At 42.4% G+C, this 207762-nt stretch overlaps 2 protein-coding genes across 4 annotated transcripts; one reads left to right on the top strand and one right to left on the bottom strand.

The window, feature by feature from the left end:
- Positions 1-65669: 65669 nt before the first annotated feature.
- On the bottom strand, positions 65670-114777 carry LOC126094515 (mitochondrial outer membrane protein SLC25A46-like). Of its 3 annotated transcripts, XM_049908926.1 has the most exons (8): positions 114455-114777; positions 114247-114350; positions 113974-114152; positions 97971-98027; positions 96871-97016; positions 93286-93422; positions 91478-91599; positions 65670-67476 (listed from the first exon to the last, which is right to left on the bottom strand). In XM_049908926.1, the coding sequence occupies exons 1-8, from the start codon at positions 114621-114623 to the stop codon at positions 67149-67151; spliced, it is 1242 nt and encodes a 413-aa protein (XP_049764883.1). In that variant the 5' UTR covers positions 114624-114777; the 3' UTR covers positions 65670-67148. The 3 variants fall into 3 exon arrangements, with proteins under 3 accessions (XP_049764883.1, XP_049764885.1, XP_049764884.1); XM_049908928.1 differs by lacking the exon at positions 114455-114777 and having other exon boundaries at positions 113974-114182; XM_049908927.1 differs by lacking the exon at positions 114455-114777 and having other exon boundaries at positions 113974-114162.
- Positions 114778-114836: 59 nt separating this feature from the next.
- On the top strand, positions 114837-189308 carry LOC126094516 (tubulin-folding cofactor B). Its single transcript, XM_049908929.1, has 6 exons — positions 114837-115065; positions 145340-145483; positions 151122-151215; positions 159318-159509; positions 162554-162626; positions 188819-189308. The coding sequence occupies exons 1-6, from the start codon at positions 114940-114942 to the stop codon at positions 188934-188936; spliced, it is 747 nt and encodes a 248-aa protein (XP_049764886.1). The 5' UTR covers positions 114837-114939; the 3' UTR covers positions 188937-189308.
- The last annotated feature ends 18454 nt before the right edge of the window (positions 189309-207762 follow it).

The raw sequence follows: 207762 nt of genomic DNA, 5'->3' as shown, positions 1-207762 counted from the left end.
GATAAGGACGAACTTTTGTGTTTCCACCTGGATGTTGCCGGGCAGCGGGTTGTGGACAGGTTCCCCATCACCGGGGACCGGCTGGCGGCTGCTACGGGTTCTGATCCTACCCTCTCCCAAGTTTTACGCTGTATTCAGAAGGGTTGGCCAGATCGTCCGTCCGCTAAGACCTCTGATCAGTTGCGGAACTACTACGCTTCGCGTTACCGCCTCACGGCTAGGGATGGTGCTATCCACCTTTCCACCGACAATGCTTGGCCTCGTGTTGTGGTACCTGCGTCTTTGCGTGCTTCGGTCTTGCGCCTTCTTCACCAAGGGCACTGGGGTGTCTCTTGCACAAAATCTCTGGCGCGCCGTCATATGCACTGGCCCGGCATCGACTGAAATCGCACACACGGTCGCTGCCTGCGGCCCTTGTGCGTCACAGGCCGCCGCCCCAAAGTCATCTTTGTCACCGTGGCCTTTGCCTGAGAAGCCCTGGGAGCATATTCATGCTGACTTCGCGGGACCTTTTTTAGGCACTTATTGCCTTCTCGTTATTGATGCCTACTGTAACTTTACTTTCATTGTCCGTTGCACGTCACCTACCACTGCGGCAACTACCAATGCTCTAGCTCACATTTTTTCTTTGGAAGGCCTTCCCTCTACTCTTGTTACTGATAATGGTCCGCAATTTGCCTCTTCTGAATTTGCGGATTTTTTTGCCCGTCACAGCGTTATGCATGTCACGGCGCCTCCATTCCATCCACAGTCAAACAGTGAGGCTGAACGACTGGTCTGCACGTTTAAGGCTCAGATGAGGAAACTCCTAACTTCTTCTGTTGCTGATGATGCGCTTCTCCAATTTCTGGCTTCTTACCATTTCACCCCCATGGGCGACCACAGCTCGACTGAGCTCTTTATGTGGCCAACAACCCCGCACGCTACTTCATCTTCTGCGGCATTCCACCTCACAGCCGCGGGTGCCTTCGCTTGGCCGGTTCACCGCTGGCGACCATGTATGGATATGGGGATATGGCAGGCGGCCAAAATGGAGTCCTGGCCGCATCTTACGACACCGTGGCCGATGCCTGTATGAAATCCAGACGGACACGGGTGTTGCAGTGTGTCATTCGGACCAGCTTTGGCCCCGTGTGCCGGCAACGCCTGTTCCGAATGCCGCTACACCACCTTCAGCTCTACCTGACGCTCGGGATCGTAGCATCTCCCAATACTCACAACGCAGCCCTCTCATCATCATCTCGGTGCCAGCACAAGAACGGATGCCACCAGGAGACGTGCCCATGCAGGAACGGGAACCGGATGACCATCCGCTGTCAGAGCTAATCTACTCGCCTCCTCCTCCTACAGACGCCGACACATCGCCCCTGTCTCCTGTTATATCAACTGGACTTGCCGCAACGGACAGATTGGAGCATGGGGCCCCAGTAGACTCGACCCCCACGTCTCCTGTCATCTCGACCCGTTATCATCGGGTACACTTCTGTCCGTACAGGAAGCCTCCTCCTCGAGACTTTACAGCCAGTCAAACAACACCTATGGACATTAGCAATTTACAGGCCACCTCCATCAAGACCAGTGCAAAAAATTCAAAGGGGGGAAAAGTGTTGTGACTCGCCGATCTTTCAAAGTGCCGTCGCACAGTTACGCGCGTCCTCTACATGCGGCGCTGTCTGCCAGCCATGCAGCAGCCGCGCCACCTAAGCGGCCAGCCAGCCAGCGGCCGCTAGACTTGGACTCAGTGCTGATTTGACTGTTACCTTGTACACACGTCTTACTTTGTTCACTTGATCTGTGACTTACATGTACTGTGTCGTCCTTGAAATATATGTGTTCAACTTGACGTTATAACACAAAGTATATTGGTAGTCTGTTTTTTCAGTTTATGTCAAAGTAAATGGTCGAGATGAGCATGCAATTTTCATCTTGGCTCTGAGAAAATTTTTAACAAGTAAAAAAGTTCTGTACATTATTTATTTTCATTTTGTATTTGTCACAACATTAAAAGGACATCAGTTAGTAGGTGGACATTGCCATTTGCACTCAAGAAATTATGCAAGTGCCTTATTTACAGAAACTTTTGAATTAACTAATCTGTGTAAAACACCTTTCAAAATACCTATGTGACAACTGAAACTGTGGTTTATGCAAGAATGCATACAGGTAGTTGATATCAAAGTTTTTCCTTCAGAAAATTTTAACTTTTCTGCAAAATGGCATGGAAAGTAATCAACTTGCTTACCGTATTTACTCGAATCTAAGCCGCACTTTTTTTCGGATTTTGTAATCCAAAAAACCGGCTGCGGCTTAGAATCGAGTGCAAAGCAAGCGGAAGTTCTGAAAAATGTTGGTAGGTGCCGCCACAGCTAACTTCTGCCGTCGAATATATCTAGCGCTACACAGGCAAGCTTTGTAACAAAGGGATGGCCCTCCACCGCAAATACAGCTCCCGGAACACTTGCTAGCTCAAATCCGACACAAGAACAGAGTGGCAAAAGAGTGGAAGATCACCAGAAATCAGGCCACCAGGAGGCTGCTCAATCGTCTACAGAGAGAACTGAAGACAGCGCTCAATGAGCACAGAAACCAGCAATGGCAAAACTGCCTCACAGCTCTCAAAGCAGATGATCATACACTATGGCAAGCAACCAAACAATTCACAAAAAGACGCGCGAGGATGCCACCACTACACGGCGAACGGGGACTGGTCTACAGCCATGCCGGGAAGGCCAACGCCCTCGCCGACTCCTTCGAGAAGCAGTTTCAAACTGCAGAACCCGAGGATGAAGAGCATGAGGAGGTAGTCAGTCGTCAACTGGAGGACCCAGAGGACGAACCCATACTTTTTGCCCCCGAGGACGTGGCAAGAGTAATCAGGGCCCTCCCTACAAAAAAGGCGCCAGGGCATGATAGTGTCACAAACCAGTTAGTCAAAAAACTCCCACCCACAGCGATAACACACCTCGCGAACGTCCTCAACGAGATTACTCGTTCCCGCGAGTTCCCAGCTTGCTGGAAACATGCGGAAGTGGTCGCGATACACAAACCAGGGAAAGACCCTCTATTCCCGCAGCACTACAGGCCGATTAGCCTCTTGCCAACTCTCAGCAAGATCTATGAGCGCCTCCTGCTAAGACCCATACAAGAACATATTACCAGAGAGCAAATTCTGTCGGATTTCCAATTTGGATTCCGGCAGAACCACTCTGCCCCACAGCAGGTCATGAGAATGGTTGAAGCAGCCACAGAGGGCTTCAACCACAGAGGCTACTGCAGGATAGTGCTACTAGGCGTAGCCAAAGCCTTTGATTCAGTATGGCATAGAGGGCTACTCTACAAGTTGTACACACAAGGGTTTCCTGGGAGAATAGTTCAGCTGATCAAGAGCTACCTCTCGAATAGGACTTTCTCCGTCAAAGTAGAAACTGCCACCTCCACCAGAAGGCGTATTCGTGCCGGGGTGCCGCAGGGATCGGTCCTGGGGCCCATATTGTACAGTTTGTACACTGCGGACACTCCAACGGCCCCCCTAGTGCACACCGCGCAGTACGCGGACGACACAGCCTTCTACACAAGAAATGCGAACAAGGACCTGGTCATTCGTAGGCTACAAAGGGTTTTAGACGACACAGAAACCTGGGCCCGTCGCTGGCACATCACCATCAATTCTGAGAAGACGCAGGCAATGCCGATTATCCGAAGGCTCGGAAGGCGCGAACCTCCTCAACGTCCCCCCCTCCACCTCCACCTAAATGGAACCCAACTCCCCTGGCGCAGAACCGCCAAGTACCTTGGCGTAACCTTGGACTTTCATTTTACGTGGAAACCCCACATAGACGAGGTCCACATGAAGGTCTGCGCCAGAATGTCCATCCTATACCCTATCCTGAACACAACCAGCTCCCTTCCCTGCCCAGTAGCAGTAAATGTATACCAGGCCCTGATCCGGCCGGTAATGGAGTATGCGTGCCCTGTCTGGGGATACGTGACAAAGCAGCACTACATCTACCACTTGGATTCCCCACAGACGACCTGCACGCCGCAGCCGAAATCCCACTCCTGAGAGAGCGTTTCCAGGATCTGGCAAGGGCCTTCTATGAAGGTTCCTCCAGATCCGGAAATGCACTCATCCACTCCCTAGGTCGGTATGACATGTCCCGTGATAAGCACAAGCGCCCTATGACGATCTTCGACGATTAAGTCGAAGAGAAAATCCCAACACCCAATCCCTAATCCAGTTCTTTCCCATATAACACCAATCATCTCGCCTACCCCAGGCAAGTACCAGACACATACACAACAATTCATCACATATCACAGACACCAAAAATATATAGAAAACACACACACACACACACGTACACAGGGGAGTAAAAGCCAAAAGGCTACAAACTCCCCCTCACACTTCCCCAAAGAGGGGAAAGTATTAGATGAGAGCAGCAGCAAGCTTTGTAGGCACAAAGATAAATACTGGCGCCAAAACCTCTGCGCCAGTAAAAAAAAAAAAAGAATGGTGCAAGACGAGCTTTTTTTCTCCGCCCCGAGTTTCGACCACTGCATTTTCATACATTATCCAACAAAGTAAATACAGATTCCATATTGTTCATCTTTGAATGTAGCAGAATTTCAATGTACTACGAAAATCCGACTGGCAAGACTGTTTGGGATGTTTGTCAATATGGCCAACTCTACGTTCTCAATTTTTTTCTCTGTGAGAAGAGATAGCTGCTAATAGGAACCTGATGAAATGTGAGTCACATGCAGTAGTCTCTTCATCATAAGAATAATACGAATATAAATATTTTGCACGTATTTTTCATGTTTGCTGCTATCTCATTTAAATCCTGTCTGCCTAATAAACTACGAAACTAGAGTGAGACAACAGCAAACGCAGAAGAATATACGTATTGTGTCATGTTTATATTCGCATTATTCTTATGCCTAATAGTGATACAGTCAGAAATGAGGCACGGCAACTGACTAGATTTTTAAACCTAAGATGACTAATTTCGGTGCAGACTTTGAAGTACTAAAGAAGCGGCCGCAAAGATTTTCAAACGGAGAAAAATTTTCACCTAACTCTCGTTCAGAACATGTTCTATCATACACAGTCTATTATTTGGTTCTTGTTGATTATTATCAAAGAAAGCAGCAGTGTAAGTAACAACAAATAGCAGTCTCTTGCCATTGTTTCGCTAATGAGACGATTCCTCTTTTTTTTTTTCTCTTGCCATTGTTTCGCTAATGAGACGTGCCGCGAGCCGCAACAGGCCGTAAACACGCACTATCAGAATGCGACGAACAATGCATGACACAGTACAGTAATGTATTTTCAGCTTAAGAGTGACGTAAACACCTATAACAAAGGAAACGGCAATCATCAGATCGAAGCAAACCAAGCAATCGATTCAAACCAGACGAAGCACGTGAAAAAGGAAGGGTATCCGAATAAATACGGATGGAGCGCCTGACGCATAGCAATGGCTACCTGGTAAAGCTTAACTGCTATGCTTACAACTCGAACCAAACTACTGTAGCTGTATCGTCATTCATTCGACCTAAATTGTGTCTCATATTACAATGGACCAACTTTGTTTCGATTTGGAGGTGCGGCCTAAAACTTTTCTCTCCCCTTGAATTTCGAGTCTAAAATTACAGGTGCGGCTTAGATTCGGGAAATTTTTTTCCCTTTATTTCCAGTCTCATTTTTCAGGTGCGGCTTAGATTCGAGTGCGGCTTAGATTCGAGTAAATACGGTATGTCTTTATTGACCCATTGCACCCATTTTCACCTTTGTAACAAACATCTGATTTGACTGGGTGGAAATTAGAAACAACTTCATCTGTAAATGTATACATTCATCAACACTTGTCTTCCACTGTGAAAGCTTTTCTAAAGTCTATGCTTGAAACATTCCTTCCTTCCTTCCTACCTTCCTTCCTTCCTTCCTTCTGGTGGATGTGGGTTGCTCTTGCTGGCGCTACTACCACAAGGCAAAATGAGTCACTCTTCAGCACTCATTTCTGCGGTAAATTCAGCAGTTCCAAATGTAAATCTTTAACACAATCAGTTTCTTTGGAATTTACAACATTTACAGTGTGTTTTCTACAGCATTTTGACAGTTAAATCTTTCGCAGACTTGCATCAGGAAGAAAGCATGAAGCACAACCTTAATTCTTTCAGTGTTGCGATTGTGAGAATTACAACTAACAGCAGCACAGTGTGGCATTGCTTGCATCCACTCAGAATGCCTCCTTCCAGATAGCTCGCTTCACAAAACTAACTAAGCAAAAGTGACAACACTCACGAAATCACGTTGCCTCCTACATGCAGACATGTGTGCAAAATGTTCCTAACATTGTGTGCACAGTGGCAAAAATGCGTTTGCATCTGTACATCATTTACTCTGCCCCTCTGGGTTGCCCCAAAATCCATTCATATTTCTTTTGTTTCCTCTTCCATTTACTGTATCTAGTTTTGTGCTTTTGCCCCCTGTTTGTATCTTTGCACATACTCTGACTACAAACGATGGAAACTCCAGGCTGGAATATGAAAAATGAAAGGAAAAGATAGATTTCTACTTACTGTGAAGATGACACATTAAGTTGCAGACAGACATAACTAAAAGACGCTTACAAATTAGCTTTTGGCCATAGCCAGAATGGTCCAAGCTGCCAGAGATGGCGGTCATGTGTGCATGAGATGTACTTGCTTGTGTGAACGCATGTGTGTATGTTTGTTTTTTTCTTTTTATGATGAATACCGTGGCCAAAAGCTAATGTGTAAGTGTCTTTTAGTTGTGCCTGTCTGCAACTTAACCTGTCATCTTTAGAGTATGTAGCAATCTATCTTTCCCCTACATTGTTCATACTCTGAGTTATCAACACCTCCTCCATTGTTACAATGTTTCAGCACCCGAGCAACCAGTGGTGAAATTACAACAACAACAAAAAAGGCATTTAATGTACATGTTTGCAACATAACTTCATACACATCTCACTTTTACCAGATACGATATTCATATGCAAAAACTCCTCATTCAGAATAAGTGAGGGTTACAATGTTTTTACCAGCAGGTATTTAACAGCCCATTTTTTGACATCATTCTGTTGGCTATCTAGGAGTTCACTGAAGCAAAGAATGAGAAAAAGTTAGTTATGGGAGCATCCAGGTGACACTCGATCGCTGCGTCTTTTCCAAGAAAGCCCTTATGGCGTCATTGGCATTCATTATTCTGGTGTTTCTACTTTGTAGTTTCAAATTCAGATTTCAATTAAGTCTGCATGATATGGTAGGGAAAATATAAATGTTTCCCTTGGCTCAAAAGAAGTAGTTCTACCTATGATTTTAATTCATACAGGCTGCTAAGCATGTTGCCCTTCAAAAGCCACAGGACTTGGGCATGAAAGATTAAAGTCTGGTGTCCAGCGTTGAGATCATTACATACAACTCAGGAAAAACGAGTGTTTATAGCACTTGACTTAATTTTATTAACTACACCGAAAGTCACTTTCATTGCAGTCTTCAGTTTATTAGGCAAAGTTGAGATGCTAGAGCTTATCTGTGGATCATTTCTTCTTTTGGCAATACGTAGGAAGCTAGAATGTGAATCTAACATAGCTGGTGCTCCGTCAGTACAAATTCGCATAACTCTGTCCCAAGATGAACCAGTTCCAACAAAATTTTTATTAATGGCAGAAAATATGTCAGAATCTTTTGATGTTGTTTCCAAGCTTTTAGAAAACAGTAATTCTTCCATTATTTTCTTCTCATCCACAAATTGGCATTCTACTGTTAAGGGGGGTAGGACGTCAAACGGGCCGACTTGGAGCAGGAGAGGCATCACAGGACATTTTATTTTCTACTGTCTATATTTTTACAAATAAATTCATAAAACTTTGTCAGCATGACCAGGAAGGATTCAGGATTCACACTAATAGCAGTGGAAGTGCAAAAACATAACAAAATAAATTTTGTTTAGATATGAAATTTCATCATTTTTTCACTTACTGTTGGCTGCATTTGTTGCTATAGGTACATTTTTCTTCACAAGGAAGAGAGATTCTTAGATGAATTTTGCATAGCATACAAACCATACTTACAGGTGTTTGAAACTCAAGAATTTTCCAAAAAACTGTGGTAAAAATTGAGATAATTAACTACAAAATTTGATTTTTTTCTAAACATAAAGTTTAAAATGTAACAGCTCATTCATTTTTTTAATAAATTAAATAGATTCTAGAGTTTCAGACACCTGTAAGTATGGTTTGTATGCTGTGCAAAATTCATCGAACAGTCTCTCTTACTTATGAAGAAAAGTGTACCTATAGCAACAAATGCAGCCAATAGTAAGTGAAAAAATGATGAAATTTCACATGTAAAAAAAATTATTTTGTTATGTTTTTAAACTTTCTCTGCTATGAGTGTGAATCCTGAATCCTTCCTGGTCATGCTGACAAAGTTTTATGAATTTACTTGTAAAAGTATAGACAGTGCAAATTAAAATGTCCTGTGGTGCCTCTCCTGGTCCGAATCGGCCCGTTTGATGTCCTACCCCCTTAAGTGACATTATTGAGCTATGTCAGTAGAATCATTACACTGCAAGGCAAAAAATGGAGACTTTTCAGTCATTTTTAACAAGCTGTTGTTTCAGTCTTTGATCCTACTTTGCAAACCATTGTTTGAAAGCAGTATCTTCTCTATGTTTTGTTGACTTTCTTCTCCGAAAACAATTCTGTCTGCTTTAAGATTGGAAGGATTGATTAACATCCCATCAGTAGCATGATTTCTTTTCCCACTGTTAAAAGAGAAATTTCATATGACACTTCAACAATTTTTTCACTTCATGCTGAAAGATCCCAGGAGAGTCCAGTTTTAAGTGATTTAAAGAATTTCTTTTTCCAGCAAAAAACTCTTTTGTGTTATTTTCCAACACCAAGTGAGCTTTTCTTAAACAATGTTCCACATGCACAGTTTGTGGTGACATAGAACCACTGGTTCTACCTTTCAATAATACCGCCGTCCCACCGCAGCAAGTACAACTGCATCTTTGCCAGATCAGTTCTCTGTAGTACACACTCTATGCTACACGCATTGTGTAACTACTGTGAGAGTAAAAGTATTTATCGCAAGTGATAGGAGTGCAAGTGATTATTTATCATTGTATTTACCATGCTCACTCCCCACTACCTACAGTGGTGGCCCCAACAACCCAGAGGGTTGGGTGTTCATCCCACATCATCCCTGGTGATGCCTGCAACATGGGACATGGCATTATTGTGGATGAGAAGGAATTCAGAACCACTACCATATGAAGTAACCAATACATGGTCTAGCAGGGTCTATTTGATGTACTGCCTTGCACTAGGGTAACCATGGATGACGATAAGATCCATACGGCTGGCAACAGTATGCCTCACCACACCATCACAAAACCTTAGCCGAAACTGTCGATTTCCTGAGCAACATTTGACAGGTCCCATTCATGGCATCACTTCCACGCACAAGCGAGGCCATCACTGTGCCTCAGGAATCTGGACTCCATGGGTAACATGTTTCGCCAGTTATGATGTTACGACTTGATGTGGGAATGGCAGAACTGAAGAGGTATGCATATAGGATGCATGGGGTCATAAGGTCCTTTCTTGTAACCTATCCCTTACAGTCTGGTTGGAGACTCCAGTGGTAATTCTGAGGTTGTCTGTCAGTATTCTGGCAGTAGTGTTACACTACAATGCCACAATGCAGAGATGGCCACATATTGGTCTTCATGTGGGGCTATAGTGTGTCGGCAATCTTGTCCAACTGTCTTTGTGTACTGACTTGTCTCCCTGTATTGTGTCCACAACCTGCGAATGATAGATGGAGAGACATTGGTATCTGCAGAAACATGACAGAAAGTCCATCTTTCTTGGATCAGACAGACTCCTTTGTAACTTCCATTGCATTAAGATATTGCATTGTGTGTGTTTGGTAGAATATAATGTCCACAAGGGACAACTGCTGTCTATATACCTCACTAGAAAATATTGGGACACTGACAGTTGCTTCCTTCTTAAGGATCACTTGCTACTGCAATGCATAACAGAAAATTGATAGAAGCTAGTGATTTTAGTTGTTGCATACATTGAAAGTGAAGATCTCAAGCTGTACAATAAAGATCACAGGTACTGTTGCAAACTAGCCAATTAATGCTGAAGCTAGCTTATTCCACTTCAGATATAATTTTACCATTCTACATTCATTCAGCTCTCGATCATGGTATTGAATTATCAACCCTAGATTTTTAATTAAAACTCAAGATATTTATTTATTGAGCACTTTTTAACACAGAATTGTGCACAAAATTATACAAGTAACACAGCAACTTTGAAAAAGATTATTTTCCAATTGTCCTTGCTGTTTACACACCTTGGCTCCATATTTCCTCTGTTAGAACCTGCTGACTACTACTACTACTACTACTATTACTACTACTACAATAACAATGCCGAGGTGCAGAAAGTGCAGGAACTCAAATATACTCTCTAACTTACCAGCTACCCACAGAGAATTCACAACAATTTATATACTAAGATGGTATCTGTTCTTTCGGACATGTCCGAAAGAACAGATACCATCAGTAACCAGGCAGCTCGTTAGAATGAAATTACAATGAAATGAACACGCTTAGCTGCTTACAGGCATTGACATACGTCAACAGGGACAAGTGAAAATGTGTGCCCTGACCGGGACTCGAACCCAGAATCTCCTGCTTACACGGCAGACGCTCTATCCATCTGAGCCACCGAGGACACAGAGGAGAGGGCGACTGCAGCGATTTATCTCTGGCACGCCTCCTGCGAAACCCACATTCTCAACGTATTGTCCCGCACTACTTTTTTAGTGCCCCCGCCCATTATACTCATTACTCATGGCGCGTTGCCGATTCCCGTAAGAGTTTGGGCACTGTTTGTGCATTCGCACAGAAGAAAAAGATGGTCAAGTGGCCGGTAGCCTTAACTATATATATACTAAGATGGTATCTGTTCTTTTGGACATGTCCGAAAGAACAGATACCATCGGTGACCATGCAGCTCATTAGTAATGAGTATAATGGGCGGGGGCACTATGAATGTAGTGCGTGGCAATATGTTGAGAATGTGGGTTTCACTGGAGGGGTGCTAGAGATAAATCCCTGCAGTCGTGCTATACTCTGTGTCCTCAGTGGCTCAGATGGATAAAGTGTCTGCCATGTAAGCATGAGATCCCGGGTTCGAGTCCCGGTCGGGGCACACATTTTCATCTGTCTCCGTTGACGTATGTCATCACCTGTAAGCAGCTAAGGGTGTTCATTTCATTGTAATTTCATTCTAACGAGCTGCATGGTCACCGATGGTATCTGTTCTTTCAGACATGTTGTATCTGTTCTTTCGGACATGTCCAAAATAACAGATACCATCTTAGTGTATATATAGTTAAGGCTACCAGCCACTTGACCATCTTCTTCTTCTGTGCAAATGCACAAACAGTGCCTGAACTCTTACGGGAATTGGCAACGCTCCGCGAGTAATGAGTATAATGGGCGGGGGCACTACGAATGTAGTGCGGGACAATACGTTGAGAATGTGGGTTTCGCGGTAGGCGTGCCAGAGATAAATCCCTGCAGTCATTGTATCCTCTGTGTCCTCAGTTGCTCAGATAGATAGAGCATCTGCCATGTAAGCAGGAGATCCCGGGTTCGAGTCCCGGTCGGGGCACACATTTTCATCTGCTCCCGTTGACGTATGTCAACACCTGTAAGTAGCTAATGGTGTTCATTTCATTTTAATTTAATTCACAACAACACTACATAGTCATTATATGTAAAGATCAATACTGGAGAGCAGCTTCCTGCAATGTTTCACCACTCCCACTTACTTTTACTTTGGACTGTTGCAAATAGGACACAGTAAAAGTCAAAGCCAATAAACATATTTCTGAATTACATCTGAAAAAAAAACTAATTGTTCACAGAGTACATGTATTACTAATGAAAAATAACACTTGACATGCCAATGGAAAAAAAATTAAAAGAATTAAATAACAAAATTTCCTGATGATATTTGAAATCTTTAAATACTTAAGTCTCTTCCTTGTACTTCAACTAATTAACAACTGCACATATTGTAAGTACAGAATATACACATTCATGCTCACATTAGATAATCATTAAATGACAATAATATAAAGAATAAAAACATGACCAAATTAATGATACATTTAGTCCATTGGTTATGGCACTCTTCTCCCTCAATACAATGAAATGTTCCATCTGGCACACACAAGTCTTTGGTTGTCTTCTCTGTGTAACTGATAATGGTGGTAGCTTGTTTGTGATTGAACTCTAGCGTCATACCCCATCCAACATTCTAAGAACGTGAAATACAACCAGTGAGAACAAACACTGGCATTAGTACCTGTCCCACATATCATTGCACTATCACAGATGAATAGAAACCTCCCTTGTGCAGCCAGACAGTTCTTAAACAGTATTACTAGTGCAAGGTATACATTTTACACTATAAATTAAAAACTTGATAAGCTGGTTCTCCTTAACCACACAGAATGTAAAACCTCCCAAGTGAACAAATAAGTAAGCCTTGCCAATAAAACTGCATATACCCATGAAATCCCCTTTCAAAATAATTCATAGTTAACTTCAGTCTCTCCCAAGTTAGCATGGATAGCAAAATAAATGTGTGACCACTAATGATTTTCACAATACTAGAAACAAAATATCTTACAATTTACTAAAAGAAATCATTGAATGAGTTAGGCAAATACTATTGATACTTATCATACTACAAGGCTTACTCTTAGATATTTATACATAAAATGTGAAATGTACTGTAAAAATATTTATTTCATCACTTAGTAGGTGGAACTTTCTGCTGTGATATACTAAACCTCACCAAAATTCTCCTATTTGGACACTTATCAGAACTGAAGACACTGCTAACTTATAAAAGCTCATGGCTTACTCTTAAACTCCTTCAACTACATCTGCCGAAATCGTAATCCACTCTGTTAGTTGGTAAACCATCGTCACATGGTTCCAATAAAAGCTATCAAATTAAGTAACTGAAATACTCAATGTAATCTACTTTGGCCGTAACACGCCAGTATATATTCTGTCCAGTATGTTTACATATATTTAACCTTTAGTACATTTATATTACTATAAAACATGCAAATAGAAAGATTATTATTGTAATTCTGTTATCTTTCCACAAATCTGTTTCAGCACTGAGACACACTTCCCTTCCACACCATTTCTTATTTCTTCATATTTTAAAAGATTTCCACCACAATATCTGAACTCTCATATCACATTACCACCTATATTACCATTTCTCATTAATTCCATCTCGTAGGCTCTGCTTGGCACCCTCTGCATTTCATGACACAAAAGAAGCACCCTCGTCATGCCTCCTATTCCACCATCTTCATCGACACATTACAAATAAAACCATCATACACATATATTTCTCCTTGACACCACAATTCTGAGGGGGGGAGCGAAGAAAAGAAAAACCAAGTCTGCCGTCTGATTCACCCAGCTCTCCCATGACATTATCCTAATGTTTCAGGCCAGAGTTGTTACTTCTAATGTGTTTCTTCACATACCTCCATCACAAATAATCAATCAAAACTATTGAATGTCATTTAGATCATTCAACACACACAATGTGATCTAATTCTTGTATTGTTTGTACTGGCTTCTCTATGACCAATCACTGATATGCCCAAAGTTTTCTGTCACCTCCATTTTTTTAAACTCTATAATAGACTGATAGTATAAGAATAACACTGACAGGTACATGGGATAACAATAGAGTAGGAAGTAACATAGAAAACTGAAACTGAACAGCATTGCAACAGTTCAGGCCCTTATATTCATCATATACATACCCATTAAAAAGGAGTTGACCCTTTCCCTGAGGAATGATCTTTTCTTTCATTTAAAACTACATCTTCAGCTATGGGTAATTACATCTAGTCTCTGGTGACTCTGATTCCCCTTACCCTTTAGCATCAAAAAGAACTCTCCGTTTTGTCTCTATCTCTGCCCAGCTAATCTCCTACTCCCATATGCCCCCCCCCCCCCCCTCCCCACCATTTCCATTTTCTTGTGGCTCTTGCTCCAATCTCACTCCTGCCTGATCCCCAGTAGGAGATAATCCCAGTTTCCCTGAGCTGCCCTGGCATGGTCAGGTTGCCCTTCACTTCCATCTAGGAGTCCAACATTCCTATCCATATTTGGTGACCATCCCCTGCTACGTCCGTTATCCCATGGGATATCCTTTGCTCATCATTCCTGTGATGGTAAGTCAATTATTATCAGCAAAGTAGCTATAAAATTTTATTGTAATCAACTTGGGAACTTACAAGAACATCATTTTTCGACATGGTCTCCTTGCATTTCAACGCACTTGGTCCATTGTTGTACAAGCTTCCTAATGCCCTCATAAAGAAGGTTCTTGGTTGAGCTGCAAGCCAGGAATTCACCACTTCTTTCACTGCTTTGTCCGAGGCAAATCGACGGCCCCTTAATGCCTGTTTGAGTGGACCAAACAAGTGATAGTCAGAAGGGGCAATATTGGGAATATATGGAGGATGATCCAGTACTTCAAATTTGAGATTCTGGAGCGTTTCAGCAGTGTGGGGAGCAGTATGCAGACGGGCATTCTCATGCAACAACACAACACCTTTTGACAGCAATCATTGGCGTTTGCTTCGAATTGCAGGCTTTAGCCTGGCAGTGAGCATCTCACTGTAACGTACACTGTTTATTGTCATGCTACTTTCCCCATAATGTTCCAGTAGTGGACATTGTGCGTCCCAAAAAACCATAAGAATTAGTTTTCCTGCAGATGTTTGGGTATTGAACTTTTTCTTGCATGGCGAATTTGGATGTTTCCATTCCATACTCCGCCGTTTACTCTCTGGCTCATAATGACGGATCCATGTCTCGTCACCAGTTATCATCCTGTCTAAGAAGTTGTCCCCTTCGTTACCATAGCGATCCAAATGTTTTTTTGCAGATGTCCAAGCACGTTTGCTTATGCAACTGTGCAAGTTGTTTTGAGATCCTCTTGCACAAACTTTATGAAACCCAAGTCTGTTGTGGATGATTTTGTAGGTAGAACCATGACTAATTCACAGACAATGTGCCACTTCATCAATAGTTAATCGTGTGTCTAAGAGAATCATTTCACTTGAACGCTCAATGGTTTCCTCATTTGTGATGGTAAACATCCGTCATGCTCCTTCATCGTGCGTAACACTTGTGCGACCATTTCAGAATTTTTCAATCCATTCATAGACATTCCGTTGTGGCACAACACTGTTCCTGTACTGTACCAAAAGTCTGCAGTGAATTTCAGCCCCTGATGAGCCTTCCAACCACAAAGAACAGATCACTGAACATTACTCTTTCTTGGTGCAAATATACAGTGGAGCAGCCATGATTAACAGCACAGCAGCAATAACGAAACTAACCTAGCAGCTTGAACACTGCAAAGATATAACAACAAATAAACAAAGCATGCGTCATCAACATACAATGACAATACTACCAAAATAAACAAAAATATAACTTAATTGTATATAATAATTGACTAACCCTCATATTATTCATTTCCCCTGTACTTACTCCATATTGCCCCCAGTCATCTGGTCATTGAATCTGTCATAGTTCCTTGGCCCATTGTTAGGGTAAAAACTGAATTCTTTCCAGGAAGTTAATAAATCCCTCAACATTATTCCCAGGCACAGCAGCTATCAACTGGGTGGGCAATTTATTCTCAGAACCTAGTTAAATCAACTCAGAATCCAGTTTGTTGTCAACATATTTAATTTGATCAATCCACTTTTGGAAAAAGGCCAATAAGCCACTCATCTGAGGGTTATACATCTCCCCTACCCAGAAAACCTTCAATATGGATTGGTGCTTATCCTTTGACCCAAACTCAAAAACTTTGACTCTGAGGGAGAAGTTCGGGTTGGTTACACCAAACAACTCCCATTTTGCAATAGTTCATTTATTCACCTACACACATCAAATGCTCACAAACAACTGACATAGTGGAACAGACCAAAAAGAAAGCTCAGCGTCCAAAAATGATGCTCGGAGTCTAGAGATAAAAGTATATCGATGCTGGTGTCGACCTCATCAGCGCCACATAGATCCCCCCCCCCCCCCCCCCCCTGTAGTACAGAGTACTCTTGACTGGCCGGGGGGGGGGGGGGGGAGGGGGGGGAGAGGTGTGACTAGGGTGTCGGCAGGGGTGGTCCATGGGAGCTGCACCACAGTCAGCTCGACAGCATCGTCGGGGAGCTGCATGCTTAGATGTCGTGAAGGAAGGTTCGGCCACCGAACCTGCAAGTCGTTGAAGCGAGCCAGGCATCGTACTGGGTGTGTGGTGACAGGTGGCAGTTTGCGGGTGGAACGGGGTGACGATGACAATGTCTCTGGTGGGCGTGGCGAACACACGAAGCATGTCCAGGTCGACGTCGGGTGAGAGGGGAACACATTTCACCAGGTGGCAGGGAATGGCGGAGCTTGTGTCATGAGCACTGGATGAAGAGAAACACATGACGAACAGTGTATCATCGCGCAGTATTATTGAGATGTCATGGATTATGTCCGGGGGGACAGGCACAAACAGCTCGAGCGAGGGCACATTCAAGATGGTGGCAGTGGCATCAAAGAGCCGCCTTGAAAGTGCAGTGCCAGCGCTCTACTAGCCCGTTACTTTGCAGGTGATATGCTGTGGTATGGATGCGCCGGATGCCGCAAATGTTACAAATCTCGTTGAACAGGGCCAACTCAAATTGTCTGCCCTGCTCAGTCATGATGATAGCTGGACATCTGAAACGCGATACCCATGACTCGACGAAAGCTCGAGCAACAGTTTCTGCCATAATATCGGGGAGAGGGACAGCCTCAACCCAGCGAGTTGTTCAGTCGATAGATGAGAGAACATAATGAAAGCTGTTAGAGGGGGGGAGAGGGCCGACATTGTCAATATGAATATGCTGGAAATGCCCAGGAGAGATCAAAAAGGCGCCGAGGGGGGTGAAGTGTGCTTGTGTACTTTGCAGCGTTGGCATGCGACGCAGGAGCATGCCCATTGCTGGCAGTCCTTGTTGACATTTCTCCACACAAAGCGCTCTGCTATGAGGTGGGCGGATGCATGAACACTGGGGTGGGCTAAATTATACAATGTGTTGAAGACAGCTCAACGGAGCATGGTTGGGATGAGGGGGCATAACGTGCCCATACTGTCGTTGCACCAGATCTCACCAGAAATGCCAGGGAAGGTGGTGCGGACGAAGTGTAGTGAAGAGGTAGAGTCTGAAATCAGGTTTTGTGTGTCCTCGTAAGTGGGTTGGAGGTTAGGCAGTTCAGAGAGGTTCAACAGCGAATGAATGGCGTCGACTCATGAAAGGAAATCAGCAGCTATAGTGTCAGCACCCTTTATGTGTCTGACATCAGTGGTGAACTGAGATATGAAGGCCACGTATCTGAAACGGCGAGGAGGCGGGTCAGCTGGCGGGTTTGAAATGGCCGCAGCCAGGGGTTTGTTAAAACATAGGAAGGGTGCCCCTCAATGTCAGTTTTAAAATGTTTAATCGCTTCGTAGACCGCGAGCAACTCCCTGTCGAATGTGGACTATTTCCGTTGTGCATTGGTGAGCTCGCGTGAGAAGAACTGCAGAGACTAAGTTTGACCGTCGGCTGTCTGGCTAAGGACAGTGCTGATGGCAGTATCGCTCGTGTCTGTGGTGATCAAAAGCTGCGCATTGGGATGAGGATGCACGACGGTGCAGGCCTCGGCAAGAAGATTTTTGAGGGCAGTGAAAGAGTCAGTCACAGCAAGGGTCCATGGAATGGGCTGAGATCCAGAAGTGTTGGTGCCTGCCAAGGCATCCGTCAGTGGAGCCTGAATCTCTGCAGCCTGAGGTAGATGTCGGCGATAATAATTAACCGTCCCCAGAAAGCGCTGGAGCTCTTTGAATACGAAGGTCTGGGTAGGTTTAGTATTGTTTGCGCTTTCTCAGGGGGCGGTGAAATGCCGTCAGCAGAGACCCAAAAACCAAGAAACGTGACAGCGGGTTGATGTAGCTGCAATTTGTCCTGGTTGGTCTCAATGCCAGCTGCAGCGAGAGTGTCCATAACAATTTGCACATGTCGAATGTTGTCCTCGACGGAGGAGCTGAACACAAAAATGTCATCAAGATATGCAAAGCAGAATTTTAGGTCGAATAGCACTTCGTTGACGAAACGTTTCCAGGCCTGGGTTGCGTTTTTTAGCCCGAAGGGCATGAATCGAAACTGAAATAACCCAATTGGGGTGGTGATTGCTGTCTTATCGATGTCTTCAGCTGCCATGGGGATCTGGTGGTAGGCCCGTTTGCAATCAATGACAGAGAATGTGGTCGCATCTGCGAGGGAACTGGTAAAGTCGGCAATGTTGGGATTGGGGTAGGTGTCCATAATTGTTGATGCGTTTAGTCGACGGTAATCTCCGCACATGCGCCATGACCCGTCTTTCTTGGGTGTCATATGAATGGGCACAGACCAGCTGCTGGCAGAGGGTTCAATGACGCCAGAGCTTAGAAGATCAGAAATCTGCTTTTTAAGATCAGAGAGGCGGTTGGGACAAAGTCGACATGGTTTACTGGAGATCGGGAGACCGGGAGACCGGGAGACCGGGAGACTGGGCGTGAGGTGAAGCTTGTGAACCGTGCCATTGGTGATGACGGACATGTTGCCGGCGGCATGGGAGGCAGTTTGTTTACAATGTGTGGTGGGCGGGGCAGGCGAGGTGTGGTCGTGGTGTTCGGAGCCACTCGGTGGATCTGAAAGGAGCCGAGGTGGTGAAGTGCCCCAGAAGTCAACGTGACAAGATGGCTGCCAGCCTGAAGCAGTGGCACCGTGGTCGGGTGAGCTCGGTAGAGCTTGTGAGCCATTAGTGAGTCCATTGTCCGAGGGCGCGGCCTGTGGCAGCACTGTCGCGAACGAAACTCGAGGCGCGAGTGCTCTGTTTGTGTTGTCAGTGGCATTCACACGGCGGTGCGCAGGAGCCGAAGTTGCATAGTTTGAGGTGCTGCCCGCAAGGGGAGGGATAGGAGCAGTCAGTACGGGAACACGTGATGCTCGTCGCACATGCGCACTTGTGTCCGGCCGGGTGTCAAATGCTGCCATGTTGGGGGGGGGGGGGGGGGGGGGGGGTGATCCCGTGGAACTATCAGTACACGTTATGGTAGAATTGATATCACAGTTGCGAGGAGTAGCGGGAGGTAAGCACACGGAGGCTCGATTGCTGGGACAACAAGCAGATTCGGCACACTCACTGACCTTGCTTTGCTGCAGTGTCTGTATTTCCTTTGCTACGTCGGATAGCTGGAGCTGAGTTTCATGGAGCCAGAGGGAGAGCTCAAAGTTTTCCTTGCATAGGCGAGCGATGTTTTCAAGCTCAACAAGGCACTAGTGTCGTCGACAGAGTCGAGCATGTACGGATGAGATGAGCTGCATCGACGTGTCATGGGGGGTTTGCTCGACGGAGCACAGGGGAAGTGAGTTTTGGACAGGTGATGAAACACAGTGTTTCACACTAGGTCTGGTGAAAGTTTGTGGTGTTGCAAGAAGTCAATGCCTAGTACAGGTTCCTCAATATTGCACACTAAAAAAGTCCACTCAAGTTTGCAGTTTGCGGAGAGTGAGACGATGTGGGAAGTTGAACACGAGCATTGCAGTTTAGTAGCATTCACAGCTTGCAGTGAAGTATGATGAGAGTGGACATTCGACAACACTAAGGACGTAGGCAGCAATGAAACATTGGCGCCTGTGTCCAGTAGGAAAAAGTATCCTGACAAAATGTCTTTAATATGAGGCACTTGCCATATTGCTGTCTCAGATGAGCGCGCAAGCCGACGTAGAACTGTCTTTTTCACTAGAGTGCACTGGGTAGCTGAGTCTGGGGCGTCGACCAGGTCAGCAATCAAGTCCTCCTGGTCGTGCAGGTGGGTGATAAGGCACAGAAATCTGGTTGATTCGTCAAGTTTGAAATGTCGAACACTTCGTCCACAGTTTTGAACCAGGTTGTTGCCCTGTCGGGATTGAACATCGGCAGCATCAGTCAGCATTGTAGAGCATTCAGAAGAACAGGGTGAATTGAATTCGTTGGGGCACTGCCTGAAACGAGCTGTTGTTGCTGCAGTATTCCAGGAGAGTGTGTCTCCAGGGTATGTGGCTACGATGGATGGTCGGGTGGCAGCATGAAGGTGACGCGTTGTGGTTGAGCGAGATCCGTCATGACGCAGAAGGCCGACACATGTGAGACACCGTAATGTGTCAATTGCGGTTGCGGAAGTTCGACTGGAGCCGGCGTGGAGGCGAAAGGTGAGAAAAAGTTCAAAGTTGGAAAATGCGTGCCAGTTCACGGAAAACTTTACGTGTGATGAGAGTCAGAGCCACTTGTGTTGCAGGGAGGCTGCGGAGGTGCGGGCTGTCCAGAAGCACAGTGAGGAAAATAATGTCGAACGTTGGGCAAAATGTGTGAATGTTCACTGTTCATAGTCACCTCACTCAAAACGGTGTGTGGCAAAGGTGAATGTCGTGGCGCAAAACATTGTGTAGCAGTAGGACGGAGATGGGGGTCAGGCACAGATAAAAGGTATTGTTCCTGTTGCAGGCTGAGGTATTGAAACAGGAAGGCATGTGATGATGCTGAACCGAGGCAGGCACGGGCATCGTCAGATGCTGAGGATGTTGATCTGTGAACAAAGCAGTTCCGGCCACGTGGCAGGAATCCGCATGGTACTGCACAGATTGCGGCGTGGCAAACTGTTGTCCTGGCGGTGGTAGGTTATCCAACGGAGCATTTGCAGAAATTGGCATTGATCCCGCATTGCATGGAGATCCGTAAGAGGTAACTGCACCATCAATAAGGGAGGGCACATGTGGCGGAAACAAAGGCATCTGATAGCTGGAGTCATGCACACTCCTAACCTCACTTATTGTTGCAGGCTCGAAAATGTCCAGCGAAAATTAGCGGAATAATCGAGTGACAAGCATCGTGTTGCAGTCCTGGCGGGTGTACGTCACCTGCAACACACTGCGTGTCAATCACAAAATCCGGCATTAGGCGTTGGGCCAAAGCCATTGTTCGAATGTTGTGTTGATGCAATACACGCAAAAATAACCAACGCGGAGGCTGTGGACACAGTAAAACGACGAAAACGGAATACGTTACAACTCGGGGTCACCAATGAGGTGGATGCAGGGGTGAGATACACCAAACAACACCTTATAATCAGGAGTTCATTTATTTACCTCTTCACACAAGGAAGGTTTACAGAGCACTGGATGGCGGAACTATACAAAGATAATGTTTTGCTAGGTTCAAAGATGATGCTCAGATCAATACTGGTGTTGATCTCATCGGCGCCACAACAGTATTACTACTCAGGGCACGTATTGGTTGAAAGCACCGATGATGGCTGTTAATCAGTTGAAATTGATTTGCAAAAGTGAATAAATAAAACATGATTTTGCGACTGGTTGCTGCATATTTGGTAATTTTAACACCGGACATGTTGCAACCATTGATTTAGTATATCAAAGAACAGTTAATGCTGGATGGTATACAACAATTTGTCACAAGTCACCAATGAAATCAGGAAAAAAAAAATGGTAAATGTCGTGTTGTGGCAGCTGCATATTGCATATTTAACTATTGATTATTTGACAGAGAAAACATCAAATTAATGTCTTATTGACTGTATTCACATGATTTCTCACCTATAACTTCTTTTTTATTTCCTTATGCCAAACAAAAAATGTGTGGACAGTGATTAGCATTGCCTCAAGAAGCAGTTGAATCCTCCCAAAAACTGTGTTTTTGAAGTACCTGCATCAGAGCAGAAATAATGTTTCCAGTGTATAAGTTTAATTTGGATGATAAATATTTTGAGAAACATTAAAATGATTCTTTTTTTAAAAAAGGTGGTTTTCTTTCATTAAACATGAAAGGTGGCTCTCTCATAAGTGTTTAGCATAACTCACTGATGAATCTGTGTACAGATAATTGTTTTATTGTTGATGATGCTCATGAAGAAAAGTACCAACCACACTACCTGCATTTGCACTTATATGACAGAGAATATGAGCTGCTGGAAACAGAAGATACACTGATGCAAATGGGGCAGGGGGGGGGGGGGTGTTGGGGAAGAAGTGGAATCATAGCAAGTGAAGAGCAGATGAAATATTTGCATTCGAGCTGAATCTTTCACTCTGTGTCAGTGTGTTCACTGTTCTGAAATTTACTGGAAGATTAAAACTGTGTGCACAGCCACGACTTGCATCTGGAATCTTACCCACGAAAGGCAAGGCTCCAGGTTTCAGTCCCAGTCTGACACAGTTTTAATCTGCTTGGAAGTTTCACTTTCGAGGTAGTATTATTTTTCTCCAAAATGTTGCCAAGAAATGAAGCCCGCAGAAGTACAGGCTACATTTTTTAGACATAAAAAGCTATTTTACAGGTAACTAACAATGAGATTGTGCTACTCTTATCCTGATACTGATTTACAGAAAACAAATAATGTAAGCAAATGAATGCCAGGTATTAAGTAGTATACAGTACCTAAACCAGAGAAAAACAAGTAAGCCTTGTTATTTTCAAAGACTGATAAAATAATGGAAATACCAGGATGGAAACAAAATTGTTGAAAGGTGGGAATCAATGTACACATGACTGATGTGAAGTGCATGTACACACTTAAAACATAGACTTAGCCAGCTTTGTGGCTACAGCTCTTTTCTAGCATTCATCCACCTGCAGCTGTGATGGCTGCAGTGGCTGGCCACATATGGGTATGTGTGCGGTGCTGTGTGTATCCATATGCTAGGGAAAGAGCTGTAGCATGAAAGCTAACCAAGTCTGCACTGTTACATGTCTGTGCCAAACACTGATTATCTATTTCCTAGTTGTTAAAAAAAGCTGCTGATTCGAGGGAATGAAGGAAGGATTTCTTGAAACACTGTAAGATGTGCACTGACTGAAAAGAAAAAAAATAACATAAAAGCTGTGGGCATATAATCCCATCCTATTTAATACAAGTACAGTTGACAAAAGAAAACTGTTTGCACAGAAAATGGCTAAGTCCCACATCGGCCATTCTCAGTGCGTACATCCACGTCACAGTTTGAGTTAACACTTTTGCCCCATTAATGCCAAAGTTGCTTAATAGCAACAACACATCATCATACCAGTGAGACATACAATATATAACACAGAAAATTAATACCAATTAAACATTATACATGGAGTCGTAGGATATTGACAGCAACCATAAAAATGTAGTGACTTGAACAGCAGTGCTGTAAATGGTCTGAATGAGATGTTAGCTTTGCTCTGCGAGTAGTTCGTCATCAAAATGCCTGGTCATCATTCACTGAACCAGAGTTTGGTTCTGCCATCTGGCCAAAATTTATTTGTCCCCAGCGTGGTAGCTGCCAATGGTCTCTGTGTGGTAGCTTCTCTGGTCTTGATGAGTACTACACTTGTGCATATTATGTGTAGTCCTTAAGAGAATTATTGCAGTATGAGCTAATGGAGAGACTGTATCAAAAAACTCCCAAAATTTTAAACAAAATTCATCTAATTTATTTTAAGGGCATTCATTTTATAGGAGTGTGAGAATATTATTATTTTGAGAAGTAAGTGATGTTAGATCAGTCAGACTTCCAGTAAAATTTTAACTTTTACAAAGCTCGCATTTCAGATGATGAGACAGTAAATAATCAAATAATTATTCAGTTCTTTGGCATCATTAAAACTAGCAATGATATATTTTTTATCTTATTACACAATCAAATATAAGTGCAAAGCTCAACAGCAACTCTTTTGCCCTTTCATTGAGGGTCAGTAAAATTCACTGCTACTCTCAGTTTCTAAACTAGTCAGGTCCAAATTAAGTTGGCAAAGAGAAATTTTTGGCTGCATGCATAAAACTGTTAACAGAAGTAGCAGAAATAGCAGGAAAGCAAAGACAGAAGAAAAAATTGTTCAGAAACATTGAGCAAGAGGGAATAAATGTTTAATATCATAAATTTTGGTCTTGAAGTAAATTTATGAATACACTGGGAAAAATAAGCTCAACTGTAATTTGTCTGAATAAGACATTTAAATTCTGTCAGACAATAACTATTAACCCATTCGGGACGGAGCGCGTTTCACCAAAGCAGAGCAATTCGGCCGCACTTTGCGGGTTCCATATCCCTTAGATTTCTTTTGTTGCTTATAAAATCTACAGTTTTTGACATATTGGTGTAATTTTTTTGTATATGAAGCTTAAAACACACTATTTACTGGCATACTATTTTCATTATTCCATATCGTGCACTTTTTGACTTGGCGGTGCTGTAAAATAGAAAAAAAATGAAAAATTTGATTTTTTTTACTTTTTTTTAGTTGAGAGGTGATGCATATTAAAATTAGTTGTATCTTATTCTTTAAAGTTTTAGCTTTAAAACGACTTATAAAATACAACTTTATCTCTTATGGGACTTCCTTGGGAAGAAAAATAAAAAGTACATTTTGAGGGATGAAAAATTTGATGTATGGCAATAAAGTACAAAATTTCATAAAATTTGCTCAAAACAAACATTTACAACTTTGGCATATTGATTTTTTGATAGCCAACCATATTTTACAAGTGCTTTCTGTACTTTGCTACTTTGTGATACCTGTTGAAGCACTGAGACCCATGAAGAGAAGGGTTGGACTGATGAGTTTTGCAAAAAAAAAAAAAAAAAAAAAAAAAAAAAAAAAAAAAAAAAAAAAAAAAAAAAAAAAAAAAAAAGGGAGACCATTTTTGCCCTCCTGGCTTGGAGCGATCACTGCAAACAACACAGTCACCCCGTTTTCCAGTGTCCATTCTTGTGATAGCATGGTACAGGCCATCCATCCTGTGTAGGTCACCATGCTGAGAGCGTGGCCTCTTCCTCGATGGGTTGGTTGAGCCCTGACATAGCCCACAAGCCCCTTGACGAAACTCTTCCAAAACTGCAAATGACTCTTTGGTGTCTCTCCTCTTTTCTTTGTTATGATGACACAGAGTAAGTAAGCATTGATAATCCCCACCTGAAATTAGCCAGAACAATTATCCTTTTGTCAGGATGCGCCCCATCCTGTGTTGATACTCCAAGCCAATCCCTAGATACAGTGCTGGGTGTGTAATGCAACAATCGGGGCCACATATACGGGCCTCGCGTCCTGTAGCAACTGCCGCATTGGGCCACGTATACAGGTCTCACGTCCCAAAAAGATTAAAGTCCGGTTGGACTTCTATAATCCAAAAGAGGGAAGCAGGTGTGAAACTGCACAGCCTATCAGTTGTCAGGACAAGAGTAGAATATGGTTCTCCAATGTAGAGTATAATTCATTCCTCCATAATTTGAAAGTAAAATAGAACTCAATAATGTCAGTGGTCTGGTGGTATGAAACTACAGGTGCCAGATAAAGGAATGCACTACCCTTAGCCTTACTGCAATTAGAATTTAATTTGAGAAAATTACTGTTTATGTTCTGATTTGATACTGTCCTTAATTTACCCAAAAGATACTATCATCACTGAAAATGAGTTTTAATACAGAGGAAAGGTGCCCATTACGGGGCAATTTCCTAATGTGAGACAGCTAGATTCTGGCTAAAGTATGTGCTGAGATTTGTTGGGAGGTGTCAGAACTCAATTTTCACAGTGTCTGAGCTGTAGAGCAGTGACAAGAAGAGCATTATTGAGGATCCTTGATTTTAAAAGGGTTGAATTTCAAGTTTTTTTTAATGTGTTTGTAGGACTTTAATAGCTGAATTGAGTAGCTGTTGCAACAATAGTCATATGATTGTATTCTATACAAAGTACTCTTTCATCCTTTATAATGAATTGTTCTTCAAACTGAGAAGCATAGCTTTGAGACTAGGTTTCTAGCGTAAGAGGGCTTATTTCTAATGCACAACAATACTGCATATTAGCACACACTAGTAGCTGGATTCAGATTCATATTTTTATTAAGTGGTTTACAATTTTTTGAACTTTGCAAAGTCATCTGGTGATGATCCTGCTGTCATGATATTTATTGGGCATCATATCACATTTGTGTGAGAGACAAAGCAAGAGAAAACTGTGTCCACATCATCCATTTATCAATCCATTCCATGCACAAAATACAGCCTCTTCTGTGGAATTTGTGGGATTGTTTAAAGGTACATTATCTCCAAGAAATTGAAACCTGTTGAGCAAATAAGCCAGGTCAAGTAGCAATCTCAATTTTTTTTATTATGAGGATATTTGGAACAGCCTACTTGAGAACAGTAACAGTGGAAAATGAAAATATGGTATACAGTTCCAGAGACCTTTTCAGGTCTTGGACATCTATGATGTATCTGTACAGACTGAAGTGACAAATAAAAATTTGTATTAAGGCCAAGACTTGAATTCAGATCGCCTGCCAACCACTGCACCACCCTAGCACAGTGTTGAGTTTAGGGAAATATCAAGTGGGCTGAGGTGTGAATGGGAATGTGGATTGAGGAGGGAGGTGTGCTAAGATAATCTGTGCTGTGATGCAAAGCCACTGTGCCAGGGTGGCGTAGTGGTCAGCGCATCTGCCAAGTGATCAGGAGACCCAGGTTCGAATCTCAGCCTTGGTACAGATCTTCATTTGTCATTTCAGTCTACATCTATACATCATAAATGGAAAATGCTATAAACATCCTCTGGAAACCAGGACTCTTCCCAGGATACACTTAGAGTCTGTGACTTTGCAACCCACTGTGAGTTTGATATATGAGATCCAGAGAAGCACTGGAAGACCTAAGTCGAAACAAGGCCCCGGGAGTAGACAACATTCCATTATAACTACTGACAGCCTTGGGAGAGCCAGTTCTGACAAAACTCTACCATCTGGTGAGCAAGATGTATGAGACAGGTGAAATACCCTCAGACTTCAAGAGGAATATAATAATTCCAATCCCACAGAAAGCAGGTGTTGACAGATGTGAAAATTACCGAACTATCAGTTTAATAAGTCACGGCTGCAAAATACTAATGCGAATTCTTTACAGACGAATGGAAAAACTGGTAGAAGCTGACCTCGAGGAAGATCAGTTTGGATTCCGTAGAAATATGGGAACACGTGAGGCAATACTGACTCTACAACTTATTTTAGAAGCTAGATTAAGAAAAGGCAAACCTACATTTCTAGCATTTGTAGACTTAGAGAAAGCTTTTGACAATGTTGACTGGAATACTCTCTTTCAAATTCTGAAGGTGGCAGGGATAAAATACAGAGAGCAAAAGGCTATTTACAATTTCTACAGAAAGCAGATGGCAGTTATAAGGGTCGAGGAACATGAAAGGGAAGCAGTGGTTGGGAAGGGAGTGAGACAGGGTTGTAGCCTCTCCCCAATGTTGTTCAATCTGTATATTGAGCAGTAAAGGAAACAAAAGAAAAATTTGGAGTAGGTATTAAAATCCATGGAGAAAAAATAAAAACTTTAAGGTTCACCAATGACATTGTAATTCTGTCGGAGACAGCAAAGGACTTGGAAGAGCAGTTGAATGGAATGGACAGTGTCTTGAAAGGAGGATATAAGATGAACATCAACAAAAGCAAAACAAGGATAATGGAATGCAGTCAAATTAAATCAGGTGATGCTGAGGAAATTAGATTAGGAAATGAGACACTTAAAGTAGTAAAGGAGTATTCCTATTTGGGGAGCAAAATAACTGATGATGGTCGAAGTAGAGAGGATATAAAATGTAGACTGGCAATGGCAAGGAAAGCGTTTCTGAAGAAGAGAAATTTGTTAACATCGAGCATAGATTTGAGTGTCAGGAAGTCGTTTCTGAAAGTTTTTGTATGGAGTGTGGCCTTGTATTGAAGTGAAACATGGATGATAAATAGTTTGGACAAGAAGAGAATAGAAGCTTTTGAAATGTGGTGCTACAGAAGAATGCTGAAGATTAGATGGGTAGATCACATAACTAATGAGGAGGTACTGAATAGGATTGGGGAGAAGAGGAGTTTGTGGCACAACTTGACTGGGAGAAGGGATCGGTTGGTAGGACATGTTCTGAGGCATCGAGGGATCACCAATGCAGTATTGGAGGGCAGCGTGGAGGGTAAAAATCGTATTTGTTTTATGCCTGCGAAACATCAACAAACAATACCACATGGTATCGATGGGACATGGACCTTAATTACTTTCATGGAAATCCAAATCCTCAAACGGTGTTATGCAGCTACCATGTAACTAAACAGCTCTGCTCATATTTGTAGACGTTTCAGTTACATTAATGTGACCACCTGTCACAAGCCTGAATAATCACCTGTTGCAGTGCAGACATGCAGGATGAGAGTCTGTAAGGTTCTGGAAGGTATCGACAGGGACACGGAGCCACGTCAACTGCAGCGCTGTGACCAGCTGTGCTAGGTTTCTCGGTTAAGAATCCGTGGCCAAAACAGCCCGGTTGAGATGGTCCCACGGATTACCGACTGGGTGTAAATCTGGGGAGTTTGGTAGCCAAAGGAGTAGCATAAATTCACTGTGACCTGTGTGACACATTGCATTGTCCTGCTGGTAGATGCCATCATGCCAAGGGAAAAAAATTGCTTGTAGGGGTGGACATGGTCCACAAGGATACATGAAAACTTGTGTTGATCCATTGTGCCTTCCAGAATGACAAGATCACTCGGGGAGTGCCATGAAAACATTCCCCAGGCTATAACTCTCCCTCCTCCAGCTTGGAGTTTTACAATGATTGTTGTAGATCCATAGATGCCAAAGGCCAACAGTATGATGGAGTGTAAAACATAATCCATCTGGAAAGGCCACCTGTTGCCCCTCAATTGGTGTCTAGTTGTGGTATTGGCATGCAAATTCCACCCTTTGTTGCTGATGAACAGGAGTCAGCACAGGTGTATAGACACTTGCGTTGGAGGCTCATACGCACCAGTACTCAGTAAACAGTCATTGAGGGCACACTGTCAGTAGCCCCTGGGTGATTAGTTGTTCAATAGTTGGAGATCAATTTGCCCGTACACATCTCCACAGCTGTCATTCACCCCAGTCATCTACGGCTCATGGTGCACCACAATTGCGTGCCCAGTTTTGTCCTGCATGATATACTTAAACCATGGTAGCATGTGAACAGTTTACAAACTTAGGTGTTTCAGAAATGTTTCCACCCTTGGTCCGTAAGATAATGATCATGCCCTTTTGACATCAGATAAATTACTCCAGTTCTGCATTATGATGATGACTGCACTGTCTTCTGCCCCCCCCCCCCCCCCAACACACTTTATATACCTTCCCCTGCTAGTGCTGCCAACTGGTGTGTGTGGTTATTGGATGTTGACGTCGAACATAGGTAGTATCACATTTATGTGACTGGACTGTATACATTCAAGGCAAAAACAGTTTGGCATTTCAAACAGATAAAAGTAAGAGAAAGTAGTGTATATAAAAGACAATATGAAGTAATTACGTACAATAACAGAAATAAAAAATATCTGTGAGTAAAATTTGTAAAAGTTAAACCCTTTTTTGTGTTTTCCCCTGCCAGTGCTTGGGGAGTAGATTTTTTTATCTGTCCATTTACATTATATGAGTAAAACTGTTACAATAAGAAGGGCACAAATACAGTGCTGAAAGTGTATTACATGTGCCGCTGCTGCAATTGGCAGTGTGTGTAGCATTAGCACTGGTGTGAAATGTACACAACCGAAGGTACCCATGCTTATCAAGACCACTGAACAATTCTGTTTTGTCAGCTGTACATAATAACTGTCTAAGGCAGTGGATATTTTGCAACATGGAAGCAACTAATTAATGAAATTTAATAAAGATATGAACTAGCACGTGTGAAAGAGAAAACAGATTGGAAAAACCATCACCAACATGCTGGTAGAAGTAAAGGAAAATTTATGAGGGAGGAGTGCAAAAACTATGAAACAGCAGACGATGAAGAACTACTACTTGTCTTTGTAAGGATTTTACATCTGCGGAAAATGCTTGCCAAAAGCTTAGCATAAAATAAATTTGATTGGAGACTGCTGTTGCTACAGCTGCTTTCAACAAAAGGAAACAATTGTTGATTGTCAAAGAAAGACTGACTTGTGGAAGAAACTGGCATAATATTGCTTTTAAGTACTGATGTGTACAGCCCAGTAACTTTTTTTTCACTTGCTGCTTTTGTTTACTGACCCACCCTCTGATTGCTTATGGTGGGTCTGTGAGTGCCTCTTGGCAACTGTGACTGGGCTCGGGGTCCGAGGCGGTAGTGTAGTACTACCCCAGCGCCTGACTCCACACGCACCATTGCTTGTGCCCTGCCACGTGGTGGTGGGCCTTTTTTTCCTCTGCAGCTCATTGAAAACTTTGCACAATAATACAAATTATGAAAACAAATACAATCCCATAACCATTGAAACAATAAAATAAAACAAATCTATTAATTAAAAGAATCAAAGATGGGTAGAGAGAAGTGAAAAGAAAGAAGATAAAGTGTGTCCCATCACCTATTTGGAGCCGCTCTCAGTTTCTATTCATATACCCTTGAATTTACTACTTCTCTACTGAAACTATAAGTAACTACTTCTCTAACTTACATAACTAAACTATTTACAAAACTACAGCTTGAACTACTTCCATCAGCCAACAATCCGGTGGTTAGCTCCTCTGAGATTATGAAAACAACTCAGTCTTTCCAGTGATTTTCCCCAATCTACTTCCGTATCTGTCGGATTGGGCTCTATAGGGAGGAACTGCAATTAAGATCCTTCTGTCCAGACTCTGTAGCAGTTTTGCCTGCTTTACTTATCTCTTCATTTGTTGTCCTCAGTGTCTACATACTGGCTGAAAAAGTAGGGGGTGGACATGCAGTACTGTTTTCTGTAAAAGATGTAGCCGACAGATGCCCAGTTGCGTTTCACAGTCTTTTACTTTCACTTTTCACAACCCCCCAATAATACACAGTTATAAATGGCCAGTGCACTGTTGTTCTAACTTCCTATAAGCCTCATTAATAGTTAGCAGGTGAACCATCCACATACTGCTACAATAGTTTACTGTTGAACACCTACGTGCAGTAAAAACCTAACCACAGAGTTCACAGTTCTTGAAGAATATAAAGGTATGTACAGAGCAGACATGGTCACTGTTTTAACTCATGACCTAATTGGTGTAACACTTATTTCACTGTTAAGTTGATGCATTGTTGTCATTCTAAGCAACACAGGTTTCTCGTGTGAAACTCGGCCGTCTCAGGACATAACATTGAGCCCTTTTATATACTCACAATAATAGGGACCGAAACTACACATTGTTCAAAGTTAAATTTACAGAAATTACAATTAATACTTAACTCATTAAATTAACTGAATACATCAAAAGATTGGTTCTTTTTAACAGTTTCTTCCACTACAAGAGTTAAGCTGAATTATTTGTTTAAATGATGAAATTAACAGATATCGTTACGCAGCCGATACTTTTGATGAAACTGGAAATTACTTTGGAATTAATCAAGTGCTGGCTTTGGTAACATGTTTTCGAACATAGCCAAATATATACTTTAAGATTACTAATGTTTCATCTTCCAAATGTTTATAATTAGTACAGAATTTATATTTGTTTGTAAGTCAACAATAGAGTTTAAGTTACAAAACAATCACTGATTTCACCCTATAATGAAAGATACTAACTAGGAATAGCTGAAATAAATTAGAAAATCAATTACGCACATAAAACTAAGCACAAAATTAGGTCTGCAGTTATGTTCTTTAAAACTGATGACCAACCTTTCTCTTTTATGAAAATGCAGACTATATTCGTGTATGTTAATGGTAATTAATTTAAAAATGAAAAAATTAATTTCAAGGAGGCAGATGGCAAAACAAGAGGGGAAGTAAGATTATCCCAGCTTGCTTTGTCACAACTCATCGCTGCTCCCCGGGAGGCACAGATCCCTTAAAGAGCTACCTGACATTAAGCTCCTTTTTGCTGACCTGGTGGGACTGGACCTGTTGATGATCTGGAAGACAGCTAGATGCATTTACATTATATAATCGCTAGTAGATGCAGCTACCATCTGATGAGATGTCCTCAGATGCAGTCTCATCACCGTCCACCCTGTGAACTTCCTGTCATCTCACCTTCTGTGCTGTCCAGTCATTAGGTATTCTGTATGAATAGTTTTGGAAATATCGTCAGTTAAATTTGTTAATGGTTGGCCATTGCTCATCACTGTAAATCAAGTCTTTGTTTGTTCAATGTTTGATGCATCTATGCATAGTGCGTGTCTTATGTTTGTGTATCATCCACAGAAAAAGACAATATGTTAAGGGAACCTTCTTCCTCACATGTGCACCTAGGTATCTGCCACAGACTCACACAGTTCATGTGCGTCGGATAAGGACCATGTCCTGTTAGGAAGTGTACCATACTGCAGCTGGGATCAACATGTCTAAGATTTAGACTTTCCCTCATGTTGGGGAAGAAATTGTATAGTCTCTGGCCCTTATCACTGTTGTCCCACTCACCCCGCCAAGTATCTGATCGCCATGTCTTTAGTTTATTGTATGTATTGGTACACCAGTGACCTTCTGAACCTGGTATTGCCTGCCCATCTTTAGCCAGTACGTTGCCACTCTGTATCTAATTGTGAGATCTATCAGGAATACTCCAAGTGCCACACACACTGCATCAGCTGAGGTGGTGCCGAAGGCCCCAGATAGTCTCAATAATACACTTCTCTGCCCACATCTGACAATTATTCTGAGTGAGGCTTAGTTTGTGCGCCAATGTGCTTGTGGCAAAGCTTAGTACTTACTCAAAGAGAGCACAATGGTATGTTCTCAAGACTGACAAGGGGAGTCTAAAGTGGTCTGAGTTTAGTCTTGCCTGTTTGTGGAGTATTTTTTCTGCTTTGTCCATCATGATATTTATGTGTTGCTGAAAATTCAATTTTTTGTCAATGTGAACCCCAAGATTGTGTGTGACTTGGGATTGTTGATGATGGTGTTTCTGATTCTGACTGGTGGGTTCCTCTGCAGGAAATCTTTCAGCAAAGTGTATGTTGTTTTGTTTTCCACTATCTTGAGTTTATTGTTGTTGCACCATTGTATAATGGTGCATAGTGCGGTACTGGCTCTTTCTTCTAGCTGGGCATATTGTTCGCAACTACATCTACATCTACATGATTACTCTGCAATTCACATTTAAGTGCTTGGCAGAGGGTTCATTGAACCACAATCATACTATCTCTCTACCATTCCACTCCCGAACAGCGTGCGGGGAAAACGAACACCTAAACCTTTCTGTTCGAGCTCTGATTTCTCTTATTTTATTTTGATGATCATTCCTACCTATGTAGGTTGGGCTCAACAAAATATTTTCGCATTCGGAAGAGAAACTTAGTGACTGAAATTTCGTAAATAGATCTCGCCGCGACGAAAAACGTCTTTGCTTTAATGACTTCCATCCCAACTCGTGTATCATATCTGCCACACTCTCTCTCCTATTACGTGATAATACAAAACGAGCTGCCCTTTTTTGCACCCTTTCAAAGTCTTCCGTCAATCCCACCTGGTAAGGATCCCACACCGCGCAGCAATATTCTAACAGAGGACGAACGAGTGTAGTGTAAGCTGTCTCTTTAGTGGACTTGTTGCATCTTCTAAGTGTCCTGCCAATGAAACGCAACCTTTGGCTCGCCTTCCCCACAATATTATCTACGTGGTCTTTTCAACTGAAGTTGTTCATAATTTTAACACCCAGGTACTTAGTTGAATTGACAGCCTTGAGAATTGTACTATTTATCGAGTAATCGAATTCCAACAGATTTCTTTTGGAATTCATGAGGATCACCTCACACTTTTCGTTATTTAGCATCAACTGCCACCTGCCACACCATACAGCAATCTTTTCTAAATCGCTTTGCAACTGATACTGGTCTTCAGATGACCTTTCTAGACAGTAAATTACAGCATCATCTGCGAACAACCTAAGAGAACTGCTCAGATTGTCACCCAGGTCATTTATATAGATCAGGAACAGCAGAGGTCCCAGGACGCTTCCCTGGGGAACACCTGATAGCACTTCAGTTTTACTCGATGATTTGCCGTCTATTACGAGGTGCATTCAAGTTCTAAGGCCTCCGATTTTTTTTCTAATTAACTACTCACCCGAAATCGATGAAACTGGCGTTACTTCTCGACGTAATCGCCCTGCAGATGTACACATTTTTCACAACGCTGACGCCATGATTCTATGGCAGCGGCGAAGGCTTCTTTAGGAGTCTTTTTTGACCACTGGAAAATCACTGAGGCAATAGCAGAACGGCTGGTGAATGTACGGCCACAGAGAGTGTCTTTCATTGTTGGAAAAAGCCAAAAGTCACTAGGAGCCAGGTCATGTGAGTAGGTAGCATGAGGAATCACTTCAAAGTTGTTATCATGAAGAAACTGTTGCGTAATGTTAGCTCGATGTGCGGGTGCATTGTCTTGGTGAAACAGCACACACGCAGCCCTTCCCGGACATTTTTGTTGCAGTGCAGGAAGGAATTGTTCTTCAAAACATTTTCGTAGGATGCACCTGTTACCGTAGTGCCCTTTGGAACGCAATGGGTAAGGATTACGCCCTCGCTGTCCCAGAACATGGACACCATCATGTTTTCAGCACTGGCGGTTACCCGAAATTTTTTTGGTGATGGTGAATCTGTGTGCTTCCATTGAGCTGACTGGCTCTTTGTTTCTGGATTGAAAAATGGCATCCACGTCTCATCCATTGTCACAACCGACGAAAAGAAAGTCCCATTCATGGTGTCGTTGCGCGTCAACATTGCTTGGCAACATGCCACACGGGCAGCCATGTGGTCGTCCGTCAGCATTCGTGGCACCCACCTGGATGACACTTTTCGCATTTTCAGGTTGTCATGCAGGACTGTGTGCACAGAACCCACAGAAATGCCAACTCTGGAGGCGATCTGTTCAACAGTCATTCGGCGATTCCCCAAAACAATTCTCTCCACTTTCTCGATCATGTCGTCACACCGGCTAGTGCGAGCCCGAGGTTGTTTCGGTTTGTTGTAACACGATGTTCTGCCTTCATTAAACTGTCGCACCCATGAACGCACTTTCGACACATCCATAACTCCATCACCACATATCTCCTTCAACTGTCGATGAATTTCAATTAGTTTCACACCACGCAAATTCAGAAAACTAATGATTGCACGCTGTTCAAGTAAGGAAAACGTCGCCATTTTAAGTATTTAAAACAGTTCTCATTCTCGCCAATGGCGGTAAAATTCCATCTGCCATACGGTGCTGCCATCTCTGGGACACATTGACAATGAACGTGGTCTCATTTTAAAACAATGTGCATGTTTCTATCTCTTTCCAGTCCGGAGAAAAAAAATCGGAGACCTTAGAACTTGAATGCACCTCGTACTATGAACTGCGACCTTCCTGACAGGAAATCTCGAATCCAGTCGCACAACTGAGATGATACCCCATAGGCCCGCAGCTTGATTAGAAGTCACTTGTGAGAAACGGTGTCAGAAGCTTTCCGGAAATCTAGAAATACAGAATCAACTTGAGATCCTCTGTCGATAGCGGCCATTACTTCGTGCGAATAAAGAGCTACATGCGTTGCACAACAACAATGTTTTCTGAAACCATGCTGATTATGTATCAATAGATCGTTCCCTTCGAGGTGATTCATAATGTTTGAATACAGTATATGCTCCAAAATCCTACTGCAAACCGACGTCAATGATTTAGGTCTGTAGTTCAATGGATTACTCCTACTACCCTTCTTAAACACTGGTGTGACCTGCGCAATTTTTCAATCTGTAGGTACAGATCTATCAGTGAGTGAATAGTTGTACATGATTGCTAAGTAGGGAGCTATTGTATCAGCGTAATCTGAAAGGAACCTAATCGGTATACAATCTGGACCTGAAGACTTGCCCGTATCAAGCGATTTGAGTTGCTTCGCAACCCCTAAGGTATCTACTCCTAAGAAACTCATGCTAGCAACTGTTCGTGTTTCAAATTCTGGAATATTCCATTCCTCTTTCCTGGTGAAGGAATTTCGGAAAACTGCATTCAGTAACTCCGCTTTAGTGGCACCGTCGTCGGTAACAGTACCATCGGCACTGCGCAGTGAAGGTATTGACTGCGTCTTGCCACTTGTGTACTTTACATACGACCATAATTTCTTCGGATTTTCTACCAAATTTCGAGACAATGTTTCATTGTGGAACCTATTAAAGGCATCTCGCATTGAAGTCTGTGCCTAATTTCGCGCGTCTGTAAATTTTAGCCAATCTTTGGGATTTCGCGTTCTTCTGAACTTTGCACGCTTTTTCCGTTGCCTCTGCAACAGCGTTCGGACCTGTTCCATCTCTTACCATCTCTTCCATCTCTGTTCCATCTCTTACCAATTTATGAGGTATGAATCTCTCAATTGCTGTTGCTACTATATCTTTGAATTTGAGCCACATCTCGTCTACATTTGCATAGTCAGTTCGGAAGGAATGGAGATTGTCTCTTAGGAAGGCTTCTAGTGACACTTTATCCACTTTTTTAAACAAAATTATTTTGCGTTTGTTTCTGGTGGATTTGAAAGAAATGGTATTGAGCCTAGCTACAATGACCTTGTTGTCACTAATCCCTGTATCAGTCATGATGCTCTCTATTGGCTCTGGATTGTTTGTGGCTAAGAGGTCAAGTGTGTTTTCGCAACCATTTACAATTCGCATGGTTTTGTGGACGAACTGCTCAAAATAATTTTCGGAGAAAGCATTTAGGACAATCTCGGAAGATGTTATCTGCCTACCACCGGTTTTGAACAAGTATTTTTGCCAACATATCAAGGAAAGGTTGAAGTCCCCACCAACTATAACCGTATGAGTGGGGTATTTATTTGTTACGAGACTCAAATTTTCTCTGAACTGTTCAGCAACTATATCATCGGAGTTTGGGGGTCGGTAGAAGGAGCCAATTATTAACTTAGTTCGGCTGTTAAGTATAACCTCCACCCATACCAATTCGCACGGAGTATCTACTTCGACTTCACTACAAGATAAACCACTACTGACAGACACAAACACTCCACCACCAATTCTGCCTAATCTATCTTTCCTGAACACCATCTGAGACTTGGTAAAAATTTCTGCAAAAATTATTTCAGGCTTTAGCCAGCTTTCTGTACCTATAACGATTTCAGTTTCTGTGCTTTCTATTAGCGCTTGAAGCTCAGGGACTTTCCCAGCACAACTACAACAATTTACAACTACAATTCCGACTGTTCCTTGATCCAAGCACGTCCTGTATTTGCCATGCACCCTTTGAGATTGCAGCCCACCCCGTACTTTCCTGAGGCTTTCTAACCTAAAAAACCACCCAGTCCACACCACACAGCCTCCGCTACCCGTGTAGCTGCCAGCCGCTATGACCACCATTAGAGCAACTGCGTAAGCAACAACTCCATCTGTCGTTTCATGTCCCTCCAGTATCTGTAGCAGGGGTTCCACTGTGATGTCCCAGAAGATGGGGCCACAGATCGACCCTTGGGACAACCTTCCGTGATAAGCTTGATCACTTTCTGGCTGTCCATTTGCCAAATGACAGTTCTATCCTTGCAGTAGTTGAATAGACTATTGTAGAAAGTTTCTGGTATCTCTAGATGTCTTAACCTCTAGAACATTGCAGGCCACCATAAATTATCAAATGGACCTGCAGTGTCGATCATGATTGCCATTACTTATTTGGAAGGGGTTGTGTGTGCTATCTTGAGAGCTCTATTTACCGGTATTGCATCATCGATCGATTTACCTGATCAAAATCCAAACTGGTGTGGGGTTAGGCCTTGTGGCACTCTGTGTGTTTGTAATTGTTTACAGAGCAATTTCTCTTGGATCTTGGCTTAAGTATTTATTAGGCAGATTGGCCTATATGACAGGCTCTGAGGGATCACTGTCTAATGATTTCTTGATTACGACTGCTTTTGAGGTTTTCCATACCAGAGGTACTCAGCCCAGCCTTAATGCATAATTAGCAGCATTGTTAGAAATGGGGTGACCTGTGGAGCTATTTGTTTCATTCTCTCTGAACAGATACCGTCTGACCTGGGTGCTTTCTTATTTTTGAGTTCTGCGATTGTTAGGATGACTTCTTCTTGTGCAAATGGACAGGTGATGGTACTGGTGCAGTATGGCGTGTTTAGTTCTGTAAGTAGGACTGACTGTTGTCGGTGTTATCATCGGTGTTGTCATCTGGGAGCAGCTTGTTTAGCAGGAATTGTGCTGTTTGTCTTCATCCCTTTGACACTGTGCCATCATCCTGTCTCAGTGTACCGAGAACTACTGGGCTCTTTATTTTTTCCATTACTACTTTGTAGGGTTCTCCCCATATGTTTGTTTGTGTTTGTGTGGCTACTTATCTGTCCTAGAAAACCTTTCTTGTCTTAAGTAGTTGTTGTTTGTATCTGTCCTTGGCTTGCCTATATGCTAGTAGTCTTATTTGTCTATCCCTTTCAGCTATAGTACATTGGTATAGCTGTCTAGTTCTTCTTGTCTCACATTTAAGTTGAGTGAGTCATTGGTCCATTGTATTGATTGTCATTTTGTGCTATGAATTATTGGAATTGAAGTGTTTAGCGTGAGTGTAATGATTTCTGTGAGTTTATGTGCCCTGTAGTCTACACTACCTGCTATGTCGTCTATGTTCTTGTCTACGATTGTTTGTTTTACATTCTCCCAGTTTGCTTTGCTAAATATGAGTTTTTTGGAAAGTGGTGTTATGTGTCTGTGTTGTTGCCATTCTAGTGTGAATGTTATTGTGTTATGGTCACTTTTGGTAATGTGTTCGATTATCATCCAGTTTGATATTTCGTCTGTTGGCGGCATTATTTGCAATTGTTATGTCGATGTTAGATGTATGTCCACTGTGTCCACTATATGTCAGTATGTGTGCGTCTATGTTCATGATTCTCCGTCTTTTCTCCTGTATTATGTCATTAACAGTTGTACCTCTGTCAGAAGTTCTGTCAGAGTTCCACAGGGTGGATCGGGCATTTATATCAGAGCAAATGACCAGTTTTCTGCCATTTACATAGCCGGCAAGCTGTTTCATTCGATCTGCATAAGGCTCTATTGTGTGGCTGTATTGGGCATATAGTGATGCTATTACGCACGTGTTATTGTCGTGTGTTACCTCTAGGTAACCAAATGTTCATCACATAGTTTCATTGTCTTTATTGCATTAACTTCCCTGTTTAGGACTACCACCGCAGCTCTGCAGCCAGTGTTGCCTGTGACTATGACTGCATTTGGGCTGAAGTGGAGGAGTGTTGGGAACAATCATATTTTACTCTTTGATGTGTTATATGTATGGTAGTTTATGTTTTCTCTTTGATCTTCGTTATGTAACATCGCTGAATAAATAGTCTCTAAAAATGTGTGTTCCTGGCAATATGGTGTATTGTGTATTTGATTAAAAGGTCAACTTTATAATCTCAGAGAGGACTAATTAGAGACAATATCTAATTGGTTATAGGCCCAGGAGAGATTAGTGAACTTTCCATACCAAAGAAATAAACTGATAAATCAAGGTTACATAATTTTCGTGTGTGTTCAACGCGTTGCTATCTTCCCCCCCCCCCCCCCCCTCCCCCCCCCCACCACCCTGCCCCCCCCCCCTCCCCAGAGAAACTTTCAAGATTTATTTATTTGTCTAACTATCTGAACGTATTCAAGATGGCTTTGGATGGACAATCACTGTTTAATTTTGAAAAGTTTTGACTGGTATGACAAACTACGATGACTGGAAATTCACGATGGAAATGTACCTGAAACATGAGGGACTATGGGACACAATTGCTGGCACTGACGAAGATGAGAAGAATGTACAGAAAGCATTATCAAAATTATGTTTATCTGTAAATTCATCTGTGTATCCAAAACTTCGTGGAACAACGACTGCTAAAGAAGCATGGCAAAATTTACAATCTGCATTTGAAGATAAGAGTTTATCTAGTTATATTGGGCTGTTACAATGGTTAATGAATGTACAATTGCCTTCTGAGAAAAATATGGAGGTGTATTTGTCGAAAATTATGTTAGTTGCTCAACAAATTCGAAGCATTGGTAAGAAAATGGATGATGATTTCATAGCTGCAATTATGCTAAGTGGACTTCCAGCAGATTCCAACCCTTGATTATGGCAATTGAGAATTTGGGTGTCAAGATAACTAGTGATTTAGTAAGTCAGCGATTAATTCAAGAATCGATGAAATGTCAGTTTGCATCCACAAATGAGACCACAGATTCGGCACTGGTAGCTAGTAACCAGGACAGTAAAAACCAGAAGACAAATATCCAACGTGATGTGCGAAATATCAAGCCTTTTAAGTGTTATAAATGTCAGAAACCTGGTCACAAGGCGAATGATTGTAGAACAAAGAAGAAACCAAATAAATTTTCAAATTCTGCGAATGCAGTGAGTACTGAAAATGAAACTGTGTTAATGGCTCTAACTGCATCTTCGCATCATAGTGATGGCTGGTATGTGGATTCCGGGTGTTCACGACACATGACGAATCAAAGAGACTCGTTCAACACTTTCCAATCGACCACAGCTGCTAAAGTGACAGTAGCAGATAACAGCAATCTTCAGGCTATTGGAGAAGGCGATGTTCATCTTCGAGTTACTTGTGACGACAAGAATAAACAGATAACTGCTAATGATGTTGCGTATGTTCCAAGCCTTGCTTACAACCTACTGTCGGTTAGTCAGATGACAAGACATGGATTGTGTGTATTGTTTGACAATGTGCAGTGCGGTGTATACAATAAAAGTGATGTAATTGTTTCTGGAACACCAGTAGCAACTGCAACTCAAACGAATGGTATGTATCAATTAGATGAAATGCATCATTATTTAAATGTTGGAGAAATTGACAGTTATGAATTGTGGCATCGAAGATTGGGACATTTGAATCATGTAAGCATGCATTTATTGAAAGAAAAAATGGCTGATGGACTGAACTGGACGAATGTCAATTTAGATCCGTGTATTCCCTGCATAAAAGGTAAACAGTCTCGACAACCTTTTCCTAAAACATCAGGTAGAAGAGGAAAAGATCTACTTGAAATTGTGCATTCTGATGTTTGTGGACCAATGAGCATGGCTTTGTGGGGAGGATCACGATATCTTCTCACTTTTACAGATGATCTGTCAAGAAAATCTCTTGGGTATATGTTAAAATCAACAACAGAAGTCTGTGACACATTCATCGAATTCAAAGCACAAGTAGAAAATGAAACTGGTCAAAAAATCAAAATACTTCGAACAGACAATGGAAAAGAGTTCGTCAATCGGCGCATGAAGTTATTTTTAAAGATGAATGGAATTAAACATGAAACAATAACTCCTTACACGCCAGAACAGAATGGTGTTGCAGAACGCTTAAATCGGACAGTCATTGAAAACGCAAGATCAATGTTAACAGATGCAGGTCTAAGTAGACAATTTTGGGCTGAAGCTATAAACACAGCAATTTATTTGAAGAATCGATCTCCAACAAAAGCTGTTAAGAATGTCACTCCTGAGGAATTATGGAGTGGTTGTCGGATAAATTTGAGTCATTTACGAATCTTTGGACGTCGATCATTTGTACATATACCAAAAGAAAAAAGGACGAAATTAGAAGACAAATCTAAGGAACTTATCTTTGTTGGATATTGTGAAGATTCTAAAGCATATCATCAGATTGATCCAAATTCACCAAAGACAATTGTGAAAGCCCATGTTGTGCAATTCATCGAAAACTCAAAGTGCACTTGTGGAAACAGCATTTCAAACAGTAACCCAATTGACGATAATTGTATAGACAGTCGTCAACTAGCGCCAGCACCTAACATCATTGAAGAGGTAACTGAACTGACACAACCTGCTGAAGTTGACAGAAATGCAGTTTATCTTGAATTAGCGCAAAGTAACACTGAGAAAACAGTAAATAGCAACGTACATAGTCACACAGAAGTTGCGCAGCCAGAAATGCAACCAGAAATAAGAAAATCATCACATGAAAGAAAACCAAATACTAAATATTTTAATGATGATTTTTGCTTGCCTTGCTTGTATTTCTGAACCAAATTCGTATGAAGAAGCAATGAATTGTGATGACTGTGAAAAATGGAAGGGAGCCTTAGATAATGAATATAAATCTTTACTTAAAAAATGAAACATGGATTTTGACTGATTTACCACCAGGCAGGAAAGTAATTAGTTCGAAATGGGTGTTCAAGTTGAAAGAAACGTCAAATGGTGAAATTGAACGTTATAAGGCTCGTTTTGTAGCGAAAGGTTATTCCCAAATACCAGGAATAGACTTTGATGAAACATCCTCGCCTGTTGTTTGTTATTCTTCACTTCACATCCTGTTAGCTTTATCAGCTGAATTTGACCTTGACATTGAACATATGGATGTTCAAACTGTGTTCCTATATATGGTGATGTCGACGAATAAGTTTACGTTCGTCAACCTGAAGGCTACGTGAAGAAGGGGGAGGAGATGAAGGTTTGCAAGCTGAAAAAGGCAATTTATGGTCTAAAACAGGCGTCGCGCATTTGGAATATGAAATTAGATGTGACATTACATAAAATGAACCTAAAGAAGTCAGAATATGATTCTTGCATTTACTTCTGAATTGAGAAAAAAATATACTCATTATAGCTGTTTATGTAGACGAATTGATCATTTTCTCTAATAGAAATAATAAGTGGAAGAAAGTGGAAGGATTAATGAATCAGTTTAAGATGAGAGATCTTGTTGAACTTAGTTGGTGTCTCGGCATGAGAATAAAATGAAACAGGAAACAAGGGACGATTAGTATTGATCAAAGCAAATATGCAGCAAACATACTCACGAAATTTGGTATGGAACATTGTAATCCGGTTGCGTATTCATTTGAACGTGGTTCAAAGCTGCAAAAATGTGAAAATAAATTGACAGATGAGGAAAACCTTGTGTTACATCGCATTCCTTATCAGCAAGCCGTAGGATCACTATGGTATTTAGCTCAAAGTACAAGACTAGACATTGCATATGCTGTGGGGGTTCTAAGCAGATTCAATTCTAATATCGGGAAATCCACTGGGAAGCGGTCAAACGAATTATGCGATACATTATAGGCACAGTCAATGCAGGACTAATTTACCGAAAAAGTGGAACAACTGAAATTGAAGGTTTCTGTGACGCTGATTATGCATCAGACCTCCATCAGTGGCTATCAACGATCGGTTATATCTTCAAGGTAGCTGGGACAGCAGTTTTCTGGACTTCAAAATGACAACAAACTGTCGCTCTATCAACTACAGAAGCTGAGTATATGGCTCTGTCAGCAGCAGCGCAAGAAGCGGTATACCTTCAAACATTGCTTCGTGAATTGTGTGTTACACACAGTGAAAAACCAGTAAGCGTATGCTGTGATAATAGAGGTGCCATTGCACTGAGTCACAATGGTGTGCATCACACTCGAACAAAACACATTGACGTGAGGCACCACTTTATTCATGATTTAATTAAAACAGGAAAATTCAGTGTGAAACCTGTAAGCAGCAACCTGATTTTTTGACAAAGGCACTGCCTAAAGGTAAACATCAGTGGTGCTGTGAAGCTGTGGGACTTTCAGAGTTCACGAATTGAAATCTCGAGAACTTGTGGGGGTGTTGGGAAGAATCATATTTTACTCTTTGATGTGTTATATGTATGGTAGTTTATGTTTTGTCTTTGATCTTCATTATGTAACATCGCTGAATAAATAGTCTCTAAAAAGGTGTGTTCCTGGCAGTATGGTGTATTGTGTATTTGATTGAAAGGTCAACTTTATAATCTCACAGAGGACTAATTAGAGTCAATATCTAATAATCTACCTCTATTGACATACGGTTCTGCAGGCATACAATGTCTATTTTTAGGTCAACTAGTACCTTTGGGAGCTCAGCACTTACGTGCATGCTCCTTATAGCGTTAATTCACAGAACATTCATCATGGGTGCTTAATGTGGACATAGCACTTGCTGCCTGTCTTGGCATAATCAAAGTATATCCTGCCATGAGCTCGCACATGATTGGCATATACTTTATTGTTGTTGAACTCCTCCTCTCCCCTCACACAGAGCTGTAATAGGAGGTCTAGGAGGGCATCTGGGTCAGTAGGTAAGTTTTCAGAATTTAGGGTGATTCTGTCGGTTTGCTCAGTAGATGGAAAACAGACAGAGTCACCCAAGGGATGTGATTTTCTGACTACCAGTTGCTAGGGTTATTGTTTCTTGAGGCAGCAGATGTTGGCTTTTGCTTGTGGGCCTTGCTGGTCCTGGTGTTGCTGCAAAGTGGAGATTTTACTTGACATTGTAGTGTCTCCTGGCCAGTCGCCATAAAAAGCGTGTGATAGAATTCTTTCCGTGTGTGTAAGACCAGTTAACATGTATTGATATAGTGCCACGCACACGGCAAAAGAGAAATAATTTAAACACGAATAAACATGACCAAGTGAAGCAATAAAGCAAGACTGTGTAAACATTTCACGACTATATTATGTGTGTATGTAGAACATTCATAATTATTTGACGTTTTATGCATTTTTTAACTTTGAATCCATGACATATTATTATTTTAAAAATCGTATTCTTGTTAAATGAATTAGTGATTATGATCTGTGCATCAGATAAAAAGGGCAATTCAGTACATGTATAAATAGTAAAAAACATTGTAATAATCTCTCTGTTCTCTTTGGGTTTCGTTCCGAGTAACACTTGCATGTTAAGCAAATGTATGTGCTGGCCGTGAGTCATTTGTTCATGAAGCTTGAGATCCACCATTAGGCGAGTTGTTATAAAAAGATGTGTAAAATTAATGCATTTTTGTTTGAATATATAGAGTTTGAGCAAATATGTTTTTAAAATAATTTGCAAAGTTGCCAGCCATTCGTCCTGTAAATAATTTAGACATTTTCAGCATTTAATTTAGTGGAAACCGCTGTACCAATCTGCGAGGGCAACGGCCGCAGACGCGGCACATTTAAAAAATATTGATTTCAGGCATTGCAGTCGCCTCGCCGGTAAAACGAGGTAACATAATAATATTTAACATTTTCTTACAGCTTCCAGCAGTGCCAGCAGACTATATTATATTATTCAGTGCATTTCTCAGTTTGATTTGGAAGGAACTGTGCGACATGTTCTATGCGGGCACAAAAATATAACGAATAACTGTGTTATGACTTTATCATTTTCACATTTTGTGGCAAGGTCTGCTCTGTGAAACTAAAGCAAAATTTTACATTTTTTCCCTGAGATTAAGAGAACATGGGCTAGCCACACACCTGTTCTAATCAACAGTATTCAAAAATCCACTGCAAAACGTAACCAACATTCAGTGCTGTAACGATCATTTGAATTTCATTACTGACTTTTCTGAATACGATGCAGGGTAGTGAGTTCAGATACAGTTTTCTTTCTTTCTTGATTACGTTACAGTAGCAAGTGAATGTTCCCTACATGATTATCCAGAGCAGATGTGGAAAAGCAATAATTTGATCCACGGTGTGCCACATTTATGATAAAAGTGTTTATTCCCTTTCCCACTCCATGTCTGAACTTAACATATGTGTGTTAGTGTGACTCATACAGCCAAAGTGAAATATTTACTCAACATTACTTGCTTTTATGAAGAAAGAATTACCAAGTAAAGACAGTGTAATAACATTGAATCAAAACCACAGCAACTTGTTACAAATAATTTTGTGTACTGCCATCAGCTCTCAGTTTCAGTTTTATATCAATCTGAACATTGCAAATCCAAACTTAAATATCGTAAAGCAAAGTTATTAGTTACCAACTTACTTGCTGCTACACATATATAATTATATATAAATAAATAAAACCACAAGCCGAATAAAATTAACTCCAATAGTAAAAAAGTGAGAGGTGGAGCAAGGGAGACGGAATAACGTGTGTGTGGTCGATTCTTCAAATGTGGATGCAAAGATGTGGTCTGCAATTTGTGCAGAGGACGCTGTGGATGTGTGTGCACTACAGGTTCTTCACACGGCTTATGTTGCACTATGGTCGTCACGCATAAATATTGTATTGGTTGTGTCGCACGGGGCAGTCTGAATTTCTCTGTTGATGAGAAAGGATAGAGTCTGGGTTTCGATATTGATGTTCTTTGTTGATGTTTTTGACTTGGGACTGTTTGTGAACACTACACTCCAGTAGGGGACAGGTATAGTCATTGTCACTGTCACAGTCATCATTGTCCTCAATGTTAGGTTTGATAACTTTTTGGTTCCTTAGTGTTGTTCCTGTCCTAACTGCCTCGTTTGACTCTTCCTTTGTTTTCTTTCTCTTTTTACAGCCTTAGTCTTTCCAGGGTTGAGGTATCCTTCGGAAATAAATTTTATTGGCTTTATGAAGTCAGCACATTTGCTACAGTCATACGTTTTGGAGGTTGGGTTACTTACATCTTCTACTGCTATGGAACCTTTGTCAGCTGTGGCAGTGGTTGTTCATTTGACAGTGTTGGCTATGTTCATGTTGCTCGAATCGTTGTTCTCATCTTCTAGCTCCTAGACACGTTCAATCAAGGCAGCTTGAAAGTTAATCCAGTAAAATATTTGTCTCTTAAATTATTTGGCTACGCCGTAGTGCATGGAACCAAACATAATGGTGTTGTCTATGTATTTTAATGTGTTCAAGTAACTTTCCTCTGGGGTATATGAGCTCATAATTCTAACAATTTCATCATATGTGGCATTGCTGTCTGGTAATATACAGTTTTGGTTCCCCCCCCCCCCCCCCCCCCCCTCCCCCGAAGAGATTACTCAGTGATAGTTTTTGCTCCTGGTGGCAGTGGATCTGTAATGTCGTTTTGGACTATTGTGTATTATAGGTGTCGTCACTGAGTCCTGTGTGTTGGGTTTAATTACCATAGTCCGTGCTATCTATAAGGTGATCCAGCAGTTGTTTATATGTTTGGCATTCCCCACTCTTAGCTGCATTGCATTTCCTACATCTTTTTCTGCATGGAATGCAGTCAATGGCCTCCTTTGCCTTGCAGTCAGCATGTTTGTGTCCTGTTCGGCCCGCACTTGGTGCAGGTGGCATCTTTCTGGGTGCATGCCTTGGTTGGGTGGCCTGTGTCGCAGCAGTTATAACACTGAGTGACAGTAGTGAAGTCTTTAACAGACAGGGATTCAAAACTGGTGTAGACCTTCTGTTGCACATTATAAGCCAGTACAGGGTAGATGATACCTCAAGCACCTTGTGGTTGCAGCCTTTTCGTCTGGGACCTGTCCGGAAGTGGATTTTGGCATCTCTCTCAAAATCTTCTTTTCTTGTCTCGTTACTAAGGTTCTGTTTGTATAGACAGTCCAGGAAACTGGTGTCACTGATTGTGTCAGGGATCCTATAGATGATGACTAATGGCCTTCTTTTCCTTGGTCTTTCACACACTATTCTGTCCAGGTCCTTTGTCTTTTCTATTAGTTTTTTGCAGTCGTCCTGAGTCACAGTTTCAACTACGATGGCTGTCTTTGTTTGTCTTTCTGACTTAATGTGTAGATTATCATGCCTAGGATTTATTTGTGTTGTGATGGTGTGCCTTACAGCGTTTATGTCCTGGGTAGCTGTTTATTTGACAAAGAGTGTTGTGGCCTATTTCGATTTTGCAGTCTCGGCATGCCTAGTTTCTTTTATTTTGGGGGTTGATGTCAGAGTGGCTGCATAAGCCATGGTCTTCACTTGATTCTGGGCCTGGTCTGTAACTTTGCCAGTTAGATCCTTCACTTGTTCTTGTAAGTTTCTGTTTGTGTCATCCAATTTTTTGTTTTCTGTCCCAGGAACTACTTGGATTGCTGATGAAGACACTGAAAAGAAAGAAAGAGAATTGTTTTCTGGAAGGTTGCACTGGAGAAAATTAAAGATAGTGGCCAGACAAGATGACAACTGATGTGTCCAGAGAAGCAGGCAAATGGAAAAATCAACATTGTATATGTAAATGCACTCATCTGAAAAGGTCTTCAGGAGTAAGTGGTTACTGTCATCAAAGGGAAGTAGAGACAACTACAGCTGCCAAAATGAGCAGACAAATCATGAATTGCACAAAGGAGCAAAAGATTCACAACAGTGACAAAGAAAATTCACAAATTAAGTTTATGTCAAAACACGTGAATATAATACCTGTAATTTTGTTTTCTTATCCCCACAATAAGCATACAGCATACAAAGCCAGAACATTGTTTGCTAATTGGAGAGGACTAACTCAACTGGCCAGCATTATGCACTTATTTTATACTGTAGTTGGGAGGGGACCATGCAATTCAAATTTATGTCAAAGTAGGTGCTGAGTTTCACAAAAATGTTCACTAGTTAAATGCACATGAAAGAAGTAAAATTGAGTATATTTGTTTGAAATAGTAATAATTTGAGAGGGGTCAGCTTACACAAATGTTACATTTTCTAATAAATATGAGTATTATGTCAGTATGCTGAGAAACAACTCTGTGGAACACTGAATAGCTCATTATCAACAGATATCAAATTTATTTGTTTACCATATGGTTTTTTAACCAGCATAATATCTACAATACAATCAGACATCTAGAACATTTTTGTAATCTACCAACTTTGGAGTCACCAGCTGGAAGTTTTCTGGTCTCCTGTAGTACGGTCCTGGAGACATTCTTCCATGATATGCCTGATGATCTGTGGTCCTCCGCAGTCACAATGTGGGGATGGTTGCTTTATCCCCATTTGTGTAGACAGTAAGCACACCTACCATGTTGAGTCACAATTCTGTTTAGCATTGACCATTTTTTTGCATGCCAAGTCAAATCCCTGAAGTTCTTGGGTAATAACAACACATGTTGTTATTTTGTTATCCATTACAATCATTTGTAAGGTTGAACTCCTCTTCCATGGCAAACCTTGCTGTTTTTTGTTGGTCATCTAGAGCAAAATTGGTTATGGTTTGCACCAATGACATCTTGATTGATTGGTAGTTTTAAAAATCCATGACCATTTTGTAGTTACACATGGGAGCATTTTGAATCGCAGCTGAGGAGGTGGAATGCAGCTTACAAGGGACTCTCTCAGCAATCAGATTTTTGAAAGTTTTTACACTTACAGCACATGAAGATCAGAATTCAAATATTAGTCTGCCAAGGCAGTTTCATGCAACTTCAAAATTCTAAAGAAAATCGACTTTGAATTTCTCTGAGTGATTTTAATCCACTAAAGATAGAACAATTTTTGACAGGCCACATAGCTCTATTGGTTATGCTTGAGACTGGTAATGCCCGTATTGCAGGTTCGAGACTCACTTTGGTCTCTATTTCCTCTTTTTCCATTCAGTTTGAATACCTACAATGATTAAATATAAAATTAATAAGATATATGATAATTAACACTAATATAATTATCATTTTTTATGAAAGTGTCATGCGAGTTGAGGGGAAATGCCTAACAAGAAACTGCATCTGTACAAAGAGAATTAACAGTACTTATTATCTTGGCGTTTACAAACTTTCCAGTATGGGCGTTACCATTAGATGACAACAGTGACGACAACTGCCACAACCAAGATACTGTCCTACTCACCAGACACTTACACTAATAGAGTTACCTGTGAAGTGGGCCACAGCTGCTTGGGGACAAAGGATTTTGACAAATTCCACAATGGTTGGAAGGGATAAAATGTCTTTTGCAAGGCACAGGTGTGGCTGTAGTAGTATTTAAGGATTCATTGCCAAAGCAGCAGGTAGTACTTTGCGGCGTAACATATGAAATCCTTATAATACCGAAAATTGTGATGTAAAATGTGGACAACAGCAATTTGCCTGGTCCTTCAACAGTGCAAGATGATGATGTTGAAAGCACTTTCTGCAGTGAAGTTTCAAGATTACACATGAGAAATTCCCTTATATATCAAACAATGGAAAATCCAGGATGGAATGTAACAATACGAGAGAAGGAAAGATGCTACTCACCATAGCAGAGATGCTGAGCTGTGATAGGCATAATAAAAAGATTCACACAATCATAGCTTTCAGCCATTAAGGCCTGTGTCAGCAATAGAAATGCATACACACACGCACACACTCACGCATGCGCAACTTGCACACACATCTGCAGTCTCAGAGAGCTGAAACTACACTGCGAGCAGCAGCACCAGTGCATGATGGGAGTTGCAACTGGGTGGGGGTAGGAGGAGGCTGTGGCGGGGAGGGGGAGGGCTAGTATAGTGGGAGTGGCGGACAGTGAAAGGAATTAAAGGGCTGGGTGTGGCGGTGAAATGACGGCTGTGTAGGGCTGGAATGGGAACAGGGAGAGGGCTGGATGGGTGAGGACAGTGACTAACAAAGGTTGAGGCCAGGAAGGTTACGGGAACATAGGATGTACTGCAAGGAAAGTTCCCACCTGTGCAATTCAGAAAAGCTGGTGTTGGTGGGAAGGATCCATATGGCACAGGCTGTAAAGCACTCATTGAGATGAGGGGTATCATGTTTGGCAGCGTGTTCAGCTACAGGGTGGTCCACGTGTTTTTTGGCCACAGTTTGTCGGTGGCCATTCATGCAGACAGGCAGCTTGTTGGTTGTCATGCCTACATAGAATGCAGTACAGTGATTGCAGCTTAGCTTGTAGATCACATGACTGGTTTCACAGGTAGCCCTGCCTTTGATGTGGTAGGTAATGTTAGTGACCGGACTGGAGTAGGTGGTGGTAGGAGGATGTATGGGACAGGTCTTGCATCTATTTCTATTACAGGGGTATGAGCCATGAGATTGGGAGCAGGGGCTGTGTAAGGATGGACGAGTATATTGTGTAGGTTCAGTGGATGGCGGAATACCACAGTAGGAGGGGTGGGAAGGATAGTGGGTAGGGCATTACTCATTTCATGGCACGACGAGAGGTAATTGAAACCCTGGCGGAGAATGTAATTCAGCTGCTCCAGTCCTGGATGGTACTGAGTTACAAGGGGAATGCTCCTCTGTGACTGGACTGTGGGACTTTGGGAGGTGGTGGGAGACTGGAAAGATAAGGCACGGGAGATTTGTTTTTGTACAAGGATGGGAGGATAATTATGGTCAGTGTAGGCTTCAGTGAGACTCTCGGTATATTTAGAGAGGGACTGCAGATGCGATGACCACTGGTGGCTAGGCTGTACGGAAGGGACTTCTTGGTATGAAACGGGTGGCAGCTGTCGAAATGGGGGTATTGCTGGTCGTTAGTAGGTTTGATATGGACAGAGGTACTGATGTAGTCTCTGAGGCGGAGGTCAACATCTAGAAAGGTGGCTTGTTGGGTTGAGTAGGACCAGGTGAAGCAAATGGGGGAGACGTTGTTGAGGTTCTGGAGGAATGTGAATAAGGTGTCCTCACCTTCAATCCAGATAGCAAAGATGTCATCAATGAATCTCAACCAGGTGAGGGTTTAGGATTCTGGGTTTTTTGGAAGGATTCCTCTAGATGGCCCATGAATAGGTTAGCATAGGATGGTGCCATGTGGTTGCCCATAGCCGTATCGTGGATTTGTTTGTAGGTAATGCCTTCAAAATAGAAGTAATTGTGGGTGAGGATATAGTTGGTCATGGAGACTAGGAAGGAGGTTGTTGGTTTGGAATCCATAGGGCGTCTGGAAAGGTAGTGTTTGATAGCAGTAAGGCCATGGACTTTAGGAATGTTAGTGTACAGGGAGATGGCATCAATAGTGACGAGCAGGGCACCGTGTGGTTAAGGGAGAGGAACTGTGGAGAGTCTGTCGAGGAATATAGGAAGCTAGGTTCTGGGTAATAGGTTGAAGGTGTTGGTCGACGAGAGCAGAAATTTTCTCAGTGGGGGCACAGTAACTGGCCACAATGGGGCATCCTGGATGGTTGGGTTTATGGACTTTAGGAAGCATGTAGAAGGTGGGTGTGCGGGGAGTCGTAGGGGTAAGTAGAAATATGGACTCTGGGGAGAGGTTCTGGGATGGGCCTAAGGATTTGAGTAGTAACTAGAGATCCTGCTGGATTGCTGGAATGCGATCACTGTGGCATGGTTTGTAGGTGGAAGTATCTGACAGCTGACAGAGTCTTTCTGCCACGTAATCCTTGCGGTTCAAAACTATGGTGGTGGAGCCTTTGTCTGCAGGTAGGATTATAAGATCGAGATCACCCCCACTGCCTCCAAACCACCTCCTGTTAACTTTCCAGAATTTCTTATCCTTGAACCTTGCCTCACTATCATTCCCCAAATCCCTCAACAAGCATATTAACCTTACATCCGCAGAAAGAACTGCAGTCCACCATCTAAAAACTGATCCTGCAGCATCTAATGCCCCAAATTCTTTCCTCCAATAGTTAATTACATTTATTCCTGTTTATCCCACTTCATCCCGCATCCTGACATACTTTAGAGTTTTGTTTTCCACACCTGCCCAAGCCACATGAACGTTTGATCCTCGATCTAACCCATCCCTCCTCCCTCTCTCACCCCTGCTGTTACAGGGGTAAGAATGTTGTTGTTGTTGTGGTCTTCAGTCCTGAGACTGGGCTGATGAAGCTCTCCATGCTACCCTATCCTGTGCAAGCATCTTCATCTCCCATTACTTACTGCAACCTACATCCTTCTGAATCTGCTTAGTGTATTCATCTCTTGGTCTCCCTCTATGATTTTTACCCTCCACACTGCCCTCCAATTGTAAATTTGTGATCCCTTGATGCCTCAAAACATGTCCTACCAACCGGTCCCTTCTTCTTGTCAAGTTGTGCCACAAACTCCTCTTCTCCCCAATTCTACTCAATACCTCCTCATTACTTACGTGATCTACCCATCTAATCTTCAGCATTCTTCTGTAGCACCACATTTCGAAAGCTTCTATTCTCTTCTTGTCCAAACTATTTATCGTCCATGTTTCACTTCCATACATGGCTACATTCCATACATATACTTTCAGAAATGACTTCCTGACACTTAAATCTATACTCGATGTTAACAAAATTCTCTTCTTCAGAAACGCTTTCCTTGCCATTGCGTCTACATTTTATATCTTCTCTACTTCGACCCTCATCAGTTATTTTGCTCCCCAAATAGCAAAACTCCTTTACTACTTTAAGTGTCTCATTTCCTAATCTAATTCCCTCAGCATCACCTGACTTAATTCGACTACATTCCATTACCCTTGTTTTGGTTTTGTTGATGTTCATCTTATATCCTCCTTTCAAGACACTTTCCATTCCGTTCAACTGCTCTTCCAAGACCTTTGCTGTCTCTGACAGAATTACAATGTCATTGGCGAACCTCAAAGTTTTTATTTCTTCTCCATGCATTTTAATACCTACTCTGAATTTTTCTTTTGTATCCTTTACTGCTTGCTCAATACACAGATTGAATAACATCGGGGAGAGGCTACAACATTGTCTCACTCCCTTCCCAACCACTGCTTCCCTTTCATGCCACTCGACTCTTATAACTGCCATCTGGTTTCTGTACAAATTGTAAATAGCCTTTTACTCTCTGTATTTTATCCCTGCCACCTTCAAAATTTGAAAGAGAGTATTCCAGTCAACATTGTCAAAAGCTTTCTCTAAGTCCACAAATGCTAGAAATGTAGGTTTGCCTTTCCTTAATCTTTCTTCTAAGATAAGTCGTAAGGTCAGTATTGTCTCACGTATTCCAATATTTCTACGGATCTTCCCCGAGGTCGGCTTCTACCAGTTTTTCCTTTCGTCTGTAAAGAATTCATGTTAGTATTTTGCAGCTGTGACTTATTAAACTGATAGTTCGGTAATTTTCACATCTGTCAACACCTGCTTTCTTTGGGATTGGAATTATTATATTATTTTTGAAGTCTGAGGGTATTTCACCTGTCTCATACATCTTGCTCACCAGATGGTAGAGTTTTGCTAGGACTGGCTCTCCCAAGGCCATCAGTACTCCCGGGGCCTTGTTTTGAATCAGGTCTTACAGTGCTCTGTCAAACTCTTCACGCAGTATCGTATCTCTCATTTCATCTTCATCTACATCCTCTTCCATTTCCATAATATTGTCCTCAAGTACATCACCCTTGTATAGAACCTCTATATACTCCTTCCACCTTTCCGCTTTCCCTTCTTTGCTTAGAACTGGGTTTCCATCTGAGCTCTTGATATTCATACAAGTGGTTCCCTTTTCTCCAAAGGTCTCTTTAATTTTCCTGTAGGCAGTATCTATCTTACCCCTAGCGAGATATGTCTCTACATCCTTACATTTGTCCTCTAGCCATCCCTGCTTAGCCATTCTGCACTTCCTGTCGATCTCATTTTTGAGACGTTTTTATTCCTTTTTGCCAGCTTCATTTACTGCAATTTTATATTTTCTCCTTTCATCAATTAAATTCAATATTTCTTCTGTTACCCAAGGATTTCTACTAGCCCTCGTCTTTTTACCTACTTGATCCTCTGCTGCTTTCACTATTTCATCTCTCAAAGCTACCCATTCTTTATCTACTGTATTTCTTTCCCCCATTCTTGTCAATCGTCCCCTAATGCTCTCCCTGAAACTCTCTACAACCTGTGGTTTAATCAGTTTATCCAGGTCCCATCTCCTTAAATTCCCACCTTTTTGCAGTTTCTTCAGGTTTTATCTGCAGTTCATAACCAATAGATTGTGGTCAGAGTACACATCTGCCCCTGGAAATGTCTTACAATTTAAAACCTGGTTCCTAAATCTCTGTCTTACCATTATATAATCTATCTGATACCTTCTAGTATCTCCAGGATTCCTCCATGTATACAACCTTCTTTTATGATTCTTGAACCAAGTGTTAGTTATGATTAAGCTATGCTCTGTGCAAAATTCTACCAGATGGCTTCCTCTTTCATTTCTTACCCCCAATCCATATTCACCTGCTATGTTTCCTTCTCTCCCTTTTCCTACTCTCGAATTCCAGTCACTCATGACTATTAAATTTTCGTCTCCTTCCACTACCTGAATAATTTCTTTTATGTCATCATACATTTCATCAATTTCTTCATCATCTGCAGAGCTAGTTGGCATATAAACTTGTACCACTGTAGTAGGCGTGGGCTTCGTGTCTATCTTGGCCACAATAATGTGTTCACTATGTGGTTTGTAGTAGCTTACCCACACTCCAATTTTTTTACTCATTATTAAACCCACTCCTGCATTACCCCTATTTGATTTTGTGTTTATAACCCTGTATTCACCTGACAAAAAGTCTTGTTCCTCCTGCCACCAAACTTCACTAATTCCCAATATATCTAACTTTAACGTAGCCATTTCCTTTTTTAAATTTTCTAACCTACCTGCCCAATTAAGGGATCTGAGATTCCATGCTCCGATCCGCAGAACACCAGTTTTCTTTCTCCTGATAACGATGTCCTCTTGATTAGTCCCCGCCCGGAGTTCCGAATGGGGGACTATTTTACCTCCGGAATATTTTACCCAAGAGGACGCCATCATCATTTAACCATACAGTATAGCTGCATGCCCTCGGGAAAAATTACAGTTGTAGTTTCCCCTTGCTTTCAGCCGTTTGCAGTACCAACACAGCAAGGCCATTTTGGTTAGTGTTATGCGGCCAGATCAGTCAATCATCCAGACTGTTGCCCCTGCAACTACTGAAAAGGCTGCTGCCCCTTTCAGGAACCACACGTTTGTCTGGCCTCTCAACAGATACCCCTCCATTGTGGTTGCACCTACGGTACGACATCTGTATCGCTGAGGCACACAAGCCTCCCCACCAATGGCAAGGTCCATGGTTCATGGGGGAAGAGGGGTAAAAATAGGCCTGAGTTATTCCTGCCTGTCATAAGATGCAACTAAAAGGAGTTTCACATGTTTTGGCTTCTATGTGATGGTCCCCTGTAGGGTTTGACCTCCATTCTTCAAAATTTTTGCGAAGAGCGAGCCAATTGGGGAAGGGAGCATTACATGGTGCATCGTGTCCATCGTGCATTGCGATCTTTAGCCCCCTTTCTCATCGTCACATTTCAGTCCCACTCATTCTTCATCTCTTGGGCAAGGATACCTTCCTGGGTGCATTCTCCACTATGCACTATGCAGTGTCGCTTTCTGCATGACCAATGACCTTGGACATCTTTGCACCTGAAATCCAGCACAGTAGCCAGTCTGTTGTGGTGGGGCCACCATATACCCTGTTCATTGTAGCCCCCTGACCACACAGGAATCGCTCTGCTGATGCCTGCACCATTAACTCCCCACATATGACAAAGGGTAGATGACCATCCCCCTGGCACATCGGGACTCCCGGCAATGGCTGCCCCGCCAGGTGGCCTATGCTGTGGCTGGGTGGCGCCCGTGTGGAGGGTCCCTGGTCGAAGTGGGTGGCATCTGGGCAGATGACATGCGATGAAGTGCAGTCCATCATCTCTTGCTGGTGGTGAAACACCAGCAGTCTCGAAGCATTCACCAGCTCAATTCAACGCACAGAAGTACAAACCCAAATCGTTCCCCTCCCTGACCACACCGTGGGAGGAACGTCAGGCTAAGGATGGCAGCAGATCTTATTTGCCCCGGTACCTTGTATGTTCGAGAGCTGATGGGGAATCTTTCATGATGATGAAGCCTCAGTTTTTTGTTGAGCATTTAGAGGACAATCTTGGGGAGGTGGAGGGATTGTCCAAAATGAGATCTGGGTCAGTCTTGATCAAAACACCATCCTCTGCCCAGGCACAGACTTTTCTCGCTTGTGATGAGCTGGGGATGTTTCTGTAACTATCACGCCCCATAAGAGCTTAAATATGGTCGAGGGAATCATATTTCACAGGGACGTTCTTTTGCAGTCTGATGATGAGCTGCATACCAATTTAGAGTGGCGAGGTGTACATTTCATCCAGCGTGTCCACCAGGGTCTGAGGGATAATCAGGTTGCCACCGGTGCTGTCATCATGGCCTTCATGGGTGATACATTGCCCGAGAAGGTCGAGGTGATGGTCTACTGCTGTGATATAAAGCCCTATATCCCTCCCGCACTGAGGTTCAGCCATATGTCTTTCTGCTGTACTTCCAGTGTCACATGTCAACATTGCGGACGCCCATTACATCCCAATACTCCATGTGCCCTCCTCCTATCTGTGTCAGCTGTGAGAGCACCATTCGCCTTGCTCGCCAGACTGCAGGATTCTCCAGAAAGAAAGGAAAATCATGGAGTACAAGACCCTGGACTGACTGACCTACACTGAGGCTAAGAGAATATTTGAATGCCTGCAGCCTGTATTGCATGACATTGTCGCTGCCTCTACAACAGTTCTGGCACCATCAGCTATGCCAACCCCAGTCACATTTCAGAGCCGGAAGACTACACCTGCCCCCTTGATGGTGGGGGGCATTTCCCTCCCTTTTGCTCCCGCACCACCTACTTGGGCTACCCCCAACCATCGGGGATGTCCGTCCTCACTTCTAAGCTGGAGAAGCTTAAGTCTTCCTCGGCTTCTCTTGCTAGGAAGGGGACCCTTGGATCACTCCCTTCCCAGGTTTCTGCTATTGGTAAAGACAACATCCGCCAGCGGCTGAAGAGCTCAAAAGAAGCTGGTCGTAGGGCTTCACACTCATCCTCAGTCCCAGAGACTGAGCCAGTAAGTCCTCCCAACCAGGTAAAACCAAGGATGAGCAAGAGAAATCCAAAAAGAAGACCCCAAGACCAAGTGAATTGCGGTGGCACCCACACCACCGCTACCTACAAGCTCTGTGTCTGAGGATGGGGTGGAGATTCTGGCATCTGCTGAGGACCTAGATCTCGCCAGGCCCTCAGACACAATGGATATAGACTGCTCAGGCAATAAGTCGGTGGCAGCAGGTGACTCTGAGGCGTAAACTGCCTCATTGAATGTTCCATGCCTTCCCAGTCTCACAATGACATTATCCTCCAGTGGAACTGTTGCGGTTTTTTCCACCACCTGCCTGAGCTACGGCAACTGTTAAGCTTTACACCTGCTATCGGCATTGCCCTCCAGGAAACCTGGTTCCCAGCAATACGGACCCCTGCCCTCCGTGGCTATGAGGGATATTACAGGAACTGTAGTTATTATAATCGAGTGTCAGGTGGAGTTTGCGTTTATGGCCTAAACTCAATCTGTAGTGACACTGTGCCCCTTCAAACCCCTCTTGAAGCTGCGGCTGTCAGAATAAGGACGACACAGGAAATAACTGTCTGCAGTGTATATATTCCTCCAGATGGTGCAGTACCCCTGAATGTATTTGCTGCACTGATTCATCAACTCCCTAAACCTTTCCTACTTTTCGGAGATTTTAACACCCATAACCCCTTGTGGGGTGGCACCGTGCTTACTGGGCGAGACAGAGATGTTGATACTTTGTCTCAGTTCGATCCCTGCCACTTAAGGCCGCCACACATTTCAGTGTGGCTCAAGGTAGTTACTCGGCCATTGATTTATCAATTTGCAGCCCAGGACTTCTCACATCTATCCACTGGACAACATGACGACCTGTGTAGTAATGACCAGTTCCCCAGCTTCCTGTCACTGCCCCAGCATCAGGCCTGCTGACACCTGTCCAGATGGGCTTGAAACAAAGTAGACTGGGAAACTTTCACCTCTGCTGTCACCCTCAAATCTCCCCCACAAAGTAACATCGATGGTTGAGCAGGTGACTACAATTGTTTCTGCAGCAGAAAACACGATCCCTCGTGCTTTAGGGTGCCACCGGCAAAAGACAGTCCCTTTGTGGTCGCCGGAAGTCGCTGAAGCAATTAAGGAGTGTCGGCGAGCTCTGCAGCAGCATATGCAGCATCCTTCCCTGGAGCACCTCATAGCCTTTAAACAGCTCTGTGCTCGGGTTCACCAACTTATCGAATGATGGAAGCAGGAGTGTTGGGAGAGATATGTCTCACCCATTGGGTGCCATACGTCACCTTCCCAAGTCTGGGCAAAGATCAAATGTCTTTTTGGGTACCAGGCCCCGACAGGTGTTCCTGGTGTTACCATAAATGGCGTGTTATCAACAAAAACAAACATGATTGCCGAGCACCTTGCTCGAGCCTCTGCATCGGAGAATTAGCCCCCAGCCTTTTGCACTCTCAAACGGCTGGAAGGTAAAGTCCCCTCATTCACTACACGTCACAGTGAGTCCTATAATGCCGCATTTACAGAGTGGTAGCTCCTCAGTTCCCTTGCACATTGCCATGACACAGCTCCTGGGCTTGATCGGATCCACGACCAGATGAGCAAACATTTCTCATCTGATTACAAGCAACATATCCTCGTCATCTTCAACTGGATCTGGTGCGATGGCGTCTTACCATTGCAATGGCGGGAGAGCACCATCATTCCGATGCTCGAACCCGGTAAAAACCTGCTTGATGTGGATAGCTATCAGACCATCAGCCTCACCAACGTTCTTTGTAAGCTGCTGGAGCATATGGTGTGTCGATGGTTGGGTTGGGTCCTGGATTCACATGGTATACTGGCTCCATGTCAGGGTGGCTTCCTCCAGGGTTGCTCTACCACTGATAATCTTGTGTCTTTCGAGTCTGCCATCTGAACAGCCTTTTCCAGACGCCAACACCTGGTTGTCATCTTTTAGACTTACATAAAGCACATGACATGACCTGGCAACATCATATCCTTGCCACAGTGTATGAGTGGGTTATCCGGGGCCCACTCCCTATTTTTATCCAAAACTTCCTCTCACTCTGTACTTGCCGTGTCCAAGTTGGTGCCTCCCACAGATCCAGTCATATCCAGGAGAATGAAGTCCCGCAGGGCTCTGTATTGAGTCTCTCTCTATTTTTATTGGCCATTAATGGTCTAGCAGCAGCTGTAGGGCCGTCTGTCTCACCCTCTCTGTATGCAGATGACTCCTGCATTTCGTACTGCTGCTCCAGTATTGGTGTTACTGAGCGTCGCCTACAGGGAGCCATCCACAAGGCGCAGTCATGGGCTCTAGCCCATGACTTCCAGTTTTCTGCCATGAAGACATGTGTCATGCATTTCTGTTGGCATCATTCCGTTCATCCAGAACCAGCACTTTACCTTAATAATGATAGACTCACTGTAATGGAGACATACCGATTCTTAGGTCTGGTTTACGACGCTTGTTTGACTTGGCTTCCTCATCTTCATCAGCTTAAATGGAAGTGTTGGCAGCACCTCAATGCCCTCTGCTGCCTGAGCAACACCAACTAGGGTGCAGATCGCTCCACGCTGCTGCAGCTCTACAGAGCTTTTGTTCAATCCTGTCTTGACTATGGGGGTGTGATTTATGGTTCAGCAGCACCCTCAGCACTGCGTTTGCACAGCCCGTTGCACCACTGCGGAGTTAGACTAGCGACAGCAGCTTTTAGGATGAGTCCAGTGACAAGTGTACTGGTGGAGGCTGGAGTCCCTCCATTGAAGATCAGATGTGCACAACTGCTCGCCAGTTACGTTGCACACATTCATAGCTCTCCTGAACATCCTAATCACCGTCTTCTTTTCCCAGCCAAGGCAGTTCACCTCCCGCATAAGCGGCCCAGGTCAGGATTAATGATTGCGGTTTGTGTGCGATCTTCTGTCTGAACTGGAGTCATTCCCTTCACCACCTCTCCTCAAGGTCCATTCATGTACACCTCTGTGGTGTAGCTGTAGGCTGAAGCTTCGTCTGGACCTTTCGCATGCCCCTAAGGACTCAGTTAACCATGTGGCTCTCCACTGCCACTTCCTCTCATTTCTTGAAGTGTTCCAGGGCTCTGAAGTGGTTTACTCCGATGGCTCGATGGTCATGTTGGCTTCGCCTTTGTCCACAGAGGCCATACTGAACAGAATTCCTTCCCCGATGGCTGCACTGTATTCACTGCAGAGCTGGTGGCCATATCTCGTGCACTTCAGTATATCCGTTCATGCCCCGAGGAATCATATCTTCTGTGTACTGACTCCTTGAGCAGCCTACACGCTATCGACCAGTGCTACCCTCGCCATCCTTTGTTGGTGTCCATCCAGGAGTCCATCTAGGCCCTGGACCGGTCCTGTTGTTCAGTGGTGTTTGTGTGGACCCCAAGACACATCAGAATCCCAGGCAACGAACTTGCCGACAGGTTGGCCAAACAGGCTCGCAGAAACTGCTTCTGGAGATGAGACACTCTGAACCTGACCTGCGTTCTGACTTACACTAGAGGATTTTTTGGCTTTGGGAGATGGAATGGCATAACAGTACGCACAACAAACTTTGTGTCATTAAGGAGACTACGAATGAGTGGCAGTCCTCGATGCGGGCCTCTCACAGGGAATCAGTTATCCTCTGCCGACTCCACATTGCCACGCTTGGGCGACCCACCATAACCTCTTGCACTGTGAAGACCTGCCTCAGTGGCGGTGAGGCACCAGGTTGACGGTGGCCCATATTCCGGTGCACTGTCCCACTTTGTCAGCCCGGTGGCGAAATCTTGGGTTACCGGACTCGTTGCCACTCATTTTATCTGACAACACCTCATTGGCTGATTTAGTTTTACGTTTTATTGGTGTGGGTGGGTTTTATCATTTGATCTGAGTTTTAGCACATGTCATTTGTCCCTCTGTGTCCTCCACTCTAGTTCTTTTAGGGTGGAGGTTTTAATGTGTTGCAGAGTGGCTAGCTTTTACTTTTTATTCTCGTGGTCAGCCAGCCAGTGTAATCTGCTTTCTTGTTTTACTCTCTTCTGTTTCTAGCGTCTCTCTGTTGTTTTCTTGTCCTCTTTTGTTCCTTTTAGTGTTCGTTGCCTTTCCTTCATTCTTGTGGAATTCTTTCCATTTTGTGTTATATGTCTCATATGGTTTATTCTCACACTTGTGGCATTGTTTTATTAGGAACAAGGGACTGATGAACTCGTAGTTTGGTCCCTTCCCCCCCTCTTTTAAACCAACCAAACAGCCTCCCTCTCTCTCTGCTTATTGCAAACACCCCCCCCCCCCTCCCACACACACACACACACACACACACACACACCCACACCCCTCTCATCATTGCTTTTCACCCATGTTCCTGTAGGTTTTTGATGTATTTGTGTGTAGTTTTATACGGTTCACGAGATTTCATGTAATTTTGCGTATGTGCGTGTTTTTGCATGTCTTTATATTTTCTTTACACACCTTTAAGCGTCTTCTCGTGTTTCCTGTTCCTCTCACAAGCATCATTTCTGCATCATTTCCTTTTCCTTTGCACTGTTCCTGCTACAGTGGATCCTTGTTCCATCTTTCTGCACCAGTTTAGAAAAGTATCCCTTTCCCTGGCTAAAACCCAGCCCCACATCCAATTTCTCAAATGCCGTCTAAACCATGGAATCCCCCCAAATGACCTAACAGTAAAGATTCTTTTCTCAGGATCCCACCCCTCCTTTCACAATGACTTACATCTTTTCAGATTCCGCCAATCCCTGGCCCTCACAAACCTGGTACTGCAAAAGCACAACCCTATGGCATGGGCATCCTAGAACCAACTCTGCTCCCTCTGCAAGGTACTACTACTCTGCAATCCCTACTCCACATATCACAACTCCGAAATTCGATCCCTTGCTCTCCAGCACCTCAAGAAGCATTCCAGACACAACCTCCATAAATTATCCAACTTGCTGACATCCTACTGCCCCGTGGAGCACCACTATCCATCCCATATCATACTCACCACGTTCCTCCTTGTCCACTCCTCATAGCAGCTAAACCCTGCCTAGTTGACCTTTTCAACTTGCAACATCCCCCAAAACTCCCTACCAACCCTCCACCAAATCCAGAGCCAAACATTCCTGTAACACTGTTGTTAACCTTTCCATCAAAACTCTCAGCTCCACAGAAGTTCCAGTCCTATCCCAAGGCCTCCCCTTTAGCCCTACACCCAAATTTAACCTTGGTGGACTTATCAAAGACCTATTCTCCTTCTGCAATTGCCTGCAATGGAAGTACTTCTTTGCCGCTAATCCCTCCAACCAAAACCACCCTAATTCCAACCTCTTCAAGTTCATACCGCCATCCAACTGTGGTCCTACCCCCCTCCCACCAAACCAGCCACTGGTCACTTTCAAGGAATTTGTTTCCTTCAACTTAGCCTCACTATCCTTTCGCAGGTCCCTTCCTCAGAACACCAACCTTTCAGTAGAAGAAAGAACAGCCACACACCACCTCAGAACAAATCTTGACCTAGTCATCCAACCTGCAGACAAAGGTTTCACCACTCTTTTGATGAATCGCAGTGACTACCTGGCAGAAGGCCTCAGCCAATTGTCTGACTCCTCCACCTATAAACTTTGCCAGAGTGATCCCATCCCAGAAGTCTAACAGAACCTCCAATCTCTGCTTAAGGCCTTCTCAGAACATCTAACATCTCCCAAATCCATTTCCCTCCTCACCCCTATGACACCCCACACGCCCACCTTCTACATGCTCCCCAAAATCCACAAACCCAACAATCCTGGATGCCCCACTGTAACTGTGTGTGTGTGTGTGTGTGTGTGTGTGTGCACACGCAAGAAAAGGTACATGTTAATGTCTTAATTGTGCCTGTCTGCAACTTTATGTGTCTTCTTTACAGTAGGTAGCAATCTTTTTTTTTTTTTTTTTTCATTGTTGATATTCCTATCTTGGGTTGCCATTGGTTGATTTTGGCTGTTTTTGTTAGATTCTCTCTGAGAGATAAAGAAACCTCTGTCAGGTGGTGTTTGGTTAGACTTTTCCATTATGTTTAGATCTTCAGTTAGGATTTCTTCTCACCTTCTAGTTGAGCTACATCTTGTTGCCAGTACCCAGTCATCAGTATAACCAAACTTCTAATAGCTTGTAAGTTAAAGATAGCAGGGCTATCAGCTAGTTTGCTAGGTTTTAATACAGTAATTATCTTCAAACATTTAAATCATTGTGGTATATTGCAAGCTTGCATAATATCTGTGAAGAAATGAGCCATTGAGCCATCCATACTTTTGTATATTTACCACCATTTTTGGGAATTCAGGGTGGATAATTTCAAGCCCTGGAACTTTTCATGGCCCAACACATTTAAGCTGTTGTTGAGATATCTTTGGAAATGAAGGGATGGGATTATTTGGTTTTTGTGACTTTTAGGGTTCGGAGTTCATTTCACTACTAGGTTGTAGCAACTGATATTTTCATTATTGTGTGTGTCGGGCCCCTCTTCCTTGTTTCCTTAACAACATCTGTGTTAGTCTATTCAATGCCTAAAATTCAATCTTGCTTCTGTTTCTGTCCAGCTTTACCATCTCATCGCATCTAAACTGTAGAGTAGTTCATCTGCTATTTCTGCATCACCATTTTCGAGGAAGTTGAGGTACAAGTCTTCACTGTTTTGGTACCAGCCACAGATGTATTCCTTTTGGATTATGACGCCAGCAAATCTTTTGCAGTTTCTGCTAGCAGGTGGTGTCGTGCCTAAGCATTTGTTTAGTTCCATAGAGAACTTGGTCCATTTGGCTTTCTTTAGTTTCCATCTTGGACAAGATTTAGATGCGATTAAAAGGATTAATGTTTCTACCTCTATTATTACCAGTCAGCGTTGGCTGTATGGAAAGCCCTTGCAGACTTTCTGTGAGATTAATAGGGTCTGGCCACTGTTGTCAGCCAAAATAAATTATAGATTGTGATTGTATTCCTGCTTCCACACTGCTTATAAAAAAGTAAGGGTTAGCATCAGACATACGTGTAAGGTGTTCCACTCCTGTCCACTTTACTATTGTGTACCTGTTGTCTTTGCAATCTTTATATTTCCATTGCTCTTGATGGTTGTTATGATCACCCATGTATGTGCATAACTTGGGCTGGCCAGGACATAACTGATGGATTGTAAGTTATCAGGCAGTACGGCAGTCAGGTAGGTAGCTATCTGCTGTCCATGTTATCTCCAGACACATCTTCAACATTGAGTCAATGTGACTGGCATAGAATTGTTTACAGTGATGAGCCCTGCTTCGTACTGAGCTCCGATGATCTTTGAAGACGTGCCTCGAGATGCCCTGGACTGGGGTAGCATATCAACCTGACTGTCACCTATAGGGTAGCCCGAAAATTAGAGCCCCGACCCCGCGAGCATGTTTGTTTTTTCAGATACATAGAATGTATATTATAGTCACTTTCCTCAAGATCACTATATTATCTGACCATCAGTATTCATCAAGCAAGAAGCATAACTGAAAGTTCTCTCTCTGCTTTGGAAAAGAAAAAAAAATATTGCAGAAATATTTCATTCCAATTTGACTCACTGAATGGTTACATATAAATTATTATATAGCTTCAATATGTGCAGCAGAACTTCAGGTGATGCTACAGATTAATCTATTTACAACATTAATCAGCAAGAATAAAAATAAATGAAATGATCTACAATAACTATCCATGGCAATATTACACACAGCTCTGCAAGGAAGCGCTCTCTCTCTCTCTCTCTCTCTCTCTCTCTCTCTCTCTCTCTCTCTCTCTGTGTGTGTGTGTGTGTGTGTGTGTGTGTGTGTGTGTGTGTGTGTGTGTGTGTGTTTTTTTTTAGTTCCTGAAATGGGTGTAACTTGTTATCACACTGCAATGTCTTTTCATTAAAATATTTTACAACAAAATAAGAATTTTATTAAATAACATGTCAAACTTCAACAAGTTCAGTTCCATACAGAATACCACTTCATTTACGACTAGTAGTATTACTTAAATATCACAAGTAAGCTTTTCAATTTAGTTTTTTCATAGACATGATTGGAATGCAACTGCTTTAATATGGAGCCACATTGCTTGACTAGACTAACTGATATTACTTTGACAGTATTGTGTACAATAACATCCTTCCACAATCTATGGTTCACATGAATAAAATTAACCAAATAAATTAAAAATTATTGCTACATTGTATCTGAAAATGAAAATGAATTTTTATCAAAATAACCATCTTAATACTTTAATTATAATCATTTATATTGGACCAAACAGAATTTGTGACAGATAACAATGACAAGTTGAATGTAATTCAAAGACTGCAGTAAAAATGCTCCTGGAGCAAACAAATGAACCTTTATGTACTTGCCTGACAATTACTATTTTAACACTAAAAAAATAACACCCTTGTGAAAAGTCTGCTAGTATTAAAAATAACAACAGAATTCACCATTATCTTAAAATATGAGGAGCTGTAAAATGTGACTCTGAAAACATACACAGACCATAACAAACTGAAATAAATTCCTCTCCTTTCATGAATTGGTATAAGCAAATGTATATATCATGTTCATGCCAGCTAACATTTCAACTATATAATTTAAAAAAAAGTCATTTCTGTATGTATTTACAAACTGTGTACATATTCAGTTATTAGATCAATCAGACAATTCAGTAATACGAGAATTCTGAAACAATAAAAAAGGTCCTGGCATAATATCTCATACCATCCCTCTCTCTTTCTCTCTCTCTCTCTCTCTCTCTCTCTCTCTCTCTCTCTCCCCAGCATTGTATGTGTTTTTTTTTCCAAATCATTTTCATATAATTATCTTGGGCTTCCAGTTGCATTAAATTCTTTCTTTATGGCCATACATGCTAACTATTGTCAACGTGATAGCTACCAGCTCTCATGTAGTTTTTGGTATTTCCTTATATATTGCTATAGGTTGTGATATGCTGGTAGCAACTTTACACAAAGACATTGATGTCAATGACACGACAGTCAATCACAACTATTTTACAGTAATTGATGAGAATGATGCTGTAAGATTATGCAGGTTTATCAACTACATGTGACTGGAAGCCCAACAATATTTTATTAAATTTCATCAGTGCAAGACTTTGCATTTTTACATGATCATCATTTTTCTGCTGCACACAATGGTCACATACAAGTGTTATCTTAGTCAACATGGGAGGGCCATGTTCTAAGGATACCAAAACTTTATGAGGAATCCTGTAAATAATATTGAAATGTGCAACAAATACAATGATTGTTGTAACAGCTATTTACAAAATACTTTTCTATGTACAAGAATCAAAGTACAAACAGTGCAACTTGCTGCAGTACAAAATCTTTAACTATTTCTTTTATTAATCATTGTCTGAAGGACCCTGCATAACTGTGAGATGAACCTCGTCCTGTTGTGACAGGATTTTCTGGAGGTGGGGACTGTCTTGGGGGCTGACGAGGGAATAAAACGGAGAGCCTTGTGAGTGTGATCTTCGTCAGACGCACAACGGCAAGGTGTGCAGCATACTGCAGTAACAAGGCACCAAAGCCCTTGTAAAGACCGATTGTGCCTTCTTGTTCCAGGGTCGCACGATAGCAGTCAGCAGCACCTTCATAATTTGTTAGTATTGGCATCACCTCCAAGCCCGTATCTAGATTGTCAATAATAGTTCGAGTGCCTTGTAGGTGCAACCTGTGAATGACAAAGAAAGAAAAACAAAGCCTATTCCATATTCTCTTTCCAGAGTGCAGTTCCTGTTACAGAATCTGCCACAGAGTCTATATTCTTCTTACATAAGCATGTAAATGTAGTCAATGACTCGTTCGGTAAAAATGTATTATGCCTTATAAATGAGTCTCAGTATCACATATACTAGTAACTTTTATGTTACACTCTACTTGCTGCTAGTCCTAAATGCTAATTAAATTTCATTAAGCTTTAAAGGTGCAATAAATGTGTGATACTTGTATAAAGTAGCTTCCAAGTTAACAAGCGAGGACATACGAATGGAGTGCAAAATTTATTCATTCATTGTAAGAATGCATGGCATCACAACAACAACAAGGCAAATAACAACTCAAGTTTTCAGAATGAGAAGCCCTTTGTTCAATAGCTAAAAATGACTAAAGGGAAAGGTAGCATAAATTAACAGCATGGAGAAAATCCATTAGTCACTTAATACAGGGTGGAACTACATAAAAAGATCGTAACAATATACAAATAATACACCATAATTAGGAATTCTACAAGTTTCACAGTAATTAGCATCAAACTGAAAGGAACTGTTAAGTCTGCATGTCAAAGAAAGCTGAGTCTGACATTAGTTACACATTTTACACTCCTATGAATGGAAGGGCTGTGTAAGGGTGATAGTCACAAAAGATGTTAGCAAGGCACCATGAGAGGCTGATGATTGTTGCAGTGGCAAGATTTGCAGTGGGAGGCAAATTACTGTTTAAAAATCAACTAGATAACAAATAAGCTTGAAGAAAAGAGGGAAAAACATGTCTATAAAGTAAAAGACTAAGACTAATACCTGACAAACTTGCTAATATAATTATTTCCAGGATGAGGTTTCATTCTGCAGCAGAGTATTTGCTGATTTGGAACTTCCCAGCAAAACAAAACTGTGTGCCTGACTGGGCCTTGAATCTGGAACCTTTGCCTTTCACAAGCAATCCATATGTTCACAAAAGTGCTCAACCAACTGAGTTATCCAAAGATAGTTCACAATCTGACCTCACAGCGTTACTTCCACAAAGACCACATTCCTACCTTCTAACTTCACGCAAGTAATCCTGCATATCTTGCTAAGGGTACCTCATACCAATCTTAGCAGTTTTCTGTTAGATTCCATTACTGAGCAAAATAAAAATGACTGTATATACGCCCCTCTGTGTGCCCTAATCTCTCTATCTGTTCCCACAATCACTGCTGGAGATGATGGCAGCAGAATGGTCACATAGTCTTCTTCAAATACAGGTTCTCTAAATTTATCTAACAAGGTTTAGTAAGAACTAGATAGTCTATCTTAAAAGAATTCCCATTTAAGTTTGCATAGCACTTTCATATAGAAATCTTGCAAAATCTTCCGCTCACCTTCCCTAATACCGATTTTACCAGATTGACTCATTTCGTATCACTTCTTGGTATCATCCGAAAATACTTACACAATCTGACGTGCTCAACATGTACACCACTGATCTTGGAATAAGACACTACCATGTTCCTTCTCTTTGTTATAGGCGTTATCATACATTTGTCCACACCTAAAGAGCATTAAATTGCATTTACAACATATCAAGAGACATCCCATTCTTTCTGCACTTCCTTATGATCAACCCATGCCAATACTTTCCTGCGGACAATAGCATCATCAATGAACTAACTTACAGCACCACTGATCCTATATGATAATTCATTTTTGTATATTGAGAACATTAGAGATCCTGTTACAATTCTTTGGTGCACACTTGACCTTTCCTTCATTTCTGCTGAGCATTTTCCATACAGTAGAACACACTGTGTTCTACGGGTAAAAAAATTCAACGAGCCAACTGAATGTCTGAAGATACTCCATATGATTGATTAATATCTGATGATAGGATAAGTGTTGAATGCCTTTCAGAAATATGCATAGATGGAATTTATGTATTTACCAGAACCTATTTTTTGTAAAACATTGTGTATAAATAAAGCAAGCTGTGTTTCAAATTTGTGCTTTTCTTGAATCTTTGTTGATTCTTTGAGACAAGTTTGTTTCCCTCCTGGGATGTAACCTTCACTCAGTGTATACTCTAGGATTCTGCTACTGATTGATATCTATAATTCTGTGCATCTGATCTTTTATAATCCCTCCCCATCCCCCTTTTGATGTGAGACCGTTTGCTGTGCAAGAGATTCTTGTTAAATGTGAGATATGGAAGAGACTGATTCTGCAGCGTATTCAATGTAAGATTTAATTGGAATTCCATGAAGGATTGGTGCCTAGTTCACTTTAAACAGTTTCTTTTTTCCCCCCAATCCTGGAGGTGCATATTGTCAATATCTCTTTATTTGTGAGTCTACGTGTTGGTCAAATATTGATATAGTAGTATCATGCATAAATACCTTTTTAAATATGAATTTCTGCTTTCTGTCTACTGGCTTCAGTCTCAACACTAGGTAGACCTATGAAAGCTTTGGCGCAACTCATTGATTTTACAAGTGACCAGATCTTACTAAGAGATACAACAGATTTTTCTTCACAATCTGAATGAAAATTATTGCAGAGTGCACACATAGCTTACAGATGCACGAGTTGCAATTAAATTTCCTCCTATCAGTTTCCGTGCAGTCTCTCGCGCAGCATGTGTGTGTGTGTGTGTGTGTGTGTGTGTGTGTGTGTGTGTGTGTGTGTGTTTTAACCGGGGACCTAGAAATGACACAGAGGCTTCATCCCACCGTTGTCCTCAGTGGTTCCCAAGCCCACAACAGGCCACATCTGTCCACGCACCCCACCACCGCACCACACCGAACCCAGGGTTATTGTGCGGTTTGGCCCCAGTGGACACACACCCCCTCCCCCCAGGAAACGTCTCATAACAGATGAGTGTAACACCAAATGTTTGCGTGGTAGAGTAATTATGGTGTAAGTGTACGTGGAGACAGTGTTTGCACAGCAATCGTCGACATAGTGTAACTGAGGTGGAGTAAGGGGAACCAGCCTGCATTCGCCGCGGCAGATGGAAAACTGCCTTAAAAACCATCCACAGGCTGGCTGGCACACTAGACCTCGACACTAAACCACCAGACAGATTCGTTCGCACCAGGGATTACCACGCCTTCCCACTCTGGAAGGGTGGGCTCTCTTGTAGCAGGAGTGAAATAGTCTGTTTTTGCAACATATCTAGACAGTGGTTTGTAATGACTATCTGCTACAATTATGTTCTGTGTTAGCTGGGTCTGTACTAAATGTTCTAAGTTCACAGTTGAAGTAACAATGTTGTAACTGTTCATCAGTTCAACCAAATACAAGTACTCTCCAAGCTTTATTGATGACCCTTATGCCTTTGATGAACACCATTGCTGTAATATCTTCAAAGTCACTAATCGCCCTCTCTTTCCTGACACTAAGGTAGATGGGTCTGCTCATAGTCAGCTCTAAAATAATTCTCTTGTTTGTGGGTTGTCAAACTAATTGTTCGATGCAGTTATCAGACAATTTATTCACAAGACTGTCCTTACTGCCAGTAATATGTGCATCATTTCCCCAGTCAATACAGGACATATTAAAGTCACCACTTGTTACTACCACTACGTGCTAAAGGTATTTCTGTGCTATCAAGTTTAGACTGTCTTAGAATGACTAACGAGTTACAAGACAGAATTGCTGGTCACTACTTATCTCCAGGAGATGAAAAGTATAGTACTACCAATAGACACAGGGACAGTTCACGAACACTTCTTCACACAAACAACTTATCAATTGGCACCCCATCCTCCCCTTTACAGACATTATTTGGTTTTCATTGAGCTTTCGTAAGACATTTAAAAATAAAGCTAGATCTAGGGACAGCAGAATAATTACTGTTATTTTTTATTTAATAATGGAACTTTAATTCTGTTACTTACAAATTATTTCACTTTCAGTCAGAATAAGTAAGACAGAAATAAAGAAAAGTATTTTCTACTTTCATACTGACACATAAACCATAAGACACTGATCTATAAGGTTTTCTGGGCATGAATGGTGTTCTTCAGGTATTCAACCCAGCTCGTTTTGTTTTGTTTTGTTTTAGGGCACAAAAACAACTAAGCCCATGTCAGAACCATAGAACACTAAGAAAAAAACGACTTAAAAAAGACTACACACGAAGCCCAATCGACGAAAGGAAAGACAGCTAAAAACAAGGACTTGGAGAAAGGTCCTCAAAACATGCCATCAAGAGGAGGAGGAGGAGGATATTGGTGTTTAACGTCCCATCAACAATGAGGTCATTAGAGACAGAGCACAAGCTCGGATTTGGGAAGGATGGGGAAGGAAGTCGGCCGTGCCCTTTCAAAGTAACCATCCCGGCATTTGTCTGGAGTGATCTAGGGAAATCACAGAAAACCTAAATCAGGATGGCCGGACGCGGGATTGAACCGTCGTCCTCCCGAAGGCAAGTCCAGTGTGCTAACCGCTGCGCCACCTCACTCGGTGCCATCAAGAAATGGAGGTCCTAACTAAAGATTAAATGTCTTTCACCATATTGCTACGATGGGTAAAAAGTAAAATGCGGTTGACAGCCCGCGCGTCCTTCGCTAAAATGGCCGATAACTCAGACAGCAAACATAAATGAGAAGTTTCCAGAATGAGATTTTCACTCTGCAGCGGAGTGTGCGCTGATATGAAACTTCCTGGCAGATTAAAACTGTGTGCCCGACCAAGACTCGAACTCGGGACCTTTGCCTTTCGCAGGCAAGTGCTCTACCATCTGAGCTACCGAAGCACGACTCACGCCCAGTCTCACAGCTTTACTTCTGCCAGTATCTCGTCTCTTACCTTCCAAACTTTACAGAAGCTCTCCTGCGAACCTTGCAGAACTAGCACTCCTGAAAGAATGGATATTCCGGAGATGAGAAGTGATTAAAAAAAAAGGGCATTCCGTCAGGAAAAGGTGAACTGACAGAGGTTGAGGGCAATGAGCACATGGTGGAGGGGGAGCACCACTTAAAAAATGACAATGGTTAAAAAGACAGTGGTCAATACGCATTATAGCTAAAATGATCTCATGGCAAGAGGGCCGAGAGGAGGTCGTCCAAGATGATGGGAGAGGCTTAATCCTCAAGAGCTTGTTCCCATGCAGGGAGGACCAGTGGTGATGCCAAAGCGACAGCCAGCAACACAGAGATCATCAGAGGGTACGGAAGAACTAGCAGACCAATGTACGAGGACTGCAGCATTGGCAGCAGCGTCAGCGGCCTCAGTTCCCATCAGACTGAGGTGGCCAGGAATGCATATAAACATCACAGTGACTCCATCAATAGTGAGCAAGTGACAGCTCTTCTGGATGCTTTGCACTAAGGGGTGGATGGTGCACAGCACAATGAGGCACTGAAGGGCACAGAGATTCTGAGCAGATGATGCAATTGAAAAGCCTGTGTCGCCGGATGTACTGCGTGGGCTGATACAGGGAGAAGAGCTCTACAGCAAATACTGAGCAACGGTCCCGAAGCCGATACCAAAAAATGTTTGTGCCAATGGCGAAGGCACATGTGACACCACAATCAGTCTGAGAGCCATCAGTGTACACAAACATACTACCACGAAGTTCCATGTGAAGGTCATGGAACTCACAGCGATAGAGTGTCTTTAGGAAGCGAATGAAGGCCAATGTGAACGCAGGCCACTGCATAAAGTAAGATGGTGAAGGGAAGTGTGTCATGTGGCGCGAAGTTAAGCTGCTGGAGCAAGAGCCAAAAGTGAGCTCCAGAAGGTAACAGAGAAGAGGAACGCACCCCATACTGGTGGTCAAAGGAGTAATCGAAGGAGGAGGCATAGCATGGGTGGCCAGGCATGTGTATCTGTCGAGCACAAAGTCACAGCAGTATGACCGTAGTAGTTTGGCTGCTTCGACATACAGACTCAAGTGGGTTAGTGTAAAAGGTGCCAGTGGCCAAACGGATGCCACTATGGTGGATAGTATTGAGACTGTAAGAGGTACAGACATGCAGATGCATAAACGAAACACCCATAGTCTATTATGTGATTCTTGAGTTTCTCCCGGCGTATTTGATAATCAAAATATCCACGGGTGTGCTGCCGGTCTATAGTGTCCAACGGGCACAATATTTCGGCGATCATACATGTCGCCATCATCAGGTGAACTGACGGACTGAGCTCCTGTGAACTTGCCGGCACGGAGATCCGTACGCTATGGCTGCTCAGAGGGAACTGGGTTCGGTCGCGGCAGCGGCCGATTTAAATACCCTCCGCCCGCGGTGAGCTCCCTCCGCTGTCCGCGCCACGGTCGCACGGTGGAACAGATTGCCACGGCGTCTGAGATGACGTCGTCGTGATGGCTCTGTCCGCCGTGGTCGTCACAACTATACATTTGTTCGATTCACTCTTGATTAACTCAATCGCTGGTTCCCAAGCCTTGCTAAGATTAAAGTCACAGTCACGGTTTATGAGGTCGTCATTGGTGCGAATTTCGATGGCCTCTCTAACAACGCTGTCCCAGTATCTCGATGTCTGTACCAGAATCCTCGTGCGGTCATACTCCATGGCGTGATTTTCCGACAAACAATGTTCAGCGACCGCCGACTTGCTCGAATACATCAGTCGAGTGTGCCTATAGTGTTCACGGCATCGATCCTCGACGGTACGCATCGTGTGACCAATATACGTCTTGCCACATTGACACGGAATCTGGTACACGCCGGCCTTCCTCAAACCGAGGTCATCTTTGGCGCTCCCCAGCAGTGCACGAGTTTTATTTGGAGGACAAAACACAGTTCCGACCTGGTGTTTCTTCAGAATGCGGGCGATTTTCCCCGAGAGTGCGCCTGTGTATGGAATAAATGCAGTGCCTACCTCCTCCCTCGTGACTTCATCCATCTCAACAGGTTGTGCTGCAGTGGTTGCGCGGAGAGCACGTTGAATCTGCCACTCTGAGTACCCATTTTTTCGAAATACAGTTCTCAGGTGTTCCAATTCCTGGCGTAGACTCTCCGCATCAGAGATAGTGTGTATTTTCTTTTAATGGAGAATACTACGAACAAACGGAGGAAGTCGCCATGGGTAGCCCACTCTCACCGATGGTAGTGAATTGTACATGGAGAACTTTGAGGAGGAAGCCCTGTCGTCATCCGTATGGAAACCTACTTGCTTTTTCCGTTACGTGGACAACACGTTCGTCATCTGGCCACATGGTATTGATAAACTCCTTGACTTCCTTACACATCTAAACTCCATACACCCCAACATCAAATTCACTATGGAGACTGAAACAGAGGGTAAATTACCTTTCCTTGACATCTTGGTCAAGAGAAGGCCTGACGGCACCCTAGGTCATGGGGTGTATCGGAAGACAACGCACACTGATCTGTATTTGCACGCAGACAGCTGCCACCACCCTTCACAGAGGAACGGGGTACTTAAAACTCTAGTACATAGGGCGCTCACTATCTCTGACGCGGAGAGTCTACTACCCCAGGAATTGGAACACCTGAGAACTGTATTTCGAAAAAATGGGTACTCAGAGTGGCAGATTCAACGTGCTCTCCGCCCAACCACTGCAGCACAACCTGTTGAGATGGATGAAGTCACGAGGGAGGAGGTAGGCACTGCATTTATTCCATACACAGGCGCACTCTCGGGGAAAATCGCCCGCATTCTGAAGAAATACCAGGTCGGAACTGTGTTTTGTCCTCCAAATAAAACTCGTGCACTGCTGGGGAGCGCCAAAGATGACCTCGGTTTGAGGAAGGCCGGCGTGTACCAGATTCCGTGTCAATATGGCAAGTCGTATATTGGTCACACGATGCGTACCGTCGAGGATCGATGCCGTGAACACCAGAGGCACACTCGACTGATGTATTCGAGCAAGTCGGTGGTCGCTGAACATTGTTTGTTGGAAAACCACGCCATGGAGTATGACCGCACGAGGATTCTGGTACAGACATCGAGATACTGGGACAGCGTTGTTAGAGAGGCCATCGAAATTCGCACCAATGACGACCTCATAAACCGTGACTGTGGCTATAATCTTAGCAAGGCTTGGGAACCAGCGATTGGGTTAATCAAGAGTGAATCGAGCAAACGTATAGTTGTGACGACCATGGCGGACAGAGCCATCACACCGACATCATCTCAGATGCCGTGGCAATCTGTTCCACCGTGCGACGTGGCGCGGATGGCGGAGGGAGCGCGCGCCGCGGGCGGAGGGTATTTAAATCGGCCGCTGCCGCGACCGAACCCAGTTCCCTCTGAGCAGCCATAGCGTACGGATCTCCGTGCTGGCAAGTTCACAGGAGCTCAGTCCGTCAGTTCACCTGATGATGGCGACATGTATGATCGCCGAAATATTGTGCCCGTTGGACACTATAGACCGGCAGCACACCCGTGGATATTTTGACTACCCATAGTCTAGTTTTGAATGGACAAGAGACTGATACAAATGGAGGAGGGTGGTACGAATCGCTTCTTAGGAACTGCTGCTGAGGACACATAGGACATTGAGGGACTGCACACAGTGGGTGGCCAGGTAAGACACATGGAAGAACCAAGAAAGTTTCCTATTGACCATGAGCCCCAGCAAAATCATAGTTTTAACAAATGGAAGGGCAACAGGCCCAGGATGTAAAGATGGCAGAAAAAAAACAATTGTGCCGCCAGAAATTCATACAAATGGTTTTGTCAGTGGACAAGCGAAAGCCATTGTTGATACACCATGAGTAAAGACAATTGAGACATTGCTGAAGACGCTACTCAAGGAAACAAGTCAGTAAAGAACTGCAATAGATCACAAAATCGTCAATGAAAAGGGAGTCAGAGATGCCCAACGGGAGACAGGCCATTATAAGTGTAGCAACCTAACTGGTATACAGTTTGGACTGGAAGACTTGCTTTTATTAAGTGCTTCACAACTCTGCTAAGTTACTCAGTTGACAGCTGTTCTTGATTCGAATTCTTGAATATTTACTTCATCTTTGGTGAAGGAATTTCAGAAGGCTTTGTTCAGTAACTCTGCTTTAACAGCACTGCCATCGACAGTATTTCCATTGCTGCTGCGCAGAGAAGTAATTGATTGTATCTTGCTGCTAGCATACTTTACATACAACCAGAATCTTCTCTGCCAGGTTTCAAAACAAAGTTTCATTGTGGAAACTATTGTAAGCATCTTGCATTGAAGTCTGTGCTTAATTTCGAGCTTCTGTGAAAGATCGCCAATGTTGGGGATTTTGCATTCGTTTAAATTTGGCATGCTTTTTTCATTGTTTCTGCAACAGTGTTTTGACCTGTTTTCTGTACCAAGGGAGGATCAGCTACGTCATTTGTTAATTTATTTGGTATAAATCTCTCAATTGCTGTTGGTTCTATTTCTTTGAATTCAAGCCACATCTGGTCTACACTTGCATTGTTAATGTGGAAGGAGTGGAAATTGTCTCTCAGGAAGGTGTCAAGCAAACTTTTATTTCTTCTTTTTTAATAGGCATATTTTTGTTAATTCCTGTATTTTTTATGCTCATTATTAGATCAGGGTTAATTGTTGCTAAGAGGTCAAGTGTGTTTTCGCAAACATTTACTATTCGAGTGTGCTCATTAACTAATATCTTGGTATAATTTTCAGAGAATGCATTTAGCACAATTTCGGATGATTTTTAAGTTCATGTAATGATTTGAGCATCACTGCTTTCTATTAGCGCTTGGAGCTCTGGTTCTTTCCCAACACAGCTATGACATTTTACGACTGTTATATCGATGGTTCTTACATCTACATTCTTCCTGCGTTCAATCCCCACTCTTTGAGACTAAAGCCCTTCTTGTGTTTCCCAGAGACTCTAACCCAAAAAACCACCTAGTCCATGCCACACAGCCCCTGCTACCCGTGTAGTAACCTCCTGCGTTTAATGGACTTTGGACCTATTTAGCAGAGCCCAAAACCCCACCACCATATGGCACAAGTCGAGGTCTCCTTCTGATAGCTGCCCCAACCAGAGAGAATCTCTTCCAGTCCAAAGCGACACACATCACTGGTACTGACATGGGCAACTACCTGCAGTTGGCTGCACCCTGTGCTCTTCATGGCATCTGGAAGGACCCGTTCCATGTCTGGAATGACTCCACGTGGTATGCACACAGAGATCACATTGGCTTTCTTCTCCTATGCAGATAAATTCAGACCTGCAAGGAACGTACATGTCTGATGCATCATGAGGAGTTGCCATTGGATTGTCAGTGGTGGTTACCAGCCTCAGCACAGAGACAGGATGGGGATCGTCCTGTTAGCACCCATGGCCAGCTTAGTCCCCTCATGGTGGACAGCGTCAATGATCTTTAGGTAAGCAGGCCTCACCAATCCACACACTGTGCACCTATAGTCTAGCTGCGAACGTACAAAAGCCCTATAAAACTGGATCAGATGCACCCTGTCCAATCCCCCAAAACCTGTGGGGTAAGGCACTTTATGATATTCAGTGCCTTCTGGGTTCTGGCTTTCAGATCTTGCAGATGTGGCAACCATGACAATTTGGAGTGGAAAGTGAGGCCCAGAAACCTCACAGAGGCCTTAAAACATAGAGTGGTATCCCTTACGTGCAATGCAGGTACATTAAAAATATGATTAGAATGATTAAAATGAACAGCAAAGTGAGAACCTGTCTTTGTAGCCCAATCCTCTAATCTCTGCAAATCGCTATTGCAACACTGAAGGAGAAACAGAAAACAGCACACAAATAAACAGCATTGAACAGAGACCAGCTGTAGGTGTGATTCTGTTTAGGGCCATAACAAAGGGGGTAGCACTTAGAACACTGCCCCAGAAGACGGCATTCTCCTGCTCAAAACGATCTGACAGCATGTCACCAACGCGAGACCTAAAAACCTGCTTAGACAGGAAAGATCATATGAAGATGGAGAGGTGGCGACAAAAGCCCCCTAATGAAGTTATTCTGGAATACTTTGTCTCCAAGTAGTGTTGTATGCCTTACTGATATCAAAGAATATAGCAAGACAGTGATGTTTGTGTGGGAAAGCCTGCTGAATGGCAGCATCAAGCAGCATAAGGTTGTCGATAGTGGACCAAAATCTCTGGAATCCACAATGACAGTGGCTAAGGAGTTACCTGGTCTCTAACAAACAGACCAGATGACAGTTAACCATTCACAGCTCGTTAAGGCGATACTCCGGTAACTAATGGGACATACGCAGTCCTTTACTGGTTTGAGGAGAGGCATCAAAACTGCCTTTCTCTCCAATAGTTGGGAAATGATTTGTTCACCATATCAAATTAGAACATTGGTTGTGACCAGGTGTAGTATCATGAGTTTCAGACAGTGCCAAAAACAGCTCCCATGTGGAGAAGTGGTAACTATAAGACTCTGAATTTTGGATCCGAAGTCTAACTTGTCCCTTTCTACAGTCACACAGTAGCAATGAAACAATGAATCCTGGCTAACATTGACAGTAGTCTGTGTAAAACGCTCTGCCACCATCTGAGTGATATCTCTGGTTGTAGTTGGACATGCCTTTGTATCAGGACTAGTGCTATTGGTAAATGATTGTGTTTACTGAAAATCCTTCTGATGGTTTCCCATACTTTTTAGAACAATTGGAACAATTGATGTAATCCAGGAATGCTTGCCATAACCTTTTCTTGTCCTCTTTAATTAGGTGCCGAGCTTTGACTCGTGCGATCCAAAAGGCTGTGAGGTTGTCTGCTGTTGGGCAGTACTTACACTGTCAGAGAGCCACAAGCATGTCCCGGGTTGCTGAGAGGCACTCACAAATCCACCAAGATACGGATTACCTCCTAAGATAAGCTGAGGATTTTGGGAAGCACCTTGATGGCTCACTCATGTAATGTGGTCTACCCATTCCTGGACACTGTTGTTGTGTTCAAACAAAGCAAGCTGCCTGAATGGCATCCAGTTAGCCCTGATGACCATCCATTTTGGTGGCTTCTGTTCAAGTAATGCTTCATCCATTAGGTGAATGCAGAGTGGGGAGTGGTCACTGGAATGATTGTCATCAATGACTTTCCACTCAACAGAGTCCGCTGGGGCTGAAGAGCAGAAAGAGAGTTTGATGGCTGAGAATGACCCAGCAGCAGCACAGAAATGAGTGGGAGTAACTATGTTGAGGATGCACAGTTCGTGAGATGTCGTGATATCCTCCAAAACCCAACCCCAAGGGTAAGTATATGTCGAGCCCCGCAAGACATGTTGGGCACTGAAGTCTCCCAGTAACAGAAATGGTCGGAGTTGTTCCACAAGACCTGTGAGAGTCTCAGAGTCTATTGCATCTTGTGGAGGTAAATACAGAAAGCAAACAGTGATCCTCTGACTCTCATGAATTTCAGCCGCAACGTTTTGCACGTCAGCAGCCATAGGGTAAGAGCAGGTGAGTGGTGCATGTCACTGACAAACGCAGCGAACACTCCCTTGGCCCTTTCCCCAGTCAAGTCATTCTTGCAATAGAGTGTACAGCCCTGTAGACACTTTAACCCTAGGACTCACTCTGCTAAAATTTCCCTAGTACTCCATCTGGGGTCATACATGACCCCAATCAATATATAATTGACTGTGTGTACTAATCATTCAGAGAACAACGTACTGTCGTTTAATACTGTTTGTTTACATTTTATTTGTTATTTAGACACATTTCACAGCTTTTTTGACAGGTATGTACATAGTAGAATTAAATTACATATGGCAAAGTAATTACATATCAGAAGTGACAATATTACTCTAAGTCATAATTTGTTTCACTAATAAATGTTTCACAATGGCTTCAAATTTACAGAAAATGTGATGAACAACTCAACAGGAATCCGTACCATAGTCATCTGCACATATTTTGCAAGTAGTAACTATTTCAGAATGTTCCTTGCAAACAAATTTGTTACACTTTTTGCATGTTGAACTGTATTTTGTCTCCTTTGATCGGGGGCAAATGGAGCATCTGCCTCACTTTCTCTTCTGATTGTCGGGTATTACGTCTGGATGTCCATTGTCTAACAGATCATCAAATCCACACCGTTTGATACTGCTAATAATATCCTTGTTCCTTGCTTCTGGTAAACTCAAACGACGTTCCACTTGGGGCTTTGCCATTTCTTTGGGCAACTTCATTAGAAAAAGACGTCTCTCTGTTTTTTCAACAGCAACACAGAAGAGTCTGTAGGCACTGAGTGCAGCTAGATTGACAAGATCATAAAATACTGCTAATGGCCAACATTTTGTACCCTTTTCACAGAATAGTAAGAGCTCATTTGATCTAGCATATCAACACCCGATTTTGTTGAGTTGTAATACAACACTACTTCTGGTTTTCGTTTCAAGTTGTTTTCTTTGGGCACTTCAAATGATTGATGTTGTGTTGACAGGAGTAGCACAGCCTTATTTCTTTTTGGAACATAGGAAACTAATAGGGTTTTACCACTGTATGCAAATCTTGTAGTGCATTCTTCCCTAGTTTTCGAAGGCAAAAACTCTTTTGGGACTTCTTTTCTTGTAGAACGTAGAGTACCTACAAGTGTCAACTTCATTTTCAACAATTCTTGGCCAAGGTCATAGCGCGTGAAAAAATTGTCAGTGGTAATATTCCTACCACTGCCAGCCAGATGACGCACTAAATCTAAGACCACTCTCTTGCCTTGATTCACTTCTCTCACATCACCACTCCTTCCAGTGTACATTTGAAGATTTGTCAGATAACCATGTTCACAGTCTACTGTGCACCATATCTTGATGCCATACTTTCCTGGCTTTGAAGGAATGTAGACCTTGAAACTGCACTGACCTCTGTATACGTAAAGATATTTATCAACAGTAATGTTGCTGGAAGGTATAAATGATGTTTGACATTGCGTGGCAAACAAATCAAATATTTCCTGTACAGCTTCAGCCTTATTTCCAGTCCTCTCTTTCCTTTCAAGTCTTGTGATGCGGTCGTCAAAACGAAGTGAATGCAGAATGTCCTGATATCGCCTCCTCGACATAGTAGCACGGAATAGAGGAGTGCCATATTCAGAGTCCCAAAATTCGTCAATAGGTTTCCTCCGGCTCTTCTGTACGCCATACAGAATCAGCAAGCCTAAAAATGAAAGAAGCTCGCATCTGTCTGTATCACGCCAGTCAACTAATTTTCCAGACACTTTCAATTCATTTCCTCGTTGATTTGTGAACTGAACTATTATATCCAGCAATTCATTAGTAATAAACTGCCTGAAACAGTCAACAGCTGAGCTAACACTAACTGTACTAGGAATACCTGCTGAAAATCGTTGTATGTTGCGGATTGGAAATCTACGAATTGATGGTTCTTTTGTACTCCATGCAATATCCCGATCCCTGCTTACCAGTACTGCACTTTCATCCTCGCCACTGTCATCATTTTCAGCAAGAATATCATTTTCTTCTAATTCATGTAAACAAATTTCATCACTTTGGGCTACCTATGTCTCTGTTCCATCATCTTCGGCGTCACTACCTTCTGAATCACTACTGCTACGAAATAAGTCTTCCATAGCTTGTTCTACACTATAGCCAGGAGCAAAACGTATTCCATCCATGCTGAAATTACACTGCAACAACAAATGTACAAACGAACTTCCAGTTTGAGGTTAGTTCTGAGTAACACCTGAATTCAGTGTTACCAACTCAAAATACCTAAGAAAGAGATTGATAGTTGATAATCTATACATTCTATGAATGTTACATATAATCTATCTGGGGTCATAATTGACCCCAACAGTAGTTTTTGTTAATTATTGATTTAAATGTTGCGTCAAGCGCTCTAAAAATTTTTGTGAGAGAACTACAATACTGTGTGGTAAAAGTCATAAAATTCTGGATTTTTACAAGAAATAGAAATAGAAATATTATTTTATCCATAGTAAAGATGATTTGGGTCACCTATGACCCCAGAGTGAGTCCTAGGGTTAAAATGTGTTTCGTGCAAACACATGCACAGGGGGCGTTCCTTGAAGAGGACTGGCTACACATGCCCTCCTCTTTGATTGAGTGTTGGTATCTAGCAGCAGCACACCCTTTCCAGTGGGAGGAGGAGGAGGAGGAGGAGAGAATTTCAATGGTTACATCTTGGTCCCATGAGCAGTTAGGGAAATGCAAGTCCACCTAGACAGTGCTCCACATGCCTAGGTAAGCTTTTTTTGTAGAGGTTTTTACCAGCCTCACAATCTGAGTGACCAAGTCAAGATCCCTGTTCCTTGTGCCACACAGCATTCCACCGCCATACTGCACAGTGGTTGCTGAAGAATGCCCAGAGCTTACAATGGCAGAGGACTGATGGCACTTAGCAGTTTCCTGCTCAGGAACCCCAGGATTGCCAAGCCTGTACCCAGCAAATGAATGTTGGGTCCCTGAGTGCTATGAATAACAGTGTAACACTAACAATAGCTCACAGTCTCATTAGTCTGGCAACAAGTACATACAACAGCTTAACTCGCAACACCTGGAGAAGGTAAATGGGTCAATTGTTGAAATATTCATCACAAATGGAAATATAAATTTGGATGAACATCCAGAAGAACACTGTAGGATACTTTTTAACAGTATATGTTGCATGTGAGGAAAGCTCACAAGTAAGTAGTTAAATTTTACAAAATTTGTCATGGAAGCAATTGAAAATAGATAAATATGGTCAAATTTTTTTGTATGCAACCGAAAAGGAAAAACAAAATTGTGGAGGAGAAGGAGATCAGTGTTTAACTCCCCCTCAACAACGAGGTCATTAGAGACAGAGCACAAGCTCTGATTTGAGAAGGATGAGGAAGGAAATTGGCTGTACCTTTTCAAAGGAACCATCCGAGCATTTTCCTGAAACAATTTAGGGAAATCATGGAAAACCTAAGTCAGGTTGTTTGGACATGGGTCTGAACTGTCATCCTCCAGAATGCGAGTCCAGTGTGCTAATCACTGTGCCACCTTGCTAGGTAACAAAATTGTGTGTGATACAAAAGAGAATGATTATATTATCCAAAGGATAAACTGCTTCTCATGATATAGTGGAGATGTTGATTTGCAGACAAGCACAACAAAGGACTGTATACAGCAACAACACCAAATGGGAGGAGAGAAGTAGAGGAGGGGAAAAAAAGATTAGTGAATGTACTGGTGGAACAGGAGGCTGTGTAGTCCAGGAATGGTGAAGGTGATAGGTAGTATGTGAAGGACAGGGACTTGCAAAAGTTGAGGGCGTGGGGAGAGGGGGGGGGGGGGGTTCGGAACATAGGATATACTGCAGGAGAGTTCCTAGCTGCACAATTCAGAAAAACTAGTGTTGGTAGGAAGGATCCAGATGGTGCAGGCTGTGAAGCATTACTGAAATGAAGCACATTGTGTTGGACAGCATGTTCAGCAACTGGGTGGTCCAGCTGTCTCTTGGCCACAGTTTGCCAGGAGTGGCCATTCATGTAGACAGACAGCTTGTTGGTTGTCAGGCCCACCTAGAAACCAGCACAGTGGTTTCAGCTTCGTTTGTAGATCACATGACTGCCTTTACAGGTAGTCCTGCCTCTGATGGGATAGGAGACGCCTGCCTGTGACAAGACTGGAGTAGGTGGTGATGGTGGAAGGATGTATGGGACAGGTCTTGCATCTAGGTCTATTGCAGGGGACAGTCAATCCTCAGTACTAGATATGATACACCCTGTATACAAATTCTGCACTTGGGAACCTCTGGCACCCACCCTCAGTTTGGTGCCACAAGCTGCCGCTTTTATCACTTTGATCTTAAAACAGCCCTGGATAGATACATCGAAACGTAAAAATGACATACTTCCCGATTTTCAGAACTAATAGTTCCTTCCTTGTGCAGTAGAGTGGGATACGTTTAGGAAGATTAAAACAGGAGCACAGCTCACTAACATCCCAGGATGAGCACCCAACTACGATGAGGGTGAGGGTAGACAAAGATGACACATCTGAATCTGGTGCTTGGTACAAACATCTTACTATTTATTTTAAGTCCACTGACCGAGTTACTCCTGTTCATATTAATTCCTAGTTGGATTCATTTTCAACTTTGCTACACCTTTCATATCTGCCAGTCACTATAAGCTATCCTCCTCGTGTAGAGTCTGATCAATCTTTCCAATATATTTTCCACATGGTGTTGAAAATTTCCTTACTCTTTACTTCAGGTCTCAACCAACTATCAATTACTGTGGCATACAGCTGGTGCATCATGATACAGCCACATGCCACACAACAGAGTGCTGCAGGTTCCTGCCCTGCCGAGACACCTGGAAGTCAAAGCAGCTCATCTCATCTGCAACAACTGCTGCAGCATCGAGTGCGCCACAGCCACTGGATACAGCCAGTATTAATGCACCTATGTGACACTAGGCTACTTCCTGATATCCCTCCACCAGGCCCTCACAAGACACTGCCCAGCCAGTGCAAATCTGGCCTCATCACAATGTGTACTTCAGAAGTGTTGCGAGTCTCTTCCTTTGAGTGCACTGCATTACATCAGTATCAGTGCAGTCTACAGCGACCGTGCCTATGGCAATTATTCTCAACTGTGACAGACTGAGAGCTCACTTGCACCTGTATAAGTCACAATCATTCAGTAGATCAGGATGATTTTTATGTTATCTATACTAGGAAACCATTTCTGTTCTTCACATTATTGTGTATTTTCTCTGTAGTAATAAAAGATCTATTGTTCTGGCTACCTAGGCACCTTTCTCTTCTTGTGTGTGCACCACCAACAACATGATACAACATTTCTGTTCTTCACGTTGTTGTGTTTTTTCTCTGTAGTGTAATAAAAGATCTATTGTTCTGGCTACCTAGGCACCTTTCTCTTCTTGTGTGTGCACCACCAACAACATGACACAACATTTCTGTTCTTCACGTTGTTGTGTTTTTTCTCTGTAGTGTAATAAAAGATCTATTATTCTGTCTAGATGGGCACCTTTCTCTTCTTGAGTGTGCATAATCAATAACACGACACTGAAGTTGGCAACTAAGATAAACTTCTGGATCTTCATCCTCTGTGTCTTGTGCTCATTCCTGTTTACTTAGGTTTGCACTTCACTGTCTACACTTCGTTTCCCCTGTTTCATGCTTCTCTATCCCATTCTTACTTGTTTTGCTTTGTCTGTGTCTCATGCTAGGGCTGTTTTTCACAACATCCACTTCCCTTGTCACTGTTGGGCTCTTATCATTATCTCACTTACCCATTTCTCATGGCACCTTCCATGCTGGCATTTCTGCAGCTTTCCCAGTTAAGCAGTCAACAGTAGCAACAACTGATCCAGGACACCACTCACTGCTGCAGCACTTTCCAGTGGCTACACACCCATGTGCTATGGATGGGGCACCACCCTCAGCAAGGCCAGCATATCTCAGACCTGCTTCAACAGCACCTGGCCAGTCCCGATGCCCCCGTGCACATGACTCAATGCCACTGCCTCCACTTCCCCCTGATTTTGACTCTGCTTTGGGTTCTTGGCCCACCTTCCTAGCTGCACTGGCTTGCCTCCCTCAAATTTCTACTTTTCTTGATACCTATCTTTTTGCTGCCTCTAGGGTCCCCCAACCTCTGACCTCTCTGCCTCCACTCACTCACTCCCTGTGCTGCCCATTCTGCTTCTGACTCTGGAGTCACTGGCCTGGTAGGAATCCTTTCCTGTAGAATCATCTCCTGTCCTTCTGGTGTCCTTGAAGCCTGCCCACTATGTGGACTCCTCTTGTCCATCAGCTGGTTCCATCGTGAACTTATCTCCTTTCCACTCACACTGATCCTGGACTGTCACCTCTTGACACATCTCCCACCATTCTATCTGTTGCCATTACTTCATGCCCATGTGTGACGTCCTCTTTCACCTCACAGACCTCCTCCCTACCCACTGTTGGCCTTGCCTGTCTCCTGTTCTCACATTTTTCTCCGACAATCACCTTCGGGGGCCTGGTTGGCACTTTTGCTGCAAGGCCTGGCAGCGCCAGATCTCGCCACCTTTGATTACAGGGTTGTCCTTTCCACAATGGCCCTACATGTCTCTTATTCTTCCAGGTCTGCTCACCACTGCCCATGCTTGATGCTACTTCCACCTTGTCCTTGGAGACCACAGCCACTGCTGGCCTTTCTCCTGCGGGCAGCTCACTGCTTGGGCTCCTCTCACCACTGGTAATGGGACATCCGACAATCTCCCGGGGTGTTCCCCCTGCTCTGTCATGTCTGGACCTGGCTGCCACCTTGTCCTCTATGGTGCTTCTTGCCTGACCAGCCTTTGGTTAGACTTCACCAGTGCTCCTGTTCTCTGGGCCACTTCCAGTGGATGGCTCCACCTTGCATCACAGCAGCCATCACTAGTTTGAGCACCTCCCCACCAGCCTGCACTGACATGCTACAGCATGCCTTGCTGTCCCATGCCGGTCACTTGCTGTGACCTGTGATTTGGATTCCAGCATCACCGGCGTCCTCAGGCATAATAGCCACAGGACTGATTGCTGCCGGCATGCACTCAACTGACCCACACACTGACGAACCACTTGCCATCACCCACTTTCAGTCTCTCCATGGTGTTTCCAATGTCGTTAGCCTCTGCCTCCTGCGTGCCGGCACCTTCTCAGTCCAATGATGGCATCTCTCCATTCTCTGTAGCCCTCTCATGCAACTTCATTCAGTGATCCTTCTTGCTTGTTGCTGGTGTTCTGCCTATGTCCTTAGGACCTTACTTCCTTCCCTAGATGTCTTCTCTCCCAACTGTGACTCTTACACACCTCATGCATTGGGATTATCTTTCCCAACAGGCACCTTTGCAGCATGCCAAGTGCCTTCATTTCGACCTCAAATGTGCCATTCCCACTCTCCAGGGTCTTCTTCTATCTTCAGAGTGCCTGAATTTTCTCTTTGGGACGCATGTCCAAGCCTTAGGTTAGACTCTGCTAGAGCCCCTGTTCTCTGGGCCACTTCCAGTAGATGGCTCCACCACCTCTGCGAGGAAGATGAGTGCAGTATCTTCAGCAGTCACCTCCGCTGCAACCACTGTCTACCTAGTGAGATGGATCTGCCATCTCCTCTGAAGGGAAGAGGAGTGCCCTATCTTCAGCTGTTGTCTCTGCTGCAGTCACTGTCTGTCTATGCACTGAAATTGCTCCACCACCTCCTCCAAAGGGAAGAGGAATATGGCATATGGCTGGTGCCTCATGATCCAGCCCCATGCCACAAAACAAAGCCCTGCCAATACATCTGCAAGTCGGCACAGCTAATTTTGCTTGTGACAGCTGCTGCAGTATGGAGGTCACCACATCCACTGGATACAGTTGGTACAGGCTTGCAACCATGAGCAATGCAACATTAGGCCATTTCCCGGTATTCCTCTGTCAGGTAGCCCTAATAGTGGGACACTGCCCAGCCTCAACATCGAAATACATCGGGTAGTTAAAATTAAAAATGCAGCGACTCACAGAGGTCCACTGTGGGCTGTAATTATTGCGTGGCAGTGAAACTTGGTAGGTATGCTAATTCACTAATACAGAACCAATGTATGCTGGAAAGCAAATTAGTTACAACTGTGGCCACCAGGTGCAAATCAAGCACGGTACTCTGTTTGTATGACATTCACACTATCATTTGACAAGACATAACATGAGTGAACAGTATAGCTATCGAGAAGAGACACTGCACTGTTAGGGAAACTGTTTCATGTAAATGACAGCAACTACAGAGCTATGTTGAGAAAGTATCGTCAACTGAAAGGTCTAAGGAAAGGACCAATGTCATTAAATGATGATAATGAAATTCAAAAATATGGGTGAGCTTTGTGCAGCACTTGGAAGAGGAAGACATCTTATCCCACTAGAAGTTGCTTATAAGGTTGCTGTTGCTGTAACTGACCATGCAGAATGTGCCTCAGGTAGTGTTACCGCTTATGCAGTGTCACAAGAATTGTCCATACCATGGTCAATGGTACATGAAAGTTTTGCAGTCTACTTTACAATGGTACCTGTACAAGACCCAGACAGTGCAACAACTGAAACCTTATCGTAATGCAGCAATATTCTGAATTTTTTCTTCAGTTTCTCGTACAGAATGAAGTTGATGACATATGGCCAGGCAATATTCTGTGGAGTGATGAGGCACAAGGTGCAGTGAGCAGAACTGCAGAATTTGAGATACTGTTAAACTGTGTGTTGTGTACAAACAACTATTCCACTCACCGTACGAATGTGTGGTGTGGATTCACAAGCACCTTTATTCTTGGTCTGTTCTTTCTTAAAGAGAACGCACCCAGAGGGACTGTTAGGTATACCGTGATATCTGCATGTTACCAAGACCTCCTTGTACAGCATGTGATTCCAGCTTTTCATTAAAGATTGGTCAACACCTCTTGACACTTGCCCACTGAAAAATCTGCTTAATGCAACCTTCCACAAATGTTTTACCTTCAGAGCTTTGCTAGATGCCTGGCCTGCAAGATCACCTGATCTGAATCCATGTGTTAGATCTTGCGATACCTCAAAGAATGCATTTACCAGGGACACATTCAGTCTCTACCTGATTTGAAGACCAGTATATAGGTACATATTGCTAAGATTCCACCAGAACTGCTGTGAGCAACAGTTAATCATGTTTTATGGGTGCAGCATCTTGTTAACATCTCTGAAGCTCATATTGCACTAACTGCGTAACCCATGGTTAATAATAAAACCATTATTATGCCTTTTCACTTGTTTGACCTTTCCACCCACACTTCATTCCTAATCCATTACATATGAAAACATTTTTATACAACTTTCTTGCATTCAGTGCCAGATTTGCGACTAGTGGCCAAAATTGGAACATTTTTTTCCACTGTAAATTGGTTCCACATTAATGCATAAGAATATCTGCCAAGTTTCCTTATAATACAATAAATCACATCCCACACTGGCCCTCTGTCAGTAGCTCCACTTTCATTATAACCAACCAATACTTCAGAAGTGCCCCAAGTCTCTTCCTCAGAGTGCAATGCATTATATCAGAATCAGGCCATCACAGTGCAGCCTATAATGACTGTGCCTACGGCAATGATTCTCGACTGTGAAAGACTGAGTGAGTGCTGACTTGCACCTTCCAGAACCACATTTTGTTAGTAGACAATCCTTCAGAGAATCAGGACAATCTTTACGTCGTCTATACTAGGAATCTGTTTCTGTTCTTCATGTTATTGTGTACTTTCTCAGCACTAATAAAAGTTCTATTGTACTTGGCTACCTATGCACCTCTCTCTTCTTGTGTGTGTGTGTGTCATCCACAACAGAATACTTTAATTACTAATAAAATGTGGGAGTGACTGCTTACTGGGAGACACATGAGCACTGGGACTGCACTGTGAATATTTTTCATGAGAGAACAGAGAAATGCACATTACTAATTCTGAAAACTTAGGTTCTACACTAACAAATATAATGGTAAGTAATATAACAATGAAAATAATCATTTTTTGACAATAAAATGTAATTGGATAGATAAATCTACTCACAAAGGGGCAACAGGAGAAACACACACACACACACACACACACACACACAAAGAGTTTAACTTGTGCAGGCTTTCAGAGCCAGTGGCTCCTCCTTCTGGCAGAAGAGTTGAAGGGGAAGGAAGAGGAGTGAAGGAAAAGGACTGGAGAGGTTTAGGAAAAGGTGTAAAGTTCGGAAAAGTCACACAGAACCCTGGGTCAGGGGAGACATACAGGACAGTATGAGAAGGAAAGATTGATTGTTGGGGACTGCACTGGATGAGATTTGAAAACATGAGAACTTAAAGGTGGAAGACATGGTAATATGAAAGACAGAAATTACTACTAAAACATTGTACACAAGTTAATAAGAGTGAAAAAATAGGTGCATCGTATGTAACAGAGGTGGGAGGAGGGGGGGGGGGGGGGGGGGCGAAAAATTGACAGGTCAGAAAATGAAAGATGTAGAAAACTAAAATGGAGTGAAGAAAGGAGTAGTTACCATGAAGAAATGCTGAGATAGAAGGAATTCATGTAAATTAAGGCCAGGTGGGTGGCGAGAACCAAGGAAATGTTGTAGCATTTGTTCCCACCTGTGGAGTTCTTAGAAACTGGTGTCTGGGGAAAGAATCCAGATGATACGTGTGGTGAAACAGGCACAAAGGTCATGCTCTGCAACAGGATATTGTGAGTTGCTGGTGTACACCCTCTGCCTATGTCCATTCATCCTGACCAATAACTGGGGGGTAGCCATGCCGATGTAATGGGCTGGACAATGTTTACATAACTGCTGGTAAATGATGTACCATTTCACAGGTGGCTCTCCCTTTGATAGTATATGTTTTGTCAGTTCAGGGCTGGTATAGATGGCTGTAGGAGGGTGCATAGGGAAATTCTTGCAGTATGGCGGGGATAGTCAGGGGTAGGAACCACAGGGTAGGGCGATGGGTGCAGAAGGAGCATTGGGTTTGACAAGGAGAGAATTTTTTTTTTTTTTTTTGGGGGGGGGGGTATGGGTGGGAGGAGTGGGGGGTGATGAAAACCTATTCTAGGTGTGATGGGCAAAATCTCAGACAGAATGGATCTCACTTCAGGGCATGATTTCACAAAGTCATGGCACTGTCCAAGAGCTAATTAATAGATTCAAGATCGGGATAATACTGAGTGACAAGTAGTGTGCTCCGAAACTGTTTTTTGGAGGGATCAGCAGTACCAGCATTGGATGTGATGGTGTGGGAAACCTCTTTTTGGAGCTAGGCCGGTGGGGTAATTACATCCAGCAAAGGCTGATGTGAGAATGGTGGGGTATTGCTATAAGAGACGGCATCCGAACAAATGTAGGCTATGGTTCCTACCCTTGTGATCATCCCTGCTGCAAGACTTGCCCTATGCACCATCATTATCATCAGATTTTCTCCTCCTCCTTCTGTGTGTGTGTTCTCCTGCCACCACTTGGTGAGTAGATTTTTTTATCTATCCAATTACATTATATTGGTATGCAATATGTCATACTCATTACAATTACCAACCTGTGTAGTATTGTTTCCAGAGGGAAGAAGACAACATCTGCTGCAAATACTGCAAAAAGTGCAGCATGCATCTCAATGTCTTGAGAGGTAGCTTGAGTAGTTACTTCCCGTGACAATGCCCCCTACAAAATATGTGCATAATGTTAATTTATCAAATTTAATTCACAAGAAAGTTATTTAGAAACAAACTTATGATGATCAACACAATTAATCAATTTGCAAACGGAGAAGAAAATACAAGAAAGAAGATATATTAGTCTTTAGTTTTGCTTGAAAACCTCAGGAGGAGGGGGGGGGGGGGGGATACAAAAGGAGAGAGAAATGGAATGAATTAAATGCAAGGTTTTGTATATTAGGGCAGGAAAATCACATTAAAGGGTTCACATAAATTTATAAGATATAATTGGTATTACTGATCATCATCATAGTTTCTTCTTCTTCTTCTTCTTCTTCACCTCCTTCAAGGGGACAGAACTTCCAAATTCTCTTTGATATGCACATTGTATGGAACCCTGTAGGCCTTTACCCACAGGCCAATTCTGGCAAACATTCTTTGCTCATGTGTTCTATAAGAAATTTCCGATTCTGACAATATTCTAAGATTTTGTCATTTAAGCTGTAAATGTTGAGTGCCTGTCATATGCTGGGATTTCTCTTCCTGTCTGTCTTTATCACCCCCACAACTAATTTAAGGAATCTCATTTTGGAAGCTTGGATTCTACTTTTGTCATTGCTACTGAGGACCTACACGTCAGCACAGTGTAAATCTGCTGGTTCTGCCACTGAAGAATTTCAGCATTGTTTCCTTTCTTTCTTAGTTAACATTCTACTTATGGTACCATACATTCAGTTAAATTTTTCAATTTTCTTTGCAGTGTAAAGTTCTTCAAAAGATGAGAGTGGGCAACCATGGAAAATGAATTGGCTGACATACTTAATGGATTTATTACTAACAAATGACCTTATATGGAATTGAGGAACCACAAAATGTCATGGATATTTTTTATGAGGCAAAATTATAAAACTGTACTGTTCCAGTACTTACACTTCAGTTCAAATAAAACTGAACTCTTTCTAGCATATCTTCAGAATTTGAAACTAATTTTACTTGTACTGATACTCTTTCTTTGGATAATTTAAGACCACAGCCTATCCTCTGAGTACATGATTGTAGTGCCCATCTCCCCTCTATGGGGTAATCCGCACACTATACACTTTTTTAAGCACTTAAATTTCTTCTGTAAACTTTCTCATACATTTTACCAAATTTACATTCACATAATTTTTTTCCAACTCCAGCGTCAAATTCAAACAATGGAAAATCCAGGACAGAATGTAACAATATTATGCTCGAGGCTGCAGTCGTGTGTGTGTGTGTGTGTGTGTGTGTGTGTGTGTGTGTGTGTGTGCGTGCGCGCGCGCGCGCGCGCGCAAAAGCTTTATTTGTGACAGTTTTTTTGTTGTGCCTATCTGCGGCTCAGCATCTCCACTGTATGGTGAGTAGCAACTTTCCAGTGTGGAATTTATAGACAGGCTCATTTTCATGATTACTGCTCAAAAATAAGTGACTGCTATGCAATGTGATACACAGCAATCTTGATGTCAAACCTTTATTGCTACAGGTGAGTGATATCACAAGCAAACTCTGTGAAGAAGCTGAACTGCAAGAACTGCTATTACAAAACTAGTAGTTTTTTTCTCTTCCACCCATTGTATAGAATAAGTAGGTGCCTTTCCTCACACCACAAAGAAATACACACCTGCACACATAAATATGTAACTTCCAATGTCACAATCACTCAACATACCTGTTTTCTCTGTTCGTATTTGTGGGAGATATGAAGCAGCCTGCTAGTAGTTCCACGTACAATCAAGGTGAAAAAATATCTGAACAGACCATATGCAACTGTAGGAACAACAAGGGCCCACACTGGCAGCATGCGACCTGTGTATGGAAACAGAATAATAAATGTCTATGACTAATATTAAAGTACACATGAGAACTGCACTTCCTAAGTACGTGAAAGCAAATACGAAGGGCATTCGATATGTAATGCAACCATTTTTCCTGAAATCAAGTTGGTTTTATTCAGTATTCCAATACACCAGATTATTCCCTACACGGTTCATTACAAAAGCCTATTTCTCAATGTAACAGCCTTATGCCACCTTATTGGGAAGCCCTGTATATCTGCACGGTACCACACTACTGGTCAATGTTGGAGCCAATATCCTGCTGCATCCATAACTTCCACATCATCCACATACTGCTTCCCAAAGAATACATCATTCATTGGACCAAACAGATGGAAGTGAAATCCAGGTTGTAAGGTAGATGACGAAGAACATTCCAATGGTGTTTTGCGAGATGAGGCCTTGCACTGTCGTGGAGCACCGAAGTGTTTGGCTGCGATAGGTTGATCACCTTGAAAGAGTGTCCACATTTTCGAACATTGCAGGAGTCATGGCTGCATGTGGTCAGCCGGCAAGCAGGAGACTGGACAGGTCTGCGAAACCTTGTTGCAATCGTGACAGTGCCTCGTGCCAGATCTTCGTAGACACTCTACAAGTGTCTATGAATATCTGCGATGCTCTGGTTTTCCACCTGAAGAAACTCAATGACAGCTCTTTGTTTGGAACACACTTCCACTACAGACACCATTTTGAAGGCTACATATAGTACTGCCACTTACCAGAACTTCATGAAACTATAGGAGCTGGAGCAGGAATATTCCACGATTTCCGACAGCAACTTATACCAGTTTTTCAATTGAAATTGCATTACTTATTGAACGCCACTCACATATTTACATAATAGTCACATATACATCTGTTTACCTCATAATGTGCACAAGCTCCATGTTTATATCATCACTCCATACTTAAAACAATGGGTCACCCATCAAATTAAAGGAAGCATGCACTGCGAAGAAATTAAGACTGTTGGAGGTAAAGAATGTAACAAGCAAGTTACAATGTCTTCAATGATTTCCTTTGACAGCCAGCACTTTATTCTTATTTTGTAACATCGATATTTTAGTTCAAGTAACCATCCCATCCTCTATCTTAACCCTTCCACTGCTGTCGAAGTGTACACATGTCCTGTTATGTCATTTCCCAGGTGACGTGGAAGTGAATACATGTGCCGCTTGGGTTTTCCTACAGTTATACAGGTGTCTGTATGCGTCCTGACCCACTGACCTCTCACTGCTGTGGATGAGTTACTTCCATATCTCAGTGATAAGAGTTTCGAGCATTTATCATACAACATACATACCTCACTGCGTGCTATCATTTGCAAGAAACCTCATTTCAGTACCTTGAATCATTTATGAAATGTGACACTTGTTATAACCAGTGCTCGATTTGTGACAGTAGGCATCAGTATGCCATACCAGTACTTCTGACAAAAAAAAATCATAACCACAAATTTTGAGCTGCAGTAAGATGGGACTTTATTTTTTTACCAGTAAAAATGTTGTATTTTTACTTTTAAAATAAAGTTTGAGACAGTTTAAATTTCAAAAACATCTCCCTGGAAGGTGACAGTACAAGAACCTCCTTTTTTTATTTTTATTTATTTATTTTTTTATTTTACACACATCAGGCACTAGTTATAACCACAAGATTCGTGATGTGCAAGGGTCTGAATGGGCACATCGTGCATGACTGTCATTCAGGTATAAATCCCAATAACTCTAGAATGGATTGAAACATTGTTCTGCTCTCAAATTTAAATAAAATTTCAATATCTAATCTACTTTCATTTACTGAAATGTATCGGCTAAAATCAATCTCTCACAAAGTTCATACAGTGCATTTTTACCTCTGCAAGGTCTTTAAAATTTTGCACAATGTCTACTTAATTTGATCCAGTGCAGTACCTATGGTGTATAATGAAAATAAATTCAGTCCTTTATCAAGAGAAGATATCAGAAAAGTCCAGGATGAAATATAAAAATATTACGAGAAGGAAATGAATATAATAGAGGGAAACATTCCACGTGGGAAAAATATATCTAAAAAGAAAGATGATGAGACTTACCAAACAAAAGGGCTGGCAGGTCGATAGACACACAAACAAACACAAACATACACACAAAATTCAAGCTTTCGCAACCAACGGTTGCCTCATCAGGAAAGAGAGAAGGAGAGGGAAAGACGAAAGGATTTGGGTTTTAAGGGAGAGAGTAAGGAGTCATTCCAATCCCGGGAGCGGAAAGACTTATCTTAGGGGGAAAAAAGGACAGGTATACACTCGCGCGCGCGCACACACACACACACACACACACACACACACACACACACACACACACACACACACACATATCCATCCGCATATACGTATATGCGGATGGATATGTGTGTGTGTGTGTGTGTGTGTGTGTGTGTATGTGCGCGCGCGCGCGAGTGTATACCTGTCCTTTTTCCCCCCCTAAGGTAAGTCTTTCCGCTCCTGGGATTGGAATGACTCCTTACCCTCTCCCTTAAAACCCAAATCCTTTCATCTTTCCCTCTCCTTCTCTCTTTCCTGATGAGGCAACCGTTGGTTGCGAAAGCTTGAATTTTGTGTGTATGTTTGTGTGTCTATCGACCTGCCAGCGCTTTTGTTTGGTAAGTCTCATCATCTTTCTTTCTAGATATATTTACGAGAAGGAAAGTTACACAATATAGCGGAGATGCTGAGTTGCAGATAGGCAGAACAAAGAGACTCTCCCAATTATAGCTTTTTGCCTTCAAGGCCTTCATCAACAATAGACACACATACTCAAGCACGTGCGTACACAGTCTATTTGTTGTGCCTATCTGTGACTCAGCATCTCCGCTATATGGTGAGTGGCAACTTTCCTTCTCATAATATCATTTTTTCATCTAATAGTTTTCTTAAAATTGGATGATAAGTATTTCATATTGGCCAGAACGCCATCTCTCAGCACAAGCACCAACATTGGTGTGCAGTACAGACATAACAAAAGACACCTTCAGCATGGAATGCAAAGAGCATGTCTCTAGAAGTGGTGACAAACAATTCACAAAAACTTAAATCTGGATGCCTAGGTGGAAATTTGAAGTGGCATCATTCCAAATAAGAGGCCAATGTTGTGGTGGATCGCCTATAACGATTGTCACCATTTATTTGTAAGGTATGAGTATGTGATCTAGTTCCCAGTTTTTTAAACAGCATGACTGTTGGGAGGCCAACCATGTTACAATTCCCATGCCTTGTTTTAAGATTAGCCTACATATGCCACAAACATTGCTGTGCAACCAATAATAGTAATATTGTATCCCTTCTTCACAAGAAAGAGGGAATACTTTAACAATAAAAGCTGTGCGCTAGTGCAGAGTACCAAAAATCCTTGTATGCAGAAAACAAATCAGCCTTAACTGACCTTTCTGAGGGGCACTCCAACTCAACAGACGGCAAAAGCCTTCACGGAAGACATCGAGCACACCAGGCTTTTCACTGGCGATATCGCTCTGGACAGTCTCCACGAGGCTCGCAGAGTAGAATGGTGTCACCACAGCTAGGCTGACACTGTTAAGTATATGAGTACTGCAAAGTCTTATTCTTGTTATAACAAGCACACAATAATTTACACACGTTGTCATTAATTCACACAATTTTTTTTCTTGTGTTGAATTGTATGGAAATACTGAATCTGCCAATAGTGCCGTCCACTTTGACCTGTGATGTCAACAAAATGCCATGTATAAACCACTCACTGAAATCCAGTACGCAGAAAATACCCATCATAACAATTATATTTACTTTCACGTCCGCCCCGTTAGCTGAGTGGTCAGCGCGGCAGAATGCCACGCCAAGTGGCCCAGGTTTGATTCCCGGCTGGGGCAGGAGATTTTCTCTGCTCAGGGACTCTGTGTTGTGTTGTCATCATCATTTTGTCCCCATCTCTGACACGCAAGTCGCCCAATGTGGCATCAAATGCAATAAGTACTTGCCCTCGGCAGCCGAACTTCCCCGAATGGGGGACTCCAGGCACACAATGCCATACGCTCATTTCCATATTTACTTTCATGACATCACATTCACTGGTTTCCCTCACATGCAACAAAACTGTCACCTTACAGCTTAGCACAGGACTCGGGTTATGCTTAAGGAGATAGCCCACAACTAACATTATGTATTCACATTTGCCAGCTTTGCCTGACTGAACTGTTACTTTCTAACATAAGTAAGATCTCAGCCTACAATACAGATAAGTCTGTCACTGTAAACTATAATCCAAAAAAGTAATATAGAAGTAAAATAAATACTGCCAAAGTTCCATTCTACTTCTGTGTGCACACAATGAATGACAGATGCCACAACATCATTATGTCACAGGTCAAATCTGACGTACAGTATCAATAGATTCAATACACTGCATTTTGTAAGAAACTAAATCAACAATAAAAAGAAATAATTGCTAAGAAAAAAATTCACTCCACATAATTATTACTGCAGAAAAGTACTGAAGTATGTTCTCACCATTTCAGTAAGATGTGTTGGCCAATAGATTTCAGTGAACTATTCCATGTTATTTCCCTGAAACAAATATCATTTTATGATGAAAGCATCAAGCAGAGATATCCAATCTTAACTATTGGGACTGGTTTTACCAAATGCATAAGGAAAATCAACTGAAGTTACGTTAAGTCATGGTGGTGTGGCATATTTGAAATGGACCATGTTTGCATAGGGTATGTCGGACTATGCAGTGGAGCTCTTTTAGTGCGGGATTTTTATGTTTACAAACTGTTTTTGAGTGATTTTAGTGTTTCATTGTACTTTGTGAGTGCTGTTTGTGAGAATAATGTTGGAAGAGTTTGTGGCAGTTTGTTAGTGAGTGATTTTGATGTTGGCAGTTATGGGCTGTTTTCGGATTTAGAATTATTAATTTTTTTGTTTCATTTTTTAAAGTTATGGATATGGCAATGCAGTTAAAGACTAGGTTGCTGTATGTCACAATGGAGGATGACATGTTGATCACAATTTAATTCTTTCAGTTACTCGTCTTAATTCCAGAGTATGTGAAGTGTTGTGTTTGTGGAAAAGTATGAGAGTGACAAAAGTTGCTGTATCTTGGACCAGCATATCTGGCACTGTTGGTGGGACACTGTATAGCATTATATTTGGAGTGGTTCTTGGTTTGAGAAATCCAGGCTAGCCATTTGAGAGATCATTTTTTCAGCACTGGCGGTTACCTGAAATTTTTTTGGTGGCGGTGAATCTGTGTGCTTCCATTGAGCTGACTGGCACTTTGTTTCTGGATTGAAAAATGGCATCCACGTCTCATCTATTGACACAACCGACGAAAAGAAAATCCCATTCATGCTGTCGTTGCGCGTCAACATTGCTTGGCAACATGCCACACGGGCAGCCATGTGGTCATCCGTCAGCATTCGTGGCACCCACCTGGATGACACTTTTCACATTTTCAGGTCGTCATGCAGGATTGTGTGCACAGAACCCACAGAAATGCCAACTCTGGAGGCGATCTGTTCAACAGTCATTCGGCGATCCCCCAAAACAATTCTCTCCACTTTCTCGATCATGTCGTCAGACAGGCTTGTGCGAGCCTGAGATTGCTTCGGTTTGTTATCACACAATGTTCTGCCTTCATTAAACTGTCGCACCCACGAACGCACTTTCGACACATCCATAACTCCATCACCACATGTCTCCTTCAACTGTCGATGAATTTCAATTGTATTGATTGGCGACTCCATGTTGTCCTGTGCACTACGACCAGATAACAGGTATACTTGAAAAAAGAGACAGCATTGGTCGTATATTTTTTTACTATCGCAAAATCGATTTTGCGATAGTAAAAAAATATACGACCAATGCTGTCTCTTTTTTCAAGAATTTCAATTGGTTTCACATCACGCAAATTCAGAAAACGAATGATTGCACGCTGTTCAAGTAAGGCAAACGTCGCCATTTTAAGTATTTAAAACAGTTCTCATTCTCGCCGCTGGCGGTAAAATTACATCTGCCGTACGGTGCTGCCATCTCTGGGACGTATTGACAATGAACGCGGCCTCATTTTAAAACAATGCGCATGTTTCTATCTCCTTCCAGTCCGGAGAAAAAAAATTGGAGGCCTTAGAACTTGAATGCACCTCGTATGTACATTTTTATGGCCTTATTTTTTTACTGTAGTATGTATGGTATATGTTTTTATGTGCATGATTATGTGCTTCTCGTATATCCAAATTAGTGTTAATGGAATTTTTTTATGAATTTTTTGGCTGCGTTTTTAGTTGTTAATAATTACACTGGACTGGGAGTTGGTAGATAGCATGGATTTTGCTTTACCTACATTGGTGAGGTTACGTTTTCAGTATTAGTCATACGATAGATTTTTTGGTACAGTGGACTTCATTTTATCCATGTAGATCAACTGAAATATCCTGTACTAGGTATTGGAGCCATGTGCAAGTTTGTGGTACCAAGGACTTTTTTGTTGATTGCTGGGGATGTAGTTTGTTTGATTTTTGTATTAGTATTTATTTTGGTGTATTTTCATTATTAGGCTGTCATAGATTTAGTTTATCCCTGCCCTGAACCCATAGTTTTCACTGCTATCACATTAGTTTCTTTGTAGTTGTGCAATTAAACATGTCTCTTATCACCTGTGTTTGTTTGCACATGTAATGAGTAACATAATGGTCCCCATGGGGTGTCCACCATCTTCTTTCTTTGTTGTAATTGAATTATGTGGTGGAAAGAACTGCTGGTTGGATGATTGATTGATTTGGGGAGAGGGGACCCAACAGCAAGGTCATTGGTTTAGGGAAGGAAATCGGCCATCCCCTTTTAAAGGAGCCATCTCAGCATTTGCCTGAAACGATTTAGAAATATCATGGAAAACCTAAACCAGGATAGCCAGATGTTGATTTGAACTAATGTCCTCCTGAATGTGTGTCCAGTGTGCTAACCACTGCGCCACCTCGCTCAATTCTGCCATCTTAATGATGTTATGGATCTATGCTGACAAGTGGTACTGCAGTTTGTCTGTTTTTCCCTAACATCAATCTGGAGACACCTTTAGGCTGTCACTAAGCCATTTTATTTCTTCACTATATCCTTTGTTTGAGGACAGCTAGTCCAGCAATATGAGCCAGAGTGTTTCTGTGAATCCAGAATGAATATGTCACCATTTGAAACTATCAGGATGATTAAAATTGTGTTCCTTACTGGGTCTTGAATATGGAACCTTGCCATTCATGGGCAATGCCTTTACAGACCATGATTTCCAGCCTTGCCTCAGGACTACCTAACACTTTGCTTCTGCCAGTACCTCTCTACTTTCTCCCACACTTCAAGAAGTTCTGCTGCACATCTTGAGATACCAGCACTCCTAAAAGTAAAGCTATGTGGACAAGTCAGGAGTTGTGCCTGGCTAGCTCAATTGCTAAGAGCATTTTCCACAAAAGACAAGGTTTTATGGTCAATCCTCAGTCTAGCACACAGTTTTAATCTGCCAGAAGTTTCAAAAGGTACTGTATTTTCATTTCATAAAACAAATGTATTTACTTTTCCCATAGCTACTTTCAGAGGATCATTTGAGGAAGTTCTGAAAGCGAACACAGCAAATTCCTAAAGGTCAAAATGATGTTCATGCAAGTTTAAGTGGAGAGCATTCTCAGATATACTTATTTATCCAGTGGTTCGAGAAAAGTTTCTTTGAATGCAATCAGGTAACTGCAAGGGTCAAATCAAGTGTAGCAGCTAAGAGCAATTAACATTGTGATATTCTTCACGGGTTTGCAGCCGGATCCTGTAGTTGTCCTGACACAATATTTCCTTTCTTTGCACTAAACATTTCTTGATGTTGTAGTGCAAAGAAAGTATGATGGTACTTTTGGTCATAGTGTGTATAGGAAACCCACTCATACTGACCACTACCTTCATGCGACCAGCTGTCATCCGCCACACCAACGTAGTGGAGTTTTGCGGACTTTCGTCAAAAGAGCTTACGCCATTTCGGATGACGAACATTTGAAAGAAGAACTTGATCATTTGAAGATTGTTTTTAAACAGAATGGATATACAACAAATATGCCATGCTCTTCAGTTTGGTCCGTCACGCAAGCCAATAGAGGATACTTTTGAATCTGTTGCTTATTTACCCTTTGCGGGAAGTATATCATCCAAAATTTCAAGAATTTTAAGAAAACATAATATTAAAAGTGTTTTTACGCTGGTGGCCAAGACTGGAGCCCTTCTTGGCACAGTGAAAAATAATTTGAGCTTGAGGAGGCACAGGGTTTATGAAATTCTGTGTCACTGTGGAAAGAAGTATATTGGTCAAACTATTCGAACTATTCATGACCGGTGCGTGGAACATCATCGGCACACTCGGTTGTTCCAGCCTGAGAAGTCGGCAGTGGCGGATCATTGCCTTAACGAAGGACACAGGATGATGTATGACAAGACACAATTGATCTCTCCTGTTTCTTGCTATTGGGAATGTGTTCTTAAAGAATCCATCGAAATTAGATTATCCAGTAATATTATTAACAGGGATAAAGGTTTTCCTCTAAGTAAGATACGGAATCTGATTTTGTCCGACATTAAACAACAACGGTCTTCTTTTCGATTATTGGATTCATCCAACTAGTGCTGTTGCGATTTATCATTTCTGCCATCTCCTCCCACCGGTGCGCTGCATGTCTACTTGCTGCCTGGAGGCCCTGCCCATCATCTCACGCACGTGCGGTGCTCTCTTCGTGGTGTATATAGGTTTCCATCATCGTGGCTGGAATTCAGTTCCAGCGAGGCAGTGCACTAGCATTAATTCACCTGAAGATGGTGGCTAGCTGGTCCGCCGAAATATTGTGTCAGGACGACGACATGATCCGGCTGCAAACCCGTGAAGAATATCAGAAGTTATTACGCCGGGAAAGTCTACGAAATCAGCAATTAACATTGTTTTACGGGTCAAAGTAATTTCACCAACCCTTTTCTGAAAACTTCACAACCATTGAAAAGTGGGAAATATATTGCCCAACAAAAAAAGTGAAGAACCCAGAATGGGTTGAAAAGGAATGAGACATAAATTCAGTGATTACAAAAATGAATCAAATTTACACATAATTTGGCAGAATGTGCCAATTTACCAATATGATGCTGCACCCCCTCTGGCCTAGTCACAAGCACTGACTCAGCAGGGAAGGGTGTCAAAGTTGTTGCATCTTCTTCTGACACAAGCTGGCCCAAAACTGTTCTCGATATACTGTATACTGGCAATGGGATGCAGTTCTCATCTGAACTGGTCCCACATATGTTCTATTTGGAACAAATCTCTCATACTTGTTGGCCACAGGAATACCTCTTCAGCATGCAGACAGTTAGTAAAGACATGTGCCATGCATTGTCCTGTTGAAAAATGCACCACAGGGGGTAATAAGTGAGGACACAGGATGCCCTCGATGTACCATTGGGACGCTACGAGCTGTGACCTGAAATCATACCACAGGGTTCCCTCACACTACGTAGCCGTGCGTAACACCACTGTGCCTCTCAAAATCATTGGAAGAGTAGGAAATCTATCCTGGTCACTGCCATGCTCACCAACGATGGTTATCTGGAGCTAATGGAATGCTATTCATCAGCAGTCCAGGCTTACCAGTCACAGCATTACTCCAAATGCAGCCATACGTGTTATGGCGTTAATGGCAGCCTGCACGTGGGAGGATAATTCTTTGGTTCAGCTGCTGTGCCTCTGTTCAATGACACAGGATGACACAAAATGTTGCAGGAGTCCATTACTTGACCTCGAATGGCAGGTGCAGATGTGAAGAGGTTACAATGTGCCTGGGGCACAATATGACAATCCTTGCTTGAAGCTGTCAGACGTGGTCAACCAGACCTCGACGGTGACTATCCCTGCCCTTGTGTACCAACGCAGTCCAACATTGGACCATTGTCATACCAAATTGCTTTACGTATATGGATATTGTGTAATTCAACCGGGTGGCCAAATACAGACTACAATGAGGCACCTTTCAAACTCTGTCTGGTGCTAATAATGCTGTTCCACACAAGTACATGGCATCTCTGTGTCCTCTACAGTGGTCACTCAACATCTGACACTATTCACACCCCTTACAAACACCACCAGGCCTGGTAACAACACTAAACATGAACACCACTAATGCACTTTAATGGCCATTCTCTCTCTTTCAGAGAATTGCAAGGATAATCATTTACAAATCTGCCAACGGTGTGTACAAGTATGAAGTTATGCTGACAACTGATCATGTCTTTTGGGTGTTTCACTTTTTTTAGTCGGACCATTTAAATCTTGTTCGGACAAAATGTTTACAATACCTATTAGGACAATAATATCAATGAAGTCTCACACTGCTTCAATTATGTGGATGATTATGAATATTTTTAAGACTTCTCAAGGCAAAGAGGAAAGAACATTATTCTCTTTCATTTAGCCTATCTCAAATGAAAGTACATTGTACTGACCACTGTTAACCTTGCCCAGTTATTCAGTTTTGTTATTGACCAAAACTGAATAACCAAGCAAGGTTACACAGTGGTCAGTACATTGCGCTTTCATTTGAGAGAACAATTTAGATTCAGCCCTCCAGACTTATGTTTTCTATAGGTTCCCTAAATTGCTAAAGCAAATGCCAAGATTTATCCTATGATGAGGACATGGCCAATCCTTCACTTAATCCAAGCTTGTCCTCTGCCTTCACATTCTGGTCGAAGGAATGCTAAACTCTAATCTTCTATGCTTTTTCTTTTCAAAACTAAATAACCTGCCAAATGGTCTGGCAAACAGTAGTCCATCATTAGAGATGAACTACAAACAGCAACATCTGTCAAGCATGCACTGCCAACTGTCTAGCAGTGATTTTTTACTTAACCCATACTGTCCATGGCAATGTATTTTACAACAAATGATTTTTGTGTGTGTGTTGGGGATTATGGGCGCTCAACGTCAAGGTCATCAGCGCCCTGACACACATTAAAAGGAACGAATGTGGACAGACGTAATAAAACTGTAGCACATATGCAAAGAAAGCAGGAAAAGAAGGAAAATGCTACATAAGAAAGTAAAACGTAAGAAAGGGAAAACGGAGCAGCAAGAATACCACAGGAAATTGTCATTGACTGGCCACTTACATAAAATATGGGCAAGCTTGTCACACAGTGAGCGAATTGAGATCCTCTCCCTAAAATCTTTGTAAAAACATTTGACATGGCACAGAACTGTAAAACTTTAACCACATTCATCAGAGAATTACCTAAAAGAGATGGCAGGTCCGCTGGCAAGTCAGCCGCAGCCCGCTGGTCAGAAAATAAAATGCAATCCAATAAAACGTGGCACACAGTGACCTGGATGCCACAAGCACCACACATTGGAGGGTCCTCTCACCGGAGCAGGAAGCCATGCGTCATAAGGCTGTGACCTATCCGAAGCCGAATGAGGAGAACCTCGTCCCGTCGACGGGGCTGAAAGGAAGTACACCATACACGCATTGTGGGCTTGACTATACGGAGCTTATTGTCAGTCACTTGCAGCCACTCATCATCCCACCGATGCATGACTCGCGAGCTCAACAGTGAGGTGAGTGTGTGCAGGCGGATAGCACACTGAAATACTTGTGGACGGATACACGCCGCCTCGGCTGCGAGATCTGCCCTTTCATTCCCAGCAATGCCGACGTGGCCCGGAACACAGCAGAAAGCCACCATCTTCCCCAGTTGCTGTAGTTGGAGGAGGGCATCCTGGATGGTCTGGACTATTTTATCTACTGGATACAAACATTGCAATGAGTGAAGAGCACTTAGTGAATCGGAACAGACAAGAAATTTAGGACAGGATGAATGTCTCATCTGCTCCAGTGCCCGCAAGATTGCAAATAATTCTGCATCAAAGACAGTAAAAGTCAGAGGCAGTCGAACCTTGAGGGCACGATCCAGAAAAACAACAGAGCAACCAACGGAATCCCCTTGTTTCGAACCACCCGTAAAAACAGCTACATAGTCATGGTGGTCAGATAAAAATGGCAGAAAACGCTACATTAAAAACGGTGGCAGGAGTGCAATCTCTCTTGTACTGCAATAAATCTAAAATCACTCTGGGCCTCTTCAGTAAACAGGGTGGTAGGCAGTTAAAACCCAGGATTCGGGGTTGTACAGACACCACACCGAGGGAGTCTAGCACACAGATCCCAAACGGCAACGTAGCCCGGGGACGGCAGGAAAAAAGGCAGTCCAGAGGTGGATGAGCAACAATATGGAGAGCAGGTGAGGTGGAGCTGCAAGAAACAAACTTACAAGCCTGGCGCAGCAGCAGGAGCTGCCGCTGGATGGTAAGTGGCAGTTCCCCAGCCTCAGCACAGAGGCTGGGTACGGGACTGGTCCGATAAGCACCCGTGGCCAGTCAAATCCCAGCATGGTGGACAGCATCAAGGATCCGCAAATAAGATGGCCTCGCTGACCCATACATGCACCTGTAGTCCAGCCGTGAATGCACAAAAGCCCGGTAAAACTGAAGGAGACGCATCCTGTCCGCTCCCCAAGACCTGTGGCTGAGGCACTTGAGGATGTTCAGTGCCTTCAGGGTTCTGGCTTTCAAGTCTCGTAGGTGTGGCAGCCATGATAACCTGGAGTCAAAAATTAGGCCCAGAAACCGCACTGTGTCTGTAAAATGTAGGACAGTATCCCCCATATGCAAGGCAGGCAAAGTAAAAAGACGACGAGAACGATTAAAATGATCACAAACACACTTATAGGCAGAAAACCCATCTTTGCAGCCCACTCCTCTAAGCGCCGCACTGTTAGCTGCAACTGATGGCTCACGTTTGCAACACTGGACGAGGAACAGAAAACAGAAAAGTTGTCCACAAATAAGGAGCACTGTACTGGACTCCTCACTGTAGACATTATACTGTTGATGGCTATGGCAAAGAGGGTAACACTTAAAACACTGCCCTGGGGGACACCGTTCTCTTGCTCAAAACGAAAAGACAGTGTGTTACCAACACGGGTCCGAAAAAACCACTGAGACAGGAAAGACCGAATGAAAATGGGGAGGCGGTCACAAAAGCCCCATTGATGCAGTTGTGCTAGAATACAGTGTCTCCAAGTAATATCATATGCCTTACTGATATCCAAGAAGATACCGATACAGTGATGCTGATGGAGAAAAGCCTGCTGAATAGCTGCCTCTAGGAGGGTCAGGTTGTCGACCGTGGACCAAAATTTTTGGAATCCACACTGAGAGCGGCTAAGGAGCTGTATGGTTTCTAACAGCCAGACCAGCCGATGGTTAACCATCCGTTCCAGGGTCTTTCCGACACAGCTTGTCAAGGCGATACTCCGATAACTACTGGGACATGTGCGGGCCTTTCCTGGTTTGAGGAGAGGGATGAGAATTGCCTCCCTCCACGAGGTGGGGAACACTCCTGTCTGCCATATGAGATTAAAACATTCGAGGAGGATTTCCTTTGAAGCTGCTGGCAGATATCGAAGCATGGAGTACCAGATGCGGTCGTGACCTGGTGCAGTGTCAGAAGTCTCAGTAAGTGCCGATTAGAGTTCCCACATGGAGAAAGGGCAGTTGTAGGCCTCAGAACAGTTTGACCGAAAGTCCAAGTTTGCTCTCCTGACAGTCGCACGGTAGCGACGCAACACTGGATCCTGGTTTGCAGTGGCAGTACTTTGTGCAAAATTCTCTGTCAGCATCTGAGCAATGGCTCTGGGTGTCATTTTTAGGCATCCCTGGTTCAGATCTGCAGCTATTGGTAAACGGCTGCGTCTACTGGAAATCCTCTGGATGGCTTCCCATACTTTTGTGGAACAAGTGGAATGGTTGATGGAGTCCAGGAACTCCTGCCATGACCTTTTTTTGTTCTCTTTAATGACAAGGCGTGCCCTGGCTCTCGCGATTCAAAAGGCGATAAGATTGACTGCTGTTGGGCAGCATTTAAATTGTCGAAGAGCCGCACGCCTGTCCCGGATGGCTGAATGGCCACTCTTCTGTCCACCAAGGTACAAGGCGCCGCTTAAGAGGGCCAAAAGACTTTGGTATGAACAGGTCAGCAGCATGAGTGTGATGTGATCCACCCATTCCTGTACGCTGATGCAGTGTTCAAAGACAGCCAACCGACTGAACAGTGGCAAGTTAGCCCCGCCAATCATCCACAATGGCAGCCTCTGCTCCAGCAATACACCATCCAGGAGATGAAGGCGGATGGGGAAGTGATCACTGGAATGAAGGTCATCAATGACCTCCCAGTGAACAGAGTCGGTGGGGGTTGGAGAACAGCAAGATAGGTCAATGTCTGAGAATGACCCAGTATCAGCAGAGAAATGAGTCGGAGTACCAGTGTTGAGGATGCACAACACTTGAGATGTCAGGAGGCTCTCCAAAACTCGACCACGAGTGCAAAGAGAAGTGGAGCCCCACAGGATATGATGGGCATTGAAGTCGCCCAGGAGGAGAAATGGGTGGGGGAATTGTTCAATAAGATCTTTGAGAGCCTCTAAGTTCACTGCATCCAGATGAGCTAAATAAAGGGAGCAAACGGTAAGCCTCCAATGTGAATGAATTTCAACTGCAACTGCTTGCAGGTCAGTATCCAGGGAGAGAGCAGAGGAGTGGGGCCATTATTGACAAACATGGTGACTCCGCCTTTGGCCCTTTCCCCAGACAGGTCATCCCTGCGATATAACGTACAGCCCCTTAATACAGGAGCATCAGATAGTTTTAAATGTGTTTCCTGTAAACACAAGCACAGGGGGCATTGCTGTGCTAGGAGTTTCAGTTCCTCCACATGTGTCCGGAATCCATTCATGTTCCACTGTATAATGTGAGCCATCTATTTGGGTGGGAGTACCTTCATTCTCACTTTCTGTCGGGGAGGAGAGCCCACAACAGGTGGAGGCTCAGTTTTGGGGCAAGATGATTGACCCAATCTGACATCAACCTCCATCGCCTCTGAAGAGGAATCTAGAGAGACGTCAGAGAGAATGACAACATCAGCAGAATGTATACCGTCAGTCTCCTTCAGCAGGCGAGTCTTTACCTTTGGCGTTGGCTTAGATTTTTTGGTCTGAGGTGGCATTGGAACCAAAACCTCAGAAGCGGTAGGGGGTGTAGCAGCACTAGGCAGTGCACAAGACTGGACCCACATACATTGACAAACGCAGGTGCTAGTGCTGACAGTAGCAACCTCCGTTTGTGTAGCAGCATCAGTTTTCAAGACTGGCTGTTTCAGAACGGAAGAAAAGGAGACAGCGAACGTGGAGGGTTGCATGGACTTGTATATTTTCTTTGCCTCACCATACGGGATGCGTTCTGTGGTTTTAAGTTCCTGGATCTTCCGTTCCTCAAGGAAAACTCTGCATTCCCTACTCCACACAGGGTGATCCCCAGAGCAGTTGACACACATGGGAGGAGAGGAGCAACCAACTACCTCATGGGCGGCTTTACCACACATTTCCCGCAAGTGGCTTCCCCTCTACAGCCAAGACTAGTATCCCAAAGTGTTGGCATTTAAAACACCGCATGGGATTGGGGTAATAACGCCGTACACTGAGATGTAGTAAACCTGCCTTCACATGCTCCGGCAATTTGGTGCTGTTAAAAGTAAGGATAAATGAGTCGGACTTCATGAGAGCACCATCCACCCGTTTCATAACATGTTGCACGTCAACAATTTCTTCCCGGGACCATTCAGCCTTCAGTTCATCTTGGGGAATTTCAACGAGATCTCTGCAAGTCACAACACCTGTGCTGTAGTTCATGGTGTTGTGAAATTCAGTCTCTATCGCAAACTCCCCAAGAAATAGTCCCTTCTGAAGGTTCTTGACTTGTTGGAAGCTAGATGTTTCAACCAACAAGGTTCCATTTTGCAAGCACTTGATAGATTTTAAGGTGCCAGCAATGCCTTCTAAGCCTGTCTGTATATAAAATGGTGAAACTTTATCGAAACTCCCCTCTTTTCTTTTAATTATAAGAAACACATTCTGCAAAGCAGTTTGCCTTCTGTTACGAGTAACTGAGTCAGGAGGACTGGCTACACGAGCCATCTTGCTGGATTGGGAGTTAGAACCTACCAGCGGCCCACCCTTTCTGCTGGGAGGAGAAGAATAAAAGTTCGAGGGTTCCATCTTGGTCCCACGAGCAGCTAGGGAACTGGAAGTCCACCTAGACAGAGCCCCGCGTACCTAGGTAAGCCTTATAAAACTGATTTGCGGCAGGTTCCCCAGAGGTTGCCCACTAACGACTGTTCCACCTCAACAGCCATGCATCTCATCAGTGCGCGGCACACCTTGAGATTGAGGGGTTGTTTATAGAGGTTTATCCCATCCTCGCGATCTGGGCGGTCAAGCCAAGATCCCTATTCCCTGAGACACACAACGTTCGACCACCGTGCCACACGGTGGTCGCTGAAGTATGCCCAGAGCTTACGGTGACAAGGGACTGGCGGCACTTACCAGTCCCCAGCTCAGGGACCCCGGGGTCGCCAAGCCCGTACCCAGCAAATGAATGCTGAGCCCCTGGGGGGAAAATGATTTTTTGGAGCTACTCAAGCATTAGCCAGTAACACTGGTTGTTCTTGAACTTTTTCTGATAACCACCTCAAAATGTGCAGTTTGAGGCTTTTGTGGTATAATAACTGCTTCAGGTGCTTCCTGAAGAAAATAAGCAGCTGTCTCCTTGAAATATTGTGCAGCTTTCATCATATTATCCAACAAAATTCCCGTGAACCACTGAAGCAAGCATCTCAAAATCTTTGCATACCACTATAAGTCCTTGGTAAGATAATTAAAGTATTTCTATTTCAATTTAGTATTGGCAACAGATTCCATCTTCTACATTTATTGTCTTTTTTGAGTATATTCACCAACTGGTGACTTTTGCAAATGTCATAACATTTTTTATACAATTTTTGTACAAACAGCAGGAATTTGCAATTCACAATTACAAGAAGCCACTTAAGGGTGACACACTTGGCAATATATGGTACAGTACTTCATAATGCAACATACTGTTGTTACATAGTATAGGTATCTGAATTTACAGCATGTTGTTACAATGATAAAATACAGGGTCATTCAAAAAGAATACCACAACTTTAAAAATGTGTATTTAATGAAAGAAACATAATATAACCTTCTGTTATACATCATTACAAAGAGTATTTAAAAAGGTTTTTTTTCACTCAAAAACAAGTTCAGAGATGTTCAATATGGCCCCCTCCAGACACTCGAGCAATATCAACCCGATACTCCAACTCGTTCCACACTCTCTGTAGCATATCAGGCGTAACAGTTTGGATAGCTGCTGTTATTTCTCGTTTCAAATCATCAATGGTGGCTGGGAGAGGTGGCCGAAACACCATATCCTTAACATGCCCCCATAAGAAAAAAATCGCAGGGGGTAAGATCAGGGCCTCTTGGAGGCCAGTGATGAAGTGCTCTGTCACGGGCTGCCTGGCGGCCGATCCATCGCCTCGGGTAGTTGACGTTCAGGTGTTTGAACCAATTTCAGACGATAAGGTTTCATAACTAACCTTTTTCGTAGGACTCTCCATACAGTTGATTGTGGAATTTGCAGCTCTCTGCTAGCTCTGCGAGCCGATTTTCCTGGGCTGCGAACAAATGCTTGCTGGATGCGTGCTACATTTTCATCACTCGTTCTCGGCCGTCCAGAACTTTTCCCTTTGCACAAACGCCCACTCTCTGTAAACTGTTTATACCAACGTTTAATACACCACCTATCAGGAGGTTTAACACCATACTTCATTCGAAATGCACGCTGAACAACTGTCGTCGATTCACTTCTGCCGTACTCAATAACACAAAAAGCTTTCTGTTGAGCGGTCGCCATCTTAGCATCAACTGGCGTTGACGCCTAGTCAACAGCGCCTCAAGCGCACAAATGTACAACTAAATGAAACTTTATAGCTCCCTTAATTTGCTGACAGATAGTGCTTAGCTCTGCCTTTTGTCGTTGCAGAGTTTTAAATTCCTAAAGTTGTGGTATTCTTTTTGAATCACCCTGTATATTACAATCACCTCAGAATAGTACATCATATAGATAGAAGGGTTAGGGCGATGTTTAAGAATAGCTACATTTTAATATCAGTATTGATTCAGTGAGTACAAACATTTGGGAGTTAAGAATGATTTTAATTCCCTTTTGAATACTTTACCTCTGTGGCATCTTATAGCACTTGGCAGTTTGTTAAACCACATCTGGCCATTTATCCAAGGACTATGATCTGTTGTCTTTAGTTTAGTTCTGTTTCTGAAGAAGCAATCTTTTTGTCTTGTGTTATGGGTATGCACATCAGAGCACTTAAGCTTCATTATTTTTATGGTCCACAAAGAATGTTATTTATTTGTACAGATACAAGGAGTATACTGTTAGATATTTATGTTGTACAAAGGTTTCCCTACATGAATCTCTGTATCCTAGTTGATGCATTGTCCTGATTGCTCTTTTCTCCAGTATTAGGATTCTGTTCATGTGTCTATCAGCAGCACATCCCCGTACCTCTATTCCATAATTAATATATGCAAATATTGTCCCATAATAAGCTGTTTTTAATGTTTGTTCAGAGACTAATTTTGATAGTTTGCTAATTAAGTGCAGTGAACTGCTGATTTTATTGCATACAACATTGATATGTTAAGATTTTTGTCTAGGTATATCCCTAAAAATTTACATTTGTCAGTGTCTACTGTTTTGATGCCACTTACATTATCAATACAAGTTTGGTATGAATTACCAAGTTTAAATGGTAATAGCTGGGATTGCTAGAGCTCATGGTTCACTGAGTCAAATGCTTTAGTAATGTCTAGAAATATCCCTGCTGTCTGCATTCCCTCATCCAGGGCATCATACACCTTATGGAGAATTTCGGTAATTGCTGTAATGGTACTGTGATGCTTTCTGAAGCCATGCTGTGTTTCTGCTAGTAAATTATTCTTTGTGAAATAATCAATAAGTTCTGCCAACAAAACAATTTCAAATATTTTACTGAAAATTGGTGTTAGTAAAATGGGCCTGAAGTTTGATAGCTCTTCTTTCGATCCTTTTTTATGCACACGTTTAACTGTACTTTTCTTCAATATATTTGGAAATGTGTGCTCTCTGATACTACTGTTGATCATATGGGTAATTATTCCAACTAATTCCTTATTGTATTTTTTAATTATAATACTACTCAGTCCATCCCAGCCAGATGAGGTCTTATTCTTTAAGTTACTATTTTTCCTATTTCCTCCACATTCACTTCCTTAAATTCAAAATCAGTTTCCAGCCTAAGGTAAGGCTTTACCATCCGAATCAGACCTGTGTTATTAACTGGATTCACAGCCGAAGATACAAAATATTCATTAAATATATTGCAGATTTTATCTGTATCAATAATATGGTTTCCTTCACATTGGATTCTGTCAAACTGAGCATCTAACTTAGGGGTGGCTTTGCGATATCTATTTATTATATTCCATGAAGACTTCCCTATATTTGCTGAAGAACTAGTTGCCATTCCTCAGATTCTAGTTTACTTTTAAAAGCATTAATGTTTTTCTCTTTAAGCACTCTTTTGTATTCTACAACCTGAGTCCTTCCTTGGATGCTTGTGTGTTCATAGTCTACAAATCGATATTTGTGGTCTGAGTAGTGGAAGTCCACATTCCAGCATCTAATACTATCTTTTACCTCTTTACTTGGTATTATGTAGTATATTCTACTAGAAGTAGACTGAGTTACTGTTGTATCTGAATTTACTGCATTCATAAGATTATAGGAGTTAAGGGTACCTATTAGCTTGCTGTTATGGTTATTGCAAGATGTTGCCTCTATATTCAAATCACCAAGTATTGTTACTTTGTCTGGGTCAAAGTGTCCCACTATTCTATTAAAGATATCTATGAAATGCCCTACCTCTGATTTAGGTGGACGATAAATCCCAATAATTTTCTGTTTCATTGTGCCCTTTGATATGGAGGTCAATGCCTGTCACTTCAGTCAAGCCTTCATTATTATACAGATCTAGATGGTTTAATTTATTTACTTTGAGCTGCTCTCTAACAAATACTGCTACACCTCCACCTTTAAGATGCTGTCTATAGTAGTTTAAAGTAAATAATTTCCTCAGATTTCAGTCCATGCTCAGTTAACACAACTACATGAGGTGAATGGTCATTTACAAAAGTCTGCAAAACATAATCCGCAAACCACCATATGGTGCATGGCCGAGGGTACCTTGTACTTGTACTACTACTATTACGTCATCCTCTTCCCTGTTTTATATACAAAATGAACAAGTTGAAGGCAACTGTTCATATGTCTTCATATGAGCACTGAACAATAGGATGTTGATTACAGGCATACACTGCACTTCCTGAAATTGGTGTGGCAGTCTGGAAATGGAGCACTGAATTGGGTTTTAAATTAGAGTTGTAACACAGAACACATAAAAGAAGTACTTACTTAGGCCATGGTGTAACTTTACTGATTATGTCCTCAACTGCCAAGGTCATTCCTCTGACAAGCAAGGCACTGCCTAGCCCCTTCCATAGCGTCGTGAAACCTTGCCGTTGGTGTAAGTGGACCATGACAGGCACCAGTGTGACAGGCAGGAGGTGATACCGAACAGAGTTGTTATGGACCTACAAAAATCTCACATCGGCGAACATTTTCTAGAATTTCACTATGTTAAGTATACAGTCTTCCATCAGATTTTCTGCCTTCAATAAAACTCACCTGGCATTGACGACGCAGGACAACAAATGGGTGACTAAGTAAATTTTCTGTTATAAGACTGGCTAACCCCACTCCAGCACCAATATATTTCCGTACCGCAACATCTGTGAATATACGATGTTAAGCTACTTTCACTTAAACAACTAGATACAAACATTCGAATCATTTAATTCTATGTGAGAAAAATTGCAGCATTAGGTAAAATCACCATCATCGGGAAATGAGGTAGGACGTTCCGGCTTAAACCTTTCCGTGGGCTGCGAAATATCATGTGCCAGATTTCGAAACTCATTACTTGCTCCAGCACTTTCATATATTCTTTCCCATGTACGTTGGCTATCATCTGGCAATATTGGATATCTTTCAAGACCAGCCATGTTTTACATCAACGATGTTGCAGATTTTGTGTTTACATCTCCTATGAGAATCACGCAGACAACTACGAACAGTCGTGCAGTCGCAGGTCTTTCGTTTCAGGCTTAAAATACCGAATGCAATTTGCACCTGTGTCCAATTCCTTATATAATTCTGGTAGTCATAACCCATATGAGAAATCAGCCGTCAATCATCGCGATAAAGTGTGTCTTTGGTTTGTGTACGCAACGGAGGATCTTAGACAATCTGATACTAGTTTGTACATAAAATTTATGTGTGGGGTTTTACTTTTTCAATAAATCTGCATAATACATAACAATGGCCGATACATTTACTGTGATAACTCCGCATTATGTAAATGTTGTTATTACTACCTCCAAGCAACAATCCGGAGCCAGCATAGAACGACGATTTCAGAAAAATGTACCTGTTCGAGAACTCAAGGTTTGTCACTTCAAAAATTGTAAGTTAGTTAAGGCGAACTCTGAAGACATAATAAAATTAATAAATTTTAATAGTACTGCTCAAAATAATAAAGATATTCCAGAGGATTGCGTAGAACTCTCTCGATATTTTTAACGGGAACCAGAAAAGTCAGACATAATTGCATACGAATTTAAAAAAATTTAAGAGATCCCGGCTTTCATTTGAAAACCTTCTGAGTAAAGTGATAAGTGACAAATGACGACGCTCGTCGCAAGTATCATTTCATTCCATTAGCATAAATGCAACTTTTATCCCGTACAATTAATAATCTACATGTAGGTTATTAGATACACACCTCTTAATTAGTAGGGCTATAATGGCTCGGAAACAGCCGTTTTCGAAGTAATGTATTTTTGCTCGTGGTTGGTGGTCATTTATTACATGGGTACGTAATCTAGAGTGGCCTTTACCAGATTTGCGAAAATTAATTAACAAGGCAACACACACAATTTGTTTTCGGTAATTTCTTCTCTCTACTGACACCCAACGCCTTTCTAACGTTCTCCTCCACGATGGAATATATAGAAAACAACATATGACGGGGAAAAGTTTTATGTAATAACAGTCCAGGAATGTAAGAAGTCATTAGGCATAACTTAACTAAACCTTTAATCATCACACATGTACTGGTTTGAACACCACAGTTTAGGCAGGGTCCTATTGGAAGTTGTTTGCCTTCACATTCCCCATTGAGTTTTATACCTGCAAGAAGTATTGTCACATTATTGCTGACAAACATCTTTACACAGGGCAAAAAATTAGTCACACCCCAGGAAACATCACACATATATTCTGTAAAACTCTAGTCTTGCAAACGACCTCAGTTCATTGAGTTAGAGTGCCCACATATTTCTTCAGGTATGAAATATCCATAGTGTACTCATAGCTGTGATTCCACTTGTCCGCTTTGACCATAGAATGGCTTTCATCATTTGCCAACAACATTACTGTATATGACCTGCACTCTTTTTCCTGAAGTTGGTAGTAATTAGAAGACTTAAGGATGACAATGTTTATCCTCAAGTCACACTCAACCTTGGCAGTTAGATTATAATACAATGTAGGGATAGCCATTGTTGATGCTATTCTTCATTTGATGATGACTCTCCTCATCATGGTCACCCATGACAACTCTCTGATTCTTCTGGAATGAGCATAAGGTACGACTAGAAAAGCCAGGCTTTTTCACAAGATGCAGTTGCATGTCAAGCAGAAAAACTGATTGCTATCTTAACATTGTAGAAATGTGCTGTCTTTGGATGTAGTTTTGCAATATTAAAGGTCCTTTATGCCCAACCTTACAAATCTGCCAATACATTTGTTTATTTTGCATTACTACTAATGTCTTTGAGAAACAAGTCACTCCCAAGTGTCAGTGGAGATGACTCAGTATACTGTGTTTTGTTTTAAATTTTCTTTTAATGCAGTTATTGGCTGTCAGTCTTTTACTTTCACTGCGTAGCTCCAAATGGTGTGAAGGTAGACTATAGTCCTACCCATATGCATTAGGTACCTCACATCATCAAAGCATCAAAAGGTACTTCATCCCATTCATTACATCTTCACAAAACTTTGATGTTTGATACCTGATCTTTTCATTCTGCTTTAAGAATTGCCCAGTGGAATTTAATGTGGGAGATGTCAGGATATTTGATGTCACCTGTATACGGCACCAAGTGTCAGAGGTCTACAACAAAATTGGCAAGTTAATCACCTTGCATGTGGCTAATTTTGGAATTGAGATGTAAATCATGGAGTAACCATACCCTCTAGTTTAGGTTAGTCGAGACAGCAACAGCATTAACAATTCAGAAAGTAACTTCAGTTTGTAAGTGGTTATTTGAATCATGCTTCTCGGATACTGGTAAGATGTTTTCCTACTTCGAAATGGATGTCGGTCACAGATACTCTTTTGGCAAGTTGCTTGAGAGACTCGGTTTTTGACACACTTTTCACCAAGCCACATTCCCATCTAGGAATTTAGTTGATATAGGAGTTTTGGTCATTGCAATTCTTGATCATTCGTCTCGGCATTGAAATTTGTAGTGAAAAATGTGGGAACCATAACACCTCTCCACAGACCACATGTGACAGGGAACTGGTATGTGAAGCTGTTATGTATATGCAGACAAAAATACCATTTTGAAACTATTACACCAGTTACCACCCTGCTTTTTAAAACAGTTCTCATTTATTCTTCAGTCTTAGTTGCACATCTTTAAATACATGACAATGACTCTCTGGATCATCTTCAGATCTGTGTAATTGCATCAGCAACCCCTTCGTTTTTATGTCAGAACTTTAAATCAGATTACACTCCTTTTTTATACAAATCACTAAAACACAAGTAGGGATCATGGTGTTGTTCAGGCGTGTCTCTTGTAGGTGCACAATTTCGAAAATAGTCAACTGTGCCTCTCTGTTTGGTCAGAAGTCATGTTGACATTGAGAAGGAATTTGCTCTGTAAGAGTATCCAGCTATCTATTAATGATGTGCAACAGAACTTTTGCAGCTGCACAAAATACATATATACCTCTATAGGAGCCACACTCAACTCCATATTTGTACGGCTTGTATTTGGAGGCATCTTCGCATTCCTGAGTTATCAGCTTTCTCTGTAGGCCTATAATATTCTCTGTGATCTCAGTCGTGCATTACTAGACTCCTTCATGTTGTATATAGAGGCGTCTTTGCAGTCCTGAGTTATCAGCTTCCTCTGTATAATATTCTCCATGATCTCTGTCATGCATTACTATACCATTTTGCATGCCATTGAAGCCAGATATTTTGCTATGTTATGTCTGCAATGCCACTAGATGAAATTCCTGAAAACTTGGAGTCTCAACCAGTTCTCATCTGTGGGCATGTCATTGTGGTAAACATATGCTAAGTCAAGATCTGCTGTGCACGGATTGAACACTTTGTTGAACTACCACCATGCCATAATTTCCCTCCATTTTGTGTGACTTTGTAGGCTTTCCCAGCATAAGAAGTCCTGGAAGTCTTTTAGAGTTGGCTGCTGGAACCTAAAATCAACTTGACTCGATATTTTGGCGATCCAACTGGTCACCATCTTCAGGAGAATGCTGCTTCTGCTGATGAGTCCCTCTGAGAACTGACCCCAGGCTGCAAATTGAAATCCTATATAGGCCACCTGTCTCGTCTCCAATGACCTCATTATCAATCAGACATCAAAACGTACCTTCACTCATTTACAGTTCTCCAGTATCAGTTATTGAAGCAATATTGATGCTATAGAGGGATAGTTATTGAGCGGTTATGGCTGTTTTTTTCTGTTTGGTCATAAGCTCTTGTCACTATATAGTAAGTTACAAAACGTTTGCAACATTTGTTTGTGTTTTTCGAGCATATGAGAGGCAGTGCTCAGGTGCTGAGTCAAAATGTTTGAGATGGGCAGTATTCAGGCCAACTTTTCTGGGGCCCTCCCCGCAATAGGGAAAGCAGAGCATTTCTAAATCATCAGGGATGCTGCCAGATATGCACTCTCATTTCAGTCAGTTCCAGTATCTGACTGCATATATGCAGTGAGTTTACTGGAAGTCAAATCCAGGATACACCTGCCCCCCCCCCCCCCCCCCCCCTGACCATAACACAAATTTTATGTGTACATCTTCACTCCAAAGGACAATTGGTTGTGGATGTGAATGTAGATAATCATGTTTATGAGAAATAAAATTATAGATTTGCTTTCAGCAAGGCGTAAGGGAAAGCAGTGTTTGATGTTGAATGGTACTTTTTGTAGAAAGCACTCAACATTTATCTCCATATAAAACTTGGTCCAAACACATGAATAAATGTGTCGCCACAAACCTGGAAGAAAATAAATTCATTGGAGGGCATGAGTCCAGTTGCAGTGGGTATGGGCTGAGTCCAAATACAAAACAAATACAGTCCAAAGATTAACTTTTCATAAACAGTAGTTCGCTGCTGTAGTTTAGTGCAAAAGTTACTAGTGATGGTGGAACGAACATATGTATGTACAGTCTTGTGCTGTTTTATGATATATGGACATGTGTGCTTGCACTACTTAGCAGCTTTACAAATGTATATAACAGCAAATGACAATGACATATAAATGTGTCAGCTTGTATAAAGTAGACATGGCTAAAAGCCAAAACATCTGCACTTGATAATGGCCTAAGGACGAAATTGCAATACTGGAAATAAAAAGTTTAACGGTCAGTGGTGTAAACATGATGTCTTTCAACATCCAAAGACTCACACAGTTCGTTATAAAGGACATATTGACATCACTGAAGAATGCGGGCATAGGTGAACACTGATGTGGGTTGTACGAGGTTGGGACGAGACTCTAATTGTCCCCTGGTGGCGGCTCATTTGGCTCACTGTCAAAGAACTCACAATAAGCAACTCACATAATCCATGCCAGATGCCATGGCATGCAGGTAAGGTGCTTGTAGGAGCATGTTGACTGTGTTCTGCTATGACTCATTCTTTGAAGAACAAAATGGAGGTGCTGTGTTATCCACTTCTATTGATGTAAGTGCTGTCTCGTATTGGGACATCAGGAGAATCAGTTTCAAGTCAGTGAAGTACTGTTGCTGGTTGTCCTGTGCACTCAGAGAGCACACCAGCCTTGGTGGTCCATGGAATAGGCTGTTGAGAGCGTGTGGCTCATGGCCCAGGTGGTGCAAGTGCTGCTAATTCTGGTGTTGTAGTTGGTTCTGGGATATTTCAACCATCGCCATCTAATAATAAGCCTGAGAAGCCACAATAAACCCCTCACTCTATCCTGGTGCCGTCCCAAATTTTATGAGTTTCACACTGAAGTGCTGACTTGACTCTGCATCCTGTGTTCCTCCTTTCACTTCATTGGTGGGAACAGCAGATTGAGGAGCAGTCAGTGAGACCAGCTGTGAATAATTCAGATGGACTGCCAGCATTTGTGAGTGGTGTTCTGTAAGTTGCTAGAAAACTATTTAAAGCTCTTTTGGAATACTGATATCGCTGTAGAATGCTGGTTCAGGCAAACACTGAAGTGGGTTTTAGTTTTAAAAGTAAGTGTAGATCTCTCCACAGTTGTATTTGATAGGGGTGGAAAGAGGATATGTTTGATGCTACTGGGATGTCTCGTTACTTAAAGTTGGCTTACATAAGTTGCGGTCACTATAGTTTTTTATATTGATGTTTGTTTTAGATACACTTACTTTGAAGAAAAACCAAATCTGATGTGCAGCACATTTATGTCCTGGAAAGTAGATACATAAGTTTAGAATCTTCATAGACCATTGAGAAATCTTACAGCGCAATTTGTAAAATTTCAAAGGCCTTGGTGATTCAAAGCATTGCTGCTTGAGTTGGATATGACTGTCATAATTACTGCGAATGAACACTTATGGCTGCATCATTTTAGATCCACAATGCTGGTTGCATAAGACTCTATTTTTGTTGTTCTATGTTGGAAGCACTGCAGTCTAGCACCTAGCATAAACATTATGCAAAATAGCCAGTTTTCACAGTACGGAATCTGTGAAATTAGTGAGTAGATGGCTCTTTTGGTTTTTGCACTAAACAGTTCAAATACTGATTTGTTGACAACAAAAATCCATATTGTTGCTGTGGGTTGGTGATTTGACTTGCCTAGAAATGGAGTTGTAATTTTCTGTTATAAATAACCCAGTCTTCCTTTGTGGAAATGCTAGGATTGCTGGAGTTGATGCCACTACCAGGCTTTTTGCGATATGTGTCAGGAAGTTTAATAGATTGTCATTGTCTGATGGGCTTGTTCCAATAACTTTTGAATGACTTCAGTTCTTCCCAAATGCTGGATCACTTGATGTAGTTCAAGCAGTACTTCATGACTCTGCCCTAGCACACTACATATATCAAAATGCCCACACACAACTCTCAGAATCCATGCCAGGTGCCATGGCATGTGGGTAAGGTGCTGGTAGGAGCATGTTGACTGTGTTCTGCTTTGACTGATTCTTTGAAGACGGGTACAATTTTACATCTCTCTTCACCATTTTTGTGGACAGCACTCGTGATTTATTGTTACATATAACTGGATACAAACATTTGAAATGAATGTTTCTTCATAGACCTGGAAGAGGACACATTCATTTGAGGTTTAAGCTAAGCAAATCATGAGAAGTAAACATATTGCAAAGTCCAAACAAAAATCCAGTGGTAGCAGTTAATGGTTAAGTACAAATGGTAAAACAAATACAGTTCTAAGCATCACACACTTTGTTATAAAGTGTACACTGAGGTCACTGCAGAACACTGGCACAGGTAAACACGGAAGTGACTTAAAGTAGTGTGTGGCCAGCCTTTTGTAGGCCCCAACAGCCAACTCCTGTGGTATGCAGCTCACATTATCCTCATCATAGCAGTTACACAGATGAATACTGTATTCTCCATATTTATGTCTGCCAGGGATACTATACAAAACACCTAGAGGAAAATTCTTCAGATCCATATCAAGGCCCTTCTTTGATTCCACTCTTTAATGTTTAGAGACTCTGATTCATTATCATTTCCCTCCTGAGGGATGCCAACTTTTTACAGATGTCTTCAGTTCTGGGTACGAGTGTTTGTGTGCCAGTATAGTTGGACAGCCTCGGCAGATGAGCCTGATGAAGAGTTTTCCACAACTTAGGAAAGGGAAGGCTGTTATCCTCCCGCCTGCCCCTCCTCTTCCAGGGAGCTCTCTCAGCAGTTATTTATTTCTCGTTCTATCTACCAGCTACATTTTACAAAGATCAGATAAGATTAATATAAATCACAATAAATGTTTGGAACTTACAATGTGGAAACAAATTATATCAGTTATTACATTACAATTATGTCAGGGAAACTATATTATTACATTAAATGGAACAAAAATCACATAAATTGAAGACAATTAATTACACAGTAACATTAAGATTATGGAGCCATTTACTGGCATTGTCCGTTAACTTGTGGAGTGACATCAGAGAGCCGTCTCTGAAACCATGAATGTTACAAACCAGAAGATGGTCCATTGTTTGTACCTCGCCACAGTCACAACACGAATCGTGTGTATAGCCCCATTTGGTTGTTTGCTGTCTGCGTCGTCCAACTCCCATGCAAAACCTGTTTAGAGCCGACAAGTGTTTCCTGTTGAAATTGAAGCCTTCAACCCTTTTGGTTGGGTCGTGGATTAGGTGATGGTTTTCCACGACACCTCTTCTCAGACCCTGCCATGCATTCTTCCATTCAGCATCGAGACCCTCTGTGCCCAATGTTCTGCTCCAGACGATAGGTTTCCTGGACTTGAGTCTCGTGGGTCCTCCCATGTCGGCATGTATGGGTAGCCTTGGATTTGCTTCAATTTTTTCTACTATGTCCTGGGTTGCTTTCTCTCTACATATGGAAGCAGGAGCGATGTTTGCCAGCACCGGAAGCCACTCAACGGGGTTGGCCTGAGAGTGCCGGTGACGGTTCTCAGAGTGGAATTTAGTTGTACATCCACTTTTTTGGCATGCGGGCTTGTTCTCCAGACTGGGGCACAGTATTCTGCAGTGCTATACACCAGTGCCAGTGCAGCAGTTCGTAGAGTGGCAGCATCACAACCCCAAGTGGTGCCTGCCAGTCTGTTGAGCAGGTTATTTCTCGTCTTTAATTTTTGGGCAGTATCTCCCAGCAGTGGTTTGGGTACAGGCAAGGCTAACCCAGGTTTCCCAAATGGGGGGATGGCCAATGTCAACAGACCTCTTCTACTGTAAACTCTTAGCATACTTAAGGGACAATCATTAAGCACAGTAGTGGAATGTTATGTGTTTTGTAAAATGGGGTCTTGGCTTCACTGTACTGCATGGAAGATCCACACCTCCATAAGAAAACCTTCAACCTCTAGGTGTGCCAGGTGCTGATGGAATGGGTGGGTTTTGAGATAAAAGACTCGGTAGCAGGCAACAACTGCGACATCTGTTATCCCCCAATTGTATAATGCTTGCTCAGGTACACAGTGCTGCTGTGCCTGAGCTGACATTTATTTCTGTAGCTGCTTGTGGGATTTCAATGAAGCAATCTCCAATCGAAACTACATCTGACGAGAAAGCGGGAAGGGTGTATCATCAGATAGCACCTACAGCTGCACAACAAAGAGAGCTCGAATGGTCAATCTACCCGAGAAGAGGTTTCAGAATTATACAGTGCACTGGTCTGCTGTAATACTTTCATAGTCACCGAGCAAGAAGAGGGAACCTTTGAAAAAGTCTGCCCTTTTTACATTCACAAGAAGTTGGAGGTTATTGATGGATTCTTAAAAAGTATTAAACGACTTCATAATGGGACACTACTAGTTGAAATTGCCACATCACACCGAGTGTCTGAGCTTCTAGGGTGCATGCAATTCGGTGACTACCCTGTTGTAGCTGAAATGCATAACACCCTGAACTTCAACGAATATGTAGTTCCGTGTTGCATTACAATAGAACTGGGCAGATTATTACATGAAGACCGGAAAACATATGTGTCGCGGGACTGCAGTACTGTATGAGGAAAGTAGATGGCACATTGGAAAAACTACAGTATTTATTTTAGCCTGCTGCATACCTAAATTAGCCTACCTGTATTCTTGTAGGCAATATCCATCTTAAGGTTAAACCATTTCTCCCAAAGACAATATGATGCTTCAGACACAAAAGATTTGGTCATACCACTATGGCATGTAATAGTAGCACTATGTGGGAATTTTGGGGGCTCAGATCACAAATCAAGTAACTCTTTTACTATCACTCCAAAATTCCAAAATTATTTAACTGCTCAAGTGATCACCCAGTGTGGAGCAGGAAGCACAGACTTTATAACAAGGAAAGAAAAATTCAGGAGCTGAAAGTTACACACATTCCCTGTGGAAAAGCTGTTTCAAAGGAATGCGGTCTCCAGCATTTGTTGCTTCTTTTGCATCAGTCCTTAAGAAGCAAACTAGACCTCAGACTCGCATATGAGTAGATACATTTGTCAATTTGCATGTCGGGGAGGGGGGGAGGAGCTGCATGTGACCCCAAAACCATTAGGAAGCCATCAATGAATGACTTCAGACTTCAGCCAGATACCAATGCACACCTTCAGAGGCCCACTAAGCAATTCCCTTTATTCACACTTCCAGACTACTCCAATAAGTAAGGAAATATGCCAAACAAAAAGATGTTCAAAACTGAAGAAAGTGGTTCAGTAAGCACTCTCCCTTTCCATTGGTGGTTTCAATGTTGAGGATATTGATATCCACATGGAGGAACCAGAGAGCCAGGCTCTGTCTAATTTCCCCATGACGTCTGGTGTGTCACACCATCTACAAGAGAGAAGAGCAAGCACAACCATCCCTGATCAGTAGCTCTGACAGGGGCTTATGTACTGCAGCAGAACTTAATGGAGTGTAATTGCATTTGGAAGAATTACAGCTCCTGCTTCAGGAAAGACTTCTGTATCTGGTTACAGGAAACTTATTTTATTGTCACTGACACAATTACGTTAAGGGGCTGCCACCCCTACAGGAAGGACGATCTTACCAGGTTGGGGGGGGGGGGCTGTTTTTATCAATGACAGATACCACTTCTTTCCAGTCCCTCTTACCATTGATGTACAAACATTTGCTGTGGAATTTCTCACAACAGCTGAGCTCACAATGTGTTCTTTATACCTTCCACCAGATACTCCACTGGATGAAGATGTACTTACATAACTTTTCCAGGCACTCCCCCACTCGTTTCTTGTAATGTGCTCTGGGGATCAGCTACCACATGACTCGGGTAGAATCATTGAGCGTCATGTCCATTTAGAGGGTAACTTATATGCCTTTTGAACTCTGATCAGATGACATATATTTCTATAGCTAAATGGTCATCTTCAGCCACTGCCCATTGCTTCTGTTCTACAGTTCTTACAGACTCAGTTTAGTGGGAAGTAGTCACAGATCTGCATTCCAGTGTGGACCCACCTACTGCCTCAAATAGTCATTGACAAGTGACCAAGAGACCACAAAGGTGGATGCTTCAAAGGGAAAATTGGATGCAGTGCAGTCAGAAGACTGTCTTTGAACAACTGGAAAGTCCCCAGGAGATGGTGGACTGTATTACCTGTGTGATCCTCCGAACTGGCACCAAATCCATTCCCCAGTCTAGCAACCACCTCAGACAACAACCTGCCCTTTGGTGGAACAAAGAATGCCACTGAGCCATAGGAGCCTGGTGTGCAGCTTTGCAGAAGTTCAAACACCATTCAGCAGCAGAAAGTCTTAGTGCCTACAGGATTGCCATAATAAAAGCACAATGAGTGATTAAAAAAGAAAAAAAATGAAGAGAAATTCCTGACTTACATTAATTGGCCACCTCCCACTACAAAAGTTTGGAAATCAGTGAGGAGGATTTCAGGCAAAGGCAGTGCACCTTCCCATACAGTCTTATTGAGGAATGGAGTCTTGGTGGACTATTTTCTAGAGACATGACTTAACTTTTAGCTGAACCTAACCTTTTTTAACATGAGTGGATCATACAGACAAACTCCCAAGATCTGTAGAGATGAGAATACTGCTCTTCTTCTAGTGTAATGAGGAGTCCTGCAGTTATCCATTCTCCATGTGGGAATTGGAATCAGCTCTGTCGACAGACAGAGATGCTGCTCCAAGACCAGACTGGATTCATTATACTGTGCTATATGACCTGTGCCTTAGGGCCAAAGACAAGCTCCTATTGTGTTTTAATCATATCTGGTTTGATGGACAGTTCCCAGTCACTTGGAAGGAGGCAATTTTATCTCCCTTATGGAAACCAAGTAAGGGTTGTATCAACCTAGTAGTTACTGGAATGTAGCTCTTGCCAGCTGTCTGGTAAGATTCTCAAGCACTTGGGCAACCACCGCCTCATCTGCCTCCTCGTATCCCAAGATAACCTGTGCCACTCCTTGTGCAGTTTCAGGTGCTACCATTCCACACTTCACAACTTTATTTGCTGGAGACAGCAGTATATGAGTATATGAGTCTGTCTTACAACAAAACCATTTAGTTGGTGGGTTTCTTTACCTTAAAAAAGTGCATAGAGATATGTCCTTCACCAGCTTCATGAACAAGAGGATGTCTGCCGTTTCTTATTCAGTCTTTCCATGGGGAAAGGTACGTTCACTTTCACATTGGTTATATGTTGTCTGACTGCTTTGTTCAGGAGAGTGGGTCCCCCAAGTGTACTCAGTGCCATGCTGTTTGCAGTAGCTATCAATGGCATCTTCTCTGCAGTCAGAAGCACTGTTAAAAGCTTTTTGTTTGTAGGTGACTCCATGATCTTGTACTCTACCTCTAACCTTACGAAGACAAATAGCCAACAACAGCTGGTCATCAGGGAGCTGGAAACTAGGGCCAGTAAAATTTCTTTTAGGTTTCCAGCAGTGAAGACTACTTGTGTCAATTTTAACCAACCAAAGCTCACGATGGGAGACAATATTTTAAATTTGGACAATATGCAGTTTTTAGATTATTATTTGACACTGATAACCTGGCTATTGCACGTGAAAGAACTGCAGACAAAGAGCATCAAATCATTGAATATTTTGAAATACCTCAGCGGAAAGGCATGAGGAGCTAACAGGTCCCGTCTTCTCCAGTTTTGTAGGACATTTGTCAGATCACGATTAGATTGTGGGAGCATGTTTTATGGATAAGCACGTGCCTCCTCTCCTCCGAGATGTTAGACACTGTCCACGATGAGGGCATTTGGGTAACGTCTAGAGCCCATTCAAACCGGCCCAGTTCAGAGGCTGGTGAAGCACCACTCCAAATTCAGCAGTGCCTTCTTCTGGCTCGACAAGGTCTGTAAATCTTAGTATTGCCAGAGTCACTGGCATTTAGTGCAAAGGTCCACCCCAACTTTGAGCAGCTGTTCAGGAATTGCCCACATGCAACCATGCTATTTGGGATGTGCGCTATTGACTGCCTCACAGATCTGGATGTTTCAGACCTCTGAATAAGTGGCCAAGGATGGAACAAACTGCTGGCTTGGCATCATGAGAAGTCCAAAATGATTTTAAGTTTGATACATTACTGGAAAACTTGTACTCCAGATTACAGTTTCACAAATCTGTTTTCCAGTTTTAAGTATGCATCACGTTTCATTATATATATCGATGGGTCCCAGCAAAGGGATGCCTGGTTGTTCAGCTGTTTTCTGAGTATTCATTCTAGAACAATTTACAAATTATGATGCTGAGTTATATGGAGTTCTGAAGACACTTGAGCAGATACAGCTTCACAGTACAAAGTTTCTAATTTGTTCTGACTTGCTCAGTCTGCTATGAGTGGTACACCAAATTTCTCCAGTAGACAAGATGATTCTGATCACCCACGACACCTTCCAGCACACCCAACGCTAAGACAAGGAGTTGGTCTTGCGCTGGGTACCAAGACGTGTCGGGACACAGGGAAATGATGCAGCTGACAAAGCAGCCATAGAAGTGTGTAGGAATAGTGTCATACTCTGATGTGCAGTCCCCTAGCACACTTTCATCTTATTGCCCAACAGAAGAAACATGCGCCAATGGGAAATTGAGCAGTTGGAAGTGGCAAATGACAAACTGTGGTTAGTCAAATTGACCAAGAAGGCATGGCAGACTTCATGCCAATGACACCGATGGAAGGAAGAGCTTCTCACCAGACTGTGAATAGAACACTGCCCATTAACACACAGCTTCCTCATCCAGTGGGAAAATCCACCACTCTGAAGTTTTTAGTTTACCACTTTTGGTCCAGCACGTTTTAGGTAAGTGTGTTTAATATTCTGAGAAAAGACAGTCCTCAGTTTGGCTCGAGACTTACCCACTATCCTCACTGACACGGACATTAGTGTAACAGGAGTTTTGAAATTCTATGAAATCTCTGGCCTCACCCTGTAGTATTGCTATTAATTGATTATAAATGTCATATTTTAGTGTATCAAGGCAGCAGTTTTTGCAATTGAGAGGTGGGTTTGAAAGTATTAAAGCAACCCTGCCTGTGCCCGCCCCCCCACTCCCCCCCGTGATTGTCATACAGACACCTGGTAAGGTGACCGTGCTGTTGTCTGCCCTGGAAGAGTAATTTCTGGAAAGAGGTGGACAACAAATTACTTCCTCCCACATATACCGCGAAATATGACTATGACGAGAAAATTCAAGGAATTAGAGCTAATACAGACACTTGCCATCAATCATTCTTCCCTCATGCCATTTGCAAGTGGAAGAAGGAAGGATGGGATCGCTGCCGCTGTTGGATAAGCAGCTGCCAGCAGCAAGTAGTATACTCTTAGCTCACTTATTTGTTACATAGTTTAATTCTTAATTTCTTTGCGTGTTTTTGGTACTTGCATTGTTTAATTCATAAATTTCGGGCGTATTATAGTATTTGAGAGTGTAGCATTGCGTTTTAGTACCTGAATAGTGTAAAATCGCGTAGTCGTCTGTCTTCTGTTTTTGTTTTGAACGGCCAGTGTCGGTTGGTCACAGCCAGTGTGCTCCCTGCCGCCGTTGGATAAGCAGCTGCCAGCAGCAAGTAGTATACTCTTAGCTCACTTATTTGTTACATAGTTTAATTCTTAATTTCTTTGCGTGTTTTTGGTACGTGCATTGTTTAATTCATAAATTTCGGTCGTATTGTAGTATTTGAGAGTGTAGCATCACGTTTTAGTACCTGAATAGTGTAAAATCGCGTAGTCTCCTTCCGCCGCCGAGCAGTGTCTCAGCAGTGCACAAGTAGCAGCATTACTGCACATATTAGGCACTCTTGTATTTTAATAACCGTTTAAATTTTGTGTCTAATTGTTTGTGCTCTCTGTAGATTAGTTCAGACGTTCTTTGCACAACAGTTTTTAGCATGGATAGGGACTGCAACTGCTGTGTTCGGATGCAGGCTGAGTTGGCATCCCTTCGCTCCCAGCTTCAGGCAGTGTTGGCTTCGGTCACACAGCTTGAGGCTGTTGCCAATGGGCATCACTGTGGGGGTCCGGATGGGGGTTTCTCGGGGACGGCCAGCTCGTCCCACGCATCCCCCGATCAGACTACGACTGTGGCTGCCCGGGATACTGCCCACATTGAGGCTGACCCCTCACCTGTGGTAGAGTGGGAGGTCGTCTCGAGGTGTGGCAGTGGGCGAAAGACATTCCGGAGGGCTGAATGGAAGGCCTCTCCAGTTCGTCTAACAAACCGGTTTCAGGCTCTGTTTCAGGCTGATACTGATCTTCGGCCGGACATGGCTGCTTGTCCTGTTCCAGAGGTTGCCCCTCAGTCTGCAAGATCCGGGCGGTCGCAGAGGGTGGGCTTACTGGTAGTTGGGAGCTCCAACGTCAGGTGCGTAATTGGGCCCTTTAGGGATATGGCAGCAAGAGAGGGGAAGAAAACCAATGTGCACTCCGTGTGCATTCCGGGGGGAGTCATTCGATGTGGAAAGGGTCCTTCCGGATGCCATGAAGGGTACAAGGTGCACCCATCTGCAGGTGGTCGCTCATGTCGGCACCAATGATGTGTGTCGCTATGGATCTGAGGAAATCCTCTTTGGCCTCCAGCGGCTGTCTGATTTGGTGAAGACTGCCAGTCTTGCTAGTGGGATGAAAGCAGAGCTCACCATCTGCAGCATGGTCGACAGGACTGACTGCGGACTTTTGGTACAGAGCCTAGTGGAGCGTCTGAATCAGAGGCTGAGACTGTTCTGCGACCGTATGGGCTGCAGATTCCTCAACTTGCGCCATAGGTTGGTGGGGTTTTGGGTTCCGCTGGATAGGTCAGGAGTCCACTACACGCAGCAAGCGGCTACACGGGTAGCAGGGGTTGTGTGGCGTGGACTGGGCGGTTTTTTAGGTTAGATGGCCTTGGGCAAGTACAGAAAGGGCAACAGCCTCAAAGGGTGCGGGGCAAAGTCAGGACATGCGGGGACCAAGCAGCAATCGGTATTGTAATTGTAAACTGTCGAAGCTGCATTGGTAAAGTACCGGAACTTCAAGCGCTGATAGAAAGCACCGAAGCTGAAATCGTTATAGGTACAGAAAGTTGGCTGAAGCCAGAGATAAATTCTGCCGTAATTTTTACAAAGGCACAGACGGTGTTTAGAAAGGATAGAGTGCATGCAACCGGTGGTGGCGTGTTTGTCGCTGTTAGTAGTAGTTTATCCTGTAGTGAAGTACAAGTGGATAGTTCCTGTGAATTATTATGGGTGGAGGTTACACTCAACAACCGAGCTAGGTTAATAGTTGGCTCGTTTTACCGACCTCCCGACTCAGCAGCATTAGTGGCAGAAGAACTGAGAGAAAATTTGAAATACATTTCACATAAATTTTCTCAGCATGTTATAGTCTTAAGTGGAGATTTCAATTTACCAGATATAGACTGGGACACTCAGATGTGTGGTAGAGAGACGGGTGGTAGAGACAGAGCATCGAGTGACATTGTACTGAGTGCACTATCCGAAAATTACCTCGAGCAATTAAACAGAGAACTGACTCGTAGAGATAACATCTTGGACCTACTGATAACAAACAGACCCGAACTTTTCGACTCTGTAAGTGCAGAACAGGGAATCAATGATCATAAGGCCGTTGCAGCAACCCTGAATATGGAAGTTAATAGGAATATAAAAAAAGGGATGAAGGTTTATCTGTTCAGAAAGAGTAATAGAAGGCAGATTTCAGACTACCTAACAGATCAAAACGAAAATTTCTGTTCGGACACTGACAATGTTGAGTGTTTATGGAAAAAGTTCAGGGCAATCGTAAAATGCGTTTTAGACAGATATGTGCTGAGTAAAACTGTGAGGGACGTGAAAAACCCACCGTGGTTCAACAAAAAAGTTAGGAAACTACTGTGAAAGCAAAGAGAGCTTCACTCCAAGTTTAAACGCAGCCAAAACGTGTCAGACAAACAGAAGCTAAACAATGTCAAAGTTAGCGTAAGGAGGGCTATGCATGAAGCGTTCAGTGAATTCAAAAGTAAAATTCTATGTACCGACTTGACAGAAAATCCTAGGAAGTTCTGGTCTTACGTTAAATCAGTAAGTGGATCGAAACAGCATATCCAGACACTCCGGGATGATGATGGCATTGAAACAGAGGATGACACGTGTAAAGCTGAAATACTAAACACCTTTTTCCAAAGCTGTTTCACAGAGGAAGACCGCACTGCAGTTCCTACCCTAAATCCTCGCTCAAACGAAAAAATGGCTGACATCGAAATAAGTGTCCAAGGAATAGAAAAGCAACTGGAATCACTCAACAGAGGAAAGTCCACTGGACCTGACGGGATACCAATTCGATTCTACACAGAGTTCACGAAAGAAATTGCCCCCCTTCTAACAGCCGTGTACCGCAAGTCTCTAGAGGAACGGAAGGTTCCAAATGGTTGGAAAAGAGCACAGGTAGTCTCAGTCTTCAAGAAGGGTCGTCGAGCAGATGCGCAAAACTATAGACCTATATCTCTGACGTCGATCTGTTGTAGAATTGTAGAACATGTTTTTTGCTCGCATATCATTTCGTTTTTGGAAACCCAGAATCTACTCTGTAGGAATCAACATGGATTCCGGAAACAGCGATTGTGTGAGACCCAACTCGCTTTATTTGTTCATGAGACCCAGAAAATTTTAGATACAGGCTCCCAGGTAGATGATTATTTTCCTTTACTTCCGGAAGGCGTTCGATACAGTTCCTCACTGTCGCCTGATAAACAAAGTAAGAGCCTACGGAATATCAGACCAGCTGTGTGGCTGGATTGAAGAGTTTTTAGCAAACAGAACACAGCATGTTGTTATCAATGGAGAGACATCTACAGACATTAAGGTAACCTCTGGCGTGCCACAGGGGAGTGTTATGGGACCATTGCTTTTCACAATATATATAAATGACCTAGTAGATAGTGTCGGAAGTTCCATGCGGCTTTTCGCGGATGATGCTGTAGTATACAGAGAAATGGCAGCGTTAGAAAACTGTAGTGAAATGCAGGAAGATCTGCAGCGGATAGGCACTTGGTGCAGGGAGTGGCAACTGACCCTTAACATAGATAAATGTAATGTATTGCGAATACATAGAAAGAAGGATCCTTTATTGTATGATTATATGATAGCAGAACAAACACTGGTAGCAGTTACTTCTGTAAAATATCTGGGAGTATGTGTGCGAAACGATTTGAGGTTGAATGATTACATAAAATTAATTGTTGGTAAGGCGGGTACCAGGTTGAGATTCGTTGGGAGAGTCCTTAGAAAATGTAGCCCATCAACAAAGGAGGTGGCTTACAAAACACTTGTTCGACCTATATTTGAGTATTGCTCATCAGTGTGGGATCCGTACCAGATCGGGTTGACAGAGGAGATAGAGAAGATCCAAAGAAGAGCGGCGCGTTTCGTCACAGGGCTATTTGGTAACCGTGATAGTGTTACAGAGATGTTTAGCAAACTCAAGTGGCAGACTCTGCAAGAGAGGCACTCTGCAATGTGGTGTAGCTTGCTGTCCAGGTTTTGAGAGGGTGCGTTTCTGGATGAGGTATCGAATATATTGCTTCCCCCTACTTATACCTCCCGAGGAGATCACGAATGTAAAATTAGAGAGATTTGAGCGCGCATGGAGGCTTTCAGACAGTCGTTCTTCCCGCGAACCATACGCGACTGGAACAGAAAAGGGAGGTAATGACAGTGGCACGTAAAGTGCCCTCCGCCACACACCGTTGGGTGGCTTGCGGAGTATAAACGTAGATGTAGATGTAGACAGTGCTACCAGAAGTACATCCTGCCACCTCTGTCAAGTGATTTGCAGAGTACTGATGTAGAAATCCAACATCATCATCAGAATTAATTAAAGGGGGCTGTACACCATACGGAATTCTCATTGTCAGAAATTTTATTTTCTGTAGTCCTAATCATTTGTATTTCCTCATGTGCATAATATGTGATATCACTGTTTAAAATTATGTTAATTGTTATTTTATTAAATACTTGCTATTTGCCAAGAATAATGTTGAATAATAAAGTTACTGGTATGAAGTGAGAATATCAACAAACTTGTTTCATTGACTCTCGGGCACCATGTCGGATAATGTGCAGCTTGCACAAGTCTCAAACAGCACCATTTTGGGGAATAAATGCTTTATTAATGTCTACGGCATTGGCCCATGTTCTAGCAAGAACAAACATGATTTACGGAACATAGTACTTTATACACGTAAGACACTGGTTGTGTGTAGCACACATTGACTGCACAGTAGTAATACAGGGTAAAGAATAGGCTGAGCACTGGTTTGCAATTGCTTAAATAATATTGTTTCTTTGGCAACTTATCAGAGTGTGCCTGGGGACCGACCCTGGTGCCTCTATAAGTGGGCCTGTGAACTGTATGGACGTGCAATCTCTGAAATTGCATGCATCATGAGTGAAAGTACACCACTCCTCCCTTGCAGGGTTGGGAAAACCACATACATAAAAACACCAACCACAGAAAAATCCACGGTACAGAAAAAAAGCCCTGGTGCAGAAAAAAGGCTTTGGTACCATTGGAGGGGGGGAGGCACTGATTTCACAAGTCACAGATTATGTTTCATGGAAAACACCAATGACTGCGCTGACATCCGTTTTATCGCCCAATGATAGCAGCTGCTACAGCATGTGGCAGGCAGGCACTGGCGAGTAGGGGTGGAAATGATGAGGAGGTGGTTTGATGTGCTTTTGCCCCTCTCGTGAGAGAGCAGAGGACAGGACTGGGGATGTTGTCTCTATAGTGACGCCCTCATAGACATCAATGGTTGTTGGCAGAGACATCAGTGTGGCATCAGAGGTGAAGGCCACATGGGACCCGGCAACAGAGGCGGCAGTGTCAGGTGCAGCGGGGACTGCACTGGTGATGGCAGTTGAGGAGTAGGGTTGGAGGCAGGAAACTCGGACAGTGATCTGCCTGGCAGCAACCCCCGCTGTGGCACGAACCAGACAGTTTGCGGTACAGGAACAGGCATCAGCATGAGTGGGGGAGCCTTTGGTCCATCCAGAACAGACCCCGCCATGTGGGGCTGCAGCTGGTCAAAGTGACGGGATGTCAACCTGTCAGGAGGCCAGAAGATGCACAGGCAACACTTGATGATATCAGGACTCCAATTCGATCAGCAGCCAGAACCATGAACCCAGACAGGCACATGCTGCTGGAAATGTCGTGGAGCTGGTGTCACTGGCGGACACAATGTCGGGTACAGCAGATGCTCTCCATGTAGCAGCTCCACTGGACTCTTGTCTCCCACCAGAGTGAAATGGTACCAACTCAAAAAAATGATCTAAAGCACTTCAGGGGAAGTGCTGGATACATATTTCCGCATCTGAGTTTTAAACATATGAACCATGCATTTGGCCACACCATTAGTTTGAGGATGAAATGGGGGAGCTGTGAGATGGCAAATACCTGACAAAAAGATGCTAATTCTTGAGAAGCAAACTGGGGGTTGTTATCAGTAACCACTCTACACGGAAGTTCTTCAGTTGCAAAAGTCTTAGACATGGCCTAAATAGTGGCCACTGCGCACGTGGATGGATAACGTGCCATGCTGGCAAACTTGGGATAGGCATCCACTACAATGAGCCTGTAATGATATAGGAAGGGCCTTGCAAAATCGACATGTAGATGCTACCAAAGGCGCCGTAGCGTCGGCCAGGAGGAAAAAACATCCGCGAGGCAGCCTTTAGCCAAACACAGTGAGTCCAAGTGGTGATAAGCCACATAATGTCCTCATCTACAGCCAGCCGATACACATGCTGGCAGGTGTGAGAGATCCTGGTGTGAGAGATCCTCCAGTGACCAACATACAGAAGCCACAGTACATTATGGAATACGGAAGAAGGAGTCACAATCAACTAACAAAAGAACCCAATCAAACATAGAAGGACAGTGCTGGAGGGGAAGTAAGTACGTAAGGGATTCGAGACATGGCCCAGGGGTTTTTCTGGACAACCATGCTGTGCAAAAGAGAGGAGCTGACTAAGTACAAGATCTGTGGCAACGACTGAAGCTATCGTGGCACTAGTGGTGGGAAAACCATCAACTGCACTCTGGTTCTTAGTATCTCAACAGAAACAAAGAAACTCATCCTGATCGTATGCCGGATCCAGCTCAATCAGAAGGTGATGTAAGGCATCAGCATCGGCATATTGTGCCTTCGGCTGCTAGTGAATCTGATAATGATAACGGGAGGGGAAGAGAGCCCACCACTGCAAACGACATGCTGCCTTGTGTGGCACGGAAGTCGAAGGGTTAGAAAGAGCAACCAGCGGGCTTGTGATCCATGATTAAATGGAACTTAGAACCATACAAGAAGACATGAAATTTATTGAGGGTGAACACAATCCCCAAAGCCTCTTTTTCAGTTTGAGAATACTGCTGCTGAGTGGTAATTAGTCGTAGTAGCGTAAGCAGTGTGTCTTTCAGACCCATCTACTTATTTTTGGGCCAGTATCGCACTGAGAAGCATCTGTAGCCTACACAAAATGCTGATACAGCTGAAAAATAGTCAGACACGGGCCAGATTGAAGCTTTGATTAAAGCAAAGCGAATGCTTGGTCACAATCTGGGGACCAGAAGAAATGCACATTCCTGTGCAAAAGTGCGAGCAGGGGATAAGCAACAGTGGACGCATCTGGTAAAAACTTATGGTAGTATGCAACTTTATCTAGAAACACCTGCAGTTTCTTAATGGTGGTTGGTTGTGGCCAAACTGCAAAACAGAAAACAACAATCGGAGATTGCTAATGTGATCTTCGGTAGGAGAATCCGAAACACTGGTATCGTCGAGGTAATTGATACAGCCGATTACAGAGGCTGCCAGCTGTTCTAAAAAATGGTGAAAAATTGCAGACACGCTAGTGATCCCAAAAGGCAAGTGTTGATACTGATATAGGGCAAAAGGTGCATTGACAATGAGAAGGTGCCTAGTAGCCTCATCTGAGGGGAGCTGGAGCTAAGCTTCAGGCAAATCAATCTTGGAAAAATAGTGGTCACCTGACAGTTTTGCAAGCAGTACGTCAGGGTGGGGCTTCGGGTATATATCTGTCGCAGGCTGGGCATTAATCGTGATAGTAAAGTCACTATGAGGCGAAGCTTACCCATCAGCTTCTTAACGACAACCAGTGGTGTAGCAGATTCACTGAGAGAAATAGGCTGAATGACATCGAGCGATGTCAGTCAGTCTAATTTGACCTTAACAAAGTCGCACAACACGACAAGCACCTGTCACGTGCAAAAAATATGAGGGAAGGCAGACTATTTAGTGGTAATGAGGGCCTGGAAACCTACAACCAAACCCAGAGGAAAACAAGATATGAAAACTCACAGCAGAGGGACTCCAGTTGCTAATACAGAGCTTGATCAGACACTAAATTTACCTCATCGACAATGGAGGAACTGAAAGCGTTAAAAGCATCTAACCCAGACGTGTCTGCGGTATGGGAACAAATTGCAAGGAAGGTGAGAGGGTGAACAACAGATTTGTAAGAGACAGGAGTGTAGAACTGACCTAAGATCGGAATCAACTGTTTATTGTAACCAATCAGCTTCTGGGAAACCTGTGTGAGGGGAGGGGAGCCCAAGTCCACATATGTTTGTGCATTTACTAAAGCCACTGCAGTTTCTGTGCCCACTTGCAGTTTTAGTGGTTTATTTAATGCACGCAAGTCACTAAACAATTTGTTTGGGGAAACAGTAATTGTAGAGATACAGTTTATGTCCACCAGTACTACTGTGTCTGCCACGTTTGAAGAGGTGTTACACTGGTTGCAAACTGCCCAACACTCGTGTTGGACAAAGCAGTACCGGCAAGTCGGACAGGGGGCACACAGCCACTGCTGTGACACATCCTGTTGCTGCTGTGGCTGTAAACAGACGCTGCCCCGTGCGATGCTGAGTTGAAGGTTGTACTGCTGCAATGGCTCCTCTGTCATCTTGAACACTTGCAGCGTGACTAACAGGAGTTGACTGAGCAACTTCTGATATCTCCCCGCACACAGCAATCTGATCGCCTGCAGCCTATAACACTTTAAAGGAGTGTGCTATATTGAGCACATCCATAAGCATCAGATTCTCACATTGAAATACTTTTTCTGGGGTCAGACAAATAATGTCACTCACTGTGCAATCAGCGTAGATTCATGATGGGTACCTGTGACACATTTACAACAGAGGCCCAGCCTGTGTAATTCTGCAGCCCAGGCTTTGTAAGCCTACACAGGTTTGCATCATACACATGAAATACCTGGAAATGTTGGTGTAACCATGCCTCATAGTAACCCCACTCTTTAGTGAATTCGTTGTATGCCAGAAAGGGCAACGATTGCACTGATGGGAGAATAACGTGCCGCGAAGACGCAGATGCCACTTGATATAGAGCGGTGGTGAGATTCTGCTGTTGTTTCGTAAAAGCTTGCTGCTGGGAAATGAGAAACACAGAGAAAATGTAACCTTCACTTGTCACCAAGTTTGCTATGGCAAGAACAAACATGATTTACAGAACATAGTACTTCATAGAGCAACACGTAGGATGCAGGTTGCATGTAGCACTGAACACATTGACTGGCCAACAGTAATACAGGGTATAGAATGAGGTGAACACTTTGAGTGGCCAACAGTAATACAGGGGAAGAATAAGCTGAGCACTCGTTTGTGATCGCTTAAATAACAATTTCTTTGGCGGCTCGCCAGAGCGTGCCAGGGGTCCGACCCATGTGGCCTCTATTAGCGGGCGTGTAAACTGTTTGAACGCGCGATCTCAGAAATCACAGAGATCACGAGTGAAGGTACATCAGCTCAGAATATTATTTTGTAAAATAGTAATAGTGAATATATGAAAAATATGATAGCGGTTTGTCCAGAAGTTATGCAGTGAGAGATGCTTCTATGTATTTCTATTTTAATTTGTTGTCCACCTCTTAGTGGGGTGTGGTATGACCTGATTCTGCTTGTACATGAAATTTCATGCAATTAATTCAATAGTATATTTTTATGTGACATTTTTTAAAGAATTGAGGTTTAGGTATTCTGATGTTAATCTACCCTATATATATTCAGGTAGTGTTTGGATATCGTCTATACCAAAAAAAAAACTGTTCTGTATGTCTGTCTGAACACTCAAATGTCCAAAACTGCTAGATGAATGTTTTTGCAGGTAACTTGAATGTAACGTGGGTCATTGCTTAGGCTGTATTTCATAATAATCGGATCACGGAAAAAAGATATCGTAATACAAAGCAACATACGGAAACATATTTACTCCTTGAAAAACCTGTTTACTCTTTGATGTTGGAACCATATCATATTTGTGAAAATGCTCTTATTGGTTGATATATTTTATGTAAAAGGTGTACTACTTTGCTTCCACCATTTGCCAATAGGTGGCGACAACGGTGAGTAGTGGTTGAAAGAAACAGATCGCAGACATCAGGCAGTTAGCTTGGATGTCGGACAACATAACCTCATTTAAACATTAGTCGATTTGTGTCTGCATCATAAAGTTGTTGATTGAAAATGTCAGTTTACGGGCCTAATTCTCGTCATTTGTGGGAGGTGTTACTGTTTTGTTTCAATATGAAGAAAACAGCGGCTGAGTCTCACCAAATGCTCTCAAGTATGTTTGGTAAGGACGCTATTAGTGAAAAAACGTATAGTGAGTGGTTTCAACACTTCAGTTATGGTGATTTTATTGTCGCAGACGGGCATAGTGGTGGAAGACAGTGTAGTGACCTATTTCTGACAATTGATCCCTACAAGTCTACAGTGCTTCATAAACATTCCGTGAAGTGTTAATTTACGTGCAATGATATAGTTATTCTTTGACTTAGCTTTAGTTAGTTATTCCGTGCTGTTCATGTCTACACAATTCATTCATGTGTGTAGTGTTCATTTATTGCTAAATGTATGTGGGAATAAAGGAATTGTTTTCTCCAACACCCACATTTGGTGACACCCGACGAACCACGTAACATCCGCGTCGGCTTCAGTGTTTAACGAAGTTCCACAACATTCACGTTTGTAACTTCCGCGCCAGCCGCGTCGCGCTCGTTTCAGCATGATAATGACCGATTCGCCAGTCTCAATTCAACCTGAAGCCAGCAGTGCAATTAACAGGGTGACAATAAAACCTCCACCATTTTGGTTACATAATCCTCTACGGTGGTTTGCCCAGTTAGAAAGCCAGTTCGTCCTCACACAAATATCGGTGGACGAAACTAAGTACAGCTCTGTGGTTGCAGCACTTACAGAAGATCTAGCAGCAGAAGTACAAGATATCCTAGCCGCACCACCGGATACCGATCATTACGCATCCATTAAAAACGCATTAATAATGCGTTTGTCACAATCAGAGGCAAAACGGCTAGAGAAGCTACTGCGCACTGAAGAACTCGGAGATCGCACTCCATCACAACTCTTACGACGTTTGCGCACACTGGCAAGTAACACTGTAGCTGATACTCAAAAAATTCTCACGGTATGTGCAGGTGATTTAAACGCACTGGCACAAACGGCCGACAGGTTAACTGAAATGTATTCCACATCAAATGTCTCAACATTAACGCCACAACAAGAAAATTCACCCACAGTGACGTTAGTCTCCCTACAATCACAACTGGCAGAGTTGACCACACAGGTAGCTGCATTACAAACAACGCACAACTGCCAACGGCCACGCCACCAACGGTCCCGAAGTCGCAATCGATCACCATCACTACAGAACTTATGCTGGTACCACAAGACATTTGGTAATGATGCACGAAAGTGTACGCCACCTTGCAAGTGGAAACATGAGGCAGACACCGTAGCAGTGATAACTTCCAGTGCAAACACTCGCCGACTTTTTATGACAGACCGCGAAACAAAACTACAGTTTCTCGTCGATACAGGCGCAGAAGTGTCCGTATATCCAGCAAACCGCCTATCACGCCGGAGCTGCAACGACTGTTATCTATATGCCGCCAATGACTCCAAAATTAGAACATACAGTCGAGTAACATTGTTTCTTAATTTGGGGCTACGCCGTGTGTTTGAATGGCAATTTACAGTGGCAGATATATCACAGCCTATTATCGGAGCAGATTTTTTGTCCTTCTACGACTTACTGCCAGATCTGCGATGCCAGCGACTGATAGATTTGACTACTAGTCTGCATACAACAGGAAAAGTCCGTTGTATCACACCACTAGAGGTACGCACAGTCACAGGCGACACACCATATATATGATTACTGGAAGGATACCCCGAGATCACACAGCAATCGCCTACTCTCCCACCAGTCAAGCATACAACCGTCCACCACATTTTGACCACGCCAGGGCCGCCAACTCACGCTCGGCCTAGACGTTTAACGGCTGAAAAGCTAAAAGTGGTAAAGCAGGAATTTCGCAGCATGCTGTCACAAGGTATCTGCAGAGTTTCTAGTAGCAGTTGGGCATCCCCAATTTACATTGTGCCTAAAAAGAAAAATGGATGGCGCCCCTGCGGTGACTATCGCCAACTCAATGCAAGGACCATTCCAGACCGGTACCCAGTTCCACATATAGAAGACTTTTCTGCAAATGTTCACGGTAAGACTATATTTTCTACCATTGATCTAGTTCGAGCTTACTATCAGATCCCTATAGCTGCAGAAGACATTCCTAAAACAGCGGTGACAACACCATTCGGTCTATTTGAATTCACCCGAATTCCATTCCGACTATGTAATGCCGCCCAGACCTTCCAACGTTTTATGGATGAAGTTACAAGAGATTTAGATTTTTGCTATGTGTATATAGATGATTTATTGGTGATGTCTGCATCAGAAGAGGAGCACTTACAGCATTTGGCACAAGTGTTTGACCGCCTATGCACACATGAATGCACAGGGTATTCGACTGCCACATAGTAAAGTAGAGGCCATAAACAAATACCCCCGCCCTGTCACAGTCAGAGAATTATGACGATTCATTGGAGTAGTGAATTTCTACCAACACTTCATTCGCAATCATGCACTGATAACTGCACCATTGAATGAACTACTTAAAGGCGCACCTAAACCTAACCACAGTGTGCATTGGACTATCGAGGCGGACACTGCGTTTCACGCTATAAAAAAAGTTATAGCGGAGGCCGCACAATTAGCACACCCGGTCGCGCATGCTCCATTCGCTCTCATGGTTGATGCTTCGTCCACTGCAATTGGTGCTATATTCCAGCAACAAATTGATCAGTTATGGCAGGCCATTGCATTTTATAGTCATAAGTTGTCACCATCTCAGCAATGTTGGGCAACATGTGACCGTGAGCTGTACGCAGCTTATGTGGCAGTAAAAATATTCAGACACGCATTAGAAGGGCGACAGTTCACGATTTACACAGATCATAAACCGCTTACCTATGCCTTTAAGGTAAAGCCAGAGAAAGCATCGCCCAGGCAGCTGTGGCACTTAGATTATATCAGCCAGTTCACGACCAGCATTGTGTATGTGGAAGGGAAGCTAAATGTTCCAGCTGATGAACTTTCTCGCATAGAAGCAGTGTCCACAGTAGCAGATGACATCACACAGGTGGAAGCAGTGACAAAGGCCATTGATTACGACGCCCTCGCGCATGCGCAACAATGTGATAGTGAGTTGCATGATCTATTGCAACAAGAGAAAGGATTGAAGCTACAGCTCGTGACAGTTCCTGAAGCAAACATTGAGTTGTACTGTGACGTAGCAAGAGGAAAGATACGTCCATTTGTGCCACAGCAATTTAGAACACAGGCAATTGCATCAATGCACAATCTGTCACACCCAGGAGTAAGAGCCACACTCAGATTGGTCAAACAAATATTTGTATGGCCATGTATGCACACAGACTGTAAAACATTTGTGAAGCAATGCTTGGCGTGCCAGAGGAATAAAATCACACAGCATGTCAGGGCATCATTAGGCACATTTCTTCCACCAAATCAGCGTTTTGACCATGTGCATGTGCATGTGCATGTGCATGTTGACGTCATCGGCCCACTCTCGACATCGGAAGGCTAGTTATTGCCTCACGGTGATTGACAGGTTTGCTAAGTGGCCTGAGGCATTCCCAATGAAGGACATCACTGCAGAAACTATAGCTCAAACATTTTTTCGTGGTTGGATTGCCTGGTTTGGAGTTCCACTGAGAGTTACAACTGATCAAGGACGGCAATTTGAAGCCTACGTTTTCAAAGCATTGGCTACGCTATTAGGTACGAAATGCATACGCACCACGGCATACCACCCCGCATCAAATGGCAAGGTTGAGCGTCTTCATCGACAGTTAAAGGCAGCACTGAGATGTCACGCAACACCGAATTGGACAGACACACTACCTATCGTACTTTTGGGTCTACGAACGTCATTCAAAAGTGATCTGAAAGCAACAGTAGCAGAACTGGTGTATGGACAAACATTACGCCTACCTGGAGTATTTCTGCACAGCATGGCAGATGATACAATCACAGCCTCAGAATTCGCCACAAGATTAAGAGAGCATATACTTCAATTGAGACCAACAACACCTAGAAACCAACTTGGAAGACACTCATTCATTTTTGCGGAGCTAGATAAGTGCACGCATGTATTGTTACGCAATGATACTGTGTGTAAACCACTGCAGCCACCATATGACGGACCATATCTGGTAGTCAGTAGGGATAGCAATACTTTTCGCATAATGATTAACGGTACACCCACCACAGTTGCAGTGGACCGTATCAAGCCTGCATTTCTGGACACAACACACACCACAGCTACCACTGAACACAAACCAGAGAAGACAGGAGAAGCTACAAGATGTGTTCCTATACCCCATGAACACCACAACACTCAGCGAACACCAGTCACTGCAACACCAAGACCGACGTCGAGGACTACTACACCACTCCCTGACGCAACCACTGACACATGTGACGCACCACCCGGTTTCAAGAAAGAAGTAGTTACAAGAGCTGGACGGTGTGTGAAATTTAATCTGCGGTATCGTTAGCATTAAAGGGGGGAGTCATGTAGTGACCTATTTCTGACAATCGATCCCTACAAGTGTAGAGTGATTCATAAACATTCCGTGAAGTGTTAATTTATGTGCAGTGATATAGTTATTCTTTGAATTAGCTTTAGTTAGTTATTCTGTGCTGTTCATGTCTACACAATTCATTCATGTGTGTAGTGTTCAGTTATTGCTAAATGTATGTGGGAATAAAGGAATTGTTTTCTCCAACACCCACAAGAGAATGGAGACATTGCTGAGTGAAGACTCACGTCAGGCTCAAGAAGAATTGGCACAGTTAGTGGGAGTGACACAGCAAGCCATTTCAAAATGTCTCAAGGCTATCGGCATGATTCAGAAAGAAGGAACTTGGAGCCCGTGTGAGCTGAAACCAAGAGACATTGAACGGTGTTTGTGTGTTTGTGAGCAGTTGCTTCAGAGGCAAAAACGGGACGGATTTCTGCATCGCATTGTGACCGGGGATGAAAAATGGGTTCATTACGATAACCCTAAACGCAAAAAATCATGAGGATATCCCGGCCAAGCTTCCAAGTCAACAGTCTTGAATATTCATGGCTCCAAGATCATGCTCTGCATTTGGCGGGACCAGCTCAGCGTCGTGTACTATGAGGTGTTAAAACCAAGTGAAAAAAATCACAGGTGTTCATTATTGAACGCAATTAATGCGTTTGAGCAGAGTATTAAAAGACAAAAGGCCGCAATACAGTGAGAGGCACAATAAAGTGCTTTTGCAGTACGACAATGCTCGACCCCACGTTGCAAAAGAGGTCAAAACATACTTGGAAACCTTAATATAGAAAATCCTGCCCTACACCCCCCCCCCCCCCCGCCCCCCTGCCGTATTCTACAGACATTGCTCCCTCTAGCTATCACCTGTTTAGATCAGTGGCCTGGCTGACCAACACTTCCGATCTCATGAAGAAGTCACAAATTGGATCAATTCGTGGATCGCTTCAAGAGATGAACAATTTTTTCGACGCGGGATTCATACACTGCCCGAAAGATGGGAGAAAGTAGTGGCCAGTGATGGAAAATACTTTGAATGATACATGTGTAACCAATTTGTTTCATTAAAGCCTCAAATATTGGGGAAAAAATGGCGGAAGCAAAGTTGTACACCTTGTAATACAATTCAACTTAATGAATACAATGCTTATATAATCCTCAGCATGTCCAGTCCATACTTACATACTAAAATTATTTAACTCTGTCTTTTATGTTTTCATGACTAAACTGTTGAATTGATTTTGATGAAATTCAGTATAAAGACATCTTACTCCCTGAGGAAGAACACAAACTTCTTAAAAATGAACATAAACTGCATTAAAAATGATTAAATTTGTTACATAATATCCACATTGTATGATGTATATTACTTCAGTAGTGCAATCCATTCATGTGTGCTCCTGCCCATGCTCCTTGGCACGCACAGCTCGGCAGTGACGCGCATGCCACTTAGTCAAGCATGGGGGAGCAGTGGAGTGGCAGGGGAGGGGGAGAGGGTGCACATCAGTTGCTGTGCTTACTAGAACAGGCAGACATTTGAGGGCAGCTGATATTATTGCAAGTACAACATCTTACTTATTCACCATCACTCATAATAACAAAATTACTGTAAGTGAGCACAGCTGAGGGTAACTAGTCTTTACTATGTCTGGCATGGTTGAGTTTGAGCAATTTATTAAAGGTTGTCATATGCAAAATTACACCTTGTCAATAATGTTACATGGACCAACTTTTTTATACAAAATAATTTTAGACTTATATGAAGTACCATTAAGGTTCATTTAGTTAAAAACACTGTTAATGAATGTAAAACATAGTTAACAAAAAACAATCAATTTTTGATGTGTAGTTAGTTTTGAATAACACAGTGCTTTTCTAGTCACAGTGTTACTGGAAGCGGCATGTTGTTGCCACAGTCTAATATGAACTTTCCTTGTCAGAAATGAAATCACATGAAATACCAGAAAAAAAGGCCCAACCAACGTTAGAGCCTTGAACCTTTACCTTTGTAATCTTCCAGTAAACCTTTGGATCATTGAGCCACAGAAAATCCGCGAAGAAATTCTTAATGCTACAGCCATTATCACAGAAGTCATGGCTGTTAACTGTGGAACGGCTTTTCTACACTCTGGAGAGGAACTTAAGTGCCATTGGCAATTTAATTTTTAATCAGTAGTGCTAAACTTGAATGACACATGTTCCTAAAGGAGATCCATGTTTTTCTCTGTTACAGGACAAACTTGAATTACTGACAGGTGGAAGTGCAGCAACTATGAAAATAGAACTATATAACAAGGAAGACACACTTGTGTCGAAATTGGAGAATGATGCTGCTATACTGGGATCTTTCCCAATTGAAGATGGAATGCGTTTGCATGTGAGTTGTATTTATTCATTTTTTATTTGTATTTACTCTTTTTTCTAAATTTGACCTCACTACATATTCTCCTCTTAATTTTATTGCAAATAGAGTATTAAAGATATGCTTACAGTGGATCATTACATACTTTATTTTCAGCAAGTATATTAGGTAGTCTAATAAATAAGGTGCATGCCTGGAAATCAAAAGGCCATGAGATAGAAAAAGGTTGGACCTTGAATTTTTGGAATCTTCCTTTCCCCAGTCTTTACCTCTCCGTAATGTGAAGATTGACAGGAATGACCCTTGGTTCAGGTGATTTATTAAGCTACGAATTATTTAGGAATAACGGAGATGACTCACCGAAAGGGGGAAGTGCTGCATTGCCGATAGGTACACAAACAAAAGGTACAGAGATCGGTTAGCTTTTAGAATACAGTTTCTTTTTCAAGCTTGTAGGAACACACACACACACACACACACACACACACACACACACACACACACACCTGTCTTCCTATATTGTGGTCAGTCAACTGCCAGCTCTTTCCTGGCCCGCGGTGATTCTACTGGGGAGAGGCAGGGGGGTGGGGTAGTGTGAGGCATCGAGGAACGCAGGGAGAGGGTTGGGAAGTGTCTACCGGCTTGTGGGAGTGGTGAGCCTTTTCAGAAAAGCTGGTGGTGGTAGGGTGGATTCAGATGGCATGGGTTGTGAAACAACCATTGAAATCTCGTATGTTGTGCCCTGCTGCACGTTGCGCCACTGGGTGGTTGATCTTGTTGCAACCACTGTACAGCATTTTACGTTGGTATGACAACCAACCAGCTGCCAATTACAATGAATGTCCACTGCAAAACTGTTGCCAAAGACGAGGTGGACCACCCAGTGGCACAACATGCAGCAGAGCACAACATGCTTTGCAACTCATGCCATCTGCATCCTCCCCACCACCACCACCACCACCAGCTTTCATGAGCTACGTAGACGGGAGCTATCCTTACAGCGAATCCCTCACTCCCGTAACCTCCCTGCCCTAAACCTAAAGTAATTTGCTGTCCTCCACCCCCACTCAATTGTGTGTGTGTGTGTGTGTGTGTGTGTGTGTGTGTGTGTGTGTGTTCACGTTCATGCGTTGTGAATGCTTGCGTATGTGCGCACCATCCCCTGCGCCAGTACCCTGCCCATTTTGTGTCAGCTAGTTGTTTGTTACTATCTCACGCTCTAGTGTACGAAATCGCGTGCCCAGCTGCCTTGCCACTGCCCCCTCTATCTGCACCCCTAGCTAGTCCACAGATGGCTCCTCACTCTCCCACGAGCTGCTAGATGCTTCCCCCAACCCCCTATCTGCCTCTCACCCCTCTCCATCCTCACCCTACCCCACACTGCACCCCCACCTGACCTCAGTACACTCACTGTAGGCTAGGAAAGAGCTGGCAGTCAACAGAGCACAATGTAGAGAGACAGGTGTGTGCATGTGAGTGAGTTGTGTGTGTTCCTGTGCATGTTTTCCCTACAAGCTTGAAAAAAAGGAGGTCATTCCTAAAGCTAGCAAAGCTCTGTACTTTCCATTTGTGCACCTATTGACAATGTAGTGTTTCTGCCTTTCGGTGAGTCATTTTATTTATTCCTAAATAATTCATAATTCTCAACCAGAACTCCCCGTACATTAAAATACATTTCATGTATTTCATAATGGCTGCAGTTGTCGCAGTGCCAACTCCTTGGACACGCATGCATGCCTGAAGAAACATAGCATTGTGATTCAGAGTAACACAGGCACTACAATATTGTGTCGTGTTATATAGCTCTGGCATCTTGCTCCGAATCTCTGCCTTTACAAAACCTTTTGTGCCACTTGAAAACACATCTTCTTGAAAGTGCCTCATCTACATTGTTGTTGTTGTGGTCTTCAGTCCTGAGACTGGTTTGATGCAGCTCTCCATGCTACTCTATCCTGTGCAAGCTTCTTCATCTCCCAGTACCTTCTGCAGCCTACACCCTTCTGAATCTGTTTAGTGTATTCATCTCTTGGTCTCCCTCTACGATTTTTACCCTCCACGCTGCCCTCCAATACTAAATTGGTGATCCCTTCATGCCTCAGAACATGTCCTACCAACCGATCCCTTCTTCTAGTCAAGTTGTGCCACAAACTCCTCTTCTCCCCATTCCTATTCAGTACCTCCTCATTAGTTATGTGTTCTACCCATCTAATCTTCAGCATTCTTCTGTAGCACCACATTTCGAAAGCTTCTATTCTCCTCTTGTCCAAACTATTTATTGTCCATGTTTCACTTCCATACAAGGCCACACTCCATACAAAAACTTTCAGAAACGACTTCCTGACGCTTAAATCTATGCTCGATGTTAACAAATTACTCGTCTTCAGAAACGCTTTCCTTGCCATTGCCAGTCTACATTTTATATCCTCTCTACTTCGACCATCATCAGTTATTTTGCTCCCCAAATAGCAAAACTCCTTTACTACTTTAAGTGTCTCATTTCCTAATCTAATTCCCTCAGCATCACCTGCTTTAATTTGACTACATTCCATTATCCTTGTTTTGCTTTTGTTGATGTTCATCTTATATCCTCCTTTCAAGACACTGTCCATTCCATTCAACTGCTCTTCCAAGTCCTTTGCTGTCTCCGACAGAATTACAATGTCATCGGCGAACCTTAAAGTTTTTATTTTTTCTCCATGGATTTTAATACCTACTCCAAATTTTTCTTTTGTTTCCTTTACTGCTTGCTCAATATACAGATTGAACAATATCGGGGAGAGGCTACAACCCTGTCTCACTCCCTTCCCAACCACTGCTTCCCTTTCATGTCCCCCGACCCTTATAACTGCCATCTGCTTTCTGTACAAATTGTAAATAGCCTTTCGCTCTCTGTATTTTATCCCTGCCACCTTCAAAATTTGAGAGAGTATTCCAGTCAACATTGTCAAAAGCTTTCTCTAAGTCTACAAATGCTAGAAACGTAGGTTTGCCTTTTCTCAATCTAGCTTCTAAAATAAGTCGTAGAGTCAGTATTGCCTCACGTGTTCCCATATTTCTACGGAATCCAAACTGATCTTCCCCGAGGTCAGCTTCTACCAGTTTTTCCATTTGTCTGTAAAGAATTCGCGTTAGTATTTTGCAGCTGTGACTTATTAAACTGATAGTTTGGTAATTTTCACATCTGTCAACACCTGCTTTCTTTGGGATTGGCATTATTATATTCTTCTTGAAGTCTGAGGGTATTTCGCCTGTTCCATACATCTTGCTCACCAGATGGTAGATTTTTGTCAGGACTGGCTCTCCCAAGGCCGTCAGTAGTTCTAGTGGAATGTTGTCTACTCCCGGGGCCTTTTTTTTCAACTCAGGTCTGTCAGTGCTCTATCAAACTCTTCACGCAGTATCATATCTCCCATTTCATCTTCATGTACATCCTCTTCCATTTCTATAACATTGCCCTCAAGTAAATCGCCCTTGTATAGACCCTCTATATACTCCTTCCACCTTTCTGCTTTCCCTTCTTTGCTTAGAACTGGGTTTCCATCTGAGCTCTTGATATTCATACAAGTGGTTATCTTTTCTCCAAAGGTCTCTTTAATTTTCTTGTAGGCAGTATCTATTCTACCCCTAGTGAAATAAGCCTCTACATCCTTACATTTGTCCTCTAGCCATCACTGCTTAGCCATTTTGCACGTCCTGTCGATCTCATTTTTGAGACGTTTGTATTCCTTTTTGCCTGCTTCATTTACTGCATTTTTATATTTTCTCCTTTCATCAATTACATTCAATATTTCTTCTGTCACCCAAGGATTTCTACTAGCCCTGGTCTTTTTACCTACTTGATCCTCTGCTGCCTTCACTACTTCATCCCTCAAAGCTACCCATTCTTCTTCTGCTGTATTTCTTTCCCCCATTCTTGTCAATTATTCCCTTATGCTCTCCCTGAAACTCTGTACAACCTCTGGTTTAGTCAGTATATCCAGGTCCCAACTCCTTAAATTCCCACCTTTTTGCAGTTTCTTCAGTTTTAATCTACAGTTCATAACAGTAGATTGTGGTCAGAGTCCACATCTGCCCCTGGAAATGTCTTACAATTTAAAACCTGGTTCCTAAATCTCTGTCTTACCATTATATTATCTATCTGAAACCTGTCAGTATCTCCAGGATTCTTCCATGTATAGAACCTTCTTTTATGATTCTTGAACCAAGTGTTAGCTATAATTAAGTTATGCTCTGTGCAAAATTCTACCTCTTTCATTTCTTAGCCCCAATCCATATTCACCTACTATGTTTCCTTCTCTCCCTTTTCCTACTCTTGAATTCCAGTCACCCATGACTATTAAATTTTCGTCTCCCTTCACTATCTGAATAATTTCTTTTATCTCATCATACATTTCATCAATTTCTTCGTCATCTGCAGAGCTAGTTGGCATATAAACTTGTACTACCGTAGTAGGCGTGGGCTTCGTGTCTATCCTGGCCACAATAATGAGTTCACTATGCTGTTTGTAGTAGCTTACCCGTACTTCTATTTTTTTTTATTAATTATTAAACCTACTCCTGCATTACCCCTATTTGATTTTGTATTTATAACCCTGTATTCACCTGACCAAAAGTCTTGTTCCTCCTGACACCGAACTTCACTAATTCCCACTATATCCAATTTTAACCTATCCATTTTCCTTTTTAAATTTTCTAACCCACCTGCCCGATTAAGGGATCTGACATTCCACGCTCCGATCCGTAGAACGCCAGTTTTCTTTCTCATGATAACAACGTTTTCCTGAGTAGCCCCTGCGCGGAGATCCGAATGGGGGACTATTTTACATCCGGAATATTTTACCCAAGAGGACGCCATCATCATTTATCCATACAGTAGAGCTGCATGCCCTCGGGAAAAATTATGACCGTAGTTTCCCCTTGCTTTCAGCCGTTCGCAGTACCAGCACAGCAAGGCCGTTTTGGTTAGTGTTACAAGGCCAGATCAGTCAATCATCCAGACTGTTGCCCCTGCAACTACTGAAAAGGCTGCTGCCCCTCTTCAGGAACCATACGTTTGTCTGGCCTCTCAACAGATACCCCTTTGCTGTGGCTGCACCTATGGTACGGCTATCTGTATCACTGAGGCACGCAAGCCTCCCCACCAACGGCAGTGTCTATGGTTCATGGGGGGCTCATCTACATATGCTTGCTTAATCATTGTCCACGTTTCACTAGCAGGTTTCCTGAGCTGTGTTTACTCTTTGCTCACAATCAGCATCCATTTTATCACCACAACTATTCCATCAACAACCCAAACAGTACGTTGTTAAGCACAGCCCTGCCATTTAGTGAGTTTGGATGGAAATATGGCCAACATCACTTCAAGGACACGTACACACCAGATCACATAAAAACAACATTTGTTCCTTTTTATTACTGCAAACTAAGAAATAAAACAACGTGTCCTGGAACTTTTCTGACAAAGGGAGTATTTACTTAGAACCCATTGACTGAACAGAGTAGTACTGCCTAAGCCTTACCCTGTTTGTATGAACATAGCTCCGCCATCAAAGCAGTACCTTCTCATTATAATCTGCTATCAGAAAAATGTGTTGGTAACAGAAATTTAAATCTTCATTCTCAGATAGTTGATAACTGTGTGTTTATTTTGCAGGTTATTGACAAATTTGAATTGCAGACTGAATTTGAAGATCTATCGAAAGTTGAAAAATTTGAATTACCTCCAGAAGAGTATGCCAAGAGGCCAGGTAAATAATTATGATTTTTTCTGCTAATGTTATGTTTCATTAGTTTGAAACTTCAGTTCTTTATTTGTATTACAATTAATCGTGTACGGTACACATTGTATTCTGTTCTTGTGATTCAGTCATGGTTTTGCAGTTGTATTAATGAGCAATGCATTTTACCTTTAGATTTGTAACCCATGATTTGTACACATACTAAATTCCTGATGCATTAGCTGCTCAGGTATGCTGTGTGTCCTTGTACAGTGTCTAGTTCCAAAATGCAATACAAATCATCTAATTCAGGGAGCTTCTATCAACAATGGATGTAGTTATATTATCAGATTGTATCATTTAGCATACTGCTTTTTATACATTTTGAAGGTTGGAGGAAGGCAAGGGCATACCAACTCCAACAGTTGGCTGAATATTGGAAAACAGAAGTGTAGCGCATTGACATCAAATAATCATAGAGATAAAGTTCTTACCATAGGTGGTAGTCAAGAAGAAACTATGATAAATTGCTACAGGACAAATTAGATAATCATTTCATCGTGCACAATTTCATAAAATCTGGTGCACCAATCAAAAAAGCAGTGTAAAATGCAGAGACGTTAACTGAGGACATCTCAGCAAACGGTACATTAATCATTATTGTGGCTCAAACTACACTAAAACCTCTGACAGAATTTCAGAGGAACATGATGGCTTCTCCAGAATGCATACTGAAATTACTGCACAAAGTGAACAAAATAATTCATCCATTACCTCTTAATATGTCCAGTGCTTGAATGGAAAAGTGAAGTCTGTGAATCACTACATGATACAAAAAAATCAAGACTGTTACAGGTGTACATAAGATTGTCTGTGAATTTCAAAATTGAATGACTGGAGGGAGGAAAAAAAAAAAAAAAACAAAAAAGAATAGATATGCAGCTTATAGTCTACACATTGAAACATACAGTGAAAGATTCATATTTGCAATAATTTGCCCCTTTCATACAAATGACAAAAATAGGAAAACCAAATACATTAAAAAACATACAAAAACAGACAAACTGGTAAAAAAAAAAAAAAAAAACTCCTGTCCTGATGTGAAACAGCTGCTAAAAATGACTGTCTTGAAGTGAAGGAACAGATAAAAGGTAATTGTCTTGAGGTGAAAGTGATGAACAAACACAGACAGTTGTCAACCAGTATGTGAGCAGGAACAAGGAAAAAAGAAAAAAAAAAACAGCAACACACCTCCCCATTTTAATTTCAGACCAACAAAAACAGAAATAAGGCAGTCATTAATAGATAGATGGGTGAAAAGAACTGCAATAAAGAAGAAATTGAAGTATATCAATAGAATAATGATGGAATCCCACATCTGGTGAACCAACAAACCAAAATTGAGACACCAAGAATCGAACCCCTAGAAATAATTAAGAGTTTCTTCCACCAAGGATACTAGCGCAACAAGTGAGGCATGTGGTCAAGTAAGAAATAATACAAGAGGCATTCAGTAGGTAAAGTAATACTTTTTTTCTGAAAGCAGGTTGGTTTTATCGAAGATTCTAATACACCATATTATTACCCACTCTTTTAGCTACAAAACCTTGTTTTTCAATATAATCTCCATTCAGTGCGACAGCCTTATGCTACCTTACTGGGAGGACCTGTATGTCTGTGTGGTACCACTCTACTGGTTGACATAGGAGGCAAAGCCTTACTGCATCAGTAACCCCCTCCTCATCCATGTACTGTTCGCATGCTTCATTTGGCCAAACAATTGGAAGTTGGGTGCTGCGAGATCCAGTCTGTGGGGTGGATGAGGAGGAATAGTCCAGTGAAGTTTCTTGAGCTCCTTTTGGGTGCACAGACTTGTGTAAGGGCTTGTGTTTTAATGGAGAAGGAGAAGTTTGTTTGCATTTTTGCAGCAATGAACGTGCTGAAATCGTTTCTTCATTTTCGTGGGGGCAGCACAATACAATTCAGAGTTGATTGTTGCACCATTAGGGTGGACATCAAACTGAATAACTCCTTCAGAGGCCTAGAAGACTGCTGCCATGTCTTTGCTGGCTGAGAGTGAGGTTTTGAACTTTTTCTTCAAATGAGGGGTGGTGCAATGCCATTCCTTGGATTGCCATTTTTTTTCCAGTTCAAAATTATGAACCAGTGTTCCATCACTGGTGATGAAGTGCGACAAAAGATTGTCACAATCAGCCTCGTAATCCACAAGCAATTGTACACATACGGTCCTTCATTCGTCTTTATAGTCTTCTGTTAGGCGGTGAGGAAACCAGCAGGCAACAGATCTTTGAATACCTCAACTGGTGGACGAGTGTGTCAGCACTACCAGCACAGAAATCCAGTTGAGCAGCAAGGTGTTTGATTGTGATCTATTGGTCATCTTGAATGAGTGTGTCCACATGTTCCAACATTGCAGGAGCCACAGCTGTGTGCTGCCAGTGGGCACTTCGGAAATTGGACAGGTTTGCACGACTTTGTTGCTGTGATGACAGACACCCCACCCAATGACTTGCCACGCTTTTGCTCACTGCCAGGCCTCCATAGGCATTGTGCAAGTGCCTGTGAACATCTGCAATGCTCTGGTTTTCCACCAAAAGAAACTCCACGATAGCTGTCTGCTTGGAACACACCCCAGTTACAAACGCCACTTTGAAGGTGACATATAGCGCCACCGTGTACAGAAATTTCATGAAACTACAGAGGCTGAAGTGGAAATATTCCACAATGTCCCACAACACATTCTGCATTTTTTCAACAGACATTGAGAAAAAAAATATGTACATTGTTTATTAAACACCCTTCGTATGTTTCCTGTACCGAATTTTAAGATGAAATGGAAATGATGTTAAATGATCTGAATGACATTTCTGGCCTACGCTTTACTAACCACTGGCTTAATCGAAACATGTTAGAGAACACACACCTCACACTTAAAGCATGTCTTGTAGGAAAATATCAAAGTAGCTGGGACTATGTAAGAGAAAAGATTGAATGCAACAGTGCAATTGAATATAATAATCTAGCCAGTGAAAAAAAGCAGAACTTTCTATCGTTGAACTTCCACGTTTAAAAACATTTGCTGTTTTTGTGTACACATTGCCAGATGGAGACAAAAAAAAGTTTTATAATTACATGGATGAACTTTTATAAGAAATTAACTCTTGCACAAAAAGTACTTGGGCCTGCTGAAAAGTAATGGTTCCAAATTTTGTGTGAAAATTGTTAAAGCTTTTTAAATAAAACAAATGTTATTAACATTCTACATCTTTATTTTACATGTCTACATATTTATTTTTCAACGTAGTCACCCTAGTGACAAATACACTTCTCCCAACGAGAGACCAGCTTCTTGACACTGTCACTGTAGAATGTTTGACTTTGTTGGTGGAACTGCCACCTCACCTCTGCTTGCACCAACTGCATCACTATCAAATGAAGTCCTCAGTGGAGTTCTTTAAGTTTTGGAAACAGATGAAAATCAGATGGGGCCACATTGGGACTGCATGGAGGATCAATGTAAATGAACTTGAGGTATCAGATTGTTGTAGATGTCACAGCACTGGTGTAGTGTGGATGAACTCTTCGGATTCATAACTTGATCGCAGAACGCTGTTTCTCACACACTGACATAATTACGTTACACACTGCCATGTTACACATTACAGTTCAGAGCCCTCTAGTGGCATAGGATGGGTGTCCATCCAGGCCGCCATGCGCTGTTGCCATTTTTCGGGGTGCACTCAGTCTCGTGATGCCAATTGAGGAGCTACTCGACCGAATAGTAGCGGCTTCGGTCAAGAATACCATTTTACGACTGGGAGAGCGGTGTGCTCACCCCACGCCCCTCCTCTCCACATCTTCCACCGAGGATGACACGGTGGTCGGCTGGTCCCGGTATGCCACTCGTGGCCTGAAGATGAAGATGGAGATATAGACTGGGAGACTCAAATGTTTATAATGAGTGGCAGGGACAAAGAATCCAGTGAAATTTTTTTAAGTGCATTATATGAAAACTACCTTGAGCAGTTAAATAGAGAACCGACTCATGGCGATAACATATTAGACCTTCTGGTGACAAACAGACCCGAACTGTTTGAAACAGTTAATGCAGAACAGGGAATCGGCAATCACAAACCGGTTACAGCATCGATGATTTCAGCTGTAAATAGAAATATTAAAAAAATGTAGGAAGATTTTTCTGTTTAGCAGAAGTGACAAAAAGCAGATTTCGGAGCACTTGACGGCTCGACACAAAAATTTTATCTCAAGTACAGATAGTGTTGAGGATCAGTGGACAAAGTTCATAACCATCATACAATATGTATTGGATGAGTATGTGCCAAGCATATCGTAAGAGATGGAAAAGAGCCACTGTGGTAAACAACCGAGCAAAGGGAACTTCACAGCAAACATAAACACAGCCAAAGCCTTGCAGACAAACAAAAATTACAAGAAGCGAAAATGTCGTGTGAGGAGGGCTATCTGAGAGGCGTTCAGTGAATTCGAAAGTAAAGTTCTATGTACAGACTTGGCAGAAAATCCTAAGAAATTTTGGACTTATGTCAAAGAGGTAGATGGATCAGAACAAAATGTCCAGACACTCTGTGACCAAAATGATACTGAAACAGAGGATGACAGACTGAAGGCCGAAATACTAAATGTCTTTTTCCAAACCTGTTTCACATAGGAAGACCGCACTGTAGTTCCTTCTCTAGATTGTCGCACAGATGACAAAATGGTAGATATCGAAATAGATGACAGAGAGATAGAAAAACAATTAAAATCGCTCAAAAGAAGAAAGGCCACTGGACCTGATGGGATACCAGTTCGATTTTACACAGAGTACGCGAAGGAACTTGCCCCCCTTCTTGCAGCGGTGTACCATAGGTCTCTAGAAGAGCGTAGCGTTCCAAAAGATTGGAAAAGGGCACAGGTCATCCCCGTTTTCAAGCAGGGACGTCGAACAGATGTGCAGAACTATAGACCTATATCTCTAATGTCGATCAGTTCTAGAATTTTGGAACACGTATTATGTTTGAGTATAATGACTTTTATGGAGACTCGAAATCTACTTTGTAGGAATCATCATGGGTTTTGAAAAAGACGATCGTGTGAAACCCAGCTATTCGTCCATGAGACTCAGAGGCCCATAGACACGGCTTCCCAGGTAGATCCCGTGTTTCTTGACTTCTACATGGCGTTTTATACAGTTCCCCACAGTCGTTTAATGAACAAAGTAAGAGCATATGGACTTTCAGACCAATTGTGTGATTGGATTGAAGAGTTCCTAGATAACAGAACGCAGCATGTCATTCTCAGTGGCGAGAAGTCTTCCGAAGTAAGAGTGATTTCAGGTGTGCTGCAGGGGAGTGTTGTAGGACCGTTGCTATTCACAATATACATAAATGACCTTGTGGATGACATCGGAAGTTCATTGAGGCTTTTTGCGGATGATGCTGTGGTATGTCGAGAGGTTGTAACAATGGAAAATTGTACTGAAATGCAGGAGGATCTGCCACAAATTGACACATGGTGCAGGGAATGGCAATTGAGTCTCAATGTAGACAAGTGTAATGTGCTGTGAATACATGGAAAGAAAGATCCCTTATCATTTAGCTACAATACAGCAGTTCAGCAACTGGAAGCAGTTAATTCCATAAATTATCTGGGAGTAGGCATTAGGAGTGATCTAAAATGGAATTACCATATAAAATTAATTGCCGATAAAGTAGATGCCAGACTGAGATTCATTGGCAGAATCCTAAGGAAAAGCAGTCCGAAAACAAAGGAAGTAGGTTACAGTACACTTGATTGCCTACTGCTCGAATGCTGCTCACTGGTGTGGGATTCGTGCCAGATAAGGTTGATAGAAGAGATAGAGAAGATCCAACAGAGAGCAGTGCACTTCATTACAGGATCATGTAGTAATCGTGAAAGTGTTACGGAGATGATAGATAAACTCCAGTGGAAGACTCTGCAGGAGAGACGCTCAGTAGCTCGGTACGGGCTTTTGTTGAAGTTTTGAGAACATACCTTCACTGACGAGTCAAGCAGTATATTGCTCCCTCCTACATATATCTCATGAAGAGACCATGAGGATAAAATCAGAGAGATTAGAGCCCACACAGAGGCATACCAACAATCTTTCTTTCCACGAACAATACAAGACTGGAATAGAAGGGAGAACCGATAGAGGTACTCAAGGTATCCTCTGTCACACACCGTTAGGTGGCTTGCAGAGTATAGATGTAGATGTAGATGTAGATGACCTGCTGAGGACCAGCTGTTTTATACAAAGACTAACAGTTGACCTTGGGTGTAAATAAATGTTACATATTGTGCATAAATTGCTGAAGAAGTCTTCTACTGTTCATTTATACTATGGTGACAAACCACAGAAAACAGTAACTACCATAAAATACCTAGGAGTAACCACCCGGAGCGACCTTAAGTGGAATGCCCACATAAAACAAATAGTAAGAAAAGCAGATACCAGACTGAGATGCATTACGAGAATCTTAAGGAAATGTTATTTATCCATGAGAGAAATGCTTTACTAAACACTTGTTTGCTATATGCTTGAGTATTATGCGTTGTCTGGGACCCTTACCAAGAAGGATTAATAGAAGTGATACAGAAGATCCAAAAACAGGTGTGCATCATATCAAGGGATTGTTTGGTTGTCACAAGAGCATTATGGAATGCTCAACGAACTCCAGTGGCAGACGTTTCAAGAGAGGTATTCTGCATCAGGGAGAGGTTTACCATTGAAATTTCGGGAATGTACGTTCAAAGAATAGTCGAGAAGTACATTACTTCCACCCAAATATGTTTCACGAAATCACCACGTTGAGAAATAGGGGAAATTTGACCTCATATGGTGCTTTACTGCCAATCATTCTTCCCATACACCATTTGTGAATGGAACTGGTATGTGGGGGAAAAGGTATAGGTACCAGAAGTACCTTTTGCTACATCCTGTAAGATGGCTTGTGGTTTTGTAGATGTAGATGTACAAGGATACACAATGTAAGTACTGGCCAGTTATGCTGTTTCCTTGTAAATTAGCAAAATTTGTGTTTTCATCTAATTAACTTTTTCTGTAAATTTCTGGTGAAAACTCTTTGGTTCTTAATATTCATAGAAAAATGACCTTCTGTGCAACAGAATCATAAGATTGTCTTTAAAAATGTATTGTGTTACGAGAAGAAGAAGAAGAGGTAAATTCCTCCCATCCTTGGTTCTGAATCCCTTCCACCCTTGAATCTGAGTGACTTGCCCATAATTTCTAACCATTTCTAACCCATCCCTTTGAGGAAGAAACAAATGGTTCTTTTGTACTTTTATATCTGTCTGTGAGCGATACTGGTCTGCCATACTGCCTCCTTATAGTATTACAGTTTTCTCAAGTCAGTTTTCCCTTTGATATAATCATTGTAGCAATTTAGTTTATTACCAGTGCAAGATGCAACATAATCTTCCAGAGACCTCGCACGCTACTGCAAGAAATTGACAGTGCTTTCCAGTAAAAATATATTAAAGATGTTTAGATCACTGGCCATATTGACATTCAGGATAAAGAGTTCCAAGTACTTGCTGAAAGATGCATTAAAAGCTAGAAAAAACTATATCTATTTCCTTCAGCTGGGAGGAATGAGGGATGGTCTGAGGAAGCAGGGTTGGAAAGGAGGGATAGTTCACTCAGACCTCAGGCTGAGACAGAGCCACCTGCTGTGAGGGTGAAGCAAAGGGTGTCATTTAGCAGGTACTTGAAATTTCACCTGCTGATAGTTAATAATGGCCAGATACACAGTCTTACAGCACAATCTACGATAGTTGACTAGGTGTATATTTTTCGGTGATTGCAGACTCGAGTAATCTCGTTTCCTGTACTCTGTATGTTTTAGACTAAATAAATGTTTTATGACTCTCAGTTACCTGTTATGGTAGTTGACAAGTGCCAAAATAATACTACAATTGAATCTTTATCACATCTATACAACAAATCCATCTGAAGTGCAACTGTTCTCATAAAAGAAGAGTGCCGTTGCAGCTGCATGGAAGAGATCATTGTAATGATTCACAATCTTGCTTCTTGTCTGCATTTACAGGCACGGTGAAAGCTTTCCTAGAGTCTAACAAACTTGGTAAATACAATGAAGAGGAAATGAAAAGACGTGAGGAAGAAAGGCGGCGTGAGGAAGAGGAAAATGAACGTTTAGCAAAAGCAGCGACTGTGGGTAGCCGTTGTGAGGTCAGTGTCCCAGGCAACCCAAAGCGCAGGGGCACCGTGATGTATGCAGGTATGGAAAAAATTGCATTTGTTGCGTAGCAAAACTAGGTACTGCACTGCACATTCTGTACTGTGTCAGATTCCAAGAGCTTTGGTATAAAGGCAATGGTTGTTGATTTCCACACTCATTTCCTGATTCGTTGTTTCGCATTTCTTCATTCACATTTAATTAACTGCATATTATAGTACTGTCAAAGGAGAATAAGGTAATTATAATTAGTATTTAAACATTTTACTGTCATTTGAATGTAATATTTGATCTGACAACAAATGAATGGTTAGTACAACAAAAAACCAATCGAAAGTTGCAAATGTTACTTTTTTTTGTTCACTTAGTGACTAGTTTCTGGCCGAGACCCATTTTCAAATCGTTGTAACGCAGCCAAAAATGATGTTTCCAAAGATATGAAAACCATGTCAAAAATTTGCGTTGAAGTTACAACGCATACATTTTTGACATGGTTTTCACATCTTTGTAAATACCATTTTTCACTATGTTAAGATGATTTTAAAATGTGTCTCGTCCTGAAACTAGTCATCAAGTGAATAAAAAAAGTAAAATTTGCATCTTTGGAACAGTTTTTTGTTGTACTGATTAACCGAAGTTGCTGATCCACAGCTATTCCAGCATGCTGGAAGTTCATAAAGCAGTGACTGTAGTATTCCATATTGCATAATTATTGTATGAAATGCACTATAATGTGTATTGTTCAGAATTGAGGTGCCCCCTCCCACCTTGTGCATGGTAGTAATTCTGCATGAATCAGATGTCCTGTTATGTATTATATTTTAAATATTAATAACTGCACTTTAATGTCCATCAGAACCTGATCTTCTCTATTATTTTCAAGGGAAATTTTTATAGCTGGTCCATAGTTGATAAAGCATTTGTTTCATAACTAGACATTCCACAGCTAAGTCTGTTTTTTTTTTTTTTCTTTCTTTCTTCGTTTGGGTCATCTAAGGACCGCACACCAATTTCAATGCTTCCTTCTTTGTTGTTCTTTCTTTTTCTTCCAGTATTCTTTCATCTTTTCACCATGTATCCTTTTTCTCTCTTTGGACCATTTTGACCATGTCTTCTTCTCCCTCTTTCCTTGGAAGCCTTCCATTTTTAACACTTTCCTCTTGAAAATCTCTTTCTGTTGCATCTCTTTCACTTATATTGTTTCTTTCCAGATCTTTCCTAACTTCTTGAATCCAGGCTATAGTTGACTTCTTGTCCAAAAGATATTTAAAAATCTGTTTGGTTAACCTGTTGCTGTTCATTCTGTATAAGTGTTAAAAAAAAGGGCACTCGCCTCTTTCGTAATGTTTCATTTATGTTTTCTGTGTTGCAATAAACTTCTTCATTGCTTCTTAATGTCCATATCCCGGTATTTTTTAGTGTCCTAAGTATTTTTGGAATGATTTTTCTTTCTAGAACTTCAAGTTTGTGTAGTTTGTCATTCAGTACTATACATTCACTTGCATAAAGACATTCTGGTTTTACTATGTGCTGTAGTGCTGTATCTTCAAATTTTTAGACATACATCTTTTGTTGCAAACACTCCTTGTTTCCCATAAGCTCTCTCCATTTTTTGTACTCTTTCTTCTACAGCGAATTTTTCTAAATCATTTTCTTGGATAATTTCTCCCAAATATTTAAATTTATTTACCCTCTTTATCTGGCCAATATCTGCTGCGAGGGATTCCAGAGCATTTTTTATATTTGTCATAAATTTTGTTTCTTCTACAGATATTCTTAAACCTGCTTCTTTGGCTGTTTCTTCTAAGAGATTGATTTGTATTCCAGCACTTGTTAGGTTTTCAGAAAGAATGGCAAAATCATCTGCAATTGCTAAACAGTGAATATCAGTGCCTTTGTTTTTAGTTCCCAGTCTGATTGGTGATGGCTTCTGTTCTTTTAGTTTTTGTTTCCATGCTCTTACTATTTCCTCTAGTACGCAGTTGCCTTACACCTGTTTTTATGTTGAATGCCTTTGATATATCACACCGAAACTTTACTTTTGATTTGGTGTCCGTGAGTGTTTCACAAATAAGGTTTGCTAATTTATATTTGATGCCAAATTCTCTGATCACTTTGTCTAATGTTTCCCTATCAACTGAGTCAAATGCCTTTTTAAAATCCATAAATGTTACAACTATATCTTTGGAGTTTGTAAGTCTGTGATGAATTATGGACTTTAGGTTGAAAATCTGTTCTGAGCGAGATCTGCCCTTTCTAAATCCATTCTGATATTCCCCCAAATGGCTATCTAGTGTTGCTTCTTCCTTGTTTAGCAGTATTGTTGACAATATTTTATAACCCACTCGCAACAAAGATATACCTCTGTAGTTATTTACATTTTGCTTATCACCTTTCTTGTGCAAGGGATGGATGATGCCACTTTCCAGTCATCTGGTATCTTTTTAGTTTCCCATACTTTTTCAAACATGAGCTGAAAGTTAGTTACAGTTTTTATTTTATTTGTTTATATTTTGTTCTCTGTGCCAGATTTTGGGATCACAGTCCTGTCCCCAAGCAGTCATTCCTGGAGTCAGCCAAGCTGTTAGGCTGCAATCCAGCATTATCTGTTGGCACGGCCAAACTAAATTGCATTGATGATAATTCTATATATTTATTTACTGTATTTGCAACTTGTTTAGGGGTTGCAGCTCTATTGTCAAGCAGTCATTCCTGCCAGCAGCCAAGCCTTAGTCAAACTGTGACCAATAGAAAGAAAGAAAAATAAAACAAAAACAAAGGATAGCTGTGGAATGTCTGTTTCCAAAACAAACTCTTTACTTGTGGGATCAGTTCTTCTTAAAAAGACTAGAGCAGAAATTTTTTGTTTAGCACAATCATAAGTCAATGCAGTGTGGAGTGGATGCCTGATTATGTTCTGAACCTCATCACCACCTTGATGTAGCAGTGAATGTTCTGTCTCCATCTTGAGGTGCTACTTGGAGCAAACATTCTGTGAATGTAAAGCAGATTTCCTATTCATCAAGCATTCTAACAGTAGCTGTCGTGAAGAAAAGTGTAATTGTCATATTTTTTATTTTGGACAGGTCAGGTTGACTTTAAGGATGGCTGGTGGATCGGTGTCAAGTATGATGAACCACTTGGCAAAAATGATGGCAGGTGAGTAATTTCCAAGTGATAATTTTTTCCTGACTCCAGTTTCCCCTTTGATTCATTCACATCTGCATAGTAGCCAGATGAGCCAAATTGTGTGGGGGACAGAGAGGGTCTGGGTGGATAAGGCAAATGGAAATTGGAGAACCAGGTAGGATCTTTTATTACCTCTCCTCTGAAGAGAAGACTAAATAAGAAAGAAAACTGTAATACTGGAGGCCAAGAAGAAAACATCTAATAAAAAGGTGTGGTTTACAATAACTCAGAAGTAAATTATTACACTCCTCAGGAATTTCCTGCTATCTTTGATAGGTTTGCTGCTCCTCACTGCTCCTTACGTCACCTCTGTTGGATACACATATGTGATCAGAAACCACAGCAGTTGAGTCCCATAGTGCTCAGAGCCATTTTTGTGATCAGAAGGTAATGGGAACTTTTATAATTTCACTAACTTTTACATCCGATATTCAAAAAAAAAATTTTTATGTTGTTGGCTCACATGTTCCTGGTGTATGTTTGCATTTTCAGCTGTTTTGAATATTTAGTTCATTGTTGACAGTCGAAAGGGTTATTTGTGTTTTGGACTCCTCAGTGAATTTTTACTTTTACAAAAGATGGATCAAAGAATTTGCATTAAATTTCACTTGAAAAATGGAGTAACATGCAGCACCACATTTTAAATGTTGACTGTGGCTTTTGGCAAATCACTTATGAGTAAGGCAAGAGTTTATAAGTGGTATAAATGTTTCAAACAGTGCTGAGATGACATTGAGGACGACAACTGCCTTGGACATCCTACCACATCAGTTACTGACGAAAATGTGGAAGAAGTAAAGAAAATGTTTCTGAAAAATCACCAAATCACCATTGGAGAGGTTGCTGATGTTGGAATATCCTTTGGTTCATGCCAAACAACTTTTGGATGTTTTGCATGAAACATGTAGCAGGAAAGTGTATCCCAAAATTGTTGAATTTCAACCAAAAATGTCATCATGTAGACATCTTTTAGGAATTGCAAAACGAAGACAACAATGATACAGAACTTCTAAAGAAGGTTATAACAGTGACATAACGTGGGTATATGGATGTGACATCGAAACCAAGACCCAATCGTCCTAATGAAAACTCACAATTAATAAAATATTCCGAGCTATTATGCCATGGTCGAAAGGATCTCATTTTAAAACCCGACGCTTCGTCCCCATCTGTGGAGAACATTTTCAAGGGAGCTCGTAGCTTTGTTAAATGTCCGATTCACATCCTGGCTCAATTCCAGTCGTGAAAGTTTACATTTTCCAATGGAAACTGCTTGAAGAGCCAAGACTAAAAAGAATTCGACAAGTTCGATCACATGTCAAGATTCTTCTCACAGTATTCATAAGTCACAATGGGATAGCGCATCATGAGTTCCACCCATATTAAAGCTGTGAGTACCGGGCGTGAGTCTGCTTCGGTAGCTCAGATGGTAGAGCACTTGCCCGCGAAAGGCAAAGGTCCCGAGTTCGAGTCTCGGTCGGGCGCACAGTTTTAATCTGCCAGGAAGTTTCATATCAGCGCACACTCCGCTGCAGAGTGAAAATCTCATTCTGGAATCCACCCATATTGTCGTACGGTCAGTTAGGAGTACTACCTGGAAGTTACGCACTATTTGCATGAAGCAGTCTGAAGAAAACAACCAGAATTGTGGCAAAACCACTCCTGGAAATTGCCTCATGATAATGCTCCTGTCCACACCTCGATACTTGTTAATGACTTTTTGGGGAAAAAAAAGGGTGCGTGTGTGTGCGTGTGTGTGTGTGTGTGTGTGTGTGTGTGTGTGTGCGAGAGAGAGAGAGAGAGAGAGAGAGAGAGAGAGAGAGAGAGAGAGGAGGAGGAGGAGGAGAAGAAGAAGAAGAAGATGTTACGTGGCCTCAGCCACTGTATGTGCCAGACATGGGCCCCTGTGACTTCTTTCAATTCCAGTGTCTGAAGGGAACAAGAAAGTATGTTGTTTTGCCACCACTGAGAGATAAAAACAAAATCACTGAACACTATACTGAAAAGTGAATTCCAAAAGTGCTGGCACAAGAGTATTATATGAGAGGGGGATTACTTTGAAAAGGATGAAGTTGGTGTTGATGAATAAGTGAAGATCCTTGAAAAAACACAAAAATTTCCATTACTTTTTGATCACACATCATACATGATATGGAGGTAGTCACAACGCAGGAAGCTTTTCCTCCTTAGAAAGTTACCAAGTAGTAATCCTAATTTAGTCGTCTGAGTGATCAGCACGACTTACTGTCATGCGGAGGACCTAGGTTTAATTCCTGGTACTGCCAGGGATTTTTCCTTGATGGGAAGAGTGGATGGGGTGAACTCAGCCTTGAGATCCAACAGAGGAGCTACTCAACTGATTATAATCGATCCAAGGTCGAGAAACCAAACAACGACCAAGAGAGTTGTATGCTGACCATATACCCTCCATACTGCATCCAATGATGTCACTGGCAGAGGATGACAAAGAGTGCAGCCAGGTCAATTGGACTGTTTCGGGCCAAAGTGCAGAATTTTAGCTTTATCGTAATGATAATTTAGCCATACCAGATTAAGAAGCTATGCTACTTTTTGTTAGCTGAGATTTTATGCCTCCATTCTGAGAATTTAGTGCATTCTTTACCAGCACTTTATGAAAAGGTACATTATCTGGAAAGAAAACAATGCTGTATTCTGTTAATACTGGGATAAGTTTTGATGTGGACTTCTCATAAATATTTTGCTTCTCATCTTTTTAATTAAACTTAGTTACTATAATTTACAATTATATGGAACATATTCACTAGAAATAATTCCTCATGCTTATTCCAATACATGAAGTTACATATATATATACACACTCCCTCCCTTCCTCTCTCTCTCTCTCTCTCTCTCTCTCTCTCTTTCTCTCTCTCTCTGAAGTGCCAAATAAACTGGTATATGTATGCGTATTCAAATACAGAGATACATAAGCATGCAGATTATGGCACTGTGGTCAGCAACACGTATATAAGACAAGTGTCTGGTGCTTTTGTTACATTGGTTACTGCTACTACAATAGCAGGTTATTCAAGACTTGAGTGAGTTTGAATGTGGTGTTATAGTCAGCGCATGAGCGACAGGCCACAGCATCTCTGATGTAGTGACGAAGTGGGGATTGTCCCATACAACCATTTCATGGGGGTATTGTGAATAAGCATCAAATCTCTGTCATCGTTGCAGCCGGAAAAAGGTCTTGCAAGAACAAGACCAACGACAACTGAAGAGAATTGTTCAACATGACAGAAGTGCAACCCTTCTGCAAATTGCTGCAGATTTCAGTGAGGGGCCATGAAGTGTCAGCATGTGAACCATTCAACAAAACATCATCGATATGGGCTTTCGAAACCAGAGGCCCACTCGTGTACCCATGATGACTGCACAACACACAGCTTTACTCCTCGCCTGAGCCTGTCAACACCGACATTGGACTGTTGATGACTGGAAATATGTTACCTGGTCAGATGAGTCTCATTTCAAATTGTATCGAGCAGATGAACGTGTCCAGGTATGGAGACAACATCGTGAATCCATGGACCCTGCATGTCAGTAGGGGACTATTCAAGCTGATGGAGGCTCTGTAATGGTGTGCAATTGAAGTTATACGGTGCCCCTGATACGTTTGGATATGACTCTGACAGGTGACACATACGTAAAGCATCCTGTCTGATCACCTGTTAGTTAGTTAGTTGGTTGCATGTTCCATTGATCAGTCGCACAGTACGGTAGCCATTATGATGTGGAATGTGTCATGTGCACAAGAAATGTACATATGAAACAAGACTTTGCAGAGTTAAAGATTAATATTTCTATTACTTACCCCATTCCCTTAAATGGCACAAAATGCATATACTATATTTATAGATTTATTTATTCCTATTCAAGAATTCATCTATGTTATAGAAGGAGTTGTCAAGGAGATATGATTTCAATTTATTTTTGAAGCTATTACTGCTGTCTGTCAGACATTTTATTTCATCTGGTAATTTGTGGAAAATTTTTATAGCAGCATATTTCACCCCTGTCTGTGCCAAAGATAGGTTGAGTAAAGGATAGTGTGAGTCTTTCTTTTTTATGGTATTATAATCATGAATGTCACTGTTGTTTTTAAACTGGTCCATGTTGTTGAGAATAAATTTCATTAGTGAGTAAATATTCTGTGAGGCTGTTGTAAGAATTCCAAATCTTTTAAAAAGATGCCTACAAGATGTGCAACTATGAACCCCACACATTATTCTAACCACTTTCTTTTAAGCAGTGAATACTTTTTGTCTAAATGTTGAGTTACCCCAAAATATTATTCTGTATGACATTAGAGAGTGAAAGTATGCAAAGTATGTTAGCTTACTAATTTCTGTATCCTCAAAATTGGCAATTATTCTGATTGCAAAAGTTGCTGAACCTAGTCGCTTTAGAAGATCCAAAATATGAATTTTCCATTTAAGATTCTCATCTATATGTACACCCAAAAACTTATTACACTCTACCCTGTCTACTGACTTCTGTTGATGTGTTATATTTATTGAAGGAACTGTATTTTTGGCAGCAGAAAATTGGATGTATTGTGTTTTTTCAAAGTTTAGAGCAAGCCCATTCATAGAAAACCAATTAATTGCTTTTCCAAAGACCTTATTTGTATCGTTTTCGATCGGACTTTCTTTTACTGGATTAATAATTATGCTTGTATCATCAGCAAACCGTGTCAGTTCAGCATCTTGTTTCACATAAGAAGGGAGGTCATTCACATATATCAAGAACAAGAGGGGACCCATGATCGAACCTTGTGGAACACCTAATGTAATTTAACCCCAGTTAGATAAAGTGGCAAACTCCTTTGAATCACTTGAAGCATATAAAGAGACCTTTTTCTTCCTGTTCTGTTGATATATCTTAAACCACTCATATGCTGTTCGATTTATACCATAGAATTGTAATTTCTCTAACTTAATGTCATGGTTCACACAATCAAATGCTTTGGATGAGTCACAGAATATTCCTACTGGTGACATTTTACTATTTAAAGACTCTGTTATGTGGACAGTGAAATTTTATATTGCTTTCTCAGTGGAACAGCATTTCTGAAATCCGAACTGTGATTTACTAAGCATCCCATTACTGTTGGGATGGCTAACCACTCTAGGGTACATTACTTTCTCAAAGATTTTTGAAAATGCTGTAAGCAAGGATGCTAGCCGATAATTATTGACATCTGTGGTGTTCCCCTTTTTGTAGAGAGGCCTGACAATGGCATATTTTAACCTGTCAGGGGAAATACCTTGAGTTAGTGATGCATTACATATGTGACTCAGAACATCAGCTGTAATTGCTCCACATTGTTTTAATATCTTGTTAGAGATGCCATCTACTCCAACAGAACATTTATTTTTAAAAGATTTAATAATTTTACTTATTTCACAAGAGGTTGGTAGGTGAAACTTAATCTGACTAATTTTTTTCAAAACAGGCTCTTCCATGTACTGCCTGGCTTTTTCTTTTGAACTATTCTCATCAATTTTTTCTTCAGGGTGTATACGGCCCGGGACATCCGGGAGATCTGGGAAAAACCCGGGAATTTTTGCATCCGGGACAAATCCGGGAAAAACCCGGGAATTTTTTAGAATTCCGGGAATTTTCATTGTTTCAGATTTCAGTTAAAGTTTTATAGGTTTGACGTGTAAGATCTGATACGCTGACAAAGAACTTTAGTCCACTAATGCTGAATAATACTCCAGCAATGAAACATAAATCAGAGAGTAACACCAAAATAAATGTTTAGTTGCATAGAAAATGGGTAATTTACACAATGCACAGACCAGTTTGCCGACACCGAAAAGTGTCAAAGGCTTTAGGTCGAAGATTATGCAGTGCGTCCGTAATAACTAACATGCATTCGATGTGCGTGACGTCTCAGTTGTTTACATTCCTAACAGATCATCAGAAAATATTACGAATAGTGGCTTGAGATGCGTTACTTTCAAAGTAAATTTCCACGCAAGATGATTTATGTTACGTGTGAGAACGTGCACTGAATTTCTTAAATCGCAGGGCATTATAACTCTCATTCAAAACGTTAACACTTTGAGGATCAGCCATTTGAGAAATGTCGGGCCCAGAAGATAAGTCATTTATGCCAGTATTTAAAATTTTACCGGCACATTTGTATTTGATATGACTGAACGTGTAACACACGCTAAAAAAAGACCGAGCTTCAAGTTAGTTTTCATATTTAATGTTGGTCTTTCATAGATAAAAAATTATGCAATCGATGGCAAAAAGTGTAATTGACCTTCAAAAAAATCTGCATAATGTGTTACTGAGCAATGTCACAAGTGTCTTCATGCCAGAACACTTCGACTTTTCTACGCAACTGATAATCATTTTGGCACGATTTTAATTGCCAAATTAGAGCCTGTTAGTAGGCCTACGGACTTCCTATCATTGTAGGACTAATAACAGTGGATGCCAATGAACGATGCAATTCTCGTTCGGACATACACATCTACCTACGAGTTAACCGGTGTAGAAACGCACTTTGCTGAGTTGAACGAGCTCGGCCTATCTTCGTAACGTACACGCTGCGGCCTGTCTTTCTCGTAGGCCTCGTGCTCTAACTGCCGTCATTTGCTAGCGAGGTCACGTGACATGAGCTATGACTGGATGACAAAAGTGCATCGCTCCACACAATCTCTATTTTATAGTTTCGGAAGCTTCCGTGCTGTAATTTGTGGAATTTGTGTATATACTTTCGGAATACGAAAATAAACTCTTGTGTATATTGTCTCGCTTCAAACAACTTCCCAAATGCATTGTTTTTCCTGGATTTCGCTTCCTAGAGTGCTGGGACGTCCTCCGCCGGTATAAGCCCTTTACGATTCAAAGGACTGATAGGTTTTACAGCTCCGAGGGAACGTATACTGATACTTAACACGGATGTATTTTCACCCGCTTTATACATAATTTCATCCGGGAGAAATTGTGTTTTTAACCGGGAAATCCGGGAAAAATCCGGGAATATTTTTTTCTTGTCCACGTAGACACCCTGTTCTTCTACACTTAAGAAATGGTTGTTAAATACAGTAGCTACTTGTGTACTGTTGGTTAAGATGGTCTCGTTCTCTTTAATAGTAATACTACCTACACCAGTGGTTACTTTTCTTGTCTCCCTTCTAACAACATTCCGTATTGATGTTATTTTATTGCCGGAGTTGTTAATTTCTTCTCTAACATACATACTTCTTGATTTCCTCACAACTTTTCTCAGTATGTTACAATAATTTTTATACTGTAAAACTACTTCTGGATCTTTACTAGTTCTCGCTGTCTCATACAGTTTTCTTTTTCTTTCTGAAGGCACTTTAATACCTGTAGTAATCCAAGGTTTCTTTGAAAAGTGTATGGTGTTACATTTAGTAATTTTCTTTGGGAAACAATGTTCAAAAAGGGATATAAATTTATCAAGAAATATGTTGCATTTATCATTAGCATTTGGCTCATTATATACATCTCCCCAATTAACATTTCTTAAGCTTTCTCTGAAGTGCTCTATATATACCGGGTTGAGCAACCTCACACTTTTACTTAATGGTTTCTGAACTTTACACCCTGTTAGGTTTTGTAAGTTAATCAGTTGTGCATCACGGTTTGGCAATCCATTTACCACAGGGAAAGCATGTTCTGTACAAATACATTACCTATTAGCGCGCTACTGTCTTGAGCTATACGTGTAGGGAAATTGATCACTGATTCTAATTTATATGTTGTTAATAACACCAGAATTACTTAGAAAGTTTACATTGAAATCACCACTGATTAATAATTTCTTCTTTTTGTCTGACAGACAGCATAATAGGGAGTCAAACTTTTTTATGAACAGCTCCCAGTTTCCTAATGGGGACCTGTACACTGTTGCTAATATCAATACTACATTATCTAGCTGAAGTTCACATGCACATACCTCAAAGTGATGTTTTATGAAAATGGCAACTCCTCCTTTATTCATCCTAGATCTACAAGTGTAAGATGCTAAATTATACCCACTTATACTGACACTATCCATTCCCACAGTTACATGGTGTTCAGACAGACAGAGAATATCAATCTCATTTTATTTGTGAGCTCATCGAAACACACTAATTGCTCATCTACTTTATTTTTTATTCCCCTGATATTTTAATGAAGTAAGTTGATGCTGCCCTTAGCTTTACCCCTATTTACTGTACATGAAGTTTCTTTTATTCTATTTATCTTGACTGTCATCTGTGTGGACTTTGGTTTTAACCTAAAAAACCTGTCTGCCTGGACCCATTAACCACAGGGATCACCCCTTGTGTGACTGTGGACCCCGTTACAGTTTCTGCTAATAGAGAAGCTACTGTATTTTTCCCCATCCTATTCAGGTGCAGGCCATGTGTAGTGTATTCCCACCTACCCGTAGCATTTACGGGAACAACATTTATGTGAGATTTTGCCGGTGTCTGGAGCATCCTGTTCAGCTCAGTGTTAACATGCCATACAGCAGTGTTTATCCAGGGCTGATCATGGCACTGAGAGACCTCCTCAAACCCCACATTTATGTGCTCAGTTTCTGCTCCTATTTTATCCAGGTCACTCCTAATATTGTATCTTGGATTCATAGCCAGGCTGTTTCCAGCTCCCCAGTTATAATTACCTGATCTTTCTTCTCAAAGTCCCTGCATAGCTGACCTAAATTTTCTGTCTCCTGGCTAAGACTAGCACTTGGTTTCACAAAACTTGTGACCTGGTACCCTGCACCTAATTTCTCCTGAAGGTGCTGGCTTACACCCCTCCCATGACTGCTGCCTATAAGCAGAATTCTTCTGGTTTAATCCCGACCTGTCTTGTTTTCTTTAAGCTAATATTCTGCTTCAACCTACTTTCAACAACATCTGGATGAGGCCCTTCCTCCACTTCAGATAGCAAGCCAAACTGATTTACTAATTTAATTTCTGGAGTTTTTTCAAGTGTTTCCCTTTTTTGCCTTTCGCTTGCTACCTTTTCCCAGTTCCCAGTCTCTTTTTCCTCCCTTAACCTACATAATTCCAAGTTCGCGTTTTCTAATTCAGCCTTAAGGGCACAAATTTTTGCCTCCTGTTCAGCGTATTTTCTGTCCTTTGTACATAACCTACACTGTCATGGAAGAGCCTCATTTTCTATGCTTGTTTCCTCGCCGCTACATTCGCCCCAGTGAAACCATAACTTACAGTCTACACTGAACACCCCCTCTTTCAAATTTCTATGGCAACCACCTGCATTCATTTGTGTCCATTGTGAGTTCTGACAGACTTCGGCAGTTCCAGCAGGACAATGCGACATCTCACGCATCCAGAATTGGTACAGAGTGGCTCCAGGAATACTCTTCTGAGTTTAAACACTTCCGCTGCCCACCAAGCTCCCCCAGACGTGAAAGTTATTGAGCATATGTGGGATGCCTTTCAACATGCTGTTCAGAAGGGATCTCCACTCTTTGTACTCGCTCCAATTTATGGGCAGCCCTTGAGGATTCATGGTGTCAATTCCCTCCAGCTCTACTTCAGACATCAATTGAGCCCATGCCGCGTTGTGTTGCGGCACTTCTGTGTGGTCGCAGGGGCCCTACACAATATTAGGCACATGTACCAGTTTCTTTGGCTCTTCAGTGTATATTTCAGTTGATTATATGGCCACCTCCAGCTCAAGCACGTGTAATGTCTGTCTGTAACATAACACAAAGCCACATCTGCGTCCAGTAATTTCTCATGCAAGAGATGGAACACAATAGAATAATGTAGGTAAAACATTTGGTGTGCAAGACCCTCCTTAGAAGATGACATTGATATACAATAATATGTATATAATCTCTTTACAGCTGTAGCTTGACAACAATATACAGTATGTGACCCATTGAGTCTGGAAATATTCCTGAATGGGCCACATACTGTTTGTTGTTGACAGGATTGTATTTGTAATATTGTGTATCAATGTGGTCTTGTAAGAAAGGTCTTGGACACCTTATATTTTACCTACATAGATTGTGTTCTGTTTCTAGTATGTGATATTGTGGCTTTGTCTGATGTTTCAAACACACTAGATGTGCTCTATTTGAAGATGACTAGATAATCAGCTGAAACTAGTAATCAGTTAAACTTATGCAGTTGCGACCTTGACTATTAAAAGATTTTGTTTATGTTTTTTCCTTCATAAAAACGTTTTAGATCACGTGTCTCCTCCATGGCTATGCCAGGAATTAACAAAACTCTCACTGAATAGTTCCTTGGGAACACAGTTATTTTCTGGTAACCTGCAGATTGAAAGTCAGTGTTCCATTCTGTACATGTTCCAGTTTATTCAATTTTATGATGCTGCTTTTACAGGGTGTTCAGAATTTCAGTGCCCAAACTAACAGGGATGATGATGAAGGCTAAACCAAATATATTTCGTGAACCAACCCTGTGTCGGAAATGCATGTTGTTGGAGTACTGAGTATGCAGGAGGTTAGTGTGATTGGGAATTAAATGGTGTTAAATTTTTTTCATTGCTTTATTGCTGTTTGTTTAATGATGCTCATTTCAAACATTTGTTGTAATGTAATAGTGATTAAATTACAATAAATGTTCAAAATGAGCAACATTAACCTCAGCACAGAGCCAGTATTGATGTAGCAGGGAATCCCGTGTTCACTGGAAAATGCATTGTGTTCTGTGTTTGTGTGGCTGCTGCAAGAATTTGTGCAACCAATTCTGTCTCTGAGCCAACAGAGCTAGAATACATCTTGGCTTTCACATAGCACCAGAGAAATAAGCTAATGATGCGAGATCTGGGGACTTCGCAGGCCAAAGTGCATGTCACACGGTTCTCCCCATGTGTAGTGCTCTGTATTCACACTGCAATTGAGATGCAGGCACTAATGCTACCTACTGTTTACTTATCCAGTGCTGAAGAGCATGACATATTACGTATCTCAATCTAACATTTGGTGTAGCAATGTTAGACACGACAACATTTATCTGCTCCAATAATGTACGAGAATGGTTTGAAAAGTTCTTGGAATCACCATGAGAGGTCAGTGCTAGTGCAATGAATTGTTTTCGTGATATTCATTGGACAGTTGCCTGTAAACACATGCCACATCAGTGCTCTTGGAAGAGAGCTGTGGCGGTGACATGGCTCTGTTGTTGTTCTCACGTAGTGATTTGCGAAGATGGAAAAAAAAAATCAAGATTCGAGCAGTGATTAAGTACTTTGTAAAGAAAAGTATGAAATTAAATGACATTCATGCCAATTTCCAGAATGCACTGGGGGACTCTGTTCGTTCATATTCAACTGTTTCCTAGTGGGCAGATGAATTTAAATTTGGTCAGGAGAGTTTAGATGATGATCCGCACAGTGGTCAGCCAAGATGTTTCACAACTCCAGAAATCATTGCAAAAATGCACAAAATGTTTGTGGAGGATCACCGATTGTAAGTGTGTGAAATTGCTCACTCTTGACAGATGTCATCTGAAAGGGTATATCACATTTTAACTGAAGAATTAGAAATGAAAAAACTATCTGCAAGGTGGGTGCTGCGACTCCTGACGCTGGATCAGAAACACTTGTGCCATCACCATGGCAAAATTACACAAACTATGGTATGAATTGTTGCCACACCTGCCTTATTCACCTGGTATGGGTCTGTCAGACTTCCATCTCTACCCAGAACTGGAAGTTTTTCTTGGTGGACAAAGATTCATTTCAAAGGAAGAATTGATAGCCGGAGTTGACAACTATTTTGCAGGCCTCCAGGAAACTCATTTTCGAGATGGGATGAAGGCACTGGAACATTGTTGGATCAAGTGCATTAATCTACAATTAGATTACATTTAAAAATAAAAAAAGTTACAGTGATGTAAGTACTTTTTTTCTGTTCTGTTCTGAGACCTTTTTGAAACCACTGTTGTATTATATATGTTTGCTCAGTGCTCAAGCAATATGGCTTTCAGGCATATGGTTACTTTATGACATATATTTGTTTTTGTCTCCTGTATCAGACCTGTTGGTTTGGGCACTGAATTTTTGAATGCCCTGTATAGATGTTCCACTTTATTTAATTTTGTCTTGTAACAGGAACATATTCTGTTGAGAAGCTACGACAAACCTGCACCTACCTGTGAACATTGTCTCAGCATACCATCAGTAGGGAAGCCAAGCGAAACCTATTGTACTTCGACGTGAACCAGGCTGCAATTAAAGTTACTAATCTGTGTTTCGGGAGAAAGTTTTCACACGAAATGAAAGGTTGCAAATTTTGTCCTTAATTAATATATTCTGAAACTTATGTGAACAAGTATCACTGCCAAGCCCGTGCTAGTCATAACAAAGTCACTCACAATCCCTTTCACTCACGTTAGCAAGTTTATGGTGTTGCATTTCCCGAAAACGTAATAGCTACAAAAATACGGATTGTTTTTGATTGAGAATGTTCGCCAAATGTTAAGTCTGTCGGTACCTAATGCAGTCACAGTTTTTAGCCACCGACCTGCTCAATATGCCACGCAGAATTTATGTCTTTTCTCATCACAAAATTCACTTAAAAATTCCGAAATTTCTACACACCCATCGGAATAATTATGCCATCACTTTACCACACTTTTGATGTGTGAAACACTGCTAGATCCGGCAACTTATCATTTCCATCGGAACTACTACTACACACGTCCGAACTGTTTCATGGCTAGGCTCCGACTCAACTCTAGAATAATCTAAGTCTTCTCTACCAGCAGAGAAAGGTGCGCGAAGAATATGGCTTTACCATTGGTCAGTTTACTCAACAGCCAATAGCAAAACAACATTCTCCCGCGTCAGTCCGTGCGTTTCATCAATAACCAATCGCAAAATAATAAACCTAATGACTGCACTTTTTACCGTTTAATTATCTAATATGCTGAAGTTTTGTTCATGCATAAAGTTATTTACTATTGTTATTTATACCTGAATTAACTTTCCCTTTACCATAAACTTGCTTTACAAATCTATTCTACAAAAATCTCCTTTGTCCACATCCATACTTCTTCGAAATGTTCCCACACTAAACACCACTACATAACACGTTAAACTATTATCTCCATATTAACCTTAAACCACACTCACACACCATTCATACTGCTAAAACACATTTATAACATTTTACATACACAAAAAGCCATAATAACACTTTATGAAAATACTAGAACAGTTTATGAAAAACATTCTATTACTTTAGTGCACTCTAGTGGGGACAGTCGAAACAAAATCAGTCCCCTATCCAATATTGTCCTCTATTGGCTGATACATAAACTATGTGTGCATCCAGTCTCGCGTCACTATCTGTCACTATCCAGCTCTGAGACACATCTCCCACTTCACCGCCTCCAAGGCAGGATTGGTATACGGTGCTACGCCTCGAAACACACACACGACTATCTGGCCTATTGTGGTGGGTGGGCAAGTCGGTTATAAAAAAAAATGGATAGGTCACACTTCTATATATTCTCTCTTGTGACTCCAGCTGTAACATTGAAAACACCATTTTTAATACCAAAACCCCATTTTATCATTATTTTCTGACTTCTTATGTATTACATGCTAGTTATAACTGTTTGTCATGTACATGCTGTGCCCAAAAAAATTATTACACAAAACATAAAATCATATGCATTGTAATGCATGAACGTGTGATTACACGCATGTGAAAATCCTGGCCTAATAAAAATATATGAAACTTACAGATTTGAGATTTTATAAAAAGTCTTTGATAGATGACTGTTTTCCTCCTGTAGCCCTCTTCTGTGCTGCAGTATCCCTCTGCTTACACAAACAGATGATATCATCTGGCATTGCTTCCTCCTGCTCACAAACCTGCTGCAGCACTGCCTCAGTTGTCTTGAATCCTTCCGAATGTGGGATGAAATTTCTCCTGTCATCTATAAATTTGCATCTTCCTCTTCTGTGACTTCCCCATGCATCACCATTTTCACAGTATCATTGTCAGTTAGTTCATCAACTTCATTATTTGCCATCCATTTTGTGACACCCTCTGTATCGACATCCTGACAGCCCGGTACATTTTTGAGCAATGAAACAATATCATTGTTTCCATCTTTGACTTCAGTTTAACACTTGGATTCAAAATTAAAGTATCCACTTTCATGGTGTAAAAGAATTTTCCAAGACGTTACAACTGATATGTTTAGAATCTTTTCCCATGCTTCAGCCAACCACCCGAAGACATCTCACAAGTTAGTCCTCTTGAGAATGACTACACAGTCTTCATTATCATCATTCACTGCTATCAACAAACTGAGAAGATGGTGGCGATATTTCTTCTTTAGCATTTCAAGGATCCCCTGGTCCATTGGCTGACAAAGAACAGTCACATTTGGTGGTAAAAGTAATGCTCTTGTATCTCCAGTTCATCACTGGCAGTACATGAAGGTGCATTATCAAGAAGCAGCAGAGCTTTCTTCTATAAATTGTCTTTCAGATATTTCTCTATAGCTAGTAAGAATTTATTTTGGAACCAGATTTTAACGTTTTCTGAATTTGTCGATGCTTTCTTTTGATGAGTTTAATGCAAGGGAAGTGGTTCCTGATTTTCAGGTTTTTGAAATCATCGTACAATATGCGTTAGATGAGTATGTGCCAAGCAAGATCGTAAGAGATGGAAAAGAGCCACCATGGTACAACAACCAAGTTATAAAACTGCTGCGGAAGCAAAGGGAACTTCACAGCAAACGTAAACATAGCCAAAGCCTTGCAGACAAACAAAAATTATGCGAAGCGAAATGTAGTGTAAGGAGGGCTATGTGAGAGGTGTTCAATGAATTCGAAAGTAAAGTTCTATGTACTGACTTGGCAAAAAATCCTAGGAAATTTTTGTCTTATGTCAAAGCAGTAGGTGGATCAAAACAAAATGTCCAGACACTCTGTGACCAAAATAATACTGAAACAGAGGATGACAGACTGAAGGCCGAAATACTAAATGTCTTTTTCCAAAGCTGTTTCACAGAGGAAGACCGCACTGTAGTTCCTTCTCTAGATTGTCGCACAGATGACGAAATGGTAGATATCAAAATAGAAGACAGAGGGATAGAGAAACAACTAAAATCGCTCAAAAGAGGAAAGGCCGCTGGACCTGATGGGATACCATTTCGATTTTACACAGAGTACGCGAAGGAACTTGCCCTCCTTGTTGCAGTGGTGTACCGTAGGTCTCTAGAAGAGCGTAGCGTTCCAAAGGATTGGAAAAGGGCACACATCATCCCCGTTTTCAAGAAGGGACGTCGAACAGATGTGCGGAACTATAGACCTATATCTCTAATGTCCATCAGTTGTAGAATTTTGGAACACATATTATGTTTGAGTATAATGACTTTTCTGGAGACTAGAAATCTACTCTGTAGGAATCAGCATGGGTTTCGAAAAGACGATCGTGTGAAACCCATCTAGCGCTATTCGTCCACGAGACTCAGAGGGCCATAGACACGGGTTCCCAGGTAGATGCCATGTTTCTTGACTTCCGCAAGGTGTTCGATACAGTTCCCCACAGTCGTTTAATGAACAAAGTAAGAGCATATGGACTATCAGACCAATTGTGTGATTGGATTGAAGAGTTCCTAGATAGCAGAACACAGCATGTCATTCTCAATGGAGAGGAGTCTTCCAAAGTAAGAGTGATTTCAGGTGTGCTGCAGGGGAGTGTCGTAGGACCATTGCTATTCACAATATACATAAATGACCTTGTGGATGACATCGGTAGTTCACTGAGGCTTTTTGCGAATGATGCTGTGGTATATCGAGAGGTTGTGACAGTGAAAAATTGTACTGAAATGCAGGAGGATCTGCAGCGAATTGATGCATGGTGCAGGGAATGGCAATTGAATCTCAATGTAGACAAGTGTAATGTGCTGCGAATACATAGAAAGAAAGATCCCTTATCATTTAGCTACAATATAGCAGGTCAGCAACTGGAAGCAGTTAATTCCATAAATTATCTGGGAGTAGGCATTAGGAGTGATTTAAAATGGAATGATCATATAAAGTTGATCGTCGGTAAAGCAGATGCCAGACTGAGATTCATTGGAAGAATCCTAAGGAAATGCAATCCGAAAACAAAGGAAGTATGTTACAGTGTGCTTGTTCGCCCACTGCTTGAATACTGCTCAGCAGTGTGGGATCCGTACCAGATAGGATTGATAGAAGAGATAGAGAAGATCCAACGGAGAGCAGCGCGCTTCGTTACAGGATCATTTAGTAATCGCGAAAGCGTTACGGAGATGACAGATAAACTCCAGTGGAAGACTTTGCAGGAGAGACGCTCAGTAGCTCGGTACGGGCTTTTGTTGAAGTTTCGAGAACATACCTTCACCGAGGAGTCAAGCAGTATATTGCTCCCTCTTACGTATATCTCATGAAGAGACCATGAGGATAAAATCAGAGAGATTAGAGCCCACACAGAGGCATACTGACAATCCTTCTTTCCACGAACAATAAGCGAGACTGGAATAGAAGGGAGAACCGATAGAGGTACTCAAGGTACCCTCCGCCACACACCGTCAGGTGGCTTGCGTAGTATGGATGTAGCTGTACATATAGGCTTCCATGATCTCACTTACAATGAAAGTCTAGGTTTGAAGTAGCCATTTGCATTATTGCAAGGCAGTACGTATGGTAACTTGTTCTTTACTTTTCTTGTATACACGTGGCACAGCTTACTGTTTTGAACAAAGCTTTTCTGTAGGGAGCATCTTGTAATTTAAATCACTCACATCACAATTGTATTACGGTTCACAAAAAATTCCCTCCTCATCAATTAAGTTTGAAAGAAAGTCTTTAAGCATTGGCACAGCCTCTTTATCAGCAGATAATACCTCTCCAGTAATGGCAATCAAGTGAATATCAGATCGTTTTTTCCACTGATCCAACTATCCATCACTCGCAGTAAGTTTTAAATCTTCTGTTTCTATTTGCCACAGAAATTACAATGCTTTTTCCTGCAACATCAGCTCAGTAAATGGACAAACGTTTTCCTCCTAAATGTTCATGTCACAAAAATTGAATTGAATTGAATTTTATTTGATCCTGTAAGATTACATTGTGTACAGTAAATGTACCTGTAATATAGGACATGTCAAAGTAGTAACATTCATTATCACTTATTTTTCTACCCCTTTAGCTTACATTTTTACATAATTGATAATGAATAACAATATATACAAATTTAATGGCATAAGTATTCTGCAACATTGTAAAATTCTTTTTCAATGAGATAGTCTTTAAGTTTCTTTGGAAAGTCATTGTCAAGTACACTATCTTGCAGGTTTTTAGGCAGACTTCTTAGTAATCTGATACCAGAGTACTGGGGTCCTTTTTCTAGCATTGCCACTCGGTGGGATGTGCTCCATACTTCATTCTTCCTTCTTGTATTGTGGGTGTGTACACTAGCATTTGTAATCCAGCAGTCACTACCTTTTGTGATGTACATTATTGTTTTGTATATATACAACGATGAAACAGCTTCTGCACGTTTCAGAGGTCTTTCTTCTTAAAATGGTCCTAATTGCTCTTGTTTGTTTGAGTTTCCCCACACAGTCACTCCATACTGTAAGTATGGTTCGAAAAGTCCATGATACACTGTACACAGAAGGTTCTTGTTTGAATACTGTGATAGCTGCATCATTAAGAATATGGCAGAGCTCAGTTTCTTACAGACATTATTAATATGTTTTTTTTCATTTCAGTTCATTATCCCCAAGAATACCTAAGAATGTAGCAGATTCTACTTCTTCCAGCCTTGTTCCATCAGCCTCTAAATCCATGTCTACAGCCTTCTCCTTGTTTTTAAACACTGCATACATATGTTGGAGAGTACATGTTGAGTCAGTGTTGAAGTCTCCACATATAATAAGGTTTCTCTTCATATTCATTCTCAATAAGCTAGCAATTTTTTTCAAAAAGATGCTAATATTGCCACATGGTGATCTGTACACACAAAACACTCGAAAATCCACTGTCACTATACCAGTAACTTGGAGGTCTTTTTCTGTAGCTATGGGCAATGTAGCAGTTTCACCGTTTACATTCTTTGTGCTGTATGTCACTACCTTCCATTTATATTTATCTTCCAGTATTTGGCTTACTGAGTTTACCAAAACATCAGCGGGAACAGTTGAAATGATGATGTTTTTAAAGTCCGATCGTTCACTCATATTTTCGCGATCTTCTTGCTTTTCTGTTTGATGGTTTTTGCACTCACAGGACTTCTTTTCTTGTATTAATGTATCTTTTTCTTTCTTGATGGTCGAAAGTTCGGTTTTTAATGCCTCAGTGTCACTTTATAATTTCATTTTTTGTATCAACTGCACTTACAAGATTGGCCGTTTCGTCACGTAAACAACCGTGACATGTCCACGGAAAATCATCGCTGATGAATTTTAGATTTACTTTCACACACTTTTCATGTAAGCAGTAGTTGCATTTGTTACACAGAATACCCTTCATCACACGCTTTTCACATTCTCTAAACAAAGAACTGTTCATTTTTTGCCTTTTTAACGAGAGAGAAGCATCACTACACTTTCCTATCGGCACCATCTATAACTTCCTCAACTTCAAACCATGGAAAATCCAGAATGGAATTTAACAATATTACAAAAAGGATAGTTGCTACTCATCATATAGCGGAGATACTGAGTTGCAGGTAGGCACAACAAAAAGACTGTCACAAAATGAGGTTTCCGCCGACAATGCCTTTGTTGAACACACACACACACACACACACACACACACACACACACACACACACACACACACACACAGGTCACACATAGATGACCACAGCTTCCAGCAGCTGAAGCCAGACTATGGGCTGCAGTGCATGAAGGGAGAGGCAGTTGGATGGGCGTAAGGAGGAGGCTGGGTCAGGGAGGGGGAGGGATAGCAGGGTAGGGGTGGGCGACTGTAAAGTACTGCTAGTGGGAGCGTGCAGGGTCGAGTTGGAGAGAGAGTAGGGCAGCTAGGTGCAGTCAGGAGGTTATATGGAGGGCAGAGGATAGAGGGTGGGTAGTGGAAAAGGTAAGAAGTAAAGAGACTGGATGTGTTGATGGAATAGAGGGCTGTGTAGTGCTGAAATGGGAACAGGAAAGGGACTAGATGGGTGGTAAGGACAATGGCCAGTGAAGATTGAGAGGCCAGGAGGGTTACGGAATGTGCAATAAATTGCAAGGAGAGTTCCCACTTGGGCAATTCAGAAAAGGAAGGATCCAGATGGCACAGGCAGTGAAGCAGTCATTAAAATGAAGAATGTCATGTTGGGAAGCACACTTAGCAACAGGGTGGTCCAGTTGTTTCTTGACTACAGCTTGTCAGTGGCCATTCATGCTGCTCTGTGGCTGGACAGCGGGACTTTGGGAAAAAAATGGAAATGATCATATGGCGTCAGTAGCCAGGAGTTCACAGGTGGCAAGTGGGACTTTGGGAGGTGGTGGGTGACTGGAAAGATCAAGTATGGGAGATCTGTTTTTATACAAAGTTGGGAGGATAATTACGGTCCGTAAAGGCCTCATTTAGACACTCGGTATATTTCGAAAGGGGACTACTCGACACTGCAGATGCGATGGAAGGAACTTCTCGGTACGGAATGGGTGGCAGCTGTTGAAGTAGAGGAATTGTTGGTGGTGGTAGGTTTGATATGGACAGAGATACTGGTGTAGCCATCTTTGAGGTGGAGGTCAAAATTGGGGAAGGTGGCTTGTTGGATTGAGTAAGACCAGATGAGTGCCCACCCGGTTAGCTGTGCGGTCTCACGCACTGCTTTACAGGTGGGAAGGTGTGACAGTTCCTAGCACTAATCTGAATGGCAGATTAGTGTCGAGGTCCAGTGTGCCAGCCAGTCTGTAGATGGTTTTTAAGGCGGTTTTCCATCTGCCTTGGCGAATGTGGGATGGTTCCCCTTATTCTGCCTCAGTTACAATATGAGGCGTGTTTTTTTAAGTGAGTGCCATTTTGAAATTGAAAAAAGACGTGCTAAGATATCTCAACAATTTTATTTTTACATGAAAGCCTGTACCTTAATCTAACGTGCTAAGATATCTCAACAATTTTATTTTTACATGAAAGCCTGTACCTTAATCTACACACTGACGCCATTACAGTCTGATTCTTCCTTGTTTATGTTGTGAACTGAGTGTTTAAGATGCCTCCGATAATCGAGAGTCCCACCGACTGTGAAGTACGGGCTGTTATAAGATTCCATAGTACTAAAGGCCTAAAAGCGGTGGATATTCATCGTGAGATCTGTGCAGTTTACGGAGAAAACAATATGAGTGATGGAATGGTAAGAAAGTGGGTGAGAGCATTTAAAGATGGCCGCACAAATGTGCATGATGAACAACGGAGTGGGTGTCCTTCGGTTGTTAATGAAAGTTTGATGCAGGAAATGCACAATAAGGTGAGAGAAAACAGACGCTTCACGATTTCCTCCTTGCGGGATGACTTTCCTAATGTTTCTTGTAGTGTTTTGTGTGGCATTGTGACCGAGCACTTGAATTACCGAAAATTGTGCGCACGTTGGGTACCGAAAATGTTGATGGATGTGCACAAAACCAAATGTTTAGACAGTGCATTGACTTTCCTTGAGTGGTACCACAAGACGGTGATGATTTCTTAAGGCAAATTGTTACACGCAATGAAACATGGGTGGCCTAAGTCGCACCAGAATCAAAGCAACAGTCCATGGAAGTTGAGCAAGGGCATCGTTTTACTGCAAGACAATGCCCATCCGCATTGAATCAGACCAAAGATCTCATCACATCTTTTTGATGGGAAACTCTAGATCATCCTCCGTACAGCCCCGATCTTGCACCAAATGACTACCATCTGTTCCTGCACTTGAAGAAACATCTGGGCAGTCAGCGTCTTCAAGACGATGACGAAGTCAAAGCAGTGGTGATGCAGTGGTTAACAAGTCAGGCAGCAGTCTTCTATGATGAGGGTATTCAAAAACTGGTACAACGTTATGACAAGTGCATCAATATTGATGGAAATTCTGTAGAAAAGTAGATTAAGGTACAAGCTTTCATGCAAAAAAAATTATTGAGATATCTTAGTATGTCTTTTTTAAATTTCAAAACGGTACTTACTTAAAAAACATGCATCATATGTCGACAATTGCTGCGCAAACACTGTCTCCATGTATGCGCACACCATAATTACTCTACCACGCAAACATTTAGGGTTACACTCGTCTGGGTTTGGTGTGGGGTGAGTGGACTGCTGTAGCCTGTTGCGGGGTTGTGAACGACTGAGGGCCATGGCGGGGACAAAGCCTCTCTGTCGTTTCTAGGTCCCCAGTTCAATACAATACAATACAAGACCAGGTGAAGCCAATGGGAGAGAAGGTGTTGAGGTTCTGGGGGTATGTGGATAGGGTGTCGTCACTCTTGATCCAGATCATGAAGATGTCGTCAGTGAATCTGAACCAGGTGAGTGGTTTAGGATTCTGGGTGTTTAAGAAGGATTCCTGTAAAGGGTCCATGAACAGGGTGGCATAGGGTGGTGCCATGCTTGTGCCCATAGCCATACCCCAGATTTGTTTGTAGGTAACGCCTTCAAAGGAATGTAATTGTGGGTGAGTGTATAGTTGCTCATGGCAAGTAGGAAGGAGGTTGTTGGTTTGGAATCTGTCGGGCATTGGGAAAGGTTGTGTTCAATAGTGGTAAGGCCATGGGCATTAGGGATGTTAGTGCAGAGGTAGGTGGCATCAATAGTGATGAGCAGGGCACAGTATGGTAAAGGAACAGGAACCATGGAGAATTGGTGGAGGAAATGTTGGTCTCTTTTAGGTAGGAGGCTAGATTGCGGGTAATAGGCTGAAGGTGTTGGTCTATGAGACCAGAGATTTTCTCAGTGGGGACATAGTAACTGGCCACAATGGGGAATTGTGGGTGGTTGACTTTAGGAAGCATGTAGAAGGTAGGAATGCAGGGAGTTGTAGGGGTGAGGAGAGAGACGGACTCTGGGGAGAGGTTCAGGGATTGGCCTAAGAGACTGTAGATACTTCTGAATTTCTGGAATGGGGCCACTGTGGCAGGGTTTGTAGGTGGACGAATCTGACAGCTGGTGGAGTCCTTCTGCCAGGTAGTATTTGCAGTTCAAAATAACAGTGATGGAGGCTTTATCAGCAGGTGGTATTATAATGTTGGGATCAGTCTTCAATTCAGTGACTCCTTCAGAGCCTGTGCCATCTGGATCCTTGCCACCAATACTGGCTTTTCTGAATTCTGCAATGTATCCTATGTTCCCATAACCCTCCTGGTCTCTCAATCTTCTTTAGTCATTGTCCTTACACAGCTAGTCAGTTCCCTGTTCCCATTTCAGCACTAGAATACCCTCTATTCCACCAACACACACACCCATCTCTTTACTCATCTCCTTTTCCACTACCCCATCTCCCCCCTGCTATCCATCTGAGTGCACCAAGCTGCCCTACCCTCTCTCCACATCGCCCCTGCACGCTCCCACTAGCAGCACTTTACCATTCTCCACCCCTACACTGATATCCCTTTCCCTCCCCACTGCAGCCTCCTCATTACCCCCTTCCGGTTGCCTCTCTCATCATGTGGTGCTGCTCTTAGTCTGGCTTCAACTGCCAGAGACTGTATGTGTGAGATGCATTTGTGTGTGTGAGCTGCATTTGTGTGTGTGTGTGTGTGTGTGTGTGTTCGTGTGTGTGTGTTCGACAAAAACCTTGTTGGGTGAAAGCTCATTTTGTGACAAGTCTTGTTGTGCCTATCTGCAACTGAGCATCTGTGCTGTATGGTCAGTAGCTTTCTCAGCTTCTACATCTACATCTACATCCATACTCCGCAAGCCACCTGACGGTGTGTGGCGGAGGGTACCTTCAGTACCTCTATCGGTTCTCCCTTCTATTCCAGTCTCGTATTGTTCGTGGAAAGAAGGATTGTCGGTATGCCTCTGTGTGGGCTCTAATCTCTCTGATTTTATCCTCATGGTCTCTTCGCGAGATATACGTAGGAGGGAGCAATATACTGCTTGACTCTTCGGTGAAGGTATGTTCTCGAAACTTTGACAAAAGCCCGTACCGAGCTACTGAGCGTCTCTCCTGCAGAGTCTTCCACTGGAGTTTATCTATCATCTCCGTAACGCTTTCACGATTACTAAATGATCCTGTAATGAAGCGCGCTGCGCTCCGTTGGATCTTCTCTATCTCTTCTATCAATCCTATCTGGTACGGATCCCACACTGCTGAGCAGTATTCAAGCAGTGGGCAAACAAGCGTACTGTAACCTACTTCCTTTGTTTTCGGATTGCATTTCCTTAGGATTCTTCCAATGAATCTCAGTCTGGCATCTGCTTTACCGACAATCAACATTATATGATCATTCCATTTTAAATCACTCCTAATGCGACTCCCAGATAATTTATGGTATTAACTGCTTCCAGTTGCTGACATGCTATTTTGTAGCTAAATGATAAAGGATCTATCTTTCTGTGTATTCGCAGCACATTACACTTGTCTACATTGAGATTCAGTTGCCATTCCCTGCACCATGCGTCAATTCGCTGCAGATCCTCCTGCATTTCAGTACAATTTTCCATTGTTACAACCTCTCGATACACCACAGCATCATCTGCAAAAAGCCTCAGTGAACTTCCGATGTCATCCACCAGGTCATTTATGTATATTGTGAATAGCAACGGTCCTATGACACTCCCCTGCGGCACACCTGAAATTACTCTTACTTCGGAAGACTTCTCTCCATTGAGAATGACATGCTGTGTTCTGCTATCTAGGAACTCTTCAATCCAATCACACAATTGGTCTGATAGTCCATATGCTCTTACTTTGTTCATTAAACGACTGTGGGGAACTGTATCGAACGCCTTGCGGAAGTCAAGAAACACGGCATCTACCTGTGAACCCGTGTCTATGGCCCTCTGAGTCTTGTGGACGAATAGCGCGAGCTGGGTTTCACATGACCGTCTTTTTCGAAACCCATGCTGATTCCTACAGAGTAGATTTCTAGTCTCCAGAAAAGTCATTATACTCGAACACAATACGTGTTCCAAAATTCTACAACTGATGGACATTAGAGATATAGGTCTATAGTTCCGCACATCTGTTCGACGTCCCTTCTTGAAAACGGGGATGACCTGTGCCCTTTTCCAATCCTTTGGAACGCTACGCTCTTCTAGGGACCTACGGTACACCGCTGCAAGAAAGGGAGCAAGTTCCTTCGCGTACTCTGTGTAAAATTGAACTGGTATCCCATCAGGTCCAGAGGCCTTTCCTCTTTTGAGCGATTTTAATTGTTTCTCTATCCCTCTGTCGTCTATTTCGATATCTACCATTTTTTCATCTGTGCGACAATCTAGAGAAGGAACTACAGTGCAATCTTCCTCTGTGAAACAACTTTGGAAAAAGACATTTAGTATCTCGGCCTTTAGTCTGTCATCCTCTGTTTCAGTACCATTTTGGTCACAGAGTGTCTGGACATTTTGTTTTGATCCACCTACCGCTTTGACATAAGACCAAAATTTCTTAGGATTTTCTGCCAAGTCAGTACATAGAATTTTACTTTTGAATTCATTGAACGCCTCTCGCATAGCTCTCTTCACACTACTTTTCGCTTCTTTATGTTTACCTTTCAGCATTGTCTTCCTTACTTTTATTCCACTTCCACTAGCCTGGGGAGCACGCCACTTTTCAGTTTCTGCTCAATTTTTCTTCCAGTCTCCAGCAGAACCTTTTACAACACTAACTCCGAAGCAATAGTTTTGGCTGCTACTCCGGAATCCAGTCACATTACAGCACGTAGTTTCTGCTCCATAGTCAATACAAGTTTTTCTTTATCATCCACTTTGGACTCTTTAATTAAAACACAAAGGACTGCACAAAATAATTATTTATCAATGCACACACTTTTGACATCTGATATGTGACTAAAGAAACAAAGAATGCAGGGTTGCCAGCAGAGCTCCTCTCAGCATGTCTTCATCAGTGTTTGTGATCAGTGGAAGAGAGCTTCTAAGTATCATTTGTTGAAGAGTGGTTACGGTAACTTATTCAGTATTAACAATAATGTATAGTTGTGATTCCAGATGTGGTAGAAGCAAAAGAGCTGTATAAAAGATTTTGAAAGTCCACACAGCATTGTAGCTGGTGCCTGCTTGCTAAAGCTTTGGAAAAGTACAGTACATAAAATAAACTAATTCTCGTTTTATCACAGTGAAGTATTATCATGGTATTAATTAAGCAAGCCAGGTAGGACAAAGGCAGGATAGACCCTAGCTGAATAGTTGAGTCTTCTGTACATATATGAATTTTCCCCAGGTGAGCAGTTTTAGATTTAGACAAAAAAAGTTTTCTGTTTTGGTTACTGGGACAGCTACACTCATTTGTGTCTCTTCAGAGTGCTGTTTCCAGAGTTTTTAATAATGATGATTGCACTATGCCCATGGAAATAACAGTCACATTGTACATACTTTATGTAGCTTCTGCTGCTTTGTGTTGTGGCATTCCTTTTTGTCAGCAGCATGTGTACAGCTCAGTACTGTTGATACACTCTATAATACAATGCTGGAAAGTTGTAGTTGGCATACATTCAATGGAATAACTAGAGGTAACCACTCACTTTGTTGCTGAGCTGTAGACAGGCACCTAAACAAAATTGAATTCATAGCTAATCTTTTAGAAAACGTAACTCCATGGAGCTACATAATTTCTTGGAGGTAACAGGTGTGTATGTGTGAAGGCTGGACATTGTCCAAACGCTTAGTCAACATACAGATACAGTCTTGTTTATGTGACTTATTTACCATTCGGTGCTTTAGCTATACTGTGTAGTGAGTGACAGTATTTACTCCTTCCATTGTTTGATGCAGTCTTTGCATGGCTTATACTGCATAACCAAGGCACAAGTTTCTACCCCAGAATTGCAGTAATTCACGTGGTCTAACTTGATTTCCATTTCCTACTAGATTAACTGTGTTATTTGCATCCTTTGACATTGAATTAACTTCCACAGATATATAAGTTTAGCACATAGGTCTGACAGTAATTATACTGATTTTTAAAAGGATAATTTAATGTATGATTCCTTTCTTTCTAGTGTGAATGGCAAGAGGTATTTTGAATGCCAGCCAAAGTATGGAGGATTTGTGAAACCAGTACATGTTACAGTCGGAGACTTCCCAGAGGAAAATTATGATCTGGATGAAGAACTGTAATATATTGGAAACATTCTATTAATTGTGGGAATGCTTGAAACAAGGCTGAAGCACAGTGCACATTTAAAGACACTGTTGTAAATATTTTTTACATTAATGAGCTGTTTTGTTAATTTTTGTTGCTTCCTTTAACTAATCACACTTAATTTAATATTCATGTGCCTAACAAATGACATATTTGTGCACAACACAAAATGTGATATTAAAAATAATTGGAACATTCCACTTACTACTATCTCTGGATTGCTGTTCATTTGCAGCCAGGCTAAGACTTGCAAGAAAAGACATTGAGACTGCTAAATTCGTGTGCTGCCTGATAACTTTTCATTTGTAAAATGCACATTTATTGGTTAATACAGAAAACAAACTCAACTGTGTTTTCAATTTCTTGTGATGCAGTGTTTGAATAATTCATTTTTGATCACAGGGATTGCTGTATGAAGGATTCAAAGGTATAGTGGCAGTGACAACTGAAAGATAAACTTACAATTACTTTGCTGTGTAACAGTAGAATAATGCAGTAACTGAAGATATTTTTCACTGAAATTCATATTATTAACACAATAACAATGATTTTAAAATAAGAAAAGAGCTTCAATGCCACAGGCCATTCATTACTGGTGCCATTATTAATACTATTGTCATTGTAGTTATATATTTATTTGTTTACATGTCAAGTTCTGTAGGACCAAATTGAGGAGCAAATCTCCGAGGTCATGGAATGTGTCAGTACATGAAATTACAACATAAAAGTAATAACAGATAAAAATAAAATGTTGTATGAACCCAAAAAAAGTCAATCTATAAGTTTAAGTAAACACAATCAACAATACAATAAGAATCAGCTAAATTTTTCAAGGAATGTCTCAGCAGAATAGGAGGTGTTAGCCATGAGGAAACTCTTCAGTTTTGATTTGAAAGTGCTTGGATTACTGCTGAGATTTTTGAATTCAAGTGGTAGCTTATGAAAATGGATGCAGCAGTATACTGATGAACACCTTTCTGCACAAGAGTTAAAGGAAGTCTGATCTACAGGTTTGATTTCTGATGAGTATTAACTGAGTGAAATCTGCTTATTCTTGGAAATAAGCTGATATTATTAACAAGAAATGACAGTGATATAAACAAAGATGATGTGACTTGCCAAACGAAAGCGCTGGCATGTCGATAGACACACAAACACAAACATACATACAAAAATTCAAGCTTTCACAACCAACGGTTGCTTTGTCAGGAAAGAGGGAAGGAGAGGGAAAGACGAAAGGATGTGGGTTTTAAGGAAGAGGGTAAGGAGTCATTCCAATCCCGGGAGCAGAAAGATTTACCTTAGGGGGGAAAAAAAGGACAGGTATACACTCGCACACACACACATATCCATCTGCACATACACAGACACACGCAGACATTTGTAAAGGCCTTTACAAATGTAAAGAGAGAGAGAGGCCAATGTCAGAATAGTGAAACAGGGGTCGACAAGAGATTCGGGAACTTACACCATTTATTGCCCGAACTGCCAGTTTCTGAGTCAAAAATATCCTTTTAGAATGGGAAGAGTTATCCCAAAATATAATACAATATGACATAAGCGATTGAAAATAACCAAAGTAGACTAATTTTCATGTTGAATTATCACTCACTTCAGATACCGTTCAAATAGTAAAACTGGCAACATTAAGTCTTAGAACATGATCCTGAATGTGGGTTTTCCATAACAGTTTACTATCTATCGAAACGCCTAGAAATTTGATCTGTTCAGTCTCACTAATCATATGCCCATTCTGTGAAATTGAAATGTCAGGTTTTGTTCAATTGTTTGTTAGAAACTGTAAAAGTTGAATCTTACTGTGATTTAGTGTTAGTTTATTTTCTACAAGCCTTGAACTCAGGTCATGATGTACACTAATTGAAACCAACCCAATGTTGCACTCAACATCCTTTACTACCAAGCTAGTATCACCAGCAAACAGAAATATTTTAGAGTTACCCGTAATACTAGAGGGCATATCATTTATATAAATAAGGAACAGGAGTTTCCCCAACACTGATCCCTGGGGCATCCCCACTTGACCGTATCCCACTCAGACCCCACATCACAGCCATTCTCAACATTGTGAATGCTGTCTGTTGCTAAAGTAAGAGGTGAACCAATTGTGAGCTACTCGCCGTATTCCGTAATGGTCCAACTTTTGGACCAATATTTCGTGATCAACACAATAAAATGCCTTAGTTAATTAAAAAATATGCCTAGCATTTGAAACCTTTTGTTTAACCCATCCAGTACCTCACAGAGAAAAGAGAATATAGCATTTTCAGTTATTAAACAACTTATAAAGCCGAACTGTGCAATCGTGTGATATAAAATGATCAATTATCCTTATATACACAACCTTTTGAATAACTCTAGCAAACACTGATGGCATAGAAATAGGTCTAAAATTGTCTACTTATCCCATTCTCCCTTTTTATAAAGTGGACTTGCTACTGAGTACTTTGATCATTCAGGAAACTGACCATTCCTAAAGGAAAAATTACAAATATGGCTAAATACAGGGCTAACATGTGCAGCACAGTACAGGTTGTCCCAAACAGAATGACCCAATTTTAAGTTGTAATAATATTGAGACAAATGTCATTAGGTAATTGAAACAGCGCTAAATGTTATTAGGTAATTGAAACAGTGCTAGATGTAATCGACATGGTCTACAGTTTCAGAAAAAGTCCGCTAGATTTTGCTACGAGCGCTGACCTGGAGCGTGCAGCCAGTCTCGTGCAGTATGGTCTCCACGCAACAGAAGGTGTATTATGTTATTGAATTTAGTCATACTCAATCAGTGATCGCAGTTCAGCGGGCGTTTCATATTCGATTTTGTGCTAAATCACCATCACCAAAGAACATTCGATGGTGGTATAAACAGTTTGAAGAAACAGGGTGCCTCTGTAAAGGCAAAAGTCCTGGCCAGCCACATGTTCCTGAACAAACAGTGGAACAAATCCAACGACGGACCGAGCGAGGTGGCGCAGTGGTTAGACACTGGACTCGCATTCGGGAGGACGACGGTTCAATCCCACGTCCGGCCATCCTGATTTAGGTTTTCCGTGATTTCCCTAAAACACTCCAGGCAAATGCCGGGATGGTTCCTCTGAAAGGGCACGGCCGACTTCCTTCCCCTTCCTTCCCTAATCCGATGAGACCGATGACCACGCTGTCTGGTCTCCTTCCCCAAACAACCAACCAAACCAAAATCCAACGACGAGCATTTCAGTGGAGCCTCCGCAAGTCTATGCGTCGTGCTAGCCGAGAACTTGCGTTACTGCACATGATGGTGTGGCGTGTTTTACGGAGTCATTTAGCTCTCAAACCATACTGATTACAACTGGTAAAAACTCTTCGAGATACTGATAAAGTGAAGCGAGTGGACTTTAGCAATGCTATTGTAGAGGACATGGAAGATGACACTTTTATGTCGCGGTTGTTATTCAGCAATGAGGCAACTTTCCATATTAGCGGTAAGGTTTACTGTCATAATGTGCGATATGGTGACTCGAAAATCCTCATGAAACAATTGAACATGAATGTGATTCATCAAAAGTGAATTTTTTTTATGCTGTTTTGCAAAGCAAAGTTTATGGAACCTACTTTTTTGAGAAATAAACCATAACAGGACAATCATGTCTTGCAATGCTATGGAACTGGTTATTCTCACAACTTGACCCTGACAATTTCATCTATCAGCAAGATGGAGCACCACTGCACTGGCACAACAATGTGCGCAGTTTCCTCAATGGCAACGTGCCTCATCGTTGGGTAGGGCATACAGGACCACGAGACCAGGCTTCACACTCTTGGCCTCCTAGGACCCCTGACTTAACACCATGTGATTTCTTCCTGTGGGGATATGTTAAACTATGTGTTTACGTACCTCCCTTACCTCACAACATTGATGAACTAAAAAGCGGAATATCAGCTGCTGTAGCTTCAGTGACAGAAGATACCTTAAGCTCAGTTTGGGATGAATTCGGCTATCAAACAGATGTCATCCGTGCAGCCAATGGAGGACGTATTGAACATTTATGATGAATTTTTATAAACTTCTGTCTTTTCTGAGTAATTTAGTATGCAATTTGTTGGTGTTAAGCGCTTCGGCCTTATAAATAATTCTGTTTAAAATCGGGTCATTCTTCTTGGGACACCCTGTACTTTAATATTGTGCTAAGCTCTCCATCATATCCTTGAGGGTCATTAGTCTTCAGTGATTTAATTATTGAGTCAATCTCCCCCTTACCTGTACCACAGACTGCCACTATCAGCAGCTGAATCAAGTACCCTATCCATTCCTTGTTGGTTCTCTTCAGTTATGAGAAAATATTGCCTTGTAGCAAGGTTGCTAGTGCATTTTTCTGTAGAGATGCTCATCTCAGAGGCAGTCAGTTTGAATCTGGAGGTAGAAGTATTATTAAAGACTAATATTTGGCTGGTAATAGAATGAGTGGCGGTAGCATGTAGTTCCTCATTGCAGACTGTGTGTAATGTTCTAAGTTATTTATGTACCATGTGTTACAGTGCCTAAATATAAGTACACTTCACCTATCTTTCAACAAATAGTAATGTCACATACCACTGTTGAATATATTTTAGTGCATTTTTTTCCAGGAAATAAATTTTTGATGTCTCAGTTGCTGTACAAGCTATCTCTTTATCAGGCCATATAAAGAGCACTTTGGTGAGAGTGGCTTAATGTTTTCCAAAACTTTATAAAAAAAATCTTGCACAATTCTTTAAAGTTATTTTTCCTAACATTTTTGTGGACAATTGCAGTTTGTCGTGAAAGATAACTCCAAAAATATGATTTACCTTTTGCTAATGTATACTGTAAGCCTCATTTCAAATGGTCTCTCCCTCCCTCCCTCTCCTTTCTCCCTTTAAATTTGGCCCTTCTCGGTCCTCAAGCTCTTCTGGAAGTATCATCTGAAACTGTTATGGGTGTACCGTGATGTACAAAAAATAATAGAATTACTAGTCTTAATAATGTGTTGCACTTGTATGCCATGTACAGAGGACTTAATCTTACTAGTAATACAGAAGAAAGTTAACCAGCAAATGTGAGATGAGTGTCGGATGTAGACACTGCAATTTATACTTGGTAGTAGGTTTCACTTTGTCTTGCAGGATAGCCAGGGATGATTTTCTTGTCAGCTTCATCACATTCAGTGCAATTTCCTGTGAAAATAACAAAAAAGTGGACAGTATGATTTTGAAAACACAAGGAAATAACTTGTCTCATCAGCTCATGCCATTCTTATTATTCTTTGCTATCTGAGTCTCTCGTATGTGGCCCCCTGCGGGTTTGGGGGTTAGAATAGGTCCGCGGTATTCCTGCCTGTCGTAAGAGGCGACTAAAAGGAGTCTCAAACGTTTCGGCCTTAATGTGATGGTCCCCTAAGGGGTTTGACCACTACCTTTCAAAATTTTCTGTTAGTGCGTACCATTTGGGGAAGGACGCCTTACGTAGTGTATTATAGATCCATCTTGCCCTACGATCTGGCACACTCGATATTGTCATGGAGTTGGACTTCCTTTGAGCTTCCGGCCACATCAGCTGCAGTGTGTTCCGGATAGCATACATTCCCTCCATTGTGCACTTCCATCTTTGCCCTCGTGATGTACATGGATATTTCGACACCCGACATCCAGCACGGTAGCCAGTCCGTTGTGGTGGGGTTGTCATGTACCCTCTTGGTGGTAGCCCCCTGACTACACAGGGATCGCACTGCTGATGCCTGAGCTGAGACCTCCCCACATAAGCCGAGGAGTAGATGCCTATCCCTCTGGGGCATCGGGACTACCGGCAAAGGCCATCCTGCCAAATGGTCTTTGCTGCGGCTGGGTGGCGCCCGTGGGGAGAGCCCCTGATCGGAGTGGGTGGCATCAGGGTGGATGACCCGCAATGAAGCGTGGTACATCATCTCTCGCTGGTGGGCTTCCACCAGCAGTCTGTAAGCGATTGAGGTCTAACCTCAACGGGCAGAAATACGATCCGAGATCATTTCCTCCCTGGCCACTCCATGGGAGGAACGCATGGCTAAAGACAGCAGTGGAGATTATTCACCCCGGTACCTTGTCTGTACGCGGGTTGATGGTGAATCGTTTATGCCAACCAAGCCTCAGTTTTTTGTGGAGCATTTAGAGGACAAGTTCGGGGAGGTGGAGGGCTTGTCCAAAATGCGCTCTGGGTCAGTTCTCATCAAAACAGCATCCTCTGCCCAGTCACAGAGGTTGCTCACTTGCGATAAGTTGGGGGATGTTTCTGTCACCATCACTCCCCATAAAAGTTTAAACATGGTCCAGGGTATGATTTTCCACAGGGATCTTCTTCTACAGTCCGACGATGAACTACGCGCTAACCTAGAATGACGAGGTGTTCACTTCGTCCGGCACGTCCATCGGGGTCTGAGGGATAATCAGGTGGCCACAGGTGCCTTCATCTTGGCCTTTGAGGGTGATATCTTACCCGAAAAGATTAAGGTGATGGTTTACCGATGTGATGTGAAACCATATATCCCTCCTCCGATGCAGTGTTTTAAATGCTGGAAGTTCGGACACATGTCATCTCGCTGTACTTCCAGCATCACGTGTAGAGATTGTGGACGTCCTTCGCATCCCAATACTCCATGTGCCCCGCCTCCTATCTGTGTTAACTGCGGAGAACACCATTACCCTTGCTCGCCGGACTGTAGGATATTCCAGAAAGAAAGGAAGATAATGGAATATAAGACCCTGGACCGCCTGACCTACCCCGAGGCTAGGCAGAAATATGAGCGGTTACATCCTGTGCCAATGACATCCACCTATGCTGCAGCTGCAACACAGGTTTGAACCTCTACCGTGTCGTCACCTACAGTTCGACCTCAGGTCTGTCAGAATTCACCGGCCCCCTTGGTTGTGGGGGGCACTTCACTCCCTGTTGCTCCTGCTCCATCTACTTCAGGAGCAACACCCCCCAAACCATTGGGGACATCAGTTCCCGCTTCCCAGCCAGAGAAGCGTAAGACTTCTTCGGCTTCTCTCACCAGGAAGGGGTCCCTTGGGGACCTCCCTTCGCAAGTTCCGACCAGTGGAAACGCGGACACCCGCAAGTGGCTGCAACAACCACCAGTCCCTGGTCGTAGGGCCTCACGGTCATCGTCCGTCCCTGAGACTGACCCAGTGAAGCCCATGAAGCCTGAACCACCGAAGGCACAGCTGGAGAAGCCGAAAAAGAAGAAAGTCCCCAAGACCAACGACATTGCGGTGGCACCCGTCCCACCACTTCCTACAAGCTCTGCGTCTGAGGACGAGGTCGAGATTCTGGTGTCTGCTGCAGACCTGGATCTCGCCGGTCCCTCAGGCGCCATGGATGTCTCTCGTGCGGGTTCTGACTCAGTGGCAGCGAGTGAACAAGCGGCGTAAATTGCCTTCCAAGTCCCTTCACGCCTTCTCAGCCATGGACAATTTCATTCTCCAGTGGAACTGCAGCGGTTTTTTTCCACCATCTAGCTGAGCTCCGACAACTTATCAGCCTTCACCCTTTCTTCTGCATTGCTATTCAGGAAACTTGGTTTCCAGCAATGCGAACCCCCGCCCTCCGTGGCTATCGGGGTTATTATAAGAACCGGGCAGCTTATGAAAGGGTGTCTGGTGGCGTCTGCATCTATGTCCTTAACTCTCTTCACAGCGAGTCTGTCCCTCTACAAACACATTTAGAGGCTGTCGCCGCTGTTCGGGTGTGGACGCCACAGGCTGTTACCGTCTGCAGTCTTTACCTTCCACCGGACGATGATGTTGCGCAGGATGTCCTGGCTGCACTGATAGCCCAATTGCCGCCCCCTTTCCTGTTGCTGGGCGACTTCAATGCCCATAACCCTCTGTGGGGTGGGTCGGTGGCGACAGGTCGAGGCGCCACCATTGAACATTTATTGGCACAGCTCGATCTTTTGCTTTTAAATGATGGTTCCTTCACACACTTCAGCGTGGTGCATGGCACATGCTCTGCCATCGACCTTTCGATTTGCAGCCCTAGCCTCTTACCGTCTGTTGCCTGGAGTGTGCATGACGACCTGTGTGGTAGTGACCACTTTCCGATCTTTCTGTCACTGCCACAGCATGAGTCTTCTGGGCGGCATTGCAGGTGGGCCATGAATAAAGCTGACTGGGACTTGTTTTCCTCCACTGCTGCTATTGAGCCTCTCTCTAGTGATGACAGTGATGCGGCGGTTCAATCGGTCACCACCGGTATCGTTACTGCCGCCGAATCTGCCATTCCCCGTTCTTCTGGGTCCCCTCGGTGGCGGACTGTGCCTTGGTTGTCGCCTGAGATCGCTGAAGTGATTAAAGATCGCCGGTGGGCGCTCCAGCATCACAAGCGACATCCCTGCATTGAACACCTCATCACCTTCAAACGGCTGCGTGCACGGGCTCGCCACGTTATCCGCCAAAGCAAGCAGGAGTGCTGGGGGCGGTATGTGTCCACCATTGGCCTCCATGTCTCTCCATCGCAGGTCTGGGCCAAGATCCGATGCCTCTATGGCTATCGGACCCCTGTCAGTGTCCCTGCGCTCTTACTGAATGGAGCAGTTTGTACGGACTCCGACAAAATTGCCAACAGCTTGGCGGAGCATTTTGCTCTTAGTGCCGCTTCTTCCAATTACCCACTGGCCTTCCGTCCCATTAAAGAGCGGATGGAACGTCGGCGCCTTTCTTTTCGCATCCACCATCCTGAATCTTACAATGTTCCATTCAGTGAGTGGGAATTTCGCAGTGCCCTTGCCGCTTATCCTGATACCGCTCCTGGGCCAGATAGCATCCACTGTCAGATGCTGAAACACCTTTCAGTGGACTGCAAGCGACGCCTCCTCGACCTTTACAACCGTCTCTGGGTCGAGGGTGAGTTTCCGTCGCAGTGGCGGGAAAGCATTGTCATCCCTGTTTTGAAACCGGGCAAGAGCCCTTTGGAGGTGGACAGCTACCGCCCTGTTAGCCTCACCAACATTCTTTGCAAGCTTCTCGAACGGATGGTGAGCCGGCGCTTGAATTGGGTACTGGAGTGTCGGAGCCTTCTGGCTCTGTCTCAGGGTGGGTTCCGTAAAGGTCGCTCCGCTGCCGACAATCTGGTGAGCCTGGAGTCAGCCATCCGCAGTGCCTTTGCCCGCCGTCAGCACCTGGTCGCTGTCTTTTTCGACATGCGGAAGGCGTACGATGCGACATGGCGTCATCGCATCCTTTCTACACTTCATGGATGGGGCCTTCGGGGCCCTCTGCCAATCTTTATCCGCAATGTTCTGTCGTATCGTACCTTCCGTGTGCAAGTCGCAGCCTCCCATAGTTCCTCCTGCGTCCAGGAGAACGGGGTACCACAGGGCTCTGTCCTCAGTGTCTGCCTGTTTTTAATTGCAATAAACGGTCTCGCTGCAGCGGTAGGAAATTCTGTCTCCGCTTCCCTGTATGCTGATGACTTCTGCCTTTACAATAGCTCTATTAGCATTGCAGCTGCTGAACGTCAGCTACAGGGTGCAATCCGCAAGGCGCAGTCTTGGGCTGTAGCGCGTGGTTTTCAGTTTTCGGCTGCCAAGACCCGTGTTATGCATTTCTGCCGGCGCCGAATGGTCCATCCTGAGCCGCGGCTTTATCTTGGCGGCGAACTTCTTGCTGTGGTGGAGACCCACAGGTTTTTGGGTGTACTTTTTGATGCCCGGTTGACTGGGGCGCCGACAGGTCTACCCTGTTACAGCTCTAACGAGCGTTAATCCAGTCCCGTCTAGATTATGGGAGCTCCGCTTCCCCATCTACGTTGCGGGTGCTGGACCCAATACTACACAGTGGGATACGATTTGCCACTGGTGCCTTCCGCACCAGCCCTATGGGCAGCATACTAGTGGAGGCAGGTGTCCCTCCCCTGCGGTTACGGCGCCATCATTTGCTGGCCGCTTATGCTGCCCATGTTTTTAGCCTGCCCAGGCATCCAAACTATCGTCTCCTGTTCCCGCAATCGGTCGTCCACCTGCCAGAACGTCGGCCCCGGTCAGGTTGTACGATCGCGGTCCGCATCAAAGAGCTTCTCTCCGGGCTTACAGTTTTCACTGTTCCACCTCCTTTCCGGGCCACTTTCCGTACACCCCCATGGTGTGTTCTTCGCCCTTGCCTTCAGTTGGAGTTGGCATAGGGCCCAAAGGACTCAGTCCCTCCAGAGGCCTTCCGCCGCCGCTTTGATTCCATCCTGGACACGTATCAGGGCTCTGGCGTTGTATACACTGACGGTTCAATGGTTGCTGGTCGTGTCGGTTATGCGCTAACTCTAGGGGACCATTCCGAACAACGTTCCTTGTGGGATGGCTGCAGCGTTTACACTGCTGAGCTGGTCGCCATCTTTCGTGCCCTAGAGTATATCCGCTCCTGCTCAGGTGAGTCCTTCGTTATCTGTAGCGATTCCCTGAGCGGTTTACGAGCTCTCACCAGTGTTTCCCTCGTTCTCATCTGGTGATGGCTATCCATGAGTCCCTGCATACTCTTGCCCGTTGCGGCCGCTCTGTGGTCTTTGTTTGGACCCCGGGCCATGTTGGGATACCCGGCAATGAGAATGTTGACCGCCTGGCGAAAGAGGCCACTAGTAAATCATCTCTGGAGATTGGCCTCCCAGAGACTGATTTGCGTGCAGTCTTACGCCGCGAAGTTCTATCGGTTTGGGACGCTGAATGGCGCAATCTGCCCACGCCAAACTAACTCCGTCAATCAAGGTGACGACGACTGTGTGGCGGTCGTCCATGCGGGTCTCCCGCAAGGAGTCTGTTGTCCTCTGCCGGCTGCACATTGGGCACACTCGGCTTACGCACAGCCACTTATTGCGCCGTGAGGATGCTCCTCTATGTCGCTGCGGCTCCGTTTTATCTGTGGTCCATATTTTATTGGAGTGTCCGCTTTTAGCTGTGCTCAGGCAGACGTTCGCACTGCCTGACACGCTCCCTGCCCTTTTAACAGATGACCCTGCTATGGCTGACTTAGTCTTACGTTTTATTCGGGCAGGGGGTTTTTATCACTTAATCTGAGTGTTTCTGTTTTATTTTATTGTTTTGTGTTGATTCTGGCCTTTGGCCTACGGTTTTAAACTCAGTTTTTAATGTGTTTTCGGTGGTTGGCTTTTCCTTTTGTTTTTTTTTTTGTTCCTATGGTCGGCCAACCACCGTCGCACTCCGTGTGATTTTGTTTCATTTTGTCTGGTCCTTGTCTATGTTTCTTTTGTTCTGTGTTGTCTGTCTCCTATTCTGTTGAACATTTTTTATTCTCTGTGGGTATTTTTAGTATTTTGGAAAAAGGGACCGATGACCTCTGCAGTTTGGTCCCTTTAATCCTTAAACCAGCCAACCAACCTTGTATGTGCCTGTGCTTAGGGTTTTCTACATGTAACTGTGAAAAGTGCACCATATGAAATAGTATATAAGTCAGTAGTAAAAAATAGGAATTAGTTAACATTTACTTCCTCCATACATCATATTCATGATAAATGTTGTGATGTGGAACATGCCAATGGAACAAACATATATAAATGAAAAAAATACACTCCTGGAAATTGAAATAAGAACACCGTGAATTCATTGTCCCAGGAAGGGGAAACTTTATTGACACATTCCTGGGGCCAGATACATCACATGATCACACTGACAGAACCACAGGCACATAGACACAGGCAACAGAGCATGCACAATGTCGGCACTAGTACAGTGTATATCCACCTTTCGCAGCAATGCAGGCTGCTATTCTCCCATGGAGACGATCGTAGAGATGCTGGATGTAGTCCTGTGGAACGGCTTGCCATGCCATTTCCACCTGGCCCCTCAGTTGGACCAGCGTTCGTGCTGGACGTGCAGACCACGTGAGACGACGCTTCATCCAGTCCCAAACGTGCTCAATGGGGGACAGATCCGGAGATCTTGCTGGCCAGGGTAGTTGACTTACACCTTCTAGAGCACGTTGGGTGGCACGGGATACATGCGGACGTACATTGTCCTGTTGGAACAGCAAGTTCCCATGCCGGTCTAGGAATGGTAGAACGATGGGTTCGATGACGGTTTGGATGTACCGTGCACTATTCAGTGTCCCCTCGACGATCACCAATGGTGTACGGCCAGTGTAGGAGATCGCTCCCCACACCATGATGCCGGGTGTTGGCCCTGTGTGCCTCGGTCGTATGCAGTCCTGATTGTGGCGCTCACCTGCACGGCGCCAAACACGCATACGACGATCATTGGCACCAAGGCAGAAGCGACTCTCATCGCTGAAGACGACACGTCTCCATTCGTCCCTCCATTCACGCCTGTCGCGACACCACTGGAGGCGGGCTGCACGATGTTGGGGCGTGAGCGGAAGACGGCCTAACGGTGTGCGGGACCGTAGCCCAGCTTCATGGAGACGGTTGCGAATGGTCCTCGCCGATACCCCAGGAGCAACAGTGTCCCTAATTTGCTGGGAAGTGGCGGTGCGGTCCCCTACGGCACTGCGTAGGATCCTACGGTCTTGGCGTGCATCCGTGCGTCGCTGCGGTCCGGTCACAGGTCGACGGGCACGTGCACCTTCCGCCGACCACTGGCGACAACATCGATGTACTGTGGAGACCTCACGCCCCACGTGTTGAGCAATTCGGCGGTACGTCCACCCGGCCTCCCGCATGTCCACTATACGCCCTCGCTCAAAGTCCGTCAACTGGACATACAGTTCACGTCCACGCTGTCGCGGCATGTTACCAGTGTTAAAGACTGCGATGGAGCTCCGTATGCCACGGCAAACTGGCTGACACTGACGGCGGCGGTGCACAAATGCTGCGCAGCTAGCGCCATTCGACGGCCAACACCGCGGTTCCTGGTGTGTCCGCTGTGCCGTGCGTGTGATCATTGCTTGTACAGCCCTCTCGCAGTGTCCGGAGCAAGTATGGTGGGTCTGACACACCGGTGTCAATGTGTTCTTTTTTCCATTTCCAGGAGTGTATTTGTGTGGCTACATACTGGCCACCCAAAGATTTTTTCTGTGAAAATGAACCATTTTTTCTATTCATTAATTCCTTGAGGTTATAGGAGTTATTAAGGGGAAATATCTTTAATCTACACTTGAAAACACTTCTGTCATCTCTTAGACATTTTATTTCCATGGGTAGATTTTCAAAGAGTTTTATAGCTGCACATTCATTACTTTCTCTGCCAAAGTTAAATTCAGTAAAAGGCAAATTTTCTTTGTGTTATATTGTGATATATCTGTTACTCTCAAACTCAGTGAACTGTTGATAACAAATTTCATTTGTGAATAATGAAAATACATAAAGTATGTTAGCTTACTGACTTCCGTATCCCCAAAATCAGAAATTATTCTTATCCCCATTGTCACCTATTATTTCCAATTTGTTTATGGATGATTTCAACGAATGTGCCTTGGAGTCAGTGACTTTGAAACCTGCCTGTTTTTTTCAGACATGGAGACAATACTTTTGTTGTTTGGCCTAATGCAGTGAGAATGTTAACGACCTTTTAAAACACCTGAATTCGTTCCACTGAAATATTCATTTCACGATCGAGGTGGAACAAGATGGCTGTCTTCCCTTCCTTGATGTGTTGGTCAGGAGGAACGTGAATAGTACATTGGGACATGCTGTTTATGGGAAGCCTACTCACACTAACTTGTACCTGCAGGCTGACAGTTGTCACCATCCCACTCAACATGAAGGGATACTTCATACCTTTGTTCATAGGACCCATGTCATCTCACACCCAGAGAGTCTGTCAGCCAAGTTAGCCCACCTCAAAGCCACTTTTTGTCAGAATGGTTGTAGTGAAAGACAGATTAGACTGTGTTGCACCGAATGAGTGGTGATAATACTGAAGTGGCACCAAAATCTATGGCCTTTTTGCCTGGTTCAGGGAGCATTTTGAACAGGATTTGTTGTATTTTGCAGAAATATGATGTGGAATATGTTTTTTGACCACCATCTAAGATCAGGGTTCTTTTAGTCCATAAAGATGATCTTGGTTTTTGTAAGGTGGGTGTTTATTGTAGTCTTTGCAGTTGCAGCATCTCGTACATTGGTCAGACTATCAGGACTGTGGAGGACTGGTGTACTGAGTGTAAGCAGCACACAGCCAAGCAAATCCGCCATTCAGAACATTGTCTTGGCACTGGTCATCATATGGAATATAACAACATTGAGATCCTGATGTGCACTTCCAGCTATTGGGATAGTGTTATTAAGGATGCTGTTGAAATGAAATTAGAAAGTTACAATATGAATAGAGATGGTGGTTTCTGTTTAAATTCTGCATGGAATCCTGCTCTCTCACTTGTCAAAAAACAGAGGGACAGAGGTTATGCTATTTCACCTGTTGATTTTTAATTTCGCTATTGATAACTTCTGACATTGGTCATATTTGGTTTGTGATGGTGCTAGTGTTTGCAGTGTGTGTGTGTGGGGTGGGGGTGGGGGGGTCTTTATGGAGTTTCTCTGAAAACTGAGGTTTCAAATTCACACTTGCTGCAGTGTTGAAAATGGCAGGGTTGCTCCTGTCGAAATATTGGCAGTTGTTGATGACATCACTCGACTGCATTCCCATAAGTTATTTGAATATCAACTGTCTACTCGCATGAATGGTCACTGCAAAACTGGGGCCAACTGTAAACTTCATCATCCAGTTGCCGAACATGCTGCACATCACAAGTCACACAGCATTAATGGTTTCAACAGCTAACCTCTGCTAACCTGTTTCCCACTGCAATACCTTAACTTCTCCATTCTCTCTGTCCATACTAGTCATTCCCTGTCCAGATTGCATATAGCCTTCTCCCCCACTCAACCTTCACCACCATGCCCTCTCTCTCTCTCTCTCTCTCTCTCTCTCTCTCTCTCTCTCTCTCTCTCTTTCTCTCTCTCTCTCTTTCTCACTCTCTCCCCCTCCCTCCCTCCTTCCCTCTCTCTCTCTCCCCCTCCCTCCCTCCTTCCCTCTCTCTCTCTCTCCCCCTCCCTCCCTCCTTCCCCCTCTCTCCCCCTCCCTCCCTCCTTCCCCCTCTCTCCCCCCCTCCCTCCCTCCTTCCCTCTCTCTCCCCCCCCTCTCATTTTCCACTCATCCCCATTTCTCTCTTCCCTCCTTGTGTCCCTCTTTATTTCCACCTTCACCTCCTTTCCTCTCTTCTCCCCTCCTTTCCTCTCTTGACCTTTTATATGCCCTACTCTCTGAACTCCTTTTATCTTGTCATGCAGCTGCTAAATCATTTGCTGAAAGACCTGCCTCACACTACCCTGCTGCCCCATTCTTGCCTTGTCCCTTGTCCCTTGTTCCCTACCCCCTCCACACCTCCATCAAACAAGCAACTGGTCTCAAAATAATTGGTAACCAACAGTCCACCTCTTCACAATGGTGGATGAGAACATTTGGATTTCTGTGTGGTTGTATGTGTGTAGTTTTTCTAGAGACAGAGCAAGAGCTCAAAAACTAATGTAAATAGTACTGTCTTTTGTGTGTTTCTATGCACCACTCATCAGTCAATTATAGGTGTGTGGTTTATTTTAAATATTATTCCATCCAGTAATTTTCATTGTTAATAGAATATTATGCCTGACACAGTCTGATGCCTTTGATTAGTCACAAGTATCCCAGCTGGTGACAATTTATCATTTAGAGATTTTATTACATGCTCAGTAAATGTATGAATAGCTGACACAACAGTGTGGCCCTCTTGAAATTCAAACTGTTAGTGCACAGTTGAGTGACAACCATGGAATACATTACCTTCTCAAAAATTTTAGATAATGATGCAAGGAGTGACACAGGATAGTAGTGACACCTGTGAAGTCTCCCTTCTTATAGATACAGAGCTACCTAACAATGGCATATTTTAATCTGTCTGTGAAGTACCCTGAATTAATAATGTATGACATAATTGACTAAGAACATTACATATTATATGGCCACAACTTTGTACTGTATTGCTGAAGAGAGATTATTCATCTCATATGAACTTCTGCTTTACAGAGTCATTATGGTCTTTCCTAATTTTAGATGGGAACATGGGACTAATTTTTATTTCACTAAATTTTGCTGTATTGTTTCTTTGGTACACTGTTTTGCTTTTTCTCCCGAACTACACATCCTCTCATTAATTTCAATTCACCCAATAAAAGACATCTAGTTCTCTGTAGATAAGGTCTAATACCATGGGTACAATTGAGGAAGCAAAGGAAAAGTACAACAGTTGTACACGTCATGATTTTTGTTTGTGGTCATTCAGATACAATAGTATCCAACAATGTTACGTACATAAACGTTATGTACCTATCTGATATGTTTGTTTACGTATTTGCCGACGGACGCCGCATATGGTGCACCTGTGTTGTTCCCTGTAGTGATGTGATGCCCGCAGCAAACGGTAAGCATTGCTACGATACATAACGTGTGACTCCTGCACGTCAGTTCCTTCGTGACATTGAAGTGTAGCATTTACCCAAGCAGGTTTATCTATTCACCAAATTGCAAAAAAGTGTAGTTTGTCTATAGGGGGAGTGCAATACACCCTTGACCGCCAAAAGACAACAGGTAGCAGTAAGGACATGCCACAACCAGGACGACCTTGTAAAACAACTGAAAATGATGATGAATATATCAGAATTACCAGTAAGAGTAATAGATTCAAAACAGAAATTCGTGCAGAATTGGTAGAAATGAACATGACAACAATATCTATTGCAACAGTAAAAAAGGACACTGACTGAAGCTGGTTTGAAAGGATGTGTCACAGCAAGAAAACCTGTTCTAAGGCCCATAAATAAACAGAAGAGACTTGAATGGGTTAGAAAACATCGTAATTGGATATCGCAAGAAGGGACGAAAGTGTTATTCACTGGTGAATTGAAGTTCTAGATTTTTGGAACCAGAAGGAGAATATTTGTAGGGGAAAGGGTAGCCCAGCAGTGTGTTCTACCTAGTGTTAAACATGGTGGAGGTTCTGTTATGATTTGGGGCTGTTTTTCCGGAGATGGAGTTGGTGACATTGTGAAAATAGAACAATGTATGGATCAGAAGCAGTACCACCGCATACTTCAGTATCATGCAATACAAAGTGGTTTGCGCTTAATAGGGAAAGGGTTCACCTTACAACAGGATAATGACCCAAAACATCAGTTGGTATACTGTACAAACTACATTGCATCAAAGAAAAAACAAAAGTACTGAATGATATGGTGTAGTCATCCCAAAGCCCTGACTGTAAACCCATTGAAATGGTCTGGGATGAAGTGGACAGATGTATCAGGGAAGTTAATATATACAGCAAGGAACATTTCTGGAATATTGTTAAGGATGTGTGGAATTATATAGATTCACGATACCTACAATATCTGATTGACCATATGCCTCAAGTTTGTGAGGCAGTCATTAAATCCGGAGGAGGATACATTGATGGAAGTAAAATACAATGATTGTAATTGTATTATATATGTGGAAGTTAATATAATTATATTTTGTGAGAAATAACATCTGATTTGCATTCTAAATCTGAAATACCTGGCTGTATTGAAATTAATGAGCAGTAGTATACTTGAACCAATTTTCTCACATTTTTTTATAAATAAATTATTAAAAATTTCTAAGACCATTGTTCCTTTGAATCTTCTGCATTGCATATGTTTCTTTTAATATTTTATGTGTAATATAAGTTAAATGAGTAATGGGGCTATACTTTTGCATGATTTGTATCATTCCCCTTCTGTCAATTAAAAAAAATAACAACACCACCACCATCCCTGTATGGCAGTTTTGAGCCATAAAGTAGCTTCCTTATAAACTCAGGGTGAAGCTTCCCTAAGTACTTGTTCTTCACTGCCCCAAACTGTTAAATGTTTGTGACTTTGTTTACGTTTTTCTATGACATTTTTACATGCTCAGTGCTTGCTACAGAGCTAGGTGCACACGTCAGCATCACATCCTTGTTATTGGGTGAGGTATTGCTGGAAACCATTCAAGAATATTCTTTTACTGCAGAATTCTCAACTGTGCAATGTGTTGCGTGGTAACACCCTCATTCTATCATTTTTGTTGCTGGTCTTTAAAATGTTACAAACAGTTGGTCATATACAGATATTGGTCAAGGAACAGAAGGTTTAATTATGTGATATGTGGCTGGCAAGTTGGAGAACAGTTGCCAGGCCACACAGGTAAGCCCAAGCCATCATACAGCACGAGGCCACAACAAGCTTGTGATGAGATGTCGGCCTGTGCCAGGTCATCCTCTCACATTTTTATTCCTATTTAAATAATGATTTGCATATGACTTGCCTAAGACCTTCATTCTTGCTTTCAATTCAGACAGTATTTTCCCTCCATTATCAAATTTTTTTCATGCTACATGGGTGATCAGGGGCAGCAGTGCAGTTTCATTTCTGTTCTGGGAAATCTGTCATTACTTGAGTTTACAAGACATTTTGTACCTTGTTGCTTTTGGCTCATGGGAACCTGAAAATTTGGGAAGAATCAGCCCATTGGCCAAGCACAGTAATGGCAACCCAGAAACAGATTTCACCATCAGAAGTAAACACAAGTTGGCCATGCAAGCCTAATCTGGGGCTCAGGCAGGACAAAAACATTCTGCTGGTCAGGTGGACTGAATGTCTAGCTCAGACATTACAGGACAGAAGGCTTAGGAATATGGAGAGGCTGAAGGCTCTTGTCCCAGAGTGTCTGAGTGACCACTTGCAGAAACTACCATTTTGTATTGTTCCTGGACAACACTCCAAAATGCTGGTATATTGCCACAGCTGCACCTGAGAAA

This window comes from Schistocerca cancellata, chromosome 8 (assembly GCF_023864275.1).
Source record: "Schistocerca cancellata isolate TAMUIC-IGC-003103 chromosome 8, iqSchCanc2.1, whole genome shotgun sequence".
Taxonomy (NCBI): Eukaryota; Metazoa; Arthropoda; class Insecta; order Orthoptera; family Acrididae; genus Schistocerca; species Schistocerca cancellata.
Note: the sequence above shows the minus strand (reverse complement) of the source record. Positions and strands in the feature narration are given on the sequence as shown.

What these genes read in the sequence shown, in the direction of transcription:
- LOC126094515 (XM_049908926.1), bottom strand. Translation starts at nt 114,623, where the DNA reads ATGGCTGGTCTTGAAAGATATCCAATATTGCCAGATGATAGCCAACGT. An exon ending in AAAGTTACACCATGGCCTAA is followed by an intron (nt 98,028 to 113,973) that starts GTAAGTACTTCT and finishes TATTTGTTTCAG; the next exon opens with GGAAATAACATGGAATAGTT. An exon ending in TTGGAGTGCCCCTCAGAAAG is followed by an intron (nt 93,423 to 96,870) that starts GTCAGTTAAGGC and finishes TTCCATACACAG; the next exon opens with GTCGCATGCTGCCAGTGTGG.
- LOC126094516 (XM_049908929.1), top strand. Translation starts at nt 114,940, where the DNA reads ATGGCCGATACATTTACTGTGATAACTCCGCATTATGTAAATGTTGTT. An exon ending in GGGCACCGTGATGTATGCAG is followed by an intron (nt 159,510 to 162,553) that starts GTATGGAAAAAA and finishes TATTTTGGACAG; the next exon opens with GTCAGGTTGACTTTAAGGAT. An exon ending in CTTGGCAAAAATGATGGCAG is followed by an intron (nt 162,627 to 188,818) that starts GTGAGTAATTTC and finishes CTTTCTTTCTAG; the next exon opens with TGTGAATGGCAAGAGGTATT.